The sequence below is a fragment of the Callithrix jacchus genome, chromosome 6 (assembly GCF_049354715.1).
Source record: "Callithrix jacchus isolate 240 chromosome 6, calJac240_pri, whole genome shotgun sequence".
Classification (NCBI taxonomy): domain Eukaryota; kingdom Metazoa; phylum Chordata; class Mammalia; order Primates; family Cebidae; genus Callithrix; species Callithrix jacchus.
The window spans coordinates 28,986,881-29,263,438 of NC_133507.1; the positions used below are offsets into that span (position 1 = coordinate 28,986,881).

The 276,558-nt window shown below is 48.2% G+C and overlaps 3 protein-coding genes, 2 non-coding genes and 2 pseudogenes across 10 annotated transcripts; 5 read left to right on the forward strand and 2 right to left on the reverse strand.

The window, feature by feature from the left end:
- Positions 1-2,586: 2,586 nt before the first annotated feature.
- On the forward strand, positions 2,587-134,425 carry RASGRF1 (Ras protein specific guanine nucleotide releasing factor 1). Of its 2 annotated transcripts, none has more exons than XM_035304032.3 (27): positions 2,587-3,139; positions 31,258-31,364; positions 36,976-37,123; positions 46,219-46,311; positions 48,793-49,046; positions 61,034-61,113; positions 64,560-64,753; positions 65,632-65,741; positions 69,222-69,340; positions 71,598-71,758; positions 76,418-76,481; positions 78,637-78,779; positions 81,096-81,178; positions 85,653-85,910; positions 88,746-89,119; positions 91,007-91,132; positions 92,755-92,925; positions 93,807-93,913; positions 94,384-94,496; positions 96,614-96,674; positions 100,987-101,090; positions 102,510-102,594; positions 107,680-107,877; positions 112,078-112,157; positions 119,754-119,871; positions 121,195-121,263; positions 133,104-134,425. In XM_035304032.3, exons 1-27 carry the CDS (start codon positions 2,864-2,866, stop codon positions 133,194-133,196), a joined length of 3,789 nt encoding a protein of 1,262 aa, XP_035159923.1. In that variant the 5' UTR covers positions 2,587-2,863; the 3' UTR covers positions 133,197-134,425. The 2 variants fall into 2 exon arrangements, with proteins under 2 accessions (XP_035159923.1, XP_002807227.1); XM_002807181.7 differs by having other exon boundaries at positions 85,653-85,901.
- Positions 129,333-129,921, forward strand: LOC108593388 (protein MIX23 pseudogene; annotated as a pseudogene).
- Positions 134,426-141,547: 7,122 nt separating the features above from the next.
- On the forward strand, positions 141,548-141,688 carry LOC118154829 (U4 spliceosomal RNA). Its single transcript, XR_004745088.2, has one exon. It is a non-coding gene; the product is annotated as a U4 spliceosomal RNA (small nuclear RNA).
- A 13,618-nt stretch (positions 141,689-155,306) lies between these two features.
- Positions 155,307-177,172, forward strand: CTSH (cathepsin H). Of its 2 annotated transcripts, none has more exons than XM_002753365.4 (12): positions 155,307-155,455; positions 160,901-160,932; positions 162,632-162,740; positions 164,020-164,090; positions 164,702-164,806; positions 167,195-167,281; positions 168,143-168,198; positions 170,075-170,156; positions 171,404-171,472; positions 174,068-174,174; positions 175,830-175,955; positions 176,738-177,172. In XM_002753365.4, the coding sequence occupies exons 1-12, from the start codon at positions 155,365-155,367 to the stop codon at positions 176,811-176,813; spliced, it is 1,011 nt and encodes a 336-aa protein (XP_002753411.3). In that variant the 5' UTR covers positions 155,307-155,364; the 3' UTR covers positions 176,814-177,172. The 2 variants fall into 2 exon arrangements, with proteins under 2 accessions (XP_002753411.3, XP_054113284.1); XM_054257309.2 differs by lacking the exon at positions 155,307-155,455 and adding an exon at positions 155,527-155,699.
- Positions 177,173-188,352: 11,180 nt separating this feature from the next.
- MORF4L1 (mortality factor 4 like 1) lies at positions 188,353-218,904 on the reverse strand. Of its 4 annotated transcripts, none has more exons than XM_035304034.3 (13): positions 218,803-218,904; positions 212,797-212,843; positions 209,848-209,915; positions 205,456-205,569; positions 203,405-203,491; positions 201,940-202,020; positions 196,065-196,090; positions 195,572-195,660; positions 193,754-193,855; positions 192,644-192,732; positions 192,067-192,239; positions 191,425-191,509; positions 188,353-189,110 (listed from the first exon to the last, which is right to left on the reverse strand). In XM_035304034.3, exons 1-13 carry the CDS (start codon positions 218,840-218,842, stop codon positions 189,026-189,028), a joined length of 1,086 nt encoding a protein of 361 aa, XP_035159925.1. In that variant the 5' UTR covers positions 218,843-218,904; the 3' UTR covers positions 188,353-189,025. The 4 variants fall into 4 exon arrangements, with proteins under 4 accessions (XP_035159925.1, XP_003733967.1, XP_002753410.1 ...); XM_003733919.5 differs by having other exon boundaries at positions 205,456-205,572; XM_002753364.6 differs by lacking the exon at positions 205,456-205,569.
- Positions 218,905-219,251: 347 nt separating this feature from the next.
- On the forward strand, positions 219,252-239,291 carry LOC100386920 (T-box transcription factor TBX3 pseudogene; annotated as a pseudogene).
- Positions 230,674-230,746, reverse strand: TRNAK-CUU (transfer RNA lysine (anticodon CUU)). The gene has a single exon. It is a non-coding gene; the product is annotated as a tRNA-Lys (tRNA).
- Positions 239,292-276,558: the final 37,267 nt, after the last annotated feature.

Sequence of the window (276,558 nt, forward strand, 5' to 3'; positions counted from 1 at the left end):
GTGTGTGTGGTGTATGTGGTGTTTGTGTGGTGTGTGTGATGGTGGGTGTGGGGGAGTATGGAGTGTGTGTGGGGTGTGTGGTATATGGCGTGTGTGGCGTGTGGTGTGTGTAGTGTGTGTGTGTAGTGTGTGGCGGAGGTATGGGTGGGTGTGGGGAGTGGTGTGTGTGTAGGCTGTGTTGTGTGTATGGTGTGTGGTGTGTGTATGCAGTGTGTGTGGTGTGTGTATGGTGTGGTGTGAGTGTGCTGTGTGTGGTGTGTGAGGTGTGTGTGGGTTATGGTTTGTGTGGTGTGAGTGTGGTGAATGTGTGCAGTGTGTATGTTAGTGTGTGTATGAGTGTTCATGTATTGTGTGGGTGTGTGGTGGTGTATGGTGTGTGTGAGTGTGTGGTGTGTGTGGTGCATAATGTACATGGTGTGTGTGTGGTGTGTGTATGATGTGTGTGGTGTGTGTGCTGTGCGTGTGGTGTGTGAGGTGTGCATGTGGTGTGTGAAGTGTGTGTGGTTTATGGTTTGTGTGGTGAATGTGTGTGGTGTGTGCTAGTGTGTGTATGAGTGTGCATGTGTTGTGTGGTGTATGGTGTGTGACATGTGCGTGTGGTGTGTGAGGTGTGGTGTGTGAGGTGTGTGTGTGGTTTATGGTTTGTGTGGTGTGAGTGTGGTGAATGTGTGCGGAGTGTGTTAGTGTGTGTGAGTGTGCGTGTGTTGTGTGGGTGTGTGGTGTATGGTGTGTGTGAGCGTGTGTGTGGTGTGTGTGGTGCATGGTGTACATGGTGTGTGTGGTGTGTGTATGGTGTGTGGGTGGTGTGTGGGTGTGTGTGTGGTGTGTGAGCTGTGTGTGGTGTGTGGGTGTGTGTGGTGTGTGTGGTGTGTGTGTGGTGTGTGAGGTGTGTGTGTGGTTTATGGTGTGTGTGGTGTGAGTGTGGTGAATGTGTGCAGTGTTAGTGTGTGTGTGGGTGTGTGTGGTGTACGGTGTGTGTGAGCGTGTTTGTGGTGTGTGTGGTGCATGGTGTACATGGTGTGTGTGCGGTGTGTGTGGTGTGTGTATGGTGTGTGCTGTGTGTGGTGTGTGTATGGTGTGTGTGTGGTGTGTGTGCTGTGTGTGTGGTGTCTGAGGTGTGTGTGGTTTATGGTGTGTGTGGTGTGAGTGTGGTGAATGTGTGCAGTGTGTGTTAGTGTGTGTATGAGTGTGTGTGGGTTATGTGGGTGTGTGGTGTATGGTGTGTGTGCATGTGTGGTGTGTGTGGTGCATGGTGTATGTGGTGTGTGTGTGCGGTGTGTGTGGTGTTTGTGTATGGTGTGTGGTGTGAGTGTGCTGTGTGTGTGGTGTGGGAGGGTGTGTATGGTGTGTGTGTTGTGTGAGTGTGTTGTGTGTGTGGTGTGTGAGGTGTGTGGGTGTGTGTGGTTTATGGTGTGTGGTGTGAGTGTGGGGAATGTGTGCGGTGTGCGTGCGGTGCGCGTGTGGTGAGAGTGTGCGTGGGGTATGAGTGTGCGTGTGTGTTGTGTGGGTGTGTGTGGTGTATGGTGAGTGTGAGTGTGTGTGTGTCGGGGGAGGGGCGCCCGCAGTTTCTGCGCGGAAAGATGGTGTCGTTCCTTGGAGGGCTGCGCGGACACCCATCCCCGCTGCGGAGCTCCGGGCCGGGCTCGGCTGGCTCCGGGTTCGGCTGGCTCCGGGTTCGGGGCGAGCCCGCTGCCCTCTGCGGCAGACGCGGATGCGCGCTCCCCGCTGCAGCTCCCGGCTCGCCCGGCGGCCCGCGCGCCCTCCCAGTGCAGCAAGCGGGCGCTGTGACGTTCTCGGATAAATGCCGTGTAGCTGTGTAGGCGAGTGAGAGCTAAAAATAAGAGCGGAAAATCTATCATTAAGGCATCATTGCGCCAGCGCAGCTATTTGAAGGCTCCCATGGTCCCCGCGCCTGCGTTTGAAGCCGCCTTCAGGCTTCGGGGGTATTTGCAGAAAACTCCCAGCAGCGGCTCGCCAGGCAGACCTCAGGGTGCAGGGGGCGGGGGTGGCGCCGGCGATCATGGCAACTCTTAAAATAGAATAAAGTAGCCAGCGTTCAGCGGCCGCCCCCCAGCTACCCCGCCCTGCCCTCGGGTAGCTGGGAAGCGGCGGGAGCGGGCGGAAGGCTGGGGCTCAGCGTGACCCGCGGACTCTGCCAGGGCGAGGACTGGGCGCCCTCGCACTCCGTTTCGCCCGCCCACCCTCCTCCGTCCACCTCGCTCTGGAAACAGAGGCCAGGGTTGGGGAGCCGCTTGGGGAGAACATGACGGCGGGCACTTAACCCCGGGTCTAAAACGCGAACTCCCGGGGTGGCGAGCCTGCGGGGTCCCACTGAGTTAAACGAAAATTGATCCGATTTGCTTTTTAACACCCGCAGGAGAGAAGGGGAGATGGGGGAGGGCGGGCAGGGTCTGTGCGTGCGCGTGTGTCTGGGGCGGGGGAGGAGGCGCCAAGGTGCAGCCTGCGCGCGGCTCTGCGCCTCGGCGGGGCTGCGTGCGTGTGTCCCTGTCCGCGCTGCTGAAACGCGCTCTTCGAGGGATCGGCGTCACATGACTCCGCCTGCCCCTCGCCAGCGCGCAGGTCGCCAGTCCCTCACTTTGCCCGGCGCGGGAGGAGGGTCGGGCGGTGTCTCCCGGGGCTCTGCGGAGCGGAGAAGAGGTTCCAGCCCGGAATGGTACATCTGGATTCAAGAAGCCGCGGCTCGGCGCCAGATCCTGGAGTGTAGATATTTGGGGGGAGGGGAGAGCGAGAGGGAGCGAGCGAGCTAACGAGCGCCAGAGAGGCAGCGCGCGGCGCGCACGGACGGGGGGCTGCTGCGCGGAGAAGATGTAAGCGCGTGGGGTCTCGCTGGCCTCTGAGCACCATGCAGAAGGGGATCCGGCTGAACGATGGCCACGTCGCGTCCCTGGGACTGCTGGCGCGCAAGGACGGCACGCGCAAAGGCTACCTGAGCAAGCGGAGTTCGGACAACACAAAATGGCAAACCAAGTGGTTCGCGCTGCTGCAGAACCTGCTCTTCTACTTCGAGAGCGACTCGAGCTCGCGGCCCTCGGGGCTTTACCTGCTCGAGGGCTGCGTCTGCGACCGCGCGCCCTCCCCCAAGCCGGCGCTGTCGGCCAAGGAGCCGCTGGAGAAACAGGTGAGGCGAGCACCGCGTCCTGACCTCCCCGCGTCCCGGCCACGGCCCTGGGGGCTCAGGGCCTTCAGCTGGCCGATGGAGCTCGAACTTTAGCCCCTCTGGTCTTGGCACCCTAGGTGTCCCGCACCCTCAGCGAGAGGGGAGGCTTGCTCCCAGCCGCGCGAGTGACTGCGGCTGGCAAAGGAGGCAGGGACCTAGGGCAGGAAGTAGATGTGGGCTGCGGCTGCTCTTCGCCGGACGAGCCCTGTGGGAGGCGGGTATAGAGGGGCAGACACCTGGAGATGCAGAGGAAGATGAGGTCCGAAGGACCAGACGGAGACGAAGAATCTGGACACACGTCCAGCCAAAAATGGTGTTCCCAACCCCCATCCCCACCGCCCGGCCCTAATAGCCCGGATAGTCTGTCCCACGCCGGGAACGCGTAATTCCCCGCGCTTAGGCATGGGAAGGGCAAGACGGAGGCGGCCAAGCGCTGCCAGCCCTTGCCTCGCCGCAGCTGAGGGCGAAGAGCAGCCTGCGCTAGCTCCGCGGAGTTGGGCGGGGGTTGCGGGGTTACACAGTTTGGTTCGGTACCATGGAGCAGTGGTGGGCTCTCAGCCCGCGGCCGCCGGAGCAACAAGCCCAAAGATTCCAAGGACCGCTCTGATGCGCTGGGGCTAGGGCCAGGGCTGCCACGGAGGCCGCGGGACAAGTGGGCGCTTCTCTCCTCCCCCGCCCCCTGCGCCGCCGCCGCCGCCGCCGCAGTCGCGGCTATAGCGCTGCGCTCTGGTTCCCTGAGCTGCAAGGCTAAAGAGCCAGGCCTGGATCTGACAGGGAGCTCTGGCCGGGTGGAGGTGAGCTTCTGGCGTGAAGGGAGGAGGGGCACCTGCACAGATAGCCACCTTTAAGCTTAGTGAGCCTTGTAAAAGCATCTGGTCCAGCCGCTTGCCTCTAGGAAGGTAAAGCAGATGACATGACTGTGGATCCTAAAATGCCACTACCGGCAGGGACCTGACATCCATAGGGCCCAACCGGCTGGCGATTGCCTGGATGGGGACACTGGCCCAGAGAGAGAAATTCACTTGCCCAACATCATGCAAGTAGTTGAGGCCGTCCCCAGGTTCCAAATAGACAACCTATATCTCAAAAGCCATTGCTGCATGAAGACGCAGACCATCATTAAAGCCCTACATTAAATAAAAGCGTCACTTGAAGTCTTCCTCCCAATTGTCAGGACAGGGATCTGAGTTCGGTCTCTCTAGCACACCTCTTCCTTCCCTGACCTCAGTCAATTGGGGTCAGGAGATGGTTTCTGAGGACTGGGAAGTGTGGACAGGAATTTTTGAGGGCGGGTCCCTGGGATGACAAGCCACGTGGGAGGCAGGGGCTCCCAGAGAGAAAGAAGAGCAAAGGGCAGGCAGCTCCTTAAGCTTAAAGCTCAAATGGAGCCTGGGGGACTCCTCTGCGAGAGCCAGAGCCAAGCCAGGCTAGTGAATTTGCTCTCAGCCCTTTAGAACCTGCTACTCTCCAGGCAGTGTCCACTGTACCTACCAGGGGCCTGCAGCCCCCAGCCCCAGCCAGAACCCCCTCCATCTCTCAACCCACTAGATCCCAGAGCTGAGCTCCTGGATAGGCAGGAAGGGAAGGGTGGGGAAAGCCAAGTTGGTTTGGGCTCATATGATCTGTTCTCAGCCCCCTGGACATGAAGACAGACAGGCCTGAGACTGAATCTCAGCTCTATGACTTCCTAGCTGTGTGACTTCACTTCGCTTGCTGAACTTCTCTGAGTTTCCATTTGGTAATCTACAAAATGAAGATGGTAACACTCACCTTTCTGGGGTTTTGAGAGCCCTACATTAAATAGTGTATATGAAAATATGCTCCCAATACATTTTAGTTGGATCTAGATGAATCGTAGTTGAATCTGAATTGTGCCCACCTGGACAGAGCTATTCAGGTCACCAGAGGTTAACGTTAAACAGGACCTCGAGGATACAGCCCTCCCATTTTACAGACCAAGAAACTGAGAGGCAAAGAAAGGAAGGGAGGTACCCAGCAACACAGAATAAATCCGTGGCAGAATCAGACCTAGAATTCATCCAACGCCTAAGAATTCCTGAAAAGGAGACCCTATATCGATTTCAAAAATTGTCCAGCTCTTGGCTCAGGTATCGAATCATGCCAGCAGCAGATCATGGGAGGAATAAGAGTGTAAATTACTTGATATGAGATGCACCCATGTTCAGAATCGTTTTTCACTGTCAATCAGAGATCCTCAGGTGTGTTCACAAGAGCAGCCCTCCTGGCCCAAGAGAACAAAACAGGGTTAAAAGTAGCAGATGAATGGTCTGGCGCAAATTTTTGTTACAGACTCATACTTTAATCACATATGTTAATATGTGTTCCATTTGACTCTAGACAAAGCTTGGCTCCTGTGGAAAAAACTAAATCCTGCTCCTTCAGGCTGCACATGATGTACAAAAACCCATCACTGTTTCTCTCATCATCTTTGAGTAAAACTGATGGTGCCAGCAGCCGTTTCATGTTTCTCTTCGACTTGGGTGCCCTGTGGCATAAGCTACAGAGGCCAGTATGATGGGCCCAACTCCAGGCCATTCTGTGACCAGGTCTGAGCCTATGAGAAGCTTTGACTCAATCTGCTGGGCATAGATGGAGCACCTGAGTGGAGAGGCCTCTATGAAGCCATCTGTTTAACTAGACTAGCTGGTATCTAATAAAGAATTACTTTCAGCAGGATGCCATTTTTACCAACGTCCAAGCAGATAGTTTCCTCCCTGAAGGGCCAGGAATGGTTTTTGAAGGGATAGAAACCAAGTCTTGGCTGGGAACCCCTAAGTGCCAGGGCAGAGTCACACCATGGACATAGTAACTGCACAGGAAATGCAAATTGAGTTGGACCTGTTAGCCTATCGTATGCTAATTCCATATTTTATGTCCTCAGCCTAGAAGCTGATTGTCACAGGCCATGAGCCCCTGAGGAAGACAGACATAGATAAGGGTGAGCTCCTCACCCTGTGAAGGCACTCTAATAACGGGACATGCAAGGTGTTCTGGGAGCCCTGGCACTAGCCTGAGGCCCGTCCTGACATTGTGCAGTCTCATCTGGCTGCATCCAGGCTGCTCCGACTGCATCTGATACAGCTTCAATGTCCAGGAACTCTAGCCTGGGATCCCAAGGCCTCGTGAAGTCAGATTGGCACAGCCATGCCCCCCATTCCATCTGGCAGCTGCAAGGTACCTCCCTGGCCTGGGCCTTTTACTCAGTCCTGATCTCCTCTGCTTCCAGCCCTGTAGCCCACACAAGAAAAGCCCAGGTGCCATTGACTTAGAGCTTGAGTTCAGCTTCCCTAGAGGTTGGCCCTTGGTTTTCCATACACGTCTTCTGGCCTTTCCCACTCTCATTCCAAGCTCCCTGAAATAGAACATCCAGCCCCAGCTTCTCAGTAGGGCACCCAGCCAGACCAACTCCAACACTCCTTTCACTCTCCCCAACCAGGAAGGGTCAAAAAGTGGGCATCAGGCTCTTCCTGATTCTCTTAGGACAGAAGAGACTCAGACAAATCCTTAGAGCCAGAACCTCAGAACCTGATGTTGGTGGAAGGCCCGGAACCTGGGGGGCTCTTGGTACCTATTGTCTGCCCACTTTGTGCCCTTCCCTAGAAACGAAGACAAAGACCCACTCCTGGTCCACATGCACTGGACACATTACTGATTGGCCTGGAAGATTCAGATCAACAACAGCCCTGAGGTTAATGAGGACTCCCATTTCACAGATGAGGAAACAGTTTCATCTGTGGCACCCAGCAAGTCAATGGCAGAGATGAGACATGTTCTCTGGCTTTCTCACTCTGTAGCTATTCTGTTGTCACCAAAAAGCCACCCTCCTCGGAGTTATAGCCCATTCAACATCTCAGCCAATCAGAAAAATGAAAAGCTGGATGAAGGAAAATAACGTTGCTCTAAAAGCAGCAGCCCTTAGACACAGAACCCTGGAACACTGGCATACGTATAGTGCCAACAGTGCAGACTATAAGATGCTTGCATCTCTGGGAAATCAGCAAGGCTACCCCACAGTTCCGGACCACGCCCAACTCTAGCAGGTGTGGGGACCACAGGATCAACTCTGCCAGGTACACATCTCCCACCCCATCCCCCACATGTCCCTAGAGTTGGAATGGAGTTGAAGAGGCACAGTAATTAGGCCTGGAGTGGGACAAGGGAGTATTGGTTCCTTGCCCCTATGCTTAGTGACAGTGTGCTGAGGATCAGAAACAAACTGTCCATCTACAAGCCTGAACTAAAATTCCACATTATTTTTTCTTTCCTTCTTCTGTTTGATCTAGTCTGTTGTTGAAGCTCTTAATTGTCTTTTTATTTCATTCATTGAATTTTTCTTTTTCTTTTTCTTTTTTTTTAATGGATTGGAGGTTTCAGTGGGACGGGAGAATCACAAGGAATCAGGTGTTCAGAGGAATGTATTGAGTAGAGGTGAGGAACTAGGATGTTGAAAAGTAAAAAAAGGAGAGAAGGAGAGGAAGAAAGAGGAAGAAAAAGAGGGAGAGAGAACAGGAATATTGCTTCATTCTAAAAATGGGTATTAATAATGGCTGATCAATATTTTGTGTATTTAAAATGGAGAACTCTATAAATATTTACTGAGTTTACTTGTTCCAGATCTGAGTTGAAGTTCTGGATATCCTTATTAATTTTCTGTCTCATTGAGTCTAAATCTCGTTATGGGTCTTATGTATCTGGGTATTAAGATCTCTTATTGTTGCATTGATCCTTTTACCACTGTATCTTTGTTGCTTTGAAATCTATTTTATCAAATGTGAGAATTGCAACTCCTGCTTTTTGTTTATTTATTTATTTTTTCTCTCCATTTGGTTGGTAAATTTTTCTCCAACCCTTTGTTTTGAGTCTTTGTGTATCTTTGGATATACCATTAGGTTTTGGCTGTATCTTTTGATTGGAGGATTTAGTCAATTTAAATTTAGGGTTACTGCCATTTGATGTTAACTGGCTATTTTATCCATTCGTTGATGTAAATTCTTCTTTATGTTGATGCTCTTTACTTTTTGGTATATTTTTAGAAAGGCTCATACTGGTTGTTCCTTTCTATGTATAATGCTTCTTTCAGAAGTTCTTGTAAAGCAGGCCTGGTGGTAATAAAATCTCTGAGTGCTTGCTTGTTCATAAAAGATTTTATTTTTCCTTCAATTGTGAAGCTTAGTTTGGCAGGATATGAGATTCTAGGCTGAAAGTTCTGTTCTTTAAGTATGTTGAATATTGGCCCCCACTCTCTTCTGGCTTGTAGGGTTTCCACTGAGAGATCTGCTGTAAGTCTAATAGGCTTCCCTTTATGGGTAACCTGGCCTTTCTCTCTGGCTGCCCTTAGTACTTTCTCCTTCATTTCGATCCTGGTGAATCTAACAATTATGTGCCTTGGGGTTGCTCTTCTTGAGGAATATCTTTGTGGTGTTCTCTGTATTACCTGGGGTTGAATAGTGTCCTGCTTTGCTAGATTGGGAAAATTTTCCTGGATAATATCCTGAAAAGTATTTTCCAGCTTGGATTCATTCTCTCCATCACATTCAGGTACACCAATCAAACGTAGATTGGGTCTTTTCATGTAGTCCCATATTTCTTGGAGACTTTGCTCATTCCTTTTCATCCTTTTTTCTCTATTCTTGTCTTGTCGTTTTATTTCATTAAGTTGGTCTTCGACCTCTGATATCCTTTCTTCTGCTTGATCCATTCTGCTATTTAAACTTGTGCATATTTCACTAAGTTCTCGTGTTGTATTTTTCAACTCCGTTAGTTCATTTATATTCCTCTCTATATTGTCTATTCTTTTCAGCATTTCATCAAACCTTTTTTCAAAGTTCTTAGTTTCTTTACATTGGGTTAGAACAAGTTCTTTTAATTCCCAGAAGTTTCTTATCATCCCCCTTCTGAAGCCTACTTCAGATAATGGAACACAGTCCTTTTCCATCAGGGCTTGTTCCATTGCTGATGAGGAACTGCAATCCCCTGTAGAGGGAGAGGGGTTCTGATTTTGGGTATGCTTGGCCTTCTTAGGCTGGTTTTTTCCCCTTTATTATAAATTTATCCATCTGTCATCTTTACAATTACTGCCTTTCTAATTAGGTTTCTGAGTCGACGTCCAATTTATTGATTCCCAGTGCTGGGATTCAGGCAACCCACTGCGCCGGCCAAAATAGCAGCAATAAGACTGATGGTGCTCTTCTGCCCAGGAATCTCTGGTCTGGCTTCCTTCTTGAGTCCGCAACAAGCGGCTCTGCCTTCCGGGAGCTCCATACACCAGTCAGTGAGGGAACCAGTCCCGTTTACTCTGCATGAAGAGCTGCCGCACCAAGGCACCCGCAAAACCACCGCGCTGGCCACAAGAGTTGCGCTGGTGACCCGTGGGGCTCCTCCACTAGAAATCTGCTGGTCCGTGAGCACCGAAAATTTGTCTGAAAGTGTGGCGTCCTCTCGTTCTCTGAGCTTTCACTGGGAGCTACAATCCTGAGCTGTTAGTGATCAGCCATCTTGGATCTCCTCTCCACATTGTTTATTTACACAGCAGACATTTTGGCCCTCCGTGCCAGGCCTGTGCTGGGTCCTGCAGACACAGAGAAAAATAAAACTTAATTCTTGTCTTCAAAACACTCACAGTTGAGTAGGGAGCTCGCCTCTCTCCTTGAGACTCTCTCCCACAGTACTCACCACATGCTGGTAATTCTCCCCACCCCCCGACCCCTCTGAGAGCCTGGGACTCTTTCTCCCTGCCTTGCCTTGGTTCGGGAGCTCATGGAACCCTGCTTGAGACTTACTGAATAGCGTCATCCACCTCGCCCCACTCCAGTTCCCCGCTCCACACAGCAAGCAAGTGATCTTTTAAAATGCAAATCAGATCATGGAACCAAGCCAGTGAAAGCATCAGTGGCTTCCATTGCCTTTAGAAAAATGTTCAAACGCCTAACCTGGAGTACCCAGTGAGATCCACCCTTTGCTGGCCCCTCTAACCCAGTGCCACTGGTCCCGTTCTCCCCCTTCCTCATCCTGCTCAAGCCACCATCTTTCAGTCCTGCATTTGCCTCCCCCTTTCTATCTCAAGGCTGTGGCACCTGCAATGATCTCCCACCCACCACGCCCTTAGAATGAACAGCTCCTTCTTCTCCTGCAGGTCTTAGCCTCAAAGTTACCTCTGTATCACATGCATTTACAGCACTGGACTCTTCATTCATACAGCTGATCACAGTCTGTGATTACCTCATGTATTTGGCTGGATGCAAACCATCCTCTCTCCCACTAGAATGTAAGCACCAGGAGAGCAGGAGGCAGGAGACTAATCAGGGGCTGCTGGAACCCAGAGTCCAGGTGAGAGATGTGGAAGCCCTGAAAGGATGAAGAAACAGGATCTTTATGATTAAAAAAAACTTCACCAAGAGAGACTCAGGTAGAAAATTGGCAAGACCTGCCATCCCATTGGTTGTAACAGAAAAGAAGATGGGATAAAACCTGACATCCGCAGTTCTGCCTGAGGCCACCAAGCAGATGCATGTCACCCGTAGAGAGGGAAGAGCTGAAGATGAGCAGGTTTGCAGGCAGTGGAAGAGGATGAGTGGCAGTAATCTTATCACATTTAATCTCAGGGAGGTCACATTTAAGAAGTCTGTGGGCAGAAAAGGGCTTTAATCCTACACACACACACACCACCATCCGGAATGGTGAGGACACTTATTACAGAACCTAACGGAGCCCCACAAGGAGAACAGTGGGTGGTGTGTGCTGAGGGCGTGGTCTGAACAAAAGGGCATGTATGGAGGCTTTGCAGGTGGCGGCCCTGTCGTCCAGAGCCCAGGGAATGAAGTGATGTGGCTGCCAGGTGCACAGCAGGGGGCATGCAGGCTGGCTGAGGATAGTGCCAGCTGGGCAGAGCTTCATGAGGTTGCTTTGGGGTCCGCCTGCACTCAGTGCCTTCACAGCCTGGCCTGGCTGGTCAGCCTTTGCTTGTACTTCTCCAAGAGCAAGCAGCCAGCAGTGGGAAGTTGAATTTGGTGGTTTGTCCACAGTAGGATTTCCGTTTTCAACACTGCCAGGCAGGTGCCATCACACCTCCTTCATAGGACTTGCCCAAGCTGTGCAGGAGAAGCAGGGTTTGACCCTTCTCTCCCACTGGGTCACTGTGGCCAAATCCTCTGCCTCCCTTAATCAATGTTTTTCTGCCTCATTCTGAGGAGCCTTGGGGGCCGCACTCCCACGTCAATCAGAGCAGTCCCATTTTTAACTGTTTTATATATTATGTTTCCACATAAGATTTCATCTTAACAAATGCTTTAAAAAGCTTGACCTTCACCATGAGTTATTGCTAAATGCCCTTCAACTCTTCAACTCTGCCATGCTATGAGTGCAGATTTAAATGTATATAATTTTGTAGCAGGAAGTTTCCAAATGCCAGAGCAAAAATACTGAATGAAAATAAATACCATTGATTGAGCACCTACTATGTGCCAGGCACCAGAGTGTGCATGTTTCACATATAGCTCTTCCCTTAATTATTCCAACAGCCCTGTGAAGTTATCACTATTTACCCATTTTCCAGATGACAAAACTGAGACTCAGAGACATTAAGTCAGTTGTTAAAGTCACAGAGCATGCACGTGGAGAAGCTGCCCATGAACCTGGGAGGTCTTCCTGATTCTAAAACCTGAGATCTTTATCTACAAACACAGCATAGAGACTGGCTGGGGACTGTTATTTCTTGCTGTCTGTTGCCAAAATACATGGAGAATTAACAGCAGGTGAAAATATGTCACAGTCGCGCCAGTGACTTTTGTGAAGGCGGCTTTTGTTTCTGCTTGGGTGGGAACCACGCAACTCTGATTCCCCTGAGCGCTGATGGGAAGTGCACCAAGACAGGCATCCACGCCCCACAGTCCGGTTTCCCTGGAATCCATGGGAACGTGGAGCCAGTGCCCGCGTGCATGCAGCCAAGAACAGAACTCAGCCCCCTGATGTTTATGCAGGAGCACTAGTGACGCGTGGACTTGAGAGAGGTCCGGAACTCTGCCAACGCCCAAACACTTCCGTGAGGGCGACTGTCGTGCAGGGAGCAGCTGGGAGGTGTGGACACCCCCACTCTCTGTCCCCAACTCAGAGGAGAGTACAGCCCCTCACACACACAGCCTTCATTTCCAGCCTCCAGCCTCCTTTGCTGAGCAGTTATTTTGCCCCTGATGGTGAGGCAGCATTGAGGATTTCCAACCATGGAGACCGGGCATTAGATCCTGGCTCTGAGTCTCGGCTCTGCCACCTCCTAGCTTGGGAAGGCTTTTAAGTTCTCTGAGCCTCAGTTTCCCCATCTGTGTGTTAAACTCGATGCTGCTTAGAAAGCTGTAGCACAGCACAGTAGGTGTCACCAGTAAATTACAGCTGTTGGGGCTTCAATTTCCACCTTTATGATGAGACTGTTCCTCACTATAGCAGTGACCCAGGTCCCTGTGATCTCTCACAGGTTGGAAGCAAGTCAACACTGAGCCCTGACCCTGCATATGAAAATAGATGGAAATCTTAGCTCAGAGAACCTGTGAGTTCCTGGAAAGGTCTGAGCGAGCAAGCCCCTACAAAAGGACAGATGATTGCTGCAGGAGCTTCCTCCATGCCTGTGGCCAAACGATCGCCAAGCCCTGTTAGATTTTCCTCCTGGGTCTATCTCTCAGAGCTGTGCCCTCCATCCCTCTCTTCCTCCCCACTCCGGTCCAGGTCGGCATCACCTCTCACCTGGTCTCATCTTCCGCAGTCACCTCCTAACCAGTGTGTTGGTCAGGGTAGGCTGAGTTGTGCTGCAGTAACAAAGAACCCCCAGACCTCCATCAGCACAACTAAGATTCATCTTCTGCTCGTGGTTTATGCCCCATGTGGCTGGCAGGAGGCCATTGCTCATGATGGTCACTCAGGGAGGTCTTCCTGATTCTAAAACCTGAGATCTTCTGGTAGAGGCTTGGTCCTGACACCAGCCTCCATGGTCCCCTCCATGGAGGGGAGGGAGTATGACAGATCTCTCCTCAGCTTTTCCCAGAAGGGGTCCACTCTGAGCAGAGTTCACTAGACAGGGTGAGTCACCTGGCTTCATTTCAAAAGATGTGCAGAAGTGCAGACCTACTGTGTGACTGGACACAGAGCGCCAGAACGGTTGAGAGAAGAATATGGTGCTAACGGTTTCCAGTGTTCCCCACATGCGGTGTGCCCCCACCCCCAGTCCTCGGCCTCTCTGCAGCCAGGATGATCTTTCTCAAATGCAAATCTGATCATCAGCGACACATACCGTAGCTGAAGACAGGTTTTAAGATGGTTTCATGAGGACACGAAGAGTGTGTGGTGTGAGAGGAAGCTCTGAGTTTACAGGGGCAAGATCCTTGCCTGGCCTCCCTCGTTTCATTAAGCTTAGTGACTCTGTCATTCTTGACCAAGTGTCACAGAAGAATTTTGGCCACTAGGCTTCCCTGGAATTAACAAGGGAGAGGATTTTAAAGGCTCAGGTGTCCTCCTGAGATGTTAACACTCCATCGACAGCCTTCACTCAACACAGAATTACAAGTACCTTCAAGGAGCCAGGCCCATGCCTTCCTGGCACTGGGAGGATGGGACAAACAGCAGGGGTCTTCCCTGGAGGGGCTCACTGTCCAGTGAGGGGACAGCCTGTGAACACACAGTGACAATGTAGTGTGATCCCTGCTGGCACACAGGAGAGCCAAGGAGGGGTGGGGGCTATGGGAGTCCAGTGAGGGCACTCCCCTCAGCCCTGGAAGGGGGCAGGGGGGTAATTAGGGACCTGTACTTTGCAGGGGACACCAAAGCTGCCCTGAAGTCCTGTGTGCTATGTCACAAAGCTCAGGCCTTCCCAGGCCCAGTGCAGAGCCAGTGCAGGGCTCCAAGAGAGAAAAGAGGCAGCTTCGATCTGTTGTTAGGAAGATGACCACAGAGTGAGAATGAACAGGGCGAAACCCATCTGGAGGCAGGAAGCCAGTTAAGAGGAGGCTGCAGAACCGAGCAGTCTCAAAGGCCTGAATTTGGGAAGTACCATGAGCACTGGAGGTCTCCCCTCAACTCCCATCCCAGCCTGTGACTCAGCCACTGAAGCCTATAGTGCTAGGCCACTAAAACCATCCAGAGCTCAAGAACCTGAGCTTAAGCAGCCCGTGCCCTCTGGGACTTCCCACACCCTGGGTTTGGGGCAGCAGTGGGAATGTCAAATTCTCATCCCATGAAAGCTTCAAGTGTTGTCTCCACACCTTCCAAGCAAGCCATGCACTCAGATAAAGCACCTTTTCAGATTATGAAGTCTTTTTCACAATTAGCATTTCATTTCTCCTCCATTGGACCCTGCAGTGACTGAGGTTCTACATAAGAGAGGCACAATCCTCATTTGACAGATGAAGTTTGAATAGACAGAGTTCATTCTCTCCGCAAATACCTAGTGAGTGTCTATTTTGTGCCAGGCACTGAGGTCTCACTGTTAAATGTCAGAGTCAGAATCGGCACCACGCCCCCTGGTTCTAGGTGGGTAAGTAAGGTCAGTGGACATTCAGGCCAGTTGTTAAATGAGGTAATTTATACTCTAAAGACTAGATTTTACTAATCCATCTGGGCTAGTGCAATTTCTTTCCCCTGAAACATGAGATAATTATTTTCCAAAAGATACTTCCTAGTTGAACTTTTTTTTCAAGCTGGAAAAATCCAACTCAAATCTTAAAATAAAGTCCTTTCCAAATCAGGTTTAGAAGAATGAATAAATTTTTGGTAACCTTACATGGTATTCAAAACATCCATGTAGAAATTTAGAGACTTTCTGATCAAGATGAACATTTCCCATTAGGAAGATCCAACTCACAGGATCTTACATGAGTGAAATAGAATTGAATATAACTAACTATATGAGTGAAATATAATCAACTTTGTTTAGATGCCTCATGGGCTCTTAGCCAAACTCAAGAAATTAGTGGAATAATTTGGAAGAGTCTGGTCACCTGTAGGGTCCTCAGCCTTCCCAGCTTCTCTGTGCCCTAAGCCTGCTGCTGCTCTCCCACCCCTTTCCTCCCTCAATGGGTCTTCCTGCCCCCTCACTGCACTAGTGGCTACCCAGCTTCCTTCACCTCTGGTCACATCTGCAGGCAGCAAGGAATTGGGGGTGGGGGGAAGGGCTGGTGTTTCAGGAGAAGAGCCAATATTGAGGCTGGGGCACCAGTGAGGAGACACAGGTAATCATATGTTAGAGCTTCCTGGTAGCCTGAGCAAGAGGGAAACAGGCTGGTTATGAGATAGGCATTGCCTCACAGAAAGACGAAGTCCAGTTGCTCAGTCAAGAGCACTTCTGTCCCAGGAGCTCACACAGGGTGAGATGATGATGACCTTGAGGGCACAGGCGCTTCTAAGCCCTGAGGTGGCTGCCTCTGTGAGCAGCATCTCCTGGCTCTGCGGGGAGGCTGAGCATGCTCAGTGGAGACCACACTCCAGGAGAATGAAATGGTGGGGTCCCAGGAAGAAGTTTCCTGGCATCCAGATAACACGAGGTGAAGTTTAGAGAAGCCTGGGGGATGGATGGGCAATTGGACCCTCTCAGACTTTTTTTAAATAAAATAATTTTTTTTAAATAAAAGACCCTTCTTTTATTTTAAATTTTAGGATTGGTAATGCATTTCCATAGTTCAACATTCAAAAGAGACAAAAAAGTATACAGTGACAATGCTCCTGCAATGACCCTGTTCCATTCCCCAATGGCCCTTATATCAGTTTCTTATGCATCTTCCCAGAGGGATTTTATATATATATATATATATATATATATATATATATATATATATATACACACACACACACACACACACACACACAAACATCTGTCCGGCCACATGTATGTGTGTTTCATTGTAACATAAATTGTAACACACTGTCTGCACCACGTTTTTCTGCTATTGTGGAGAGAATTCTATGAGTATGCTGATCACCTTATTATGGCTCTATAGTATTCCATGGTGTGGACATGCTATCATTGTTATTTATTTATTTTAGCCAGGAATGAGGAATACTTGAGTAAAGTCTTTTGCTATTAGAACTGGAGCTGCAGTTAATAAGTAAATATTCCTGCGCATGGGCCATTTCCAACCAAGTTTTTTGACAGAAGGGGAAGGGCAGACACATCTACACTGAAGCTGGTGCCTCCATTCAGCAAGCACGAGAAAGGGGGCTGTTGAAAAGGGGAGGGCAGGCTGGCTGAGTCACCATCAGAGACTGAAAGATGTCTGTGCAGGACCAGCCAAGTGTAACAGCCACCAGGACCAGGACCTGTTTCATCTTTAACCGTGGTGCCCAGGCTTTGGGGCAGTTCACATTAAAACAGAGACCCTTCCACAGGCAGAAGTGTGGAGTGCCACACTGGCATGGGCCCCCAGGCCTCAGGTCAGGCACAGCCTCATTCAAGGCTGATTCTGAAAGAGGGTGGCTTTCGAGGGCTTCTAAGCCCTGAGGTTGCAGTCACCTCCCAGATGTCCTCTTAACTTCTTTCTCCACACTCCCAGGAACGCCAGGCAGGGAGGATATGTGAGCAGCTAGCGTGGCACCCGAGAGGTCAGTCTCTGGCCGCAGGCCTCGTCCTGGGCTGGGTTGTGGCCCAGAGTGATGCACGGCTCAGGCCCTAAAGGAGATTGGTGATCTCGACAAAGACCTGAGACAGGCACTCAGATCCGGGGCAAAGCAGAGGTTCTGGGTCAGTCACCAGGACTCAGGAAGACTCAGACTCGAGAACTCAGAGGCTGGGCAGAAAGAAACCAATTGGAGCTAGGAAGGAGGTCACAAAGTGGGTTCCTGACTCTGTGTGAAGCCATGTCAGGAGAGGTAGGGGGTATGAGCAGTCAGGGTGTATGAGCTCTTTCTGGATTGCTGGGGGGGAACCAGGGAGACATGGGAGAAGCTGATACTTCCTGCTCCATGAACTGCCTTCCTGCTCAGTGGAAGTATTGGCCTCTGCTGGCGCCCAAGTGCAGGAAGTATTCCCTGACTTGGAAATACCATGTTTAGTGAATCCCCGACTGTGCACAGGGGCAGCAGAGCATGCAGCCAGGCTGGGAGGGACCAGTGTTGATGAGCATGTCCTGCATTGCAGCAGCTGTGAGAGAGGCCGGAAGATGCTCTTGGGGTGGCCTACAAGGGTCATAGGACAGAGTGACTTCCCCTGGGAAGGAGGTGGGAAAGGGTCACAGAATGGAGTGACTTCCCTGGGAAGGAGGTGGGAAAGGGTCACAGGACAGAGTGACTTCCCTGGGAAGGAGGTGGGAAAGGGAGCTGGAGGATCTGGGAGGAGCCTAGATGCATGTCCCCAAATAGAAGGAAGGAAGGAGAGGAGATGGACACCGGGCCAGGCTGAGTGCATACATACACGTGTGCACACACACCAGGTGCTCTCTAGCACAGCCCCTCTTTGCGCTGGGATGCAGCATGTGGCGTGAGCACAGCGTCAGCTGAGCCCTCGACCCCAAAGGTCAGTGAGCCAGGACCCAGTGGGTACAGCTGACCCTGCCTGACCAGGGCAGCAGAGTGGGACCTAGTAAGGGGTGGGGTCAGCCAAGAGCGAGGCCATCCATCCCCGAACTCACCCCACCCCCACCCCTTCTCTCAGAGGGTGGCAGAGGCCCAGGCAGCAGGTCTGAACTCCTGAAAGGTGGGATGAACTGGAGGGGACAAGGAGACCAGAGGGGACTTTCTGATGGTCCAGGTGGGTAACGATGAAGCCCTGAAGCAGGCAGGGCAGTGAGGCCAGGGGAAGGCACAGATTCCAGAAATGCTAGAGAGGAAAAATGGGTCCAGCTGGCAGCCAGTTACACAGTGGAAACAAGAGAGAAGCAGGAACTGAAGACAGTGTGAAGGATGCCACAAACACTAACTCTCTATAACCCACTGATCTTGCATGGCTATGACCATTCTGGTTCTGGCCCCTCCCCACCACGCCCTCAGGATGGCTTCTGCATCCCGCGTTGTGTGTACATGTGCAGGCATACAAATGCTTACGCAGGCGTGTCTTCCATCAACGTGCCATTTCTAGGTTGATTAGACCCATCATTTGACCTTGCAAAGGAACCCAGTGGTTTGCAAAACACTACTGGAGCCTTTTCATAAACCAGGAGCTCCCACAATGTTGTCTTCAACAACCCTGTAAGCTGGGTAATACTGTCCCCATTTTGTGACAGAGAAAACTGTCCACAGAAGGGCAGAGGCATATTGAAGACCCCAAGGCTAAAGAATAAATAATAAATTTGAACCTGGGTCTGATGACTCCAAACCCGGCAGATGCCACAACCCCAGGGCCCCAAGTGGACACCCGGGAACACTGGTTTTATGGAATATTGATAGATCTTCCCCAAAATATTGAAAACAAAAAGATTCCCTGGGGGTTCCTTATGGCTCCTTATGGAAGGACTGCACCATGCCCTGTGGGCTCTCCCTGAAGAGGCACAGATGGCTTTCATGAAAAGCCATCCCCCCCAACCCCTTCCAGCCAGCTCCGCTGCCCATGCCTGCATGGCACAGTCAGCGCCACCTGCTTTGTGCTTTTGCTATTAACCACTTAATAAGCTGAACTCCCGGGAGGTGGTGACAAATACATCCAGTCACCCATTCAGCCAACCAGGGCTACCCTGTGCCCTGACCAAGGCATGGTGCCAGGCTCCAGGGAGAGTTCTTGGTCAGGAGTCATTTCTTTGAAAGGAACAGGAGCCTTTTGCTCAAAGCAGCTTGAACAAGAGAGGATTATCCTGGAAGAAACACAGCAGTAATTAATGGGACCCAGAGAGAAAATACATGCCTGGATCTCCATGGCCTGAACCAGGGACCGCCTCTGCCTGGCCTTGCCCCCACCCCTTGAGTTCCATTACCACCTCTTGCTACTTTCTCTGAGAGCCTTCTGTTTCCTTCTTAGCTCTTCCTTTCACTTAGAGCTCAGCACACGCAGCTCACCAGCCTAGTCTCTCTGTGCCACTATGCCATATTCCCAGGAGCCCCAGACAGGTGACCCCTGGTGCATGTCCACTGCTGCTCCAGGTGGCTGCATCCAGGACCATGGGTCTGTGAGAGGGCATGAGGGGCAGGGAAGAAGTCCTGTATTTCCAGAATGACAACAGCCACATTGCTCCTCCCTCAGGGGTTCAGGCTCTGGGTGCTTGTAATCAGCTGCGGGGGGGGGGTTCAAAAAGACCATGCTGTTTAGATGGACCCGAGGAGGGACTGAGCGACAGTGCCTCTTTAAGTTCCCTGACATCACTCATGTGTAGCCTGGATTGCGATTATGGGCTGCAGCTGGAAACATAATCAGAATCATGATGACACAAGTTGAGAATGTTGTTGATGGCGCAGGACAGGGCACTATTGGAAGCCACTGGCAGCTCACCTGTTAGGAGGAACAATCCTGCCCTTCCCAAAGCACATATATGGCTGGCATGTGTGTTGCCACTGATGGCCATAGAGTGAACCGTGTCTGGCTTCAAGTGGGGGCCAAATAAAATACTGGTTGAATTAATGAACGAGACTTACAGAGTAAAAGGTGTGGGAAATTTTCACTCTAATACCACGTGTATAGAGTTGACCATGGCAAGTGTTGGGCCTGTTTGCCGGGAAGGAACCAGCACTCAGAGAAATGAAAAGGCTGTGCAGGCTGCCCAGCTCTGAGCAGCACTGCCAGACTCAGGCTCAGCCATGGAGGTTTCCACTGATCCTCTGTCTGTAGGGGGACCAACCATCCCAGTATGCTCAGGACGGTCTTGGTTTTAGTACAGAAAGTGCCACACCCCCAGGAAACTCCTTAGTCTCAGGCAAACCCGGCAAACCCTACTGTCGTTGGTTGTCCAGTGTTCTGTACTCAGTGGAGGCGCTGCAGGCTGCTGGTCACTTGTGGGAGGCAGGAGGCAAGAGAGAAGCCTCTCTAAGCTAAGCAGGTGGGGCTTCAAGCCCCCTAGCCCCAGCTTCTAGAGGGGAGGTAGAGCCAGCTCCAGAATGATCTGGGGTAGCAGGGACCATTTTGCAGCCAGCTCAGACAGGAGGGAGGAAGCGCACACAGGGGCCAGATATGAGCTGGAGCTCATGTACCTCCAGGCCAGCTGAGGCCACAGGTGTGGTTCCAGAACATTCTTCCAGCAAAGACATGGACCCATGTGTGAGTCTGGTCCTGGCACAACCCCAGGTGTGATTTCTGAATCCCCACCTATGAGCCTGGTAGCGTGCAGGTACAGTTTGTGGATCAATCCCTCTTTTCCTACTGAGGCGCCAGGCAAAAGTGTAGACTAGTGAGTAGTTCTCGACCTTAGCTGCCCATTGGAATCACCTGGGGATGCTAGACTCCAGTTCCCAGCCATGGCGGAGACTTGCAGGTCTAGGGATACTCAGGAACCCAGGTGAAGCCTCTGGAGGCCCAGGCTCCCTCCCTGCACCTGGGAAGGCCCTTGGGGTCACTGTGGATCTGTTAGTGATTTCGATGCTGCGAGTATTTCTCAATTAATCTTAGGACTCAGGGTGGAATCCCACGTCAGGTTATCCATCTCTTATGTTGGGTCTAGGAAAACTCCAGGTCCATCTTGATCTCTGCAGAGGCCCCAGGTGGAGCTCTGCGTCCATCTCTGCAGCCCTGCCTGGGCTTTAGAAGTGGTTCACCAAGTCTTGCCTCTTCTCCAGCAGAACTGGGTGTGGCCCATTGCTGGTTTCTTCCTCTGTTGCATTTCTGTGGAGTCCCTGAATGAGGCTCCGATCTGTTCATACAACTGCAGCTGGACCCCAGCGATGGTTCTGTGAATCCCAGATGCTTTATGAGGCCTGAGTGTGGCTCTGCATTGGCCCATACAGGCTAGTGAGGCTCATGGTAAGGGTCTTTCTACACAGCCCCTGGTACCTTCCAGGTGTGGTAGTGGACCTGGGCCTCCCACCCAGGCGAAGTTCTATGTAGGGTAATGGCTCTGTCCTCACACTGGTGAGTGCCCTGGTAGCGGTGAGGCTGTCCTTGCAGCCTGGGCTAAGCCAGGTCCAGAGATGTCTCCATATTATAAGACTCCCCATCATTGACCCTCACGTCACCTGCCTATCCCCACCCTAGCCTGCCTCCAGTCCAGTTCAGGGAAGAGCCTCAGCCCAATTTCCCCCACAGGGACCAGTCCCCCTTAGAAGGAGCCGTGGGCTTATCAGTTCTCCTTGAACCATATGCATGTAGGGAATCACCTAGGGTGCTCTTTAAAATAAATCTCAGCTGTACCCCTAGGGATCCTGATTCAGAAGGCCTGCTGGGACCTGGAGATCTACATTTTTAGCAAGCACCCCAAGGGATGTGGAGTGGAGAACTGGGACATTGAAGTAGGAGAAATGCATTATTACACCTACTCACCTCCAGGGCAGCTCCTGACCAGCAGAGCTGGAGATCTGAGCCCCATCCTGGAAAACTGATGGCACCCAGTGGGACTGAAGACAGTCCTGGCCCCACATGCAGTTTCATCTCAAGTAATGGTGGCTTGTCTTAAGCAATGCTTCTCACACTGCAGGGTGCAGCAAGATTACCTGGAGGCTTGTGTGAAAACAGAGGTCTGGGGTAGAGCCCAAGAACTTACATTTCTAACAAATTCCGAGGTTATCTGCTACTGCTCCAGTGACTTTAAGGATTCTCATGGCAGTCAGGGTGGTAGAACATTCCAGGAAGAGCAAGAACCACAGTACAGGCGGCATTCCCACCACACATAGCTGAGAAGAGCTGGAATCCAGGTGTCCCGGGCAGCCAGTCTTGTTCCCAGCCATCTCCAACCACCTGCAGCAAGAGCCTGAAATGCCCCCTCCAGCTCTCACCATCAGTGCAACTCACTGGCTCCCAGGTCTGCCAGTGCCACCCTTGGTGTTCTGCTACCTCTTCTTGGCCTCACACCTCCTGCTTACCTGCCCTTCATAGTTTCTGCTTGTTCATAGCCCATCTTGTCTCACAACCCTGACTCCCAGTGGTCTCCTTACAGCTTATGATCCTGCCAACCAACTGCCTCTCTTCATATGTCCTAAGACAAACTCCCAGCCTCACTTCCCTGTTGGGGCAGTTTGGGGAGCCCTGGCCAGTCTAGATATTGACCCCTCACCTCAGGTGCCCACCCTTGCTCCAGGTTCCAGTCCAGTTAAGGGGAGAACCCCAGCCCAGCTTCCCCAGAGGAGCCAGCTGCTCTTAGAAAGAGCCATGGGCTTCTCAGCCATCATGATTCTGCTGTCCGGAATCCCAGCAGTCTGGTGAGGGGCTGCAGGGAGTGTTAGATCTGTTCCAGCAACTTTAGCTAGGCCTGTGAAGATTCGTTGTTGAAACCTGGACTTGGGTCCTACATCTAAATTTATCCTGTATCGCTGATGACATATCCTGAGTCCTGATCCCACCCAAGGCCCAGGGGAGGCAGGCATGAGGCCATCTGTTGCATTGAAGAGCTCTAGCATGTCCCCAGAACTGACTGCAGAACAATGCTGCTGCTCTGCAGAGGAATCCAACCGGGATCGAGGCAAGCTTATGTGGTCACATTGTTGTGGCAGGTGTGACTTGGGTCCTATCCTGTGGTCACACTGAGGCTATGTTGTCTGGGGTGAGTCCTCTGAACTCTAAGAAGCTCCAGGTAGCTCTGGTCAGTCTCAGCATCATTCTGAGGATGCCCAAGTTGTGGTCCTGGCCTCATCACAGCAACTCAGCGGGACCTCCAGGGTGAGTCTGCTTTTCACTCTGCAGCTTTACAGGGATCTGGCCTCTGCCCAACCTTGTAACTCTAAGGAAGCCCAGGTGAGAGTTCAGCTTCCAAAGGTAAATCAGATCAGTCTGAGCTCTGAACTGACACCAGCCGAAGTTGTGAGACTGCCTCAAGAGCTCTGGTGCTATGCAGGGTTATTGTTTTTCCCTGGAAGAAATTGATATTAAGATTATTTATCAAGAACCCCCAGAAACCCCTTCCAGACCACCACCTTCATGCGGTCCTCAGGCAGTCACTGGTCATATAATGCTCTTCAGTTCTCTCCAGCTGTCTCAAAGCTCTGGGGAGCTGAGCTGGCCCCAGTGAAGCTTTGGAGCTGGGCCCTCAAGCCAAAGCAGGTCAGTGGCTCCTCCTTCCTCCCTAAGCTTATTTCCCAATAGCAGATGGTGCTGCTTCAGGCTCTCTCAAAGCACACCCAAGCCAGCCAGAAAAGATCATAGGGACAGGAGAGCAAGCCTTCGGGCCAGAAAATATGTGTTCAGACTTCTAGGAGAGAAGAAGACTTCTAGCCTGGAGAAGAGGAGGGAGCTAAGAAAAGGGAAGCCAGGGGTCCCCAATATAGGGGGCTGCTCTGCAGCTGATACCACCCTGACCAGCTGACTTCACCTGCCATGTGAAAAGAAGCTGGGCAGAGTGGGGAGGGAAGACCTGGGAAGGGGACAGAGGAGAAAGGCAGGAAGAGAAACATAAAGAAAGGAGACAGCTGCCAGGTGTGGTGACTCACTCCTATGGGTAGGTGGATCACTTGAGGACAGGAGTTCGAGACCAGCCTGGCCAACATGGCAAAACCCCATCTCTACTAAAAATAGAAAAAAAAAATGCCAGGCATGGTGGCATATACCTGTAGTCCAAGTAACTCGGGAGGCTGAGGCAGGATAATCAAACCCAGAAGGTGAAGGTTGCAGTGAGCAGAGATTGAGCCACTGCACTCCAGCCTGGGCAACAGAGTGAGACTCTGACTCAAAAAAAAGAAAGAAAGAAAAGACAAAAAAGAAAGCTGCAGAGGATGCAAAGAAGAGAAATAGAGAGAAAATTGGAATTGGAAAGAACAGAGAGGAGAGGAAATAGTCTATTTCCAGGCTCAAAAAGCCAAGAGGTGGGTCTTCTTCTAGAACTTTGGTCCATCTATGCCAGAGGCCGCCCTGCTCCCTGTTGAGGGTGCAGTAATGGGAGATAGCCTTGAGGTGGGTCCTGGGACCCACCATGAAGACAGAGCTTCAGACTCAAGCATGTGCAGCCAACATCCCTCTCCCTTACATATTTGCTCCTTGGGAACACAGCATGAGCATCGGCAGCCCAGCCTGAGGGTGCAGCTGCTCTCCCAGGGCTGGAGACCAGCAGAGGATAAGAGGTCTGAGTGTCCCTTGGGGAGGGCTGCCCTGAGCCTTGACACGCTCCTATGCAGCCACCAGTCACCCACGAGATACACAATTCAGACCTCAACAACTTCATGACTATTTCCCTGATGTTGCCCTGAACTTCTAAAATGTATTAAGGCCTAGAAGATAATCGTATTTGTACCCCAAGCCCACATCGGAGCCTACCAGTTAGGAAATCACCTGTGCTTTAAAGTAGGCACCCAAGCTTCCCAAAGAGAATGTTAGAAAGATGTTAATGAAATAAGAAGCAGAGTGAACGTGTGTTGGATGCTTGCTTGCAGGCACCAGGAGTAACTCACTTGACTTTCAACCATGCAAGGAAGGGACTCTCCTTATGCCCGTTTTGGAGGTGAAGAAACTGACATGAGAGCCATCCAGCGACTGTCCCCCAGTTCCACAGCTAGCAAGTAATACCAACCACAGCCTTTCCCACGTAACACAATGCCAGTTGCCCCTGTCACTGGTTGTCATCTGAAACATCTAGGAATATGGACCTCTGCCTGCTTTGTCCTCCTCCAATTATAAAGGCCATTTCTTTATCTCAAAAGGAAATCAAGTGTGCCAAAGAGAGTCTCTCCCCCTTTTTCCCCAGTTATGTTCTGTCTCAGTCAGAGGAGCTGCTGGGATTCACTCGCGGTGGCTGGCAAAATACTAGGGAAAGTTAGAAGATTATAGTCTCAAACCTTTTGGAAGGCTGGTCAGCTGCTTTCAGAGGGTGACTGCAGCTAACCGGTCATCCCTAGCCCGCTGAGATTTACTGCATTCCAGTGTGTGAGTGCATTCATTTATCCGGTCATTGAGTCAGAGTCTGCAGGGCAGACCTCTGCAGGTGGTGATCAGTGCCTCAGGGAGCTGCCCAGGTAGGCGCTGGGTGGAGAGTGGGCTCCTTGACCCAAACTGGACCACAAAGCTGGACTATTGCACCCCTGAGACTTCCATGTGTTCTCCCTTTCCAAAGCCCCAGAAGACCAATGGGACACACAAGCATATCCCAGACCCAACCTCACACCTGTGGAATCAAATGTGACTTAAGCAGAACGTTCGCACCTGAGCATTTCCCAGGCAGAAGAAAGGTGCCCCAAACATTACTCCCAGCCCCTGCCGTCACCATCCATGGATCTCATGGGGACATCCTGGGTTGGGGGAGCTTCCACTCTCTCCAGGGGTCTGTGCCAGCTTATGGCAGGGAATCTTCCACCTGGGTGAATTGTACATAAGAGCCTCAAAAAGGCCAAGGTTTTCTGCAAGTGCCATGGAGTGTAATGGTGGAAGCTAGGTAGTGGAATATGGGTTTTTACTGTAAAATAATTAGAATGTTTATGAATGTTTAACATTTTTATATTAAAACGTTGGCAGGCTGGGAGCAGTGGCTCACGCCTGTAATCCCAGCACTTTGGAAGGCCAAGGCAGGTGGATCACAAGGTCAAGAGATGAAATAAGAAGACTGCCAGAACCAAAGGCAGCCCGAGGTTCTGGCTTCAGTGATGCTGTTTCTGGACTGATGACCTTGGACAAATGAATGTGTCTTGCCTCCACATCCCCCACTAAATGGGAATAATAGACTTAATTTCTAGGGTGCTTGTGTCTCTAGTCAGGTGATGTGTACAAAGGCATAGTACCATGCCTGGGACCTGGCGAGTCTCTACTAAAAACCCCATCTCTACTAAAACTACAAAAAAAAAAAATAGTTGGGCATGGTGGCATGCACCTGTAGTCCCAGCTACTCAGGAGGCTGAGGCAGGAGAATTGCTTGAACCCAGGAGGCGGAGGTTGCAGTGAGCTCAGATCGCACCACTGCACACCACCCTGGCACCTGGTGACAGAACAAGACTGTCTCAGAAGAAAAAAAGATGTTGGCAGTGGGTGAGGAAGGCAGACACACCTCAAGACCTTCTCAGCCCAGGAACCTCAAGGACCCAACAAGCAGGCATGGCAGGAAGTTCCTTCTGCCTCTGTTTCCTTCAAATCTTTGCCTTCCCTTACTCAAGAAACACCAGCATTTTTAGTCATTGCTATTCTGATACCATCATCAAAAATTCTCTTTCTGTCCAACTGCTGCAGCAGGACCTGCTTCCCCTGGAGAAGTCCACCCAGTCCCTCCATCCTGGCTGGAAAGCAGGATAAAGATGGGAAATTGATTGGCACAGAGAACATTCTATCACTTATATTCCTCGTTCCCAGGGCTCCACTTATTTGGGGTGAGCCCACCTTGAGACAAAAACAGCGGTTACAGATCCTCACTAGCCAAAGACAGCAAACAGGGCCTTGACCCCACCCCCCAACATGTGCCCATGTCCCTGAGAGACACAGTAGTGTGGCTGGCACATCACACGTGCCTGGAAAGGTTGCCTGCAAAATCATGATTATTAACAAGTGCAACAGGGGTGAGGACCACCATGAGGTCCTGAGTGCCTCATCAGGACATCATCAGAACCCCAAGGCGAAGCATTCATGTGTCTGTCCATTCACTCATTCTTCAGCTATTCATCAGCATTCACTCCACACTAGGCTCTGTGCAGGGTTCTAGAGTTTCCAAATGAAGCAGGTGCAGGCCCTGGCCCTGAGCAGTCTAAGACATGAGGGTCAGCCAGGCCATGAGGCTCCAAGGAAGGAGAGGCCTGAGGGAGGAGTCCTGTAGGTGAGGGGAAGGATGGAAGACATAGAGACACCCCCCATCCCCAGCCTAACCAGGCCAGGCCTGAGGTCCAGGCAAATGCTTTTACCCCTGGACCTGAATCTCTGGCCTGTGTGATACCTGGGATTCAGCCTACCAGGCTGACCCCAGGACACAGTGCCATGCCCTGCCCCTCAGACCACACCCAGGCCACACACTTGACCCTGACCCCTGACAGAGAAGAAGGAGGGACCAGAAACATGCACAGCCTCTGAGAGCTACAGGAGACACTGGGAACAACCCAGGGCATATCCAGAAGTGCAGGGAAAAGGACGTACACACACATCCACTCATGCGCACGCTCACTCACATTCTCCAGATAGATATATCAGTAGATGGACAGATAGAAAACCGTGTTTGTGTGTGTGTGTGTGTGTGTGTGTGTTTAGTTCGAAAAGACCTTGACCCCAGCTCATCCCAACTCCCCATTTCATAGATGAGGAAGCTAAGGATGACAAAGAGAAAGAGACTTACTTGCCCCCAAGCCACAGTCTCAACTGCAGAGCTGACACCAGATAAGACCCCCTTTTCAGTCCTGTTTCTCTACCCAGGAAGCCACGTGCCCCCTATAAACTCTTGTCTATTACAGTGAAGAGAAGAAACTCGATGAACAGAAGGGCCCTGGGCTGAGAGCGAAGCCACCTGACAGCAATCGCAGAGGCACCTCACACCCACCTGCAAGCCGCAGCCCCCTCTGTGAAGTGGGGTCGTGCCACCTACCTCCTCCGTGGCTGGGCGCCTCAGGAACACAGGGGCAATGCCTGCAGGGTGACAGGCACACAGCAGGGCCTCACAACCAGTCACTTTCCCTTTTTTCCCCACAGCACTGCTTGTGTTTTAGGTTTTCCTGCACATAGGTTTGGAAATCTGACATTCTCATGGAGTCCCTTTCAACTCTGCAAGCTCCATTTTACGCAGTATCCTCCAGGAGCCTAGCCCTCATCCTTTCTCTCTACACGTGGGCTTTGGTCTTTCCCAATGGATTTCACTTGTCTCTGTGTGTCTGTAGGCTCCTCCCTCTCCCACCTGCCCCCACCCATCTAGCTCTCTCTTATCACTGTCCCTGCCTCCATCTCTATCTCTGTCCGTACTGATTCCCACAGTGAGAAAAGTCTCATTCACTTACTACCTAGAGTCTGGATTTGTGCTGATTCAGAACCATCGGGTGGAAGCTGACTTTCCCTTAGCAAACACTTTCTACAAGTCAGTCGGGCCGTGTGGTTGTATAAAACAGTTAGGGGGCAGGTTTACAAGCACGGAGGGAAAAAGCGGCTCTCAAGTCAATCGAGGCACTTTGCCCAAAGCAGCACTGGGCAAAGGCAGCCCTAGATTCTGGCTTCAGTGATGCTGTTTCTGGACTGAAGACCTTGTACAAATGAATGTGTCTTGCCTCCACATCCCCCACTAAATGAGAATAATAGACTTAACTTCTAGGGTGCTTGTGTCTCTAGTCAGGTGATATGTACAAAGAACTAGTACCATGCCTGGGGCTTGGTGGGTCCTCCAGTTTCCCCTTCCTCTTAAGGTGGTGTAGGCCCTCATAACTGCCTGGACTCAGTACCTCTGGCCAGGAGGCTGAGTAGCTCTGGACACTCCTGGAGCTCTCCCTGACCCCTGGAGCCTGGCTGTTACGCCTCGCAGGGAAGCTTTTGGGTCACGCCTGCCCCAAAGGCCCCTCTCCCTAAACTGGCCACTTCACTGGAACACCAGGCCCTCCGGTTACCCAGGGTCTAGGCAGTGTCTCCTATCCCAGAAGGACAGCAGACGCAGGACGCTTGTTAGGAGGCTGTGGTAGCAGCCCAGGAGGAGGGTCGTGGGTCTAACCTGGGGCAGCAGCAATGGAGTCAGACCGAGTCCACAAAGGTGGAGTAGAAGGTCGAATGGATGAGCAACTATAGGAGTGACGGGAAGGGAGGGGCAGAGCCTCTGGGGAGCCTCCAGGAGCCCCGTGCCTGCTCTGCGGGACAGAGTTGGGCCTCAACAGCGGTCAGAAGCTCAAGGTCTCTGATGGCTGGGTTCAGGCCTGCAGGGTCTTCCTGGCATCCTCCCTCACAGTTAGGTTTCCATCTAGCAAGGGTGAGGCTGCGGGGGCATTGCAGCACACACGGGCAGCAGGGAGTCACCTGCTCACAGACTCAGGCGGTCGATTAGGAAGAAGCCTCCTTGGGGTTGGGGGGGTGGTGAGAGGCTTCAGCCAAGCCCATCACCCCTGCAGCTCTGAGTGTCCTGGTGACCCAGTGAGGAAGGAGAACACTCCTGCTCTGGTCCCAGCAATGGGCCCCTGTAGCTCTGGGGCATTCCACTTGGGGCTTTAAGGAGACCTAGCAACCCCACTGTGCCTGTACATAGCTGAGTGCCTTGTTTCTGATTTGGGACTCTGAGTCCCACCTGCCTACAGGCTCCTTGAGGTGGGGACCTTGCCTTTTTGTCTTTGCATCCCAAGGCCAAGTCCAGGGCCTGAGCAGGTGACAGGTGCCCACTGAAGGTGTGTCATCCCAGCTCCTCTGCTTTCCTGCTGTTTGACCTTAGGCAAGCAGCTCAGCCTCTGTGAGCTTCAGGTTCATCAGCTGTAACACAGAGAATACCTGTTCCGCTTGTTGAATGTGGAAATACTGAGATCATGGGCGAAAAGCATCTGTGTGTTCATTATCTCTTGAGAAATGGGGAAAGCACTAGGTAGCCGCCCACCACTGTGTCACCTGCTTCCTCCTCTAGGGGTCGGGGTGCCCACCAGAGCCTTTCAGATTCAGTTATTTGAGGCTGTAGCTGACATTTCATTCTATAGCCCCAGTTATCTGTTTCCTAGGAAACAAGAGACAGACATTGACTGCGACAACATCTCTCTCTCTCTCTCTCTCTCTCTCTCTCTCTCTCTGTCTTCACTTATCCCCCTGCTCCCTGCTTCACATACTCCTGGTTGCCACCTAGACTGAAAATTAACAAAAATACATAAATGTCAGCAGAAGCTAAAATCAGTTTATACACTGCACCTCGTGCTGCTGTTCCTGCCACCTGAACACTGAGGGACGGGCACCTTCTCTGGCTCAGTGCCACACAGTGGCTGGCCCGTCATGCAGCCTCTGAATGGCAGACATGAGGGCTCCTTTGCACCTCACCCCCTGCCTCTCTCCTTCCAGTTTCACCAGGCCCAGGCCCAGGCTGGGCCCTTAGCACTTAGTTTTTGTGCTCTCGCTCTCCAATGAATCCCTCTGCATGCAGAGCAGGCCCCTCAGAGCCCCGGCCCCTCTCTCCTGCCAAGGCTCCCACCCAGTCTGACTCCCCCAACATGTCCATTTGCTCAAACCAGAAACCTGGGCTTTGTCCCTGCTGCCTTCTCCCCCCACCAACCCCTCCCCTCAGCTGCACCCCAAGCCCCTGTCCACCTGCCCACTGGCATCCCTGTACAGCCCCCTCCCCATCCCAAATATGCTGTGAGCTCTGGACACCGAGCTGCCCCCTACGCTTTTCCGTTCAGCTGAAATAAAACCAAAATCCATGTCCCATCCTCAGGGAAGTCCTCCTGATCTCCCTAGGTTAAGTCCGTGGGTGACTTGCTCTGTGCCCCCACAGCCCTTTGCTCTTACCTCCATGACAGTAGTGATTGCACCACATTAATTATAGCAATTACAGTGCTTACTAGGTGCCAGGCGTTCTTCTAAGAGCTTTACGTGTATTTAACTCATATAACGACACTGCAGATGGGTGTCTATTGTCTGGCTCTTCCGCTTCCCTGAGTCCTTAAGGGGCAGGGCCCATGGGTGGCATGGTTCTAAGTTAGCCACCTGCACCCAACACAAAGGGGGCTTTCAGTGGGCTCTTACAGGTACCGTGTCTGTTTACTCATTGCTCTAACCCCAGGACCCAGACAGCACTTAATCCATTTCTGTGGTGTGAATTAAATACATGCTGCATTGAATTGGTACCCAATTCCCAAAGGATTGTCTAATGGCCTGCGTTCCCTGCCTTCCCTCCAGCGTGCCTGATGGTTTAAAACTGGCTTTTTTGCAGTTTGTTGTCGAACAGGGCTTTGTGTGTTTTGTTTCCTTCTTTGACTATCCTAAGCATAGGTTCTATTACACGGTACAAAAGCCCTTTTAATCGAGAATTGGAACCTGCTAAATAGAATGGCATTCTGATGATCACAAATAAGGAATCTGTGCCTAGCTGATGTGGCAGCAGACACTTTGCAAAACAGCTAGATTGATCGCAGGAGCCGCTGTTGATTCTGTGGACACCCTGGTAATTGACGATGTTTTCTTTCTGGTACAGCATTACTTCACAGTGAACTTCAGCCATGAGAACCAGAAAGCCTTGGAGCTGAGGACAGAGGATGCGAAAGACTGTGATGAATGGGTGGCAGCTATTGCACATGCCAGGTATGTCTCCTTGGCCAGGGCAGGAAGCCCCCACCCCACAGTCCAGGTAGAAGAGACCAGACCCAAGGGACCTGTTCTTGAAGAAAGCCAAGCCCCACGAAGAGGAGGGCATGGGAAAGGAGGGGAGAGCCAAAGCTGTAAGAAGCATCTCTTGGTAGCGTCCACCCTTACAGCCTGGACCTCTGGGATGTGCCCCTCTGGGTGCCACAGGAAATGAGAGGCTATGAGTTTTGCAGCTCCTGCCCTGCTCCCACACTAGCTGCCTTTTTTATATTAGGAGAGCCCAGGGTGATTTGGCTTGGTTAAAGGATTTTGTGCCTCCTGAAGTCTAAGGCCTCCCACATTCCGACCCAGATACAGCCACTCTTGCTGCATGACTGTGAGCCAGATCTCTCTGCTCTCTGGACCTCGGTTCTCTCATCCAGAGACTGACATTCTAAACCTCTCTGAACTTTGACATTCAGGGATTCTAGGCCTGCTCCTCCCCTCTGCCCCAGCGGTAAATGCTCCCTGGAGGGAGACTCTCTGGACCGGGTCAGCAGAAAGCCAAAGACAGTATGTGCCACAGAGAAAATGGGGGCTCCAAGCTGACCTGAGTCCTTTTTTGGGTCCTGGGGAAATGATGGGTTTGTGAGCCAGGATGTGGTCCTAGAACTGACAATCGCCTGGCAGAGCTGAGTATGGTCGGGGGCAGCAGCACCCAGACTCACCCTTCTGGGTAGTGGATCTTTCCACCTTAGTGGAAAATGGTGTTTCTGTGTCTACCGCCTAAAAAATGAAAGCTCCCGAGGTCAGGGACCAGATGTGATTTATTTTTGTATTACCACGGCCTAATAAAGGCATAGACAGAGTGCCTGGTAAATATGGGTTAGAGGAATGCAAGGATGGATGGATGGATGGATGGACGGATGGTCAGATGGAGGATGGATGAATGCAAAGCTAGTTGTTGAGTTTATATATGAAACATGAGTGGCGAATTGATGGTAAACACATGGATGATGCATGGAGAAGTTGAAGGTATGTGTGGAAGATGTATGGCTGGATAGATGGATCCTAGGGCCCCTCCTTGAGCCTTGAGTCAGGCTGGCTAATGAGAAGCCCTTATTATGACTATAGCAATGACTGTGGCCCTGAGAAAAGGCCATCTATATTTCTTTCCTCAAGGGGTATCCATTCTAGCTATAGAGACCAGGTTGTCACATATGAACCAATAGTCAGGCCCACTATACAGTGCTGGGAGACAGATGGATGCAACATAAATATTACCCCAGGGATATCACAGTCTGGTCAGGTGCATAGAGGCTGTGTTAAATATAAAACAACATGAGAGGGAGACATTACTTCCATCTGAAGGGAAATGGGAGAATCTGGGGAAGCTGGAAATGCTAAGATTTGGCCTGAGTAAGGGGATTGGGGGGCAGACTTAATGGGTTTAGATTGGTAGCATTGAAATGTTTATTTCTCCCCACCCCCATCCCACAAAAAAGCCTTAAATAAAGGCGTTGATACAGGAAAAAGAATTCCAAGAATAATGAAGAGGCAAAATTGGGTGTCATAAAGTAGATGAGGTTGACCAGGTGCAGTGGCTCATGCCTGACATCCCAGCACTTTGGGAGGCCAAACTGGGCAAATCACTTGGAGTCTAGAGTTCAAGACCAGCCTGGCCAACATGGTGAAACCCCATCTCTACTAAAAATACAAAAATTAGCTGGGCATGGCAAGTGGGGGACCCGCTACTCAGGAGGCTGAGGCAGGAGAATCACTTGAACCATTGAAGCGGGAGTTGCCGTGAGCCGCAATTGCCACTGCACTCCAGCCTGGGCAACAGAGCAAGACTCTCTGTCTCAAAAAAAAAGAAAGTAGGTGAGGTTGGACAGTGGGCTGGAACCGGATCATAACTGGATCTTGAATCCCACTGAGATGTTGACCTTTCCCTGTGAATGGTGGAAAGCCATCAAGGGTTTTATACAAAGTGGATAGCGTGATCAGAACTATGATTTGAATTAAAAATTGCTCATGATGTGGAGGATAAAACTGAGTGAGAAAGAACCCAGATTCGGGGGGAATAATTGGACCTCAGTCTCCTAAGCACTAAAGTAGAACCAAGAGCACAATTATTTTGAGGACTAAGTGAAATTATTTATGTGAAGGGGCTTTGTAACCAGTACTACATTGATTTAGAAACTCAATCAATACAAAAAGTTTCTAACGACAATGAAATACCAATACTTATACAGTCGAATGGCTAAGATGCTAAAGACAGACAATACTGAAGGTTGAAGAGGAGTGGAACCAACGTAACTCTTACCTAGTGCTAGCAGGAGGAGAAAATGGCACAGCCACTTTGGAAAATAACGAGGCAGTTGCTTAAAAAGTGAAACACACATCTGCTCTGTGACCCAGCAATTCCACTTCTTGGTATTTATCCAAAAGAAATGAAAAAATGTCCATAAGAAGTCTTGTATGCAAATATCCCTTAGCAGCTTTATGCATGATCGTCCAAACTTAAGAATAGCCAACGTGTCCCTCAACAGGCAGACGTCTAAAGTCACCTTGGTACATGCATGCAATGGGCTACGACTCAGCAGTGAAAGGAACCAGTTACAAATGCGTGCAACGGGGTGGATGAAACTCAAAATCAATTTGCTGAGTAAAGAGCCAGACACAAAAGAGTACATCCTATTTGGTTCCAGTTACATGAAATGCTAAAATAGGCAAAATGAGCCTGTGGTGATAGAAATCAGAACAGTAGTTGCTTCTGGGATACAGATTGACAGGGAAAGGGCATGACGGAACGTCCTGGGGTGATGGAAATTTTATCTTGACTCTAGTGTATGCGTTTATCAAAACTGATCAAACTGCCCTTAACACCTGTGCTTTCTAAAATATGCATGTTAAACCTCAAATTTAAAAATGAATTTTTATATATGTTATATATAAAACATATATATTTTATATGTAAAACATATATATGTTATATATAAAACATATATATATATTATATATAAAACATATATATATATATATATATGTTTTAAAGGGAGTGTTTTAATTTTCTATTGCTGCACAAGAAATTACCACCAACTCAGCAGCATGAAACAACACCCATTATTTGAACTCCCTGTTCTTTGGGTCAGAAGTCTAGGCTTGGCTGAGGTCTCTCTCTCTCTGCCCGGGGTCTCACAGGCTGAAATCAAAGAGTCAGTGGGCCGGGCTCTTCTCTGGAGGCTCTAAGAAATTGTCACTTTCAGGCTTGTTCTTGTTGTCTGCAGGATTCAGTTCCTTGTAGCCATGGGACTGAAGTCCCCATTTCCTTGCTGGCTGCTGAAAGGGGAGGGGGTGCAGGTCCTAGAGGGTGCACACTCCTTGCCACGTGGCCTCCTCCATCCTCAGGCCAGCAATTCTCCAGCCTCAAATTTCTCACTGCTCCTTCTACAACCAGCAGAGAAAACTCCCTGCTTTTCAAGGCTCATGCAATTGGATCAGAGCCACCTAGACAATCTCCCTCCCTTAAGGTCAGCTGAGCCACAGTGACACAAGCTGGTGACAAGAAAAGCAGCTCTGCAGGGCAGCTGTACGGCAGCATGTGCCAGGCAGGCCATGCTCACCTCTCCTGCCTACCATGGACAGGATCATAGCTTACAAACAATTCACTAAATTAAGGACTGGCTCTAAGAAGCCAATAAAATAATAATAATCCAATTGACATCAATGCCAAGCCTCTCTGCACCTCCAGAGTCTGGCAGAATGTTCTGCATCTAAGGGTGTCTGTCTGCTCTGCGGTCTGTCCAGCCATCACAGTTTATCGTGTGCTTATGACAACCCAGGGAGGGGTTTCTTCAGCCCATTTGACAGGTGTTCGACCTATCAGCTGTGCCTGAGTGAGGGTTATGGAGCCCCAGATCCTGGCTTCCAGCTTAGGGCTTTGCAACTGCCAGGTGACACAATTCAACACAAACTAGAAGCCTCCCTCCCCAAAAAACGAGCAGCTGGCGATCGACGCCTCCTACCTGTGAACAGAAACCACTCCGTATGCATCATCCTTCTGGAGGCCAGAGGCACACGTCAGCGGGACATGCTGATTGTTTGTCTTCTTCCTTTGTCAAGCCCTGGGGTCTGGGTCAGCCCACTGGCCTCCCAGGAATGTCTCCCATTCAACCTGAGAGATGGGGGGGGTGGTGACAAAGTCATGGTTGCAGAAAGAGAAATCGAGGCATCCTCCTTAGAAATCGTCAACATCAACATCAGCCATCCTGGCTGAGCTTGGGCTTCTTGGGCAGTGCCTGGGACAACAGAAGCCATCGTGCTCTTGTCTAGGGAGTTGTCCATATGACCAGAGGGGGACACTAACTGTAAGCATCACTGAACCTCAGACACTGTGTGTGCGTGTGTGTGTGCATGTGTGTGTGTGTGTGTGTGTGTGTGTGTCAAGGGAGACACTGGCTGTCTTCCACAGCCATACTGAGTATTAAGTATTTTTACATATTCCCAATTTAGTTTTTATTTACATATACATAATAGATACTTCCTATGTACGAAAAAAGGCACTAGAGTATATTAATATCATGTAGAGACACAATGTTCTCTCGCGCTGTATGTATAATATTCTGGTATTATGGGACGCCTCTGTAGGGGGGTGTTTGTTTCTATACAGCAGGGTATAAAATGTAACATCAAGTGCATTTTACAGCGTGCATTTCAGGGGAAAGAACTGTATGCCTAACCAGAAGACCAAACCGCTAAAGGGCATACAAATGCACTGTCAGGGGCTGGAGCCCGACTCTAACTCCAACTCTGACACTAGTGGACTGTGATCTGGGCCTCCGTTTCTTCATGTGTGAAATTAGATAACTGCTCTTTTGTCATCCCAAGTTCCCTTCTCACTCTGAGCATCTGTGAGTCTGTAAAGACCGCACCTGCACAGGGAGGATAGAAGGGTGGGATGAAGGAAGGAAGGATAGGAAGGGAAGGGAGGGGGAGAGGAAAGGAGAGAAGGATGGAGAGAGGGTGGAAGGAGGGACAGAAGGAGGGAGGGAGTCTGGCAGAGCAGGCTGCAGATGAGGGTGGCATCTGTTTTGCAGCACTCTGACGGGTTCCATTAGTAAGAAGAGACTAATGGAAGCAGCCAAATTTTCACACCCGTGGGGTGGCGGGAGGTGTGGTGGTAGAAAACCAGACTCCTTCATGCTCTCAGCTAAATTTCCTTTGCAAAGAAAAACAATTAGGTCCCTCAGGAAGCTGGAAAAACTTAAAAACCTGAGATTCATTTTCATAAGAGAAGTGCAGGATCTTATTTACTTTACAAACTCAGGCATTCTCTCTTCTAGCCCTGTTATTTATCTTTAAAAGTGGGTGGGAACAAGAACGCAGACATGCTTTCTGGATCTGGCTTGCGCTCTGGGCCACTGTCCCGCCTTGCTCTAGCTGTCTCCCTGCCTGGACTGCCCCCAGCTCAACCCTGCTAAGCCCTCCCACCCTGCAGGGTGCTGGGAGTCAGGTCCTTCTGCTAAGTGCAGGCGGGTGGGTGAGCCCCTCTCCCGGTCAGTGCCCTGCTTGGTTCACCAGGGGACAAGGAGTCAGCATCTTACCAGCCGTGTCCATCCATCCACAGCTACAGGACCCTGGCCACCGAGCATGAGGCGCTCATGCAGAAGTATCTGCACCTGCTGCAGATCGTGGAGACTGAGAAGACCGTAGCGAAGCAGCTTCGGCAGCAAATCGAGGACGGGGAGATAGAGATCGAGCGGCTCAAGGCAGAGGTGACTGCGGGCTGGCGGGGCGGAGAAGGCTGGCCAGGGGCCTAGGCCCCAGGTGCAACAGCTGAAACCCCAGGGCTCCCAAAGGTTGGGGGGGCAGGGGGGAGGGTATATGACAGGCAGGGGAACCAGCTCCCAGACGCAGTTCTGCTAGGCTCCAAATTTAAAACAAGGTGGTGCTGGCAGAATGAGAAGGTCCTGTGGTCAGACTGGGCTTAAATGTCACCTCTCCCACTTATTGACAACAAGCTGGAACAGGTTCCTCAACGTGCCTGTGCCTCAGTTTCTGCAGCTGTAAAACAGGGCTTTCTATACACACCTAACAAGGTGGTGAGAACTGAGTGAGATTTCCTATGGGTAAGCTCCTAGTTACTGTGTCAGCAACTATACTGACTGAGCATGCTGCATCATTAGTCCAAGACTCTGGAGGGTCCAGGGCCACTGGGAGGTCCTTAGAGTGTGGCTTCTGCTCAGTTCCAAGGCAGCCCCTTCCCTCCACCCGTCTTGATAAGAGCTCCTGCAGGGGCCCACCAGCCAGCATTCCGGAGGTGGCATTGTTGCCAGACTAAGCCTCTTGACACCTGGCTTCCCAAAACAAGGTCCATGAAACAGCAGCATTAACTTCTCCTGGAGCAGAGTCTCAGGCCCCGTCCCAGACCTTTGGAATTGGAATCTGCATTTTAACAACAGCCCAGGTGGTTCCATTGACATTAAACCTTGGGAAGCACTAGCTCTCAGTCTCTTAGACAGCCCTCACCGGCTATCAGCCCCCACACAGAATCTGATCGTCTCTCCTTCGATCAACTCACCAGCATGCTCAGAACCATCTGGCCATATCACATAAGGACCATGGACTCTACACTGAGGGAAGGGAAAATGAAAACACAGACTCCTGAAGTCAGCTGGATATCTAATTTGCAGGATCCGATGCAAGGTGAAAATCCAAGGCCCAGGCCAGGGAAGGCAATCTCCCCTCTCGCAGCTTCCTGACCTAACTCATGGTGGACACAGAGCACCCAGCCTCAACCCCTAGCCTCCCCCATCCTGACTGCCAGGACATGCTCAGTAGCAGGACCGGAGAAAGGAGCTCCTGCCACATCACCCACCTAATGCACCCTGGCACTGCCAGCCTGCAGCAGGGATGGCTGTCTCCTCGCCCTTCCCTGGGACACCTATGTCCAGGCACCTGCTGGGGGTCAGGGGTGATGGTGGACTGTGAGTCTCCCCAGCTGACTTAACCAGTTGCTCCCTGAGCAGATGGTAGCAGAGGTCTTGGGGCCTGGGATGCCAGACTGTGGGGAATAAGCATCCAAGAAGCCATCCACAGAGCTGAGACAGTGGCGGCAGGTAGAACACACAGGAGCCAAGGCTCCAAGACCCCGCAGTGTGCTCATGGTCCCATCAGATTCCACTCACTCAATGCAACCCAAAGAGAAAACTACTTTAAGAATCTCAGCCTGGTGCAATAGCTCACGCCTGTAATTCCAGCACTTTGGGAGGCTGAGGTGGGCGGATCACCTGAGGTCAGGGGTTCGAGACCAGCCTGACTAACATGGAGAAAAGAAACCCCATCTCTATTTTTTTTATTTAAATGTTTTTTTTAAAAAGAATCTCAACAAAAGAGCTTGAAGTCCCAAGGGCAGGGCCTTTGGAGCATAGGACCCAATCACACCTGTGAATCTAGCTCTGCCTGGAATGTTCAAAGATCTAAAGCCAATAATTCCACCTTGTTCTGCAGCAGCCAAGCCCCGAACTAAAAGTAACAACCTCAAGGTCAAAAAGATTCCAGATTTGATACGCCTCTGCTAGGCTGATAACAGGCACCTTCAAGGCATGCTTCCTTCCAGTCCCCACAGCCATCCTGATAGGATCAGTTGCCTGTGTTTCACAGGAGGAGCCAGGCTGGGAGAGCCCCAGTCACTTGCCCAAGCCGGCACAGCTGGGAAGCAGCAGAGCTGGGACGAACCCACATCTACTCTCTGCTTGCCAGTCTTCCCACTCTCCTGGTCGCCTCTTCCCACGGGGCTCCCAGAGTGCAGTTCGGGGATGTCCCCTCTCCAGCGCACCCAGTTCATTCTGGTATCAGTCCTCGCCCAACACAGATCCCTAAATCCAAACTGAACCCCTGTAAGGGATTAGGGAAGGAGTCTAGCCCCAGTACCAGATTATTAGCTTCATGATGGAGGGTGTCCACATGTCATTCATTCATTCATTCATTTACTCACTGAAGACTCAAGATCACCTGCCACTGACCTCTCCAATCACTGCACCACCTCTCCGATCACTGCACGCACCAGTGTACTTCCTGCCTCTGGCCTTTGCACATGGTCCTTCTGTTTGGAATACCCTTGTCATCCCCACATGTCCTACCTGGTGACATCCTATCCAGCTCAAACGCCTCCCCCGGGGGACCCCTGGCCCGGAGGGTACTCCTTGCTGTCTGCTCCCATGGCTTTTCCACACTCAGCTCGCCATGTGAGGGCAGGTTCCATGCGTGCCTGTGGCCCCAACAGGCCTGGTGGGAACTCCATAAGGATAGGGATGTGTCGCTTATCACTCCTTCTTTTGGCCTGGCACATAGTAGGTACTCAATAAGGGCTTAATGGATGAATGGTTGTCAAGCTCTGCAGAAAGCATTAGAGAGATGGAAGTTTCTGCCTTTGGGTCTGATTGTGGTAGAATGTGATCGGTGTCATAGTAGGGCTTGCGGTGTGAACCCAGCCTGGGAGGTGTGGCTTCATGTCACACATGGCCTTGGAAGATGTCGGGAGGTCACAGGTCAGAGGAGAGGTGGAGGTGCAAAGGGCAGAGCCCCTGTGATGTTGGGGAGTGGAAAGCAGGTCAGTCATGACAGACAGAGTGAGAGAGAGAGAGAGAGAGAGAGTGTGTGTGTATCTCAAAGTGGCAGCAGAGACCCATTTGGTGGGAATTTTTGGAACAATGCTTCCAATTGAGTGTATTACCCTCCAGGGAAAAAGCTTTTTTAAAGAAGACTCTGAAAGAAGGACCAGCTTGGTAAAGCTTTCAGGCCATAGTCTCTCTTGGTCTCTCTCAGTTTCTCCCCCGACCCCGCACCCGATATACACACATCTACAAACATGTCCTGCAGGTCAGAGGCACCTGCTAGCTCTGAATGCGTTCTAGCAGAATGGAAACAGAGCTCATTCCTGAGGAGTGGCCATCAGGTGGGCAGGACACACTGAAAAGCCAGGTGAGTGATGAGTGACACCAGTGAGGAGGGCCTGGGGTCTTAGAATGCTGGAGCCAGGGGGACTCTGAAGACACTGAGGTCCATGGGAGGAAGGGACTTACTCAGAGTCCCTCACCTGCACCACTGGATCTCCTGGCTGAAATCCTTGGCTTAAGCCTGCCCCACTACAGCCGTCCCTTACTGCTAAGGAGAGGACCTTGATGACAGGGTATATATTCAGGAAGGACGGTGTTGCCTGGATGGCCCCATGCTCTCATGGTCCACCTCTCTTTTGATGGCCAAATAAGCTTCCTCAGGCCCCATCCCACATATTCCTGAGGATTTCTGGGGACTTACATTCCTCTAGCCATATGCACTCCACTCCCCTGATCTGTCACTGCCCTTCTCATGACAGCTGCCTCCACTCAGTCTTCACTGCTTCTTACTCCTTGGGTGGTCACTACCTGTCTCTGTGAGGATGGGCTAGTTTATGCTGTAGTAACAAACGACCCCCAAATCTGAATGTCTTAAAACAACAAAGGTTGATTACTCACCCTGTGTGTCCACTGAGAGTTCTGAAGACTGCTCCCCAAAATCCTCAAGTGATTGAGACACCAGCCAAGGAGGCTTCCGCCATCAAGAAATTCACCAGTCATGTGGCTGGGAAAAGGCACATGGCACACTGCTTACATCACATTAAAAGAAGCAAGTCACGTGACCATGCCCAACTTCAGAGGATCTGAGAAATATAATCCCACCATGTCCAAGAAGAGAGAGAACAGAGCATCTGCAAAAGTCCCAACAACGATTCAGTAGAGGCTCCTCCTTCAGTCCCTACAACCCATGACACAGGCTCTTGTATGTAACAGAATGGAGGGGCACTCCACTATTAAAACAGCAAACAGCTCAAAAATGAATAGAAAACACCCCTGCCCTCACGTCATGCAGCCCTTCCTGCCACAGCATCCTTCACCAACCTCCTCTTCACACGCTGACTTCTCTCCTCACACTCCTACCTCTTTCACTACCAAGATCTTCCCCCTGCATCCAGTGATGTACCAGAACCTGCTTCTACCATTGGCCATTGGTCATCTACACAACACTCTATCCACCAGCTTGCAAGAGCCAGCTGATAGATTTTCAAGAATTTCACTAGCTGGGTATTTGACCTTTGGTAGCTTGAGACGGGCTGAGCTACAAGTGTTGGCATCATGGGAACTGACAAATGCTACAAGTCAGTCTTCCTTTCAGAGAGTTTCACCATTTATAATTTACCATTAAATCATTGTCTGCAACTTTTTTCACGACCAGCTATGCAATTTGCAGGGCTCAGTGCAAAAGGAAATGTGGGCCCCTGAAAAACTTCAAGACAGCGATGACAGAAGCTTAAACCAACCATTGGGCCCTTGTAAGCCTGGGGCTCTGTGAGAGTGCACAGGCCACTCATCCCTGGAGCCGGACTGTCTCTTCTCCCTCTGTACCCTCCATCCTGTGGTACCTGCCTCCAGCCATCGCTGTAACAGAAGATCATGCCAACACACCTGTAACTTTACTAAGTAAAACCATCAATCCACTACTAACTTAATCTCCTCTCTCCCTTCTAAACAATTCTATCAGGCCTTCTCTTTCATTACCAGAAAGTCCCATCAAGGAACCATCTAAAAGAAGGGAACATCTGCCTCCGAGAAGACTCTTCCCCTTCTCTGGAATGCTCAGTTTGGCGTGATTTTGTTTGTTTAATAGCTGTTTCTCTCACATTTGCAATTGGAAGTAAATTTGGAGAGCTAAGACAGGCCCTAAAGGGCAGCATAGGAGTTTGCAAGTGGCTGTAATATTTTATTGGCATGGGAACACACAGATCCTAGAAGGCTGACAGTGGAGGAAACTGCACAGATCTTTACCCTAAGGTTCAAAATGAAGACTTAGCCTCAAAATCAGTTCTGGGTTTTTTTTCTTTCTTTCTTTCTTTTTTTTTTTTTTTTTTTGAATTGGAGTTTCACTCTTGTTGCCCAGGCTGGAGTGTAGTGGCACGATCTCAGCTTACTGCAACCTCCACCTCCCGGGTTCAAGTGATTCTCCTGCCTCAGCCTCCCAAGTAGCTAGTATTACAGGCTGTGCCACCACACCTGGCTAATTTTTGTATTATTAGTAGAGATGGGGTTTCACCATTGTTGGCCAGGCTGGTCTCAGCCTCCCACAAGTGCTGGGATTACAGGCATGAACCACTGCACCCGGAATCAGTTTTGCAAACACCCTCTGACATGGAACCACATATATAAAATAGGTAGAAGACTGCTCTGGGGAATGGAGGGGAGGGTGGCCTTGGTTCTTCCCCACCAGCACCCCCTCCCTGCTGTGGCCCTGCTCCCTATCTCTCCTGCCATCCCTCAATCTGAAGACCTGCTGCCCTGGCACACAACACTCCGTCACACCCATGCCTTTGTTCATATCATTCCCTCTAACTGAATTCCTCCCCAACATATACCAACTGTTGGACTCCTGTTTTCCCTTCAAAACCTTTCCTGGGGAGCCCTTGCCACTTCCTGGCCGAGGCCCTCTCATGGCAGTGAGTACATACCTCTGTTCTGGCCTGGACTTGCTGCATTGCAAGTCACCTCTATGGATGTATGACCTCCTTCTTAGGCTGGAGCTCCTCCAGGGAAGGGGCACCTGGCACAGTGCCCAACACGGACACCCTGAGAACATGCTGATAAGGTTGGCACAAAGGGAAAAAGAAATGGGGGCGCCTGGAGGCAGGAAAGAGAGCTGAGCTGTGTGGCACCTGCTTGAAAAGCAAGCAATGCAGCAATCTTTAGTAAACCTTTGGCTGCTAACAGAGAGGAAAAGACCTGGATTAATTTCATCACCCAGGACTGCATTAACTCAACACATTCCAGGTTAAAGAAAGTGTCTCCAGAGAGGGGAGCAGGGTGTAGCAGGAGCCAATGCAGCATGCCCAAAGCACGCTGTGGCATGTGAGAGTTTGCCTCTATGGGGCAAAGAAAGCCAATCTGAGGGTGGTGGGTGGGCGGGAGCCAGTCAAGACAGCAGGCATCGAGCCAGATGTGGAGTCGGGCAGCCAGAGTCATGGTGTGAGCCAGAGGTCCAATTCCCCACAGCTGTCACTCACAAGGGTCAACTGAGCAGGCACAGGACGTCAACCAAACAAGGCAGAGTGCAAAGCAAAATCCACATGTAGAAGGGACTTGCTAATGTCAGGGAAAGGCTGCCTCCATGACCCCTCCATGAGCCCTTTAGGCCTGGGGCTCCCACCCTATCCCAATATTGGCACCTAGTTGCAATGCACCAAGACTAGACATAGTTCAAGACCTTTGCAGAGTCCCCAGGCTCGCAGCCCTCCAGAGCTTTACCCACTCAGCCTGATCCTTAAATAAAGACTCCAAAGCTGTCACTGTTGTCGGCGCATATAGCATTATGCCTGACCTAATTGCATGTATTTTCTGCCCCGGTCCCTGTTGAGTAGATGTCCTGGAATGCCTCGATCTGAGAAGCACACCATCAGTTTTAAACACAGCCCATTTCCCCCACCCCAGAACACGTACACACACCTATCACCATCCTAAAGTGAAAAGGGGCACTATGCGCAAATCCCAAAACTGGTGAAGAAAGCATCCTGGTACAGAGGCGAGAAGAGGCCAGAGGTAAAGGTGTCAACTGAGCAGGGCCCAAGTGTGTGTGTGTGTGTGTGTGTGTGTGCACACGCGCGCGCGTGTGTGCGTGTGCACACATACGTGTGCTTCCACGTTCCTTAGCCCTTGAGAGTCCAGATCAAAGAATCAGCCATCATTTCAATGTGCAAATATTCTCAAAGGATCAAAAAGGGGAGGGTGGGCAGAAAAGCCCATCTCCACACTATTTCTCAGTTAGATATTTTCAGCTACTCTTCAATCATAGGCTGGGATAATTTTAGCAACCAGGGAGTGGAGAGTGGGTAATTGTTCCATTTCGCTTTCAAAGTGCTTGATTCGCTCAATTACGAGCACCCATTCATCCGGTGGTTCAGCAAGTGGCCTTGAGGGGACAAAGCCATGTGTTCCCAACAGAGAACAGCGCTGGGCTTTGTGGCTGTGTTCGTAGAATCCCCCAAGCTACTATCTTTAGATGTGCCGGACTTAGTTACTGCGGTATTTTCCCTTGGTTAATGTTTTTGTTGCTGCTGTTGCTCTGATTTTTTTTAATTCACTTATTTGTGCAGACAACAACATGTTGAGTGCCCAGCCTTGCGATAGGAACCAGGAGCACATTAATCAATGAAACAGCTGCAGTCTCTTCTCCCTTAGAGCTCATGGCAAAGGCGGAAGAGTGGACAGGCAATGCCAGCATTTTCACAGGGAAGTCTGTGTGCTGGGGGCAGCTGCTACAAGGCACAGAACAAAAACTCACAGAATTGGAGTGGCTGGACCGAGCCCTGTGCAGGAGGAGGCACCACTGGCATGTTAATGGGATGAGTCCCAGAGGTCCCTGGCCACCGTGCAGCCTAGGGTGCACCTTCTCCTAGGCATCAAGCCTTGGTTTTGTTCTTGCAGCTCTGTCGACATCTGTGATCCCCACATTATGCAAATGGAGATGTTTAGAGCAGCTAGAAATTCAAAGAGCTGTTCCACGTTTCTAGGCCAGCAGTTTTCAGGTTGTGATTGAAATAGGCCTCCGATTCTGAGAGGTGCTTTGGGGCTGCCCAGGATGGAAAGAACCAGGCCAGCGGGGCTTCACCCGGAGCCACCTGCTCTGATTTTTCCAGGCACAATTTTGTTTGAAAAATAAAGGGATTACCTAGATGCCTATCAATGGGGAGAATGAAAAAAGAAAATGTGGTCGACACACACAAGGGGATATTGCTCGGCCTTGAAAGGGAATGAAACTCTGACCCATGCTGCAACGTGGAAGAAACTTGAGGCCATCACGTACTATGAAATAAGCCAGTCACAGAAAGACAAATACCACATGATTCTCCTTAGACGAGGTACCTAGCGGGGTCCAGTTCAGAGCACAGAAGGTGGGATGGTGTTTCCCAGGGGAATGGAGAGTCATTGTTTGATGGGTACTCAGTTTCAGTTTTACAAAACAAAGAGTTCTGGAGGTAGATGATGGTGGCGGTGGCATAGAAATGTGAATGTCCTTCATGCCACCGAATCGTACCCTTAAAAATGGTTAAAATGGGTTGACACAGTGGCTCACACATATAATCCCAGCACTTTGGGAGGCCAGGGCTGGTGGATCACAGGTCAAGAGATCAAGACCATCCTGGTCAATATGGTGAAACCCCGTCTCTACTAAAAATACAAAAATTAGCTGGGCATGATGGCGCGTGCCTGTAATCCCAGCTACTCGGGAGGCTGAGGCAGGAGAATTGCCTGAACCCAGGAGGCGGAGGTTGCAGTGAGCCCAGATCGCACCATTGCACTCCAGCCTGGGTAACAAGATCAAAACTCTGTCTCAAAAAAAAAAAATGGTTAAAATGGTAAATTGTATGTTACATGTGTTTTTTTCACAGCAAAAAATTGTAAAATAAAGGGACTGATGGTTTGGGGAGTAGGGAGGAGAATCAAATATTTAGGCCGAATTCTGAAATTACACATGGGGTGGCTTCAGCCCCGAGAGCAGAAGGGGTTCATCCAAGGTCGCTCCTGGTGGGCAGCCCAGCTGGACTGGAACCCAGGAGTCCACCTGCACCCCGTGCAGCGCTTGCCTCTCACAGATGTCTGGGGCCTGTCTGGTTCTATGACCTGGATGCACAGAGTCAGAATCGCAAGCTGTGGCATCATGGCTCTCGGGAAAGAAGAGGCAGGGCGCTCGGTTGCCACCTGTGCCTGCCTGCTGGCCACCGGCCAAAGACCTGGGGCCTCTGTGAGCCAGTGCTCCTCACAGGCTGCCCTGTATTCTGTTGCAGATTGCATCCTTGCTCAAAGACAATGAGCGCATCCAGTCCACCCAGACCGTCGCCCCCAATGATGAAGACAGTGACATCAAGAAAATTAAGAAGGTCTGTAGCATCCCTCTGGGTGGGCCTCTTTGGAGCTCTCTCTTTAAAGAGCCAGCCCAGGGTCAGCTGTATCCACCCACAGTCCCGCTGTCCTCAGGGAGTGCCCCCCATCCCCCAACCTCAGCTCCAAGGCAGAGCCCACACCCCCTTATCCCTGAAGGGCACCTTGTCATTTCTTCTGGTTATCCATAAGGGGTAGAGTCGTTCAGCCCCATTTTATAGGTAAGAAAACTGAGGTTCCACAAGAGGAAGGAGTGGGGAAAGCCAGGACAGAAACTCAGGCCTGGGAATCTCAGCTGACTGCTTTCCTCACAGTGGCATGCACGTCGCCAAGACCCCCAGGGCCACCTCTCCACCGCCACTCCCTGCCATGCACACACCACCTTTCACAAGCACCTCCTGAGTCCCCAGCAGACCCGGCACAGTAGCCCAGCCATTTTCAGACCTCACTGCTTTTCCCCTATTAGAGTTCAGAAGGGACCGACATCTCAGAAGCTACCAGGAATCTGCCCAGTGGCCCGGTAGTGACATCCCATGGGCCATCCTGTGGTGGTGTGGCAGAAGGAAGGAGCAGGGCCTGTGTTTGTAGCTTGCCAGACTCAAGGCAGGGGAGCCTGACTCACCCTAAGAAAAACAGGTGAAACCATGGAATCCTATTTGTTGAGTGTGTAAAAGGACCCCAATGTCATCCCTAGAAACTGCACACTGGCATCCCACAGGCCAAGTTCAGCTTACCAGTGTGTTTAAGATTTTCAGCCTACAAGGTGGGCTTTTTTTGGTTTACATTTTTAAAAATTTGTTGCCAGTGCTTTAAAAGCAAACACATAACACAAAAATCTGGATTTTGGGTTTCTCAAGAATAGAAACAGCTAACATTAATTAACTACTTTCTATGTGCTAGACACTATTTTAAGAGCTTTATGCAGATTAATTCTATCCTCACTAAAATCCTTTGAGGTTTTATTATTATTTTCATTTTACATATGGGGAAGCTGAGACACAGACAGGCAAAGGAACTTGCCCAAGGTCACACAGCTAAGTATTTACAGGGTAACATTCCAACCTTGGCTGCCAAACTCCAGACGCCAAGCTGCTGGGACACGCTGTCTCCTTAAAAAGCAGAAGGTCCAGCAGCCCCAAGCCACCTTCCGCCCATGACAGCAGCCGGCCCAGGCAAGAAGTGCCGCCCTATTACATCCCTCCCCCCCAGCCAGCTTCATGCACCCCTAGGACCTGCCAGGGCCCCACAGGCATTGGGATTGCCAACCAGATCTGAGCCAAGTCCCACCTGGGCAGAGAGGCCCTGATCCGAGTTCTCTGCTTCGGCCCCAGTGAGTTTCCCAGCTCACCCCTGTATTTGGAGCATTCTGGTTGGAACATTTTATTAAAGACCAGCTGACATTCACCTCCCATTGCTCTATTTTCACCCCCCTGGAGCCTCAGAGTAAGCACCTCCCTCTTTGAAGAAAGCCCTTTCTATCTTCAGAGATAGCTTTTGGGGCTTGGGCAGGAGTCTTCTCTCCACGGCACCCATCCCTAGCCAGCAGATCTGCACCTGGACACCTGTGCCTGCTGTTTGGAGACCGTGGCCCTTTCAGTGGAGAATATTGTATAAGCACCTCTGCCTGGTCCCCAGTGGCTCATCCCCGTACACTGTCTCCCAGTGTGGGCTGGGGTCTTAACACATAGCTTGGGGGCCCCTTGATTGGAAGCCTGGACAACTTAAAACAATTCTCTGTGCATATGTGAATTTAGGCCCTTTCCCAAGTTCTTACCAACACGAGGCCACTCCAAGCAGCCCAGCTCCCAGGCAACTGAGTCAAGTGTCTCTGTTCATTTCCCTACTGAGTCAGGAGGAGAGGCTCCAGGCAGGCACCAGGACTCAGAAGCCGCTGATGAGCGCTAAGGATGAGATTAACTAATTTTCCATGTTCTGTTCAATTTGATAATCACCCTCCATCCAGAAGAGCTTTAATGGAAACTTCTGGGCTTTCAGGCAAGTCATTAGACAAGACTAGGCATGAGCCGCACCCCGTACAGCCCTGCAACACTTCGTCCTTGGGCGACCTCCCGTTATGGAGACATGGAGCCACAATGCTCCTCCTCCTCCAGTGAATGCTTCCAAAGCAACCCAGGGTCTTGTTAAACTGCAGAGGTCTGGGGCGGGGCTTGAGAATCTGCATTTCCCACAAGCTCTTCAGAGATGCTGGTCCAGTTTGTGGACCCCACTTTCCGTCTAGCCATCATCTCCTTAGCACCATTTCACAGAAGGGAAAACTGACTCAGAGCAACAAAACAACTTGCCCTGTATCACGTGGGCTGCAGAGCCAGGCCTGGTCCACAGCTGTGCTCGCTTCGCCACATGCCCGGCGTAGGAAGAACAAAGCCTTGGTCCGTGCCCCGGGAGAGCTCACAGCCTGCAAGGACAGGCGTGGTCCGGACTCCCTGACAGGCCCCTTCCACGCCGGTCTTGCTGCGCAGGTGCAGAGCTTCCTGCGCGGCTGGCTGTGCCGGCGAAAGTGGAAGACCATCATCCAGGACTACATCCGGTCCCCCCACGCCGACAGCATGCGCAAGCGGAACCAAGTGGTGTTCAGCATGCTGGAGGCCGAGGCCGAGTACGTGCAGCAGCTGCACATCCTTGTCAACAACTTCCTGCGCCCGCTACGGATGGCTGCCAGCTCCAAGAAGCCTCCCATCACTCATGATGACGTCAGCAGCATCTTCCTGAACAGGTGAGCACCCCTAGAAGTTGGCCAAGGTGGGAAGGAACCTAGTTGGCAGTGGCCGCAGCTCATATTTGAAACGCTGTCTCATGTAGTTCCCGCCAAGTGCAGATGAGGCCCAGAGAGAACAGATCACGTGGCTACAAACCACCAACCCCAAAAATTGTGGGGTCCGGGGCAGAGGGACAAATGTAGGCTCCTAAAGTATAGGTCTAAACCAGTGGGTCTCAACTGGGGCAGTTTTGCTCCCCAGGGAACACTTGGGAATGTTTGGAAACACTTGACTGTCACCACTTGAGGGAGGTTGCTCTTGGCATCTCATGGGTAGAGGCTAGAGGTGCTGGTCAATATCCTACAATACACATGACAGCCCCCCCCAACAAAGAATTATTCCACCCAAAATGTCAGTTGTGCCACAGTTAAGGAACCCTGGTTTCAATGTCTAAGAGTTATAAACCGAACTACAAAACATAAAATAAAATACCTTATTCTTCGATCTTGATACCATCACAATGACCCGTAGTCCAGGTTGAAATTTAGAAGTCTCAGGTGTCTTAGAGTTCTGCTGTGGACCATGTTATCTGTATGCCTTACAAAGAAGTCACTTCTCCCAGTTGGTGACCCTCACAGTAATTGGGGCTTGTAGTTCTTCAGAAGGCTGTGCTGACAGCTGCTCTTCTGCTGTTGTCTTCTTTTTAAAAGGATTTTCCTAAGAAATTGTTTAAATGAGCTTTCTGGTGGGTGATAAAGTTATATAAACTAGGCTGGGCAGGGTGGCGCACACCTGTAATCCCAGCACTTTGGGAGGCCAAGTTGGGCAGATCACCTGAGGTCGGGAGTTCGAGACCAGCCTGACAAACATGGAGAAACCCCATCTCTACTAAAAATTATATAAAATTAGCCAGGCATGGTGGCACATGCCTGTAATCCCAGCTACTCGGGAGTCTGAGGCAGGAGAATCACTTGAACCCGAAAGGTAGAGGTTGTGGTGAGCCGAGATTATGCCACTGCACTCCAGTCTGGGCAACAAGAGCGAAACTCTATCTCAAAAAAAAAAATGTATAAACTAGATAAGAGCAACAAAAATGAAGACATAAAAACAGCATGCTATTTACAATGGAATGTCATCTAAGAATTAAAGTAAATCATTGTGTTCCCTAGATGTTCATTCAACTACATTTATTTTCAAATATCCAGCATTCAGTCATTTCACTAATCTCAACCAGCCTTTTCTCCAGACCCTCTGCATGGATATTTGGGACCCAGGGCCAACTTCCCTGTGCCCTCCCCCTTTCCCTGACAGTGTGATGTGCTGAGTGTGAGGGGACTGTGGGACACCCCGGGGTGGGGAATGGATGAGGTCATGAGTCAGACATGGGTCTGAGGCTCAGGTGAGAGATTGGGCTGAATAAACTGAAAGTCATTGAGGTGGGACAGGTTGACACCATAGATGTGGACAAGGCATCAGAATATGGGGGACAGAGAAAGAGAGAGAGAAGGAAAGGGAGAGAAGCAGGCAGAAGGAGAAAAATCGGTTTTGGCCTCATGAGACCTTTTCAAGACTGAATCATGGGACTCCACAAGGTTGCTTTTTAATAGGAATGTTGATCAGGTTTTTAAACATTCAGTAAATGCTTTTGTGCATTGACTAAAACAAAAAAAAAATGAATTTTGTGTGTGTGAGTGAAATCAGGTAACAATTAACTCAGAAACTCCAAAGTGGGTTGTTTAGATTCAGTGACCTGGAATGTGGCTGAAAAATAGGAAGAACGTGTTACTTGCTGAGCAAACCCTGGATAGCTCAGCTGACTTCACAGATTCTCAAACACAAGCCCATCTGTAGGTCTGGGTGGAGCCCAGGGGACTGCATTTCTAACAAGCTTGCAGGTGCTGCTGTTGCTACTGGTCCCAGAGGGCACTGAAATGAGAAGCTGGAGATAAACAGAGATGGCTGCCTTCTTATTTGAGGTTCACTTCAGGAGCAGTGGTATAGTTCTATGTTGTTTGTACTTTTTTTTTGTTTTAGGCCACCATTGCAAACTTCTGGTGACCATTTATCATCATTGCTAAGTGGTGCCCTTTTGCGTTTGCTACATTTTTGTAATTTTATTGTACTTCATTGATCTGAAATAGAATTCTTTTGACCTGGAATCTTTGATAGAGAATATTCATGCCAAATCACAGCATTTATTCAAAAGTTGTTCAGAAAAAGAAATCACAACATGGTTTTATATTTTTATCTTTAAAGAACTGAATAGATCAGGTCAGATACCTTTAATGCAGAACAAATGAGAAGGAGGAAAGGGGGATTTTGCCTTTTCATGAAGCTGATATTTCCAACAATGACCTTAAAAATAAACAGGATAGACCTCACGATCAACCCATGAATCCTTCAGCAGGGCAAGTGGAAAGATTTACCCAAATCTGTTTTCCCCTTTCAATTGTCAATACAAGGCAGTCCATAAGGTGGGGCCCCAGCAATGATTCAGGATGGAAGGAATGATTAGCCAGCAGCCCCACCAAAGGCAAGGACACTCATCCACTTGCTCATTCAACAAACAGGCAACACAGAGTGCCTGGCTGCATGCTGAGTTCACATATACAGAGTGAACCACGCAAACCCCACCATCGAGTCGAATGATCCACCAGATGTTTACCATGAAATGTGGCGAGAACCACCAAAGAGGCTTCCTGGAGGAGGTGGTCTTTAAGGACACAAGAGAGTGTACAGGGGAAGGAGGAGGAAAGGACTTTCCAGGTAGAGAGAACAGCATGTGTGAAGGCCCTAAGGTGAGACTTGATCTTGGAGGCAGGAAAGAGGCATTAGACATTTCAGGCAGACACTGTCATGGTCAGGTCTGTCTCAGGAAGCTCAGCCCCTCTCCCATGTGGAAGGGGACTCGGAGGCTGATGGAGAGGCTAAGTGTGCACGGAGGGACTCCAGAGCCTGAGCAGGCATGACCACCCAGCACATGGTCGCATCCTGCCAGCAGAGGCAAATGTGTATCTGAGCACACTTCCCTGGTGCCTTGTAGGGGGCTGGGTAACTGAAGGCTGGTGGACGCAGAGGCAGAAGTTCAGAAAAGTAATGAGCTCCCCATCACAGTAAGAATTCAGAACAGTAATCCTTTGTCAGAAACATCAAAGAGGTTTAGAAGTTTAATTAGATGCCCTTTAAGATCCTCCAGCTCTGAATAGTGACACTATCAATGTGATGCTCTTAGGGCCTCCTGGGCAGTGTCCATGCCTGCCTAGAACAAAGATGAGTCGCATCCTCCACAGACTTCAGCCTGGGAAACTCCCTTACCCATCCCCATCTTCCCAAGTGGCCGCTTCTTTGTCCCAAGGATGCTGCCCATTTCCCCTTCTTTACAAGGGGCCCAAGGCCAACTCTTGCCTACCTTAGCAATCTTATTGATCCCAGGAAAAAGAGCAGCAGCCTGATCAATTCTCTAGACCTCTAGAATATGCACCCTAAAGGTCATCAGAAAAGGCTGCCCCAGGAATGGTACCTGCCTCTTACAGTCATTGGAAGATCAAAGGAGGGACTTCAGGTAAAGTGTAAAGTGTTTAGCACAGAGCCCAGCATGGCCCAAGCGCTCCATAATAATGCACTCTGCAAGAAATCAAAACCAAATATAACATGGAAAGAACACTTCTGACTCATTTTACAAAGTCAGCACTACCCTCATATCAAAACCAAATACATCACAAGACAGCTACAGCCCAATATCCCTCATGTGCATAGATACAAAATAGCAAAGTTAATCTAGCAATATATAAAAAGAGTAATACATCCTAACCAAGTGGAATCCATCCCAGGAATGCAAGGCTGGTCCAATATTGAAAATTAGTCAATGTAATTTACTCTATTGTTCTAAATTAAGTGAGAAGACCTGGTGGTTATATCAATGGCTGCAAGTCTGATGAGGCTGGCCCTTGCTCTCAAACAGGTGCAAGCCAGAAATCTTTCCTTCCCCAGGGGTCAGGGTGGGTAGGAAAAGCTGGAACATGACCGCCCCCAGATCATCCTCACCTTGTACATGGTCACTTGGGGGCAGCACAGGCTTCACTGTCTTAAGCTCTATGCTTTTTTGCAAGCATAAGGAACAGCTGGAATTATTTTTTCGTGAACCTTAGAACAGTCCCCACTCAGCGCTTTGCAAGATCGAAACTTCTGGACTGCACTTCCCACATTACAGCAGTGCTTTGTGGGACCTGCATTGTGGTGGGCACTCTGCCAGCACTTGCCTTCCTTGCTTCCTGATCCTCAGAGACACCCATGAGGCTGGAGCCAGGATCAGAGAGGTGGCAGGAAATGCTCAATAGCACACAGCGAGTGAGGGCAGGCTGGAATGGTAACCTAGATCTATTTCACGATAAGCCCTCAGCTTTCCCCTCCTGCCTTGTTAAATAATGAGCTGGAGTCCTCCCCAGCAACCTGTTTTCCTTGTCCCTACTTCTAATGAGGGTGGGTCATCACAGCACAGGTCTGGGCATGCACCCTGTATTGGAGAACTCCCTTTAGTGTGTGAGCCCTGCCTTTCCACTTGTTGTCCACACTGTGGGGGCTCATCCAGGACGTGATTCATCCACTTTTCCTGATTCAGACCACAGCACAGAGGTCTTTGTGTCATAAGCCACGGTGGAGCTGCCAGCCCACTTGCTGGAAAGCTTTTCCACACATAGCTCTCCCTGGATTTGCTTTTAGGCTGAAATATACAGCCACATTAGAAACCTGATGCTAATTTGGTGATTTAATTTACTGAAGCGCATTTTTAAAAGGTCCTTGGGAAGAGAGAAGCCTCTCTCCAGGTTGGCAGATTCATCAAGGATGTTACAGAGCTGGGGAGGGTGTTAATTGTGTACTTGTCAAATAGGGGGAGAAAGATCTTTGAACTAAACGTTTGCAGCAGGCTTTGTTCAGCCAAGACAGTAAGCTTAGAGACGGGCTATTTCCCTTTAATAAAAACCATGCCCACCGCCGTGTGCTGTGAACCACAGGTGTTGCCTGCGACAAGAGGCATCCTGTCCCAGTGGCAGATGGTTTGTATCTTGCTGCCTGTGCTGACTGAGTGGCACTGGCTGCCTGGGGCCCTGAGTTGAAAGAATGATGAGGCTCAGCAGGGGGGCATGCCACAATCAATTCATCCTGTCCACATGGGCTGGAGAGTGAAGAGGGGCGGTCCTGGAACCCATGATGAGTGACTGGTACCGTGCAGCCGGCAGGGTGTTGGGGCAAGAGTGAAGGGGCCTGGTTCTATCCTGCTCCTGCCCACCCCTATCTACCTTGGACTGGCCTTGGGCATGTCGTGCCTTTCTGGGCACAGGGAAGGAACCAGGCAGAATGAACATGTCCTGCAATCAGATCACTTCTTTTGCTGGAACCTTCTTCCCACCCTACTCTCCTTCCAACAGCAACTTCCTACTCTATCTTCATCTCTTTCCTTGAATGCCATGTCCCTGACCACCCCCTTATCCCTTGCCACCATTGGCTTATGTCCCCTGGTCGTGCTGTCCCAGAGCCCCTATGCTTCCCTTTGTAGCATGCGTCACACTTAAATAAAGATTTCTTTTTGTGTCTAGGTCTCCCAATATATTAACTGTTCAACGTGAGTGGGGACAGGGACAGGGCCACAGATTACAGCTGCACCAGCTGTGCACTGCACGATTCTGGGGGCACCATTCATATTGCACAGTGGCGGGTGGACTTTCTTCTGTAATGAGCCAGAAAGTAAATGTTTTAGACTTTGTGGGACATACAATTTCTGTTACAACCAAGCAGTCACAGATAATCCAAAAACAAATCAGTGTGGCTATATTACAATAAAACTTTCTCTTTTTTGCAACCATTTTAAAATTACTCTAAGCTCTCAGGCCATACAAAAACAGTGGCTTTGCTAGATTTGGCCCGTGGGCTGCCAGGGTTTGCCAACCCCTGACATACACTAGGTTGTGAATGGTGCCCACTAGAATTGTGCCTCCAGCAGCCTTGATGGGGACTTATTTCTGTTTTTATCATTGTTGGAGTTAGACGCAGGGAAACCATTGTCTGACCGAGTGCCTGACACCTAGTAGTTACTCAATAACTAAGTGCTGAATGAATGAATGAAACTCTAGTTCTGCAAGATATTGGGTATTCCACCTTCAAAGGGTCATGTAGATTTGGGAGAGGTGCATGGTATATTCCCCTTAGAGAGTCACAACAAACTTGGCATTTTATCACCAGGTGCCAGGCTGGAGTGCAGTGGCGCGATCTTGGCTCACTGCAACCTCCGCCTCCCAGGTTCAAGCGATTCTCCTGCCTCAGCCTCCCGAGCAGCTGGGACTACAGGCGCACACCACCACACCCAGCTAATTTTTGTATTTTTAGTAGAGACGGGGTTTCACCATGTTGGCCAGGATGATCTCGACCTCCTGACCTCGTGAGGTCAAGGCCTGCCTCGGCCTCCCAAAGTGCTGGGATTACAGGCATGAGCCACTGCGCCCAGCCTTGGCATTTTAAAAGAATCAATCATTTTTATTTAAACTGTTACAGAACATAGGAAAAAAAGTGGAAAACTTTCCAATTTTTTTTACCAAAACTTGCTTTCAAAAATGGCATATTTGTGTGTGCACAGACTCTCTCACGCCCTAGCTCTCACTCTTGCTCTGATAAATAGAAGAGCTATGCCAGTAAAAGAAGCAGTGAGAGCAAAGGAAATGGCCTGTGCAAAGGCCCTGAAGCAGAAGAAAGAAAATTCAGGGAACAGAAGGCCAGAGGGATAAGAGGGAAATAGGTAAGAGGGAGTAACCCATGAGACAGATAGATGCAGTTCCTGCAGGGCATTGAAGGCCAAGTTAAGGCCACTCCACCTGATCAGATTCCATTTTTAAGAGATGAATCCACTCTATGGAGAATGGGTGGACCAGGGGCAAGAGTGGAAGCAATAGACCAGTTAGGGGCCCACTGACAATGGTGAAGGCAGAGGTGACAGGGGTGGCAGAATCAGCAACTTTGATGGAGTGGATATAGGGGTGAAGGAGGAAGAGGTGACAGGTGACCCCCAGGTTCTGTCTGAGAGGCTGGTGGAAAGGCTGCTATTTAATGAGAAGAGAAGAAAGAGAACCAGCTCTAGACCTGAGGTCAGAGTCAACAGAAAAACTTTTAAAAACTATTAGGAGTTCGTGTTGTTAAAATATAGGCAAAATCAGTCTGGGGACAGTGGCTCGTGCCTGTGATCCCAGAAGAGGCAGAAGGATTGCTTTAGCACAGGAGTTCAAGACCAGTCCGGGCAACATAGGGAGAACCCATCTCTACAGAAAACTTAAAAATTAGGAGGCCATGGTGGTGCACACCTGTGGTCCCAACTTCTCAGGAGAATAAGGTGGGAAGATCGCTTGAGCCCAGGAGGTGGAGGCTGCAGTGAGCCGAGATCATACCACTGCAGTCCAGTCTCGGGGACAGAGCAAGACCTTGTCTCAAAAAAAAAAAAAAGGCAAAATCAGTATCTTTTCCTTATGTCTACAGCAGCCACTTAGGAAATATGCTATGAGAAATAGCAGCAAGAACACAAACTATCTAGAAATAAACACAGGACCCACATGATGAGGCATCAGCAAAGACCTAGTAAAGTAGAGAGACGCACCAGCATCCTGGGTGAAAAGGTGTGTGTTGTAAAGATGTCATTCCACCCAAAACTGTAAATTTCATTTACTCTAATGCCAATCGAAGTGCAGCCTAGCAAAATGATTTTAACATTCAATTGGAGGAATAAATGCATACAAACAGATGACGTTCTAAAAAAAGCAACAATAAAAGAATTCCCTACCTGTAATTAAAATATAAAGGCTTATAAGTATATTATATAGTCATGGAAAATAGCCTAAGATGAATCCAAGATCAACAAAATAAAATAGAAAGTCCAGAAAGAGACTTAAGCATATATTAGATTTTTTTTTTTTTTTTTGAGACAGGGCTTCCCTCTGTTGCACAGGCTGGAGTGTAGTGATGCAATCTCAGCTCACTGCCAACTTCTGCCTCCTGGGCTCAAGCTACCCTCTCAGCCTCCTGAGTAGTTGGGACCACTGGTGCGTACCACCATGCCTAGCTAATTTTTTAAATATTTTGTAGAGATGGGGTCTCCCTATAGTGACCAGACTTAAGTGATCCACCTGCCTCGGCCTCCCAGAATGCTGAGATTACAGGCATGAGCCACCTTGCCTGGGAAGAATTCAGTAACTGTGAAAAACCAGCCTTGCAAACAGCTGCTATAGTTGATTAACAGACTTGACAATTGGCTAACAAAACTGAGACAAAGGCTACGTCTCTCTCCTTCATTCATACTGTACACCAAAGCAAACAATAGTCAAGTGTTTACATGTAAAAATGAAACAAGATAATATATACGTGAGTGTGTAAGCAGCCTAGGTTGAGGAAAGACATGATTTTCCAAGCCAAGCAGAAAGAAAATGGTCCCCCTTACAAGGAAAACAGGAAAAACGTCAGAATAACACCAGACGCAAAATCAACAGGCAGATAGCTGAGCAAAGATGTCGGCAACACAGACGTCAGACTATAGACTTAATCTAGAGAGTTATTTAAAATTAATAAGAGAGACAATAGCAATGAACTAGACAATTTTTAAAAAAGAAATACAAATGGCCAATATATAAGAAAAATGTTCAACCAACCCATTGATAATTTGATTTTTTAAGCAAATCAAGTCAAAATGAGATTTTTTTTTTTAGTTGGATGGGCAATGATAGTAATTTCTGTGTAGTGGAATTACAAGTGAAATTCTTTAAATTTCACTTTAGAAATGGAGGCTTCATCAACTATATTTATATAATTCTAGCTTATGATGTTCCTGATATGCTGCTACACATTTATATAATTCTATCTTTTGATGTTCGTGATATGCTGCTACACAGGCATGTGCAGTACTGGGATATAAGAAGGTTCATTTCCTCCCTGGTCCATCCTGAACAGTTGTCTGCTGTGCTGAAGCTGTCTGGGAATGGGTTTCCTAAGTCTTACCATGGTAGTACTCAGAGTTATCTAGAAGGATCTAGATATATGTCAAGATCCTATATCTCAGGGGTCCCTAACCCCCAGGCCACAGAGTAACACTGGACTGTGGCCCGTTGGAATATGAACCACACAGCAGGAGGTGAGCAGCAGGTGAGTGGGCTGAGCTTCATCTGTATTTGTAGCCACTCCCATTGCTCATATCACCACCTGAGCTCCGCCTCCTGTCAATCAGCCCCGGCATTAGATTCTCATAGGAGCACAAACCCTGTTGTCAGCTGTGCATGTGAGGGATCTAGATTGCACTAGATTGCATGCTCATTTTGAAAATCTAATTCCTGATGATCTGTCACTGTCCCCCATCATCCCCAGATGGGACCCTCTAGTCGCAGGAAACAAGCTCAAGGCTCCCATTGATTCTACATTACAGTGACTTGCATAATTATTTCATTATATATTGTAATAATAATAAAAGTAGGCTGGGCATGGTGGTTCATGCCTGTAATCCAGCACTTTGGAAGGCTGAGGCAGGTGGATCACTTGAGGCCAGGAGTTTGAAACTAGCTTGGCCAACATGGTGAAACCCTATCTCTACTAAAAAATACACAAATTAGCCTGACCTACTGGTGTGCACCTGTAATCCCAGCCACTCAGGAGGCGGAGGCTGCAGGATTGCTTAAACCCGGAAGGAGAAGATTGTAGTGAGCCAAGATTGTGCCATTGTACTGCAGTCTGGGTGACAGAGCAAGACTCTGCCTCAAAAATAATAATAATGATAATAGAATAAAGTGCACAATAAATGTAATGCACTTGAATCATCCCGAAACCATCCCCCAGCGCACCCCCTCCCCACCATCTATCTGTGGAAAGATTGTCTTCCACAAAACCAGCCCCTGGTGCCAAATGGATTGGGGACAGCTGCTAATATGGCTCTCTCAAGAACCCTGCAAGTTCCCTGACCTGACCCCCATGCCTCCCACCTCAAGGCAGACGTTCTGCCCTCTGTACACTCTCATGCACCCCTGGGTTGATCTCTTGCTATTGGACATTCTTCACATGTGGACTCCCAAAGTTCTTAACATTGGAACATATTTATCCATTCAACAAACTCATTTGGGTGTTAGAGCCAGAGAAACCAGACTTGCCAAGGGTCGTAAGGTATTGCCACGCCCAAAGGCGGTGCCTGAGAGAGAGAACAATTTCTCTTTCTTTCTCTTGGGACTTTAGGGAGATGATGGACAGTTCACAATGGTGGGATCCACACTCAGAATTGAGAGCTCAAAGGCTTCTCTGCCTGGATTGCTAAGTTTGCACTGGTTTCAGTCTTTAAGATCAGTTTTCCTTTCGTTCTGTATATTCTGTGGCATGGGGTCGCTAGTTTTTCGCCCTTTAGCTGGACACGTTTTGTTCTGTTCCATTATCTCTCCCTCACCTCCTTCACCCCTTTCTCTCTCTCACTATCCCTCTCACAGCTCCTTTCTCCCCATCCTACCTGTTTCTCTGCAGACCAGGCACGCGCAGGACATTTCTCATCCCTCTGGGGTCCTGAGCCTCTGACTTCTGAGCCCCTCCATCCACTGGGCCCTGTGCCCTACCCCTGAACCTCGATGTTGGAGCATCTCTGTGTGCTTACCAGATGTCTTCCACCCACTGCTCTCGTGCTCAGACAGTGAGATGGGGGAGGGCTGCCTCAGAGCACAAACTACTGGGAGAAGGGCAGCACCCCAAGGTGGGAAACATTAGGTGCCTCAAACAGCCAAACAAAACACTAAAGGAACAGAAGAGGCAGGAGGGAGCCCAGAGCACACCCAGGAGAAGACCGCCAAAGAAAGACAAGAGAACATTCCAGAGAGAGAGGCCAGCCCAAAGGCTCAGGGCTGTCCCTGATTCTGCGGGTCCTCACTCTCCCTCTCCGGGCCTCAGTTTCCCTATCTACAAATGGAGGGTATCACAAAGAACCTAGGTGGCACCTGGGGGAAGCCCCCAGGTCTGCAAGAGGGTAGGATGGGAAGGAGGGGGACCACATGGCTGGGTAGGAAGGAATGGGGGTGCCTGCAGAAAGCAGCACAAGCCGGCTCTCTCTGGAGTTCTCTGTGTCCTCACAGCTTGTCCTGGGAGAGGAGGCACCCAGGCTGTGTTCTGGGACCAGCTGCTTGGGGAGCAGTGGGTGGGAAAGTGGGTGTGGAGGAGGACCCAGCAACTGTGGCTGCCTGCACCCAGCCCGCGCTAATCTGCCGAGAACACGTGTTCATCTCATTGTGTGGTGACAAAGCAGGGGCTTTACAAGTAGGGGGCCTCTGGGTCTTTCGGCTTCTCTGACTTTGATTCCAAAAGATGGGGGTGGTTGCCAGGTGTTGGGGAACTAGCGTTTGCTGAGCGCCTGGCGTGCGCTGGGCACTCGAATTGTCCCATTGCTTGCAGGGGCTTCTTCATTTCACCTTCATATTTTACAAAGAAGGACTAGAAGTTGGGAGACCTTAGGTATCTTATTGAGGGTCTCACAGCCGGGAAAGGGCATCAGGCAGATTTGAGTCCCTCTCTGTGCTAATCCCAACTCCAGCTCTTCTCATGTTGATCTGTAGCTTTTACTTGTGTTCAACATTCGTTCCTCCAAGATACCTTGGTGGAGGGGGTGTGGGGCCCAGCAGGTGAGACTTGAGGACACACAGAGGCCACCGGCCAGAGCAGCTCCCTGCCCTCCACAGGCCCCGTGGGTACACCACCTCATTCATAGACGAGCTTGGGCTTGATTTCTTGCTCTGCTGTCACCATCTGGAAATGCTTAGTAATTCTTTAACAAGGGGCCTGCATTCTCATTTAGCACCAGGACCCCAGATTCTATCATCCATCCTCCCCATGTGGTTTTCACATAAGGTCTCACGTGAGAAAAGGGTTTGTTGCTGAAGTCCCAGGAGGTTTGGGGACAGTGGCCTCTGGAGGAGCAGGAAGTCCCTGGACAGAGGTGACCCTGTGTTTTCTCTTTCAGTGAAACCATCATGTTTTTGCATCAGATCTTTTACCAAGGACTGAAGGCTCGCATCTCCAGCTGGCCCACGCTGGTCCTGGGTGAGTAGCCACCCCTCACCGAGGCCCCCGGAGAAATCCCCCTCCAGGGGCCACCCCAAAAGGCTGGGGCAGTTCTGTGCCTCTAGCGCATAATTGTGTCACTCTTTAAAACCTGCAGAATCCCTTGGGGGGTGGGGGGCAGAAAAGAAAAGACAAGTTGGCAAACGCTGTATTTCTAAGAGGAAATGATATATTTTTAGTTTCCTATCCACGTTCCCCTTTTATAAGGAATGTATACACATCCATTTCAGAAAAATCGAGAACCCATAAAAGTAAAAATGTTTAAAAATATCAAGCATAGTTCTGCTTCCCAAAGATAACCACTATAAACACGTTGGTGTGTTTTCTTCCAATTTTTTTCTATGCATAGATTCTGGGTTTTTTTCTACTTTACATAATTGCAAACATACTGAATATAGAATTTGTATCTTAGTGTGTTGTTTTTTTTTCTTATTTAGCATTATCACATAAGCATTTTCTCCTGCCAAAAGCATGCTTTTTGATCACTGTGTAATACTCCAGTGCCCATGAAGGCACTGTCATTTATCCAATCATCTGCCACAGTTGGCTCTTAAGAGCCTTCCAATTTTTTTTATTAGAAATAATCATCTCTTCATAAGAAATTTTTTCCATGTTAGAGATTATTTCCTTGGGATAGGTTTCCAATGAGCAGAACTGCTAAAACACGGAATGCAAACATGTAAAAGTCTCTTGCTTCACACAAACCATCCAGTTGTTTTCTAAGATGGCTGCACTGCTACGTTTCACAAGCAATAGACAGAAGAACCTCCTGCATTTCACCCTCAACCTGAAGCAAATGTCTTTTTTTTTTTTCACTTTCTTAATTTGGTAGATCAAGGTGAGTATTGGTGTCACCTCCACTACGAAGGCAAAGAAAACGGCTTAGGGGGCCAGGCGCAGTGGCTCACGCCTATAATCCCAGCACTTTGGGAGGCCGAGGCAGGTGGATCATGAGGTCAAGAGATCGAGACCATCCTGGTCAACATGGTGAAACCCCGTCTCTACTAAAAATACAAAAATTAGCTGGCTGTGGTGGTACGTGCCTCTAGTCCCAGCTACTCGGAAGGCTGAGGTAGGAAAATTGCCTGAACCCAGGAGGGTTGCGGTGAGCCGAGATCGCGCCATTGCACTCCAGCCTGGGTAACAAGAGCGAAACGCCGTCTCAAAAAAAAAAAAGAAAGAAAAGAAAAGAAAATGGCTTAGGGAAGTAAAGGAACAGCAAAGGCTGCATAGGTGGAGGGCACAAAGCAGGCCCAGGCTCCGCTCTCCAGAGCTTCCCTCTCAGGCTCTACAGAGCTCGCCTCCCCTCATGCATGGAGGCTTCTCAAGGGGAGGTAGGCACTATTGTTTTTCTCAAGTCAAAGACCCTTTCTCTAGCGTCAGAATCAGAAGTGTCCTTAGAAAGATGGGGTCTGCATCTGCAGTTGTATTGTTGAAGACACTGTCCATCAGGTGGGCGGTCACCCATCACATGAGCTCCCATTTAGAGTTGATTACAAGGAAAGCATGTTTTCTTTCTTAAATGAGGCTTGTAAGAAGACTTTTAGGCCAGGTGCGGTGACTCACACCTGTAATCCCAGCACTGTGGGAGGCTGAGGCAGGCAGATCACCTGAGGTCAGGAGTTCGAGACCAGCCTGGCCAACATGGTGAAACCCTGTCTCTACTAAAATTACAAAAATTAGCCAAGTATGGTGGTACATACCTGTAGTCCTAGCTACTTGGGAGGTTGAGGCAGGAGAATCGCTTAAACCCAGGAGGCGGAGGCTGCAGTGAGCTGAGATTGCACCATTGCACTCCACTCCAGCCTGGGCAACAGAATGAGACTCTATCTCAAAAAAAAAGAAGATGTTTCAAGGTCAGGCACAGTGGCCTGTAATCCCAGCACTTTGGGAGGCCAGGGCAGGCAGATCACTTGAGGTCAGGAGTTCAAGGCCAGCCTGGCCAACACAGTGAAACTCCATCTCTGTAAAAAACACAACTCAGCCGGGCGCCATGGCTCACGCCTGTAATCCCAGCACTTTGGGAGGCCGAGGCGGGTGGATCACGAGGTCAACAGATTGAGACCATCCTGGTCAACGTGGTGAAACCCCATCTCTACTAAAAATACAAAAAATTAGCTGGACACGGTGGCGCGTGCCTGTAATCCCAGCTACTCAGGAGGCTGAGGCAGGAGAATTGCCTGAACCCAGGAGGCAGAGGTTGCAGGTTCAAGATCGCGCCATTGCACTCCAGCCTGGGTAACAAGAGCGAAACTCCGTGGCAAAAAAAGAAAAAAACACAACAACTCAAAAATTAACTGGGAGTGGTGGTCCATACCTGTAGTCCCAGGTGCTTGGGAGGCTGAGGTGGGAGAATCGCTTGAACATAGGCAGAGGTTGCAGTGAGCCAGGACCACTATTGCACTCCAGCCTGGGCAACAGAGCAAGACTCCATCAAAAAAAAAAAAAAAGATAAAGGCGTTTCACATGACTCCAACCCAGCCTATTCAAGGTGAAGGGCAGAGATTTGAGGAGATTCGTCAGAACTTGGGGGCACTGGAAAGGCAGGTTATCTACCCAGGAAGCTCAAAACGGAACTAGAGCCACAAGCCCTACCCAGGGCCCTGCCAAATGCCCAGTGAACTAGATGGCACAGAGCCAGGAAGCCCTGCTGGGACAATGACACATGGACAAAGGAGCAGAGACCCGTGTGTCACATGGTAGAAAAGCCCTGGAATGGCAGAGTGGGGGCTGGGGTGGTGGTGATCAGGAGACCCAGCTCCAGGCCAGCTGCTGACTTGCCCTGTGACCTCAGATATTCTTTCTCAGGATGGAGACTCCAGGAGGGAGGGAGGCCTCTTGAGGAGTGTCCTAGGCCATCACATCACAGGGCACAGGGACAGGCAGAGGGAGGAACTAGGTGGCTATGCAACTGAAACGGAGCCTTGGCTGACCCGCAGGAAGCGCTGGAGGAGGAGTGGCCTCATGCTGATGTCTTGAATTGAAGTGGGGGCAGGGGACAGGGGGGTGGGCAGCCCAGGCAAGGCAGCCTCCTCCAGCTGAGAGCAATGCGTAGAGAGGGACCCAGCTTAGAGCCATCGGCCACCAGCACTCCTGGCGGATGGGGGCATCCAGGTGGCACCAGCATTCCACAGTGCCCACTCCGCCTCCTGTCTCTGACACTCCCATCGCAAATGTCAGACTAGACAGGGCCCTGTCTCTAAGGGTCTGTGATTCTAATATGGTCGCAGTGACGGGGGCCCACCTACCGGCAGTGTATAGGGCAGTGTGCTGGAGTCATCCCCAAGAGCAGGGATGTCTCGGGTGGGGAAGCTGAACCTGGCCCCTGGTCTCTCTGGGTGTAGCTGAGGGAGCTCGGGGCCTCGGGCGTGCTGTCCCCAGCAAGCTGCCTCGGCCACCACGGACCGCCCCGCCCGTCCTTTCAGCCGACCTGTTTGATATCCTGCTGCCCATGCTGAACATCTACCAAGAGTTCGTCCGAAACCACCAGTACAGCCTGCAGATCCTGGCCCACTGCAAGCAGAACCGCGACTTTGACAAGCTGCTGAAGCACTACGAGGCCAAGCCAGACTGCGAGGAGAGGACGCTCGAGACCTTCCTCACCTACCCCATGTTCCAGGTGGCAGCCGGCCCTGCGCGGGCGGGCTGGGGAAAGACGGGGAGGCAGGCGTGGGGGCGGGGCCAGGAAAGTGGGGGCGGGACCTGGGCAGTCGGGGGGCGGGGAGGCAGACGTGGGGGCGGGGCCGTGGCAGTGTTGGCACAGGGCTTAGTACGCCCCAGCTCTGGGCTGCCAGAGAGGGCAGGAAAGGTGGTTAGAACCAGCTGGGTGATGCCGGGTGCAGAGCAAGCTGACTGAGGGCCTGTGCACCCCACCTTTCCCTCCTGGCTCCTAAGCACTCCAACCCACCCTCAGCCAGAGAAGAGCCCTAGACAAGACCCTGAAAGACCCTCCACGTTAGAGTCTGTGACCAAAGAGCAGCCTGTCTCCTTCCCCGTTCTGCTCAGGGAAGTCCTCTGGGCTGAAAGAAACATTCTCTTTCTCTCCCACTACCTCCGTCTCTGTCTCACTCTCTTCCCCCACCCCCACCCCTACTCTTGCTCTCTCTCTCTCTCTTCCTCTCTCCTTTTCACTCTCTCTCTCCCTCTCCCCCCTCTCATTCTCTCCCTCTCCCTCTCCCTCTCTCCTCTCTCTCTCCCTCTCCTCTCTCTCCCCCCTCCCTCTCTCTCTCTTTCTCTCTCTCTCCCTTTCTCTCTCCCCCTCTATCTCTCCCACTTTCTCTCCCTCTCTCTCTCCCCCTCCTCTTTCTTTCTCTCTCCCTCTTTCTCTCTCTCCATCTCTCTCTCCGACTTTCTCTCTCTCTCTCCCTCTCCCTCTCTCTCTCCCTCTCCCTCTCTCTCCCTCTCCCTCTCCCTCTCTCTCCTCATCTGCCCCGGCCTTGCTCCCCGGCCTGTCTCCCTGGCTCTTTCTCCACCCTCACCTCTCCCACCTGCCTGCAGATCCCCAGGTACATCCTGACCCTCCACGAGCTCCTGGCCCACACGCCTCACGAGCACGTCGAGCGCAACAGCCTGGACTACGCCAAGTCCAAACTGGAGGAGCTGTCCAGGTGAGGTCTGGCTTCAGTACACCAGATTGATTGGCAGCACAAGGAGGCTGAGGACGCCCCTCCCCAGGAGTTCGATGAACCCCTGACAGTTCGAGTCCAGATGAGGATTGCAAGGGAGGGGCACAGCTTGCTGCAGCTCCAAGCAGAGTCCCCTGGAGTGTTCCTGAGGGGGTCATTATTCAAGCCCTGGTGGGCAGGAATGGTGGGTCCTGTGCTGTCCCTGGCACAGATGGGGCCTGAGGAAGGGCCCTGGGCACTCAGCATCTCCCAGGAAAGGGAGCTGTCCAGGACTCCCAGGCACTCTCCACCTTTTTTTTTTTTTTTCTGTTCTCCAGTGTCAATGTGTCAAAACCTGTGACCACAGGAGGACTAGAGGAGGTCCTGGGTGTCAGGCCCTCGTGTGCCCACAGCTCCAGTCAACCAGGAGCAGGTAGTAGCAGTGGTGGACGAGCACGTGGCTTGTCCAATCTAGTGCCCAGTCCTCTGGTCAAGGCCTCACACGTGGCCCTCTTTCAGGCCCTGAAGCCCAGAGGGAAGCTTCCTCTGCAAGGGCAGATGCAAGGGAGCACCAAGGGGGCTCTCGCAGCACCCCAGGCAGCAGATGACCCCGGTGCAGTGGAAGCCAGGAGCAGGTTCAGATCCTGGATGCATTTGGAAGGTGAAACCAATGGGATTTTCTGATGGCTTTGATGTAGAGTGAGAAAGACTATTATAGAGTCAAGACGATTCTAAGACGTGGGGCAGAGCTGCCAGAGGGCAGAGGTGCCATTATCGGAGCCGGAGGAAACTGCATTGGGACAGGTCTGGAGGGGAGTTCAGGAGCTTGCTTGGGAGCGCGCTGAGCCCGAGACGCAGATTCAGTGTCCAAGTGGAAATGAGAAGAAGGGACTGTGGAATGTGAGTCTGGAGTGGAGGGGAGAGAAATCCGGCAACCATCAGCTTGCAGGTGGTGTTCAGAGTCGTAGTACTGGCGAGATCGCCAAGGGAATTCGTTTGGACAGGAAAAAGGTGAGCACCAACAGCTGAGACCGGGGGTGTCCACCCTGCGAAGAGCTGAGGAGGGGCCTTGTGGTCAGACTGGGCTACCAAGGGTTACAAAGAAGGGTTCAGTCTGCAGGGCATGGGATCCAGCCCCATCCCTACCCAGAGCCCTGCCAAACACTCGGTGCCCTCAAAGCCTTCCTGAGGCTGGCAGTAACCAGTCAGGCCGAAGCTCCCAGCTGGACGGAGGGAGGACCAGGCTGGACCAGCACAGGGTATAGGCTGCCCCCTGATCCTTCCATGACCCAGCCAGTTTCCACACCTGCATGGAGAATCACAGCAAGGATCTCATCAGGGTGTGATTGCAGAGGAACAAAACCACCGAGCAGGAAGTGGGAGGGCTCCAGTCTTCCCACACCCAGGAATCCACATCCCACACACTCTTCCTCAAGGGAGAAAGTTCGGGACTCCTGTAAGGCAGCGGGGCTCCTCCTTGCTGAGGGGTACCCTCTCCTGTTGCAAACAGTGCTGCAGGTGGTACGTGGTGTTGAGGTATTTGACATAAGACCCTGACCCCTTATCCCCAGGATCCTGGGTGTGCAGCCTACTCTTCCTCCTACCCAACCGCCTGTACCTGACCCTGAACCCAGCCGTAGCTGCACAGAAGCTTTTCCTAACTCATGACAGCGTCCCTTTCATTCTCCTCTCAGGCTCCCACAGGCAGGAAGCCATTAGATAGCCAACCCCGTCCTGGGCTGCGCTCAGAAACACTCCCTACCTCTGGGGACTGGGTAGATATCCCCACCTGTTTATCCTGACCCCTGTATTCTCACTTTCCCACTGATAACTCAAGTCCTCATTTCCAGGGCTCCTCGGAGCCTTGCCACCTGGAAACTCCCACCGCCTTCCCAGAGCTCCCCAGCTGTATGTGTGCAAAGGAGTCCCGAACACAAACCCCCACCTGGGGCTGGAACTTACAATGTGTAAACTGCAGCTGCTCAGGAAAACTAGCTTCGCTACCTTGCAGTTACCCCCTTGTGTTTTACCAAATACAGGTTTCCCCCACAAAACCCCACGTTCATCAAGAGAAGTGGTTTGAATTGCCATTGGCTACTTCCAGAATGAATGAATCCATCTCTAGGAAACTAGCATCGGCCTGGAGGTGCCTCCCTCTCAAACATCACATGGGGACCTGGGCTTCCAAGAAGAGCATTGCTGGGGAAGAAAGGGGGAACTGAGGCTCCCAAGGAAGAGACTCCAGCTAAAGTCCCTGGCCCATTTATTAAAGAGCTAGTCGAATGAATTTAAGCCTGAAATGCATGGCCTAAAGCAGGAAAGATAGTAACTCTTTTGCAACCAATGAGAATACAACAGCAATCTACTAGCCTTTATTCCAGCAGCTGTCATGTGCCAGCCACAGCATGGCAGGGCATGGGCCGATACCTGAAATCCCTTCATTCCACCTTCACCTCAGCATTCTGTAAATGAGGAAACTCAGGATCAGAGGGTTTGAGGAATTTGCTCCATGTCGTGCTGATTCAGTTAAGCACAGCTCCAGCTCCGGAAGAGGCAGTGTCATCTTTCATTGTCGTGGGGTTTAAATTGGATAATGTCCATGAGAGAAGTTTGTAAACCACATGTATTAACCAGCCCTCTTGTTTGCCTTAACTAGAAATTCAGGCATCTGCAGCAGATAAAAGGCTTCATTTTATCGTACTTTGCAGAGTAGGTGGGGTATTTTTGCCAGAAGCCCCCATTCCCCACTCCCTAGCCCCTGCTCCTGCCAAATTCCTCACTCCCTTCCCAAGACGCCCAGAAACCCAACAAGGCAAAATTGGCAGCTCACACCCACCTTTTCCCACCAATGCCATTTTTTTAAAGCTATTGAATGGCGCCACCTCTTGGAAAGGAAGGGTATTACAGCAGTCGCGAGAGCAGTAAATAGGGGAGTTGTCCATATTCCCTCCCAGAAGTGCCCGAGCCTTCAGAAATAGGCTAAGGTCAGTCATCCCCTGAGCCAATGGGATTGCCAGGTGCTCCAAAAGATCAGCCATTTCAGGCCCAAGCAATATTAAGGACACAATCGTGCAAACATTTGGAGAAAGAGAATTCAAGAAGAGACAGCAAGTGCAAAGGCCCTGGGGCAGGATGAGGGTCAGGTCATGAACACAGGATGTCTCCTATACTCCCACATGATTCCCAGTGCTGGGCTGCCCCTGCTGTCTGTTCCGCATAGTTCAGACTCTAAAATCTCACAGATATGCTTCATAGCTACTGACTTCTATTTTCTTTTTTCTGAAATAAGACTTGCCTTTGAAGTGCCCAGCACACAGCAGGCACTCAATAAAGGCACACTCCCTTCCCTCCATGACTACAGGCCCCACCTGAGAATCCGAGTGCCAGGCATCCTTCCTCGGTCTGGCCAGAAGCCAGGTATTCTCGCTTCCCTGGGAAGTGGGGGCGGCCTGTGTCTGACTGTGCAATTTCACGTCCCCACAGGATAATGCACGATGAAGTCAGTGAGACAGAGAACATCCGGAAAAACCTGGCCATCGAGCGCATGATCATCGAAGGCTGTGAGATCCTTCTGGACACCAGCCAGACCTTTGTGAGACAAGGTATGGCCTCTGAACGCTGCCTCCCCCACCCCGCCAGGTGGGCCCCGGCAGTGAAAGGGAGGCGGCTCTCAGGGACACCAGCAGTCGGTTTGGCTGCCACATGCCAAGACCTGCCAATGTGATTGCAGAATATTTCCAGGCTGTTGGCGGAATGCAACAGCTATATGGAGATGTCATATCTATACATATAGATGCAGATATTATTGGTTTTCACAGTTTCCTTCTCTCCAGATGTAAACAGAATTCTATCCAGATGGCCTTGGTTTGTCTATTGTATGTCATAGTAAACATCGACATGTCCTTTTTGGGGAGAAAGTGTGGGGCGGGGGATGAGGACAGCCAACAGTTGTCTCTGTGAGTCAGAAGCATGTTCAGTGTCTGGGAGGGGTCACTGCTGGGACCATCCCCCTGTCCTTTCCTCGACATTCTCTGCTGCTTTGGAGGGTCCACATCCACTGGGGTTCTCATGTGTAGAAATCTTCCCATGCTTCAGCCTCACTTGCCTTGGGAGCAGTGTTTGAGGGACACGACACGACCCTGTTGAGAGTGTCAAGTGAAGCCTCTCTGTGGTTCAGGGGACTGACCTCAGAACTGCAGTGCATTTGAAATTCATCACATTCAACTTTCATGCTCTGTGGGAGACTCAGCTCCTGCTGGCATGCATCACAGGTGACCTCCACCTCAAACAGACCTCCAGAGCCCCTTCTCTGTAGCCCTGGGATTCTCTGACTAATGAAATACTTACCAGCACCTCCCGCTGGCCTGTGCAGCTGCCTTGGACAAGGGTATCACCTTTTCAGAGTTTTGTCCCAGCCTCTGTGTGTGGTGGCCCCTATGTCCTTCCCCAGGCTCACCCTGTGACCTGCTGAGCCCAGAGCCAGCCCTGCCTGTCTCTCGGCTCCCCCCAGGCTGTGCCAGGTATTCTGTATGCCTGAAGTATTCTCACATAGTATTTTAGGCCCCCTCTGAAGGAACCCCAAGTGGACCTGGCTTGGAAGTAGCCCAAGGAATGAGTCTTCTTGGGGTGGGCAGTGTCCCCACAGACCAGAAATCTGCTCTATCGCCCCAAGCCAAAGCATTTTCTCCCTCCCCAGCTGGGCTGGACCTGGAGACAAAATGAGTGGATTCTGCAAGGCGTTTTTCACTTGTCAGCCATGCAACCAACACTGATACCTGTCCTGCTTATGCCAGCCCTATGCAGGATTCTGGGGACACTCAGAGAATAGCCCCAGCTCTGCCCTCCGGAAGCCTATTGTACAGAGGGAGAGAGTCACGAGGGGACAAACGCAGGAACAGGAGCCAGGTGGATCTCCGCGATGCAGGATGCAGAGCGATGGCCTGGGGCAGGACCGAGAGCGTCACGAGGGCTTTCCCGAGGATAAGCAGGAATTCACAGGGAAGACAGAGTGAAGGAAGGGCTTTTCAGGACTAAGAGTGACACTCGGGCTAACTTGACCTACACTACATGTGAGGCAGAAGAAGGGGACAATGGCAAGAGGGCAGGCTGGGAGGTGTGCCAAACCCAGACCACTGGGGGGCCTCGAGTGCCTGAATCTTGGGGACAGTGAGGACCTGTGGAGGTCAGTGGGGAGGGGGCCTGTAGAGTATGTATTAGGGTGGGGAGACCAGAGTAGGGCAACAATGGGTTTTGTGACAGGCACCTACTCTGCTCAGTAATGGTGTCCTAGAGCACTGTGCTAAGGACTGGGAGGCTCTGTCTGGGCTCTGCAGTAGGGTTTGGTGATTGATTGGTGATGTCTGCCATGGCTGTTGACAACAGGAATGCAACGTGTCTTTTTTTAAAAAAAATCTTAGTAGCTATCTTTTTTACAAATAGGATGGGAGGCAGGATTTGCCCTAAGCAGTTCCCAGCAGGAGTGCAATGTATTTTGTTAACCTCTCGGGGCCTGCAGCCAGCTCCCCACTTGTTCAGCCCCCACCATCCCTAGACCTCAGCCCAGCCCTTCATTCTCACCACATGGGCCATGCCCTCTGGGGTTCCTTTGCTTGCTGAGGCCCTAGTCCCTGGCTGGGAGGTCAGTGGACCATGCACGCAGCTTCTCTGATCACTCCTCATCCCCCAGCCATCTGGCCCTGCAGAGAGGCCTAAAGGAGCATCCCCAAGGGCACATTTGCCACCGGAAACCAGAAAGGACTTGTCCCACTGCTGCAGCCCCAGCATCTCAACCTTCAAAGCTGGTCAGAGGCAAAGGTCACCCCGGGAAATGGGCTCAGGGTTTCTCTCCTCCACCCACAGGTTCCCTCATCCAGGTGCCCATGTCCGAAAAGGGCAAGATCACCAGGGGGCGCCTAGGGTCTCTGTCCCTAAAGAAAGAGGGTGAGCGACAGTGCTTCCTGTTTTCTAAGCATCTGATTATCTGTACCAGAGGTTCTGGAGGGAAGCTTCACCTGACCAAGGTAAGGGCTGCGGAAGGGGGGCTGTGAGGCCACCCAGCCAGGGTCACACAGGCACTGTCCTGGCCATCAGGTCTGTGGCCCAGATGATGGGTGGGGCGTTGGAGACATGTACGTGCACACACACAAATACACACATACCTCATAGTTTGGCCAATTGGTGCAAGCAGAACTTGACCAGTTTTCCACTAGCAACATCCCGGGAGATGGGAAGGTGAGGATCAAGGGCCTCAGATTCCACACGATGGGCACCTGGGCAGAGGAGCCAGAGGGCCTGGAAAAACCCCTAAAAGGTGTGTATGTGTGTGTGTGTCTGTGTGTGTTTGTGTGTATGTATGTGTGGTGTTTGTATGTCTGTGTGTGTTTGTATGTGTGGTGTGTATATGTGTATATGCATGTGTGTATATGTGTGTGTGGTATATATGTATATGTGTGTGTGTCAATATGTGTTTATATCTGTGTGTATTAGTCCATTTTCATACTGCTATTAAGAAATACCTGTGACTGGGTAATTTAAAAAGAAAAAGAGGTTTAATGCATTCACAGTTCCACGTGGCTGGGGAGGCCTCACACTCATGGTGGAAGGTGAAGGAGGAGCAAAGTCTTACATGGTGGCAGGCAAAAGAGCATGTGCAGGGGAACTGCCCTTTATAAAACTATCAGATCTTGTGATACTTATTCACTGTCACAAGGACAGCACAGGAAAAACCCACCCCTGTGATACAGTCACCTCCCTCTGAGTCCCTCCCATGACACTTGGGGATTATGGGAGCTACAATTCAAGATGAGATTTGGGTGGGGACACAGCCAAGCCATATTAGTATGTATGTTTGTGTATATGTGTTTGTGCCTGTGTATGTGGTGTGTGTATGCATGTGTGTCTGTATTTGTGTGCATAGTGTGTGTATTTGTGTATGGTGTGTGTGTTTGTCTCTGTGTGTTGTGTCTCTGTGCATTTGTGTGTATTTGTGTGTGTGTGTATGGTATATGTATGTTTGTGTGTTTTGTGTACATGTGTGGTGGGTATGAGTATGTGTTGGTGTGTCTATATTTATATCTGTGTATGTCTATATGGATGTATGTTGTGTGTGTGGTGTGTGTGTGTGGTGTGTGTATGTTTCTGTGTACATGTGTGTCTCTCTGTATGTATGTGTGATGTGTGTGTCTCTGGTGTGTGTATGTATCTCTGTGTATGTATCATGTGTATGTATGTGTGTCTATGTGTGAGGTATGTGTTTGTGTGTGTGTGTGTGTGTGTGTGTGTCTGTGTGTGGTGTGTGGGGGAAGGGTGGAGGGACTCTACTGGCTGAGGGTCAGGGCATCACTCAGCCTTTATTTCATTTCCACCCCAAAGGAGCTCTGACAGAGCCCCTCCCAGCGACCTTCTCAGGCATCCCCTCTTCCAGCACAGGAGCCCTGGAGGCTGCCAAACTGCGCCATACAGAGCTGCCCTCAGGACCTCACAGCCCTGCATGAGGCCCCAGCACTCAACTAACAGCTCATCCCTAAAGGTGGAGGGAATGAGCAACTCAGACCCACTCCTGCCTCCTTGCAGGCCCCAGGGCCTTTGCTCGTGCTGTCTTCAGCTGCACAGCCTCTCCACCCCGGCAGACCTCCTTCACATACCTCAAGGCCTGTTCGGGTGCCACCTCTGCTGTAAAGCCTGTGGCTTGGGCAGGATCTCCTATCCCCCAGCACAGCCCACTGCTTGTCTTACTGCTCTGAGCTCAGCATCAGTCCCAGCTCCATCCCTTACACACATGTGACCCTGGAGAAGACCCTGCCCCTGCCCACACTTCCTCTGTCAAACAGGGACATTGACCTCACAGAGGTAAGTTAGCAGTGAGAGCTCACAGGGGATGTGTATCTGTTGTCAATTAGGAAACACCTGCCTCTGTAAGCGGCAGGCCCAGCCCTGCACCATCACCTTGGAAGCCTGAACACACTGCAGCCTGGAAAGGGCCAGAAGGTTCTCTTAACTAAGCCCCAGCATCAAGGAAACTATTCTTCCAGACCCTGGAGGCCTGGCCCGGAACCCCCTACAGAGCTAACAGACCCAGCAGTGGCTTCAGGGAATATACTGCTTATGTTCACATGGCTGCAGATTAGCTGGTTGGCTGCACAAGGGGAAATTAATGCCCAAATACTGAATGCTTCTGTTTTAACCAAATTATGTATCAAGGAAAGCTTTCATTATTTGTTAGCTCTGGAGTTTCTACTGAGAAGATCTCTGTCTTGTCTGGGGGACGGAGGGGGGTCAGTGGGGGTGGGTTAAACTGAAGACACGAAGGCTGTGGAAGTCCAGAAGCATGTTTTTATGTTAGTTTTATTTTAGGTGGAGTTTTTTGTTTGTTTTTAGTTTTTTTGTGGGGCATTGTTGTTGTTGTTTTGAGACAGAGTTTCGCTCTTGTCGCCCAAGCTGGAGTGCAGTGGCATGATCTCTGCTCACTGCAACCTCTGCCTTCTGGGTTCAAGTGATTCTTCTGCCTCAGCCTCCCGAGTAGCTGGGATTACAGGCTCCCGCTACCACACCAGGCTAATTTTTGTATTTTTAGCAGAGACCGGGTTTCACCATCTTGGCCAGGCTGGTCTCGAACACCTGACCTTGGGTGATACTCCAGCCTCGGCCTCCCACAGTGCTGGGATTATAGGCATGAGCTAGTGTGCCCAGCTGTTTTTAGTTTTAAAAGTCTCTTAGGACACTGATGAACATGGAATCAGAAATCACCTCAAATCCCAGCAGTGCCACCCACCAGTAGGTAACCTCAGACAAGTCACAGGGTCTCACAATGTTTCAGTTTCCTTATCTGCATAAAGGGTATAGAAATACCTCCTTTAGACGAGTAAGTGAGGGAGTTCTAGTATCAGGTACACACTAAGTGCTCAATAGGTAACAGACATTGTCACTCTTAATTATGTAATAATGAACTTGTAATATCAAGCCCTTGCTTACAAGAACTCACTCAAATATGTTATGTATATTTAATTCCCAGAACAACCCACTGAGACGGATACTATCATTTTCCCCAATTTATACAGATAAGGGAAGTGAGACAGAAGAAGCCAGCATGTGACAGGGCTGGGATCTGAACCCAGCCAGCTGGCTCCAGAGTCTGTTCTTAATCACTAGGCTCTAGTGTCCAGTAGCCATGAGCTAAAATTCAAATCACTTCTCTCTGAATATCACAAGTGGCAATTAAACGTCTTCATTCCTTTCTGAAGGGGGCAGACTACAGATCTGAATTCCTAAGACCCTGAAGTAAGAGAATGTCAGAGCTAGATGAGGCTTTCAGAATCATCAAGCCCAGTGACATCGCTGGGCAGGCTTAAGGCCCACTGGGCTAGTCCTGGGGGCTAAAGCGAGGCTAACAAAGAGTGAAGCAAGAAGTGAAACCCAGGGTTTGGTGGTCTGCTTTGCCTTCCAAGGCGCAGCCTGCTCTGTAAGCATTTTGATGTATAGATTAGTCACATGGCCAGGCCTCCATTATCATCCATTACTATGCTACTTATCTGTTGCTATGTAACAAATTACCCTCAAATGTTGTAGCTTAAAACAAATATTTATTACCTCACAGCTTCTGTGGGTCAGGAAATCAGGAGCGACTTGCCTGGGTGGTCTTGGCTCAGGGCATCTCATGGGTTTGTAGTCAAGATGTCAGCTGGGGCCGTGGTGTTCTGAAGGCTCTACTGGGGCTGGAGTATCCTTTTTCTAAGATGTTCCATGGCTGTTGGTGGGAGGCCTCAGTTCCTCGTTCATAGCGCTCTTCCTACAACATGCCAGTGGGTGTCCCCCAGAACAGGTGATGCAAGAGATAGCAAGAGGGCAAGCAGGAGGCTGTAGTCTCCAAAGTGGCTCACCATCGCTTCTGATTTATTCTTTTAATTACATGCCAGTCACTAAGTCCAGCCCACACTCAAGAAGGGAATTAGGCTTCACCTTCTGCAAAGAGAAATGTGGAAGAATCTGTGAGCGTGTCTTACAACCACCACAGTTGTGGCCACTCTTATTTCTTACTGCAGTATCAAGGGACCTCATTCATGCCCAAGAGTTACCCACACACTCATGGATGGGAGGCATTTTTCCAGGTATTCCTAATAAGTAAAAATAAGTAACTGACCAGGACTGGGATTGGGCCCTTGAGGCTCTCTCCAGACTCCCTGCTAACTTGCCAGGGGACCTTGGACAAGACATGCAACTTCCCTGTCTTTATTTCTTCACCTGTAAAATGAGAACAACCATACCCATAAGACCAGCCTCTGTCTTCCTGTGGGTAACCTGGCAGCTTTGGCCTAAAACAGGAGATTTCAAATCTCTGCAGATTTAGGACTGGGAAGCAATGTCCTAGAACTTCCGCAAAAGCAAGAAGGGGCCAAGCAGGTCAGGTTCTGGCCGCTCTGCCCGTGGCCTTAACACAATCTTTGTTCAGGGAAGGCCTCTCTGAGACAATCCCCTTTGACCCACTTGGTTGAGCTTCTTATATGAAGATAAAGTCCTTCAACTGAGAAAGCGAAATACCCACTTGGTATATAACATATCCATACATCTGTGTGTGTGCTCCCTGTGAAAGTCCCTTCCGACCCAAGGAGTTCCAGTCATCCAGACTCTCCTAAAGCAGCACATCTACCCCTCAATCCAAAGCGGCCCCTGCTGCTCTTTTTCAGAATGGAGTCATATCCCTCATTGACTGCACTTTATTGGAGGAGCCAGAAAGCACAGAGGAGGAAGGTGAGTGTGAAAGCTGCATGTGCGCATGCGTGTGCTTGCACGCTAACACGCATGCTCACTCCTAAAGCTTGGCCAAGCACTGGTTTCTTTGAGAGGAAGGGAGGATGCTGAAGTGCAGTGGGGAAGTCTACACGTGCCTGCATGCACACTCTGTTCAGCCCCTGCTACAGCTCGTATTTCCAATAAAGTGCAGAGAGGCCGGAGGCTGGGGCTTTAAAGAAAGAGCTCCCAGCCCCTTGGGTGATAGCCCCAATCTACCTTCCTGATTCCTTCCAAGTTCCTTGGGCTGCTGGACCAGTTGGCACTGTTAGGTTTCAGGGTCACAGCATCTCAGTGAGCACCCCTTATTCCCGCACCTGTGTGTCATATGCATGAGGGCTGTCAGGGACACATGCTGGGAGCCAAAGAGACACCCAGCCCCATCTCTGTCCTGCAGTGGAAAAGGACAGAATGTGCAAGGGCCAGTGACAGAGGGATCGCAGGGCTAAGGGTCCTAAGATGGGCAACCATACCCTAGCAGGGGCCAGAAGGGGAGGCAAGGCCTCAGTGAGAAGAGGCTGAACAACTCAAGTGGGGCTAGATGGGGAAGTGCACAGAGGGCAGAGTCCTTGGTGCTGTGAGATTTGATGGGATTTATCTCCCCAGGCACCAGAATTGGAGGTGGGGTCATTATTCAGATTAGGGGATGGGAATACTGCTGTCTCTTGATTGGGCCAAAGTTGACACTCATCTCCCGTCTTCCCTGACCTCAAGCCAAGACCCTCAGAGATGCATCTGGATGCCCTGCCCTGTGGGGATACCAGCAGGACCCATGCTCTTTGCCCTCCTCAGACTGGGCCTCCTGGGGTGGGCTGTGTCTGAAGCCCCTCAGCACTGTAGGCTTAGCATGGCATAGGGGTGGGCATGGGCCTGGGGTTGCCACACATACACTTGGCAAACACACACACACACACATGCCCATACGCACACACCCGGTTCAGCCCCTGCTACCTCTGGACTCTGCTTCCCTCGTTCCTTTCCAATAAGGGCCAAGCCAAGTGGTTCCCCACAGGAGGAATAAACGAGGAGGCAGCTTACTTGGAGGCCTTTTACCAGTGCAGCCTTCTTTCATCTCGGCCACGGTCTTGGCCACAGCAGGTTCACAGGAAAGCCGACTCAGTCGGCACTGTCCAGCCGCAGAGCTCATTACCCTCCTAAGCTCAGGGGAATGGGAACATGGCCACGAGCATCCGCCACCTGAAACACACACATACACAGACACCCACTTCTCAGAGCCGCCAGCATAGTCCCAGGAGAATGGGCTCCCCCGTTGCCTGCAAAGACTCCTAAAATTCTCAGGTGTCAGAACAACAAGGAACAGGAACCTCGGAGAAATCAAGTCCCACTCCTGTTGCACAGGAGGACATCTGAAGTCCAGAGTGGGAAGGAAACCACACCAGCATCACACAGCTAGAGAGCTTCAAAGCAAAGCAGAGCCAAAGACCCTTCACACCATTAACCCATTCAGTGCACCCCCAACTAATGTGAGTGTGTTGAAAAGAATCTTGAAGCTGTGATCTTAGTTTTTCCAAAGAAACGGCTTTAAAGAGTCCAAGGAAGTTTTTAAGAGCAGTAATAAAAATACCCGGAATTTACTTTTGCTTCAGGGAGCTCTAAACTGAACTAAATGTCCAGCCCAATCCATAAAAGTTTAAGATCTTGAAATTCCTCTTTCGGCCCCAGAACCACCTTGGGGTAGCAGGAAGGCCTGGCTGGTCCTCCTAAAGCTCTAGGTCCTCTGGCCCCTTCCCTTGACTATCCTGCCTCCCTGGCTTGGCCGCTCTGATGAGAGCTTTGGACAAGTCCTCGTGTGGGACCTCACCTCCATGGGTAGGATGAGGGCAGAGGGCAGACTGTGATTCCTCCAAGTTCTGCTCTGAATCCGAACTCCCCCGTGTGGTTATAAGCTACTTCTGCACCCCATCTCTTAGTTTCTTCATCTTTGAAATGGGTATTCCCCACTTAGGAAAATAGCATTCTGAAAGTAGCAGCAAGTGGCCTGGTGCCTTACCGATGCACAGCCTCCACCGGTACATACGACAGGGACCACTAAAGCATTTTCAGCTGAAAAAGGGTCCACATTCCTGCTACTAACTTTGTGTTTTACAACTGGAAGCCAAAGGATCCGGTTCTGGCCAAGACATAGATCACCTGGATTTTAAAATCGGAGTGGAGCCAAAAGATTCCCCACCCTTTACAGTCATCCTAGTGGCCTCGTCCAGACAGGAGAAGGCGGCGTGGACCAGTGACATCAGCCAGGTGAGTAGATCACCTGTTCCTGAAAGCAAGTGGTCCCTTCATGCCTAACCAGGTCAGCGGCTTGGCTGGTGGGTAGGGGAGAATAGCTGCGCTGTTCTACAGAGAAAGATGCAAAAATCTTCCAAGTCCACAGCCCTACCCAAAGCTGAGCTCAGCTAGTCCATCCCGTCTGCAGTCCCATGGTTCACCCTGAAAGTATGGTCTGGAGGCCCTTTGCATCTGTCTCACCTGGCAAGGTGATTTTAAAAATTTCAGACCTCGGCCTCTCTCCCCTCTGCCCCCTACCCGCTACCCACAGACCTACAGATCTACATTGCTGGCGTGTGAGCTGTAAATCTGCATTTTACTACATGCCCAGGTCATTGATATGCACAGGAAAGTCTGAGGATATGAGATGTAATAATGTTCACAGTGAGAGAACGGCATTGCTGAAAGCCTAAGGTACCTTCTTCAGTGAGGGGAGGCAGTTACCTAAGATCGAACCCAGCCTCAGCTACGCACGTGGGAGATTTAGTTTTGCTTTTGCCTGCTGTAAGCATCAGGGTCATTCACCAGGCTTTCCCAGGTACCAGTGAGCAGACCCGGAGAGCCCATGGGTACCTAAAGTACAAGGGGTAAGACTTGAGTCTGGGAGGAGGCTGTCAGCAGCACCGGGGTTCAGGCCCCAGGACAGGCCCCTCTCTGAGCCCAGCAACAGCCTCTGATGGATCAGGGATGTGCCATCCCAGCAGCTGGGAGCCTTGGCCATCCCCTCTTCAGGGTGGGGTGGTAAAGGAGGAACTGACAGCAGAAGAGGAGGGAGGTTGGTGGCCCCCCATGGTCCAGAGGGTTGCAGGAGGACTGCGCCTGTGGGAACTGAAAGGGCAGCATCTTCATGGGACCCGGGACGGCTGCCCTTGCTCGCCCCCCACATTCTTGGTTTTGTGCCCCTTCCAGGTTCCCCTGACTGCCCCTCCAGCCTTCCTTCTGGCCCACCTGCCAATCTCTCAGTCCCAGAGGAGTAAGGCGGGTGGGATGATGCATAGCACGTGCCTGTTCTGAGTCTTCTCACTTGTCTTCAAAACACCCAGAAAGACCTAGAGAAAACTGTAGACCTTGAGCTTAGCCCTTTCACATCCCCAGTGAGCTGCAGCTGTCAAAGGCCAGGGCTACTTGCCCAGAGCGTGCCCTCCAGGCAGCTGCTGCGGATGCCAGTGGATGGGTCGGGGCGCCGGGGCGGGGGTGGTCCTCAGGCCCCTTCCCCCGGTTCTCCTGCCTCCGTAACACTCTGAGCCCATGGCCAAGTCTTCTTCGTTTTGGAGTTGCTGGTAGAACCAAAGCTAGAGAGATTGTCAGGTGGGTGGGAGAAGTGGGGCTTGGAAATGCAGATGACGGGAACCACCCTCTTTGGGGTCCTGGACTTGCGCAGAAGCCTAGGCCTGGGAGCTCCACCACCCACTGTGCCATCTCTCAGCTGCTACTTCCCAATGACTTTGACACCCTCCTCCCTGCCACACACACATTCTCAAAACCAGAAGATTCTGTGTACCACTAAGCCTTCCCCATCCCTATGCCAAGAGAAAACCCTCTCATGGCAGAAATCTGAATACCCGGGACAAGGGCCAGTGCAGGGGAAAAGAAGCAGCCCCCAAGAGATGCATCTTTTATTTTTGTTTGGGTGGGTACTATGTATTCAAAGCAAAATTTGGATTTTGCATTTTTTTGGAGGTTGAGTGAAATGGACAACCATCTGTATCCCTCCCGCCAGCAGCCTTGTCTTCCCAAGACCCCATACCCATGGATTCTTAATATGGAAAACCATCCACAGCATCCAAGTATGGGCACTGTGGTGGTCAGAGGACAGAAAGAACACAGTACAGCGCCCTGGTGCACAGGGACAGAGGCCCTGCTGGGTTGGCCTCCCAGGAGAGACATCCCACATCACCTTAGATCTGATCTTGGGCTTGACAATGACCCCAGAGGTCAGCAACAGAATGGTCAGCGTCAGATGTATTCACTGTGCATCCCAATGATTGTTTGCAATCGACCCAGTGAGGTAGAAGTCATTCTCTCCACTTTGCATATAGGGAAACTAAGACTTGAGGTCCGGTAAGTTCCCCAAGGAACTTACTTCACTTAACTGGGACTTGACTTCCAGCCAGAGTCTAAAGGATGCTCCATGCCAACCCTGCCCTTGCCAGGACAATGCCCTTGAAGCTTGAGGACCCTGTGTTGGGCCAAGGCCTGTGAATTTTACAGCTGGCAGCGCTCCTGGTATGCTTGGGTCCAAGAATGGAGAGCAAGGCTCTGACCCTGGGGTCCTCTCTCTGATTCCAGTGTGTGGATAACATCCGGTGCAATGGGCTCATGATGAACGCGTTTGAAGAAAATTCCAAGGTCACCGTACCACAGATGATCAAGTAAGTACCCTTAACCCCATCTTGACCAGTCTGCCTTCCAGAGACTGAGTGCCACAGGGTGGCAGCCGGGACACTGGGATGGGCCAGCTACTGGGGTTCAAAGTAAGCTTTGTCTTTGGGGTGTTTTGGATGTTTGCTTCTTTGTTTTGAGTCGGGTGATTAATATTTGGATGATTGCTTTGGCTTAGTGTTTTTTATTTCTTATTTCTATAGGTTTTTGGGGAACAGGTGGCATTTGGTTGCATGAGTAAGTTCTTTAGTGGTGGCCTGTGAGATTCTGGTGCACCGTCTCCCGAGTAGTATACCCGGAACCCAATTTCTAGTCTTCTGTCCTTCACCCCCTCCCACCCTTTCCCCCGAGTCCCCAGAGTCCATTACATCATTCTTATGCCTTTGCATCCTCATAGCTTAGCTCCCACTTATGAGTGAGAACATACTATGTTTGGTTTTCCATTTCTGAGTTACTTCACCTAGAAGAATAGTCTCCAATCCCATCCAGGTTTCTGTGAATGCCATTCACCCATTCCTTTTTATGGCTGAGAAGTGTTTCATCATATATCTATACGGCAGTTTCTTTATCCACCATTGATCGATGGACCTTTGGGTTGCTTCCACATCCTTGCGAATTGTAACTACTGTAAACATGCGTGAGCAAGGATCTTTTGTGTATGATGGCTTTTCCTCTGGGTAGATACCCAGTAGTGGGATTGCTGGATCAATGGTGGTTCTCCTTTTTGTTCTTTAAGGAATCTCCACACTGTTTCGATCGTGGTTATACTAGTTTACATTCCTTTTCACCACATCCACACCAACATCTATTATTTTCTGATTGTTTTATTATGGTGTTTTGGCTTAGTTTGGTTATTTTTCACCTGTTTTGCACATGTGGATTATTTTTGTATTAGTCTGTTTAAAATATAACATTCAGAATGAAACTTTATGTGTTCTTTTTGGATAACTATTTTTCTTTTCCTGATTAAAAAAATGAATACGTAGAACATTTCAAAGCCAGAAAAACCAAAACACAGGCTCCAGTGCCAATGTGTTTGTTTGAACAATCCCCAGAGACAAGAGGGATGTAGCAGATGTCCTATAAACACAGCTCTCCATTCCCTGGGTGATGCAGCCTCTCTCACCTGCCCCAGGCACAATTCTCTTGCAGTCACCTGCATGCCTGACCCCCTCATCACACCCTCCTTCCTGCCCCAACCCTGGAGCCCACTGGCTCTCTGGTCTCCATTCCCACCTCTGAATTCTGAGCCTGCCTTGCTCACCAAGGGTCATACACTTGGACCCTTCTCATACCCAGGTCATGTTGCTGTTGCCAGAGCAATCATCTGCGTGACCCAGGCCTCTTTGCTACTTCACACACGTGCTCTGGGGAACTGCAGACTTAATGCATTTAATGCAGAACATGATTCAATGTATGAAATCCTTTGTTTCCACCCGCCACCAATCTGAAGTCAAGTCTTTTGAAGCGAGCCCTTTAGGAGCCTACTGTGTGTCAGGGGCTAGTCAAGGAAGCTTCAGGCACACCAGGTCTTCAGGCCTCTGCACTAGTTGATAAGGAATTACTCCCCTCATGATGACATCACTGAACAGGTGGTGGGGTCCAGCAGGAAGGTGCAGGCTTGAAGGTAATGGCCCTGATCCCCAGCCCCACTCTGTGCGTGACTGTGGACAAGTCACTTAATCTTTCTGAGCATGGGTTTCTCACATTGTGAATAGGGTACACAGTAATACCTACCTACCTTCTTCCTACATCTGTTTCAATAATCCAATAAAACTCACAGCTGGAGTTACCATTAAATGTCTAGTGACTACTCACTCATGCTCTGGAAACGGTACACATTGAGACAGCAAAAGGAGCAGGTGAACTCTGGGAGGACTCACTTGAGGCCAGGAGTCCAAGACCAGCCTGGGTACCACAGCAAGACCCATCTCTACAAACATTTTAAAAATTAGCCAGGGGTACCAAGCGCGGTGGCTCACACCTTTAATCCCAGCACTTTGGAAGGCAGAGGCAGGCAGATCACCTGAGGTCGGGAGTTCGAGACCAGCCTGACCAACATGGAGAAACCCCATCTCTACTCAAACTATGAAATTAGTCGGACGTGGTGGCATATGCCTGTAATCCCAGCTACTGGGGAGGCTAGGGCAGGAGAATCACTTGAACCCTGGAGGCAGAGGTTGCAGTGAGCCATGATTGTGCCATTGCACTCCAGCCTGGGCAACAAGAGCAAAACTCCATCTAAAAAAAATTAAAATGAAATCAATAAATAAAATAAACATGAGCAGGTGACTTCAGAGCTGACTTGTTCGCTCCCTCCTGTGTGCCAAGCATTGTTTAGGCCCCTTGAACTGGTTACTGTATTAAGCCCAGAAAAGTATTGTGAGGTAGATCTTATTATTTCCATTTTACAGAGGAGAAAACTGAAGAGTAAGTGCCCTGTCTAAGGACAGACAGGAAACAAAAGTAAAGGTGATATCGAGCCCCATATTTTCTGATTCCAAGCCTTATGCTATTCCCACTACGCGAGACTAAGCTTGTTCTTGCCATGACACCTTTATGGCTGATTTCATTTGTTTGTTTGTAGACGTTTTTACCTGTAAGCTCATTTTGATGAGATTTCCAAGCTTATCTTTTCAGTAATATATTTATTTGTTCATTTATGTATTCTTCTAGTCGCATCCCACTAGAATACAAAAGATTTAAGGCAATGACTAAATGCATCTCAAAACCCCTAGATACAGGCTGAGTGCGGTGGCTTATGCCTGTAATCCCAGTACTTTGGGAGGCTGAGGTGGGTGGATCACATGAGGCCAGGAGTTCAAGACCAGTCTCGGTAACATGGTGAAACCCCATCTCTACTAAAAATACAAAAATTAGTTAGGTGTGATGGTGCATGCCTGTAATCCCAGCTACTCGGGAGGCAGAGGCAGGAGAATCACTTGAACTGGGGAGGTGGAGGTTGCAGTGAGCCAAGATCGTGCCACTGTACTTCAGCCTGGGTGACAAAGTGAGACTCTGTCTCAAAGAAAAGAAAAAAGTAACTAGATAGTCCAGGCCCAGTGGCTCACACGTGTTGTCCCAACACTTTGGGAGGCCAAGGCAGGAGGATCACATGGGCCCAGGAATTCGAGACCAGCCTGGGCAACATGGTGGAACCATGTCTGTAGCAAAAAATACAAAAATTGGCCAGGCATAGTGGCATGCACCTGTAATCCCAGCTACTGGGGAGGATAAGGCAGGAAGATCACCTGAGTGCAGGAGGTCAAGGCTGCAGTGAGCCATGATCGCATCAGCCACTGCACAGTCCAGCCTGGGCAAATGAGACTTTGTCTCCTTTAAAAAAAAAAAAAAAAAGAGATACAGCCATCTGCATGTAAGTAATAAGGATGAACAAAAAAATAAAGAAGTAAATAAAAAGAAATGAGCACTAGATTTGATTCTAAGATTCTTGGTAGCCAAAACAAGAAGTAAAACATGATTACAAAGATTCACAAGGTCCAGAAAATGAAAACCTACAGTTTCTCAGGAGTCCTGATAGCTCCCCATTGGATGATCAATGAAACATATTCCAGTAGCTTAACCACCAGAGGGCGCTGTGTGGTACCGCAGCCTTCAGGGCCACTGGCTCCCCCACGTAGAGGCTGCTGACCTCTCAAGTTCACGAACAGCTGAAACAAGACCCCTGCAAGTTCACACCCAGCTCAGCCCCTTTTTTTCTGGCTGACTGCACTAGATCCCTCTCCTCACATCTTGGCAGCTGCTAGCAAATCGAATAGACCACGTTTTGTTTGTCCACATACCAGCTGATGGACACCTGGGTGGTTTCCACTTTGGGGCTATTACGAATAATGCTGCTAAGAACATTCATGTACAAATTTTTTTAAGGCAGAGTCTCACCGTGTCACCCAGGCTGGAGGGACGTGTCACAATCTCGGCTCACTGCAACCTCCATCTCCTGGGTTCAAGCGATTCTTCGGCATTAGCCTCCCGAGTAACTGGTATTACAGGCATGCGCCACCATGCCCAGCTATCTTTTGTATTTTTAGCAGAGATGAGGTTTTGCCATGCTGCCCAGGCTGGTCTCGAACTCCTGACCTCAACTGATCCTCCTACCTTGGCCTCCCAAAGTGCTGGTATTACAGGCGTGAGCCACTGCACCCCATCCACGTACATACTTGTGTGAACGGAGTTCCTTATATCTTATGAACTCAGCGACACATATGTTTAAGTTTGTAATATTTCTCCAGTATTTCTCGGGGTTTTATAATGGAGAGTTTTTAGGATATTGGGAAGGAGAAGTTGTAGCCCTCCTTCAATGTCATCCTTCCCAAGCTTCCTTGTTCTCTTAGTAAGACGGTCCTGGGCTGTCAGTGTATGGGGGATGGTGATGAGCAGGCCTGGCGGGTGCCGATCAGATGCCTTTGGAGCCGCGTCACCTCTGCGTCCTTCCGCCCCTCTCAGGTCCGACGCCTCCTTATATTGTGATGATGTTGACATTCGCTTCAGCAAAACCATGAACTCCTGCAAAGTGCTGCAGATCCGCTATGCCAGCGTGGAGCGGCTGCTGGAGAGGCTGACGGACCTGCGCTTCCTGAGCATCGACTTCCTCAACACCTTCCTGCACTCCTACCGTGTCTTCACCACTGCCATCGTGGTCCTGGACAAGCTCATCACCATCTACAAGAAGCCTATCAGTGCCATCCCTGCCAGGTGGCTGAGGTGCCCTCCTCTTCCCACGCCCGCAGAGCTTCCAACCCTGGGAGGAAAACTGAGTTTGCACGGGGTGCAGGGGTGGCCTGGGAGGTCCCTGGAGTAGCAGCAGTAACACGTGTTGGGGTGCTGTGGGACACACACTGCCATCGGCCCCTCTCCCCAGGAACCAAGCCTCCCTCTGCAAGAGGCAGGGATAGCTCACCTGCCTGCTGCTACTGCTCAGTATCAGCTTCTTTCATCTCCACCTGCCAGGATCCTGGAGTAGGGAGGGGGCTCTCACATCTTAACCCTGTTCCTAGAAGCATAGGGTCCCACCCTCACCAAAGGACAGGGCTTCCTTTGGTGAAAAAAAGAGGAAGAAAGTCTGGGCACGGTGGCTCACACCTGTAATCCCAGCACCTTGGGAGGCCAATGGGCAGATCACAAGGTCAAGAGATCGAGACCATCCTGGCCAACATGGTGAAACCCCATTTCTACTAAAAATACAAAAATTAAGTTGGCATGGTAGCATGTGCCTGTAGTCCCAGCTACTGGGGAGGCTGAGGCAGGAGAATTGCTTGAACCCAGAGGCAGAGGTTGCAGTAAGCCGAGATCACACCACTGCAAAGCAACCTGGCAACAGCAAGACTCCATCTCAAAAAAAAAAGAGAAAAAAAGGGGAGGGGAGGGGAGAGAGGACAGAAGGAGAGAGGGAGAGGGAGAAATAAAATAAAAGGTAGAGAGGAAAGAAGGAAGAGAGAAGGAAATCTCATCCCTGCTCTGCTTAGGCCACTCAGAAACGATGGCATTCTTGGGTGAGTCAACATAAGGAATGCAGACCACCTTAGCCTGGCTTCAGGGCCATCTTTCCTAATGACATCATGGCAGCTCAGCCCTGCCGTTGAGACAACTGGGACCCAGAAAGGCGCAGAGACTTCCCCGGGCCTCCAAGGAGTCAGTGGCTGAGTGGGGTTTGAACCCAGGGCCCCGGTCTCAGTACTGCTCCTGTCTGAGTCTGGGTGACAAGACAGACTTTCCCTCCTATCCTCGCTCCCTGCACTAACCTGTGTTCCAGTGCCTGCCCCAGCCCTGGTCAGGCCTCAAGGGGCCTGGTGGAATCACCATGAACCCAGGGTCGCTGCCAGGTGGGAATTCTAAGGGCAAATGGATCATAAACTTTGTGCCACATGGAGGGAGGCCTGAGGCCACCGCACAGGGCCTGGCTCAGAACTTCAAAGTTGGTAGGATTTTGCTGACTGGTAAATTACCATTCTAACTCCTGAACACCCATCTTACCCGGCCAAGGTCAGTACCAAGCAAGTCACTAGGGGAGGGAGTGTCAGATCAAGCAAAGCCCTGGCTGCAGCGCCAGGTGAGATGCATCAGGAATACCGTTATCAATCCTCATTTAACAGAGGGGGAGTGAGGGATGATGTGATGAAGGACTTGGCCAAGGCTTCCCCTCAGTAGGCCAAGTTCAGGGGTCTGGCTCAGGCCCCTGATGGGCCTCACTGCTCTGGGAGGGGCCCATCCAGGAATGGCAGGTGATTATCTTATTCTGAGATGCCACCTACCCAGACCCCAGTTGTAAACAGCCCATCCCAGCCCTCAGAGGCTCAAAGGCTCTCAGCACCGCCCCCTTCCCCCCTGCCCCCGTTTTCCTCCCTGCCCGCCCACCAACACCCTAGGCAACACCTGAGACCAGACTGTCAGCTCCAGGGCTGCCAGGAGCAGAGTTCCTGAATCACACTGGCTCCCCAGGGCTCCCCAGGAGCCTCATCACCCCTCCCCCAAACCACACCTCTGCTGCTAGAGCAAAGCAGCAACCAGAATACACCCGTTCCCGCTTCTGTTCCCTCCTCCTGCCCCCACCTCAGGCCTCACTGGGTCAGGGCACATCTCGCCTCTCTGCCCCAAACTTCGGGACCTCAGTGATCAGCTTCCCAGGGCTCTGAGAAAGCAGAAAACATCCCATCCAGGAAGGATCTACTCCCTAAAAGCCACCAAGACCATTCCCAGGGGCCCAGCAGACAGTGCCCTTCCTGTCCCAGCGGCAGTGCCCCGCAGAACAGAGGCAGCTTCAGAGCCAGCTCCCCAACCCTGCGGCCCTGGCCAAGTCCTTTAACCTCTCTGAGCCTCAGTTTCCTGTCTGTGACATGGGAATAAGAATGCCACATCCTGAGGCAACAGTGAGGGTTCAGAGATAAACCTGTCCTGTGTCAGCGTGGAGCAGACAGCCTGGAGGAGCAAGCTGTGTTTTGCAATGTTCTGGATGTATTAGCTGTTTCCAGCCTGGCCAGAGGTGGAGCCCTGTCATGAGGATGGTAGGGGCCACTTTCAGCATCCCCTTCCCCAAAGTTTACATGTAGGGCCGCTCAAGCCCGGTGGCAGGTGGAAAGGACCCTGGGTTTAGAGCAGGAGGCATCAGATGAGTCATTTCCTGTCTCTCAGCCTCAGCTTCCTCATTCTGCAAAACATGCCTGAGGACCTCTCCAAGGATGAGGTCAGAGTGTGTAGGCGGGCGCAGACCCTGTGTGGGATGGAGGGAGGTTTTGCACAGTCTGCAGGTCAGGGGACCCTCAGTACTTCAGGACAGATGCTGCTGCTGCTGCCCTGAAGGGGTGGTGCGGGGAGCATAAAATCCCCACATCCTTTCCCAAACCATCCAGAGCAGAACCCTTGGCCCCAGGCCATTGAATCACATGGTCCCTGCTCAGAGGATCAGCTCAGGTTTGGGTTTCAGGGATCATGAGAATGAGGGAGTTGTTGCTGCCACCCCGCGCCCCACAGGAGACAGCCCCCAGGCCCAAGCAAGCAGGCAGGCCCACGCTGACTGTCATTTTCACCCCACCCTCCCCACAGGTCGCTGGAGCTCCTGTTTGCCAGCGGCCAGAACAACAAGCTTCTGTACGGTGACCCCCCCAAGTCCCCGCGCGCCACCCGCAAGTTCTCCTCGCCACCACCCCTGTCCATCACCAAGACGTCGTCACCCAGCCGCCGGCGGAAGCTCTCCCTGAACATCCCCATCATCACCGGCGGCAAGGCCCTGGACCTGGCCGCCCTCAGCTGCAACGCCAACGGTTACACCAGCATGTACTCGGCCATGTCACCCTTCAGCAAGGCCACGCTGGACACCAGCAAGCTCTACGTGTCCAGCAGCTTCACCAACAAGATTCCAGATGAAGGCGATACAACCCCTGAGAAGCCCGAAGACCCCTCAGTGCTCAGCAAGCAGAGTGAGTGGCCGTGTGGTCGAATCTGCCTCCCAGCCTTGCTGAGGCTCAGCCTGGTCCAGCAGGGCCTCGGGGCTGCTCTTCCTGCTCCCCTGGGGAAGGAAGGGGGTCCCACCAGGCAGATCACGGAGGCAGCATGGAGTCGGGGAGGTGCAGTGAAAGGGGAGGCAGGCAGAAATTCCCAGGGCATCACCCCATTGTAGATGAGCGTCAGTTCCCATCATGAGCATTTCAGGCATCCCCCTGCCCCGACCACAGCACCCTCCCACATCCCTGTGTTTGTCCCTGTCTGCTGAGGATGTGGCCTGGGCCAGGCCCATTCAGGTTTCAGGAAGGAAGAGGTCATCAGTAGCTCCCGCCCCCTGGGATTCAGTCTGGCTGAGGACCCAAAGCAGACACCGAAGTGTGGACACCTGACATGGATGGGGTGTGTTAGGGGGTGCTCGAGAGGCAGAGGTTGGGGCAGGAACCCCATTAGAGGCGTCAGAGAAGGCTTCCTGAAAGAACCGTTTGATCTCGATTTTTATCAAGAGGTAGGGAGAACATTCTAGACCATGGGAGTAGGACGTGAATGACTAAGGAGCAAGAAAAGGCCTTGTATGTTCCGGGACAGCCAGACTCCAGGCAGATCTGGAATGCTGGGTGTGAGACGGGGGCCGGAGATGATGCCAGGACGGGCTGGAGCCTCCCTATTCTCGGGTTCCTCCTGACCGTTCTAAAAGCGTCAGGTCTGGTTCTGCCTTAGATCAGATCAGATCACATGCTGGATGCCACCAGCATTGTTCCGGTGAGCATACGAGAACACGGGCACACAGCACACACCCACATGCAACCCAGGGCTGGTCAGATGCCCCAGGCTTTCAAGAGAAGGATTTCTCTCCTCTGAGCTGGCAAGAGAGAAGGCAGAGGGCACCCCCAAGCAGAGGGCACACCTGGGGCAAGATAAATCCTCCATCAGGCTCAATACCAAGTAACACTCACCGTGGTGCAGTCATCAGCCAAGGAAATGGCCTACCAAAAATTTCATTATTTCACATTCTGAAATGTAACTCAAGGCAGTCCTGAGAAGTCGTCTTGAATCAGGCTTCTTGACGAGTGATTCAGAAGCCCATGAACTTAATTGTGTGCCGGACTCTATGTGTGTGTGTGCATGCATGCATGCGTGTGAGCATGTGGACATTCTTTTCTAAAAAGAAGACCTGTGGCTTTCTTTGGGTTCTCAAGAAGGTCAGATGCAGCTATACCCACTTTCTATGTGGGTAAACTGAGGCACAGAGCAGTTAAGAGTTTCTGACCAAGACCTCACTGTGCCAGACCTAGACTTTTAATATTCATCAGCTTCCCCAGGGTGTGTGAACCATGAACCTCCCAAGATTCGGAGGCCTCTATTGTCCAAGCCAGGACATTTTAAGAGTGACCAGGGTATGGGACAGTAGGTAAAAAGCAGAGGAAACTGGAACAGATGGCGGTCACCTTAAGTAAGAAGCTTCACCAAAGAAAAAAAAAAAGAGAACATGCTACTCAAAGTATGGTCCGTGGACCAGCCACATGGCCATCACCTGGAACTCATTAGAAATGCAGACTCTCAGGCCCCACCTGAGACCCCTGAATCAGAATTTGCATTCTAGCAAGATCCCCAGGTGTGTCTGGTAAGGTTTGAGAAGGCTGGTGGAGCAAAAGCCACCTTGGAGACTGTGACAGTGCTCATTAGCAGGAGAAAGGTTCTGATAAGTCCTGTGGGAAACAAAGCTGTTAAACTTTCTTCAGTGGCTGTATCCCAAGCTTGCTCTGTTTTGCCCCAGTAAACTATAAACATAAATTTTTAAATCAAATATTTAAATTTTAAAATGAAATTCAGAAAAGTAAAATTCTTTCTTTCTTTTCTCCCAGGCTCAGAAGTCTCCGTGAGAGAGGAGTCAGATATTGACCAAAACCAGAGTGATGACGGTGACACTGAAGCATCACCAACTAAATCTCCAACAACACCCAAATCAGTCAAAAGCAGAAATTCTTCAGGTACAATCACCAGTTCAGAACCACAAATAGATTTCCAGTTGGGGAGAGGGCAGCAGGTCAAATCAAGTGAAGGCAAGTGGGTGTCATTCCTCATGCTTTATGAGTGACGCCTAAAAGCAGTAACTTTTCTCATATTTCATAACCCTTCCCCACCCCAGGGGAAGGGGCTGTGGGCACTGGGACATTGTCTGGGTAGATCCTGCTCTTCAACTCAACCAAGTCACCCTCCCAGCTTCAAACAAGACTGCCTTCAGCCCACCCAACACAGGTGGGGAAGGGAGGCTCAGCGTCTAGGGCTCGTTGATGGAGGATCCTGATTCAGAAGGTGCTTCTCAGGAAGCAGGCTCTGCGCAGGTCCCTTTCATCACCTTGATGACTTTGGAGAAAGGCCGGGTTTTTCAAGTAAGGGGAAAGACTCCAAGAGGAGGTGACGTTGCTCACCCGCAGTCTCAGACTCCCGACCCTGAACGGTCCTTGAGAAGCCATCTTGGTCTCTGGTTTTCATAAAGCCCTTTACCCTATACAAGGGGGCTCTCAGATACCCGATGGTGAGAGGGAGCTCCCAGGGGACTCACCTCCCAGGCGGCCCCTCCTCACATAGCCTTCTCCAATGCACCTGCTCTTACATGCAAACGGTAGCCAGCAGCCTGAACTCCCCACTATCCAGGCCTTCAAAAGAAACCCCGTGGGTAACAGGGTCACGTAGCTTTAGAGAGAAACTGCCTGGAGACCCTGCAGCCTTGTCACAGCTGCTCAGACACAAAACAGAGCTCACGGGGAGCCAAATTTCAGAAATAAGCTTGGAGTCCTTAAAATACATCATCTGTGCCTCACAGCATAAATACTGCCACTTTGTCTAAAGTAGTCTGGATTGCTTTCCAGAGACTTACAAGATGAACCCAAAGGTTTCGGGAGTAGGTTTCTACTATCATTACGACTAAAAATTATTATTATTATTACTAATAGCAATCATATACCATGGCATTTATATAGCTTTTTATCTAACACAAAGTACCTACATCTATGTTATCACCTTTAATCTTCATTTCCACCTTTTGAAGTTTTCTCCCTATTATTCAAAGGAGATTACTGAAACTCAGAGAGGTGAAGTGACTTATCCAAGGTCACACAGCTAGTAGGCAGTGGGGGAGAATTTCAGCTCAGGTGGTTGGACTCCAAAAGCCATCCCGTCTCCATCCCACTGAGCCCACGAGCCCGTCAGTGTGAATTGTTATGATGTTGGAGAGGTTATGCGTTAATCTCAAGTAGATGAGAGGGTAAGAAAACTCAAGACCCTGCCCTCGGGCAGGCGGGTGCCCAGCTGGACCTGAGGCGAAGGGGTTGAGAGCAGCAGAAGGATGGAAGGGTGACGGAGACCTTCTTCAGAAGGGTGCTCTGAAGCAAGAGCATGCTTCCCCTCCTGGGACAGCCCTGAGGACGTGGAGGTGTGACTCTCCCCAGAGAGACCCACACACACACACCAGCACCACCCCCCATGCCTGGTGCCCTAAAGACAGCCTGCTGGCTCTTGAGGCTGGTCTAGCCTCGGGACCCCTGGTTTTCGAACAGCCTGAGGAGCTGGGACTAGGGACAGCTGAGGCTTGGTTCCCTTCTCTCTGCAGAGTTCCCGCTCTTTTCCTATAACAATGGAGTCGTCATGACCTCCTGTCGCGAACTGGACAATAACCGCAGTGCCTTGTCGGCCGCGTCCGCCTTTGCCATAGCAACCGCGGGGGCCAACGAGGGCACCCCAAACAAGGAGAAATACCGGAGGATGTCCTTAGCCAGTGCCGGTATGTGGGGCGGTCTCCGCTCACAGGGTCCCCCCCAGGGTCAGCCCCAGTGGCAGGTGATAGCAGGCATGGCCCCAGGGACTTGCTCTGCTTTGGGTGTTTAAGGTGTGCTGCCGATGGCACCGGTGGGTCCTGTTAAAGCACCCACCCCTGGGGAGCTCCCTGCTTCAATCAGTTACACTCACTCACTGGACACGAAGTTTCCCGAATCATTATTTTGACTTCAGCACCGCCTTACACTGATGGAGGTGCTGGGTCACAACCCCCACCTCCCTGCACTGTTGGGGCTCTGCGCACACCCCGGGCATGAACTCCACTCCTGGAGCCAGGGTCACTGCGCATCGAGACACAGCCCTCCTATCCCCTCCTCGACCAGCTCCCAAATGAATGCCATCCACCCCATCCCCAAACTCCCACCCTGCAGGCCTTGGCCAGTGCTGCCCCTCCTGCCTGGAGGCCCCTTCCTTCCCACCCATTGCTCTTTGTTACTTGGCCAACTTCTACTCGACATAAAGCCCATTGCCCATGGGAACCTCTGGCCCCCCCATGCTCCCACCTCCCACTTCCTAAGCAGAGACTTGAGTAGGAGCCCCCGTGAGCTCTGGTCCCTTGGGAGGGCCTGCGTGGCTCTGTCTTGGGAGCTTACCTGAACCTTCCAGCAGCTCCTGAAAGATGCAGGGGTCTGGGACAGGCTGAACATGCATGGACTGCATCCCCTGAGAAGACATGGCATCAGTGCTACTGGGCGGACACTTATTGTTAAATGTTACTATCCCCTGCCCATCGTCCTCTCACCCCAGCTCAGCCAGATCGGAGAGCAAATCCAGACTAGTGTCAAGCCCTGTTTCTTGTCCTCCTCTGTTCTGTCTCCCATCTGCCAGGGTTCCCCCCAGACCAGAGGAATGGAGACAAGGAGTTTGTGATCCGCCGAGCAGCCACCAATCGTGTCCTGAACGTGCTCCGCCACTGGGTGTCCAAGCACTCTCAGGTGGGTGGGAGCCCTCCCTGGGCAGGCTGCTGGGGCCCACCAGGCAATGGCCCCAGGAACCACTGGGGGCAGAGTGAGCTGATGGCTGACAGTGGGGCAGTGGGAGGCAGGGAGCTCAAGTGTGCCAACCTGATGTTCTGAGAGGGCCTGCTCAGATTCCCTAGGGGGGAACCAAGGATGTGGAAGGGATAAGGGGCCTCTGTCTGTCCACCCTGCCTGTAGCAGGGGTAGAGGAAGGTTTGTGCCTCCCTAGCCCGGGGGTACAGCCAGCTGAAGGATGGGCTTTGGCCTGGCCCTAGTGTCTTTATCTAAGATTCTCTAGGCCTGGAGAGCCTCGTGTGCCCTGCCAGGAAGCCAGCAAAAAGGAAATGAGGCAGGTTAGAGACTGCAGCTCCCTCCTCTGCCTGGGTGCAAACTGCAGGGCAGCTCAAAAACGGTAACCAGAGCCACCCATCACACCTTCCTGGCAGGACTTTGAGACCAATGATGAGCTCAAATGCAGGGTGATCAGCTTCCTGGAAGAAGTTATGCATGACCCGGAGCTCCTGACGCAGGAGCGGAAGGCCGCGGCCAACATCATCAGGTAAAGGCAGTGCGTGCTTCCTGGCTCAGGCCTGCCTGCTGGGACAGGAGCCCTGCCTTCTGCCTCCACGTGAGCACTTCAGAGGTCAGGGAGGTGAAGAGGGCCCTTGGCTGGAGGGACAGCCCCAAGTAGCAGAGCTGGGTAGAGGTGAGCTCTTGGGGGCAAGCTCAGGGCTGGGTGGTCCATCTGTCCTTTTCCCTCTCCCCACCCTGCACCAGTCCTTGATCTCTTTGAAGGAAGAACCCAGCACACTTCTCCACGTGTGTCTACAGCTGCTAACTCCTGTCTAGCCCATGCCATCCAATATGATAGGCACTAGCTACACAAGGCTATTTACATCTTAATGAAAATGAAATCAAATGTGAAATTCAGTTCCTCAGGGGCATGAGCCCAGCAGCGTCAGCTTCACCCCTGGCATGTGGCTAGCAGCTCCTATGCTGGACGGTACAGGGTGTAGGATGCTGCCCTCACTACAGAGATCTATTAAACATGCTGGCGAGGCCTGGTTTCTAGGCGCTCAGGGAGTATCTGCTGAATTGAATTCAGTTCAGTTGTTTCTCCCTGTCCTGGCAGAGATCAGGGTCAGGCAGCCCCATGTCTGAGCTGGCTCAGCCAGTGACTCATGTGACTGGGGTCAGTCCCCTCTCTGAGTCTCATTCATAAAATGGGTAAACAACACCCACTTCAAGGCTGAAGTCATGGGTGTCACTTCTACAGGCTGTTAGGTGGATGGTGGGTCTCAGCCTGTCTGCTCCCAGCCCAGCCCAGGTGTGAGGGCTTGGGCCATGCCTTTCCTCCTCACCCCTTGCCTGCCAAGCACCCCCAGACTTTCCACCAAGACTTGCCTATGACCAGGGTCCCCAGCTCTCCTCCCCAGCCAGGCCATCAAGGTCCCATGCTGGGGCCTATTCTTCCCTCAGGCTCACAGTCTAGAATCTCCAGGGCCTCCCCATCTTCAGTACCCACCCGCAGTGCCTATGCACCAGCACACGTGCACACAGAGGCAGGAGTGTGTGCACACACATACACATGCACACACATGTGCACACATATGCACGTACATGCACTCGTGAACACGCACGAGCACACGTACGCGCATGCACGCCGACACGCATATGCATGCATGCACACATGCACACACTCGTGCACACACATTCACACGTGCACCTACATGCAAACATGCGCACACATGTGCACACAGCCACCGTTAGTCCTGCCAGGAGGCCTCAGGAGTGCGCAGAGCCCCCCACCCAGCATATTGGTCAAAGCCACCCTCGGAGGAGGCCTGTTCCTTGGGTGCAATGAAAAGAGCTGCCTCTAGAGTTCACAGCCCCGGTGTGGAGTGTGGGTCCACCGTGTCCCAACTGTGGGACCCCAGGTGAGGCAGTCCCTGAGGGATCGTTTCCTCAGCTGCAAGATATACGTGACCCTGCCTTCTGCCAGGCTGATCTGGAGAGCCACTCCCCGCAGCCCCAGCAGGCCTGCAGAGCCCCAACTGTCCCCAGACAGCCCAGGGCCAGCTCTTCGGTGTCCTCAGCCTCTGTTGGCACTCACCAGCTGTGGTTCTGAGCCCATTGCCAGGAGCATGAGGCACTTTGGCCTGGCTTTGAGGGTCCACCCTCAGTCTCCACCGTGGGTACCACTCCTCTGCTCTCCCACCTCCAACCTGGCAGTCCCTCCTCTGGGCCTGTGGCCACCATGCCGCTGCCTCCCCGCTCCCTGTGCTCCCTTCCTCTCATGCATCCCGCCATCCATGTGCTCACGGGAGCGCCTGCCGAATGTCCAGTCCTATGCTGGCACCAGAGCTATGGGGCTGAATCAGACACAGTCCCACTCTCAAGGGCTCCCTGCCTGAGGTGGCAGAAAGGCCATTCCCACACAGGCAGATGCAGGAAGCCCAGGGGCTGAACAGGCCCCAGAAGGGCATCGCCTACAGCCAAGAGGATCAGGACCATCAGGAAAAAGAGCATGAAGGAGGAAGGGAAAAGGGTGCTCCTGGCAATGGGGATGGGCGAGGACAGAGGGGCATGAGAGCGCAGGACGTGTGGGGCGACCCTAGCTGGGGAGGGCTGCCCAGAGGTGAAGTGGGCTCACCATGCCTTCTCGCTCCTGCCTAGGACTCTGACCCAGGAGGACCCAGGTGACAACCAGATCACGCTGGAGGAGATCACGCAGATGGTAAGCCAGGCCTGCCTTCTCGCATTCCTCCCTGTTCTCCTGCCCAGGACCCCGACCCAGCACAAGCATCACCTGTATTCATTTTCTGTGGCTGTTGTGAAAAAATGCCACCAACTGGGTAGCTTAAAACAAGAATGGGTCGGGAGCGGTGGCTCACGCCTGTAATCCCAGCACTTTGGGAGGCCAGGGTGGGTGGCTCACCTGAGGTCAGGAGTTCAAGACCAGCCTGGCCAAAACAGCAAAATCCCGTCTCTACTAAAAATACAAAAGTTAGCCAGGCATGATGGCGGGCGCTTGTAATCCCAGCTACTCAGGAGACTCAAGCAGGAGAATCACTTGAACCCGGGAGGTGGAGGTTGCAGTGAGCCAAGGTCGCCCACTGCACTCCAGCCTGGGCAACAGAGCGAGACTCCATCTCAAAAGAAGTATTCTCTCATAGTTCTGGAGTTGGAAATGTCTGAAATTAAGATATGAGAGAGAGGCCAGGCGTGATGGCTCACACCTATAATCCCAGCACTTTGGGAGGCTTAGGTGAGCAGATCACTTAAGGTCAGGAGTTCAAGACCAGCCTGGGCAACATGATAAAACCCCATCTCTACCAAAAATATAATAAATTACCCAGTGGGTAATTTATTGCATGCCTGCAATTCCAGCTACTTGGAAGGCTGAAGTGGGAGGATTGCTTGAGCGTAGGAGGCAGAGGTTGCAGTGAGCTGAGATCAAGCCACTGCACTCCAGCCTGGGTGATGGAGTAAGACCCCCCCGTCCCAATCCCATCTCAAAAAAAACCAAAAACACATATATGTATGTTTGAGGGGTCATGCTCCCTCCGAAGGCTGGAGGGAAGGCCCTAGTGGTGGTGTGAGACCTGGCGCTCACCCCAGGTCAGCCTGACTCCAGAGCAAGAACTCCTCCACATTCCGTTCATCACATTGCCTCATCCCCAGGAGTCGGGGCACAGCTCACCACCTGCCCAGAAATTCTGGGATCCCAGAGAAAGAGCTGTGAGCACCACGAACAAATCCAAGCTAACAGTGGCATTCCACACAGAGTAAGGGGACGATGGTCTTGTGCACTTCCAGGGTCCCGCTACAGCCCACTGTTTTCCAAGTCAGTGATACGCACCCCAGAATGAATGGCAAGCCACCCAGAGCCCTGGGCCCCTGCATCTCGGCCTCCAGGAATGCTCAAGACAGACTCACTCTGACCACACCAGCCCCACCAGAGGCAGAGATTGTGCCACACTGGCTCAGCCCCTTGCTGGCTGAGTGACCTTCAGTCTGCTGGAAGTAGCCAGCATGGGGACTTGGGACTCTGGGTTCTGGGCCCCTGCTGCCCCCACCCCTCCCACGTTCCCCTCCTGGTTCCTGGAAGGGGTGAGGGCACCTGTGAAGCTATAAGCACTCTATCACACTCTGCCCCCAGAGCAACACAGCAGAGCTGGGGCCCCCAGGAACCCACACGTACCCCTCAGGCAGGGAACCCACACATACCCCTCAGGTGCCCAGACCCTACTTCCTCCAGACTGAGCCATTGGGGCCAGAATGCTGGGTAAACCTCGAGGGAGAAATGCTCCTCTCGGCAGCTGTCCTTAAGGGAGCCAGCCACACCCTGCTCCTGTTTCCCAGCAGGCCCAACCTGGAATGTTTACCCGTCAAGAGCTTGAGGGCCCCTTGTTCCTTTGTGAACAGCGTGAGGTTCTTCCAGAACAAACAGCCACCGAGCTGCCCCCTCTTGTCCCCAGATCCCGGGGGGGTGCAGATCTGGGCTGCGAGGGCCCTGTGGCCTCAGTAGAGACAGTGAGGATTTTCAAAAACCTGGAAAAGCTAGAGGAAGTTGTCAGTTTTGGCCTCTGCTCCAGGGCCACCCTCTCCCAGGCCACCCCAGAACAGAGCAGAAGGAGCCATCCACCCCACCCTGACCACACGCCTTCTTCTGGCCTCTGGTACTGGTGTAGGCCTCTGGGTCTCAGCGCCGGGGCCACTGGGCCATAAGTCACCCAGCCCCTTGAGCTCACCCTTGGCCCTGACAGTTCAGCCATCCTTGGCCCAGCCCCAGGGCACCAGGCAGGAACCTCAGATGGGAAGGTGGCTGGGCTGCCCACCTGTGTTTATTCATTCAGCTGCTTCAGAGGCTGAGGGTCTCCTCTCTGGGAGCACACAGGGGATCCCCTACCTGGATTGTCTCCCTACAACCCAGCATCTCCTCTCTGCACCCCCAAAGCCTTCATGTCCCCAACACCCATGCCTCTTTCTCCTCTCTATGTCCCCAAAGCATTCATGTCCCCAACACCCACGCTCCTGCACCTGGGTTTCTGTATACACCGCTCCCTGCCCAGGACAGCTCTGCCAAGAAACACTCACCGACAGCCACCACACACACATCCCCCACACACACACCACACACATACCACACAAGCACACATACCACACAAGCACACACACCACACACACACGACACAAATACACACACACTACATAAACACCCCAGAACCCCACACACCCCACACACACAACCAGACACCACACACACACCACACACACATACACACCACATACCACACATAGACATCACACACCACACATATACACCACACATACACACACACCACACACACCCCACACACTACACAAATACACACTACACAAACCAAATACACACACTACACAAACACCCCAGAACCCCACACACCCCACACACACACACCAGACACCACACACACACACACACACACCACCACACATACCACACACCACACATACACACACCATACCACACACATACCACAGATACCACACAGGCACACACACACACACCACACCATACACACACAGATACCACACATGCACACACACACCACACCACACACATACACGACACCACAACACCACACACATACCACACACACCACAGATACCACACCACACACATATAGCACACATATCACATACGCACTCATACATTACCCACACAAGTACACACCACACACGCCACACACATATACACCCAGATACCACACATACACACCATGTACACACACCACACCACATACACCCATCACCCACAGGAATACACCACACATACACCACACACACACACTCCACACATACACATGCACACACTGCACACCACAAACACCCCATACACACTACCCACACACTACACGGCATACGCACAGACACACACACAAGCTGTTTTTCCCCCACGGTCCCTGCTTTTCACATGACTCTGAACCGCTTAGGCTGGACTCCCTGAGGTCAGGGCTGTGTTTCCTGCTTTCCTATCTCAGTGTGTAGCGAGGGCCTTGGTACAGACCTCAGAGCACGTCTGCAGAGGAAATGGGAAGGGAGACACTTAGTCTAGGAAGGATGCCCCCGCCACCCGGGAACCAGGCAGATGGGCTGCCTGCGGGGGCTCAGCCCGGCCCCCGGGACTTCTGGGTGGGGTGAAATAAGCATGAGAAAGGAAGTCATGAGGGGCGCCAGGCGGTCATCCCAGAGCACCTGCTGCCCGAGGGTTTGACCCCTCTCCTGTGTGGTGCAGACGGGCCTGAGGTGGTGGCCGGGGGATTCTTGTCCTAACTCATCCCCTGGAGGACACAGGCTACCCGCAAGACCAACACAGTGGTCCCTTTCCCCAGCGCCCTCCAGCACCCGGCACTCAGATCCAGCAGACCTTCCATGATTGTGCCCAACTCCCTGGCCTCCCCATGCCCACCTCTCATCTCTCTCCTCCCCAGCTAATGTTTCTCTGGGGATTTTCTCTGATCAAAGGGCCCAAGCAGTGGACACCCTTAATGATGGTGTCCAAGGGTGGCTTCTGGGGGCCAGAAACATGTACTAAAGCCCAGGACTGTGGCGAAACAGCTGTCTTCTGGGCACAAGAGCGACCCAAGAGCTCATCACACCTGGGAGGCCACACCTGTTAGTTTCAAAAGGAAATTGTATAGAGCCCGACGTGGGTTCAGGCGGACCCTGAAGGGAGTGGCCAGGCACAGCCTGGCGTCAGATGACCTGGGCTCCGGCCCTAGTCACCCACTTCCAGCTTCACAGCTTGGGCCCATGGTTCACCTCTGGAGGCCTCTGCTGTCTCATGCCTGTGCTAGGGTAATGGTCGCTTCCTGGCAGGGTGGGTGAGGGCGGTCTGAGCACTGGCCTACATACTGGAACAACAGGACGGGGCCATTTCCCTCCATCCCCTTCCCTCCATCTCCCCTCATCACCCTGCGTCCACCTGCCCACCAGATTCGAGGTAGCTGAGAATCCAGGAGGTGGGCCTAACTCAAAACCTTGCTCCCCCAACCCAAAACCAGGCTGAAGGCGTGAAGGCTGAGCCCTTTGAAAACCACTCGGCCCTGGAGATCGCGGAGCAGCTGACCCTGCTAGACCACCTCGTCTTCAAGAAGATTCCTTATGAGTAAGTGTTGCAGGCGTCACCCCGCCGCCCTCCGCTTCCCCGGGCCCTGCCTTGGACGGCACCCCAGAAGCATGTGCAGTGAATTTCCAGAGCTGCACGGACCCTCCACAGCTTGAAACAACAGTGCCTGGGTCGGCAGAATGAGGGAGAAGCTCTATTCCTGTTCTTGCCCCCCAGGTTCTCTCCTTACCTATTAGCTGCACACATACACACTTTTCTAGAAGCATCTCTAACTCAGAGCTCTTAGAGAGTATCTAGAAAAGAGTTTGTGTTCACGTGTGTATTCACATGTACCTGTGGGAAAATGCACACATAGGCATAAGCGTGGGCATGTGTGTGGGTCCAGTGACCTCCAGGAGCTAACTTAGGGGATAGGTGTGGACTGTGAAGAAGTCTCAAGGCCAGCTGTCGCCTGCTCTGGCCTCAGTCCTCCCTGGTGTCCATCACAATTATTCTACTTATATAATTTTGTATCCCTCTTCCTTCACCTGACGCTATGCCAACATGTAATTTTAATTACACTATTAAAAATAGTATGCAGCATTCTCTCACAGCGTGTTACTGAGCCCTGAGGCTGTTTTCAGTCTTCACTTTTATGTTTATTGCTGCAGTAAACATCCTTGTAAAAATATGTCTCTGCATTCCTAACAATGGTCCCAGGATGCTTTCCCAAAATTGGGCTGTCCTGATTTGCATCACTGCAGGGCTTTTGACCTCAGCCCCACCTGGCACTCTCTTGGCCCTCCCCAGCGTGGGTGCTGCCTCACATAAATAGAGAGGGCCGGCACTTTGGAGACCTGTCACATCTCCCGGACATAGAAGCAGCCGATATTCCGGATCTGTCCCTCTAGGAGGAGAAGCAGGATATATTTTCAGATGCGATCACCTCCCCTGGCCTCTTCTGCCCACAGGACTCTGCCGAGGTCTCCTCTTCCTGTCACTTTGTGATGTCAGGATCCTGTGGCTTGGCTTGCAGAGTTTTTAAGCCTTTTATCTGCCCCTTTTTTGTGGTATTTTCTTCCCTCATTCTATACACCAGTCGCTGCAGTGACTAAAATGTGATTTCTTCCCGGCAGAAAATAAGATTCATAACAGAACCTTATGTCCGCTGCACCTCACAAGTTATCACACGCCTTCCCACACCTTATTTCAGCCTCCCAGTAACTCTGTGAGGAAACAATTGCCATTATTCCCATTTTACAGATGAGGAAACTAAAGCCCCGTGCCATAAAGGCTTTGCCTGAGGCCACATGGCTGCTACAAGTCAGCTGGATTTGAGCACAGGGTTCCTTCCCTCTGGAGCTCAGAAATGACAGCCTCAAAAAGCCAAAATACAGGAAAATAAAAAGCACAGAGCAATGAAATCATCGAGGAAAATCTCACCTCTGCCCCGCCTGGGTTTCCCCTTACTTCCCTCAGGGAGTTCTTCGGACAAGGCTGGATGAAAGTGGAAAAGAATGAAAGGACCCCTTACATCATGAAGACCACCAAGCACTTCAATGACGTGAGTTTGGATGGAGCGCCGCTCTCACTGCGGATTTTCTTTGGCAGGAGCCTCAAGAGGCTGGGTAGAGAGGAGGCTGCACACCCGGCTAGAAGCAGACTCCTGGTCCTCTCCAGCCCTGCCAGCCTTCGCCATGTGGCCCATGTGGCCTGAGGCTGCCTGTCTCACCTCAGTCTCAGTCTCTTCTCCTACTAAGTGGAGCTGACCATGGAAAGGTCATCCTATGATGACCTTTGGGGAGGTCACATGAAGACACTCAGTCCAGCAGTGGCTCGCCGTAAGCCCTCAGCCAGGACTTGTGATTCCTAACAGGGGTCTCTTCTCAGAGCAGGGTTTTTGGAGAATCTGTAGCCAAGGAAACAAATGAATGAAGGATTAGAAGGAACGGAGGGAAAACCTTGCTTTGCTTCCTGTTTTTTAACCTCGTCTCAGTATTGGCAATAGGCAGTATTTTGCTAGTCAATGGCAGACAGCTTCCCTCGAATTCATGTGTATCCAGAACTCTCAGAATCTCCTAATGTTTTGGCTGTTTCAGATACCCAGGAAGGGATTCCTACTCACTGCCCCTCTTCTTGCCTTTTTTTGTGGTAAGATGGTCTTTTGGGATGACTTTAAAGAGAATTCTCTTTAATGTTAGGAGGCCACAGTGCTAAGCAAGACTAAGGCTCCTGAAGGTCCCTGGCTGGGATCAGGATGGCCCAATATCCAGCTCCTCCAGCCCCCTCCTCTAGACCCCCCACCCCCAGCTTTCCTGGGGAACAGCTGTTGAGATGGACCAAGCACTGGACCCACAAACTGGCCTGGCATAAGCAGCTCAAAGGGCCTGGACTGGCTCTGACCAGCACACCCAGTTCAGATGGGTCCATCTCACACCCCCAGCTCCCAGAATCCCTTCTCACAGAAGCGTGGGAGCAGCAGAGAACTGGGGGCCTTTTGAGGCACAGTTCACATCCACAGGGAGCATTCGCAACGTTCTTTAATAAGAATATCCACTGCCCCCTAACCGGGTGCCTACCTTGTGCCTAGCACTAAGCTTTTTGTGCATAGTAATTTCATTGAAAGCTCACATCAACTAAAGGATGGGGGCTATGATGGTCACGGTGGCTCACGCCTGTAATCCCAGCACTTTGGGAGGCTGAGGCAGGTGGATCACTTGAGGTCAGGAGTTCAAAACCAGCCTGTCCAACATGGCGAAACCCCGTCTCTACTAAAAATACAAAATTAGCCGGGCATGGTAGTACATGTCTGTGATCCCAGCTACTCGGGAGGCTGAGGCAGAAGAATCGCTTGAACCTGGGAGGCGGAGGTTCTGGTGAGCCAAGATTGTGCCACTGCACTCCAGCCTGGGCAACAAGAGCAAAACTCCATCTCAAAAAAAAAAAAAAAAAATGGGGGCTGTCCTCACATAGGCAAAAACCAAGGCTCTGGAAGGGCAAATGCTGAGGTCCCCCAACTGGTGTGCAGTAACTCATGGCTTCCTTGCTGCACAGTGCAATTGTGCACAGTGCAAAAAAGAAAAATCCCTCCCAGCAATTTCCCCACATTTGCGCAAGTTCCAACTTCTGAACCACAGAGACGCGTCCACTCCCAGCCTCGTGACAGCCCTGAGAACATTTGCACTCAGCATCCTCATTCTTCCGAGTTTAATCATCAACACAAAGAAAGAGCCTTTGAGGGCCGGTGGTGACAGCACTTGACTCCACTTGTCCTGACACCTTGGCCGGGCCACGTCCTGCCAACCCCAGCCAGGGATGCCCCCTGGCCAGCACACCATATCCGGGGAGGGTCCTCAGCAGCCTGGAAGGCCCGGGGATTGCAGCTCATGGGGGAACCCTTGGGGCCTCCTAGGCCTGGGCACCCAGTGGTTCCTGCAGTGAGCACAGCAGCAGAAAGGAGACCCGTGTGCCTCTCAGGAGACAAAGAGGGACAAAGCCCAGGCCTCAGGAAACGTGCATGACAGAGGCCTGATCTGACCGAACCTTAGAGCACCAGGCAGCAAATCCCTGTCCCATCCCTTCCCCTGTCCCACTATGCGCCCGGGAGTCAAGCAAGTGAAAGACAAGCGTTTGAAGTGAGCATTCATTGAGTGATCACCACACACTAGAGCTGTGCTAAGGACCTGCTTCAAATGCACCATCTCATTTAACCCTGTCATTCCCACTTTGTGGAGGAAGACACTGAGGCTCGGGGAGGGGACACTTCATCCTCAACATAACACAGCAAGAGAGTACAGTTCTGAACACACGCGGTCCACCTCAGAGGCTGCCCTCATAACTACCTGGCGTTTGACCACTCCATCCAAATCCACCATTCGTTTCTGATACACAGGATGTTGCTGGCATGACAGCGATTTTCCTCGTCACTCCCTAGCCCAGTGCTATTCGCTGTTTTCTGGTCCTTTTGCCTTTAATTTCTTTGTCCTCTTCACTGGTACTGGCCAGAATCATCAGGACCATGGCTGGGCTGGGGTTCTGGGGCAAGGTAAGCAAGGATCCCAGGGAGCAAAACATAAGGAGTTACTTGCCCTCCTGCGCTTGCGCCACACGCCGCGCCTGCCTCACCTTAGTCCCGTCTCTCCAGGACAGTGTGGGATAAACATGGTGATCATGTGTCTCCTTCTTGGGTTTTTTGTTTTTTCTGGGTTTTTTTGCTTTTTTGTTGTTTTTTGTTTTTGTTTTTTGATATTTTGAGACAGAGCCTCCCTCTCTATTGCCCAGGCCGGATTGCAATGATGCAATCTCAGCTCACTGCAACCTCCACCTCCCAGGTTCAAGCAATTATCGTGCCACAGGTGCACACCGCTGCACCCAGGTAATTTTTGTATTTTTAGTAGAGACGGGGTTTCCCCATGTTGCCCAGACTGGTCTCAAACTTCTGACCTCAGGTGATCCACCCACCTCAGCTCCCAAACTGCTGGGATCACAAGTGTGAGCCACTGCACTCGGCCACCTTCTTGGTTTTAAAGGAGGTGCTTCTAATATTTCCCCATGTGGAATGTTTGTTTCTTTACCAGGTTTGTTTTTTTTTTTTATTTGTCTTTTATTCCTTAAGTGCTAATGGATTTAACCATGGATAAATGTAGAATTTTATCAAATATTTCTTTCTGCATCCATGGAAATGGTCATATGGTTTTTCCCCCTTAATCTGTTGATATGGTAAATAACAATTACACTTTTTTCCCAATATTCAAACATCTTGCATTCCAAGGACAAACCCAGTGCAGTCATGGTATATCAAATGGGTGTGTAACTTTCTTATATTACCCATCTCTGGTGTCAGTGTCAAGGTAATACTGGCTTCACAGAATAAACTGGCAGATATTCCTTTTACGGCTCTTCTCTGGAAGATTCAACTAATCTATTCATTTCAAAGTTAGTGTGACTTTTATATAAAACTGTTTTTAACTTCCATGTTCTCTTGATGGAAAAATTTTTAACCACTTAAGAGGTATAATACTTGTCCTATTTTATGCTATTATTCCATCCTGATTCTTTTAACTGGTAATTCCATTCTTACGTAGTTTTGCAATTCATTCTTTTTGATAAGCATCCTTTAGAAATTGCTTTTGAGAAGGTTTCTTGGCAGTAAAGCCCTCTAATTTTTAATTCATTTGTAAATGTCCTTTTATCGCCTTTTTTTAAAAGTACTAGTCTTTTTTAACTTTTTATTTTAAAATAATTAGAGTCACAAAGGCCAGGCACGGTGGCTCACACCTGTAATCCCAACACTTTGGAAGGCCAGGGCTGGCAGATCACTTGAGGTCAGGAGTTTGAAACCAGCCTGGCCAACATGGTGAAACCCCATCTCTACTAAAAATACAAAAATGAGTCAGGCATGGTGGCACATGCTTATAATCCCAGCTACTCCAGAGGTTGTGGCAGGAGAATCACCTGAACCCAGGAAGCGGAGGTTGCAGTGAGCTGAGATGGCACCACTGCACTCCAGCCTGGGCGACAGAACGAGACTGTCTCAAATGAAAAAAAAAAAAAAAAAGAGTTAGAAAGTTGCAAAGGAATGTACTGGAAAGCCCGGTGCTTTCTGCTATTCCAGCTCCTTGCGATTCTAATTCCCTGATGTTCTAGCCCAGCTTCCCACCTCTGCCGCACTGTTCCAGGTCCAACCTGCACTTGATTCGTTTGTGCACATGTCATGTCATGGTTGGCCAAGTGATGGAGTCCCTGAAGATGTCTTCTACTGTGTATGAGACCAGCAATGCTTCAGAGTGTGTCCTAAGCTCTAGTTGTATGATTGGGGATTCCCTGGGAACTCAGCTCCCTTTAACTGTTCATTCTTCCAGGTGAACTTTAGAATTACTTCATCTAGAATTACTTTCTAGAGAAAATTCCTATAAGAGCTTTTTTTTGTTTTTTGTGGGTTTTTTTTGGTTTTTTGAGATGGAGTCTCGCTTTGTCACCTAGGCTGGAGTGTGGTAGCATGAGCTTGTCTCACTGCAATGTCTGCCTCCCTGGTTCAAGGATTCTCCTGCCTCAGCTTCTCGAGTAGCTGAGAGTACAGGCGTGTGCCACCATACCCGGCTAATGTTTTTTGCATTTTTTGTAGAGACAGGGTTTCACCATGTTAGTCAGGCTGGTTTCAAACTCCTGACCTCAAATTATCCCCACACCTCGGCCTCGGAAAGTGCTGGGATTACAGGCATGAGCCACCATGCCTGGCCTGAGTGTTTTATTGGATTACATTAAACACATGTATTAGTTTTCAGGAAAATTACATTCCCATTTGGGAATTTGATCTCTTTCTCTGTTATTCAAGCCTTTTATATCCTTTGATGACCTGTTTGTTCCATCCTACTTAGTTCTCATTAAGTTCCTAGGTATTTACAAATTCCCACTGCTATTTGGAAGGTTGTATTTTTGTTATATTTTCTAACTGATTATTGCTCATGTATATAAGAACTTTTCCTTTTTGTATGTTGAGCCTCTAGCAAGCAGCAAGCTCTGCTATTGTTCCTGCAGTTTTCCAGTGTCTTCTTGTATTTTCACACAGGCAATTGTATCTGCAAATAGTGATCACTTATCTTTGGATACTTACCCCCCTTTTTTTCTGTCTTATTGCATTGGCTTAAAGATCAGTAACCTGATTGCTTCTGAAATCATCCGCAATGAAGACATCAACGCGAGGGTGAGCGCCATTGAGAAGTGGGTGGCCGTGGCTGACATATGCCGCTGCCTCCACAACTACAATGCCGTGCTGGAGATCACCTCATCCATGAACCGCAGTGCAATCTTCCGGCTCAAAAAGACGTGGCTCAAAGTCTCTAAGCAGGTGCGGGCAGGAGGCTGGCACCACTGCCTGCCTGGGGCTGGATTGGGGCTGGTCAGGAAGACCAGTGGGCTGGCTACTGGACATCCACAAGTGGGCAAAGGACTGGGTTGAGGTCTAACGCTCCCAGGTAAAACAAGAGAATCACTTTCCCTATATCACCTGGGACCAGATAGGAGGCCCACAGATGTGGTAGTGGGACCATGGGACTATAATTCCCACTTGAGTAATTCATGCCCCAAAGTGGAAAGAATATGGTGATTATTGGTCCTAACACTTTTTTTCTGGAGTTGGGGCAAGAGTGTTGGCTTTAAGGGGATCTGCAGGGTGACTGAGATGGTGGTCAGATGACCCTTCTGTGGGATGACCTGTCCGTCAGATGATCGTGCAGGCTCCTTCCCAGGATTCTAATTTCACCTGCCGTTCTGGCCACCAGAGAGTTAGCTGCTCCCAGGTACCTGTTGGCTGGCTGATCACCTTAAATGTGGGCTTGATACCTATTCACTCAGAACATGAAGCTGAAAAGCCAGAAACATAAAACCATAAGATAGATTCTTCCTCAGGAATAAAGTGTCTGCATTGGGGTCAGGAGGGACCAGCGCTCCTTACAGGAGAGCACAGTGAAGCAATTGGACCACTTCCTTGGTGCGGGACCGAGTGGCTCCAAGGGTCCTGTCTCATCTGGACAACTCTGGACTTGCATACTGTGTCCCCCTCATTGTTCTCTTTATCACCTGCTCCTCACTACCCTCTTCATGCCAATGGCAGGTCATGAACCCACCCACCAAGCAGGTGGCATGTCCATAATCCTTCCTACTTAGCAGCCAAATTCAGGAAAGCATTGACATCTCTGCTGCCCTTCCCCCACCTTCTGGTCCCTCCAGCAGGACTACAGAACATGCAGGGACACCCCATTACAATCCAGTGAGACTGGGCCTCTTGCTTCTTTGCACACAGAGGTGCCAGGCTTAGGGCAAGGACTGTGAAAGATGCTACTTTTGTTTGTGGGGTCCAGGAAAGAGCAGAGCTCAGGAGCACAGGAACTCAGAGCCGAAGGCACATCCAGCCAGGCATGGTACAGGCTGTCATGAACACCTGGAGGCAGATGTTGAGCAAGGCTCTGCAGAACCTCCATGTCACCCAACGTCGTTTGGGCCGTCAGGGTTCAAGCAGGACCCTGGACACGGTCTGGGGACCCACTCCAGGTAAATCTCTCTCTTCTTCTCCCCTGTGCTATGGGAATGACGTCATCCTTTCCAGAGGCCCTGCAGACCGGGTCAGTTTCCCACCCCACTTAGTCTTCCTGGAACCCACACTCTGTCCATTTCTTGGTCTCATTCTCCAGCATCGCCCTCCTCGTGGCATTGGGAGGGAACGAACTTGGCCATCCTGAAATCTTCTGTTCTCTGCGGAGAGTGCAAATCAAGGAGAGTCGGTGATCAGGGCATGTGACCCAACCTGTGTTCTGGGATGTCATTCTGGACCTAGGGTCAGATGGCCGGGTCCAAAAAATCAAAAATGCCTTTAGCACCACATGAGGTCTCCACCGTCTACAGCAGTCTGGACTGTGGACCCAGCTGGCTTCTGTAGCCCCCAGCCACGTAAGAGTTGTGTGTCTGTACAGCACCGGGCCCCAGGAGCTTCTGGGAGTGCCTGGCCATGGCCGGCTCAGCACCAGCCAAGGGCAGTTCGTCATCTCTTTACAGGCATCCTGTGGACACTGCAGCCCTTCTGAAATGGCCACATTTCGTAGGTGGCCTGAACTGTAACTTCGGCAGCCAGTTTTTATTGCCAGCTTTAATGTGCTCACCATGGCAGAAAAGCATTATGTCCAAGTCTGGTTCAGCCTCGGCAAGAGTCAGGTGGTTGGGTTTCATTTGGGATTTTTCATTTCCCCTTTCTTCCTTTAACCCCTCTCCCCATTCTCTTTGCAAAAAAAAAAGAAAGAAAGAAAAAGAGGAGGGAAGGAAGGAAGGAAGGAAGGAAGGAAGGAAGGAAGGATCTCAGAAGAGGATCTGATCATGATGTTCTTCCGTAGGACAGTACAATGACTGACATGGATTTGTGTCGCCTCCTGGGGATGGCTGTGCTTTAGTAGAAACAAGACCCTGGTGTTGGCTAACAATACATTTTGGCCTCTCTGGGAGGGAACCTTGGCCAGCCAGAAGTCCTCCACTGGGTGAGCAAGAAGTGATGGAGGTCAGGAGACCACAGAATCATCTTTCTTCCTGATACTGACTCCAAGGCAGGCTCCTTGCTTGGTCCCTGCTTTCAATCACAAATTCCAAGGGCCCCCCATTTCTTCCGGCTGATGTCCACACCTAACACAGAAGCCCAAGATCCTGGAGGCTTGGTGTCCCATGGAGCATCAGAGGATCAAAACTCCTGGCCCCACCAGAAGGTACTTGAGCAACTTCACCTCCGAACATACTTTTTAAGCAGCAGCTGAGAAAATTCTGTGGCTTCCCAGGCCACAGAGCGCCTTCCATGACCACCCAGAGAGGAGCAGGTACATGCAGCAAGGATAGGGATGTGGAGGAAGGTAAAAATGTGCCCAGCTCAGAGCCACAAATTCGTGCCGGTGGATATAGAAACACCATGCATCGTAATATCTTCTGCACATTTTCGCAGCCTCAGAGCACAGTGACACTTCACCTAGAACCGCATGGCCACTGGGACCTCCTGATCAAGCTTCTGTGTCTCCCACAATTCTTGAATATCTGACCTAGTATTGCCTTAGGGAATACCTGGACTTACCCTCCCATTTTCCAGATGGGAATACTGAGACCCAAAAAGGCAAGAGGAGTGGCGATTTGCCAGGCGGCATGCCAAGGGGAGATGACAGAGCCTGGGGAGGCCCTAGGTTTCCTGATTCAGCCCTTACCTCTGACTTCAAGCCATATCAGGTCATTCCTCTGCAGGTGGATGGGGACAAAGAGGAAGGAGGGTGCAGCTCTGAAAAAGGGAAATTGCAGGAGGGAAGCTGAGACTCTGGGACAGAGGTCAGCCAGGGCATCCAGGCTTCACCAGGCTTCAGAGAGCAGACGTCTCAAGCAAAAGCAGAATCATCTGCCTTGGCTCCGTGTGGTGTGTGCTATTCTGTTGCGTGTCTCTTCCATCAGATTGAGAACACCATTGTCCTCTGAACAGGATTAGCCTATGTCAGGTGGCGAGGCTTTTCCTTCCGCTCATTGATAAGGCATGGAACTAAATTGAACACTCAGCCTTTCTTTCCCCTTGAAGAGCATACACAGATCTCCTCCCGTCAGAATGGAGACTGAGATTGTCCTTTTCAGTAGACAAATTTCTCAGCAGAAATCTGCCCCCCAAGATTGGGCATGTGCTTGTCCTCCAGGTCCATGTCCCCTCCAAGCTGACAGTTCCGTGTCCAGGGCTCTGGTGGCGTGACACACACTTGGCTGTGCTCCCGCAGTTCCTCAGCTGCATTCTGAATCTTGAGGAACAGAGCTGCAAAGGAAGTCTCTAACCTGTGTTGCATCAATGAGGGAGCTGAGGACCTCTGAGGGAGAGGGCCTTCCCTCAGGCTGCACAGAGCAAGGTGCACAAAGCCAGGTTTGACCCAGGATGGTCCATGCTTCAGACAGACTCCAGCCACTGAAACTCTGCTCCAGCCTGATGTGTGTGCTGGATCCGGCGGGGGCTGCTTGCCAGAACCCTTTGCTGTGGGGCTTTCTCTTCTCCAGCCAGGCCTTTCTTTTCTGATGATCAGTTTGTCTCCCACCTTTCTTCTTGATCTTTAGATGTGGGTGGTGTTTCTGGTGTGTAAAAGGGAACATGTGAGATGAGGGTCACATCCATTGGGTGTAGTTCATGAGAAAGATCAGGAAAATGAAAAATCAGCCCTTTATTGCTGTGAGCGCGGACTCCAAGGAGTCACCCAGCAAGTCCTTCTAAACTGCCCAGGTCTCAGGATCCTGCAGCATTTCCAAGGGCCAAATCCACAGTCAGGTCTCTCACACCCGCTTCCTCACTTCTGAGAGAGGTGTGAGCACAGGCACAGTCAACAAGGACCTGTACCCAGCTCCTGAGGAGTTCAGGGGCAAGGTGCCCAAACCCAGGCGATCCCCAGATCCCAAGGGAACACAGTTCCAGAGCCCTGGCAGGCAGCATGCTGGAGTGGAGGCCTGCACCCCGGGCCTTGGTGCGTGCTGTGTGTTAGTAAATCCTTCTGATTCCTTCTAGACTAAAGCTTTGATTGATAAGCTCCAAAAGCTTGTGTCATCTGAGGGCAGATTTAAGAATCTCAGAGAAGCTCTGAAAAAGTAAGTGTGTGTCATTTTGTCACTGTTATTTTTAAAATCATAGACCTGCATTGCAGAAGCATTCATACGCCACCTTCAGCCAGAGTGGGAGGTGTGTCTGTCTGTCTGTCTGTCTACCCACAAGACTCCTAGATTTCCTGGACCCCAGTAGTGGAGTCCTCCATGGTCTGCCAGAGAAACTAGTTTGCTTGCATTTCCTAGAACAAGCACAGAAATAATGCTGGATCCCTGAAAGCATCATAGCAGTGATGGTGAGAATAGTGATGCCAGACTTCTCAATTCTAAAATGCACATTTTCTTTTTACATTTTAATAATCCTGACATCACGAGATGTCTTAAAGCCAGTGTTATTTATTTAACATGATTGTGTTTCCTTTTTCACTTGAGAATTTGTCATCAAAATATGTTTGCATTTTATAGACAATGGCATCTTGGAATCAAACAAAAATACAGTTTTACAAGTTTATCGAGTGCTTGCCTAGCCATTGTGCGTTTAACACCATAACACTGCCCATAAGGTGGGGTCTTCAGCCTTGGCACCCTGGCTGTTCTGACCAGGATCATCCTTAGTTGAGGGGCACTGTCTTGTGCACTGCAGAATCTTTAGCAGCCTCTCTGGCCTCTACCTGTGAGATGCTAATGGCATCCCTCCAGTATGATGACCAGTCTGCCTCCAGGCATTGCCAGATGTCCACTAGGGGGCGAAATCCTCCCCCTTGAGACCCAATAGGATAAGGCTGTTGCCACATCCTGTTCTTCCAGACAAGGAAACTGAAGAGCTAGTGGCTGGTCCAAGGCCACGTGGCCATGACCTGGCGCCAGGACTAGCCCAGGCTGGCTCCAAAGCGTGGCGAGGTTTGCCTTGGGCTACCCATGAGCTCTCCCAGGGTAGCCATGGCTCAGCCCATGTGCACACACTGGTCACGCACTCACGCGAAATGGAGGGTTCACTTCTGCCACTGCCTTTAGGGGCTTATTCAGGCTTCTGCGCTAGTATCAACCCTCCTTTCGAGGAGTGAGTGTCTCTTCCTCTCCTTGCCTGACTGGCTACTTGCCAGACCTTGGAGAGACTCTGGGAGACCCCTGGGGTCCCAGTACCTTATATACATACGTGTGTGTGTGTGTGTGTGTGTGTGTGTGTGTGTGTGTGTGTGTGTGTGTAATTCAGGAAACCTCTCCTCCCTTCCTGGTATTCCCATGATCATGGCCCATGCAGGGACCACCAGAGTATACTACCCCCAGAACCTGAGGATGGGGCCAGCCAGAACCTCCAGCCCTTGGCAGCAGCTTTGTCGGACTGCTCAGCCCTCTGCCGGCCTTGTCTACCTCCTCTTCTTGTTTTCTTCCTGCTATACTTGGTCCGTCCTTCACCAGCTCTGTGTGCCATCGCCTTGACCATCTCCACTTTGTGTCCTCGGACAGATGTTGCACCCATCCGTGCTGTCTGGTCATCTCCTGCGTGGGCTCCCCAGAGCCCCTGTGGACGGTGCTTGCGGGGAGCTGCCCCTCCATGCATTCACCAACTTGTCCATCTGCCCCCCAGACACCACTCCATCCACCTCCTTACATGACTGGCTTCCTCAGCTGCCACCGCCACTACCACCACCTCCACTGGCTCTGTGCCCCCCCATTCTGTCTGAGTCCCCATCTTGACTGTCTCCCCTCTTTCAGGTGGCCTGCAGGCCCATGTAAGTGTTTCACATTCCCCTGCTTCCTGCAGCACAGGGCAGAGGTGGCCTACGGGCCTCTGCGAGCTAAGCGCTTTATGCACCGGGTTCTGGACTTACAGAGACATAGGCAGGCCAGGCAGAGAGGCAGGGACTGGGGAAACCTGGGGCAAATGCTTCCCACACCTCCTCTCCTGAGGCTCTAAGGTTTTCACAAACAGCCATGTTGCATGAACGCTGAGCGTCTGTTTCACCAGGCAGGGGACGGAGGTTAAGAGTAGCAAGGTGGCAGGCCGTGGGCATAGCCAGTGACCTCCCCAGACAAGGAGTCCTGCAGTGGGCCTCACCATGCAGACCATGTTGGTCTGCAGCCCATTTATATGCCCCACACATCTTTTTCAGCTTTTCATTAAAATATCCAATCTCATGGCTGTAACCCCACCATTTTGGGATGCCGAGGTGGGCAAATCACTTGAGGTCAGGAGCTAGAAACCAGCCTGACCAACGTGGCAAAACCTTGTCTCTGCTAAAAATGCAAAAATTAGCCAGGTGTGGTGGCACACGCCTGTAATCCCAGCTACTCGGAAGGCTGAGGCACTTGAGCCCAGGAGGCAGCGGTTGCAGTGAGCCAAGATTGCACCACTGCACTCCAGCCTGGTGACAGAGCAAGACTCTGTCTCAAAAAAAAAAAAAAAAATCCAGCCAGGAATGGTGGCTCACGCCTGTAATACCAGCACTTTGGGAGGCTGAGGCAGGCAAATCACAAAGTCAGGAGATTGAGACCATCCTGGCTAACACAGTGAAACCCCATCTCTACTAAAAATACAAAAAATTAGCTGGGTGTGGTAATGCACACCTGTAGTCCCAGCTACTCAGGAGGCTGAGGCAGGAGAATCACTTGAACCCAGGAGATGGAGGTTGCAGTGAGCTGAGATTGTGCCACTGCACTCCAGCCTGGATGACAGAGGGAAATCCATCAAAAAAAAAATCCAATTTCTGCCAGCATCCAGACTGGAGAATGGCTTTACCGCCTTTTCCAGTCAAGACTTCACTGTGAAACCCTAAATCCACACCCCACCAGCCACTCGCTTAAATGTCCCTCGGCCAACCTACAGCAACCCTAGGTGTTTTCCATCCCTTCCGGTGCCCTGAGAGTGGCCTCATCTTCCCTTCTCATTCCCCAAAGCTACATCCTTGCGAAGTCCTATGACTGTTCCCTCCTCCCCACCTCCCAGCAATCAGAACCTTCCCACAGCTCCATGCCATAAGAATTTGGCTGATAACTGAATTTAGCAGTAAAATGTTGTCACCAGCTCTTTTGGGGTGAACTCCAGTTTTGACTACCCTGTCTAATCCCAACCCAGCACACGCTTGCATATCTATACCTTTTTTGTTTGATTTGAATAGGAAGTCCTTGATTTAGAGGACCCCGGGGACAGGCTGTTACTGTAGGCTGCTGCAGTGAAAGCCTTTCCTTTGTTCCCCTGAATTAAGGATGGGAACAGCCGTGAAGGAGTGTGTCTGCGAGCTGACTGCCAGGCTGTCCCCTACACCCTTTAATCGGGGTGACAGGTTATCTACGCGGACATCATGAACCCAAAGGCTGAGCTCTAGGGTTTCAGAGGTTCCAATAAAGCCAGATGCCTATCTCTACCTTTATTCTCTGCCTGTGGCCACAGAGCAGATGCGCAACCCAGTGGTAAAAAGCAAGGTTGGACTTTCCGCCCCCAGCGCATTGCAGTTTTGTTTTTCAGAGACTACCTACCCAGTCACCCTGTACCTCATGGCAGAACCTTGGACCCTGGCCCCAGGCGATTGAGCCCACACAGCCCAGCCTCAAGGGCCCTCACACCCTCCCTGAATGACCTTCCCCAGGCCTGAAGATGGGACAGAGGAGATTCCCAACCACAGCCAGCAGAAACTTGTCAGGGAGAGTGGAGCATCCCACAGCCGGGGCAGTGCAGGGAAGAGAGAAGCTGGTGAGAAGGAGGAAGGAGAGACGGTCTCAGTGCTCGCCACGGTGGCTTTCCTGGAGTTTGGTGTTGTGCGTGGGCGGCTGCTTCTTGCCAGTAGCAGCTGGTCCCCATAATCTTCCTTATTCCATTTAATGTCATCAGGAGCATCTTGGCGGAAAGAAACGTCCAGTTTGGGGGTTCCAAACCACCACAGGCGAGGCCAGGGTGCCAGGTGTCACCAGGCGTGGGAATGCCACGAGGCCTTACCAGAAACCAGAAGCAACTGTCAGGCTGGGGGTGGGGCACTTCTCTCTGCTCCCTAAAATGCTAGCTGCAGGCCTGTGAGGGCTCTACTAGAAGAGGAAGCCACCCCCGCATCAGCTCTGCTGGATAGGCCCTTCAAGGGCAAGGCTGGACCTCATCTGAGAGAGGCCAAAAGGCCCACACGGAAGGTTCAGGACTGGCCCGTTGTTGGGTATCTTGCCCACAGGAAGCCCCAGCGTGCTTCCCTTTCCACCGAGAGGCTCGGCGTGGTTCAGTCCCCCTGCCACATGTCCCTGCGGGCCCTCCACCAGTCCTCTGTCCCACTCTGGCAACTCCATACATTGCCTACATGGCTTTGGATTTCAGATGGGTGTGTGTGTGTGCGTGTGTGTGTTTGATTGACTGTGCTCTTGTCCCCGCCTTCACGGCCCCTCACTATAGAGCAGGGGCCACATGTGACCCAGGATGGTTTTAAATGCAGCCCAACACAGATAGGTAAGCTTTCTTAAAATATGAGATTTTTTTTTTTTTTTTAGCTCATCAGCTATTGTTAGTGTGTTAGTGCATTTTATGTGTGGCCCAAGATAATTCTTCTTCCAATGTGGTCAGGGAAGCCAAAAGATTGGACACCCTTGCCGCAGAGGTCATAAATAGAGACAGAGGTTAGTACTGGGGCTGGGTATGCTACTTGCTAGTGTTGCAATTGCAAATCCACCACCTTCCCACAACTGGACTGTGATTCCCCGTAAATACCAGGGGAAGTCTCCCTCAGTGATCAGAGGACCGCTGATCTTTTTCACTGGTCTAGGTGGTCAGAGACCCTCAAAAGCCTTGAGAAACACTCTGAGTCCTTTGATCATTTGCAGTCAACTTGCAGTCACCAGGCCTCCCCTGCTCCCTTCCAAGCTTGGAGCACTCCAGGGTGACCTGGGTACCGTCACACATGCAGGTGACAGTGTGACACCGCCACAGCCTCACAACTCCAGAGTTACTTCTCAGGTCTTTGGATTCTTTCTCCATCCGACTCACAAGCCCAGGCTTCAGACTTGGAGTATGATAGAAAGGAAATGAAGAGCTGGCCAGGCGCAGGGCACACGCCTATAGTCTGAGCACTTTGGGAGGCTGAGGCAGGTAGATCACTTGAGCTCAAGAGTTCTAGGCCAGCCTAAGTAACATGGCAAAACTTCGTCCCTACCAAAAATACGAAAATGAGCTGGGTATGGCACATGTAGTCCAGCTATTTGGGAGGCTGAGGCAGGAGTATTGGAGTCCAGAGGTCAAGGCCGCAATGAGCTGTGATTGTGCCACTGCACTTCCAATCTAGGTGACAGGGTGAGATCCTGCCTCAAAAAAAAAAAAAAGAAAAAAAAAAAGGAAATAAAGACTTGAGCATGTAATAACCATGGTCTAGAACGGATGGAAGGGATAGAGCAGCTCTGCAGTTACTGGATGATCCTTGCTCTTTTTATCACAACCCACAGTAAATATGTATATTTGAAATTACAGCCCTGTATGCAAATGCGTGTATGCATTACCGGAACAAAATTCCACAAAATAATATATACCTGGCCGGGCGCAGTGGCTCACGCCTGTAATCCCAGCACTTTGGGCAGCGAGGCGGGCAGATCACGAGGTCGAGATCGAGACCATCCTGGCCAACATGGTGAAACCCCGTCTCTACTAAAAATACAAAAAAATTAGCTGGGCATGGTGGCGCGTGCCTGTAGTCCCAGCTACTCAGGAGGCTGAGGCAGGAGAATTGCTTGAACCCGGGAGGCGGAGGTTGCAGTGAGCAGAGATCGTGCCACTGCACTCCAGCCTGGCACCTGGTGATGGGGTGAGACTCTGTCTCAAAATAATGATAATAATAATATACCTTTATGCCATTTGATAAACTTAGATATTTTCTTTTTCACTTGTTATTTTTATTTGTTTTCAATTCAATAGAAATGGGGTCTCACTGTATTGCTCAGGCTGGTCTTGAACGCTTGGACTCCAGCGATTTTCCCACCTCAGCTTCCCAAATCCCACCCCCTGGGATAACAGGGGTGAGCCACCACACCAGGCCCTGTTCCACTTTTTAAAAATTCTTGGTCTGCACCCTCTAAATTAACGTCAACACCCATGAAAGGGTCAGCCCTACATTTGGAGAAACACTTGTGCCTGCCGTGTCCCTAACACCAGGCCTCCACCTCCTTCACAACTTTGTCAGACTGAGCCAGCTGTTGTTGTGTTTACCTAACAGCCTCTTTAAATTAATTCACTTTTTCCCAAAGATAAATAAGAAGGAAATTTTTATATCCCAGCAAATGGAAAAACCAGCATACTTGCTGAAAATACAAGATGCCATTAAAAAATATATGGTAAAAACAAAACAATGTTATTGAATTCTGGCCAAAGACGGATGCTTGCCGACGTTCTGATTCTGACACCTGGTACCGTTTGTTTTAAAAGAGAAAATGTGAAAGGAGAATGGGAAGTGTCACCAAGTGTCAAAGTCACACCGTCACCAAATGAGGCACTCTCCCTGAGCAGAAGGGAAAAAAGTAAAAATCCAGTGTTTCTTAGCATGTGAATTCGTGTTATTTAATATGGTGCCTGCAAATCACCTAAAATCAGATGTCAGACCACCTAAAACTGTCTTAGCTGGCATCACTGCTTTACACATGAGGAGCCCGAGGACCAGAGAGGGAAAGGACTGGCCTGAGGTCACGCAGCAGGCAGGTGCCAGGTTTCTGCTCTTGGTCTGTCATCCTCCCGGCCTCACCCTCCTCCCGAGTAGCAGGGTTGCCGGCAGTCACAAGAAGAAAAAGATGAGAAGGGCTGGGAATTAGGGTCACTGCACTGTGCTCAGGGATGCCACTGCATCTGTGTGCTGAGCTGAGAGGAGGCCCCAGGATAAGCTAAAGGAAGCCTGGCAGGCACATAGCAGCCGCTGGGCTCATCACAGGCTCAATCAGCCCTTACGCAGCACCCACCCAAGGGCACCAGAACATGCTGGGAAGGGGAAGTGACAGGAGCCCCTGCTTTGGACCAAAAATCAAAGAGGCAGAGCCTATCACTCCATGGGCCCAGCTCCCAAATATGCAGTCCCCCAAGAGTCACCAACCATGGAAACTATCACCCAGCTCCCTACCCCATAACCACTTTCAGGAAAGTGATCTCAGAGACCAAGGACTCCCTACCCTGACACCCAACCCCAGTGCTTGGGTGGGTGGGAGGTGCCAGTGCAGACAGGAAAGGTCTCAGGGAGCAGAGCGGGACAAGTGTGTCAGGGTGACTGGCAGAAGTTCACATGTCCTCCAGGAGATGGATTCAGGGGGAGAATCTGGATGGAGTTTCAGGGAGAGACAGGAAAGGTGAGTCCAGAGGGGCTGGTGACAGAGCCCAAGGACTGACTGGGACAGAAGGCAGAGAGGTAGAGGAGGACTTTCTGGCTCAGGGAGGAAAGAGACAATTTGAGACGCCCCAGCGGCTACCGGAGGCCCCATTCAGCACCATGTCGCCCCCACCTCCCCAGAGGACTGGGCCCTCAGGCCCAGCTGACAATCCTAGGTGTGTACAATCGTCAGTCCTAGAGTGTACTAAGAGTCTTGGTGACTGCAAGCCTCTTGGCCTCTAGCAAGCAAAAGGTGCATGCGCGATGTTCTGTTCTTGGTAGACGTTACTTTTTTTAAATGAAAAACTTGTTAATGCCTTTTGCTTCCAAGTTGTGACCCACCCTGTGTCCCTTACCTGGGGATGTACCTCACCGACCTGGCCTTCATCGAGGAGGGGACGCCCAATTACACGGAGGATGGTCTGGTCAACTTCTCCAAGATGAGGATGGTGCGTTCTCCCCAGCCAGGCAGGGGAAGGGGGGTGTCGATGCCCAGATGACTCAACCTTGTGCCCACCCATGCTCTGCCCCCGCCAGACCCAGCCTGCTGCATAGGGTACCCCTGTTTGGGAGCCTGGTTCCAGCTTCCTCAACGAGAGCCATCCCTATCATTGATGAGCAGTTAGAATCTGGCAGGCCCTGAGCCATGCTTCTGTCGGCATTCCTCCTCTAGTCCTGGAGGTCTGAGACGTAGGTGCTCTTCTCATTCTGCACCCTTCAGACGAGCAGACCGAGGCTGGGTAAGATCAAATGAGCAGCCCAAGGTCACCCGACAAAGGGCAGGGCCAGGTCTGGTATCCAGGTGACTCCAAAGCCCACCTGTTACACCTCTCCGTATTGCTCATATGGACACTTGCTTGATGTGGACAAGGTAAAACCACTTACACAGCACCTCCTAAAAGAATACATTTCCAGTATTCCCAGAAAAATCTAGAACCTGGGATGAAGGATGAGGCGACTGCTTCCATCAGAAGCAGGATTCCGACCATCCGCTTCTCCCCTCTTACTTCAACCAGAAAGCCTCGATTTGCACCAGTTTTACATAACGGGCCTCCACATTAGATTCCATTTGATGGAAAGCATTTCTCCAGACACTATCCTGAAGAGTGGAAGCCTTTATCCATGTCCTGTGTACAGCAGGCACTAAGGAAGTGGCAGATGCCTTTACCTTTCGCTGGAATCGCGGGGTTTTGTTTTAAGCGATGTCAGCTTTTTAATTAAGCTTATGCCACTAATTAAAGGAGATTTTTTTCTTCTCTCAGTCACATAGTATAATTTACCTTTAGAGTCTTGGCAAGTCTTAGAAGCAGATTTCTTATTTAAAAAAAAAAGAGGCCCGGTGCGGTGGCTCACACCTGTAATCCCAGCACTTCGGGAGGCCGAGGCAGGTTGATCACTTGAGGTCAGGAGTTCAGGACCAGCCTGGCCAACATGGTGAAACCCGTCTCTACTAAAAATACAAAAATTAGCCAGGCATGGCAGTGGGTGCCTATAATCCCAACTACTCGGGAGGCTGAGGCGGGAGGATCGCTTGAACCCAGGAGACAGAGGTTGCAGTGAACTGAGATCGTGCCATTGCACTGCAGTCCAGGCAACAGAGCGAGACTTCATCTCAAAAAATAAAAACAAACACAGATGATGCCTCTGCGGAAGCTTCCAGGAATTAAGAGGCTGACTTCAGATTTAGCTGTTGATGCCCTTTCAGTTCTACAAGGTCAGGGGTGGCACTAAGAGAACAAACTGCATTCTGAAACTGTCCCTCCTTCCCACAGATATCCCATATTATCCGAGAGATTCGCCAGTTTCAACAAACTGCCTACAAAATAGAGCACCAAGCAAAGGTAAGCAGCGCCTTTTCCTGGTCACTTACGCACTTTCACGGTGGCTCTGTCTAGGCCATCTTCTACCCTGTCCCCTCCACACCCGTCCACTGTCCCTTCCAGAATTCTCTTGGACCCAGCTCAAACATGGTCCCCGTAAGGAAGTCTTCCCCAGTCCCCATCACCTGGTCAGAAATGAGTCGTCCCTTCTTCAAATTGGGCCCGTGTTCATCTTGTGACTCTTGTCTCATTTTTACCTGCCTTAGGGTGGTTTCTATTCACGTCTAATCTCCCCCAGGACAAGAGAGGCAGAGTTGATAACATCTGTTTCTGAAAGGTACTATGCTCGCAGGTTACAAATTGTGCCAATAGGAGTGCACAGTGAAATGTCCCCCAGCTGCCTAGTTCCCCTTCCAAAGGCAGCACTGCCACCCGTTTCTTGTGTCTAGGTCCACAGCAGTCAGTAAACACAAGCAGATTTTGTGTACTATCTGTAGCATACTATCCACTACTCAGTATCATTCCTTTTTCTCCTTCATGATATATCTGAGGGATCATCCCCTACTGACACAGAAGCATCCTCATTCTTTCTTATAGCTTTGGAGAAATCTATCGAGCCGATCCTCTGCATTGATAGACGTTTAGGTTGTTTTGATCTTTTGCTGCTACAGACAAGGCACAAGAAAATACTTTGTACATCCAGAAGCAGGCAGGCAGGGCCGTGGGGGTCTGGGTCCCAGGGTCTGTGCTGCTCTGGGGGCCTAGAGAGCCTTACTGGAGGAGGAGAATCCTGGAAGAGTGTTCCTGCTTGGGGCGGACATGTCTTTATTGCAAGAGAGACAGGCTTGTGTAAGGCTAAGTACAGTGAACCCACCACCACCAGCACCCACACATATCCCATATTACCCGAGACAGGATGATGGCTAGCTGCAGAGAGTGGCAGCAGACCTGCCAGAAACAGATGACACTGGTGGGATCCTAAAAGGGTCTGGGACTTTGTCCTTAGCACCATGGGAAGCCCTGAAAGGAGGCTATATAATTGGATTCTTTTGCATTTTTAAAAGATTGCAAGGCCGTGTAAGAGAATGGTTGGTCTGAAAAAAAAAAGTCTCAGCTCGCCAAAAGCAAAAAAGTTGAAATCTGCTAACCCAGACTGTCTTGGGCTCCCAATCTTATGAACTTTGTTTTTTTTTTTTTTTTTGAGACAGAGTCTTACTCTGTCATCCAGGCTGGAGTGCAGTAGTGCAATCTTGGCTCACTACAACCTCCACCTCCCGGGTTCAAGCAATTCTTCTGTCTCAGCCTCCCAAGTAGCTGGGATCACAGGTGCACACCACTACGCCCCAATAATTTTTGTATTTTTAATAGAGACGGAGTTTCATCGTATTGGTCAGGCTTGTCTCAAACTCCTGACCTCGGATGATCCACTCACCTCGGCCTCTCAAAGTGCCGGGGTTACGGGCGTGAGCCACTGTGCCCACCTCCAATCCTATGACCTTTCTTCTCTGCCCAGAGATCTATTCACTTTCCACACAGCATCTTGACCTCCTAGTGTGCAGTTCACAAAAACATCTAGCTTCAGACACACCCTCAAGAGCACCAGAAAATCAACCTTTTATCGTTTTTCCCTTTGTGATCCATATGTTTTTTTGAGAATGTATCTATTTTTTGTCATGTTCTGAGAACCCATGATCTGCTTGATAGCCAATAGCCATATTGAAGGAGAAAAATCAGTGGACAAAATACAATTAATTAAATTGGCCACTTTTGCATTACTCCCGTTCATTCTCTACCTCCACAAATGTTCACTGAGTGAGTCCTACGTGCCAAGCACTATAGTCGGCTTTTGGCTCAGTAGTGAACTAAACAGATAAACTCTTGGCCCTCATGAACTTTCATTCTAGAGAGAGAGAGACTAAGAGGTAAAAAATATAATATGACAGATGATTATTACAACCATGGAAAAAATAAAGCAGGGGAGAGGAATGGGGGGTTGGGAAAGCAGGAGAGGGCCATGGAGTCCTAGGATTTTCAATGTCGGACAAGGCAGAGATAAAGGGCACCGTGAGACACAGCATCACCTAACGTTATGCATCAAAGTGTTTAGCTGAAAGTCATCAGGAGGAACCGGCAATTTCAGAATATGGGACCTTCATAAGAAAACTGGTCTGTAACTCAGTGGTGTGCTAGTGAATGGTAAAGGGGTCTTGGGGGTGGGGAATTGAGTCTTGATATGTAGCATTTGCTGTTGAAGAGGAAAACAATTGGAACACTTGTTACAATGGCAAGGAGGTCTTTATTCAAACCTAACGCAACAGAGGCCAAGACTGTTTATTGGGGGAGAGAGATTGAACTCAACTCCAAATACAACAGGGACAAGTAGGGATTTGTAGTCAGTGGGCCAAGTGAAGGGGGTCAGTGGATGGATAATTACTAAGAGGAGATGCCAAGAGGAGGGGGGATTCTGGACTAACAAGGTTTTTATTAGGTTCAGGTCAAGGACTTCAGCTATCAGGGGGTGGAGAATGCAGAATCTGATCAGATATCAAAAGTGGGGGTATTCTTGCTAAAAGAATGGCACGAAGAGGGCTCGGAGGAGCCTGGTAGACACTGCTGGCAGCGCCACTTTCAAAGCAGCACCAGACATCACTGAAAGCAGAGCTGGGAACAGAGGCTAACAGCTGGCTCTTGCAGGCTGCGATGAGCCGGCTCCACGCAACTGCATATACTCTTCAAAAATATCAATGTCTTTTAGCAATAAATATTTTCAATTAGAAATGTATATATCAGCTGGGAGGAATGGCTCACACCTATAATCCCAGCACTTCAGGAGACTGAAGGGGGAGGATCACTTGAGCCCATAAGTTTGAAGTCAACCTGGGCAACATAGGGAGATCAGAGATCCTGTCTCTAGCAAAAATCTTGAGAATAATTAGCTGGGCATGGTGGTGCACGCCTGTAGTCCCAGAAGTCTCAGAAGTCTGAGGCAGGAGGCTCACTTGAGCCCAGGAATTCAAGGCTATAGTAAGCTATTACTGCACCACTGCATGCTAGCCTGGGCAACAGAGTGAGGCTTTGTCTCTAAAAACAAAAACACACACACACGCATGCACACACGCACACACATACACATACACACATACATATATCAATGTCATGAAAAATAAAATACAAACCCAGGGATACTGCTCTACATTAAAAAAGACTAAAACTCACAGGTCGGGCTTGGTGGTGAGCCTTTAATCCTAGCGCTTTCAGAGGCAGAGGAAGGAGGGTTACTTGCACTCAGGAGTTCAAGATCAGCCTGGGCAACATAGTGAGACCCTGTCTCCATAATGGAAAAAAATTTTTTTTTTAATAAAAAATAAAATAAGACTAACTCATATGACATCTAAATGCAATATGTGACTATTGATTAGATCTGGGATCTAAAAAGCATAGCTGTAAAGATTATTTGTCAAAACTTGAAGAAATTTGAATATCATCTGTACATCAGCTACTTTTATTTTATTGATGTTAAATGGCCCAAGTGTATTGATGTTATCGTTATGTAAGAGAATGTCCGTGGTCTTAGGAGCTGAGTGGCTGAAGTACTTAGTGGGGGAAGCATTATACTATTTACTTTCAAATGGTTCCGTGCTCAGAAAAAGGATTATACATATATGCTGTATGCATAGTTTTTATATTTTTTAATTAAAATTTGGCAGGAAAACAGACAACAGGAAAAGCACTTACCATGGAAAAACACATATAAATACTGGAACACACATATAAATACTGGAAGAAACACAGGACTATCCACTGGAAATACAATGTCAGCTGCATATGTAACTTTAAGTGTCACATTTAAGGGGCCACATTTTTAACTTATTTTTATATATTTATTTATTGAGACAGGATCTCACCCTGTCACTGAGGCTGTAGTGCTGTAGCGCTGTAGCATGATCTTGGCTCACTGTAGCCTCGACCTCTTGGGGTTCAAGCCATCCTCCTACCTCAGCCTCCTGAGTAGTTGGGACTACAGGCATTCACCATCACACCCAACTAATTTTTTTGTATTTTTTTGTAGAAACGAGGTTTCGCCATGTTGTCCAGGCTGGTCTCAAACTCCTGGCCTCATGAAATCTGCCTGCCTTGGCCCCCCAGAGTGCTGGAATTACAGGAATGAGCCACCCCACCTGACCTGATTTTTGTTTGTTTGTTTGTTTGTTACAGAGTTTCACTTTGTCACCCAGGCTAGAATGCAGTGGCACAATCATAGTTCACTGCAGCCTTGACTTCCCCAGCTAAATGTATGACCACACCCAGCTAATTTTTAATTTTTCTATAGAGACAGAGCCTTCCCATATTGCTCAGGCTAGTCTTGAACTCCTGGACCCAAGTGATCCTCTTGTCTTGGCCTCCCAGAGTGCTGGGATTACAAGCGTGAGCCACCATTCCCAGCCTTTTTTTTTTTTTTTTTTTTTGAGACGGAGTCTTGCTCTGTCACCCAGGCTGCAATGCAATGGCACAGTCTCAGCTCACTGCAACCTCTGCCTCCCAGGTTCAAGTGATTCTTCTGCCTCAGCCTCCCAAGTAGCTGGGATTACAGGAGCCTGCCACCCTGCCCAGCTAATTTTTGTATTTATAGTAGAGACAGGGTTTCACCATATTGGCCAGGCTGATCTCAAACTCCTGACCTCATGATCCACCCTCCTCAACCTCCCAAAGTGCTGGAATTACAGGCATGAGCCACCGCGCCTGGCTCCCCCAGCCTCATTTTTTAAAGAAAGCAAAAGAAATAGGTAAAATTAACTATAAGAACGTATTTTATTTAACACAATACATCTAAAAAATTGTCAGTTCAGCATGTAATTGATTACATATAAAAGTGACTGAGATATTTTACTTTATTTTATTCATACTAAATTTTCAAAAATCCAGTGTGTATTTTACACATCACAGCTTAATTCAGACAAGCCCTGTTTCAAGTGCTCCATAGCTATGTGTGGCTAATGGCCCCTGCCCTGGATTTGGGGGCTCTATAAGAACCAAAAATGGCTGTCTGTAGAGAGCCAGGCCTGGCAGCTGAGAAGGGGCAACAGAGGATTGCTGGTTTTCATTATGAACTGTTTAATACTACCTGGCTTTTGAAATTACATAAAATAAGGTATAAATGAGTTTTATATCTAAGATATGATATGGCCGGGCGCAGCAGCTCACACCTGTAATTCAAGCACTTTGGAGGCCAAGGCGGGAAGATCACCTGAGGTCAGGAATTCAAGACCAGCCTGACCAACATGGTGAAACCCCATCTTAAAAAAAAGAAATCTAAGATAAGATATAAGTCAACTTAAAGATAAAAAGAAATAAAAATGTGGTTTAAAAATAAATAGTCCCAGGCCTGGCACAGTGACTTCCAACTTTAATCCCAGCACTTTGGGAGGCCAAGGCAGGAGAATTGCTTGAGGCCAGGAGTTTGAGACCAGCCTGGGCCACACAGTAAAGGCTCCCAACTCTACAAAAAAAAAAAAAAAAAAAAAACTTAGCTAGGTGTGGTGGCTACTCAGGAGGTTAAGGCAGAAAGATCACTTGAGCCCTGAAGGTCGAGGCTACAGTGAGCCATGCTTGTACCACTGCACTGCAGGCTGGGCAACAGAGTGAGATCGTGACTCTATTAAAAAAAATTTTTAAGTCCTCCTGGTCTGGTAAGGAAGATTTCAGTGTTTGATTCGAACACTGAATCCATCAGCTTAAAGCACTAAGGGAATCAGGCCCAAGCCGCCGGGGTTCAGAACTGCTCCTCAGCCAATTAACGGCAGCAAGCCAGAGCCTGCTCAGCATCGCCGGGATTCCTCCCTTGGCCTTACTTAGCACCAGCTAACCCCCACCCAGCCCACTCCCACATCCCATGAGCTTCTCTCAGTCAACCAGGGAACACCTGGGTTCAAATCCGGGCAAAGCCACTCACCAGCTGTGTTACTTTGTCTCAACTTTAACATGAGATTCTTATTTTATTTTTGAGACAGAGTCTCCCAGGATGGAGGGCAGTGGTGTGATCTTGGCTCATTGCAACTTCTGCCTCCCAGGTTCAAGTGATCACTCCTACCTCAGCCTCCTGAGTAGCTGAGATTACAGGCATGCACCCCCATGTCTGGCTAATTTTTGTATTTTTAGTAGAGATGGAATTTCACCACACTGACCAGTAACAGGCTGGTCTCGAACTCCCGACCTCAAGTGATCCACCTGCCTTGGCTTCCCAAAGTGCTGGGATTACAGACATGAGCTGCTGTACCCAGCTGGTAACATGAGATTCTTATACCAGCCTGGGACAGGTTGTTTTTGATGATTAAATATGACAACCTTTGTAAAAGGACTTTATAGGCCGGGCGCAGTGGTTCAAGCCTGTAATTCCAGCACTTTGGGGGCCGAGGCAGGTGGATCACGAGGTCAAGAGATCCAGACCATCCTGGTCAACATGGTGAAACCCCGTCTCTACTAAAAATACAAAAAAATTAGCTGGGCATGGTGGCACACGCCTGTAATCCCAGCTACTCGGGAGGCTGAGGCAGGAGAATTGCCTGAACCCAGGAGGTGGAGGTTGCCGTGAGCTGAGATCGCGCCATTGTACTCCAGCCTGGGTAACAGCAGCGAAACTCCTCAAAAAAAAAAAAAAAAAAAAAAAGATTTATAAAAAGCATTGCTGTCTGACGCAAGAACTGGTGCACACGTGAGTACCAGTAGGTTTCTGCTCTCCCTGAATGAGTGAGGGAATTTTGAGGGCCTCGTGAGGAGGTGTGGCTAAAGTTGTTGGCAACTTCAGGGCTAGAGCCCCTGCTTTGGGGGCAAAAACTTCAGGAAAAACACAGAGGTGTTTAAAGGCAGTGGGTCTCCAGAGGCAGTGTGCATCCGAATCACACTCGCCAAAAAGGATGACTTGTCCTGTTATGTACCTTTTTTTTTTTTGAGACAGAGTTTCACTCTTGTTACCCAGGCTGGAGTGCAATGGCGCAATCTCGGCTCGGCGCAATCTCGGCTCACCGCAACCTCCGCCTCCTGGGTTCAGGCAATTCTCCTGCCTCAGCCTCCTGAGTAGCTGGGATTACAGGCACACGCCACCATGCCCAGCTAATTTTTTGTATCTTTAGTAGAGATGGGGTTTCACCATTTTGACCAGGATGGTCTCAATTTCTTGACCTCGTGATCCACCCGCCTTGGCCTCCCAAAGTGCTAGGATTACAGGCTTGAGCCACTGCGCCAAGTGCAGTGGTGTTTACAACTATGTACCTTTTTCTAAGTGAAATGATAGTCAACGCCTGACAAGCCTACTCTGCTGACAGCATTGGCAATTGACTAACACTCTCTTGAAAGAAATATGGGCCCGGCGCAGTGGCTCACGCCTGTAATCCCAGCACTTTGGGAGGCCGAGGCGGGTGGATCATGAGAGATCGAGACCATCCTGGTCAACATGGTGAAACCCCGTCTCTACTAAAGATACAAAAAATTAGCTGGGCATGGTGGCACGTGCCTGTAATTCCAGCTACTCAGGAGGCTGCGGCAGGAGAATTGCCTGAACCCAGGAGGCGGAGGTTGTGGTGAGCCAAGATCGTACCATTGCACTCCAGCCTGGGTAACAAGAGCGAAACTCCGTCTCAAAAAAAAAAAAAAAAGAAATATGAAAAAATGTAGTAAAAAAGATCCTTCTCCTAGGGATTAATGCTTTAAATTAGTTGAGGCAAAAGGCTATATTCTAGAAGATCTTTGTTGCAACATTTATTTTATATATAAAATAGCAAAAACTTTGAAGATGGCCAGGTGTGGTGGCTCACACTTGTAATCCCAACACTTTGGGAGGCCAAGGCGGGTGGATCACCTGAGGTCAGGAGTTTTCGACCAGCCTGGCCAACATAGTGAACCCCCATCTCTACTAAAATGCAAAACTTAGCCAGTCATGGTGGTGCATGCCTGTAATCCCAGTTACTCTGGAGGCTGAGGTGGGAGGATTGCTTGAACCCAGGAGGCGGAGGTTGCAGTGAGCCAAGATCTTGCCGCTGCAGTCCAGCCTGGGCGACAGAGCAAGACTCCATCTCAAAAAAAAAAAAAAAAAAGGCCCAATATGGCGGCGCCCAGTGGTGGTATGAACTGTGAGGAGTTCGCCGAGTTCCAGGAATTACTCAAGGTGATGAGGACAATTGATGACAAAATAGTATATGAATTAAACACTACGTTTCCAACAGCTTCCTTTGCAGGGAAAATTGACGCCAGCCAAACCTGTAAACATCTTTATGAGTCTTTGATGGCAGCTCATGCCAATAGAGACAGAGTCATAAAAAATTGTATAGCCCAGACGTCAGAAGTAGTAAAAAAAATCTCTGAGAAGAGAGAGAAAAGAATTTGGAAGATTTAACGTTATTAAAGCAATTTAGAAAAGAGCAGACAAAGTTGAAATGGATGCAGTCGGAACGGAATGTTGAAGAAGTGGTAAATGACAGGAGCTGGAAGGTGTTTAATGAATGCTGCCAAATTCACTTCAAGCCTCCAAAGAATGAATAAAGCGAGATACTTTTTTTTTTTAAAGACCAGGTCATCTCATAAGAGCTAAGCATGACAAGTATCAACAGGGTGGGCTTCCTAGGATGATTTCTGAGCCAACAGTCCAAGACCTTTTGTTGATTTCAGCCCCACTTAGCCAAGACCTCAAATATAAATCTGATAATTATGGAGAAATCAACTGCTATTTTATACTGATTCTGTAAAAAAAAAAAAAAAAAAAAGTTTTGCAACTATTAAAATAATTTTCTGACTCAGTTTAAAAAAAAAAAAACCTGAAACCACATCCAATATACCTTACATACCCAACAATAGAGGATGAGGTCAGTAAATAAGTGCAGGCTTACGGCCACTAGAAAGTGTGACTTTGGAGATTTTGTTATGGACATTTTCCCTAATAGCATAAGTGAAAGCATATCAAGTGCTATCCATTCCATAGGTACAATGATGGAAAAGTCGTTTTGTATTTTAAGAACTAGATGATCATACAAAAAATGAAAGTTATTTTAGAGTGGTGAGATTACAAGCTTCTTTCTCCAAAAATGTATTTTATATTGTCACATCCTTTCTTCTACAATAAAAAATATTAAGACAAAAGTATCTACATAACTCAGCAGTATTTGAGGGGCTGTGTTTCTGTGTTCATCAGCCTGGGAGCCACAGAGTTACCATGTGGATTACACAGGGCTCAACCAGAAGGCACCATGACCACACTGAGCACTGGAAAGTCTCAGAAGTTACCAACAAAATTTCAGGGTTTTTTTCATCTCCTGCTTTTATCTCCTTAAACCTTCCCTCAAGCTCTGATGCACACTACAAACAAAACAAATATTACTGGTTGGGCACGGTGGCTCATGCCTGTAATCCCAGAACTTTGGGAGACGAGGCGGGCGAATCATCTAAAGTCAGTTCAAGATCAGTCTGGCCAACATGGTGAATCCCCATCTCTACCAATAATACAAAAGGCCAGACATGGTGGCACGCACCTGTAATCCCAGCTACTCTGGAGGCTGAGGCAGAATTTCTTGACCTCAGGAGGCAGTGATTGCAGTGAGCCGAGATTGTGCCACTGCACTCCAACCCTGGGTGACAAGAGTGAAACTCTACCTCTAGATAGATAGATAGATAGATAGATAGATAGATAGATAATAGATAGATAGATAGATAGATAGATGTTAATGAGACTTCTTTCATTAACAGCTTTGCAATGGTGGTATATGCTGCCAGTCTCCCTCGAAAGTACTATGTCTTAGGAAAATTAGCCTGACTTAGCCAACTCAGGTCAGGAGATCGACACCAGCCTGTCACATGATGAAACCCGTCTCTACTAAAGTTGATCCTGCACATGCTCACTATGGAGGAAACTAATCAGTTTGTTGATCCCCAGAAGGCTTAGGAGGTAGAGATTCATGTGTTCTAGAAAGGACTGTTCACGTGACGCTATTATCTAGGTATAAAAGACTATTTCACACAGTCATAAAATTGCCATTTCTTTATCAACAGGTGTAGGTCAAACCAGACTGTGATACCTAAAGTCATCTTCCCAGAAGTCATGGGTATAATGCTAATCAGACATAGTAATCACTTTATCTGTGACTATTAATCAGCATAGCAGACAGCTGGTTTCATCCTTTACAGTAGCAGAGTCAATCAGCCAAGACAAAAGCAGCAGACTGGATTTTTCTCAAGCAGCTATCAGAAGATTCCCAAACACATCATAAGAAAATTTGGCCAGGCGCAGTGGCTCACACCTATAATCCCAGCACTTTGAGAGGCCAAGGCAGGCAGATCACTTGAAGGGCAGGACTTCAAGACCAGCCTGGCCAACATGACAAAACCCCATGTCTACTAAAAATACAAAAATTAGCCAGACGTGGTGGTGCATGCCTGTGATCCCAGCTATCCAGGAGGCTCAGGCAGGAGAATTGCCTGAACCCGGGAGGCAGAGGTTGCATTGAGTCCCGATTGCACCACTGCACTCCAGACAGGGCGACAGAGCAAGATGCTGTCTCGAACAGAAAAGAAAATTTTGTTCTTTCTGTTCTGGATGTATGTAGGGGGGAAATGTGCATTCAGTTGCAAACAACTGACAAATAAATAAGTCTTGGAAAGATAGTTTTTGGAGCAGGGGTTCCTGGGAGGTTAGAGCTCGGATCTCTCATGGCACATTTAATGGGCAGGCATTCAGCAAATGCTTCAGAGCAGGAGTGGGGTGGGCAGAGAGGAGAAGAGAGGATGGCCTAAATCATGTGATTGCATCTTTCTCCCCAAGGTGAGCCATGTACAGCCAGAAAAAAGGAGGCTCTTCTCACATGCAGCCTCCATGTCCACTCACCTCTCTTGGAGTAAATCTCTCACAGTACTGTGTAATCCTAGTGTTTAAATATATTTTGTCCCAATATTTTATTATAAAACTTTTTATTTTTTATTTTATTTTATTTTATTTTGAGAGGAGTCTCACTCTGTCACCCAGGCTGGACTGCAATGGCACAGTCTCAGCTCTCTGCAACCTCCGCCTCCTGGGTTCCAGTGATTCTCCTGCCTCAGCCTCCCAAGGAGCTGGGATTACAGCTGCCCACCACCATGCCTGGCTAATTTTTGTATTTTTAGTAGAGACAGGTTTCACCATGTTGGCCAGGCTGGTCTCAAACTCCTGACCTCGTGATCTGCCCACCTCGGCTTCCCAAAGTGCTGCAATTACAGGAGTGAGCCACACGCCTGGACTATTTTATTTTTAAGACAAGGTCTGTACCCAAGCTGGGGTACAGTGGTGTGAACACAGCTCACTGCAGCCTTGACCTCAAGTGATCCTCCTTTCTCAGCCTCCCACGTAACTGGAACCAGGTATGAAACACAATACCAAGCTACTTTTTTTATTTTTTGTAGAAACAAGGTCTCACTTTGTTGCCCAAGCTGGTTTCAAACTCCTGGGCTCAAGCCCAGGATCCTCCTGTCTCAGCCTCCCGAAGTGCTGGGATTCGAGGCATGAGTCACCATGCCCAGCCTTATGAAACTTTTCAAACATACAGAAACACCGACAGAATTGTGAACACATACATCCGCCACCTAGTTTCTAAAATTGACTTTTTTTACTTTTGCACCAACCTTGATATTATGATGATATTAAATAATAATCCTAAGACAATACTTATATCAACTACTTAAAACTATGTCAAGATGGAACACTATCAAATGCATTTTTGCCTCATGTGCCCACCTGACGCTCCCCAGTAAGAGTCTGGGGTTCTAAGAGATAAAGGACGTCCACAGTCAGTATTAGGGAGATCCTACAACCCTCCCATCCCCTTTTCTCATTTTTTTTCTTTTCTCAGGTAACGCAGTATTTACTGGACCAGTCTTTTGTAATGGATGAAGAAAGCCTCTACGAGTCTTCCCTCCGAATAGAACCAAAACTCCCCACCTGAAGCTGTGCTCAGCCCAACCCAGCTGCTCCCGGGGACACATGCTAGATGATATTGTACATATTCGTTTGGTTTCACTGGATTTTCTTCTTCAATATGTGCTTCTCTAAGAATACAAATCGTCCTTGTTCTTAGATTCCTGTAGAGCCGGAATATGAATTTCTGCACCGTTTCGGACTTTGCCCACCCGTCCCTCCTGTCTCCCGCAGTGCCTGTTTCTTTTAAACAGCTGTACTCTCGGTCCTTCTTCCCTAGACTCATCACTCTTCTAAGAGGGGAGACGGCACTCTCGCATACAAGAATCTTAGACTCCAGTCCTGCTTCCGTCCCTCCCCAGCCCAGGCTCCTGGGTTGAGGTGGCCACCCAGGCATCCTCCCAGCATGTTCCACGTAGTTGTTATAACTGGGTGGGGGGTGGGGGCGGCGGGAGGGGGAAACCATACCCCTAAGTCCAGTCATTGACGAATCTTCCCGCTGATGGTGATGTCAATTTCCAAAGCAGCTTCTCCAGCCAAAATCGCAGGTCTCAAAAGTCCCCCTCTGTCTCCCAGTAACCTGGACGGAAGGGAGTCCTCTCTGCTCAGAACCACACCCTTCGTACCAATGCTGCCATCTCCTTCAGGCCCCAGGTTGCTCCTCGCCCTAGGATTAACACCAGATAGCATGAATAGCAGTCTCAATACAACTGGACGAGGCCCTAGAACTTCCCGAGGAAATGGAGTCACAAACAAAAGCCACGTCGACTTTGGCTGACCATTGGCCCAGCATTCACTGGAAGTCGGGAACACAAAAAGTCACTTTTCCTCTTTAAGCTGCCTAACGGTCACTACAAGCTTACATTGAGATGCTCTAAGTCTGTACACCTTGTGATAATTAGTACCACACTGTAGAATTAGGAGATCAATTACCAAGTGTTTTTATTGCATATACTGTAGTCCTGTCTAAATGCCTTCTAGCAGGAATATAGTAATGTAGTGCTTATTCTGTGAATATTACCATGTATTTTTTACATTGTACATTATAGAAAACACAGGTTAACTCCGAAGTGGCAGGCATGCTCCACTACAACAGACAGCTTTTGCTGTAAGCAATACCTAGTGGTATGAGAATTCTATTTCAAGTCCTAAAATATTTCAACTTACAGCTTGTTTGGAAAAAAAATTTCCATTTTTGTAAAAATACATGTTTCCTGATTACCTCTTGCTAATAAATCTATTCTATCTCAGGGTGAACAGCAAGTTTTGATGGGTTTTATTTGTTCTCTCAAGGAGTATTTGATGAGCATTTGTTCCTTACCCAGCAGGAACACCACCCTCAGCACAGACATGAGGCCCACTGCAGGGCACAACCCACCCCAGAGCTCCCGAAGCACCACCCTGGGACCCGCAGCCAGCTGGCTCCGTAACTGCTTTCAGTTTCCTCCGGGTGTTTTCATCCCAGCCCTACCCTGTGCTGGGACCTGACGGTGATTTCAAGTGGAGAAAGAAGGGATCTCCAGGGAGAAGATTCTAGATCCTTCTGACTGCCAGCTTTACCTGCTTCCTGAGCTCAGCCAAGGCTATACATTGGTTTGATGTATATAGGTGGGACATCTTGAAGGGGTGCTGTGCACCAGTCATAGGTGAACTCAAAGATTTTCTGGGCCAGGTGCAGTGGCTCACACCTGTAATGCCAGCACTTTGGCAGGCTGAGGTGGGAGGATCGCCTTAGCTCAGTAGTTCAAGACCAGCCTGGGCAACATGACAAAACCCCTTCTCTACTAAAAATACAAAAAATTAGCTGGGCGTGGTGGGGCACACCTGTAATCGCAGCTACTCAGGAGGCTGAGGCACAAGAATTGCTTGAAACCGGGAGGCGGAGGTTGCAGTGAGCCGAGATCTCACCACTGCCCTCCAATCTGGGTGACAGTGTGAGACTCTATCTCAACATAAATAAATAAATAAGAAGAAATAAATGTTTTAAAGATTTTCTGATTTGTAATTGGTTAAGGAAGAAAAGCTTTGTCTAAAAATTTGAGATCAGCAGAAAAAAATGTTAGCTCTGGCTTGTGGGCATGGCCTCCTCCAGGCCCCTCAGGAAAAAATTTAGAACCAATCTGCAGTCAGAGTTCAGTTCTACATGCCAGCGGGTGCATTTGGTGGGGTCCAGGTTTCTGTAAAACAACTCAGGGACATACGTTAAGATGTTATCTTCAGTTTCCATAGGGAACATTCCAGGTACACTTTATGATCATTGGTATCACACTGTACTTCCTTGGCTAACCTGTGTTTTAAGAGACTGTTATTTTCTTGTTTATCAAGTTGCTCATTTACTTCTCAGGGCAAACTAGGTACCTGGAATTTCTCTTCAAGGAAATCAAGATTTTTCTTTCTCTCCATGTCTGGGAGAGTGCCTGGCAGTCTGCCGCGGCAAGGGCCAGCCATCAAGGCATGTGCTGAACTTGCTGCTCTTACCTCTGTGCCCTTCCTCATCACTGAAGGTGAAAAGCACAGTCGGGGGGCTGGGCACGGTGGCTCAAGCCTGTAATCCCAGCACTTTGGGAGGCCGAGGCGGGTGGATCACGAGGTCAAGAGATCGAGACCATCCTGGTCAACATGGTGAAACCCCGTCTCTACTAAAAATACAAAAAATTAGCTGGGCATGGTGGCACATGCCTGTAATCCCAGCTACTCAGGAGGCTGAGGCAGGAGAATTGCCTGAACCCAGGAGGCAGAGGTTGCGGTGAGCCGAGATCACGCCATTGCACTCCAGCCTGGGTAACAAGAGCAAAACTCCATCTCAAAAAAAAAAAAAGAAAAGAAAAGAAAAGCACAGTCGGGGACTTTGGCCTTCCAGGCTCAGGAGGGAGGTTTCTGCCTCTGTCCCCACAAGCAGACGCTGGGGCAATGAATGCATCACATTGGAACGCAAGCATTTCTTCATCTATTCAACATAGCAAGGCAGCGTGGTGGAGTAATTAAAAATTCTAGAGCAGGCCGGGTGCAGTGGCTCATGCCTGTAATCCCAGCCTAGGCGGGCAGATCACTTGACATCAGGAGTTCAAGACCAGGCTGGCCAATATGGTGAAAACCCATCTCTACTAAAAATACAAAAATTAGCTGGGCATGATGGCAGGCACTTGTAATCCCAGCTACTCAGGAGGCTGAGGCAGGAGAATGGCTTGAAACCCAGAGGTGGAGGCTGCAGTGAGCCAAGATCACACCACTGCACTCCAGCATCGGCAACAGAGCAAGACTCCAGCAATTGCCAACAGGGTGATTTTGCTCCTCGCCTCAGAGTCTGGACACGTTCTTGGTGGTCATGGTTTGGGAGGCCGGGTGATACTCACATCTGCTAGGTAAAGACCAGAGATGCTGCTAAATAGCCCACAATGCACAGGACAGCCCCCACCACAAAGATGTATCCAGCCCAAAATGTCAATCATGCCGAGGGTGAGAATCCCCACTCTAGGGCCAGACTACTCAGGTTCGAATCTCAGCTTCACTGTTTATTAGCCGTATGACCTTAGGCAAGTTACAGACCACTCTATGCCTCAGTTTTCCCACCTGTCAAATGGAGACAAGAATAGTACCTACCTTGGGAGAAGACTGAGGCTGAGCGTCCTCAATAAAGGAGGCAGAGCCAGGAAAAAATATATATATAGTACCTGCCTTGCAAGGTTGTTGTGAGAATTAAATGAGCTGCTACAGGTGAGGTGATCACACATTGCAAGTGTCTGCGAACCATCAGCTGCTGTTCATTCATGAACTATTTCTAGAGCACTGACTGACTTTGTATCAGGCCCCATTCCAGGCATTGCTGACCTAGCCAGCAAAGCAAACAAGATCCCTGCCCACACAAGCCCCATGTTCTAGTAGGTGATGGGGAGTGAGCAATTTTTTTAAATACCCAAGGAGGCCAGGTGCAGTGGCTCACACCTGTAATCCCAGCACTCTGGGAGGCCAAGGCAGGCAGATCACCTGAGGTCAGGAGTTCCAGACCAGCCTGACCAATATGGAGAAACCCCCGTCTCTACTAGAAATACAAAATTAGCCAGGCGTGGTGGCGCATGCCTGTAATCCCAGCTACTCAGGAGACTGAGGCAGAAGAATCGTTTGGACCTGGGAGGTGGAGGTTGCAGTGAGCCAAGATTGTACCATTGCACTCCAGCCTCAGCAACAAGAGTGAAACTCCATCTCAAAAAAAAATGAAATAAATAAATAAAATAACCAAGACAGGGTGACAAAGACCGCAAGGACAATCAACAGAGGAACACACATGGAGGCTGGCACATCTTGCCTGAAAATTGGATAATGCAAAACCAGGCACCCATGGTTAAGGAAGCTATGAGGTCATCACTCACTCACCTTGAGAGCGGGCAAGGACTTCTCTTATCAGCCTGCTAGGCACCCCCCAGGTATGGAAATAAAGGAAAATCTTGAATTCCTTCAAGGGAACTTCCAGGCACCTAGCTCTCCCTGAGAAACAAATAAGAAATTGATAAGCAAGAAGGTAGCAGCGGCCTAAATCAACAGCCAAGGAAGCTCCAGTCATGGGATATTCCCTGTGGAAACCAGAGATAGATAACCTACTAAATTATGTGATTTTTCAGAAACCCAGACGCCCCTGGCACATAGACCGCAGGTAAGGGGGAGCCAGGGACTAACCTCTGTCCACCACTCAGTTCTTCCTGAGGGGCCTGGAGGAGGCCATGCCCACGAGCCGGAGCTAATGTTCTTTTCTGATGATCCCAAATGTTTAGACAGGGCTTCTCTTCCTTAACCAATTACAAATCAGAAAATCTTTGAATCCACCTATGACCCATTCCCCCTGCCCCAAGCTGCCCAGACTATTTAGGTCCAGCCAATCCACAGTCTCCATATTTTGGGGGGTTTGGTGGTGGTGGTGGTGGTGGTGTTTGAGAAAGAGTCTCACTCTGCTGCTCAGGCTGGAGTGCGGTGACATGATCACAGCTCTCTGCAGCCTCAACCTGCTAGGCTCCCGTGATCCTCTCACCTCAGCCTCTCGAATAGCTGGGCCCACAGGTGAGTGCCACGGCCCAGTCTGCCTCCATGTATTGATTTACAACATTGCCTCTAACCTCTGCCACCCCACCTTTAAAAGCCCTTGCTGTAAGCCATGAGGGAGTTCAGGTCTTAAGCATGAGCTGCCTGATTCTCCTTGCTGGGTGCCCTACAATCATTGCCTCCCTTTCTGTCACTGCAATCCCAACGCCAGCATTTGACTTGGCTGTGCCAGGTGGGCAGACCCAAGTCCTGTTTGGTAACAACCTGCTGCAGATGGTCAGTGTTCTGATCTGGCGGGAGGCACTGGGTGATTCTCAGGGGCTTTTTCAGAACCTACACTAGGATGAGGCAAGAGAAACACCCACTCAGGTGTAAAGTTTAAGGGGCTGCCAAAAAAAAAACAAGTGTTACTATCATGTATGGCAATGTTTTAAAAAGTCAAAATTTACATTAAAATCCATAATGACAAAAATACCAAAATAATCCAAGACAGGTTCAATATTTCTGGTGTTCTTTTGCCTCAGTCTTCAAAATGGCAGACACTGGGCTTCTTGGCCCCTTGGTCAATGAATTGTAAAACACTTCTAGTTCACGAAACAAAAGAGTACTCCAGGCTCTAGGCTGGTTCCTGGGGAGAGAGGCAGTGGTTTCGTTAGCTTCTCTGTTTACTTGTGGATGTATGTGGTTGGTTGGCTTTTTAGGGTCTCCCCTCCCAACTCTATGAAGGGGTTTTTTAAGGTCAGCTCAGGTGATAGTTTGCACCTGGTCTATTAGCATTCTTTGGTGTAAGTAGGTTTCACAGTGGCAGACGGTGACACCTGTTGGCATCTGCCCTCCCCCCCCTCGACTGGCTTCGTGCTCTTGACTGGGTTTAATGATTAGTCTCTTTCACAATAGTGGCCTTGCAGAGGCCTCACTCACTGCCAGGCCAGTAACAAGCTGAAGAGGGAGGTGGTTATTGTGATGGGAGTATGAAGGTACCACCCACTCACCCTTCAAGTATTTACAAAGCTCCTGTGTGTGCATACCGAGGTAACAAGCACCTAACTGCCTCCTGACCTTCCACCCAGCTGAAGAGTGGAAAACCACAAGTCAAATCACATGTGTCTAGCTACCAGCTCACACAGCTCTCCAGACTCTAGATCCTTATAGCCAACAACCTAGAAGCCATCTCAACTTGGGGGCCCTATTGCCACCTCCAACTCACTTGGACCAAACTGACCTCATCTTCCCCATCACATCTCAGCCCCATCACCACTCCGCTCAGTTGTGCCAGCCAGAAACCCAGAGGCCACCCCAACCCCTCATCTTTCTCTCCCTTCCCACAAAGGGTCACCACATCCAGTCAATATTAACCTCCTAATTATCTTTCTGATGGAGGCAGGAAGCAGAGAAATTCTAGGCAGACAGGGGCAGGTCCCCATTTTCCAGCTGAAAAGCCTGAAACTTACAGTCTAAAGTGAGAACTTATATCCCTGTTCGCCTGCTCTCTGCCAATTGGTTCTTTCTGAATAATGTCTTTTTTTACCAATCAAATGTTGCCTTTTCCAAAACTACCTACGGCCCACCGTGTACCCCCCATCCTGTGCCTATAAAGACCCCAGGTTCAGTCACTAGAGGGGAAGAAGCAAATTGACTTCAGAGGAATGGCTGGACTTCAAAGGAGAGACAACTTAACGTCAGAGAAGAGCCAGCCAGAGACAGATGGACTTCAGGGAAGATTACCAACCCAACCCACCCCCTCTCCAGCTCCCCTCTCTGCCGTGAGCCATTTTCACCACTAAATAAAATTCTCTGCTTCTACCATTCTTCAAGTGTCTGTGTGACCTCATTCTTCTTGGATGCAGGATAAAAGCTCAGGACCCACCGAGTGCGGGTACCCAGAAAAAGCTCTCACACTGGCCCTTTGCCCTTGCTGATGGAGGGCAACCACCCCACATGATGAAGCAAGGGGCTCACTGAGCTGATAACACACCACTGTCTGTGGACAGTGGAGCTAAGAGAGCACTGTTAACATGCCCTCTGGGGCTTCAGGGGTCACAATCACCCCCACCTGGGTGCTGCTGTGGCACCTGCCCAGAGCCTGCTCCTGGTAGTGCTCAAAGCAGCCAACCAGATCTCACACCTGTTCACCCAGGCCTGGTCTGACCACAGGACCTTCATGGAGCCCGCTCCTGCAGGCACACAAAGTGGCCAGCCAGATTCTGCACTCATTCACTCAAGTGCTGCCTCCCGCAAGAGGTTGAGCGTGGCGGGAGGAGTCAACAGGGAACCCTCATCGCAAGTTTCGCAATGGGGTTGAGAAAACTCCTTCATCATTTCCGGCCAGGTGACAGCTCGTCATGCCTCTACCACCACTCTGAACCAGCCCTTCTCAAACTTCTAGGCCTAGAAGACAGTTCTATACTCTTAAAAAAACTTATTGACTTTTTGGTATATTTTTAGAAAGGTTCATACTGGTTGTTCCTTTCTATGTATAATGCTTCTTTCAGTAGTTCTTATAAAGCAGGCCTGGTGGTAATAAAATCTCTGAGTACTTGCTTGTTCATAAAAGATTTTATTTTTCCTTCAATTGTGAAGCTTAGTTTGGCAGGATATGAGATTCTAGGCTGAAAGTTCTGTTCTTTAAGTATGTTGAATATTGGCCCCCACTGGATAAAATAGCCAGTTAACATCAAATGGCAGTAACCCTAAATTTAAATCCACTAAATCCCCCAATCAAAAGATACAGCCAAAACCTAACGGTATATCCAAAGATACACAAAGACTCAAAACAAAGAGTTGGAGAAAAATTTACCAACCAAATGGAGAGCAAAAATAAATAAATAAACAAAAAGCAGGAGTTTCAATTCTCACATTTGATAAAATAGATTTCAAAGCAACAAACACACAGTGGTAAAAGGATCAATGCAACAATAAGAGATCTTAATACCCAGATACATAAGACCCATAATGAGATTTAGACTCAACGAGACAGAAAATTAATAAGGATATCCAGGACTTCAACTCAGATCCAGAACAAGTAAACTCAATAACTATTTATAGAGTTCTCCATTTTAAATACACAAAATATTGATCAGCCATTATTAATACCCATTTTTAGAATGAAGCAATATTCCTGTTCTCTCTCCCTCTTTTTCTTCCTCTTTCTTCCTCTCCTTCTCTCCTTTTTTTTACTTTTCAACATCCTAGTTCCTCACCTCAAAAAAAAAAAGAAAGGAACATATGTAACTGTCAGTTTTGCAGCTGAGAGAAGAGTACAGGGGTATAAATGTGCATCTACAGGAAAAAAAAAAACTTATTGAAGACTCTAAAAAGCTTTTATGTGGGTTAGATCTATCAATATACAGGTTTACGCAGTGGCAGTATCGTAGCCAATGAGGTTTTTCCGAGGTGTGATTATTGCTAATTGAAAACTTTTCCCAATACCCCGCCGTGACGACTTGAAATATAGTCGGCATTGGCAATTTTTGGCAGCTTCTACGGGGACTGAATTAAAAAAAAAAAAGTCTGTCAATTGCATTACCGATTGTTGTATTCAAAACTAAAACTTACGGAAGTTTAAATAATTATTCATTAATTTACCTAAAAATAATAACACCAGCAATTTAACTTTTGATATACACCCAAAAGAATTAAGAGCAGGGTATTAAGGAGATATTGGTACAGCCATGTTCATAACAACAGCATTATTCACAATAGCAAAATCATGGACGCGACAGAAGCCTCTACTGACAGATGAAACAAAACACGACATGTCCATCCAATGGACGGTCTTATAAAGGAAAGAAATTCTGGCACATGCTACAACATGGATGAACCTTGAAGACATCATGCTAACTGAAATAAGCCAGTCACAAAAGAACAAATTCTGTATGCCACCACTCATATGAAGTACCTAAGTAGTCCAATTCACAGAGACAGAAAGTAAAATGGTGGTTGCCGGGGCTGAGGGAGTTATTGTTGGATGAATATAGAGTTTCAGTTTTGCAAGGTGAAAAGAATTCTGTAAATGGACGGTAGTGGTAGCGGCACAATAATGTAAATTCCTTAATGCCACTAAAATATACATTTCAAAATGGTTAAGACCGGGCACGGTGGCTTACGCCTATAATCCCAGCATTTTGGGAGGCCAAGGTGGGCGGACCACTTGAGGTCAGGAGTTTGAAACCAGCCTGGACATCATGGCAAAACCCTGTCTCTATTAAAAATACAAAAACTGGCCAGGTAGGTGCAGTAGCTTACGCCTGTAATCCCAGCACTTTGGGAGGCCGAGGTGGGTGGATCATGAGGTCAAGAGTTCAAGACCAGCCTGGCCAACATGGGGAAACCTCATCTCTGCTAAAAATACAAAAATTAGCTGGGCATGGTGGCATGAACATATAGTCCCAGCTATTCAGGAGGCTGTGGCAGGAGAATCGCTTGAATCCATGAGGCAGAGGTTGCAGTGAATGGAGATAGTGCCACTGCACTCCAGCTTGGGCAACAGAGCAAGACTGTCTCAAAAAAAAAAAAAGGATAAGATGGTATATTTTATGTTATATGATTTCACCACAATAAAAAATTTTAAATAACAATAACAAAACCATAATAATGTATTCTGCATTAACTTTTCAAAATAAAAAATAACCATTTTCCAAAATATATAATTTAGTGAGAAGAATGGTCGTTTTGCATTTTTACAAATCTCTTTCATATCTGGGCTTAATAGAATCAGCTGCTTCTGCATTCAATCAGCTCTGATATCACAAGTCATATAAATTTTGGAAAACTATGTGTTCATGAGAAAAGAAGAAGGAAAATGACAGATAATGTCTTAATATTGGTAGAGAAATTGTCTCTACCTTACAAACACCTTTTGAAAACCACCACTCTGCCCCAAGCCTTGACCAGACTTGTGTAATCTTTTTTTATTTTTCCTTTGGAGACAGAGTCTCGTTCTCTCCCATAGGCTGGAGGGCAGTGGCACCATCGTGGCTCACTGCAACCTCCGCCTCCTGGGCTCAAGTGATTGTCATGCCTCAGCCTCCTGAGTAGCAGAGATTATAGGCACACACCACTGTGTCCAGCTAATATTTTTATTTTTAGTAGAGACCGGGTTTCAGCACATTGGCCAGTCTGGTCTTGAACTCCTGACCTCAGATGAGCCACCAGCCTCAGCTTCCCAAAGTGCTGGGATTACAAGCGTGAGCCATCGTGCCCAGCTAGACTTGTGTAATCTTGCCCTCTCAACCTCTTAGGCTCTCTACATCCTTTCGTGGGCCTTAATCTTCCTTCCAATCCTTTTCCAGCTACAGCCAAAGTGATCTCGCCAAACACCAATCTGATCATATTACTCATCTCCCTTAAATTCTCTAAGGGCATCCTGTTCCTCTTAGGATAAAGTTCAAAATCCTCAAAGTGGTCTCCAAAGAGGAGACCTGTGGTTTCCTTGTCTACCTCCTCTCTCCCTTGCTTCCTGGGCTCAAGCCAACAAGCCTTCACTCTGTTTCCAACCAAGCTTCTTTCTACCTCTGAGCCTTCACACATGCTATTCCCACGTTTCTTCAATATGTATCCATCTTTCTTTTTTTTTTTTTTTTTTGAGACTGAGTTTCACTCTTGTTACCCAGCCTGGAGTGTAATGGCACGATCTCGGCTCACCGCAACCTCCGCCTCCTGGGTTCAGGCAATTCTCCTGCCTCAGCCTCCTGAGTGGCTGGGATTACAGGCACGCGCCACCATGCCCAGCTAATTTTTTGTATTTTTAGTAGAGATGGGGTTTCGCCATGTTGACCAGGATGGTCTCAATCTCTTGACCTCGTGATCCACCCGCCTCGGCCTCCCAAAGTGCTGGGATTACAGGCTTGAGCCACTGCGCCCGGCCTACATCTTTCAGGACACCATACCTCTGTCGTACATTCTTATGCCTCCTATTTCTTTTCCTTACATAATTTGTTACTTAATTCCCAACTTCCTCAAGAAAGTATAAACTCCACGAGGGCAAAAACATGGCTGCTTTATTCATCACTGCCTGTTATATTGTGAAAGTCTGCAGTGAAGTTTTATTAAATACATCAATCAGGTCCTTTCTATTCAAAATGGGACTCCTAAACCAGCAACATCTAGATGGCCTGGGAATTTATTAGAAATGCAAAATCTCAGGTCACAACTAGACTTCCTGAATCAGAATCTGCACTTTCTTTTTTTGAGACAGAGTCTCACTCTGTCACCCAGTGCAGTGGTGTAATCTCGGCTCAATGCAACCTCCACCGCCCTGATTCAAGCAATTCCCCTGCCTCAGCCTTCCCAGTGTGTGTGGGATTACAGGCGCACACCACCACACCTGGCTAAATTTTTTATATTTTTAGTAGAGACAGGGTTTTACCATGTTGGCCAGACTGGTCAGGAACTCCTGACCTCAGGCAATCCTCCCACCTGGGCCTCCAAAACTGCTGGGATTACAGGCGTGGGCCACCGCATCTGACCCAGAATCTGCATTTTATCAACATCCCCAGGTGATTTGTACACTTAACCATTTGAGAAGCACTAGTATAATATTGTAAAACAGCTAGATTCCATCTCAAAAAAAAAAAGGAAAAGAAAAACCCTCCTACACATGCCCCACTGTCACCCTCCCCTATAGAAAGACCCTATAAAACTAACACACACACACTAGCCTTGAGGAACAGCTGATCCTTTTCCTTTCTTAGTTCTGGCTCCCTTGTGCATGGACTAAAATAAACTTTCTTTGCTGCTGTGTCTGGTGATCTCTCTTGACTTCTATCCTGGGAGATTATAAGAACCCAGGTTGCCACTAACATAAACCCCACCACAACTGACTGTTTATATCACTCTCTACATGGTGGGCACCATCGTCCCCCATGTTGCTGATGAGGAAACCAAGACTGCTGCACAGCAAGTGCCCAGCCCAAAGTTAATAATAAACGTCAGAGCGAGGGTCTCATGTCAGGTTCACCTTCTCTTCCCATTTCCTTGCCTTCATCAAAGCTGTTCCCTCCACGCTGGTCTCCATTTTTGCTCTTTTATGCCTTTCCGAATCCCATTCTTCTTCAAATGTCCTTCATCCAGGAAGCCTTTCCTGATTTTCTCCCAGCCAAGGGCTTCATCTGTACCCATTTCAGGTTGATACCCAATGGCACAGACCCATGTCGCTTCCCTCACATGAGATTCCACATGGGCCAGGGAAGTCTGAGCTGGCTGGTGTCTCACACAGCTCCCTGCTCCATGTCAGACCCATGAGAAATGCTCAGGAATCAGGTCTGATTCAAAGTGGGGCTCCATGAAAAAGGAGATAAAGCAGACTTTATCCAAATCATAACCTCTGTGCATCAAAGGACATCATTAAGAAAATGAAAGGACGGCCGGGCGCGGTGGCTCAAGCCTGTAATCCCAGCACTTTGGGAGGCTGAGGCGGGTGGATCACGAGGTCAAGAGATCGAGACCATCCTGGTCAACATGGTGAAACCCCATATCTACTAAAAATACAAAAAATTAGCTGGGCATGGTGGCGCATGCCTGTAATCTCAGCTACTCAGGAGGCTGAGGCAGGAGAATTGCCTGAACCCAGGAGGCAGAGGTTGCGGTGAGCCGAGATTGCGCCATTGCACTCCAGCCTGGGTAACAAGAGCGAAACTCCATCTCAAAAAAAAAAAAAGAAATGAAATGAAAGGACAACCTACATAATGGCTGAAAATATTTGCAAATCAAGTATCTCACAAGGGTTTAGTATTCAGAATACACAGAGAACCCCTGTAACTCAACAACAAAAACACAAACAACCCAATTAAAAATCAATTAGCCAGGTGTGGTGGTGGACCAACCTGTAATCCCAGCTACTCCGGAGGCTGAGGCAGGAGAATCACTTGAACCCATGAGGCAGAGGTTGCAGTCAGCCACGATCGGGCCATTGCACTCCAGCCTGGGCAACAAGAGCAAAAACTCCATCAAAAAAAAAAAAGGGATGAAAGATTTGAACAGGTATTTTTCCAGAGAAAATGCAAAAATAAATTGACAACAAGCCCTAAGAATATGATCAATACCACAGGTCAGTAGGGAAATATACATCAAAACCACAATGAGATACCACTTCATGCCCATTGGAAGGGTTAGTATCTAAAACAAACAAAAATGGAAAATAATAAGTGTTGGCGAAGATATGGAAAAATAGGAACCCTCATACATTGCTGTGAAAAACTAACCTGGCAGTTTCTCAAAAAATAAAGAGTCATCATACAACCCAGCAATTCCACTCCCAGGCCTATATCCAAGAGAAATGAAAACATGTCTACATAGAAACTTATACACAAAAGTTGATAGCAGTATAATAGCCAAAAGGTGAAAAGAGCCCAACTGTCCATCAACAGATGAGTGGATTTAAAAAACGTGGCATAGGCCAGGTGCTAGGATCACGCCTGTAATCCTGGCACTTTGGGAGACTGAGACTGAAGGTGAATGGTTTGAGCTCAGGAGTTCCAGACCAGCCTGGGCAACATGGCGAAAATTTGTCTCTACAAAAAGTACAAAAATTAGCTGGGCGTGGTGGGGAGTGCCTGTGGTCCTCAGGAGACTGAGGTGGGAGGATCGCTTAAGCCTGGGAGATGGAGGCTTCAGTGAGCTATGATAGTACCACCGCACTCCTGCCTGGGCAACAGGGGGAGACGCTGTCTCAAAAACAAAAGCAGGTCCTGTCTCTACTAAAAATACAAAAATTAGCTGGGTGAGGTGGCATGCACCTGTAACAGGACAATCACTTGAATTTAGGAGGCAGAGGTTGCAGTGAGCTGAGATTGCATCACTTCTCTCCAGCCTGGGTGACAGAGCGAGCCTCCATCTCAAAACACACACACAAACACACACACACACACACACACACACACACACACACCCCGTAGTGTAGTCATACAATAAAATATTAATCAACTTTACAAAGAAATAAGTACTACTGGGCGCAGTGGCTCACGCCTGTAATCCCAGCACTTTGTGAGGCTGAGGCCGGTGGATCACGACGTCAAGAGATCAAGACCATCCTGGTCAACATGGTGAAACCCTGTCTCTATTAAAAATACAAAAATTAGCTGGGCATGGTGGCGCACGCCTGTAGTCCCAGCTACTCAGGAGGCTGAGGGAAGAGAATTGCTTGAACCCAGGAGGCGGAGGTTGCGGCGATCCGAGATCGCGCCATTGCCCTCCAGCCTGGGTAACAACAGCGAAACTCCATCTCAAAAAAAAAAAAAAGAAGGAAAGAAGTACTAATGCATGCTCTAACTTGGGGGAACCTAGGAAACATGCTAAGTGAAAAAAGAGAGACACAAAAGGTCTCTTATCATATGATTCCTCTTCCATGAAAGTGTCCAGAATGGGCAAATCCACAGAGACAGAAAGCCAATTAGTGGGTGCCAGGGAAATGGGGTGGGGAGAGGGGAATGAGGAATAATTAGTTCACGAGTATGAGGCGTTCTTTGCAGGTGATGAAAAAGTTTGGAAGCTAGAGCGAGATGATGGTTGCACAACATTAAAAACGCACTGAACATCACTGAATTACACGCTTTAAAATGGTTAATTTCATGCTCTGTGCATTTTGCCTCAACAAAGCAAGAAGAAAACTGGCTTTCACTGGCTGCTCATTCACAAAGCGCTTGAGATGTGATCAGGAAATCATTTAGAATCGCTAACGGGATAACTCTGAATTACATACGTTAAAATGGTTGAGTATATGTTATGTGAATTTCACTTTAATTTTTTAAAAGTGAAAGGAAGAAACAAAGAAAGAGAAAGAGATTGGTGAGGGAGAGCTTCTCCAAGGAACGGTCTCAAACTGGTTCTTGAAGGAATAGAGGAAACCCAGGGTTTCTGGAGAGAAGAGGGGCCAGGGAGACCCAGATAAGGTAGGCTGTAAGTGACAGGGTTGAGCTGCAATGGGATGAGGGGTCCAGGGATAGAGGGGCCGCTGGGGACAGCCGGGAGGTAGAGGCAAGTGGTGGGGGGGTTGGGCCTGGGTGTGGGGCTGGGGCTGTGAGTGGCTGGTCCTGGAAGCGTGCAAAGGCACCACAATAGGACTTGGTGGTGAAATCTCGTAGGCTCTCTTCTGACCGGGCCTGATTCCATTTCATTCAGTCAAGCCCTTATCAGCCCTTGCTTGCTTGTTTACTATGCAATTACTACCCAAATCAGACCAAGTGACTCATGACCCAGAAAGAGTCAAGGCCCTTCTCATTGACAGGAAGGGGAGTTGGGAATGTCCTGCTCAGGTCGAGGGGGTCCAGGCAAACTTGCAATCCCCTCCAGGCACTGCCCCTTCCAGGTCTCTCCATGGCCCCAACTGTGCCTTTCTCTTTTTGTTCCCTCCAAACCTTGCACCCACCTGCAAACGCCATCCACCATTTTTTTTTTTTTTTTTTTTTTTGCTTCTCTCGAGAGCCTTCTCAAGGCACCCACAAGCTTAATCAGGAGGTGAACACAGCACCTGCAAACGTCTCTAATCCAGGCCCTTCAAACATCACCTTCAATGCCACAAGCCTTTTACCATCTGACTCAAAATAGTAACAACTACTGCTACTGCTATCGTTCGTGTTGCGCTGCAGGGAGCCAGGCTCTGTGTGTGAGCACTGACATGTGAGTGTGTTTCGTTTCACTGAAGATACAGGAAACCAGGGCAGTGATTTTCAAAATACGCCACCAGTGTGGCGTGGGCACTGAACCACTCAGACTAATGGCTAAACAGGTTCCAACTAGCTAAAGATCAGTCAGCTGCAGGAAACCCTGAAAAGTCATCAGGATTAAACAGGAGTGTGTGGTGCAAATTATTAATTCAGGAATTCAGGAAGAGGAAGTTTCCATAGAGGAGCAATTCAACTGGGGTGAAATTTGGAATGGGTTGAGGAGGGTGTGGCTGCGAAGGAGGAGGGGTGGGGGGAAAGACGCAGGTTGGGCTGTGCCCAGGACAGGAAGTAGATCTCTGAACTGATGCTGAGTGCAGTGGTGGTGGGCATTACAAGCAAGATAAGGATATATCACAAAGGGTCTTAAGTGCAAGGCAAAGGAATATAGGCTGTGAAAATTTGTGAACAAGGAGAGACTTAATGAGGCCCTGGAAAGAAAACAACTGGAGTCTGTAACTATGGGATTCTGAACTCCTGCCTGTGAACCCTACCTCCCCCAGAGACAGGAATTAGGCCAACTAAGCTGGGATAAGCTCACACTGCACAGGAGTTTGCAGCTTGCAGAAAAGTCCAGAAACAGGTACTCTATTACAGAGCCAGGACTAGGGTGAGAGAAGTGAGGCATATTACTGAGATGCAAAATTTAAGGGAATGCCCAAAAACGCAGTAATCAAGAGATAAATAATATTTGAACGCAATATTTTTAAAAATGAAAAGTTAATGCAAAATTGTAAAAACCCCATGGTGAGCACGATATCACATTTTTAAATAAATATGGGATCGGGCCGGGCTCGGTAGCTCACACCTGTAATCACAGCGCTTTGGGAGGCCAAGGTGGGCAGATCACCCGAGGTCAGGAGTTCCAGACCAACATGGTGAAACCCTGTTCCTGCTAAAAATATAAAAATTAGCCAGGCATGGTGGTTCGTGCCTGTAGTCCCAGCTACTCAGGAGGCTGAGGTAGGAGAATTGCTTGAACGTGGGAGGTGAGGTTGCAGTGAGCCGAGATCGCGCCATTGCACTCCAGCCTGGGCAACAAGAGTGAAACTCCATTTCAAAACTAACTAAATAAATAAACAAGGAATCCAACTTTGCACATGCACAATGTAACCTCACTGCTTCACCCTGATCCTGGCTGTGATGAAACACCAGCTTCTGGACTTTTCTGCAAGTCTCTACACTTTCCTTGGCTGTGGGTGCAGCATTTTCAGGGTGTGGCCAAGGAGGCGGGGTTTTTCATGTTCTCTGACTTTCCAGGGGACAAACAGTGCTTTCTCATCCAGTCCGTGGAAGTTTTTCAGGCTGGACTTCTCCAACCCACAGCCAAGGGAAGACCAAGGTGGTGAGGCGGGATACCTCCTGGCCGACAGAACAAAGGGCTCAGATTCACATTACAAGCCAACTGACGCTGCTTTGGTGGCTGAACCTCCTTGATTCAGAGTTATACCCCTACTTTATTCATTACCTTTCCCACTCTACAAACTGGTCACTCATCCCTGCATCCATCTATCCCTGCTTCCACCCATCCATTCACCAATAAAGCTGTTTTTCCATGTTGCCATGGACAGGACCGTCAATTCAGTCATCTCGTCTTCTATCCATTCATCCGTACATGTGTTCACACAGCCAGGCACCCAACCCCTGAGCCAATGCTCTACTCACCTACTGTATAAAATCAGCCCATGGATGTGGAAGGAGTCTCACCTCCTACCGGCAGGTCTACTTAGCTTCTCTGAGTCTCAATTTCTTCATCTGAAAATTGAGTATGTGTACGATCATAAGAGCCTTCACAGGGCTGTTACGAACATTAACAAAATCTACATGAATGGGGACTATTACATTACTATGGTACTAATGTGGCAAAAGGCCTAGCTCGTCTGCTACAATGTCAGCTCTGGCCGGTGATCTGGGAAACCAGTCAAAGGTGTAGTTAACAGTTGGGGACAAGGGGGTCATAAACTTGTGTTATCCTTTTTGTTATCCCTAGATTTGATTTAAGAAAAAGAATAAATGGCCCGGCACGGTGGCTCACACCTATAATCCCAACATTTGGCGGGGGGGCCGAGGCGGGCAGATCACCTGAGGTCATGAATTTGAGACCAGCCTGACCAACACGGAGAAATCCCCTCTACTAAAAATACAAAATTAGCCGGGCGTGGTGGCGCAGGCCTGTAATCCCAGCTACTCGGGAGGCCGAGGCAGGACTGCTTAAACCTGAGAGTTGGAGGTTGCAGTAAGCCAATATCACACCATTGCACTCCAACCTGGGTAACAAGAGCAAAACTCCGCCTTGGAAAAAAAAGAAAGAAAATGAATGAATGAATGTGGGGCAGGTAATGACTACGGCAGCTGGCAGGAGGCATTCTGCTCGCAGGCATTGACTGAAGACTCCAGGAGCTGTGGTTGGTAAACTCCTGCTGATGTTTCTGGGAATTCTAGACCTGGAATCTCTGGAAAGTACTTGCTCCCATGGGTAGACGCTGTGAAGTAGAACTCTGCCCTCAGGTAGCCAGGGGTTCAAATCCCACTCTCTTACTTATTTGTGTGGCCTTAGACAATATACTTAAGTGCCTAAATTACCTCATCCATACAATGGGGATTTAAAAACCAAAGCTTCGGCAGGGGGTGGGGGGCTCACGCCTGTAATCCTAGCACTTTGGGAGACCGAGGCAGACAGATTGCCCAGGCTCAAGAAGTCAAGACCCGCCCGAGCAACACGGTGAAACCCCATCTCTACTAAAATACCAAAAATGAACTTGGCAAGGTGGTGGGCGCCTGTAATCCCAGAAAGGCTGAGGCAGGAGAATCGCTTGAACCCGGGAGGTGGAGATTGAAGTGAGCCAAGATCGCGCCATTGCATTCCAGCCTGGGCAACAGAGTGACGCTCCATCTCCAGAAAAATAAATATAAATAAATAAATAAATAAAAAGTGAAGATTCACCAAGTTTGTGTGAAGCACTTGAAGCAGAATCCAACACATCTCCCAATAAGAGGGCATGACTCTGACCATGGGTAGGCCTGCTCACTGCTCCTGGCCTCCTCCATACGCACCAGACCTTCAGACCAGGGAGGCACCTGCACAAATGTATTCTATGGAAGTTCTGTAAGTCAGAAGCCCATGTGGACTTGGATGGTTCCCTGGAGGCTCTGCGAGAGAATCTGCTTCCAGACTCACTCAGAGTGCTGGTAGATCGCAGTTCCTTGCTGGTGCAGGACTGAGGTCCTGCTTCCCTTGCTGGCTGTCACTGGGGTCATTTCCAGCTTCTAGAGGTTGCCCTTGTATCTTGGCTTTGGGTCCCCTTCAAAGTCAGCAGAGGCAGATAGAGTCTTTCTCATGATTCAGAGCTCTCTGACCCCCACCCCCCACCCCACCTCATCCCTCCTCTGAGGTCTCTGACCTCTCCTTCAGCCTCATCTCTCCGACTCTTCAAGCTCTTCTGGTTTTAAAAGCCCACGATTCCATAGGGCCCCTCGGATAATCCAGGATAATCCTGTTTAAAGTCAGCTGATTCAAATATCTGCAAATCCACCTGCAAAGTCCTCCAAGGTGGTCAGTAGAATGTGCTTGAGTGAATCACCAGGGAACAGCAAGCTTTCGAGTTCTGTGCACCAGCCCTGGTCCGGCCAAAACTGTGCCAGCAGCTTCAGTCCTCAGCCTCTTTTCTGCAGACATGCAGAGGACTGGAACGATGGAGAAGCCCTCACAGACGTGACAGCCGGCTGAAGCCAGAGAGGCAGACAATCTCACCAGGACAGTGCGTGCAGGTAGCAAAGGACAAAAAGCATACAACAAAGAATCAGAAGGGGCCGGGTGCCGTGGCGCACACCTGTAATCCCAGCACTCTGGGAGGCCGAGGGGTGCAGATCACGAGGTCAAGAGATTGAGACCATCCTGGCTAACATGGTGAAACCCCATCTCTACTAAAAATACAAAAAAATGGTGTGGTGGCATGCGAGTAGTCCCAGCTACTCGAGAGGCTGAGGCGAAGAATCGCTTGAACCCAGGAAGTGGAGGTTGCAGTGAGCCAAGATTGCACAACTGCACTTCAGCCTGGTGACAGAGCAAAACTCCGTCTCAAAAAAAAAAAAGCATCAGAAAAGCCCACGCATGGGGGGGGGGGGTGCATCACTATTCTGGTGCCATGCTCTGGGCTAGGCATTTTACCTATAACTATATTTAAACTGCATGACTGTATCTAACTACCCTGGAAAGCAGGGACACTTGCTCCATTTTACAGCTGAGAAAACTGAGGCCTGATGGGATGGGGGAACCACTTGTTAGGTCACACAGTGAATCTGTAGTAGGGCAAACATCGGCCTCCAACTAACCAGGTCAGCGCCCTCCACATCCCAGCACTGCAGGGGCTCTGGCCTGCTGGAACGATCCACAAAGGAGGGTCGCCAGGAACCCAGTGCAGGGGCAGCCCTGGGCCTCAGGTCTAATAGGCAGAGATTTCAATTCTGGCATCCTCCAAGTGGCCAGGATGGGCAGAGGGGTGAAGCATTCCGGACACACCAGAAGGGCAGGACATCTGCCTGGAGAGGACACCTTTATCCCAAGGCCAGCGACTCACCTTCAAAATAGTAACCGTGCAGGATCTTTTCTGAGACATTTGCCTCAAAGCAAAGAGGGTCTGGTCACACCCAAGGGGCATCTAGACGGGGTTGCAGTCATAACCTAACGAAGATCTGCTTTCTCTGAAAAAATAAAGTGCCTCCTGGAGCCGACCCCTGATTCCCTGGAGGTTCCGTGTCCACGTGCTGCACCGGCCACAGGAGAAGAGAGCCTGTCAGAGAGGCACTTTAATTGCAGATTTCTGAGCTCTACCCAGACCCACTAGGTCAAGTCCCAGGAAGGAAGTCCAGGAATCTGCTTCCCCAGGTGCCTGAGAGGTAGTCTCGGTTAGAACTTCAGGGGATGAAACCAGTAGGAGGGAAGCCATGAGAGAGCTCGAGTCTGCTTCCAGTCACAAGTTGGAAAGAAACACATTTTTCTTAAAGAGAGGGCAGGGCACAGAGGCTCACACTTCTAATCCCAGCACTTTAGGAGGCTGAGGTGGGAGGACTGCTTGAGCCCAGGAGTTCGAGAACCCATCTCTACTAAAAATACAAAACAAACTAGCTGGGGGTGATGGTATGAGCCTGTGGTCCCAGCTACTCAAGAGGCTGAAGTGGGAGGATCTCCTGAGCCTGGGAGGTTGAGGCTGCGGTGAGCTGGAATGGTACCACTGTTCTCCAGCCTGGGCAACAACAGAGCCAGGCTCAGTCTCTAAATAAATAAATAAACAAAATGTTAAAATAGAGCAAGACCAGAGCAGAAAGCACTGCAGTAGGTCAAGGCTGGGTTCAGGCACTCTCTGCACACGGACTGGGAAAGTCACAGTCTACTCTTGGAGCCTCAGTTTTCTCATCTGTAAAATGGGGGCGTCAACAACATGCCACTTTGCAAGATGATGATGCAAGTGAAGAACGGGGCGCTACTGGGCCTGTTCTTCTTGAGGCTGCGCACAGGTGGGTCTGAATCTCTCCTCACCCAAAGCAGTGATGGTGCAGGCTCCTCAGCGTGGATTGCCTGTTCTTCTGTCTCACACCCAGACCCTTACATACCATCTTCTTCAGCTTTGCAAACTACAGAGAACCACCCTTCAGCTCTTAATGTAACTTCCTCAGCAGAAAGACTAAACTGTCTATTGAGGGACAAACAACTCACAAGGAGGTCGTCTAGCTTCTCCAGTTGTAAGTCCATTCCAAGCAGAAGGGACAGCCAGGGGAAGGTGGTTAACCAGGGCAGGGAAGCGTAGGGAGTGCATGGGGAAATCCAAGGTGGGGACAGGCAGGGACATAGGGGTCCCATGGGGCTGTGAGGTGGGGACAGAAAGGGACATGGGGGTGTGAGATGGGGACACGCAAGGACATGGGGTGCAAGATGGGGACAGGCAGGGAGATGGGGATGCGAGGTGGGGACACGCAGGGACATGGGGGTGTGAGGTGGGGACAGGCAGGGACATGAGGGTGTGAGGTGGAAACACGCAGAGACATGGGGGGTGCAAGGTGGAGACAGGCAGGGACATGGGGGTGCGAGGTGGGGACAGGAAGGGACATGGGGGTGCGAGGTGGGGACAGGCAAGGACATAGGGGCTGTGAAGTGGAGACACACAGGGACATGGGGGACGTGGGGATGGCCACAGGATGGGAGAGGGAGAGGCCAGGCTGAGACCCGCCCCTCCGCGCGGTGCCAGGCAAAGCGAGGGCTCAGCCAGTCCTGACAGGCAGACAGGTCCCTCCTCCCAGAGGAGATGTGGCAGCGACGCGGCCCGGCAGTAGGTGGAAGAGCGGGCGGGTTAATCGGAGCACTCCCCCTCCCGCGAGCCCGGCCGAGGGGAGCCCGCACACCCCGCCCCGCCCCGCCCCGCCCCGCCCCGCCCCGCCCCGCGATCCCGGGCTCCGCTCTGGGCCGCAACCTCCGCGAGCCCGGGGCGCCAGAGTCCCGCCGCTGCCGCCGCTATGTGGGCCGCGCTGCCGCTGCTCTGCGCCGGGGTCTGTCTCCTGGGAGCCCCGGCCCGCGGCGCCGCCGAACTGTCGGTGAACTCCCTAGGTACGCGGAGGGGGCGCACTGGGCTCCGGGGAACCGGGCGGAGCTTTCCCCGGCGGAGGCCGGGGCTCTGCGTGCTGGCGCGGGAGGGGGTCTGGGAGCGGGGCGGCTGGCGGGCCCGGAGGATCGGGGGACGAGTGTCCAGGCGGCTCCCCAGCCTGGAATACCAAAGAAGCTCTCAGGTCCTTCCGCCCTCCCCTGCTGGGGACACGGAGAGTCGGAAAGGGAACTTTGATCCGTCCCAGAGGTGAGCAGGGACTTCCCAGCCTTCTTCTAGCAGCTTCCCCCGGGACTTGGCACCCAGGGCATCCCCGTAGTGTCGTGGGAGTCCCATCTGCAGAGCGGGCTGTTTGGAGGAGCGGATCCCTGGGCAACGGCACCAAGGAAAGCACTGAGACCAGCAGCGCTTTTCCCGCACCCCAGGGCCCATGCGATCAGGCGGACCCCGGACTCCCCTTGTTGGCCAAGTTGTCTGTGACTGCAGCTTCCTGCTGCCCTTGCACCCTGCCAGCTGCCCGGGCTCAGGCACCTCCCCCGGCTGAAGGCAAGGAGCCTGCTCTTCCCTACTGCCCCCTCCTTTCCTGCAGCCCCTGGTCCCAGCCTCAGCCACAGGCTCTGAACTTAAAGACCACCTGTCCCCTCCACAGAGAAAAGTAGCCAAGAAAAAACTCGAGGAGCCCAGAACCTAGGGAGGGGTGCCCTGAGCTTTGGAGGAACGGGACAGGGATTTCCCCCAGCGAGAGGCTCAGGGAATGGGACAAAGATCACTGAGGCTGAATCTCAGCCAGAGGGTTGCCTCATTCCTTCCCAACTGCTTATAAAAGAAAGCCCCCCAGCCTTGTAAACCTCAGTGGGCCCCCAGCTCCAGGTCAGTTCCCGCCTAAGGAAAACCCCGCCCCCCCAAACAGGCTGTGTGGAGGAAGCTGGCACAGAGAGGCTGTCTGAATTCCAGAGCAGGGCTTGACAAGCTTTTTCTGTAAGGCACAGTGGCTCATGCCTGTAATCCCAGCACTTTGGGAGACCGAGGAGGGTGGATCACGAGGTCAGGAGATCGAGACCATCCTGGCCAACATGGTGAAACGCCGTTTCTACTTAAAATACAAAAATTAGCCGGGCATGGTGGCGCACACTTCCAGTCTCAGCTACTTGGGAGGCTGAGGCAGGAGAATCTCTTGAAACCAGGAGGTGGAATCACTCTAGCCTGGGTGTGTGGGTGACAGAGTAAGACTCCATCAAAAAAAAAAAAAAAAAAAACGGAGAATACTGTAGTTTCCTGTCACCTGCTCTAAATCCAGGCAGGGCACACATCATGGCACTTTTAAAAGTCCTAACGAAACTGAAATGGATCTATTTGAGGGTCAGGCACCATTCACCAGAAGATTATTCTGGCCCCAGAATAATCTTCCTAGAGGCAAACTGGTAGTCAGTTGTCCTAAACTCAAACCCTACCTCCAACCCTTGTCCTGAGTTGAAGTCTGTCTTCTCTAAAGCCTTCAGCTGCAGTAGGGCCCTTAATCAAGGTTTGGAATCTCCTGAAACCCTAAAGGGACCCATGTTGGGGAAATGTACATTTTTTCCCCTGGGAAATTGGCCATAGATTGGTCTCTGGAACAGGTTCCAGACCCAAAAAAGGAGATATAAATGCTGTGTGGTAGTGATCTTCACACTGGAGGTGTGGGTCCTTGGGGGAACACAAAGATATTCCAAGTGATGCCGGCACAGAGAGTGTTCTGGGAATCCATTTACAGATCTTTTATTTCCAAATGCCCTTTTTGCTAAAACTGGGAGATAGCCCCTGAAGGCAAGGGGGATCTCTTTCCTCTCATTCAATCTGAACCTGAATAAAACAATAGGAACAGCTGGGCAAGGTGGCTCACGCCTATAATCCCAGCACTTTAGGAGGCTGAGGCAAGGGATCATCACCTGAGGTCAGGAGTTCGAGACCTGCCTGACTAACATGGTGAAACCCTGTCTCTACTAAAAATACAAAAAGTAGCCGAATGTAGTGGCGAGCACCTGTAATCCCAGCTATTCGGGAATCTGAAGCAGGAGAATTGCTTGAACCTGGGAGGTGGAGGTTGTAGTGAACCAATACCGCGCCACTGCCCTGGCCTAGGCGACAAAGCCAGACTCCATCTCAAAAAAAAAATAATAAAAAGAAAGAAAGGACTGGGCATGGTGGCTCATGCTTGTAATCCCAACACTTTGGGAGGCTGAGGCAGGCGGATCACGAGGTCAGGAGATCGAGACCATCCTGGCCAACATGATGAAACCCTGTCTCTACTAAAAAATACAAAAAAAAATCAGCTGGGCGTGATGGCACACGCCTGTAATCCCAGCTACTTGGGAGGCTGAAGCCAGAGAATTGCTTGAACCCGGAGGAGGAGGTTTCAGTGAGCCGAGATCGCGCCACTGCACTCCAGTGTGGTGCCTGGCAACAGAGCAAGACTCTGTCTCAAAAAAAAAAAAAAAAGAAAAAGAAAAAAGGAAGAAAGCAAGCAAGCATGTTGAGTGATAGAGCAAGCACCATGGGATTGGATACACAGAAAGGGGTGAAAAGAATTAAATGGCATTGCTCTTGAAAACTGCCTCTATTTCCAGCTGCTGATTCAAGTAGGGTTTCTCAGCCCTCTGACCTATAAGAAACAAAAATAAGACCAGAATTAATGCTGACCCTTTTCTCAAACAGTATTCACCCATGAAAATATAAATCATTGGGGGGGATGGGTAGAGTCCTGTTTATCTCAATAAGAGATACATTTCCGATACAATTTTACTTTTGATGTTTAACAGTTGTTTTTCATAATGTATAATACATTTAAAATGTTTTAATCAGTTGGGACACTGATAATAATTATGATAACTCAATCCAGAATAAATTTTTATAATAGTCACAGATGTATGGGTCACAGGTAGTAAAAATCATTTAAATTTATACTTTTTGTTGTTACAGAAAAGAATGGGAAAGTGATCAGGGTTTCACCATGTTAGTCAGGCAGGTCTCGAACTCCTGACCTCAGGTGATGATCCCTTGCCTCAGCCTCCTAAAGTGCTGGGATTATAGGCGTGAGCCACCTTGCCCAGCTGTTCCTATTGTTTTATTCAGGTTCAGATTGAATGAGAGGAAAGCATAAAAATTAGGATAAAATTGGCTGGGCATGGTGGCTCACACCTGTAATCCCAGCACTTTGGAAGGCTGAGGATCACGGGGTCAAGAGATCGAGACCATCCTGGCCAACATAGTGAAACCTTGTCTCTACTAAAAATACAAAAATTAGCTGGGCGTGGTGGCACACGCCTGTGGTCCCAGCTACTCGGGAGGCTGAGGCGGAAGAGCAAGACTCCGGTCTCAAAAAAAAAAAAAAAAAAATTAGGATAATATTCTGCCAGGTGGGGATGGAGATAGGTATTCTAGGAGAAAAAGAAACTGTAAAGCATTTGATTTTGTTTTGTTTTGTATTTTTGAGTTGGAGTTTTGCTCTTGTTGCTCAGGCTGGAGTGCAATGGTGCAATCTTGGTCCACTGCAACCTCCACCTCCCAGGTTCAAGTGATCCTTCTGCCTCAGTTTCTTAAGTAGCTGCTATTACAAGTGCCTGCCTCCACACTCAGCTAATTTTTGTATTTTTAGTAGAGACAGGGTTTTGCCATGTTGCCCAGGCTGGTTTTGAACTCCTGTCCTCAGGTGATTCACCCAGCTTGGCCTTCCAAAGTGCTGTGATTATAAGCGTGAACCACCGAACCTGGCCTAAGTATCTGACTCTTTACAGAAAAGTTTGTTCATGTTATTGACGGTGGATATCAAATCATCTTGGTATTTAGACTCCACTGTTCCACTGGCTGGCTTTAAAAGGATGTTATAACAATCTTATTGTTAGAGATTTTTTTTCTTTGAGACAAAGTCTCCTGTCACACAGGTGGGCATGCAGTGGCCCCATCACAGCTCATTGAAACCTCAACCTCCTGGGCTCAAGCGATCCTACCGCCTAATTTTTTAATTCTTTTTTGTAGAGACAAGATCTCACTCTGTTTCCCCAGCTGGTCTCAAACTCTTAGACTCAAGGGATTCGTCTACCTCAGCCTCTCAAAGTACTGAGATTATAGGCTTGGGCCACAGTGCCAGGCCTTACATCTAAATCTCAATATTTATAAGTTGGAATATGTCTTTGGAGATGTTCAAATTTCAGATGAAATGTTTAGGCCGGGTGTGGTGGCTCACGCCTATAATCCAAGCACTTTGGAGGCCAAGGCAGGCGGATCACCTGAGGTCGGGAGTTCAAGACCAGCCTGACCAACATGGTGAAACCCCGTCTTAAAATATTTTAAAAATGTTTAAAATTTTAAAATTTTTTTAAAAAAGGATATGATGAAAAGATTTCTCCATATATAGAGAAATATGGCATGAATCCAAAAATAGCTGGGTGGCCCACTTTCTAAAGTTTTCCATTGTCTTGTTTGTTCTATGTTCTATTATGTTTTTGATACATAATATCTGTACATATTTGGTGGGGTACATGTGAGGTTTTGTTTTTGTGAAGTCTTATGGGAACACAGTCCTACCCATTAATGTTCACACTCTGTGGCTGCTTTTGAGCCACAGGGGCAGAGTTGAGTAGTTGTGGCAGAGACAATATAGACTGCAAAGCCTGAAATATTTACTGCCTGCCCCTTTAAGGAAAAAAAAAAAATGCTAGCCCTTGAAGTAGATAGGTTTGGTTTTTTGTTTGTTTGTTTTGATTTTTGAAATGGCGTTTTGCTCTTGTTGCCCAGGCTGGAGTGCAATGGCATGATCTTGGCTCACTGTAAGCTCTGCCTCCCAGGTTCAAGTGATTCTCCTGCCTTAGCTTCCCAAGTAGCTGGCATTACAGGTGCCTACCACCACGCTCAGCTAATTTTTTGTATTTTTAATAGACACGAGGTTTCTGTATGTTGGCCAGGTTGGTCTCGAACTCCTGACCTCAGGCGATCCACCCGTGTGGGCCTCCCAAGGTGCTGGGATTATAGGCATGAGCCTCTGTGCCCAGCAGTAGGTTTTTAAATTAACTTCTTACTGAAATACAGCATCATACAGAAAGGGGCACAAATTATTGAGTATGTATTTCCAGCAATTTTCACAATCTAAACACACTCGGGTAACCAGTACCCAGATGAAGAAACAGAACGTGAGCAGCACCCCAGAATCTCTTTCTATGCCCCACCGAGTAGGCATAACCACCATCCTGACTTTTAACACCATTGATTAATAGTATAGAGTTTTTCACATTAATTGAGGTACAAAACCAGGAAGAGTTGGGGTTTCTTTTTGCGTTCCACATTATGTAACACCATTTTTAGTGTTTAAAATTTAGCCCAGTTTTTGAAGTGCAAATCAGCTCTAAAGTGGCCTACTTTGCTGTAGACTCAACATGACTGTGATACACCCAGATCTAATTTTTGTTTTCTTTTTATAGAGAAGTTTCACTTCAAGTCATGGATGGCTAAGGTCAGTGCTCAACTTCTTCTTTCTGAACTTTTTCATTTCACAAAGTTTCCTGTCATTAAACCACACTGTACCAGATTTGAGACAATGAAAGAGGGAATTTCCAGCTTTGCCTAGTGGGGTCTTTCCAGATGTTGAATTGGCCAAACACTGGGAAAGATACAATTAAGTAAATTTCCAAATAGCGGTCCCGGGTGATGAAGCTGGCTGGCAGCCTTTCAAGTCCTGGGATGCATTTCTATATTTTGTATTCAAAGCATATTGTGGAGAATGTAAATTAGTACAGCCACTGTAAAAAACAGTATGGAGGTACCACCAAAAACTAAAAACAGACTACCATATGACCCAGCAAGCCTGCTACTGAGTATATATCCAAAAGAAAGGAAATTAGTATAATGGAGAGATATCTGCACCCTCATGTTTATTGAAGACGTAGTCACAATAGCCAAGATATCGAATCAACCTACGTGCCTATCAACAGGTAAAGCAGACATGGTGTATATACACAATGGAATATTAGTCAGCCATAAAAAGAATGAAATTCTGTCATTTGCGGCAACATGAATGGAACTGGAGGTCATTATGTTAAGTGAAATATGCATGTTCTCATTCATATGTGGAAGCTAAAACAGAGGATCTCGTGAAGAAAGAGTAGAATAGCGACTATAGAGGCTAGAGCAGGGAGGGAAGGGATGAAGATAAATTGATTCATGAGAACAAAAATTTTTTTTAACTTTTTTTTTTTAAGACAGAGTTTCACTCTTGTTGCCCAGGCTGGAGTAAAATGATACAATCTCAGCTCACTAACCTCTGCCTCCCAGGCTCAAGTGATTCTGTGCCTCAGCCTCCCAAGTAGTGGGGATTACAGGCACCCACCACATGCCCAGCTAATTTTTGTATTTTTAGTAGAGACGGGGTTTTGCCATGTTAGCCAGGCTGGTCTTGAACTCCTGACCTCAGGTGATACACCTGCCTCAGTCTCCCAAAGCCGGGATTATAGATGTGAGCCATTGCCCCTGGCCCAAAAATAACTAGATAGAAGAAATGAGACCTAATGTCTGACAAATCAGTAGATTTGACTGTAGTGAGCAATAATTTATTGTATATTTCTAAATAGCTAGTAGAGAATCATTCGAATGCTCCCAGCATAAAGAAATGTTTTAAGTGGTGGATATCCCAATTACCTTGATTTGCTTATTACACATTATATAAATGTATCGAAATATTGCATGTAGCAAAAAAGTATATCTGTTATATGTGAATAAAAATATTATACACATTAAAAAAGAAAACCGAAGCTCATTGTGTCGGGGTCACAAAGTCAGTTGGAGAACACCAATGCATGTGCTTTTGGAAAATGGGGATTTTTGCTCTAAACTTGGCCCAGCACCAGCAGTGGCATCCAGGAGTGCCCTACATGTGCCAGGTCTGTTCACCAGCTCCTCTCAGACCCTGAGCTGACTTTCAGGCAGCTGTATGATCTTCATTCTGGCCACAGGTCCGTGAAGACAGGGTTACTTTGTAACTTCCCAAATTTCTCAGCAGAGACAAAGTGCAGTGCCCCACCCATTAACACAGATTTGGCCTGAGAATCATAGCAGAAAGAAAACTTTCATCCTTCCTCTTATGAAAACATAAAAAGTCTCCCTCTAGGGAGCCACAGCCTGTTTCCCTGACTTGCTGCCGGCCTGTTTTGTTTTAGCATCATAAGACATACAGCCGGGAGGAGGAGTACCACCAGAGGCTGCAGACGTTTGCCAGCAACTGGAGGAAGATAAACGCTCACAACAACGGGAATCACACATTTAAAAGTACGTGCATGCCTTCCGTCCTGGAAGCAAGTCAGTTACTGAACCAGCCCATGAAAGGGCCACTGGGGGCTTGTGCGTGGAGGGAGCGGAAGCCTGGGCTCTGAAGCTGTGTTTGGCTGACCTCTGATTGTGGCTCCGCTGTCCCTCCCTGTGTAATGTGGGATTGTAAATTTGGGACAATGCCGATATTCCTGTGGGTGGTTGTGAAGTTTACAAGAGGTTCTGCAGAAGCCCCTGCCCGATTCCTGCCATCTGGGGGTGCAGCCTAGAAGCCAAGCTCTGTCTTTGCATTGTTGCAGGGGCCTCTTTAGACACATGCTCTGAGCCCATGAGTGAGCAGCCCCTGGGAACATCTGCTTTCACTCTTAATTAATTTCATTAGAAACCCACACACACGTCCAGCGTTATTTGCTGAGGACTCTGAGAAATGTTGGTAATTGACTAAATCGGGAATATAGGCATCAAGCATGAGCTGGAAGGAAACTTGCGCTTGAACCTCATTTCTGCCCTGTCCTAGCATGTGACCTTCAGGGATGCTAACATGGGCAGTAAAGCAGAAATAAGGCCAGGTGCGGTGGCTCACACCTGTAGTCCCAGCACTTTGGGAGGCCGAGGTGGGTGAATCCCATGAGGTCGGGAGTTCAAGACAAGCCTGACCAGCCTGGTGAAACCCCATCTCTACTAAAAATACAAAACTTAGCCAGGTGTGGTTGCGGTCACCTGTAATCCCAGCTTCTCAGGAGGATGAGACAGGAGAATCGCTTGAACCTGAGAGGCAGAGGTTACAGTGAGCTGAGATCGCACCACTGCAACTCCAGCCTTGGAGACAGAGCAAGACTCGGTCTTTAAAAAAAGAAAAGAAAAAAAGGCAAACATGATTACACACCCCGTCCCAGGACTGTGTGGAGACCGAATTAGGCAGCAGGCAGGAAGGCCCCGGCACTGGTGAAATGGTTCTTTACCTAGCCATCTACCAGACTCACCAGGGGGGTATCTAAAAAAGTGAGTGCCCAGGCCCCACCCGAGACCAACTGTATTAGCATCTCTGGAGTGCGGCCCAGACATCTATACCATTGAGAAGCTCCCCAGGTGTTTTAGAAGCACCGTGAGGGCTGACCTCAGTGAACTGAATTATATTAAATACAGAAATTTAAAGGAGATGAGTCGCAGTGGGAGGACACAGGTAAACAGGAGCTTTCATCATTGTTTCTTATTTCTTCATTAGTGAGTCACTCACTGTCTCTGTTTTTGTTTTTATTTTCTCCTTCTCTTTTTTCAGTGGCAGTGAACCAATTTTCAGACATGAGCTTTGCTGAAATAAAACGCAAGTACCTTTGGTCAGAACCTCAGGTAGGTATAATTTCATTGCAACCAAATCTGAATCTTTTTTTTTTTTTTTTTTTTGAGACGGAGTTTTGCTCTTGTTACCCAGGCTGGAGTGCAATGGCGCAATCTCGGCTCACTGCAACCTCCACCTCCTGGGTTCAAGCAATTCTCCTGCCTCAGCCTCCCGAGTAGCTGGGACTACAGGAGCGTGCCACCATGCCCAGCTAATTTTTGTATTTTTAGTAGAGACGGGGTTTCACCATGTTGACCAGGATGGTCTCGATCTCTTGACCTCGTGATCCACCCGCCTCAGCCTCCCAAAGTGCTGGGGTTATAGGCGTGAGCCACCACACCCGGCCGTTATTCATTGTTTACCTGAAATTCACATTTAACTAGGTGAGCTGTATTTTTATTTGCTACGTCCATCTATGCTATGCTAATGCTCTGGACCCTCAAGGGGAGATGCCATTTAGCATTTGGGACCCGTAGACAAGAGAGGGAAGGCTCTGACAGCTGCAGCCTTCCTCATTCTCTCTTGGCGTTTCCATCTTTATAGTTATTCTTGTTGCTGTCAGAAAGGTTTTCAGTTTGGGTTTTGGTTTTTTTCCTGGAAATAATGTGTTTGGTTGTTCCAGAATTGCTCAGCCACCAAAAGTAACTACCTCCGAGGTACTGGTCCCTACCCACCTTCCGTGGACTGGCGGAAAAAGGGACATTTTGTCTCACCCGTGAAAAATCAGGTATGCCTGGCAATCTCCATCCTCTCCCCGAAAACAGCCACACTCCCAGACAATACACCAGGAAGAGCCACTCAAAAGGTCCACAGAACCACTACAAGCACCTCCCTGCCTGTTTTCCCTCTGCTTCCCTCCAGCCCTCTTCCTTTGAAAGGCTGGGGAGGTCGCCACTTCTCTGAGCCGCTCTGGAGGATGCAAAAGCTCCTCTTTATTGGGCTAAAGTGAACTCCCATCCTTCCAGCACCCACCTTGAGTTTCCTTCCCCGTACCCCAGATTTCCCGGGGAAATCCCAGGCCTCTCCCACAGAGCCATCCAAAACATTATGTTCCCTTGCCCATCCGAGAACCCCATGCATCTCCTCTTCCCGCCTCCATCCTCTCCGAGCCACCGGGGTCCAGCCCCTGCACTGAGTGGCCGCCACCCTCTGGTTAGTCCAAGTCTCCTGCATCAATGAGCTTCTCAGAGTAGAGGCTGGCATCCGTGGCCCACGCTGTGTGGCACAGCGCCCCTGCAGGGCACAGTGGCCTTGGCAAGGTGAGACGCTCCACCTTCCTCCATGGGGGAGCTGGAGGGTCTCAGCGCAGGCTTGTCCTGGAGAGTTTGGACCCTGTCCCCGCTGTTCTCCTTGCCTGCTGTGGCCCCTCCCTCCCCTAGCAGTGAATGTGTCTCGGCCTTCTTTAGAAAAACACGGATCTCGGGAGTCCAGGAAATATGAGGGAAAGGTTTCCTTCCTGGAAACTCCTGGCTTTCCATCGAAATTCTCTGTGAGCAATGTTTTTTCACTTTCCAAAAAGCCACACAGCATAGCTTTGAATCCTCCCAGGCTCATAGCATTCCTGGAGCCTGCCAAGTGTTGGATGTTTAACTAGCACCCAAGAGCCAAAGCAAAACTCCCCTTGCAGCAGGAGGCAGGGTAGAAGGCTGCCTTTGCCCCTGTGGCCCTAAGGCTGCTTTTAGACCCTCTGAGAACCGAAGGACAGTTGAGAGCATCACATAGTAGGGTGGGAACCTCAACCTGCTCACACTTGGACAGGTGGGAAGGGGAGGTCCAGCAGGAATTCTCCAGGGCCTCCTATTAACTGCTCCCGGGCCATCAGGCAGGACCAAGCCAGCTGGGTGGGGGTGGAACGAGGTGCTTCCTGTCGCAGATGTGTGCCATCTCTTACTGTGGCCGCTGTGTGGGGACAGGGACGGAACGCAGCCCCCACAGCATCCATCAGCTCAGCAGCCCCCTTGAGAGTTTCTGTCTTGATGGAGGGGTAGCCTGAGAGGAAGGGAGGTTTGCCTGAGATCCAAGGTCAGTAACTGACGATGGAGACTCAAAACCAGGCCCCTACCCCAAGTCCAGCACCCGAGGCTCAGCCCACCCGCCTCTTTCAGCAGTGAGCACGGTCTCACCCCTCCTTTCACCAGCTGGAGAGGGATGTGAAGGAAGAGACTGGGGGAGATCAGCGTGAACCTGGGGTGATGATATGGGAGGCAGGAAGGGGGCCTGGAGACATTTCACAAGTACAAGATGGAGATAGATCCAAACAGGTGAGGAAACAGATGAGCCTGAGAGAAATTCTAACAGCAGCCGCCAGCACTGTGTCCCCGGGGGACTGCCTGACCAGCAGGACCTGACCTAACGCTGCGAATGTCCCACCATCACCAGCCCTGGCCATTCCCACTTTACAAGCACTGAAGTCAAGGCTTCAAGAGGGGAAGTGACTGGCCCAGGTCACCCACCTGGTGTATAGCAGAGCTGGAATGTGACCCAGGCAGGCCGGCTACAGCCCCCAACCCCATCCCTCATCTTATTCTGGAGGTGTGAATAAGGGGGCTGGGCAGCAGCAATGGACTATCAGAAGGTGGACAGGGCGGGTCCCCCAGAGTCTGGGGTATCAGGGCTGCCTGAGTGGCGTCGTCTGGCAGTGAGTTGAATGTCTGAGACTGAGTGGAGGTCAGCACTGAGGCTAGGGTTGAGGGAGCTGTTAGTTTAACAGGACTGTGGACGGAGTGAGACTCGAGGTGGAAAAGTGAGAGAAGGTTCTACAAACGGAACTTTGGGGCATCCTTCTGCAGGGAACAGTGGGGAGAAGAGGAGCCAGCTGAAGATCGAGCAGGAGGAGGGCCAGAAGACTGCAGAATGGGGTGGTGTTCAGGTCCTCGTAGGACAGTGGAGATTGGCCACCAAGGGGCAGGGATTGGGAGTCCACAGGCGCTGGTCAGAGGCCGCCTGCTGCTTCTGCTCCTTTGCAAGCCTCTCAGGACTTGTGAGCCTCAGAACGCACCAATTTGGAATAGGGCTTTGTAAACTGTCAAGGCACGTGGAGACTCTGGGACTCTGGCAGGGCTGTCCCACGGTGTTCCTGTCACTCACATCTTCAGCCCTCCCCTGGTCTTTCCAGGGTGCCTGCGGCAGTTGCTGGACTTTCTCCACCACGGGGGCCCTGGAGTCTGCGATCGCCATTGCAACTGGGAAGATGCTGTCCTTGGTAAGAAATCAGATCGCGGGCCCCCTCCTGCAGAGGAGACACCCCAGCCTGCTGCAGAGCAGGCCTGACTGTTGGTCTCCCTGGGGCATTGGCTATGGGCGCTGATTCAGGCAGACCCAGATGCGCCAGCCTTGTGGACATCTGGCATAAGAATTTCAACTGATGCTTCCCCGGGAAGGATCTGAGTTTGTTAAGGAACAGGCTCAAGGGCTCATTCCCAGGTGGATCTGGGTGGTCCTTAGCTTGACAGCCTGGAGCCTTCCCTGAGGAAGGATTCAGAAAGAATCCCTGCCTGGTGGGTATCTGCCTAGGAGCTACACCCTTCCCAGCAGCCCCAGTTGTCTTCTTGAGGGAAGAGCCGGGACCTATGTATCCATCCCCTTGCCCCCAAAAGAGGGCTGAGGTATCCAAATGAACTGGCCCAGTCCCCACCTCTGTGTAGGAAGGAGGGAGAGTGCACAGCAAGTCTGGTGAGGCCCTGAGGGCCCTGGGTTGAGGACAGGTGGGGACAGGGTCTCTGGCTGGGCCTGTCTCCCCCATCCCATACACCACCATGTAACCCCACGCTCTGCTTGTGTGTGCACACCTATAGGCCAGGGGCTCGGACCCAGCAGCCTTTGCCCCCTCTCACCTTCCCTGGCTGCCCCTGCTTCCTGAACCCCTCCCGACACGTGCCAGCTGCTGGGCTGGCACTGCAGGACATATAGCAACTGTCCCTGCCCTTGGGGAGTTCATAATCTGGTCACCTTGACACAGCACTGATGGGGCTGCAGATGTGGCTCAGCCGGGGAGGCTCAGCACCTCATGCCAAAGCCTTGATGCCTTCTCAGCCCGCAGCTCACCAGTGTGTCCTTCTTCCAGGCCGAGCAGCAGCTGGTGGACTGCGCCCAGGACTTCAACAATCACGGCTGCCAGGGGTACGTCCCTGACCAAGAGGGTCCCAAAACCTCTCCACATTTCCCACTGATCGCTTCGACAGGATCCAGTGTGTGCCGGCTCTGCCACAGATACACCCCCACAACTGCCCCAGGCGGTGGCAGCATGGCCTCTGATGTACAGGCGAGGTCGCCTCACACGGCCTGGTCTCAGCTGGGACAGGGCAGGGCTGGAACCCGAGCCCAGGCCTCTGTCCGCTCTCTACTGTCTCACCTGGCTCTCACTCCACAGCGAGGTCAGCCTCACCTGCCACCAAGGCCTCTGAAAGCGTGGCCAACGGAATTAACAGAGGGAGCAGCACCATTAAACGTCATCATCCAAACCAGAGGCAGGGTTGACCTTTCGATGAACTCGCTGAAGTTCAAGCCTCCCCAGCTTGTCTCGCCCTGTGAGGGGGAGGCAACCGTGGATCAGGGCTGGTCCTCGCCTGGGCCTGCTTTCCCGGCCCACTCTAAGCAGGCTGCCAGGAGTTTGCTGACGTTTTGCAGTGACCCCAGTGCTCCCTTCATGCAGAGCTCGGGGACAGTTCTGCGGTGTTTGTTCCTGGCACATGGTGTGCATAAAGTCAGGCCCTGGGGTGCCCTGCCTGGCTCCCCTCCACCTCCCTGGGGACCATCCGTCTCCCAGGCCAGCCCCTCTGAGCTGGCTCTTCCTCCTCCTGCAGGTAGCTGTGCTGCAGTGAAGTGAGTCCTGGGGGCCCCGGGTGAAGTCACAACCTGCTCTCAGTGTCCCTTTCCTCTCCACAGCTTAGAAACCCCACCCATAACAAGAATCTGACATTTTGGCACTCTGAGGTCCCGTTGTTTTTTCTTCTTCTTTTTTTTTTTTTTTTTTTTTTGTGAGATGGAGTCTTGCTCTGTCACCCAGGCTGGAGTGCAGTGACGCTATCTCGGCTCACTGCAACCTCTGCCTCCTGTGCTCAAGCGATTCTCCTGCCTCAGCCTCCTGGGTAGCTGGGACCACAGGCCTGCACCAACACCCAGCTAATTGTATTTTCAGTAGAGACGGGGTTTCACCATGTTGGCCAGGCTGGTCTCAAGCTCCCGACAGGTGATCTACCCGCCTCGGCCTTCCAGTGTGCTAGGATTACAGGCGTGAGCCACCGCACCCAGCCTGTTCTTCAAAGGAGTCTGGTTGCTTTGGTTTCGGGACAGTGCTTCCTTTTCTCATTCATGCAGCAAATGTCATGGAGCACCCGCTGTGTGTAGGCGCCGGTGATATAGCACTCAGCAGAACTCAAGGAGCACACATTCTGCCAGGCTCAGACAGGCCACGGTCAAGGCTAGGCTAGGTCAGATGGTGTTGAATGCTATGGAGAGAAACAGAGCGGGGACGGGGATTGCTGGGCAGCTGTGGAGTTTTTATTTATTCAGGGAGGCCATGTGATGCAGACAAAGACCCACCTTTGTAACCACTTCCCAGCTTTGGCTCTGTGGCCCTGGGCAGGTTATTCAGCCTCTTTGCCTTGGCAAATGACACAGGATCCACCACTACAGGATCGACATATGGGGTCAGGGAGTCATGTCTGGGAAGCACCTGCCCAGGGAGCATGGCCATGGCGATGACAGTGCCCTGGCTGATGCTACTGACCGTGGTGTGGGGCTGTGCGCTCCTGACAGGGCGGCTGGCATTGAGGGGTCTCTGTCCCACTGAGGCACATTTGGGCTGCTCCTTGGACTCCGGTGGCCTCCCCTGGGTTTGCTGAGTCTTAGCCCAAGGCCTCTTAGAGACCCCCTCTGCCACTGGGACCTGCCCAACCAAGACCCCAGCCTGCCAGGGCAGACATCTCGCCTGTGCTGGGCCCCGCCTCTTATCAGAACGACCGCAGGTGGGCTCAGCTGTGTGTCCTTCTTGCAGGGGTCTCCCCAGCCAGGCTTTCGAGTACATCCTGTACAACAATGGCATCATGGGCGAAGACACCTACCCCTACCAGGGCAAGGTAACTCTGGGCAGCCTCCGCTCTGTCTTCCCGACTCACGGCGCACCTAGCTCACTCCCTCCCAGCCTCTGAAGACTTCCCTTCTCCCCTCACCTCCCTCCTGCCAGAACTCTCACAGTTGTCTGTGTCCTCCACATTCTTCCTTCCCTCGTCCACCTACCCGAGCCCACTGCTCTCACCAGCCCAGGATCATCTCATCACCTCACCCCATACCCGCTCTGCGGCACCATCTCTCTCCTTCCTGAGCCAGCCTTCTCAGGACCCCTCCCTCCCCCAACACCTCACCTTCCCAGCTCCTCTCCCTCCTGCCATGAACACCATCCTCTGGCCTCTCCCCTCTATCTGTGCAATTGGGCGCTTGCACTAAGGACCCTCTTGGGGCCCACCCCCGCCTTCACCCTACCAAGGCTTCTGGGCCTCCCCACCATCACCTCCACCCAGCCTAACCACAGCCAAGCACCATGGCTCCTTCCCATTTCCCCTCGCACTGGCCTCCCTCAGAATCTCCTGGGTGCCCACAATCCTGTGGGGCCCGTCCCCTCCCAGCCCTCCCTGCTGCCAGCCTCCGGAGCCCACAGACCTCACACAGCACCCTTAGCTCAACCGTGTTGCTGACCACTCAGACCCAGGCTTTTCTACTCCATGGAGGGTGCCCTCCCAAGGCCTCTCAGACCCAGCTTGGACTCCGCTCCTGCCATGATCAGAATGCTGCTGAGGCTCCATGCAGCCTTCAGGAGAAAGCCCAGACTCTGCACCAATGTCCGTGTCCCATCTCCTTCACTCTCCTGCCTCACCCACAGGCCTCATGCTCGTCCCTGAACACCAGTACTGTCTCTCATCCAACCACCTCTCCTGCCTTAGAAGGGCTGCACTTGGCTCCTTGTGACCTTACCCTGCACCTGCCTCTCACCAGCGTTGTTTCCTGGGCTGGGACTGTCCCCACTCCCCTGCCACACAGGCTCTGATTCAGCCTCCACTTCTCAGAGAGTTTCCTCAGGCCAGGTCAGGCTCCTCCCCAGGCTCCCTCCGCACACCCTGTGTGCCCACCTCTGCCAAAGCCAGCACAGGACCACCTGCCACCTCCCTGAGCTCCTTGAGGACAAGGATGCTCTCATTCTCTCTGAAGTGATCCCACCCCCCAGGCCCTTGCACATCTTGTTTTGCTTAGTAAATGTTATCGAACTGCATGGGGACACTGAGACTTTGGGTCCTTCACCTCTATTTCATGCCCTTTGCATCTTCAACAGGACAGTGACTGTAAGTTCCAGCCCGGAAAGGCCATCGGCTTTGTCAAGGATGTTGCCAACATCACCATCGTGAGTGCTGATCCCCCTCTGGGATGGGGAATGCGTTGTGACAAGGAGGCCGCTGTCATGCTGTCAGATGGCCAGCCGTCCCAGCAGGGCAGCCCTCTGACAGCATATCCCGTGGTTGACGAATTCAGATCATCACTGGATCTCAGTTCCCGTGACAGTGGCAAGGCGGGCAATGGGAGGGAGAGCACAGACTGTCCCTAGGTGAGGAGTATCATTATTGTCTCATCTGATAGATGAGGAATCCATGACTCCAAGTGGCAGGCACTCTGGTTCCAAACTCCAGGTCTACATACACCTTCCTTCTATTTTCTTTCTTTTTTTTTTTTTTGAGATGGAGTTTCGCTTTTGTTACCCAGGCTGGAGTGCAATGGCGAGATCTAGGCTCACCACAACCTCCGCCTCCTGGGTTCAAGCAATTCTCCTGCCTCGGCCTCCCTAGTAGCTGGGACTACAGGCATGTGCCACCGTGCCCAGCTAATTTTTGTATTTTTAGTAGAGACGGGGTTTCACCACGTTGACCAGGATGGTCTCGATCTCTTGACCTCGTGATCCACCCGTCTCGGCCTCCCAAAGTGCTGGGATTACAGGTGTGAGCCACAGCACCCGGCCTTCTTCTACTTTCTTGCCTGTAAAATGCAAGCAATTGTTGACATCCTACAGAAGATGGCATGAGCACATGCTTGACACAGCGCAGGTGAGACTGAGGAGGGTGTGTGTGTGTCACTCAGGATGAGCCAGGTCCTGCTGCAGTAACAGCCACACCCAATCTGCATGGCTGACAACAGCCAAAGGGGGTGTGGCACTCCTGCACCCCTGCACAGCTTAGGGAGGGTGCCATTGGCCTCACACCAGGACTAGAGGGAAACAGAATGGTAACTGACGCCTCAGCTCTACAGCCAAAACAAGTGCAGTCAGGTGGAACTCACATGAATAGGGAAGTGGTAATCCGGCTTACTTCTCCCAGAGAGAACTGGAACTTGAGTGAGTGCCCTCAGAACTCCAGTGCGCATATCTGCAAGTGTGGGAGGGTGTGTGTGCAGAGCAGAGGCCTAGCCCTCAGGTTGCGTGTGTGCCCACGAATATATGTGCAGTTCACAAACACGCTGTGTAATGACAGCAGCTGCCATTTCGTTGAAGCATGTGCCAAGCTCTCCGCAGTACCAGCTTAACTTGGTGGAGTACTTCCAGGCACTGTACCAACCATCAACCTCCAGTATCCCCTAGACCCGTGCTGGCCCTAGATAAGTATGTTTATTACCTCATTTGACAGATGAGGAGACAGAGGCTCCGAGTGGTTTGGTAACATGCCCAAGGCCACAGAGCTGAGAAATGGATGCCGATTTGAACTAAGAGTATATCATTCCAGAATCAGGGCTCAGCGCCTTGACAACATACAGCCCACACCCTGCGCTCAGGATGTCCCCATCTTCAGAATGTGGCTGATGTCACTTAGGCTGGCTGCTCTGAGCCATGATATCTCACTGAGAGGTGAACTGGGGCCTCAGAGGTATCCCTTTGCATGGTCCCCAGGAGAGAGGGCCTCATTGGTGACAGCTGCAGGGCCCTGAAGGCCAGAACTGGCGTTCAGCCGTCTTGGACAAGGCTATGTGGTGGAAATGTGCCGCCTGCAGCAGCCATCATCTCTGTGCTGGGCCAGCCTCTGTGCCCTCTGTGTCTCAGATATGCCCCGACCTGTCAGGCCCATGAGGCCTTGTCCACGGACCGGGAAGGAAGTCACTCCCCTGCCAGGCAGCTGCTTGCTTTTCACAGCTGAGTCTCTGTCCACCCCTCCAGGGAGGCAGGACTGAGGGAAGCTGGGCGTCCCTTCAGCAGGGCCCTGGCCTCAGTGCAGGTAACTTCCACCCTCATTTCGACTCCTACAGGTCTCTGCGTTAGAGCACCCTAACCCAGCCGCCCCATCTCAGAAGCTCTAAAAAGTGCTGATGCCTGGGATCCGCCCTGCAGACACTGTTGTAGTTGGTCTGGGGCGCAGCCTGGACTTGGGGGTTTTTTAAGGTTCCGCACGGGGTTCTACCTGCTGCCATCACCTGGTCTCTGAGCTCATTTCAAAGCTGCAGCCTTCAGGAAGCTACTGACTTCCCGCCACCTTCCTTCCCCCTTGGAGGGGACAGGACCTACTCAGAAGGCACACAGCCCTCGGGGTCTTCCCTTGTTCCCACAGCCATCTGGGACCTACCCGTCCATGGTTTATTACCCCCACGTTCTACCAGCAGGGCTTTGTAGACTGGGTTTATGGGTTCAGGGAGTCCTGGGGTGGCAGTAGGGACATCACACCCATCTCTGCACCCCTGAGAGCTGCTGGCCGAGGAGAGAGCCTCAGGGAATGACTGAATGAGAGAGTCCATGCTGAACGCCATGGTCCCTGTCCCAGAGGATACAGGGTTTCCTAGCAGCAGAGTTGGGCAGAGGAACGAGAGATGGCCAGACAGACTGAGCCGGAGACAGGAAGGGAGGGAAGCCGCAGGGGAGCTCGTTCTGGCCATCCACGCCACTCTGGGCCTCTAGCCCCTCGCTGGAGGCAAAAGGCTGTGCTGTGAAAGGAGCAGGGGTGACAGGCGGGTCTTGTCTCCACAGTATGACGAGGACGCGATGGTGGAGGCCGTGGCCCTCTACAACCCTGTGAGCTTTGCCTTCGAGGTGACCCAGGACTTCATGATGTATAAAAGGGGCATCTACTCCAGGTGAGCTGGGGTCCCAGGAGCCAGGAGGGACAGGGGAGGGGCTGGGTGGGCCTCCTCACACCCCTCTCATGAGACTTGTCACAGCCTAGACTCCTGGGTGTCAGACCCTTCGTGATACCTGCCAGGTGCTGGGAGTTTTACACATCCCTCAGTTAATCCTCACACAGCCCCAAGGGCCAGGAGCCACGGCCTCTTCTCACGGCAAAGGAGAGGGAAGTTCAGAAGGGTTACAACAGACCCAAGCCACCTGGCTAGTTATAGCTAGGGCCAGAATGTGACGCTCTGTACTCCTTAACAGAAGAGTTGCCTCCAGTTTAAAAAACCCATACTCAGGCCGGGCATGGTGGCACACGCCTGTAATCCCAGCACTTTGGGAGGCTGAGGCAGGTGGGTCACCTGAGGTCAGGAGTTCGAGACCACCCAGCCCAACATATAGAAACCCCATCTCTACTAAAAATACAAAATTAGCCGGGCATGCTGACACATGCCTGTAATCCCAGCTGCTCAGGAGGCTGAGGCAGGAGATTTGCTTGAACCTGGAGGACGAAGGTTGCAATGAGCAGAGACTGTACCATTGCACTCCAGCCTGGGCAACGAGCAAAAGTCTGTCTCAAAAAAATAAACATAAAAATAAAATAAAAACCATGTTCAGGCCAGGCGTGGTGGCTCATGCCTATAATCCCAGCACTTTGGGAGGCCGAGGTGGGCGGATCACTTGAGGCCAGGAGTTTGAGACCAGCCTGGCCAACATGACTAAACTCTGTCTCTACTAAAACTACAAAAGCCATATAGCCGGGCATGGTGGTGCATGCCTGTAATCCCCGATACTCAGGAGGCTGAGACACAGGAATCGCTTGAACTCGGGAGGGGGAGGTAGCAGTGAGCCAAGATCGAGCCACTGCACCCCAACCTTGGGGACAGAGTGAAGCTCTGTCTCAAAAAAAAGAAAAGAAAAAGAAAACCCATGTTCATAAATTTGAAGACGTAAAATAGGGAGGAGAGAGTAGCAGGCTCACGTAGCAGGGTCCTGTGCTGGAGGAGTCATCTGGGCTTCTTCAGAAAAACCAAGCTCACCCACACCTCTTAGCCCGCCTGGTTTGCCCCCCTCATTTCCCTCCCTTCATCAGCCTGCCCCTTAACACCACTCAGGCCTGTGCTCTCGGCTCCCTCCCTGAGGCTCCGCCCCAGCCACCATTGTCCTCAGGCCCCCAACACCCCCACACACTGGTCCAGGTGCCACTGGGAGCCATCTGCCTTCTGAAACCCTCCGCTTGCCACACCAACCTTTAAATACAGCAGCGTCCCTGCTTTCCCAGGGTCCGAGCCTGGTGGGGACCCTCATGATCTGGTCCTCCCTCTCTCTCCATGCTCATCTGCCATCAAACCCTGTCCCTGCCATTACACCCTGCGGCCCCACCCCAGCCACACCATTGCACTCCACCCTAGGCAATAGAGTGAGACTCCATCTCAAAAAAAAGAAAGAAAAAGAAAAAAGTTCTCTGTCGGTGATTAAATGTGATTAAATCACCACCTTACATGCCTCCCTGGTCCCCCATGGGGAACACTGCTCTAAAGCATTTGAAGAGGCATTGGATGGGACCGTCATGCTTTTATCCCTCCCCTATGAACGCCTCTCTTTAAATTTTGTTTTCCAGTACTTCCTGCCATAAAACTCCGGATAAAGTCAACCACGCAGTACTGGCTGTTGGGTATGGAGAAGAAAATGGGATCCCTTATTGGATCGTGAAAAACTCTTGGGGTCCCCAGTGGGGAATGAATGGGTAAGCAGCTCCCAGGTCCCACTGCAGGGAGGGGGATGCTGCTGAGGCCTGGAGGCCCATCTCTTCCACCTCAGAGTTACAGCTTCCACAGACAAGCCGCTCAGACGAGCCTAGCCCAGACCATGGGGAAAGGGAGCATGAGAACGCAGCCTCTGCATCTCCAAGCCCCCATTCACAATCATCACAGGGCCCCAGGTCTTCAGGACGGCTGCAGGGAGGGCAGGAGGCCGGCTGCCTCAGAAGGATCTGTCATCACTGCTGGGAAAACAGCTGAGAACTCGGAATTGCTAGCACGAAGTCAGTGTCTGGGAGGGTCCGTCTTTGAGAAATCAAGGCAACAAGTGTACTCCTGACCAGGGACAGCCGCTCCTCCGAGGCGAAAAGGCTGGCATGTGCGCCTGGGTGTCTATGAGGCCATGCCTTTGACCTGTCCTCCCGGACTCCATGTCCTCATCTGAAAAGGAGAGCTTTCGTGTTCCCTTGGGGCCCTGGTGGTTAAATAGCTGTGTGAGGGCCCAGCCAGGCTAAGAAGGGGCCCTCCATAAATTTTCAGGAAAAGTGGGATTATGGGTCATTCATTTAGCAGCCAAGGAGAGGGAAGAATGAATTATTCACAAAGGTCAGCGATTTACTGCTGGTCAAATAAGCTGAATGCTGCTGTTTTATGAATAAATTCAGAGGGTCTCATCCCTGGAGTCAGCTCTTGGTGAGCAGCAGAACATTCTAGAAAGGTCTGTGGTGAGGATACCACCGGCCGGGCCTCAGCTCCTCTCTCTGCCCAGGTACTTCCTCATCGAGCGTGGGAAGAACATGTGTGGCCTGGCCGCCTGCGCATCCTACCCCGTCCCTCTGGTGTGAGCCGTGGCAGCCGAGCGGTGGACTGGCAGAGATGGAGAGGAATGGGCAGCCTGGGCCTGAGTGGAGATCCCGCCCTGGAGGAAGCTTTGGGGAGATGGACCAGGCTGCCCAGCTTTCTGCCCTCACCTCTGTGCACAGCCTGGAAACCTACAGAGAAGGAGTTCTACTATGAGTTCACACACATCTGTGACCCAAAGGTCACCAGCCATGTGCCTTCATGTGCCTTAGTGTCATTCTTAACAGACTCAAACCACATGGACCATGAGTATTCTTTCTTTCCAGAAGGGCTACTTTGCACACAGAGAGATTTTCTGTATTCATTGTTCAATAAACACTGAATGATCACCTCCCTGATGGAACAGGCTGGTCATGGACTGTGACTCAGACGGGGTCCGTCCTTGACTCTCAGTCTCCCAGGAGGGAGGCATCATGGGTGTCCAGGCTCTGGCTGGGAGGCTGGTGGGGGTGCTGGTGGTATTGTCCACCAGATGGGGTCTCCAGGAGGAACAGCAGGTTTAATTTGATATCCTGACTATTTGCCCCCAAGCTGAGTGGGGAAGTGGAAAGGATAAAAACCGGCCACACTGCAGCAGAGGCAGGATTGAAACCCACACCGTCAGCCCAGAAGCCTGCATTTCTCTGTGTGGCCTCCCCAGTCCCAGCTGCCTACCCCTACTCAGACTCTGCCCCCCACCCCCACATGGGATGACCCAGCCCTTCCTCACCAACCCCTTATTTCAAATGTGCCCAGACGCTCCGATCATCTCCATGGCATCATTTCCTTTGCCTTGTCTTTTGAGAATCTCGATTTCTGTTTAGAGAGCAGCCATGAAGTTGCTGCTGCTTCCTGAAGTTTTTGGGCTCTGGGCTGTCTGTAGAACAAGCTGCAGCCCACCAGCTCCTTGTCCTGTTGTTCACAGACTTCCTTTTCTTTCTTTATTTTTTTGGAGACAGAGTCTTGCTCTGTCACCCAGGCTGGAGGGCAGTACTGTGACTGGATCTTGGCTCACTGCAACCTCTGACTCCTGGGTTCAAGTGATTCTCCTGCCTCAGCCTCCTGAGTAACTGGGATTACAGGTGTCTGGCATCATGTCCAGCTAATGTTTTGTATTTTAGTAGAGATGACGTTTCACTGTGTTGCCCAGGCTGGTCTCAAACTCCTGACCTCATGATCTGCCTACATCGGCCTCCCAAAGTGCTGGGATTTACAGGCATGAGCCACCTCGCCCAGCCTAGACTTTCGTAATGATAAAAGCTGTTATGTTATTTGGGCCTCCTGAAGAGCTAAAGACTTATATATTTGAAAAATATATATGTTCATGACAAGCTTATTTAGATAATCCAAGTATGGTTTAATTTATTAGAAAATTCTAGTAACATAAGACCACAACTGTGTAAGACAAAAGCAATCATCTTGCTGGACATGGTGGCTCATGCCTATAATCCCAGCACTTTGGTAGGCCAAGGCAGGTGGATCACCTGAGATCAGGAGTTCAAGACCAGCCTGGCCAACATGGTAAAACCCCATCTCTACTAAAAATATTGTTAAAAAAAAAAAAAATTTAGCCAGAGTGGCAGTGAGTGTCTGTAGTCCCAGCTACTCAGGAGGCTGAGGCAAGAGAATCGCTTGAACCCAGGAGACAGAGGTTGCAGTGAGCTGAGATCGCACCATTGCACTCCAGCCTGGGCAACAGAGTGAGACTCCGTTTGAAAAAAAATCATCTTAATAAACTTCATTGGATGGAACTCTATTTTGGATTTTTTTTAAAATTAACATAAAATGAAAACATAATTTATTTTCCTTTCTTTTTGTTTTCTTTTTGAGATTGAGTCTCACTCAGTCTCACTCAATCTTCCTAATAGGTTTAGATTTACAGAACTTACCCAGGCTGGAGTGCAGTGGTGCCATCTCAAGCTCACCACAACCTCTGCCTTCCTGGTTCAAGCAATTCTCCTGCCTCAGCCTCCCAAGTAGCTGGGATTACAGGCATGCATCGCCACACCTAGCTTATTTATATATTTTTAGTAGAGATGGAGTCTCATCATGTTGGTCAAGTTTGTCTTGAACTCCTGACCTCAAGTAATCCACCCATCTCAGCCTCCCAAAATGCTGGATTACAGGTGTGAGCAACTGCGCCCAGCCAGAAAGCATAATTTCTGAATTTGACAGATTCTCAAATCGATGGTCAGTGGTATAAAAGGATTCCCTTTGAAGGCAGATACATGGCAAATAAGTCCAAGAGTACTATTCTTGCTTAGATCTGTCTGGAAGATCTGGCCACTGTGATAAATAAATCCAATTAATATTTGCAGACAGCACAATAATGTGGCTTTAAACAATCAGGAGAATCAACAAAAACTTAGAACTAATGAAAGAGTTCTGAAAGTGGCTGGTTACCAGATACAGACAGAAAAAATCAAAAACTCAGAAGAAAAATACCGTTTTTCTTTACTATTGAAATAAAACAAGTAGCTAAAAAAACCACCAAAAAAGTCTCATATGAAGAAAATGACTAAACTAATAACACTATAAAGGAAGACTTAGATAAAGGGAGAGGCACACCATATTCCTTTTTTTTTTTTTTTTGAGATGGAATCTTGTACTGTCACCCGGGCTAGAGTACAGCGGTGCGATCTCAGCTCACTGCAACCTCCATGTCCTGGGTTTATACGATTCTCTTGCCTCAGCCTCCCAAGTAGCTGGGATTGCAAGCTCACACCACCACATCCGGCTAATTTTTTGTATTCTTAGTAGAGATGAGGGTCTCTCCATGTTGGTCAGGCTGGTCTCGAACTCCCGACCTCAGATGATCCACCTGCCTCGGCCTCCCAAAGTGCTGGGATTAGAGGTGTGAGCCACCATACCCAGCCTATATTGTTTTTAAAATGAACATTTTCTTTCCTAACAGGTTTAGATTTACAGAACAACTGTGAAGATAGAGTAGAGTTCTTGCACACCCCCACCCAGATCTCTCTACGATGAATGTGATAGTGTGATACGAACGTCACAATTAATGATCCAATATAGAACATTATTAACCGCATTCCAGTGAAATACTTATTTAAAGGGAGGATCCTAGGTGAGGTTCCAAAGAAATGCAAATTACCACAAAAATCAAATAACTGTTTCAAAATTAACCTCCCCTGAGGGATGTAGGTGCCCTGCAGGGATTGTGGACCTGCCTGGAACACAGAGCTGACTCTGAAGCAAAGTTCTCCTCTCCACAAGGGCCCTGGATGTCTCCAACCCAGACAATGATGAGGGCCTTTTATTATAAAAGGGCCTACAGTCCCAGTGCGGTGGCTCACAGCCTATAATCCCAGCACTTGGGGAGGCCAAGACAGGCAGATTACCTGAGGTCAGCAGTTCAAGACCAGCCTGGCCAGCATGGTGAAACCCCGTCTCTACTGAAAATACAAAAATTAGCCGGGAGTGGTGGTGGGTGCCTGTAATCCCAGTTACTCAGGAGGCTGAGGCAGGAGAATTGTTTGAACCCAGGAGTGGGAGGTTGCAGTAAGCTGAGATGGCGCCATTGCACTCCAGCTTGGGTGACAGAGAGATTCTGTGGCAAAAATAAAATAAAAAAAGGAGCTGCAAAGGCCAATTCCCTCCTTTTCACCCACTTACCAAACACCTACAGAGTATCTATAGTCCACTCCTGTGCCAGGCACCGGGGAGCACACAAGGATGCTTACAGCATCCAGTGTTGGCAAGACTGTTGTGAATCAGGCAGAATGGCCCTGTGCCTTGGTGCTGTTTAGATTTAAAGAGATTGGCAGACATGGCTACATCCAACTGGGAGGAATAAATTTCAAATGCACTTGAACCCTAAGGATGTTGCAGAGCCTGGTACAGAGCAGGTGCCACCTAATTGGTCTCGGTCATCAGCCCTGCCCTACTCCATGACAGTCCCCATGCGAACCGCTAGGGATCTCAGGCCTATGGAGCTTGGCACTAAGGTGCTCATGCACTTAGGGGAAAGACAGCAGTTAAAAAAACAAAAAAGAGGCCAGGCACGGTGGCTCACGCCTGTAATCCCAGCACTTTGGGAGGCTGAGGCGGGTGGATCACGAGGTCTAGAGATCAAGACCATCCTGGTCAACATGGTGAAACCCCGTCTCTACTAAAAATACAAAAAATTAGCTGGGCATGGTGGTGCATGCCTGTAATCCCAGCTATTCAGGAGGCTGAGGCAGGAGAATTGCCTGAACCCAGGAGGAGGAGGTTGCGGTGAGCCGAGATCGCGCCATTGCACTCCAGCCTGGGTAACAAGAGCGAAACTCCATCTCAAAAAAAAGAAAAACAGGCCAGGCACGGTGGCTCATGCCTGTAATCCCAGCACTTTGGGAGGCCGAGGCAGGTGGATCACAAGGTCAAGAGATTCAGACCATCCAGGCCAACATTGTGAAACCCCGTTTCTACTAAAAAATACGAAAATTAGTTGGGCATGGTAGCACACGTTACTTGGGAGGCTGAGGCAGGAAAATCACTTGAACCCAGGAGGCGGAGGTTGCAGTGAGCTGAGATCACAACACCACACTCCAGCCTGGCAACAGAGCGAGACTGTCTCAAAAAAGAAAAAAAGAGGAAAAAAAAAAAACAGTTAAAAAGTCCAAAGATTAAAAACAAAGACATCACAAGAAAAGAAAATGACAGACCAATGTTCCTTATCAATACAAATGCAAAAATCCTCAATCAAATACTAGCAAACCAAATCCAGCAACATAATAAAAGGATTATATACCATCTGTACTAAAAATACAAAACTTAGCCAGGCATGATAGTGTGCACCTGTAATCCCAGCTGCTCTGGAGGCTGAGTCAGGAGAATTGCTTGAACCCAGGAGGTGGAGGCTGCAGTGAGCAGAGATTGTGCCACTGCACTCCAGCCTGGTGACAGAGGGAGACTCTATCTCAAAAAAAAAAAAAAAAAAAAAAAAAAAAAAATTACTATATGACCCAGCAATTCCACTTCTAAAAGAATTGAAAACATGTACACACAGAAACTTGTACCTGAATATTCCTAACGTTATATATAATTGCCAAAATGTGGAAACAACTCACATGTCTGTAACTGACAGATAATATATGATACATCCATACCAAGAAATAACCAGCACAGGCAGGAATGGAAGGCTGACACACACTACACCACGGGTGAACGTTGGAAACATCAGGCTAAGTGAAAGAAGACACATTGTGTAAATCTATGTGAGCCAGGCATGGCAGCTCAAGCCTGTAATCACAGCACTTTGTGGGGCCAAGATGGAAGGATTTCCTGAGGCCAGGAGTTGAAGACCTGCCTGGGCAACAGCTCGAAACTCCATCTCTACAAAAAATACCAAACAAACAAAAAATTAGCTGGGCATGGTGGCAGAAGCCTATTGTCCCAGCTGCTGAGGAGATTAAGGTGGGAGGATCGCCTGAGCCTCGGAAGTCAAGGTTCCAGGGAGCCAGGATTGTGCCACTGCACTTCAGCCTGGGTGACAGAGTAAGACCCTGTCTCAAAAAAAAAACCAGGGTGGGGCACGGTGGCTCACGCCTGTAATCCCAGCACTTTGGGAGGCCGAGGCAGGCGGATCACAAGGTCAAGAGATCGAGACCACCCTGGTCAACATGGTGAAACCCCGTCTCTCCAAAAAATACAAAAATTAGCCAGGCGTGGTGGCACTCACCTGTAGTCCCAGCTACTCGGGAGGCTGAGGTGGAAGAATCGCTTGAACCCAGGAGGCGGAGGTTGCAGTGAGCCGAGATTGCGCCACTGTACTCCAGCCTGGCAACAGAGCAAGACTCTGTCTCAAAAAACAAAACAAAACAAAACAAAAAAATCAAGCAGAAGCAGCAGCCTATTGTGTACTCAAGGCTTTAAAATTTCAAGACACATTAACTATGGAAGATCAGGGCATATCCCTGCCATGGCCATTATTAATGTGAGTGAACTAAGTATCTCCTCCCAAAATCAAAGTGTCCATGACAAAAAGCCTAGCGCCTGCCAGACTATCCAGTGGAAGGAACGTTGATGGTGCACAGCTTTTTGGAAGCAAACACACCTGATTCAAATCTCAGCTCTCCCTTGAATTTTCTGTGTGACCTGGGAGGCGGGGATAGGTGTTAGTTACCCTCTCTGAGCCTCCGTTTCATTGTCTATAAATTGATACAATCATATTTTCTTCATGATTTTTAAACATCTTTTAAATTTTTGTAGAGATGGGGTTTCACTCTGTTGCCCAGGCTGACCTCAAGCTCCTGGACTCAAGCGATCCGCCCACCTCAGCCTCCCAAAGTGCTGGGATCACACGCGTGAGCCGCCACACCCGGCCTTCTTCACAATCTTGTGGACAGAATTGAGTGGACTTAGGGAAATAGTGCCACATCTGGCTCTTAGAAAGCAGTCATAAAAGAGAGTTACCTTTCACTCATTTGTCCAACAATCACGTATTAAACCCCAACACATGCCCAGACTTGCTCTACAAGGCAGGGCAGGCACTTGTCAGGCCTAATAGCTGCACCCACGCGCTTCCTCACCCAAGTGAGTCTTCTCACTTTGCCCTGTTGTAAAAGTTCCATCTGTGGCCAGGTACAGTGGCTCACACCTGTAATCCCAGCACTTTGGCAGGCTGAGGCAGGCAGATCACGAGGTCAGGAGTTCAAGACCAGCCTGACCAACATGAAGAAATCCCATCTTTACTAAAAATACAGAAATTAGCCAGGCGTGGTAGTGTGCACCTGTAATCCCAGCTATTCAGGAGGCTGAGGCAGGAGAATTGCGTGAACCCGGGAGGTGGAGGTTGCAAGATCATGCTACCACACTCCAGACTGGGCAACAAAGCCCGGACTCTGTCTGAAAAAAAAAATTTCATCTGGGTATATCAGGCTCTTATTCATTAAGCACCTAATGCAGGCCAGGCTCTGTCCTGGTGCTCCAGTCAGATGACTTTCCTTTATTCTTCCCTCTGGCCTGTGAGGCAAGATAGTCCCATTTATAGAAGAAGAAGCTGAGGCTCAGGGAGATGACGTGGCTTGCCCATGGTCACAAACCATGGGAGAGGAGCCTGGGGTGGCCTGAACCCCAGCCAGCACCTGCTCCAGCCCACCAGATGCCTGTGATTCATTAGTACAGGAACCTTCTCTTTGATACAAATGCTCATGTGCAAAAATGTGCACTCCTGCAGAGCTGGGTGCAAGGTGACTCGCCCCCTCTTGTGAATTCAGCCACCACTGGAGGGCACAGAAGCTACCCTGCTGGGGACCAGGCTGATGATCTTCAGCAGTCCTAAGATATATGAAGATTAAGCCCCTTCTCCTACTCATACGTGTGTGAATAAAATGTAGAATAAATGTATATCGCCTGAAATGTCACAAATGTACATGCATGCAAAAATGAATAGCGTCCTTCTAGTTTGTCTAATTCTAGCTAAGGTCACTGAAGAATTTAGGCTGGGAGTAACCTTGTTTGGGTGTCTGGTGACTGACCAGCCTGGTTTGCCTGGGACTGAGAGTACTTCTGGGACCTGGAAATTTTAGTGCTATTAAAACTGCAAAAAGTCTCAGAAAATGGCCAGGCAGGGCTGGCTGCATGGGCGTGACCAGTGAGGTCATACAGGGCTGGGGTTTTAACGTTCTGTCGTCATATTAACATGCGTGAGTATTTTCACTTTGAATATGTTTTGTAAGTGAAGTCCAAGGGGACAACTGGAGCACATGCCAGGGGGCGGGGTCAGCTGACACGTGTTACCACCTCCCACCACCTTCCTCCCTCTGCTGATCAGTTTCTGAGCCACTCACTTCTCTAACACATGGCAGAGGCCTGAATGAGAGACGGGGGAGGATTTGGAGCCAGACACACACGCTTCAGAGCAGCTGAGGATGGGGCGTGGCGGTGGCTGTCCCTGACCCGGGCCGGCAGTTCTGTGGCACGCCAGGCAGCTGGTGCAGTGGGTGTGAGCCTCTCACCCACCCTGATCCAGATATAAAACATGTGCCAGCATAGAGGCCGCAATTCCTGGGGGCCACCTGTCTGCACAGATAGGAGCAGCAGCTCCCTGGAAGGGGGAGATCGACTTCCTGCCCACGCTGGGTCCAGGCCCTTATTTGTTTGGAGGCTGATGGGCCATGTGCAGCGCCCCAGACACCTATGGCAGCCTACACTTGCCAGGCAGTTCCCCCTCTGCCCAAGGGGGCACAGTATTAAATAACACATGGAAACACTGAGAGATCAAGAGAGAGGTCGCAGGAGAAAAGAAAACGTTTTATATTTACTCATAGTTTAATGGCACTGGTTTCCTGCTTTTTCTAGTTTTCCGTTGTTTTTGTTGCTGTTTGTTGGTTTTTGAGACGGAATCTCACTCTGTCACCCAGGCTGGAGTGCTATGGTATCATCTCAGCTCACTTAAAGCTCTGCCTCCCAGGTCCTGCCTCAGCCTCCTGAGTAGCTGGGACTATAGGCGCACGCCACCACGCCCAGCTAATTTTTGTATTTTTAGTAGAGATGGGGTTTCACCATATTGGCCAGGCCATTCTTGAACTCCTGACCTCGTGATCTGCCTACTTCAGCCTCCCAGAGCCAGAGGAGGCTGAGACTGCAGGTGTATGCTGCCACACCTGGCTAATTTTTGTTTTTAGTAGAGGTGGAGTTTTGCCACATTGGCCAACCTGGTGTTGAACTCCTGGCCTCATGTGATCCGCCTGTCTCAGCCCCCAAAGTGCTGGGATTACAGGCACGAGCCACTGTGCCCAGCCTGGTTTCCTGCTTTTTAACAAGGGGCCCCACATTTTCACTTTGATGCAGCCAGCTGTACCAAGAGGAAGTGGTCATGCTATTTGGGTCCCCCTGCCTTTTAAGTGCTCTGGTGTCTTCATCTGCCCTTGGGGTCATTAGCCCTGCTCTTGGGGGCCAACTGGACCACCTCGTATAGGCCAGACCCCTCCAGAACATTTGCCAGGTGGAGGCCCAGAAACCAATCCAGGAATCCTCACTGGCTTCAAGGTGCACAGGGCACTGGCACTTCCAGCAGGAGCTGCGCCATCACTCACGGTAATTGATCATCACCCGAACATATGTTGACGGCCTCTGGGTTCAAATTCCAGCTCAGTCATTCACTTTATCACCTTGAGCAAAAAATCAATAAATACGTATGCCAGCATCCTTGCTGTATTATGCTAGACTACACTATTTCACATTTATTACTTCTAGTCCTCACAATGACCCTGTCAGGTCGGATTTATTAATAGCCTCATTTTACAGGTAGGAGAATGATTAACTTTCCCAAGGTCAGACAGCTAATGCAGGAGAGCTGGGATCCAAACCCCAGTCTGTCTAATTCCTAAAATCTTTATTGTTCTTCTTTCCTATGTCCCATCTCCTGCTCCGAGCCTCCAAAATGGGGGTGAGACTAACACTTTCCTCACAGGACCACAGTGTCTACTTGACATAACGGACTATGACCTGAAATTTAAGGTTGAAGTATTTGTTAGAGATGTAGCATTGTTCTAAGATTTCCAGATTTCTACGTTTTCCACAGCAGAGTGACATTAGGATAAAAGCCACCCCATAGGCACCACTACAATGAACCAGAAAGACCCCACCTCGGCAATAAACACCGTCCCCATTACATGTAATTGCACAAAACACCAAGAGGCCAGATTCCAGTTATTTCTCATCAAATGCTTGATTCTCTGTAAATATGCAATTGTCTCTTACAAGTACACATATATTCTTCTTTACAGAAACTCATTAAACTATTAAATCAAATCAGCAATCTTACTCTTAACTTCCCTTCACAATAAAACCCCTGAGGTTTTTCCACTAGCAGCATCAAGAAATGCCAAGCTCACCTCAAAAGTTAGGTTGACTCCTGGTTCCCACCAACAGTCACTTAATTCAGTTACGGGTTTTGAACTCAGAATGAAATTTAAACTTTTTTAAACTGACAGAATAATTATATGTTTATGGAGTATAAAATGTGATGTTTTGACGTATGTATGCATTGCAGAAAGATTAATCAAGCTTACATATCCAACACCTCACCTACTTACCCTTTTTTCTGGTGAAAATGTTTAAAATCTAGTCTTCTGGCTATTTTGAAATAGATGGTCACCATACTGTGCAACAGATCTCTAAAATGTCTAACTGAAACCCACATCTTTGACCAACATCTCCCTTTCCCTGTATCTCCCCGCCTTGGCCTCTGCTAACCAGCATTCTACTCTCTGCTTCTGAGTTCAACTTTTAAAGATTCCACATATAAGTGAAGACCATGTGATCCTTGTTTTTCTGTGTCTTGCTTATTTCACTTAGCATAAAATCCTTCAGGTTCATCCATGTTATTGCAATAGCAGGATTTCTTTTTTGAAGGCTGTATAGTATTCCACTGTGTACATGACATTTCCTTTAGTAATTGTTCTTAGCATCCAAACAGCAGAATTTAAGCAAACGTAAGAGTTTCAGCATGAGGCTGTGTTAGCCTCGACTGACTTGGAGAGCAGGGCCAGAGGCAACTTGCATGAAAGACCACAGGGCCTCCTGGGAAAGCCACCATAGGGGACAGAGGGGGAAGCATCCCACCAGCTGGTTAAGAATACTGAGTCAGGAGGCCTGGCTCAGTGGCTCATGCATGTAATCCTAGCACTTTGGGAGGCCAAGATGGGTGAATCACCTGAGGTCGGGTGTTTGAGACCAGCCTGACCAACATGGAGAAACCCCACCTCTACTAAAAAAAAAAAAAAAAAATTAGCTGGGTATGATGGCACATGCCCGTAGTCCCAGCTACTCGGGAGGCTGAGGCAGGAGAACTGCTTGAACCCAGGAGGTGGCGGTTGCAGTGAGCCGAGATGGCGCCACTTGCACTCCTGCCTGGCGATGAAGCAAGACTGTCTCAAAAAAAAAAAAAAGAAATAGAGAACAAGTAAGCCGAATGAAGGAGGTGGGAGGAAGCCAACTATGGTTAGAAGCAGATGCCTTTAAACAAGCCAAGCAAATTCTGCTTCTTTGGAACTTACTCCTATTTCCCTCCTGCACTCACTTTCCCTCTTGTACTGCTGCTGTAACTCTTGATATAAATGAACTTATCTGCTGCTTTGCATTTTAATTCTTAACGTCTGTCATCCTCTACCCAAGTACTGACCACTTCAGTATCTCTATCCAAGGGGACAGACATTGCCCTTTACAACTTGTGTGTTATTTTAATACCGTGATATCTACTGACATTTTTGGCTCATGTTTCTAGGGTAAACCTACAAAAATAAACAATTATAGACAGAAAAAAAGCTGACAATTTTACACAGGTAAAAATGCCATTAAGGCTTAGAGTAAGTAACAATTTAGGGAAAGTAAAAAAAAAAAAAAGTCATGTAAACTTCTTAGCTATGACAACTGCCAAAGCTGCCATAGATTAGCGCTACATACCAAAGCTAATCATATCATTCCATAAAGGCCGTATCAGGAAACACAGCACCCACCTGAAAAACCACTGTCTAAATACAAGAAGGAATATACAAAATGCAACGGTTTTTGTAAGGCATCAACATAAGCACATTGTTCTTTGAAATTTAAAGAAAAAATTTATTGAAGATCTGAAAAACAATTCCTAAAAGATTGAATCTTCCAGAAAACTAGCTACACAATGCATTGCATCTATCATGTTAAAACGTGCATTAGACACAAATACAAAAACCATGAAACAAGCCACCATTCTTCAACAATTTGAGCAAAGATAAAATGCCTAAGTAACAACATGGATGACTTGCAAAGGATGGGCTTTTTACTTTAAGCACCATTAAAAAAAAAGAAAGGAGCACAAATGGATGAGTGTGTTCAGTTATATACACTGAATTGAACCTTTGGCACTAGGAATCAGAGCATTTTGTCATATAGCATTAACACGTATTATAAAAGTGCGTAGTGTCAAAGGAATAGAACCACCAGCATTCAAAAGCAGCTTTGTCAACTAGGCAATAAAACACTCTACAGCATATCCCTCTGTTGTCCATCATTGAATACACTGGCAGCAACTTCAAAATGAAAAAAAAAAAAAAAAGAAAGAAAAGAAAAAAGGAGCTATTACCCCTTTTATTTTCTCTGTTTAAAATCAAACAGAAAACAAACATCAATTGTTATACACTAACATCTTCAAAGCACATCATTTGTACAAGAGATAGTCAGACTAAGAACAAAAATGTGTTTACGGAGATCCAAACATAAGTGAGAGCGCCTCTCACACAGCTTTCCGATGGTACTCAGGAGGAGCCACTTCATAATCACTGGCACTAAATAAAGTTGCAGAATTCTTTGCCAGGTACCTAAAAATAAAATATTCATTACAAAAAATCTTAAAAGGTCATTATCTTTATCCAAACCTTTTCCTATTTATTATATACATAAGCCACAGAAAACACTTTCCTAAATACATTAAACCAGACATTATCTCACAGTAAAACCACGTAATTACAATTCAGGTAAATAAGGTTATGTAACAAACAACACTATGCATATACAAAGGAATGAACTCTGGAGGTACTCCCCTATTTCTAAATAGAAAAAAAACAGTTATGTTTTCAGAGTACCAACTTGGGAGCTTGAACTGTCTTTAAGAAACAGTTATCACCCTATTACATGACAGTATTACCCTAAAAGACCATATAGACATTTTCTTTTAAAAAAAAAAATCATCATCGTCATAATATCAGCCAGGAACAGTAGCTCACAGCTGTAATCCCAGCACTTTGGGAAGCTGAGGCGGGCAAATCACCTGAGGCTCGGAGTTCGACACCAGCCTGACCAACATGGAGAAATCCCAATTCTACTACAAATACAAAATTAGCAGGGGGTGGTGGCAGATGCCTGTAATCCCAGCTACTTGGGAAGCTGAGGCAAGAGAATCATCTGAACCCAAGGCGGAGGTTACAATAAGCCAAGATCACGCCATTGCACTCCAGCCTCTGCAACAAGAACAAAACTCCGTCTCAAAAACAAAAAAAGAAAAAGAAAGAAAAATCCTATTAGGCCAGGTGTGGTGGCTCACACCAGTAATCACACTATTTTGGGATTGGGAGACCAAGGCAGAAAAATCGTTTGAGGCAAGAACTTCAAGACCAGCCTGGCCAACATGGCAAAACCCCGTCTCTACTAAAAATACAAACTTTAGTCAGGCATGGTGATGCACACCTGTAATCCCACCTAGTTGGGAGGCTGAAGCACAAGAATCACTTGAACCCAGGAGGTGGAGGTTACAGTGAGGTGTTACCACATCATTACACTCCAGCCTCGGAAACAGAGCAAGACTCTGTCTCTAAACAAACGTTTTTAAAAAAAATAACTGAGGCTGGGCACGGTGGCTCAAGCCTGTAATCCCAGCACTTCGGGAGGTCGAGGCGTGTGGATCACGAGGTCAAGAGATCGAGACCATCCTGGTCAACATGCTGAAACCCCGTCTCTAATAAAAATACAAAAAATTAGCTGGGCCTGGTGGCGTGTGCCTGTAATCCCAGCTACTCAGGAGGCTGAGGCAGGAGAATTGCCTGAACCCAGGAGGCGGAGGTTGCGGTGAGCCAAGTTCGCGCCATTGTACTCCAGCCTGGGTTACAAGAGCGAAACTCTACCTCAAAAAAAAAAAAAAAAAAAAATCAAGTGAATGTGAAATGTCAAGTAAAGCACATTCCATAAAGACACAGGTCCAAAGAAGGTATTTATAATTAGTAAAGCAAAGATGACACATTTTGCCTGGATTCTCAAGTTCATGTTGCAGTTTTAAATTTATTGTAAAATAAACTATTGCAATGAGAAAATTCATTTACAGAAACATAAAAAGTAGGAATTAAAAACTCTCCCCTTTCCTCCCAACCCCATGCCCAAGGAACTAAGATCCACTTTGGAGAAAGCCAGATGTTAAGCAAAGGTTAAAATAATGTTTCTCTACAAACAGGAAACACACCATACTTCTCTACTAAAACTGGGCTGTTTTTCCGTTGAAAACATCGACATCTTTATCAGTATGTTTAGGGTGACCTCATCCTTTTAATTACTGCTTGTTTCAAATTCTTCACTATGATAAAAATGCCCTCCAAAACTTGTAGAAATCAGGATTAACCTAAGCCAATCTGATAAATGCTGCTTTACTGAGTTTATACTTTCATCATTATTTTTTACATATTTTTAATAGTCCTTTGTGCTGCCACTGCTGTAAATTTCCTTTCCTACTTTTCATTGGTTTGTTCATTTCTTACTGAATAAGAATTGGGTATTAAAGTTAACAGCCATTTGTCATACATGGAACACTACAACACCATGAAAATATTACATTTGTCCTTTCATTGTCTTAACAGTTTTAATTTTAAACTTAAGATACATCTAGGCTTTGGTACATGACAGTAAGTGTGAGTTTAACTTTGTTTTCTTCCAAACTGTCAGCTGTCTTATCAGCAATCTACAAGATTGCACTGCTATCCCCTATTGCACTGAGACTCCCACCGTATATTTGTACTTACGTATATTTCTCCATTAACCGTCTAAGCCTGTACCAATACAATATTTAATATTTTAGCATCTATACTGCGAATCCCCCCCATTACACACTAATTTGCAAATTCATTTTTATACTACCAAGCATAGACTTACTTTAGGAAATCGTGAAGATAATTCAGTAATAAAGCAAGGCTCTTCTCATCCAGAGGTGTATAGGCCAACATTGCTCCAATTCGTACTGTTTAAACAAGAGGAATTATCGAAAGTTACATCCAAGGCAGCAGCACTTTAACCATGTATTTTAATTATGTGAGCAAATGCAAATTCCTTTAAAATACATTATTTTAGGCCGAACACAGTGGCTCATGCCTGTAATCCCAGCATTTTGGGAGGCCAAGGTAGGCGATCACTTGAGCTCAGGAGTGCCAGACCACTCTGGCCAACATGGCGAAACCCCATTTCTACTAAAAATACAAAAATCAGCTGAGTGTGGTAGTGGGCACTGTAATCCCAGCTATCTGGGAGGCTGAAGCAGGAGAATCACTTGAAACGGCAGGCGGAAGTTACTGCACTCCAGCCTGGGCGACAGAGTGAGACTCCGTCTCAAAAATAATAATAAAATAGAAATACATGATTTTTAAAACTCTTGCTCTTAAAGATTCTTTTGCTATTTAACATTCTAGATCAAAGTTCAAATTAAAATGGAGTCATGTTTTGGAAAGTTAATTATCTCATATTCATTTAGGGAAGACCCTCCCCCCAAAAGCAAAATTATTTTCAACATGGCATTATTACCAAATAGTCTCAGTAGATGTGGCGCTCCATACACCTGGGACATGGGTGCATCAGGGTGATCTGCAAGAATTTCAGCATACTGTGGTCTCTCAAATTTGTAGAGTAGCTGGGTACCCAACATTACATTGAAGTATTCTTTTATCCCTGCCACAACTTCATTAACCGCATACTCCCTGATAAATGAACAGAAATATTCCAAAACTGGTCAATGAAAAGAACTGAGATAGAGAATAATTTAATCAACCAATTTAAAGAATTAAGAGTTGAGCTAGTAAAAATGAACCCACAGCTGAGATTTTTTTTTAAAAAGGCACATGAAAGCAGCGTTTGACAAACTTACATTTTCATATGGTTATGCAAATATTTACATGATAGTTTAAACTGTGCCTAAAATATTTACTATCTGGCCCTTTAAGAAAAAGTCGATCAGCCAACTCCTATGTCAAAGCAGTGAAATTCTATTTTGCTACTTTTTGGTGATATGTTTCAGAGTCAGTACAAGTTTCAGATGATTTATTTAGAAACACATTTTTTTTAGAATGTCTTTTGAGTGTATTTGAAAGGTGTATATTCTTACTTATTATCTGTGTTTCCACGAGATTTCTTGTAATTTGCATAATCCTCAAGAATGGAATCCACATTCTTCTTGGCAGGAAGATAAAAGAGCTATCAAAACAAAAACATGCTTGAATATAAGCACTCTTTTTTTTTAAAAAAAATTACACCGGGAAAATTTTTATACAATAAAAATTTAATTACAAACAGTTTCCAACTTACAATGGTTTGACTTAATTTTCCAACTCTCTGCTGGGCCTATTGGGATGTAATCCCATTCTAAGTTATGGAGCATCTATTTATTTAAACAGCCAAATGTGGCCAGTGAGGCTGTACTGGACAGAACAGCACAGCTTTTAAAAATATCAAACTGTTAGACACACAAAACAGACACAAATGTGCCTCTGTGGTATTACCAACTCATTTACTGTTATACATATTATTTGCTAGACCTAGTCTAAAGCATTAAAATAGTTATCGTTTTATCCTCTCATCGACATTGTCAAATAGGAATTATTATTCCATTAAATGCAGAAACAAAAGCACAAAAAAAGCTAAGAAACTTGTCCAAGCTCACAAACAGTAAGTGATACAGCCACGGCTTGAATCTTCGCAGTTTAGCTGTAACTGCATAATCCTCCAACGGATTCAAATCAGAATTCAAACTATGTCCGTATGTTGTATATGACTGATATGTTTTAAGTCTCATAATCCTCAAGCAGTCCCTAATCATCTGCCCCCCACCATCCCTAACACTACCTATGCCATTTGTTTAAAGAGCTTCATTTGTCCCACAAAATTCTCAATTATAGAGTTCAATGATGGATAAACATGTCGCTCCATTAAACATCCTATTTCCTGCAAACTAGTAACAGACCCAGGAGCTTAGATTCAGGTTCTTTTCAGGGTCATGAATATCTTGCAGGTGGTGACAGGTGCTTTCTATGGCCTACCATTAGCAGGGATGAAGACAGTAAACACATGCTGCTTTGCCTTTACCTATTTTCAGAATTACTTCCTGCCCTAGCAATCGCCAAAGTGTTATTGACACCTTTATCATCACAAAGTCATAAAAGCTTTTTTTTTTTTTTTTTTTGCTAGCAACAATGTATCACATTAGCTAGCAATTTACCTGCTTTTGCCTGGTAATTAAGTCCCAGTCATCAACAAGCCATGGTTTTAGTTCTTCAGGAATCTTTACTTTAACTTCAACTCTGTTCATGAATGTTTCCTCCTATACAGAAATAGAAGAGTATTTAAAAACCTACCTTTATCACGCCACTGCACACCAGTCTGGGCAATAGAGTAAGACACCATCTCAAAAAATAAAACAAAAGAAAACAAAACCCCTATCCTTTCTTGCTAAATACCAAACATGGAAGGGAGTTGACTTTTAAAGGCACTAGGTATAAATTCTCAAAGTAGCTAAGCATACAGCTGAACTGTCATTTTTAAAAACTGTAAATGAAAAAGACCATACACAGCTTTGCTGCTGGGAGAAAAGAATCTGACCTTGAACCATAGTCTATTTAGTACACTATCACTTAAGGTAAAAATTCTTAAGTTCCTGTTGTTCAGGAAATGAAATAAGTGATAGTACACTATCACTTAAGGTAAAAATTCTTAAGTTCCTGTTGTTCAGGAAATGAAATACCCTGAGACTTGATACGTTTTAACTTAGTATTTTCATATTTACCACTGACATCAAAACAACTGTTCCTAACACAACCATCTTAAAGACCCATCTTGAACTCATAAAAGTAAACATACTGATTTCTAATAGTTTTCAAAAACTGCCCCAAAATGCCTATTTTCAGATTCTACTACTTTTAGCTTCAGATATAAACTATGCCAGTTAGAAATTAAAATTCTAGGCCAGGCCGGGCGCAGTGGTTCACGCCTGTAATCCCAGCACTTTGGGAGGCCAAGGCAGGTGGATCACGAGGTCAAGAGATCGAGACCATCTTGGTCAACATGGTGAAATCCCGTCTCTACTAAAAATACAAAAAAATTAGCTGGGCATGGTGCCGCGTGCCTGTAAACCCAGCTACTCAGGAGGCCGAGGCAGAATTGCCTGAACCCAGGAGGTGGAGGCTGCAGTGAGCCAAGATCACGCCATTGCACTCCAGCCTGGGTAACAAGAGCGAAACTGTCTAAAAAAAAAAAAATTCTAGGCTGGCTGCAGTGGCTTATGCCTGTAATTCCAGCACTTTGGGAGGCTGGGATGGGCAGATCACGTGGTCAAGAGATAAACACTACCCTGGCCAACGTGGTGAAACCCTGCCTCTACTAAAAATACAAAAAGTAGCCGGGTGTGGTGGCACACACCTGTACTCCTAGCTACTTGGGAGGCTGAGGCAGGAGAATCACTTCAACCAGGGAGGCAGAGGTTGCAGTGAGCCAAGACTGTGCCACTGCACTCCAGCCTAGCAAACAGAGGGAGACTCTGTCTCAAAAAAAGAAAAAAAAAAAAGGAAAAGAAAAACAAAACTCTATTTTCAAATTCATACCTTTGGCAATTATAAATTAGGAATGAGACACTTTGCCAATTATATATAAAAATTCTAAACTATTAAGCACTCATCCACATATGAGAAACTAATAGGCTTTCTTGGTATTTTTATGGGTTTGTTAAACCATCATGTAATTTAATAAACCATCTAATGTGACCTAATAAGTATATCCAGTCTAACACCAAAGACATAGTCTTGTAGGTGAACATGAAGCTTACACAACAAATGATGATCAATTGGGTAGGTAAATCTAGAGCTACAGGTGAAATAAAGATGTACAGAAACATGTCCTTCACCCCCAAAAGAGAAAACCTTTAATTTTGGGAATTACCCATGTAACTAAAGCTTATGTACAATCAAAGTTCTAGGATTATGTGATATAACTGAGACTAAAAATCCTAACTATTTTTAGGATTCATAAACTCAGACAAACTCACATTTTCAACAGTAGGATCTACCCGGGCCCTTTTCTTCCGAGGAGGCTGAGGAGTCTCACTGGTACTGCCACCATCTCCATTTCCAGGTGCTGTAAATGTTGGGGGGGTAGGGGGTCTCATTTTAGTGAATTTAACACTCTTTAAGAATCACATTCCTACCAAAAATACAACTTTCATTACGAGTTCTACCAAATATTTAATATAGGCAACATTTAGCCATCACCATCTTCCATTTATTTGTAAAATGTTATCTTCTCAGTGGGAGTCATTAAGACTAAAGCAGATGAAAACAAATGCTCACAAGTTTTTCCTTGGTAAAAAGAGGTCTCTACTACCATGTGCCTATTTTATAACACTCCTGTGAGACTCCATTTGAAAAAAATCAATAAACATAAGCGTACTCCAAAATTTCACACCTTTCAAAATAGTGCAACTCAAAATGTGAATGTTATAAAGGTAACGAAAATTACATTAAGAAAATTAATATTCTTACTTTTCTGTTTGTTCTTTTTTGTTTTCCTAAAAGGAGAGAAAAAGAAAAAAATAATTATTTCCAGTAAAACTGCCTTTGTTTCAATTTCCTTTATCAGGGTTAAGTTCACAGAGAAATACTAACTTGGATAAAAGATAAGGTAGTAAGGGCTGGGCACGATGGCTCACGCCTGTAATCCCAGCACTTTGGGAGGCCAAGGCGGGTAGATCACGAGGTCAAGAGATCGAGACCACCCTGGTCAACATGACGAAACCCCGTCTCTACTAAAAGTACAAAAATTAGCTGGGCATGGTGGCGCATGCCTGTAATCCCAGCTACTCGGGAGGCTGAGGCAGGAGAATTCCTTGAACCCAGGAGGCAGAGGTTGCAGTGAGCCCAGATCGCGCTATTGCACTCCAGCCTGGGTAACAAGAGCGAAACTCCGTCTCAAAAAAAAAAAAAGATAAGGTAGTAAATGTGTGTCCTACTCACACACAAGGATTTTCATATTAATAGCTGGTTAAATTCCTCTCTCTTTCCACATAACAGAATAAAATAAAACAAACCACGCCAGGAGCAGTGGCACATGTCTGTAATCCCAGCATTTTGGGAGGTGAACGGGGGTGGATTTCTTGAGCTCAGAATTCAAGACCAGCCAGGGCAACACAACCAATCCTGTTCTCTATAAAAAAATGCAAAAAAGAAACTAGGCATAGTGGCACACGCCTATAGTACTGGTGTGACCTGTGCAGTGAGCTGTGATCACACCACTGAACTCTAGTCTTAAAGCAAACCAAGAACAATTTAGTAAACAACTTCCTTCTTCCAGGGTTATATTTATATATGTTAAACTACATATTACATTATTAGGCCCACCCAAAAAAAAAAAAGTGTCAAAGGTTAAAATTTTTTCCAATTATTTAATTTTGTTCCCCAGATACTAATTTTTAGATATGTGTATTTGCTTTGTTGATTTTTTGTTGTTGTTTTTGAGACAGTCTCACTCCTGCCCAAGCTAGAGAACAGTAGTACAATCATGACTCAATGCAGCCTCGACCTTGTGGGCAAAAGCAATCCTCCCATCTCAGCCTCCCAAGTAGCTGGAACCAGAAGCACACACCAGCACGCTCAGTGAATTCCTTGTTTTTATTTTTTATTTTGCAGAGATAGGGTCCGTAGTACTATGTTGCCTAGACTTGTATATTTCTTAAATACCAATCTGTTACTCTATTCTCACTGGTCTGAACCTTGTTTCACTTTATTTCCTCTCTAAGTCATGCTCCTTCTTGTTCAGCACTACACACTCCATATCCCATATTCAGGACAATGCTCAAGTCTCCACAGCTTGATTACCCTAACAGCAACCTAACTCCTATCTACTTACACATTGCCAAAAGGGCAATTACAAATTGTGCTTTTTAATTTTAATTTTTTGAGATGGAGTCTTGTTCTGTCAGCAATCTCAGCTCACTGCAACCTCTGCCTCCTGGATTCAAGCGATTTTCCTGCCTTTTCATGCTTCAGCCTCCCAAGTACCTGGGATTACAGGCACCTGCCAACACACCTGGCTAATTTTTATATTTTAGAAGAGATGGGGTTTTGCCATGTTGGCCAGGCAGGCCTCGAACTCCTGACCTCAAGTGATTCACCAGCCTGGACCTCCCAAAGCACTGGGATTACACGTGTGAGCCACCACACCCAGCCTAATTTTGCTTTAGTTAACGTTATTTCTATTTTTTTTTTTAATTAACATTTCTAGACCACAAGAAAAACAGTACGTAGCCCATGATTATGGATTACTTTTGATGTAACAATACTATAATGTCTGATTTTTACTTTTCTGTAGGTTTAAATACTTACATGTTATTAACTAAATATATTCGTTTAATTTAGGTCTTATAACTTGACAGTTCAAATTAACTTATGTTTGGATAAAAACACAAAAATCTGGCTGGGCGAAGTGGCTCACGCCTATAATCCCAGCACTTTGGGAGGCTGAGGCAGGTGGATCATGAGGTCAGGAGATGGAGACCATCCTGGCTAACACGGTGAAACCCCACCCCCATCTCTACCAAAAATACAAAATATTAGCTGGACATGGTGGCACACTCCTGTAGTCCCACTATTTGTGGAGCTAAGTCAGGAGAATCTCTTGAACCCAGAAGGGAGAGGTTGAAGTGAGCCGAGATCGTGCCCACTGCACTCCACCCTAAGCAACAGAGCAAGACTTGGTCTCCCCGCCAGCCCCCCTCAAAAAAAAAAAAAAAAAAAAAAGCCACACACACAAAAACCTGAGCAATCTGAAAAATGAGATTTTTTTTTCTCTTGTCTCGGTAAGGTTAGTTTTGTAAATATCTGTTGGACTGCATTTCTGGGTCAAAGTCAATCCTGAACTTTACTTGCACATGTCAATATGTGGAGACCAAGAGAAACCAAGGGCTCTTACACTCAATCCTTTAACCACTAACTCTGAAATATAAAATTAAAACACTGACAAGTGATTTCAACTCAAAAGTAAAAGGTCTATAAAATATACAGTTTCAGCATTCCAAAGCCAAAATGCTCCAAAAATCCCAACTTTTTGAGACAACATGAAATTCTAAGGAGATGCTCACTGGAACATTTTGGACTGTGTATTTCAGATGTTCAACAGTTAAGTACAATGCAAATATTCCAAAATCAAGAGTCTGAAATCTGAAATGCTTCTGGGCTTAACCATTTCAGATAACAGATATTCAACATGTACACTTCCATGAATCCCATAAAACTGGACATTTATGCTCCAAACTTCTAGATTCCAGATCCTTCAAAAGACTCAGGAGCCAATTTGAAGAGGCTACTATTGTCCAAGGATGAGAAATTTGAATGTGAAGACTTTACTTCGCAGGGTGATGGCTCTCACCTGTACATCCCAGCACTTTAGGAGGCCAAGGCAGGTGGATCATGAGGTCAGGAGTTCGAGACCAGCCTGGCCAACATGGTGAAATCCCGTCTTTCCAAAAAAAAGAGGGGGAGGGATTTTTTTGGCCGGGCACTGAGGCTCATGCCTTTAATCCCAGCACTTTGGGAGGCCGAAGCAGGTGGATAACGAGGTATCCTGGCCAACATGGTGAAACCCCGTCTCTTTTTTAAATAAATAAAATTTTTAAACTTAAAAAAATACAAAAATTAGCCAGGCATGGTGGCATGCACTTGTAATCCCAGCTGCTCAAAAGACCAAGGAAGGAGAATCCCTTGAATCTGGTAGGTGGGGGCTGCAGTGAGCCAAGATTGCACCATTGCACTACAGCCTGGGTGACAGAGCGAAAATGTCTCCAAAAAGAAAAAAAAAAAAAAAAAAAGAAACCGAACAATACTATATTAAATGCAAATAACTTACGGCATACCATTTGAATTTCCATATAACAATTTTTAGGACAATGATAAAGAATTAGTTATAAACTATCATTTGGATAAAAATCTTGTTTTTCCATTTAAGTTGACATTACTATAAAATGCTACAGTAAAGTTTTCCAAAGAACCAGATCATGAAAACATGACACCACTTATAAAACTGAGCAATCCCCAAATAGTAACACATTTAATTCTTGCCAAATCATCTCACCAAAAAGTAAAAACAACCATCTCCAAATGTATTAAATACCTTCATTAGCAAGACCTTACTTTTTTTTAAGAGGCTAGAGGGCAAGTGGTATAATCAAAGATCACTGCAGTCTAGAAATCTTGGCCTCAAGCAATCACCCCCACCTCACCTCCTAAAGCACTGGGCATAATACCTTACTTTTAAGTAGGAAAGTCAGATCATTAAGTCTGACAAGAAATAAAATGACCTCTTATTTAAGTCATGATCTTTGGTTTTTCTGTTTGAGACGGAGTTTCATTCTTGTTGCCCAGGCTGCAGTGCAATGGAGCTTTATCGGCTCACTGCAACCTCTGCCTCCAGAGTTCAAGCAATTTTCCTGCCTCTGCCTCCCTAGTAGTTGGGATTGCAGACGTCCACCACCATGCCCAACTAATTTTTTCACTATGTAGGTCAGGCTGGTCTCAAAGCCTTGACCTCAGGCAATCCACCCACCTCAGCCTCCCAAAGTCTTGGGATTATAGGCCTTAGCCACGGTGCCTGTCTTGTTTTTATTTTTATATTACAAATACTTAAGAATACTTATTAAGTTACCACTCCTGTAATTCACTTTCAGGTACATAACATTTTTTGTTTTTTTTTTTGAGACAGGTTCTCACTCTATCGCCAAGACTAAAGTGCAGCCTTGACCTCCAGGGCTCAGGTGATCCCCCCACCTCGGCCACCTGAATAGGTGGGACTACCAGCATGTGCCACCACTTCTCCCCATCCCAGCTTATATTTTTGTACAACCTGGGTATCCCGATGTTGCCCAAGTTAGTCTCAAACTCCTGGGCTCAAACCATCCTCCTACCTCAGCCTCCCAAAGGAGTGGAATTACATGTGTAAGCAACCACACCGGCCTACATAAACTTTAAATATTCTCACTCTAGGCTTGTTACCAAGATGTTCTAAAATCCAGACTTAACAAGAAGCAATGTTTTGGGCTGGGAGCACTGGTTCACACCTGTAATCCCAGCACTTTGGGAGGCCAAGGTGGGTGGATAATCTGAGGTCAGTAGTTCAAGACCAGCCTGACCAACATAATGAAACACCATCTCTACTAAATATACGAAAATTAGCCAGGCATGGTGGTGCATGCCTGTAATCCCAGCTACTCGGGAAGCTGAGGCAGGAGAATCACGAACCCAAAAGGCAGAGGTTGCAGTGAGCCAAGATCATGCCATTGCACTGCAGTCCAGGTAACAAAAGCAAACTCCCATCTCAAAAAAAAAAAGTTCAAGACCAGCATGGTGAAACGCTGTCTCTACTAAAAATACAAAAAAATGGCTGGGCGCGGTGGCTCACGCCTGTAATCCCAACACTTTGGGAGACCAAGGCAGGCACAGATCACGAGGTCAAGAGATCAAGACCATCCTGGCCAACATGGTGAAACCCCACCTCTACTAAGAATACAAAAATTAGCAGGGCATGGTGGCATGCACTTGTAGTCCGAGCTCCTGTTCAGGAGGCTGAGGCAGGAGAATCACTTGAACCCAAGAGGTGGTGGCTGCAGTGAGCCGAGACTGCACCACTGCACTCCAGCCTGGAGGCAGACCAAGACTCGATCTCAAAAAAAAAAGAAAAGAAAAAGAAAAAATTACCCAGGCATTGTGGCAGACACCTGTAATCAGCTCCTCTAAAGGCTGAGGCAGAGAACGGCTTGAACCTGGGAGGCAAAGGGTTGCCGTGAGCCAAGATTTCACCACTGCACTCCAGCCTTGGTGACAGACTCAGACTCCATCTCATTAAAAAAAAAAAAAAAAAAAAAAAAAAGTAATGGCTTTCTTGAAGGTGGGGACCAGAAGGGTAGTTGTTTAAAATCTTAACTTCTCATATATTCTTACCATGGGTTTCACCCAAAGTGGGGATTAATTCATAGGTGTTTTTAGCGTTTACCAGCAGTTACTTTTTAGGTTTGAAAAGGCTTGCCATATTCCTATTGTATTTAAATTTTATAGTAACAAAAAAAAAGGGGGGGGGGGGCTTGCCAAAAAATTATCTTAAAACTTATAGCCACTAATACTACCTTTGTAAGAGAAAACATTACATACACATATGTTTATACACACAACTTAAAGGGAGGGGGAACTTGCTGAAGAAAATTAAGGAATAGGTATATTAAATGACTTTAATGACCTGCTAACTGAGGAATGAGATTCTCACTGGTTCCGATAATGTTCCAATGTTACCATTTTCAACACAGTCTAACACATAATGAGTATCAAATATTATCTTCACATATAGCATGGAACATCAAAACAAAGAGCTTCTTACACTTCAACATTTTTCTGTTGCAGACCAGATGTCTTCTTTCCTGGGGCAGCCCCTCTCATCTTCCCCTCTGCATACTGCTCCCTTCAAAAATAAATGCAGTAGTGTCATCATAAAATGAGCATTTTTGTGACAAAATAAATTATGACAGACTGATTCCATTAGGAATTTATATTCAAATTCTGGCACCAAGTTTTTAACAAGTTGGACAGAAATAACATATTACAAAAAAAAAAAAAAAATCAAACAAAACACTCCAGAAAGAGCAAAGGGCTCAATTAAAACCATTATTTTAAAAAGTGACTATAGGCCAGGTGTGGTGGCTCATGCCTATAATCCCAACACTTTGGAAGGCTGAGGTGGGCAGATCACCTGAGGTTGGGAGTTCAAGACCAGCCTCACCAACATGGTGAAACCCCGTCTTTACTAAAACTACAAAAATTAGCCAAGCATAGTGGCATGCACCTGTAATCCCAGCTACTTTGGAGGCTAAGGAAAGAGAACCACTTGAGCCCAGGGGGGTGAAAGTTATGCCACTGCACTCCAGCCTGGGTGACAAGAGCAAAACTCTGTCTAAATAAATAAATATATATATATATATATTTTTTAAGGTGACTGTAATAGACTGTTGTCGAATCACTGAAAATTCCATTTCTGTTTTAAAATTTACTAATCCCATTGTTTTATTTGTTCCCATTTCCAACTATCTTTTTAATTTTTGTAAATATACATTTTAACATTGAAATTAGTCTTTCAGGGTCTCTTTTCCTGTGCTTTCAAAGATGAAAGACAAGGCCAGGCACAGCGGCTCACGCCTATTAATCCCAGCACTTTGGGAGGCCGAGGCGGGTGGATCACGAGGTCAAGAGATCGAGACCATCCTGGTCAACAAGGTGAAACCCCATCTCTACTAAAAATACAAAAAAATTAGCTGGGCATGGTGGTGGGCGCCTGTAGTCCCAGCTACTTGGGAGGCTGAGGCAGGAGAATTGCTTGAACCCAGGAGGCGGAGGTTGCAGTGAACCGAAATCGTGCCATTGCACTCCAGTCTTGGTAACAACAGCGAAACTCCGTCTCAAAAACAAAATAAATAAATAAAAATATGAAAGACAAAATAGGAAATGCCTAGTTTGCTTTGTTTCCCCATCAAATGTGTCTCCCACAGAGCTCCCAAAATAAGAAAAAAGATGTTTATCAATGAGTTCACACCTACAGCAATTTCCAACAAACATTCTGCTGTTTTCTACCTAGGTCTAAGGATAAGCTCAAGTAATGGCAGGTATGCTACATCCTTTGCCTAGAAATGACTTGTTTCATCACCTGAAGTCAAAGCTGTAACACAGCAGCTGAGAGACACCAGGAATCATGTTATAGGCAGGGTGGGCAGTGATCTCCATTGTTTATTCCATGTCCAAAAATTAATCTACAGGCATTTGTCCTTAATATTCAGTTCACAAAACAAACTTACTGATTGGCTTTTTGAAGTTCTCGCTGTTTCTGCAAATTGGTGTCCACATATTTGAGTACTCGGCTCTCCGGAACCCACTCATCCCAACTGAAAAAGAGGAAAGTGAAAATTTCACTCAAAAATACTCTGTTCTCCAATTAATTTTCTGAGATCCAAGTGGCAAGACTGGATTTCTCTGAAGTAATTTGATGAACTGACACTACAAATATATTCTCAACTAAAACGAAAATCTAATGGAAGTCTGTTCTGTAAAACGAAAAACTTTGAATTTTCAGAAGCAGCATTCCAAATCTAAGCTGCCAGAGTCTGAAGGTAGATTATTCAAATCATTTTTAGAAATGGCTTAAGAGTATAGCACTTAACCTAAGATTACCTATGTGATTAGCCTTATCTTAAAGACTTTAATTGCCAAAAATAAAGCACAGGAATTAAAAACACCTTTTTTTTTTTTTTTTTTTTTTTTAAAAAGATGGGGCCGGCGCAGTGGCTCAAGCCTGTAATCCCAGCACTTCGGGAGGCCAAGGCAGGTGGATCACAAGGTCAAGAGATCAAGACCATCCTGGTCAACCAGGTGAAACCCCGTCTCTACTAAAAGTACAAAAAATTAGCTGGGCATGGTGGCACGTGCCTGTAATCCCAGCTACTCAGGAGGCTGAGGCAAGAGAATTGCCTGAACCTAGGAGGCGGAGGTTGCGGTGAGCTGAGATCGCGCCATTGCACTCCAGCCTGGGTAACAAGAGTGAAACTCCGTCTCAAAAAAATAAATAAATAAAAGATGGGGTTTCACCATGATGGCCAGACTGGTCTTGAACTCCTGACCTCAGGTGATCCACCCACCTCAGCCTCCCAAACTGCTAGGATTACAGGCGTGAGCCACCGCACCCAGCTAAAAACGCGTTTTTATTTTGGAGATGGAGTCTCGCTCTGTCTCCCAGGCTGGAGTACAGTGGCTCCGGGATCAAGCAATTCTCCTGCCTCAGCCTCCCGAGCAGCTGGGACTACAGGCACATGTCACCTTGCTTAATTTTTGTATTTTTAGGAGATGGGGTTTCACCATGTTGGCCAGGCTCACGCCCATAATCCCAGCACTTTGGGAGGGCAATGCAGGCAGATCACAAGGTCAGAAGTGAGACCAGCCTGACCAACATGGTGAAACCCAGTCTCTACTAAAAATACAAAAAATTAGCCAGGTGTCTGTAGTCGCAGCTGCTCAGGGGTGGGGGGTGGGCCTGAGGCAGGAAAATCACTTGAACCCAGTAGGTACAAGTTGCAGTGAACTGAGTTTGCGCCACTACACTCCAGGCTGGGCAACAAGAGTAAGACTCGATCTCAAAAATAAAAAAATAATAAAACCAACTGGATAGTTAGCTGTGTATAATGACAAAGTTCCATACAGCTCTCTGGGTTTTCATTTCATCATCTATGAAATAAGGATAACAACAGTACCTATCTCAAAAAATTAAGAATACATGTAAAACGAGAATTCCTGGAACAAAATAACAAACCCTAAAGGTATGTCAGAAATATACAAAGAAGTCTACAATACTCAAAACACCATCTAGATTGATCTACCTAAATCTGTAAAGTATTACAATAATTTGACACTATTCTTCACCTTCATTCGTTCACAAATGAACACATACTAACTTCTGAGGCAGATCAGAAAGCTGGCTTTCTAAATTAGAAGGCAGAACCAGCTCTCTTAAAAATATTAAGGCATTCTGGCACTTCAAAAAGCTTGTTCAAAACAATTTCTGACTTGTTTTTCCCCCAAAAAAGCCAACAAAGACAAGGTTATTTCTTAGGGAATGCTAAATTTTTTGAGCAGTAAATCTTTTCTCCTGCTGATGGAGCTCCTTTAGTGACACAATTAGGTATATTCTCAAGGTAACCAATTTAAAAAAGTAACCAATTTAAAAAAATTGTTTAACATTTCCTTTTGTTTAATAATTTCCCACCTCTGACCTCTTATATAATACAGCCAAAAGGAAAATAATAAAAAGCAATCCTCAACATGATTTCCTAGAGAAAACTTCAAAACATGCATTTACCTAGAGGTCAGGAGGGGGTGGTGTACTGAGGGAGCTCCTTCAGGAACAGGAAAAAGGGCTACAATATCCTCATGTGTCTTCAAAGATTTTTCAGAGCGCCTGGGCCTCACAGCACTTCTGATACAGACAGCATAGTACAAAGTAATCTCAGTAACCAGGTGCAGAATTTAGCTTCAGCTTTATTAAGATTCATTTACAAATGGAATATTTGTCTGTGTCAACAAATTCCAATGAGGTTCAAAAAGTTAGAAATCTCAATCCTCTATTATGTTTTTGAAAAAACATTAACTGAAGTTTAAGGAAATTCCAATTTTGGGATTAAGGTTTTGTTGAATTTCAAAAAGCACCCCACAAACCATTTTCTAAATGAGATTATTTTTGAGATATTTATGTGTATTTATGTCTATTCCAATTCTAAATCAAAGGGAATTAGCCAATTTTTAATTTCCACAAGGTTCCATTTTAGAACCTTACAAACCCCTTCCCACTGATAGATAAAACGTATTTTAAAAAAGCACCTTGATCTAAACAGCAAGTTACAGCTAGAGTTTCCTTTATATGTAAAGAGCTGAAAATCCTTGCTGAACCAAAGAAAAATGAAGTGGACAACATCTTTTGCTCTAAGGAACATCATTACTAGGGTAATAACTGAAGGTCGAACATTCAGAAATTTTTATATTTAAGTCACACACAAGATAATTTCAGAATTTTCTAAAGGTCATTTGTGAGAGTGCAATTCACAAATTTACAATGATCCATGGTAATAACTGAAGGCCAACCACGCAAAAAATTTTATCTACAGGTCAAGCATAAAATAATTTCCTAATTTTCTAAAGGTAACATGACTAATTCCCAGAGTCACAATAATCCATGGGCAGTATTTACATAGACTAAATACACAACACACTTATTAGGTATGTGAATAACTCCTCCCCCTTTCAAAATCAGTTTAAAGGCTTCTTTAAAGACTTTCTAAAGCTAAACTTCTTTCAGTATTACATATATCTACATACTAAGTAAACCAAACACATTTCTGATATATTAATATTCCTCAATACATCTACAAAGATAGTAACAAATCTCTAATATTTGGTGCCATTTAAAAATTTTCCCCATCAGTAATATGTGTCAAATTATGAGAACAAAAAATCTATACAAACCTATCATTTCTTTGAGTTGCTGGACTACAATACACCAAAGAGAAATGTCCATTACTTTTTGAAGCAATAAAATCAGAAAATACAAGCATTTGGTATTTTCACAATTTGTGACAAACTACAAATGCCACTTAAAGTCCAGTCTTTGCACTGCACTTATCTATGTGTGCAATTTTATACAGGGTATCTATTATATGTGGAAAAAGAACTAAGCAAAAAAGCTGTATTCACAAAGTGAAATTCTAAAACAATTTAAAGTTTTCAAAAATATCTCTATTCCCTTTTCATAGTTTCCCTTAACGTGTTCAATCACTTTTTTTTTTTTCCTGAATCTCACTCTGTCGCCCAAGCTGGAATACAGTAGTGCGATCTCGGCTCACTGCAACCTCCACCTCCCAGGTTCAAGAGATTCTCCTGCCTCAGTCTCCGGAGCAGCTGGGACTACAGGCATGCACCACTGTGCCCGGCTAATTTTTTTATTTTTAGTAGAGACGAGGTTTCACCACGTGGGCCAGGCTGGACTCAAACTCCTGACCTCAAGTGATCCACCTGTCTTGGCCTCCCAAAGTGCTGAGATTACAGGCATGATACACCCTGCCCAGCCGCAATCACTTTTTTAAAATTTGTATTTGCTTATTTATTTAATTCTAAGGGGTGTCTAGCTATGTTGTCCAGGCTGGCCTCAAACTCCTGAGCTCAACCTCAGCCTCCTAACAAGCTAAAACCATAGGCACCACCACACCTTACTCTAAACTCCTTAAAAATGCAAGAGGAGGGGGGAGGAGGCCTAACCCATAAATTTGCTTTGTTTTTTTTTTTTAATATCCTGTATGGTCTTTAACTTTTCCACTGGTAGTATGTGTAAAATCAAGATATTATCTTTCCTGTAAAGAAATGAGATTCTTACAACTGTCAACTGTATCTGGATATTGTATTGTCAGAATATCAGTATGTAAAATATACATAAGTATACTGAAATGCATTTTTAGCAAGGCATTGTTTAGGAAGAAAAAGCTATGAAATACACTAGGAGTCACCAGATACTTTCGTTTCCTAGATATTAGAATCCATTTAGTATTAAAATCACAGTTTACTTCTACCAAAAGTTTTCTCCATTATTTTCTCAATTTCCTATTTTTCATTTATTTATTTTTATTTTCTCAATTTCTAAAATTGGGAAAATACAAGTCCATGAGGCTAAAGTTACATACCATTATTAGATACTACCTATTATTATTAGAAATACATGTTGTTTCTTTTTAAAGGAGTCCAGTTCTTGCACTGTCACTCAGGCTAGAGTGCAAATGGCACATCATAGCTCACTGTACTCTCAAACTCCTAGGCTCAAACAATCCTCCTGCCTAAGCCTTCCAAGTAGCTGGAACTACAGGAGCATGCGGCCACCTCTCACTCGTTATTAGAAATACTTTAATTATCAGGCCAGGTGTAGTGGCTCACGCCTATAATCCCAGCACTTTGGGAGGCCATGGCAGGCAGATCACCTGAGGCCAGGAGTTTGAGACCAGCCTGACCAATATGATGAAACCCCATCTCTACTAAAAATACAAAAATCAGCCGAGCATGGTGGCATGCGCCTGTAATTCCATCTACTTGGGAGGCTGAGACAGGAAAATCGCTTGAACCAAGATCACAGCATTGCACTCCAGCTCGGGCAACAAGAGGGAAAACAGTCTCAAAAAAAACACTTTAATTATTAACTGGGGAAAAAACCCACAAGTTTCAGGATACTTTTATGCACTTCAGATTTCTACCTTTCCAAATTTATATTAACAGAAGAGAAGTGAAAGGTCTGATAAATTCTTCTCAGCTGAAAGCATCTGATATGTAAAAACAACTTTCTAACCAAGAAATAAAATTAACTGGATTAGTCACCTGGATAGAGTACTAAATGAAACAAGACCAAAGTCACAGGGCCAGCGAACTTCACAGGGGAAAAAACTTCCTTCGATAATAACAGAGTACTCATGAAATCAGATGGCACTGCTCCCATGGTAAACCAGGCACCAGAGCTTGAGTCAGGTGACACAAAGCCTTCAGTTACTGAAGAGCAATTCCTGAAGAACCATATTAAATAGCAAGGGCAGTGCTATCTTTGAAAAACAAAGCATCATTAATAAAATGTAAAACCTCCCATAGTAAAAATTACAAATCTTTTAATTACAATCACCAAATAAGAGACTTGGGTAAATTTTTAGACAGGGTTATCTCGTGAAGCCCAAGGAGAAAAGTCCCATCACTGAGAGTTCCACTGAATGGACATTCTAGAATGTGTTCAATCTATACCCACTGTCCATTCCTAGAAATAGGTCAATAACATCGGTGCTTTACCATAAAAAAAAAAAAAAAAAAAAAACAGACCAAGTGGCTCATGCCTGTAATCCCAAAACTTTGGGAGCACAAGGCAAGCGGATCACCTGAGGTCAAAAGTTCAAGACCAACCTGGCCAACAAGTTGAAACCCGGTCTCTTCTAAAAATACAAAAAATTAGCAGGGCATGGTGGCAGGAGCTTGTAATCCCAGCTACCCAGGAGGTGGAGGTTGCAGTGAGCCAAGAACATGCCACTGCACTCCAGCCTGGGTAACAAGAACGAAATTCTGTCTTAAAAATAAAAAAGGCTTAGGGGTGAGACTCTATAATTGAATTTATGTGTCTTATCATACAATAAAAAGTGAGTCACGTGAGGTCATTTTCTGTCAACACTAAATCATGTTTCCAAAAAACAAAAAAATGGGTTGGCAAACTCTGTCATTATTTCCCAATCAAGAAACCTTTATCCTTTTCTCTTTTCTAGACAGAAAATCCAACAGGTTTTGAGCATAGCTGCTTGAAATAACATATGTAATCAACATGTTTGTGATAAGGCCAAAAAATTTAGGCTATCCTAAAACTGTACCAAAACCAGGAGGAAAAAAAAAAAAAAACAGAAAAACTTGCGATTGCCACATTCAACCAGAATAACTGGTTGGCTACATGACTATTAAGTATTACGCTAGAACATAAAATACTCCCAAGAACCAAGTACATTTAAATTAAAATGGCTGAGTACCCTAATTTCTAATGATCATTATTTTCTCAATTTCTTACTTCAATATGTACCATATTACATTAAAACCACAGAAGAATTGAAAATTGAAAAGCATATGCTTGTTATGCTAGTCAGTGATACAAGCTATCTTGTTAATTATAAATAAAATTTTAAGATCTAATACTCACTTTTTATTCCAACCACTGTAATGTATGAAGTATTTCACTTGTTTGTCCTTTATGGCAACCTTTACACACTGAAATTTAAAAAAATGATAATTCACTTAGACCTTTTTTTAAAACAGACACACTACCTTTTTCAAATGTTCCTTCAGAGACACTCTACACAAGCTTTATGGTGGCCTAAACAAAATGCCGAAGAGAACACTAGTTAAGCTTATACAATACTTGTTACAACAAAAACTGCAGATTAGTCACAAAAGGTCCAACAAAGCTGAGAACCACAAGCATAAAAGGTTACCCTAAATCTTAAATCAACAGACTACAAAAGGACAGCTAATGAAAGCTGCTTGTTTTCCATCAGTCTAATCAGCCAGTAGCTGTATTTATTTCAAAAGCTAATTCCTCTAAAGCAATGCCTTTAAACTATATTATACAAGAACTCGTTAGCTTATGAAAGGCAGTAAAGGGACCTGTTTCAGAAAAATCACCTTAAATAACCTGTAAAGCAGTGAATATAAAACATTTTGCATTTTTCTTAAAAGCAGCAAAACATCAGGTTGAACGAAGGAAAAAAAGCAGCCAAACAAAAGGAATTATTAGAAGAAAAAGTCATTAACTATGACAAGTGATGAGTATCTAGTTTTGGATTTAAGTCTTTATAAGACACAAACCAAAATACCCACAACAGTTTAATTTGTTTTAATAGCTTCAATTCAAAAATTGTTCATCAGTGTCAGCTGCCAGGAGAAAAATCAGCCAGTTTAGTAAAGTTCGCCAGAAGTTGACACAAGAAAAATAGCATTCAGGGACATAATTTTTCAGGAACACATAATTTTTTTTTTTTTTTCTGGCAGAGACAGTCTTCCTATGTTGCCCACACTGGTCTCCAACTCCCGGCCTCAAGCAATCCTCCTGCCTCAGCTCCCAAAGCCCTGGGAGTACAGGTTTGTACATCATGGCACCTGGCCATGAGCCTTAATTTGATACTTCTAAAATGTTTAAAGGTATCATTAAGATACACGTACATACATATATACTGGCTGGGCGCGGTAGCTTACACCTGTAATCCCAACACTTTGGGAGGTCAAGGCAGATGGATCAGGAGGTTGGGAGTTCGAGACCAGTTTGACCAACATGGTGAAACCCCCGTCTCTACTAAAAATCCACAAATTAGCTGGGCATGGTGGCACATGCCTGTAATCCCAGCTACTCGGGAGACTGAGGCAGGAGAATCGCTTGAACCCAGGAGGCAGAGGTTGCAGCTGCAGTGAGCTGATATCCTGCTACTGCACTCCAGCCTCAACGCAGCAAGATTCTGTCTCAAAAAAAAAAAAAAAAAAGATGAGAATATATGCATATACTTAGAAATTCCTGACCATCTCCCCATATCCGGATCCAGCCATTTTAGGGATTTTTTTTTTTTTTTTTTTTTAAGAGACAGTAAGCTGGGCGCGGTGGCTCACGCCTGTAATCCCAGCACTTAGGGAGGCCGAGGCGGGTGGATCACAAGGTAGAGAGATTGAGACCATCCTGGTCAACATGGTGAAACCCTGTCTCTACTAAAAATACAAAAAATTAGCTGGGCATGGTGGCACATGCCTGTAATCCCAGCTAGTCAGGAGGCTGAGGCAGGAGAATTGCCTGAACCAAGGAGGCAGAGGTTGTGGTGAGACGAGATCGCGCCATCGCACTCCAGCCTGGGCAACCAAAGCAAAACTCCGTCTCAAACAAACAAACAAAAAAAGAGACAGTCTCCCTTTGTTGCCCCCTGAACTCCTGGGAGTAATCCTCTAGCCTCACCCTTTTGGGCAGGAGAAACTACAGGCATGAGCCAACCGCGCCTGGCTGTTTAGAACTTTAAAAATATACTTAAGTGTATTTACAACACGGAAAAAAAAAGTAGTGAAAATGGTTAATATTTAGTTAGAACTGATACTTTACAATTAAGACTATTTTCAGACACACATAGAACTATTCAATAACAATTTATGCAGAAATTGCCTTTAAACATTGCACTGTTTATTTTATAGGTTCATTTTTTAGAGCTACAACTGTTCAAAGTATAATCAAGTCTTAACTATTTATACTAAAAAAAGCAGAAAAACAGTGCTGAAACGTTTGACTTTGGAATGCCTTCTCCTGCTTACCTTCAGCTAAATGTAAAATCAGTTTTTATAACTTGAGCACACGCTGATACAAAGGGAGCCTCCCAGAATTCAAACTTTCCCAAACAATCGAAACTTAAGTGTAGAGCCAGGAACACATTTGATTCAAAATTAAACATATGGCACGGTGGCTCAGCCTGTAATCCCAGCACTTTGGGAGGCCAGGCGGGAGGATCACGATGTCAAGAGATTGAGACCATCCTGGCCAACATGGTGAAACCCCCCCCCTCTACTAAATATATAAAAATTAGCTGGGCGTCACAGCTGAGGCAGAATCGCTTGAACCCAGGAGGCGGAAGTTTCAGTGAGCTGAAACTACACTACTGCACTCCAGCCTGCTGACAGAGCGAGACTGTCTCAAAAAAAAAAAAAAAAAAAAAAGTTAAATGTATTCACTTTTAATATTAGCTTTTACCTTTAACCAAATATAATTAGCTCAATGATTAATCAATATATATTTACATTTAAAAGTAATTTTGGCCATGTTTCTCACCAAGTCATTAACCACAAAATGCTTTTTTTGCTCCCACAACCCACCTTCCCCTTATCAAACGCTACTTCCAGATCAGCAAGAAAAATGGGAGAAAGAAAATGGAAGAGAGTAGCAATCTTTTAATTTGAACCACTAAGCAAAACAATAAAAATCCCAGAAAGATGAAGAAATACATGAACTATGAACCTATAAAAGGCAACGCTCTTACTGAGGCAACAACAAAACACAGAACCTATATATTAAATAGATCTATCCAGTAGTTTTGGCCAACTTCTCGAAAGAAAACAGGTTTCATACCTTTGCTTCATACAGAAGTGGCCCATGAAAGCACAGCACTCGCTCACCTGTAAAGGAGGAAAAAGCACCACATTAATTATAATTCCTTCTCATATACAAAAAGATTCACATCTTAGAGACTCATCACACTTTTATTAGGATATTCCCAGCCAAATTAGGAAAAATGAGTACCACTTTGGCTCAAACTTCAATCATACGCTGCAACAGAAACATGTTGCTATCTGATGGTGAAAACAAATACAATTTATTAGCAGGTCATCTACTTAATCACATTACCTTTCACCTGTTAAGCACATAAGCAGAATCTCCTGCAAAGCTGTCAAGGTTAGTTGGTTGGTTTTAACTGTATATCTGAAAACACAGTTTTTTAAATGCTTTCCTCATCTGTTTTTATGTATAGGACTTTACCTTTCACTTGTACCTCTGCTTCTAACTCTTTTACTAAGTATCCTACATGTTAAAGTATCAATATGCATCAGAGACGACTGCATTAAGGGGTCTGTCTTACTATGCTCATTTCTCAAATGTGGAATGATGTTCTAGGTGCCAAGGTGCTTCAAAGAACAAAAAAAATAAGACAATAATTCCTAATCTTTGGAACTTAACAGTCTATGTTGAGTCTACTTGCGAGACTAAACAAAATGTGAAGACCTGGAAGTCTTAGAAGCATCATTTGTCTGTTCATCAGACCCATGAACAACTGAAGTATCCATGAGTATCAGCTCTTTTTTAGCTCTAAAATTAAAAGAGCAGGCCGGGCGCAGTGGCTTACGCCTGTAATCCCCAGCACTGAGAGGCCGAGGTGAGTGCATCACCTGAGGCCAGGAGTTCAAGACTAGTCTGGCCAACAAGGCAGAACCCCATCTCTATTAAAAATACAAAAATTAGCCTGTAATCCCAGTTACCTGAGAGGCTGAGATAGGAGAATAGCTTGAACCCAGGAGCTGGAGGTTGCAGTGAGCCAAGATCACACCACTGAACTCCAGCCTGGGTAACAGAGTAAGACTCTGCCTCAAAAGAAGTAAAATTTAACGTTTAAAATAAAATTTAAAGTATTTTTTAAAACTATTTATTCTCAAGCCTCACCAGAGACCTAATCACGAGAATCTCCCAAAGCACAAACTATTTATATATATACATATTTAAGACAGAGTCTTGCACTGTCACCCAGGCTGCAGTATAGTAGTGTGCCACCATTCTCGGCTCATGTTTGTTTTTTGGTTTTTTTTTGAGACGGAGTTTCACTCTTGTTACCCAGGCTGGAGTGCAATGGCGCGATCTCAGCTCACGGCAACCTCCGCCTCCTGGGTTCAGGCAATTCTCCTGACTCGGCCTCCTGAGTAGCTGGGACTACAGGCACGTGCCACCATGCCCAGCTAATTTTTTTGTATTTTTAGTAGAGACAGGGTTTCACCATGTTGATCAGGATGATCTCGATCTCCTGACCTCGTGATCCACCCACCTCGACCTCCCAAAGTGCTGGGATTACAGGCTTGAGCCACCGCGCCAGGCCTTACTGTTTGTATTTTTAAGAGAGACAGGGTCTCACCATATTGGCCAGGCCGGTCTCAAACTCCTGACTTTCTGATTCACCCGCCTCCACCTCCCAAAGTGGGGGGATTACAGGTGTGAGCCACTGCGCCCAGCGTCTATTTTTAAATCAGTTCTTTAATTCTTCTAAATAGTTCACTCTATGGGCCAGGCGCGGTGGCTCATGAGGTCAAGACATCGAAACCATCCTGGTCAACATGGTGAAACCCCGTCTCTACTAAAAACACAAAAAATTAGCTGGGCATGATGGCACATGCCTGTAATCCCAGCTACTCAGGAGGCTGAGGCAGGAGAATCGCCGGAATCCAGGAGGCGGAGGTTGCGGTGAGCTGAGATCACGCCATTGCACTCCAGAACCTGGGTAATGAAAGCGAAACTCCGTCTCAAAAAAAAAAAGTTCACTCTATAAAGAATCACTGGTAGAGGCTGCTGGGCCTATGCACAGCATTTCTGAATTAAAGTGGAGACTGGAAAACAGGGAGATCAAAGACTTCTCCAACAGTCCATGAACAAGAACCCAAATGGGTAAACTATATACTGCTAATAAACAACAGCACCAGAGATCGGATCAGATCTGTGTTTCATAATTTCACTGTCCAGGTACATTTTAAAGGCACTCTGAAAATGGCCTACCATTTTTGTCGCCTTCGCTGCCGCTGCCAGAAAAAAACTGTACCGAAGCCAAAGCCCTTTGACCTCCACTCTAGCTAATGACCCTAGTATTCTGTTGAAAGAATTTACAGCTAGCTGAGCAGACAGACCCAGGACAGCAAATGCTTCTTGCAAAACAAACGCGAAACAAAAGAGAATTTCCAATGGAAGAAAGACCAAGTCCAGTGCAAAGCAATCCCTATGCCTTAAGAATTGCTTATAGAACATATACTGCATGCCATTATTATTTAATGAAAAAACAGGCCAAGCACGGTGGGTCATGCCTGTAATCCCAGCACTTTGGAAGGCCTAGGTGGGTGGATCCTGAGGTCGAGAGATCAAGACCATCCTGGCCAATATGATGAAACCCCATCTCTACTAAAAATACAAAAATTAGCTGGGTGTGGTGGCACGCGCCTGTAATCCCAGCTACTTGGGAGGCTGAGGCAGGAGAATCACTTTAACCTGGGAGGCAGAGGTTGCAGTGAGCCAAGATCTTGCCACTGCACTCCAACCTCGTAAAAGAGCGAGACTCCATCTCAAAAAAAAAATGTTTGCAAGTTTACAAGTATTTTTTTTTACAAGTTTACAAGAATTAAAAACACTATTCCTCGTCGCTTTTTTCTACCATTACGGAAAATGCAGTGTTTCGAGACAGTTCTGTTAGCATTCATCAAATATTCCTTTTCCCTTGCAAGATATTCTCCGATTATCTTATAAAATAATTAAAATCATTTTAAAAGGTGGTTATACAATTGTTCTAAACACAAGTAGAAAGCACACCTGGAAAGTAATGTTAAGTACAGAGAGACTCTTACATAGCTTTCAAAACCTTACCGGGGGGATACCCTGGTTCCTACTCTTTTCCGATTATACCACTTAACAGCACAAGTAATTCTCTTCTAGCAACCCTCTAGAATTAAAGCGCTTCCTCCAGAACAGCCATTTTTAATCTGTTCCTACTGCAGCGATCAACTTTTTGTGCCTTGACAGTTTGATATAGCCTACGAGCCAAATAGTTTCATAAATACATAAAACACACAGTAGTACAAAGGGAACCAACTGTGCTGAAACATCAAAACGTTTTAAATGTCATGTTCTACGACATTTTAGCTCCTTATTTGATACTAATTTTTAAACAAGACTTAGTGGCTAATCCAGTAACTACCTTAACGTAGAAAAAACAGGAAAGAGTAAGTGATAATTGAATGCAACTTCCACAATTGTAATGCGGAGATATGAAAATATACTGCAAATACTAATGCGGGTTTCATTTTTTCCGTGGTTGGGGAGGATTTACACTGTAAATTGAAATGCTAAACTTCAGCTAAATGGGGGGGGGAAAAAAACCTTCCTCATTCAAATTCACGTGCCCTCTGGATTATATCCACTGACTCCGGGCGCGGTGGCTCAAGCCTGTAATCCCAGCACTTTGGGAGGCCGAGGCGGGTGGATCACGAGCTCAAGAGATCGAGACCATCCTGGTCAACATGGTGAAACCCTGTCTCTACTAAAAATACAAAAAAATTAGCTGGGCATGGTGGCGCGTGCCTGTAATCCCAGCTACTCAGGAGGCTGAGGCAGGAGAATTGCCGGAACCCAGGAGGGGGAGGTTGAGGTGAGCCGAGATCGCGCCACTGCACTCCAGCCTGGGTAACAAGAGCGAAACTCCGTCTCAAAAAAAAAAAAAAAAAGAAAAAAAAGAATATCTGCTCGGAGGCCGGGCGCGGTGGCTCACGCCTATAATTCCAGCAGTTTGGGAGGCGGGTGGATCACCTGAGGTCCGGAGTTTGAGTACCAGCCTGACCAACATGAAGAAATCTCGTCTCTACGAAAAGAAACAAAATTAGTGGGGCATGCTGGCGCACATCTGTAATCCCAGCTACTCGGGAAGCTGAGGCAAAGGAATCGCTTGAACCTAGGAGGTGAAAACTGCGGTGAGGTGAGATCGTGCCATTGCACTGCAGCCTGGGCAAGAAGAGCCAAACTCTGTCTCGGGAAAAAATAAAAAGACCATCGGCCCGCTTCGGGGCCTCGGTCCCCTTTAAGGGAGGAAAAAAAAAAAAAAAGAGTATCTGCTCTAAATTGCCTAGTAAAATAATGAATCCACAGAAGGTAGAGCCCCCCTTCTCAAGGTGGAAGATGGGTATTAAAAGTCAGTCACCGTCTAGCACGGTGGCTCACGCCTGTAATCCCACCACTTTAGGAAACCGAGGAGGGTGGATCGCTTGAGGACAGGAGTTCGAGACCACACTGGGCAACATGAAAACCCGTCTCTATCAAAAATACAAAATAAAAACAACAACAATAAAACCGAAAAACAAAACAAAAAAACTTTAGCCTGGCGTCGCAGCCCGAGTTGGTAATCCCATCTACTTGGGAGGCTGACGTCGGAGGCTTGCGGTGGGGGAGGGGGGGTGCCAGAGGTTGCAGTGAGCCGAGATAGCGCCACTGGCACTCCTGCCTGGGTGACGGAGTGAGACTCCGTCTCAAAAATTTAAACAAAGGAAGTCACTCATTAACAAAAATACTCCCAAAGCCCCCTTAAATAGCCCATAAACTTAAAATATGCAGTACTTTGGTTTTGCGTTTACGGCTCTAAAAGGAATTCTAATGCAAGTCTAAAACTCCCTTGAACAAAAATCAAAAACTTGTAGACATCGTATTTAAGGTAACTAGCACAAATTTTCATAGCAATGAAAAGGAATTTTCAAGTGTTCCTCCTTTCCAAAATTATTTTACTTCCTTTTTAGCTGTTAGACCTCCACCTTATTATACGTTAATTGATGCGCTACGAAAATGTAGAGCTGCCTCCCACTGGAAGCCAATCTAACCTGAGCCAAAACGTCATCGAAAGCCAATTAAAAATAAACTCAACTTCCAGATGATTGTTAAACACTGCAACTAATCAAACTAATCAATTGCTGCATTTAAAAAATGTCGAGGCCGTGGGACTTACAAATGTAAACGCCGTAACACAACATTCCGCTCATTTTTATTCACTTTTTACAAGCAACTGCACAGCGAGGGCGCACTCACATCACGGTAGGATCCTGGCAGTGCGCCGAAGCACAGCAAAGTGATGCCTCTAGGCAACACAAAGCAGAGAAAAACGCTCATCCCACTGAACCTTTTTTTTTTGTCCCCACCCACCACTCTGAACCGGAGGGCCCTGGCAACGTTGCGGTCGTCACAGAAGGGGGCGCTGCGCCTGCACACAGAGCCGAGACGCCGGTGGCCATGATGGCGCCACCATTTTGCAACGGCCATTTTACAACGCAGTTCTCCCGCCCGGGCCGCCAAACCCACCCCCCTTTCCGCAGCTCCGAGTCTCCCCCGAACGCGGCCACCGCGGGGCTCCAGGCAACACCGAACCGCCAGTCGTGGCCGCACAAGCGGCCGGGCGCCCCGCAGGACCGCCCGAAACGGCCGCTGCCCCCCCCGCCCCCGCTGCCACATCACTTCCCCTCAGCGCCGCCATGGCGCTCCCGTCGCCTCCCTACAATAGGCTGCTCTCTCCGCGCCCTCTTCCTCAGAAAAATAACACTCGACGAAGGTGTGCCACGCGCCAAACGCTCGCTCTCCCGCTCTAACGCCTGCGTAGCGCTCTCGCTTCACAAAGCGCTTTCTCACAGTGACGCATTGGAATTACCATCCGCAATGCCCTTTCCCTGCACAAAGCACAGTCCACCGCCTTCTCAGGGCGCAGCCCGCGCCGCCCCCAGCCCCCAAACCTCAACCACCCCCAGCCCGCCTTTATCTCCTGCGTCCTTAGGTGCCATTTTCCGAAAGACTCCCACTTACCCTCCTGGAATTTAGGCTTCGGGTCCTGCTTCGGCGCCATTTATAAGTGATTCGCCGCCTCCTCCTTCTCCCACCACCCCCGACTACCGCCCCCTACTCTCTACCCCACCCAACTTCACGTCAGACGTGCCGTCAGGCACCGCCAGCTCTACATCCTGGACCGGATTTGCCAGCGCCGGCTGACCTCACAGCACCGCGACCCGCGCAGCCGCTGCCCCAGCCAATTGCAGCCCGCTGCGCACGCGCCCCTGCGCCCGCGCCGCCCCGGGGCACGCCGGGACTGGTAGTTCCGAGTCGCTGGAGGAGCAGCCGGGTGGGGGAGGGGCCGGCCACCCTCACCCCGACCCCGGCCCGTTTCCATCCCCCACCCTCCACTCCCCATCCCCCCGCCTGCTGCGGGTCGGTAAAGCGGAGATTTGATTTCGTTGGAGGTTAAGGTGGAGCTGGCGATGGGGGAGACTGGGGGCGGTGAGCCATTAGTGATGAAAGAATGGCAAAGGTCCCTCGCGCAGATAAGCCCCCATTGATGTGGAAGTATCCGGACAGAATAGGACTGCCTCTGAAACCTCCATTCAAAAGCATTCCGCTAGTTTTTGCATAGAAAAGCTTTAGGGTCAGCAATCTGGCCTCAAGGAGGTGGGAAGCGGAGTCCGCTTCTGGAACCAGCTTCATTGTTTAGCAAGCCCACTGCCGAGTCTGTTTGGTGGGATTGATAGCCATTGTTGGCTCCCGGGTCTACCTCCTCTTTGCCAGCCCCGGCCCTGCGGAAATGAGGAAGATGACGTAGGAAACACTAGGCAGGCTTTGACTGAGATGATGGAGCTCTGCTTTCTGAAAACGCTAGTGTGAATACACCAACGTCTGCATTCCATGCCTGCCCCGTTCGTGCTTTTTTGTCATCTAATTTTTTGAGCCGTAATTGAATGTACACACTCTAAACACACGGATTTCTTCAACATTATACATTTTTCTTTTCTTTTCTTTCTTTTTTTTTTTTTCAATAGAGATGGGGTTTCATCATGTGGGTCAGGATGGTCTCTATCTCCTGACGTTGTTATCCGCCCGCCTCAGCCTCCCAAAGTGCTGGGATTACAGGCGTGAGCCACCGCGCCCGTCCCTTCTTTCTTCTTTTTTTTTTTTAGCTCAAGATGGAGTGCAGTAGTGCTTCAGCCTGGGTGACACTGCAACCTCCTCTTCCCAGGTTCAACAGATTCTCCTGCCTCATCCTCCTGAGTAGCTGGGCTTACAGACAGTCACGTACCACTATGCCCAGCTAATTTTTGTATTTTTAGTAGAGACCGGGTTTCACCATGTTGACCAGGCTGGTGTAGAACTCGTGACCTCGTGATCCACCCACCTGGGCCTCTCAAAGTGCTGGGACTACAGGCATGAGCCACCCTGGCCTAAACAGACAGATTTCTTTATGTCGTTCCCTGTACAAAAACAACTTCATTGGCTCAACTGCCAAATAGCACCTGAGTTTAATGTGAGAATTATATTTTCCATCAGTTTAATGTGAGAATTACATATACAGGCTTAGCATAGTGCCCAAAAATGAATGAGCACTCAATGAACATTAAAGGATAAACCCCAAAGTCTTTGGCCTGGTATCTAAGTCCTTCCACAAATAGCCCTTAGCCTACCTGCATCCTCTATACAAACCTGTGTCCTCCTGCACAAACCTTTGTCTCCGTGGCTTTCTAAGCTCTCCCCTGTCGGAGATCTACACCCCACCAATTCTGGGGCCCTCTTCATTTATCTGACTTCCATTTCTCCTTCAGTCCTTTTAACACAACCACTTCCTTGACAATAGAAACCCACAAAAACCTTCCTTAATCCAGTTGAATACACACCATCTTGTCACAGCTACTCCTTGCAAGCTTGTCCAACCTGCCTTATTTTGTTTTTATTTGGTTTTAGGCTTTCGCCATGGTTTTTCAGTCTCTAAGGAGGAAGCGGCTTTATTAGCCCACCCAGAAACAGAAACTAAGAATGCATGACTGTATTCCCTCCTTTCGACGCCACTGCTAAGTATTGAAAAAATAGATAAGGGCTTCTTTGGGACTCCACCCCACCAAAACTGTCCTGTAGACTTACAAAAATTTTTTTAATATAAAATACCCACATACTTTTTTTTTTTAGACCAAGTCTCAATCTGTTGCCCAGGCTGGAGTACAGTCGTGCAGTCTCGGCTCATTGCAGCCTCCGCTTCACAGGAGCCATTCTCCTGCCTCAGCCTCCCAAGTAGCTGGGATTACAGGCACATGCCACCATGCCCAGCTAATTTTTGTGTTTTTAGTAGAGATGGGGTTTCATCATGATGGCCAGGCTGGTCTCGAACTCTGATCCACCTCCCAAAGTGCTGGGATTACAGGTGTGAGCCACCACACCCTGTCAAAACTCCATTTTTTTAAAAAAAAGAGAAAATGTGAGTGGTGAAAAATGCACATGCCAAATGTGGGAGGATAATTGGGGGGAAGTAAAAGTGTTCCTTTAGTTTTGCCCTGTTTCTTTGTATTTTGTATTTCTTTCTTTCTTTTTTAAAGATGGGGTTTCGGAGAACGATCCAAGATGGCCGATCGCTAACATCCAGGGATTGTAGCTCTCAGGGAAGGCGCGGAGAACTAGAGGACGCCACACTTTCAGACAAATTCTGGTCGCTCACAGAGCAGAAGTTCCCCCAGTGGTGGAAACACACGAGTCGCCAGCGCGACTCTCGTGGTCGGCGCAGCGGTTCCGCCGGCACCTCGACGCTGCAGCACTTGGCGCAGAGTAAACAGGACCAGCTCCCCTTCTGACCGAGGTTTGAGCCCCGGGAAGGCAGAGTCGCGTACTACGGAAACAAGAAGGAAGCCCGACAGGAGAATCCTGGGCAGAAAAGCACCATCAGTCTTAACGCCGCTGCTCTGGCCCTGGGAACTAACAACCTGGACGTCCACTCAAGAGACCTAATCTGAAAGTTGGTAATTTCAAAGACGACAGGAAGATAAATTTACAATGACAGGAAGAAACCAGCGTAAAAAAGCTGAGAATACTCAAAGTCAGAACGCCTCTCCCTCTATGATCACAGTTCCACATCAACAATGGAACAAGGCTTGATGGAGAACGAGCGCCTCCTGATGACAGAATCACTCTTCAAGGAATGGATAATAACAAACTTCGGTGAGTTAAAAGACCATGTTGTAGCCCAATGTAAAGAAACTAGGAACTTTGAAAAAAGGTTTGATGAAATCCTATTGAGAATAGACAACTTAGAGAGGAGTATGAGTGAATTAATGGAACTGAAGAATACAATACAGGAACTCCAAGAAGTATGCACAGGTTTAAACACTCGAATTGTTCAAGCAGAAGGGATATCAGAGGTCAAAGTCCAACTTAATGAAATAAAACGTGAAGAAAAGATTAGAGAAAAAAAGGATAAAAAGGAATGAGCAAAGTCTCCACGAAATGTGGGACTATGTGAAAAGACCAAATTTACGTTTGATAGGTGTACCTGAATGCGACGGAGAGAATGAATCCAAGCTGGAAAATACCCTTCAGGATATTATTCAGGAAAATTTTCCTAAACTAGCAAAGCAGGTCAACATTCAACCCCAGGTAATACAGAGAACACCACAAAGATATTCCTCAAGAAGAGCAACCCCAAGGCACATAATCGTTAGATTCACCAGGGTTGAAACGAAGGAGAGGATACTAAGGGCAGCCAGAGAGAAAGGTCAGATTACCCACAAAGGCAAGCCTATCAGACTTACAGCAGATCTCTCGGCAGAAACTCTACAGGCCAGAAGAGAGTGGGGGCCAATATTCAACATCCTCAAAGAACAGAACCTTCAGCCCAGAATTTCATATCCAGCCAAACTAAGCTTCACAACTGAAGGAAAAATAAAATCTTTTATGAACAAGCAAGAACTCAGAGATTTTATTACCACCAGGCCTGCTTTACAAGAGCTTCTGAAAGAAGCATTACACACAGAAAGAAACAACCAGTATTAGCCTTTCTAAAAATACACCAAAAAGTAAAGAGCACCAACATAAAGAAGAATTTACACCAACAAATGGATAAAACAGCCAGTCAACATCAAATGGCAGTAACCCTAAATTTAAATTGACTGAATTCCCAATCAAAAGACACAGCCAAAACCCAACGGCATGTTACATCCAGACCTGTTTCACATGCAAGGATACACAAAGACTCAAAACAAAGGGATGGAGAAAGATTTACCAACCAAATGGAGAGCAAAAATAAATAATAAATAAATAAAAAGCAGGAGTTGCAATTCTTGTATCGGATAAAATAGATTTTAAAGCAACAAAGATATAGTGGTAAAAGGATCAATGCAACAACAAGAGCTAACGATCCTAGCACCCAGATAGGAGACTTAGATTCAATGAGACAGAAAATTAATAAGGATATCAAGGACTCGAACTCAGATCCAGAACAAGTAAACTTAATAAATATTTATAGAGCTCTCCACTTCAAATACACAAAATATACATTCTTGTCAATACCACATCACACCTACCCATTAGTTTAAATGAAACATTGATTGGCCATTATTAATACCCAATTTTTTTCAAAATAAAGCAATATTTCCATTTACTCTCCCTCTTTCTCTTCCTCTTTCTTCCTCTCCTTTACTTATTTTTTTTTTTTCTTTCCTTCTCTCAAAAAAAAAAAGAAATCAACTTGTAAACCTCTAGATCCAGGTCGGCAATGTCTCTTTCATTGCTTGATTTCCTTTCTTCCCTTCCCTCCCTCCCTCCCTCCCTCCCCGCTTCCTCCCTTCCTTCCTTCCTTCATCCCTTCCTTCCTCCCTACCGTCCTTATTCCCTTCCTTCCTGCCTTCCTCCCCGCCCCCCCCAAAAAAAAAAAAAAGATGGGGTTTCACCATGTTGGTCAGGCTGGTCTTGAACTCCCGACCTCAGGTGATCCGCCTGCCTTGGCCTCCAAAGTGTTTGGATTACAGGCGTGAACCAACATGCCCTGCCTGTATTTTGTATTTGTCAGGGTAGCTGGTCAGACAAATGGAGGTGGGAAAGAGACTGATTCTCCTGCCTCAGCCTCCTGAGAGGCTGGGATTACAGGTGTCCACCACGATGCCCAGCGAATTTTTTTTTTTTTTTTGTGCTTTTAGTAGAGACAGGGTTTCACCTTGTTAGCCAGGCTGGTCTCAAACTACTGACCTCAGGTGATCCATCTGCCTCGGCCTCCCAAAGTGCAGGGATTACAGGCGAGAACCACCGTGACTGCTCTTGTTTTTTCTTTTACCACAAATGGCCTATACGTATTGTTCAGTTGTATTCTTTTTTTTTTTTTTAAAGATGGTGTTTCACCATAATGGCCAGGCTGGTCTTGAACTCCTGACCTCAGGTGATCCACTTACCTTGGTCTCCCAAAGTGCTGGGATTACAGGCGTGAGCCACCGCGCCCAGCCCTCTTTTTTTTTTTAAGAGACAGAGTCTCAGCTGGGCATGCTGGCTCACACCTATAATCCAAGCACTTTGGAGGCCAAGGCGGGCGTATCACCTGAGGTTGGGAGTTCAAGATCAGCCTGACCAACATGGTGAAACTCCCGTCTTAAAAAAAAAAAAAAAAAAAAAAAAAATGTCCGGGCGCCTTGGCTCACGCCTGTAATCCCAGCACTTTGGGAGGCCAAGGCAGGTGGATCATGAAGTCGAGATCAAGATCCGGCCAACATGCTGAAACCCTGTCTCTACTAAAAAATTCAAAATTAGCTGGGCATGGTGGCATGCGCCTGTAGTCCCAGCGACTAGGGAGGCTGAGGCAGGAGAATTGCTTGAACCCAGGAGACAGAGATTGCAGTGAGTCAAGACTGTACCACTGCACTCCAGCCTGGTGCCTGCGACAGAGCAAGACTGTCAAAAAAAAAAAGTTAAAAATTAGGGGCAATGTTCTGTGTCTTACTCTGGTGTGGTTACATGGTGTTACATGGTTTTTGTTGTTGTTGTTTAGTTTTGTTTTTGAGACAGAGTTTTGCTCTTGTTACCCAGGCTGGAGCGCAATGGCGCGATGTCGGCTCACCGCAACCTCCACCTCCTGGATTCAAGCAATTCTCCTGCCTTAGCCTTCCTAGTAGCTGGGACTACAGGCATGCGCCACCATGCCCGGCTAATTTTTTTGTATTTTTAGTAGAGACGGGGTTTCACCATGTTGACCAGGACGGTCTCGATCTCTTGACCTCGTGATCCACCCGCCTCGGCCGCCCAAAGTGCTGGGATTATAGGTGTGAGCCACCGGGCCCGGCATGCCCAGCTAACTTTTGTATTTTTAGTAGAGACAGGGTTTCACCATGTTGGCCAAGATGGTCTCGATCTCATGACTTCGTGATCCACCTGCCTTGGCCTCCCAAAGTGCTGGGATCTCTTGTCTTTTTAAACCCAGAGGAGACGTTCTTAACCTCAGAGCCCATGGATACAATTCATGGGGGGGTCCATGAAGTTGGATAAGAAATAAAATTACATTTTTATTTTCACCAAATTCTAATTAAAACTTAGCATTTTGGCCGGGCGCGGTGGCTCAAGCCTGTAATCCCAGCACTTTGGGAGGCCAAGGAGGGTGGATCACCAGGTCAAGAGTTCCAGATCAGCCTGGCCAACATGATGAAACCCCGTCTCTACTAGAAATACAAAAAAAAAATTAGCTGGGCATAGTGGCACGTGCCTGTAATCCCAGCTACTCAGGAGGCTGAGGCAGGAGAATTGCCTGAACCCAGGAGGCGGAGGTTGCGGTGAGCCAAGTTTGCGCCATTGCACTCCTGCCTGGGTAACAAGAGTGGAACTCCGTCTCAAAAAAAAAAAAGACAAAAAACTTAGCATTTCATTCCATTATAAATGAACACTATATTATAATATTACATTATAATACTACATTATACTACTATATACTACTGTAATACTACCTTATAATACATTCCATTATAAATGAATAATACGATAGTATTAGCTGTGGCTTTGTTATCAATATAAATTACAGGTGTTTTCATATCACATTGTGGCTACTGCAAATATCACAAAACTATCATTTATATTTATCACTAATTTAAAACTTTTGTAGTTGCCCGGGTGCTGTGGCTCACACCTGTAATCCCAGCACTTTGGGAGGCAGAGGCAGGTGGATCTGGAGGTCAGGAGCCCAAAATGGTAAACTCCTGTCTCTACTAAAAATACGAAACTTAGCTGGGCATGGTGGCTCCTGCCTATAATCCCACCTACATGGGAGGCTGAGTTAGGAGAATCACTTGAACCCGGGAGGCAGAGGTTGCAGTGAGCCGAGATCATGCCACTGTACTCCAGCCTGGGCAACAGAACAAGAAGCAAGAGTCCAACTCAATAAATAAGTAAATAAAACAAAACGATTGTAGTTATTGGACCTGCAGCTTGATCTTGTTATTTAATGCATTCATAAGGAACATATGTATTACTATATTTTACTTTAAAATATTTTGATAGCCAGACACAGTGGCTCACGCCTGTAATCCCAGCACTTTAGTAGGCTGAGGCGGGTGGATCACGAGGTCAGGAGTTCAAGACCAGCTTGGCCAACATGGTGAAACCCCGTCTCTACCAAAAGCACAAAAATTAGCTGGGCCTGGTGGTGCTTGCCTGTAGTCCCAACTACTCAGGAGGCTGAGGTAGGAGAATCACTTGAAACCAGGAGGCGGAGGTTGCAGTGAGCCAAGACTGCACTCCAGCCTGGGCGACAGAGCGAGACTCTGTCTCAAAAAAAAAAAAAAATGATAACTATGTTTTAATGCAGTTTTTTTTTAACAATCCTTTTATTTTATGCATTTAAGACATTCTGAGAAAAGAATTAATTGCCTTCAGCAGACTGTCCCTGGGGCTGCAGGGGTAGTCCGTGGCTCAAATACAGTTGCCTCCACCTCTATTAGTGGTGGTTTTAGTCTTTGCTTAGTATTAGTATTTACTTTCTGAAAAGTCCAGGTCTTTGTTGAATATCTGGCATTCTGGATTCACCTGATTATTTACTCACGGTGTTACTTGTTACTTACATTTTCTATAAATGTAAAGTTAGGTCTAAAGTCTTGATTAGATCTAAGTTAAGTGTTTTTTTTGTGTGTGTGTGGTTTTTTTTTTAAGACGGGGTTTCACCAGGTTGGTCAGGCTGGTCTTGAACTCCCCACCTCAGCTGATCCACCTGCCTTGGCCTCCAAAGTGCTTGGATTACAGGCATGAGCCCCCACACCCGGCCAAGTTAAGTGTTTTAACAAGCATATTTTAAAGGTGATGCTGTGCCCTTCTTCTTGTATTACATCATCAGCATGTGATAGCTGGTCGTCCCACTGTTAGTGATGCTAAGTGTGATCACAGGGCCACAGAGGTTAAGACACTTTTGTTGTTGCATAATCTAATGTATTTAAATTTATGGAAAAATGTAAACACATACAATACTAGAGGCATTAGTGTCATAAACTCTGTTGTATGAGTCACTCAACTTCTACAGTTATTAACATGCAGCTGATCTTGTTTCATTGAAATTTCTTCATTCCTCTCCCCCCAAAAATGCATATTCACAGATTCCAGAGATCATGTCTATTTTATTCATAAACAATTTAGTATGTATCTCTAAATGACATTATTGCAATTAAATGCAAATAACTCCTTATCGTCAAGTATCCAGTCTGTGTTCAAATTCCCTGATTGTCTCATACATGTTTCATCAGGACTGTGAACAAAGCCCACACATTTCATTCCATTAAGATGTCTCTGTCTGTCTTTTTCATGCCATTTACTTGTTGAAGAAACCGGACTGCACTGAATTAGCACACTGTCTTAAAATGTTCATTTATAGGCCAGTCGCAGTGGCTCACACTTGTAATCCCAGCACTTTGGGAGGCCGAGGTGGGTGGATCATGAGGTCAGGAGTTTGAGACCAGCCTGGTCAACATGGTGAAATCCCCATTTGTACTAAAAATACAAAAATTAGCTGGGCACAGTGGTGGGCACCTGTAATCCCAGCTATTCTAGAGGCTGAGGCAGGAGAATTGCTTGAACCTGGAGACAGAGGTTGTAGAGAGCTGAGATCGCACCACTGCACTCTAGCCTGGGTGACAGAGCCAAGACTCTGTCTCAAAAAAAAAAAAAAAAAGAAAAGAAAAGAAAAAGAAAAAAAGTTTATTTATAGATTAATTGAACATAAAATCTTCAAATATGATTTCCATGAGAGAATAAAATGTATTTCATGTGGTTTATCTTTGCATTTTCTTAGTACAAATAGTAATGTCAACATAATAAATCATCAGCCAACATTAAGAAAAAATATCCTTTAAGATTAAGTTTGTTTGGCCAGGCGCGGTGGCTCAAGCCTGTAATCCCAGCACTTTGGGAGGCCGAGGCGGGTGGATCACAAGGTCAAGAGATCGAGACCATCCTGGTTAACATGGTGAAACCCCATCTCTACTAAAAAAATACAAAAAATTAGCTGGGCATGGTGACGCATGACTGTAATCCCAGCTACTCAGGAGGCTGAGGCAGAAGAATTGCCTGATCCCAGGGGGCGGAGATTGTGGTGAGCCAAGATTGCGCCATTGCACTCCAGTCTGGGTAACAAGAGCGAAACTCTGTCTCAAAAAAAAATAAAAATGCTACTTCTGAAGGCTCTGTGATCCTAATTTTCTCCCTTGACTTTAATATAGGACTGCATCAAAACAAACTATTGCTTTTATAAAAGCTTTTTGAGAATGAAGATGATGACAATTACTTACTATAAGGTATAATAAAATAATAAATAATAAAATTTAAAATCAAAATTATCTCCCAACTGGAATACTGATGGTATTAGTTTCCTGGGACTGCCAAACAGAAATTTTTTATTTCACAGTTCTGGAGGCTAGACATCCCATGTAAAGGTGTTGGGAAGAAGCTGTGCCATGCCTCTCCCCTAGCTTCTGGTAGTTTGCTGGCAATCTTTGGCGTTCCTTATCTTGCAGAAGCATTTGGTGTTCCTTAGCTTGAAGAAGCATTACCCCAGTTTCTGCCTTTATCTGCACATGGCTTTCTCGCAGGTATCTAAATATTGGTGTCTGGGTTTTTGTGCCTTTTTCCAAATTTCTCTCTTTTTTAAAAAATATATATAAAGACACCAGTTATAAAGGATCAGGAAGCCACTCTACTCTGGTCCAACCTCATCTTAACTAATTACATCTGTGACAAAGCTTTTTCCAAATAATATCTCCTTCTGAGGCCCTGAGGGTTTTTTGTTTTTTTTTTTGAGATGGAGTTTTGCTCTTGTTGCTCAGGCTGGAGTGCAATCTTGGCTCACTGCAACCTCTGCCTCCTGGGTTCAAACAATTCTCCTGCCTCAGCCTCCCGAGCAGCTGGGACTACAGGCATGTGCCACCATGCCCAGCTGATTTTTTTTTTGTATTTTTAGTAGAGATGGGGTTTCACAATGTTGACCAGGATGGTCTCGATCTCTTGACCTCATGATCCACCTGCCTCGGCCTCCCAAAGTGCTGGGATTATAGGAGTGAGCCACCGCATCCGGCCGGGTTAGGATTTTAACATGAATTTTTGGGGGGGACACAATTCAGCCCATAACCCCACTCTCCTATTTTAAATGGATGTATGGCATTTTCATTGACCTTTCATCAATTTACCAATTTGCTTTTTCTTCCACTTGGTTTACTTCTCCAAAAAAAATCCACCCCACTTCCCATCACCTATCAATTAATTATGCCTCTATAATGATGGGGGTGTTTGGGTATATTCATTTCTGATGCTGAGATTTTTTAATGCCTTTCTTCCAAGGTGTGAAATTGTATTTTGAATTGATAACATAGAGTAATTGTGGAGAATATTTGAGAATTGCTGGGAATAACTAAAAATATGTAAGATGAGGAAAAAACTTGCAACCGTCAACATATAATGGTTTTTCCCAAAGAAAGATTTTTAGGAAAACATAAGGGAAAGAGAATTACTTGGTTTAAAATGTGTTTTGAGACTCTAAAATGGCTGCAGGAAAAACTATGAGTTTGAATCACTGACTTAAAAAAAAAAAAAAGGATATCTACATAGAAGCACTCAGCGATGGAAAAAAAAAAAAAGGAAAGAAAAAAGATTTAAAAGTTCTAAGGCTCTGTTCCCAATAGCTACTGTATTGGTTCATCACTAAAACAATCTTACAGTGGTTTAAAATATAGCACAGCTGTTCTGCAAACTAATCTTCAATATCGCATAACATTAAGTAAAAAATAAACATTCCAACCGTTTTGACAGAGAATACTTCAGCAATATTATGAACTCTATGATTTCGTTAATTTTCACGTCGTCTTATCCTCTAACCTTTCGCATTCAGCTGTCCTTCAAACAGACCACTCAGCAACAAATACTTTTCTACAGCAGATAACCTTTAACTGTGTAATTTACAAGATGAAATTTTCTGGTTTCAATGATGCTGTGTTTTTTTTTTTTTTAACCGAGTCTTGCTGTATCTTCCAGGCTGGAGTGAAGTGGCATCTCGGCTCACTGCACCCTCCACCTCCTGGGTTCAAGCGATTCTCCTGCCTTAGGCTCCAGAGCAGTTGGAACTACAGGCGCCTGCCACCACACCCAGCTAATTTTTGTATTTTTAGTAGAGATGAGGGGTCACCATATTGGCCAGGCTGGTCTCGAACTCCTGAACCTCATGATCCACCCACATCGGCCTCCCAAAGTGCTGAGATTACAGGCCCGAGGCACCACGCCCGGCCCCATTGTTCCTTTTTTAAATTAGTTCGGTCTTAGTATTTTTTTTAATGTATTGAATTATTTAAAAATAAAAACATCCGGGCTGAAGTCGGTTATTACCATTAACGAGACCTGAAGTTGGTCAGATGAAAGCAAAATATAAGTCGCCCAACGTGGGGCTCGAACCCACGACCCTGGGATTAAGAGTCCCATGCTCTACCGACTGAGCTAGCCGGGCTGTTGGGGAAAGCAGCTTTTCCTAGAACTTTTCAAAGAAATAAGATTGTTTTTATTTTTTTCTCCAAGAGATATATTTCTACTTAAACGATCTCTCTATAATTATTTTTTCTTTTGGTAAAGTTTTTCAATACTTCTAAAACTTGCGTTTCATGTCTGATTCTGTGCGCACAAACTTCAGTTGTTTGATAAAAATGTGTAAACAGCCCTCTAGTGGTCGGCACCTTTCCGTTTCCTTAAAGGTAAAGTAGGCCCAGAAAGGAGAAGCGCCTCCAGCCTGGAGGAGTGTGGGGGTGCCTCCAGTTCATCCAAAAGATTCCCGCCCGCAGAGCGCCCACCTGCAGCTGCGGGGGCGGAAGATGTTCTCGGCACCCGCGTGGCCCGCTGCAAAAGCAGGCTGGGACAAAGGTCCTGCACGCTGTCTGGAAACAATCGGAACGGAAAGCCGAGCTGCAGAGATGGCTGGCCTCTCCGATCATGTCATGTACAGATCTTAGGGATTTTTTTTTATTTGGCACGGCAGTGGTTCAACTAAGACATGTCATGGTGTTCACACGAGATTAAAAAGCTAATGCAGTCTCAGCAAGAAATAAAAAATACTGTAGAGAGTTTGCTCACACTCAAAACTAAAAAGTGAAAACATCCCATAGACTGATGGAACCTCAGTGTGGGAAGGGACCATTATTCCAAGCCTCTCCCTACTAAAACAACAACAACAACAACAAAAAAAACATGTATTCCTTTTTTCCAGTAGAAATTCTTTCACAGTAGGCAAACAGTCCCAGTTGACGAGGGAAACTACTTTGTGAAAAACAAAAACAGGCCGGGTGCGGTGGCTCAAGCCTGTAATCCCAGCACTTGGGACGCCCAGGCAGGTGGATCACGAGGTCAAGAGATTGAGACTATCCTGGTCAACATGGTGAAACCCTGTCTCTACTAAAAATACAAAAAATTAGCTGGGCATGGTAGTGCGTGCTTGTAATCCCAGCTACTCAGGATGCTGAGGCAGAAGAATTGCCTGAACCCAGGAGGCAGAGGCTGCGGTGAGCCGAGATCGTGCCATTGCACTCCAGCCTGGGTAACAAGAGCAAAACTCCGTCTCAAAAAAAAAAAAAAAAAGCAGGGTTAGAAAAATATACTTTGGCAAATCCTTTTATTATTTATTTATTTATTTATTATTATTGTTATTTATTTTATTTTATTTTTTTTTTTTGAGATGGAGTTTCACTGTTGTTACCTGCTCAGGCCTGCAAAGGCATGAGCCACAGCGCCCAGCCTGTTATTGTTATTTTTGAGACAAAGTCTTGCTCTGTTGCCCAGGCTGGAGTGCAATGGGGTGATCTCAGCTCACTGGAACCTCCACCTCCCAGGTTCAAGTGATCACTCCTCCCTCAGCCTCCTGAGTAGCTGAGATTACAGGCATGCACCACCATGCCTGGCTAATTTTTATATTTTTAGTAGAGATGGAGTTTCACCATGTTGGCCAGACTGGTCCTGAACTCCTGACCTCAGGTAATCCACCCACCTTGGCCTCCCAAAGTGCTGGGATTCTGGGTGTGAGCCACCACACCTAGCAGTGGCAAATCATTTTAAACAAGGATTACCAATTGTGGTTAAATCATTATGTTAATATTATACGTTAGTAGTTGATGGAGAACTGGGTATTTACAGGGTTGAAGTAACCCCACACAGGTTCCTAGATGCAAGTAGGACAATCTCATTGTATGATGGCAGATTCAGGTTGTTATTACCTTAATCCAGACATTTATCTGAGTTTTGCTAGTGTGTTACTAATCCTCAACAAGATAGTGTATCTTCAGCAGTGATATAACACAAAATTAATGATAATTATTTGTTATAGTCAAAAAATGTTTTACTTGGGTCCATTGGCCTTTAGGTATTCATTCCAGTTTACAGGAAATATACAGGATGGAGGAACAAGATGAATGACACCATAAGGAACCAATAACACAAAGTCAGAGAGTGGGAAATGACCCAGGACAACTAGCCTTCAACATGTTTTTTTTTTTTTTGGAGACAGAGTCTCACTCAGTCACCAGGCGCCAGGCTGGAGTGCAGTGGCACGATCTCGGTTCACTGCAACCTCCGCCTCCTGGGTTCAAGGGATTCTCCTGCCTCAGCCTCAGCCTTCCGAGTAGCTGGAATTACAGGTGTGTGCCACCATGCCCGGCTAATTTTTGTATTTTTAGTGGAGACAGGGTTTCACCATGTTGGCGAGGCTGATCTCAAACTCCTGACCTCAGGTGATCCACCCGCCTTGGCCTCCCAAAGTACTGGGTTTACAGGCATGAGCCACACTGCCTAGACGGCTTTTGCTGGATTAAAAGAGACAAAAGGGCCATAATAATCAGAGGCAATAGGTGATCCTAGATTGGATACTGTTCTGGAAAAACTAGTTATAAAGAGATTTTAGAGTCAACTAGAGAAATTTAAATATAATTTGAATATTTGATGAGATAAAAATCTACTGTAGGCCGGGCACGGTGGCTCACACCTGTAATCCCAGCACTTTGGGAGGCTGAAGCGGGTGGATCCCAAAGTCAAGAGATCGAGACCATCCTGGCCGACATGGTGAAACACCCCCCTTTCTACTAAAAATTAAAAAAAAAAAAAAATTAAGCCGGGCGCGGTGGCTCACGCCTGTAATCCCAGCACTTTGGGAGGCCGAGGCGGTTGGATCACGAGGTCAAGAGATCGAGACCATCCTCGTCAACATGGTGAAACACCGTCTCTACTAAAAATACAAAAAATTAGCTGGGCATGGTGGCGCATGCCTGTAATCCCAGCTACTCGGGAGGCTGAGGCAGGAGAATTGCCTGAACCAGGAGGCGGAGGTTGCTGTGAGCCGAGATCGCATCATTGCACTCCAGCCTGGGTAACAAGAGCGAAACTCCGTCTCAAAAAAAAAAAAAAAATTAGCCTAGTCTGGTGGCACTCGACTGTGGTCCCAGCTACTTAGGAGGCTGAGGCGGAAGCATCGCTTGAACCCAGGAGGTGGAGGTTGCAGTGAGCCTAGATTGCGCCACTGCACTCCAGCCTGGTGACAGAGCAAGACTCTGTCTCAAAAAAAAAAAAAAAAAATTTTTACTGTAATGGAAAGTGGAGATGTTTAGCTGAAAAAACAAGTTTTAGAATAAATGTAATCATTCATTTTAGTAAAAAGAAGACCATAACCTAAGGTATTAATGATTGATATTTGGATAGTGGGTATCTGAACATTTTACTTTTTAATTTTTTGCTTGTCTTTATTTTCAAATTTTCTAAAACACATATGTATACTTCTATAATATTAAAAGGGTTATTTTTTAAAAGTACATAGATAGAAGAAAAGAAAAGCAAATATAAAACTGTAAAATGTGGCCAGCAATTAGGCTTATGCAAATGAGATCCAGGCCAGGCGATGTGGCTCCCCTGTGATCCCAGCACTTGGGGAGGCTGAGGTAAGAAGATCACTTGAGCCCAGTAGTTTTATTTCCTTTTCTTTTTCTTTTTCTTTTAAGATGGGGTTTCACCATGTTGGTCAGGCTGGTCTTGAACTCCCGACCTCAGGTGATCCTCCTGCCTTGGCCTCCAAAGTGCTTGGATTACAGGCATGAGCCACCATGCCCGGCCGAGCCCAGTAGTTCTAAACCAGCTCTAACAACATAGCAAGATCCCCTACGCTCAGCATGGTGACACACACCTGTAGTCTTAGCTACCTGAGAGGCTGAGGTGAGAGGATTGCTTCAGTGGCCAACAGAAAGAAACCTTGAAAGAAAGAAAGAAAAAAGAAAGAGAGAGATAGAGAAAGAAAGAAAGGAAGGAAGGAAAGAAGGAAGGAGGGAGGGAGGGAAGGAAGAAGGGAAGGAAGGAAGGAAAGAAGGAAGGAAGGAGATTCAGAAGTTCTGGATACTTCTTTTGTATAAGTGTACTACAAATCTCATCCGAACCTTTCTAGCAGTCATGGTGGAAAAGGTAAGCTGATCAGTTACGAAATTCATAGGGTCCTCACAATGAAGCCATTTAAACCAGATCAACTCCCAGGTTGCCCAGATCAAAAACGGAGAAGGGTATATAAATCCTGTTACTCAGAAATAAGTGCTGCTAAACCTAAGATATCTGGATCCTTGTTCCTTTGGAATGTGTGTGTGTGTCTGCGTTGTTTTTTTTTTTATTGTGGCAAAATATACATAAACATAAAATTTACCATCTTAACCTTTTTTTTTTTTTTTTGAGACGGAGTTTCACTCTTGTTATCCAGGCTGGAGTGCAATGGCACATTATCAGCTCACCGCAGCCTCTGCCTCCTGAGTTCAGGCGATTCTCCTGCCTCAGCCTCCCAAGTAGCTGGGACTACAGGCGCGTGCCACCATGCCCAGCTAATTTCTGTATTTTTAGTAGAGACGGTGTTTCACCTTGTTGACCAGGGTGGTCTTGATCGCTTGACCTTGTGATCCACCTGCCTCGGCCTCCCAAAGTGCAGGGATTACAGGCTTGAGCCACCGGCCCAGCCCTCATTCATGTTGTTATGCGACCATCGCCACCATTCATCTCCAGAACTGTTTCATTACCCCAAATTGAAACGCCATGCTCTGCAAACTGTAACTTCACACTGCCCTCTCCCTTCAGCTCCCAGAACCACCATTCTGCTGTCTCTATGAATTTGACTATTCTAGGTACTCATATAAATGGACTCATACAATTTTTGTCTTTTTGTGTCGGGCTTATTTTATTTCACACAATGGCTTCAAGGTCCATCCATAAGGTAGCATGTATCCGAATTTCATCTCCTTTTACTGCTGGATAACATTCCCTTATATGTATATAAAGGGAACCTTTGTTTACCCATTCATCGGTTGATGAACATTTGGGTTCCTTCCATCTTTTGGCTTTTTTTTTTTCCTTTTGGCTATTGTGACTAATGCTGTTATGAACATTGGCATGGAAATATCCATTTGAGTTTGTGCTTCCAATTCTTTTGGGTACATACCCAGAAGTGGAATTGTTGAATCATATGGTAATTCTATTTTAATTTTTTGAGAGTTCCTTTGGAAATTTTTTTTTTTTTTTTTTTGAGATGGAGTCTTGCTCTGCCACCCAGGCTGGAGTGCGGTGGCATAATCTTGGCTCACTGCAACCTCCACCTCCCAGGTTCAAGCAATTCTCCTGCCTCAGCCTCCTGAGTAGCTGGGACTACATGAATGCAACACTATGCCCGACTATTATTTTTATTTGAGATGGAGTCTCACTCTGTTGCCCAGGCTGGAGTGCATTGGTGTGATCTCGGCTCACAGCAACCTCTGCCAACCTCTGCCTCACAAGTCCAAGCGATTCTCCTGCCTCAGTCTCCCAAGTAGCTAGGATTACAGGTGTACACCACCATGCCCAGCTAAGTTTTGCATTTTAAGTAGAGACGGGGTTTCACCATATTGGCCAGGCTGGTCTTGAACTCCTGACCTCATGATCCACCCGCCTCAGCCTCCCGAAGTGCTGGGATTACAATCATGAGCCACTGTGCCCAGCTTTTTACATAGAGACAGAGCTTCATCATGTTGGCCAGGCTGGTCTCAAACTCCTGACCTCAAGTGATCTGTCCGCCTCAGCCTTCTAAAGTGCTGGGATTACAGGTGTGAGCCACCACGCCTGGCCCCTTTGGAATTTTAACCTTTATGAAAGTCACTACCATAATGCAGGCCTCTGTTTCTTCATCTACAAATAAAAGGCGGGGGTGAGAGGCAGAGGGAGGGCTAAATCAAGGGAGGGCTTTAGGAGATTTCTGAAGAGTCTCCCAGCCTTACATCTCATGATTGGATGATCACTTAGAACTCTGGACAAAAGTGCTGGTCCCCTCTTTAGAGTCCCTGTGAATACAAGATGAAAGGCTCTTCTTCCCAAGAGGCGTATCTTGATTTTCACTTGGTGTTGGTTTTAGAGGGACCTGGGGGTGGAGAATGGAGGGTGAGTGTCTAAGGTTGCACAGGCTGGAGCCACCACGGGGGCTCCTCTGCTTCTTCCCATTTCCTCCCAGTATTTCCTTCTCCTCTCCCTCACCTGCTCAGTTTGCCTCTGCGTGTCGGAAACAAGTGGTTCGAAGCCAAGGTCTAGGCCAGCCTGAAACAAAACACTTGAAATTTCAGCAAGGAAATTTCATTAGAAGGAACTGTACCATCTTCCAGTGTCACCATGGAGATGGCTGAGATGAGACTCAGGAAAACCCTTGGACTCCAGCCTCCTTCCCTCCTCCCCCGCAATATCAGCTGCAGCTAAACCAGACTCCTCAGTGATGTGTGGAGACCTCTGCAGCCAGCACTATCATTCTGATACTTCCCTAAAACTCTGCAAAACTACCCACTGCGTTAGGATGAAGTCCAAAGTCCAAACTCCTTAACAAGACCGAGCAGGTCTTTCGCGGTCTACCTTCAGCTTACCTCTCGGGCCTCATTGATCGGCATCCCATACCTATGTTCCAGCCACATTAAGCTGCTGGAAAGGGCAAAGGCAGGCACTTTATTTTCTTTATTTTTGTTTTTAATGAAAAGAATTTGTGGAGCGCATTTTCCAGCAAAGTTGTTGGGCACCATTATCCCCATTTTGCAGATGAGAACACTGAGGTGCAGAGAGGCTAAGGGGCTTTCCCCGGGTTGACACGGCCAATTTATGTCCCAGCGAGGGTGAGAGCGACGCCAAGGCTGAGGGCAGAGGAGCACGGCCCCGAGGCCTGCGACGCAGCCAAGATCTCCACCACCTCGTCGGAGGAGGCCTGCCGTGACAAGAGCAGCCCCGCGGTCAAGGCGTAACTTTTCGCCGCCGAGTGGCCCCGGGACAGCAAGCGGCTGGACAAGGCGTCGCCAGACTCACGCCGCAGCCCCGCCACCATCTCATCCAGCACCCAAGGCCTGGGCGCGGAGGAGCGCAGGAGCCCAGGCCGCGAGGGCGCAGCGCCGGCCAAGGTGGAGGAGGCGCGCGCGCTCCCGGGCAAGGAGGCCTTCGCGCCCCTCACGGTGCAGACGGACGCGGCGGCTGCGCTTTTGGCCCAGGGCCCACTGCCCAGCCTCGGCTTCGCCCCGGACCTGGCGGGCCAGCAGTTCTTCAACGGGCATCTGCTCTTCCTGCACCCTGGCCAGTTTGCCATGGGAGGCGCCTTCTCCAGCATGGCGGCCGCCGGCATGGGGCCCCTCCTGGCCACCGTGTCTGGGGCCTCCACCGGCGTCTCGACCTAATTCGACAGCCATGGCCTCTGCCGCCGCAGCACAGGGACAGTCCGGGGCTTCCGCGGCCACCCTGCCCTTCCACCTCCAGCAGCACGTCCTGGCTTCTCAGGGCCTGGCCATGTCCCCTTTCGGAAGCCTGTTTCCTTACCCTTACATGTACATGGCTGCGGCGCCTTCCAGCTCTGTGCACCGCCACCCCTTCCTCAATCTGAACACTATGCGCCCGCGGCTGCTCTACAGCCCCTACTCTATCCCGGTGCCGTCCCGGGCGGCAGCAGCCTGCTCACCACCGCCCTCCCCTCCATGGCGGCGGCCGCGGGGACCCTGGACGGCAAAGTCGCCGCACTGGCCGCCAGCCCGGCCTCGGTGGCCGTGGACTCAGGCTCTGAACTCAACAGCCGCTCCTCCAAGCTCTCCTCCAGCTCCGTGTCCTTGTCGCCCAAACCCTGCGCGGAGAAAGAGGCGGCCACCAGCGAACTGCAGAGCAACCAGCGGTTGGTCAGTGGCTTGGAAGCCAAGCCGGACAGGTCCCGCAGTGCGTCCCCGTAGATCCCTCCCAGACACGTCTCTTCATTCCAGTCCAGTCCAGACTGCCGTCCACTTTGTCGGATATAAACCACGGGCCCGCCATGGCGTTAGCCCTTCCTTTTTCAGTTGCTTCTGGGAAGGAGCCCCGGACTCCCTCGAGAGAATGTGCTAGAGACAGCCCCTGTCGTCTTGGCCTGGTTTATGCATCCGGGATCTGGAACAGATTCTGGGGGCTCAGAAACATCGGTTGCATTGAGCTATTGGGGGTGGGAGTTCCAACCTTTATGTCCAGAGCAATTTCCAGCAAGGCTGGTCTGGGTCTCTGCCCACCAGGCGGGGAGATGTTCAAAGACATCCCCCTCAGTGCGGATTTATATATTTTTTTCCTTCACTGTGTCAAGTGGAAACAGAAACAAATAAAATCTTTCAAAAAAAATGGGGACAAGTCAATACATTAACATGATTCTGTTTGTGCAGATTAAGAACTTTATAGGGACTTGTATTATCAATAAATTACTGAGCAGCTTTGTTTGGAGAGGGAAGTCCCTACCATTTGTTTAGTCTGTATTAAGGAAATCTGTGCCCTTTTAATATTCTTGTGATGTTTTCAGAGCCGCTATAGGTCTCTTCTTGCATGTTTCACAGTAATGTATTTGTGGTTTTTATTTTGAATGCTTGCTTTTGTAGTTAACCCTATACCCTTTGCCCAATCCTTTGCCCTCAAATCAGTGACCCAAGGGTGGAGGGCGATTTAAAGGAAAGGAGTGGGCAAAGCACATAAAATGAATTTATTTTATCTAAGCTCTGTAGCAGGATTCATATATATACAGGAAAGAGAAAGAACTATCAAAGATTGTTCTTTGATAGTTCTTTCTCTTTCCTGTATATGCAATGACAAAGTTTTAAAAAAAATAAGTGAGACTATTAGACAAAGTATTTATGTAATTATTTGATAACTCTTGTAAATAAGTGGAATATGAATGCTTGGAAGATTAAACTTTATTGACATTGTATATAGCGCTGTGTAAATAAAATGGCAACAGGTTTTGTGTTCTCGTTTTCCTTTAGTTGGTTTTATTTCCAGGTCACAGAATTGCTGTTAACACTAGAAAACACACTTCCTGCACCAACACCAATACCCTTTCAAAAGAGTTATCTGCCACATTTTTATTTTCCTTTTTAATGTCCAAAAGTGGGGGAAAGTACTATTTCCTGTTTCAGCCAAAAATTGGGAAAGGAGTACCACTTTCCAGCTTCACTTCAAACTCCTTAAAATATGACTGAGGTTGCTGTGGGAAGGGAGGCGGGCAGAGGCCGTGGTTTGACTTTCTTATTCTCTCATTATTTGTATTTGCTAGTCTCTGATTTCCTGAAAACGAAGTGGGATTTACTACTGTTGTCAATATCGATGGTGTTTTGAATTGCTGCCTATAGAGAGATATTCATAGTTCCAAAGTCAGGTGCTGAAAGATGGTTTAAAAAAATTCATGAATGCTGGGTGCGGTGGCTCAAGCCTGTAATCCCAGCACTTCAGGAGGCTGAGGCGGGTGGATCATGAGGTCAAGAGATCAAGACTATCCTGGTCAACAAGGTGAAACCCCGTCTCTACTAAAAACATAAAAAATTAGCTGGTCATGGTGGCACACGCCTGTAGTCCCAGCTACTTGGGAGGCTGAGGCAGGAGAATTGCCTGAACCCAGGAGGTAGAGGTTGCCGTGAGCCGAGATCGTGCCATTGCACTCCAGTCGGGGTAACAAGAGTGAAACTCCGTCTCAAAAAAAAGAAAAAAAAGAAATTTATGAAGGTATATTTTGTGTTATAGTTGTTGATGAGTTCTTTGGTTTTCTGTATTTTATTTCCCCTCTCTTTAAAACATCACTGAGGGGCCAGGCCCGGTGGCTCATGCCTGTAATCCCAGCACTTTGGGAGGCCGAGACGGGTGGATCACGAGGTCAAGAGATCGAGACCATCCTGGTCAACATGGTGAAACCCCATCTCTACTAAAAATACAAAAACGTAGCTGGGCATGGTGGTGCGTGCCTGTAATCCCAGCTGCTCAGGAGGCTGAGGCAGGAGAATTGCCTGAACCCAGGAGGCGGAGGTTGCAGTGAGCCGAGATCGCGCCATTGCACTCCAGCCTGGGTAACAAGAGCGAAACTCCGTCTCAAAAAAAAAAATAAAACATCACTGAAATTTCAATAAATTTTTATTGAGATTAAATAAAAAAAAGAATTTGTGCCTGGTCTGGTGGCTCACGCCTGTAATCTCAGCACTTTGGGAGTCCAAGGTGAGTGGATCACGAGGTCAAGAGATCGAGACCATCCTGGCCAAGGGGGTGAAACCCTGTCTCTACTAAAAATACAAAAATTAGCTGGGTGTGGTGGCACGTGCCTGTAGTCCAAGCTACTTGGGAGGCTGAGGCAGGAGAATCTCTTGAACCAAGGAGGCAGAGGTTGCAGTGAGCTGAGATGATGTCATTGTACTCCAGCCTGTGTGACAGAGTGAAACTCCGTCAAAAAAACATAATAATTTTTTTGTCTGGGCAGAGTTACTCATACCTGTAATCCCAGCACATTGGGAGGCCAAGGCAAGTGGATCACAAGGTCAGAAGTTTGAGACCAGCCTGGTCAAAATGGAGAGGCTCTGTCTCTTCTAAAAATAGAAAAGTTAGCTGGGCATGGGAGTGGCATGTGCCGCCTGTGGTCCCACCTACTTGAGAGGCTGAGGTGGAAGAATTGCTTGAACCCAGGAGGTAGAGGTTGCAGTGAGCCAAGACTGTACCACTGCACTGCAGTCTGGGTGACGGAGTGAGACTCTGTCTCCCTGCCCTCCCCCTACACACAAATAATAGAGATGCGGTCTTGCTATGTTGCCCAGGCTGGTCTCAAACTTCTGGCCTCAAGTGATCCTCCCACCTCAGCTTCCCAAAGTGCTAGAATTACAGACATGAGCCACTGTGCCTAGGCAAGTCATGCACTTGTTTTTTTTTTTTGAGACAGAGTTTCACTGTTGTTACCCAGACTGGAGTGCAATTGGCACGATCTTGGCTCACCGAAACCTCCACCTCCTGGGTTCAAGCAGTTCTCCTGCCTCAGCCTCCTGAGTAGCTGGGACTACAGGCATGCACCACCATGCCCCGCTATTTTTTGTATTTTTAGTAAAGATGGGGTTTCACCTTGTTGACCAGGATGGTCTCGATCTCTTGACTTCATGATCCACCCGCCTCAGCCTCCCAAAGTGCTAGGATTATAGGCGTGAGCCACCACACCCGGCCTTTCTTTTTTTCTTTTCTTTTCTTTCTTTCTTTTTTTTTTAAAGATGGGTTTCACCGTGATGGCCAGGCTGGTCTTGAACTCCTGACCTCAGGTTATCCACCCACCTTGGCCTCCCAAAGTGCTAGGATTACAGGTGTGAACCTCTGCGCCCGGCCAAGTCATGCACTTTCAAGCTTCCAGGATGCCAAGTGCACTTCTCCCTTACCTTCGAATACTTGCTTCCCACTCTCCTGTCTCATCTCTGTCCTGTAAAATGTCTATCAGGGAGATCGATCCAAGATGGCCGACCACTAACAGCTCAGGATTGTAGCTCCCAGTGAAAGCCCAGAGAACGAGACGACGCCACACTTTTGGACGAATTTTCGTCACTCACCGATCAGCCGATTCCCAGTGGAGGAGCCCCACAGGTCGCCAGCGCAACTCTTGTGGCCGCCGCAGCGGTCTTGCCGGCTTCTCGGCGCAGCAGCTCTTCATGCAGAGCCAACGGCACTGCTTCCCCTACTGACCGGAGTTTGGAGCTCCGGGAAGTCAGAGCCGCTTGTTGCGGACTCAAGAGGGAAGCCAGACCAGAGATTCCCGGGCAGAAGAGCACCATCAGTCTTACCGCTGCTATTTAGGCTGCCACAGTGGGTTGCTCGGATCCCAACACTGGGAATCAATAAGTCGGACGTCGACTCAGAAAACTAATTAGAAAGGCGGTTCATCTACAATGAAGGGAAAAAAACAGCCTAAGAAGGCCGAGTATACTCAAAATCAGAACCCATCAGCAACGGAACAAGCCCTGATGGAAAAGGACTCATCAGCAACCGAACAAGCCCTGATGGAAAAGGACTCATCAGTAACGGAACAAGCCCTGATGGAAAAGGACTGTGTTCCATTATCTGAAGTAGGCTTTAAAAGGTGGATGATAAGAAACTTCTGGGAGTTAAAGGAACTTGTTCTAACCCAATGTAAAGAAACTAAGAACTTGGAAAAAAGGTTAGATGAAATGTTGAAAAGAATAGACAATATAGAGAGGAATACAAATTAACTTATGGAGTTGAAAAATACAACACGAGAACTTAGTGAAATATGTACAAGCTTAAACAGCCGAATGGATCAAGCAGAAGAAAGGGTATCAGAGGTCGAAGATCAACTTAATGAAACAAAACAACAAGACAAGAATAGAGAAAAAAGGATAAAAAGGAATGAGCAAAGTCTCCAAGCAATATGGGACTATGTGAAAAGACCTAATATACGCTTGATTGGTGTACTTGAATGTGACGGAGAGAATGAATTCAAGCTGGAAAATACTCTACAGGACATTATCCAGGAAAATTTTCCTAATTTAGCAAAGCAGGACACTATTCAACCCCAGGCAATACAGAGAACACCACAAAGATATTCCTCAAGAAGACCAACCCCAAGGCACATAATCGTTAGATTCACCAAGATCGAAACGAAGGAGAAAATATTAAGGGCAGCCAGAGAGAAAGATCAAGTTACCCATAAAGGTAAACCTATTAGGCTTACAGCAGATCTCTCAACGGAAACCCTACAAGCTAGAAGAGAGTGGGGGCCAATACTCAATATACTTAATCAACAGAGCTTTCAGCCCAGAATTTCATATCCTGCCAATTTAAGCTTTACATTTGAAGGAAAAATAAAATTTTTTAGGAACAAGCAAGTACTCAGAGATTTTATTACCACCAGGCCTGCTTTACAAGAACTTCTAAAAGAAGCACTATACACAGAAAGGAACAACCAGTATGACCCTTTCTAAAAATACACCAAAAAGTAAAGAGCATTAACATAAAGAAGAATTTTTATCAACAAAAGGACAAAATAGCCAGTTAATATCAAACGGCTGCAACCCTAAATTTAAATCGACCAAATCTCCCAATCAAAAGATACAGACAAAATCTAACGGTATATCCAAAGATATACATAGACTCAAAATAAAGGGCTGGGAAAAAAAACGTACCAACCAAATGGAGAGCAAAAATAAATAAATAAAAAGCAGGAGTTGCAATTTTCACATTTGACAAAATAGATTTCAAAGCTACAAGGATACAAGGATAAAAGGATTAACGTAATAATAAGAGATCTTAACACCCAGATACATAAGACCCATAATGAGATTTAGATTCAACGAGACAGAAAATTGATAACGATATCCAGGACTGGAACTAAGATCCAGAACAAATAAACTCAATAGAGCTCTCCATTTCAAACACATAAAATATGCATTAACCACTTTAAACACTCAAAATATTGATCGGCCATTATTGAAACCCATTTTAGGAATGAAGTAATATTCCTTTTTCCCTCTTTTTCTTTTTTTCCCCTTCTTCTTCTCTTTTTCCCTAAAAAAAAATAAATAAATAAATAAATAAATAAAAGCAGAAGTGAGCACTAGTGAGCCTGAAGAAAGGCTACTTGAAAATACAGTCAGAAGATACAAAAGAAAAGAGAATTTAAAATAATAAAGCATTCCTATAAGATATAGAAAATAGCCTCAGAAGAGCAAATCTAAGATTTATTGGCCTTAAAGGTGCTTAAAACCTCTAGGGTGGGGAGAAAGTTTATCCAAAGAGATAATAACATAAAACTTCCCAAACCTAGAGAAAGATACCAATATTCACATACAAGAAAGATATAGAAAAAAAAAAAAAAAAAAGAAAATGTCTATCAGGGAGCACCTCCTCCAAGAAGACCTTACAGCTTACCCGGATGGCAAATGTGCTTTTTATGCACCCACACTTGACTGTACTCCCTTTTGATTCAATGCTGTCCCTCTGCCGTGGCTGGTGCAGAGAGGAAGCACTCAGTGAAACTGACTAGGCCACTCATAAAACCGCAGGACATTGAAAATTGCCTACCTACCTTACAGGAGTGTTGTGAGGACAGAATAAACGGATACGTGCGGTACACGCTGCCTGACAATGTACAGCACTCAGCTTTCTCCCACCGATCTGCGAACTCAGCCAGACTTTGTTTTCTACCCTTTTTCTTTTTTTTTTTAAATTCTTTTTTATTTTTTTAAAGACGGGGTTTCATCATGTTGGTCAGGCTGGTCTTGAACTCCCGACCTCAGGTGATCCACCCGCCTTGGACTCCAAAGTGCTTGGATTACAGGTGTGAGCACGCCCGGCCTGTTTTCTACCCTTAATGGGTGCCCTTTTTTTTCTTTTCTTTCTTTTATTTATTTTTATTTTAGAGTCAGGGTCTCTCTGTCACCCAGGCTGGAGTGCAGTAACCTCATCATAGCTCACTGAAGCCTTGAACTCCTGGGCTCAAGAGATCCTTCCTTCTCAGCTTCCCTAGTAGATGGAATTACCGAGTAACTAGGATTGCAGGTTCCCACCATCATGCCTGGCTAATTTTTATTTATTTATTTATTTAATTTTATTTTTTTGAGATGGAGTTTCGCTGTTGTTACCCAGACTGGAGTGCAATGGCATGATCTTGGCTCACCGCAACCTCCGCCTTCTGGGTTCAAGCAATTCTCCTGCCTCAGCATCCTGAGTAGCTGGGACTACAGGTGCGCACCACCATGCCCAGCCAATTTTTGTATTTTTAGTAGAGGCAGGGTTTCACCATGTTGACCAGGATGGTCTCGATCTCTTGACCTCGCGATCCACCTGCCTCGGCCTCCCAAAGTGCTGGGATTATAGGCGTGAGCCACCACGCCCGGCTGTATTTTTTTGTTTATTTCAGTAGAGACGGGGTCTCCTTATGTTGTCCAGGCTGGTCTGGAACTCCTGGTCTCAAGCGGTTCTTCTGCCTCCCAAAGTGCTGGGACTACAGGCATGAGCCACGGTGCCTGGGATGCCCATTAAATTAGTGACTTCATGCCATGTGCTCTCCAGCTATCTCATTCACATGGAGGAGATGGTATTGCAGATCACATAAGGTTTGGTTGTAAGGGAGGGGGCAACCCAGGTAGATTCAGGGTCATTGTCGGGATGGAGACAAGGGAGCAGCCTGAAGGGCAAGGAGAGGCCACACTGCTGCCAAATTGCTAGCATGAAAAAGACAGCATGGCCGGGTGCAGTGGCTCACTCCTGTCGTCCCAGAGCTTTGGTAGGCTGAGGCAGGCAGGTCACCTGAGATCGGGAGTTCAAGACCAGCCTGACCAACATGGAGAAACCTCGTCTCTACTAAAAGTACAAAAATAGCCAGGCATAGTGGCGCACGCATGTAATCCCAGCTACTCGGGAGGTTGAGGCAGGAGAATCCCTTGAACTCTGGAGGGAGAGGTTTCAGTGAGCTGATCATGGCATTGTACTCTAGCCTGGGCAACAAGAGCATAATTTTGTCTCAAAAAGAAAAAAAAAAGACAGATCATAATAAGTGTAGAAGAGATAGGGAGAAACGGGACCCTTTCTCTGTTGATACACTGTTGATAGGAATGTCAAATAGTGCAGCTGGAAAATTGGATGACAGTTCCTGAAAAGTTATGCATAGAATTACCACATGACCCAGCAATTCCACTCCTAGGTAGAGACCCAGGAGAAATGAAAACGTGTCCACACTAAAACTCGTGCACACATGTTCATAGCAGCATTATTCAAAATTGCCAAAAAGTGATAACAAACCATATGTCCATTAATTGATGAATAGAGACATAAAATCTTCTGTAATATTGTATTCTTTTTTTTTTTTGAAATGGAGTTTCGCTCTTGTTACCCAGGCTGGAGTGCAATGGCGCGATCTCGGCTCACGGCAACCTCCGCCTCCTGGGTTCAGGCAATTCTCCTCCCTCAGCCTCCTGAGTAGCTGGGATTACAGGCACGCACCATCATGCCCATCTAATTTTTTGTATTTTTAGTAGAGACAGGGTTTTACCATGTTGACCAGGATGGTCTCAATCTCTTGACCTCGTGATCCACCCGTCTCAGCCTCCCAAAGTGCTGGGATTACAGGCTGGAGCCACCGTGCCCGGCCTAATAAGCTGTTATTTTAAAAGAAAGGAGAAAATGTCAAAACAAGATTATTGGGCCGGGCGCGGTGGCTCACGCCTATAATCCCATCACTTTGGGAGGCTGAGGCGGGTGGATCACGAGGTCAAGAGATTGAAACCATCCTGGTCAACGAGGTGAAACCCTGTCTCTACTAAAAATACAAAAAATTAGCTGGGCATGGTGGTGCGTGCCTGTAGTCCCAGCTACTCGGAGGCTGAGGCAGGAGAATTGCTTGAACCCAGAAGGCAGAGGTTGCGATGAGCCAAGATCATGCCATTGCACTCCAGTCTGGGTAACAACGGTGAAACCCTGTCTCAAAAACAAAAACCAAGATTATTAGGGTTTAGATATTTTTAAAATATTTAAGTTGCAAGATAAATGTCTGCTTTTCTGCATCTTGTCAGTGTATGTAAGGATAAAATAGACAACTCTGTAAGGAGAAAAGGTCAAATGTCTAGAATTAAAATGTCACTAATGTCCTTTGGGAGTGTATGAGCTGGAGCAGTGGGGCCCCCCTGCTGCCCGCGATGTGAGGCTCTGGTTCCAGCCCCCAGTCGGCTGCTGATTTGCCATGTGATGTCAGGCAAGTCTCCTTCCCACTGGAGTTCCAGGTTCTCCATTTACATAACAAGGAGACTGCTGCGCAGGATCCTGCAGAACTCTCTCTCTTCTGGCATCCCGCCCCGAAGCCAGCTGGTGGAACTCTGCATGGACCCCCACGCACTCCCACCCTGGCCCCAAATGGCATCAGTTCAGGTTGAAAAGACAGAAAGGAAATTGTGAGCCCTGTGAGCTCACAATGGTGTCATTGTGCCCGGCAGAGCCTCTTTGTTAATTTCAACTCTCTTTCAGATCAATATCCACTCCCGGCTCTGGAAGGGGTGGGCAGCAGGGCTAGTGAATGCTGTGGAAGCAAGCCAAAAGCATTTAGCAGGCACTTAATGAACATAGTAGCCTTTTGTGGAGTCTCCAGTTGCGGAGGCCCTTTAAGTACTAAAAGGACCTCAGCAAGGCTAAATGAGTCGTCCAACACTGCACAGCTAGCTAGTGGCAGTGCTGGGTTACACACGCAGTCCCGGACACCTTCAAAGCCTGCAGTTACCAATGTCGTGGTCACTTCCCTCTGTACCTCTTCTCATTTTGCATGTCCCAGACATTTTTCAAAGACTGAATGTAAAGCCTCATAACAATCCTAGACACAAGAGAATGTTGACATCACCACAAGGATAAGGAAACTGAGGCACAGAGTGGTTAAGTAACTTGCTCAAGGTCACACAGCTAATACTTGGTCGAGCTGGAACTTGGGATAAAGCAGTCAGGCTCCAACATCCACGCTTTTCCTGTTGTGTACCAGACAGCTGAAGAGTTCTTGAATGTGACCTTTCACTTTGAGGGACTTATGAAGAATTTTTTGATTGGCTGAAAAGGGATTTAAGTATACTTGTAAGAACTCTGGTGCCCAGGTCTGCCATTGACTGGATGAGTAAGGGATCAGAGAGAGGTGCCTGTGAGACTGGTTTTTTTAAATGTCTAATCTAAAGGGCAGCCACTTCTAGGCATGCATGCCCGGGACAACTGGTTCTCCTGACTTGATTTAGAAAGGAACCGGAAATCTGGATTTTTAAGTGAAAACTCCTGAGTTTTAAATGTTGGCAACTAAATTTTGTTTTTGGTGGGGGGACAGTGTCTCACTCTCACCCAGGCTGGAGTGCAGTGGTGTGATTTCAGCTGACTGCAACCTCTGCCTCCCAGGTTGAAGCCATCCTCCCAATGCCAGCGGCCTGAGTAGCTGGGACTACAGGTGCGCGCCACCACACCTGGCTAATTTTTTTGTAATTTTTGTAGAGAGAGTCCCCATATTGCCAAGACTGATCTCAAACTCCTGAACTCAAGCGATCTACCTGCTGAGACCACACCACTGCACTCCAGCTTGGGTGACAAAGTGAGACCCTGTCAAAAAAAAAAAAAAAAGCCTTGAACCTGGGAGGTGGTGTCTTATGCCTGTAATTCCAGCACCAGCACTTTGGGAGGCTGAGGTGGGATTATTCAATGTCTAATTGAATAATCCTAGACAAGACAGTGTCGAGGATTAGGTTCGATAAATTGTTAAATAGTTCAATTCAATGGTTTTTAGTATATATGTGTGTAATCATCACCACTATCTAATTTTTTTATTTTTTCTTTTTATTTATTTATTTTTCTTGTTTTTTTTTTTTTTTTCTGATTGCATCCTGAATTGTAACACTATCTAATTTTCTTTTAATTTTTTTATTTTTTATATATTTTTTAAAGACAGGGTTTCACCATGCTGGTGAGGCTGGTCTTGAACTCGCAACCTCAGGTGATCCACCCGCCTTGGCCTCCAAAGTGCTTGGATTACAGGCCAGCCAACACTATCTAATTTTATACCATTTTATTCATCCTTCCTCCCAGCAGCCCCTGGCAACCAGAGCAAAAAAGTCTCCTGTTGAGAATTCTATATTGTGACTTTGGTTTATGCTTTTGGGGCCTAAAGCATACACTTCACATGCTAAGACGTGGTCCAAAATAATCCAAGCTGTATTTTATTTTATTTTTTTTGAGACAGACTCTGCCTATGTCACCCAGGCTGGAGTCCAGTGGCATGATCTTGGCTCACCACAAACTCTGCCTCCCAGGTTCAAGCAATTCTCCTGCTTCAGCCTCCTGAGTAGCTGGGATTACAAGTGCGCACCACCACGCCCGGCTAATTTTTGTATTTTTAGTAGAGATAGGGTTTTATTCACCATGTTGGCCAGGGTGGTCTTGAACTCCTGACCTCAACTGATCTGCCCACCTCTGCCTCCCAGAGTGCTAGAATTATAGGCATGAGCCACTGTGCCCTGTCCAAGCTGCATCTTAATTAAAAGCAGCAGAAGTAAATGAAGATCTCTCTGGAGAAGACTACCTTCAATCCAGATGCAAATAATTCCTAAATATGGGCTGGGCGCCGTGGCTCACACCTGTAACCCCAGCACTTTGGGAGGCTGAGGCAGGTAGACCATGAGGTCAAGAGATCGAGACCATCCTGGTCAACATGGTGAAACCCCGTCTCTTCTAAAAATACAAAAAATTAGCTGGGCATGGTGGCATGTGCCTGTAATCCCAGCTACTCAGGAGGCTGAGGCAGGAGAATTGCCTGAACCCAGGAGGCGGAGGTTGCAGTGAGCCGAGATCGTGCCATTGCACTCCAGGCTGGGGGACTGAGCAAGGCTCTGTCTCAAAAAACAAAACAAAAACACCTTAAGCTACTATAATGATTAGACTATAATAACATTTAGTTTAAGGAAATAAAAGATCTACTTGAAAAAATGAGTAAGAACCAAAACACTAAGAAAAATGGGTAGGAGCCGGGTGCTGTGGCTCACACCTGTAATCCTAGCACTTTGGGAGGCCAAGGTGGGTGGATCATGAGGTCAGGAGTTCGAGACCAGCCTGGCCAACATGGTGAAACCCCATCTCTACTAAAAATACAAAAAATTAGCCAGGCAAGGTGGCATGCACCTGTAATCCCACCTCCTTGGGAGACTGAGGCACGAGAATCACTTGAACCCAGGAGGTGAAGGTTGCAGTGAGTTGAGATCGTGCCTGGACTTCCCTCCAGCCTGGACGACAGAGCAAGGCTTCATCTCAAAAGAAGAGAAAAGAAAAGAAAATTAGCTGGACATGGTGATATGCACCTGTAGTCCCAGCTACTGGGGCAGCTGGGAGGCTAAGGTGGGAGGATTATATTGAGCCCAGTAGTTCGAGGCTGCTATGATCACACCACTGCACTCCAGCCTGAGCAACAGAGCGAAACCTCGTCTCAAAAAATAAATAAAATAAAATAATTTAATAAAGAAAAGAAAGCTGGTGAGAGTATATTAATACAAAAAAGGGAAAAAATATTGTAAGAAATGAAAAGATGAGGCCGGGAGCAGTGGCTCACACCTGTAATCCCAGCACTTTGGGAGGCCGACACAGGCAGATCATGAGGTCAAGAGATTGAGACCATCCTGGCCATGGTGAAACCCTATCTCTACTAAAAATACAAAAATTAGCTGAGTGTGGTGGCACGTGCCTGTGGTCCCAGCTACTCAGGAGGCTGAGACGGAAGAATCGCTTGAACCCAGGAGGCGGAGGTTGCAGTGAGCCGAGATTGCGCCACTGCACTCCAGCCTGGTGACAGAGCAAGACTCTGTCTCAAAAAAAGAAAAAAGAAAAAAAAAAAGAAACGAAAAGATGACAAGATATTAGGGACATAGTGATGAAAAAGACATCACCCGTGATCATTGAATGTAGCAAGGGAAACTTAAAATAGACACACATAAACAAAAAAAGGAGTATCGATGCCAGTGAGGCAGAGACACGTATTTTAGATTAGAGGTCAGGGAAGACCTTTTTGAAGAAGTGCCATTTCAGCTGAGACCTGAAGGCTGTCATCTGAGGCAGGAGATAAGGGGCAGAAAGTTCCGGACAGACAGAACCAACTTCAAGAGTGAAAGCCCCAAACAGGGAAAGAACTAATCATAGGAGGAGAAACAGACAAAAGAAAAAAAAAGGAGGAGAAACAAAGAGGATTGGCTGTGGCCTGCCAGTGAGGATGGAAAATCCTTTCTCTTTTCAATGGAAACACTGATTGTCATCATCTAACTTTTGCTGTGTGAGTTGACAGCCTGGCCTTTTCTTTCTTATTTTTTCTTTCTCTCTCCCTCTCCTCTCCCCTCCCTCCCCACTCTCCTCTCCCCTCCCCTCCCCTTCCCTTCCTCTCCTCTCCTCCCCTCCCCTCCCTCTCCCCTCTCTCTCCTCCCTCCACTCCCTCCCCTCTCTCCCCTCCCTCCCCTCCCTGCCCTTTCCTCCCTCTCCTCCCTCTCCTCCCCTCCCCTCCCCTCCCTTCCCCTTCCTCCCTTGCTCTTTTGTTTTCTGAGAGGGAGTCTGGCACTGTTGCCCAGGCTGTAGTGCAGTGGGGCAATCTCGGCTCACTGCAATCTCTGCCTCCAGGGTTCAAGCAATTCTCCTGCCTCAGCCTCCTGGGTAGCTGGTGCTATAGTCATGAGCCACCACGCCCAGCTCATTGCTTTGTATTTTTCGTAGAGACGGGGTTTCACCATGTTGGTCAGGATGGTCTCCATCTCCTGACCTCATGATCCCCTCATCTTAGCCTCCCAAAGTGCTGGGATTACAGGTGTGAGCCACTGCACCCTCCAAGCCTTGCCTTTTCATTTGGAACAGTTGCAAAGAGTTTAAGTGCAGTGAGTTTATGTGAGAGCTCCCACAGGGAAGCCTGAGCTGGGGAGCGAGCCCACCCCATCTGTTCTAACAATAGCAGAGCTCCTGAGCTGCTCTGTCCAGCTCATCCTGGCCACCAGGGCCCTGAGCATCCTGGGCTAACCGGAGTCACTCTTGCAAGTACCTTAGAGATCAAGTAGGACAGCCTTGGTCTACAGGCCAGATTGTTTGAATAAAAGGAGTTAAGGTTTCTTGGCTGCTTTCCAGAGGGGCTAAGCTGGAGAATCGCTTGAACCCAGAAGGCGGAGGTTGCGGTGAATAAACATTACACCACTGCACTCCAGCCTGGACATCAGAGAAAGATTCAGAAAAACAAAAAAAGTCTCAAAAAAAAAAAAAAGCTACCTTTTATTGAGTGCTTATTATGTGCCAGGCAATTTGCAGATGTTTCGCCTTTTCTTCTCAGAGCAACTCAACAAGGTAGAGATACAAGCATTTCTCTCACTGTCACCCAGGCTGGAGTGCAGTGGTGTGATCTCGGCTCACTGCAATCTCTGCCTCCAGGGTTCAAGCAATTCTCCTGCCTCAACCTCCTGGGTAGCTTGGGGGAAACCAAGACTCAGAGAGATGCAGGAATTTACTGCATTTTACATTTACCGCTCACACAGACATCAAGGAACAGAGCTAGCTTGGTCTCCCTAAACTGCAAAACATCAGACAGATTTGCCAGCACGCTGCTAAACAGAGCCTCTCAAAATACATACTGTGTTGATGTACACGTATTGAAAGAAATGTTTACAGAGATCAAAGTTAAAAGGCCAAGAGAGATTTTAAAAATCATGTCTTTTGTACAGATAGAGCCATAACAGTCAAAGATGGGCAGAGCTGGGCTGGGCGCGGTGGCTCACGCCTGTAATCCCAGCACTTTGGGAGGCCGAGGCGGGTGGATCACAAGGTCAAGAAATCGAGACCATCCTGGTCAACATGGTGAAACCCTGTCTCTACTAAAAATACAAAAAATTAGCGGGGCATGGTGGCGCGTGCCTGTAATCCCAGCTACTCAGGAGGCTGAGGCAGGAGAATTGCCTGAACCTAGGAGGCGGAGGTTGTGGCGAGCCAAGATTGTGCCATTGCACTCCAGCCTGGGTAACAAGAGCGAAACTCCATCTCAAAAAAAAAAGATGGGCAGAGCTGCAAGCCCAGGGGGAGGTGCCCAGCAAGGCAGACGCTGGGCAGCTTTAGAGCCTCTGGCACCTTAGGCCTGCTGGCCCACCTCACTGTCAGCTGGGCCATGGGGCCTGCTGGGTGCAAGTGGCAGACTGGGCCTCAGATACCTCTGCCCTTTCCCTCTTTTCTAGAGCTGATCTGGAAGGGTTTATAATTAGACAGGAGAGAGAATCATGACCCCTAGGAGTAGGATGACCACCACTGGGGTTTGCCTGGGGCTGTCTCGGTGTTAGCAATGAAAGTTCCAGGTGCTAGGAATCCCCTCAGTCCTAAGCTTGGTCACCTTATGTCAGAGGTGGCCTGGTGTCCTCCTGGGACTCCATCAGACTGAGAGAGGCAGGCTGTGACACCTGCTCCTGGCATAGCTTTGGAGAGCAGCCTCCCTCCCTGGATCTCAATTTCCCCATCTCTAAAATAGGGGCATTTAGGCTGGGCATGGTGGTTCATGCCTGTAATCCCAGCACTATGGGAGGCTGAGGTGGGCGGATCGCCTGAGGTTGGGAGTTGGAGACCAGTCTGACCAACATGGTGAAACCCTGTCTCTACTAAAAATACAAAAATTAGCCGGGCATGGTGGCGCACATTCCAGCTACTTGGGAGGATGAGGCAGGAGAATCACTTGAACTGGGAGGCTGCAGTGAACTGAGATGGCACCACTGCACTCCAACCTGGGCGACAGAGCAAGACTCCATCTCAAAAAAAAAAGGTCGGGCGGGGGGGAGCATTTGATAGTACCTCTCAGGATGCTTCCAGCTTACACGTTCCAGTTTATGAACGTATGTTTTGTTGATTAATGGCATTTTTGGGGACCCTTGCCTATATTACCAATATCCCTGGGGGAGTGCTGAAAAACTACAATGACAGCTAGATCCCTACAGGGGTGGCCTCATTCTCCTCCCCACCCACAGAGTCTTTACTTTTTCCATTCTCAAAGGGTGTCATTTAGGAGATGATTATTCATGCCAGCCACAGCAGAAAGGCATTTAAAATGGAGCTCTGTTCCACTCCCCGTGGAATTAAAACTTGGTTTACAGATCCCTGCTTACTTGACATTTTAATCAAGGAGTTATGAGCAGAGAAACTTGAAGGGGAAGGGTCAAGAGCCAGTGCCACACGTTTCCATTTCAGCAAGGAATATTCCACTGCCCACTCTAGGCCAGGGGCTGTGTGGGCACCATGGTACCAGATACACAAGGGACTGTGGGATCACAAGAACACCTTCCACCCAGCAGGGCAGGGCAGGGCTGGCACCCCAGGCAGAAGGAACAACTAGAAGTGGATTTGCTCAGGGCACAGGCAGGAGGCTCGTGGCCAGAGAAGAGTGGAGAGGGAGACTGGGCCTCGCCAAGACCATGGGGAGACGAACGATTCTGGGCTTTCCCTTGTTTCTCTCTCTCTCTCTCTCTTTTTTTTTAAAGATGGGGTTTCACCGTGTTGGTCAGGCTCGATCTCTTGATCTCGTGATCCCCTCATCTCAGCCTCCCAAAGTGCTGGGATTACAGGCCTGAGCCATCATGCCCAGCCAGGATAGAAGTTCTTATTTGGCCTTTTAGAGCACTTTGCTCCGCTTCTTAGCACCTGGCAGATGAGCCATGAGTGATTATGAGTTTGGAGCTAGTCACGGTGGCTCATGCCTGTAATCTTGGCAAGTTTTGAAGCCAAGGTGAGAGGACTGCTTGAGCCCAGAAGTTCAAGACTAGTCTGGGCAACATAGTGAGACTCTATTTCAATATGAAATAAAATAAAATAAGGCCGGGCATGGTGGCTCATGCCTGTAATCCCAGCACTTTGGGAGGCTGAGGTAAATGGATCACCTGAGGTCAGGAGTTCAAGACCAGCCTGACCAACATGGTGAAACCTCATCTCCACTAAAAATACAAAAATTAGCTGGGCACGGTGGTGCGTGCCTGTAATCCCAGCTACTCAGGAGGATGAGGCAGGAGAATCGCTTGAACCGAAGAGACAGAGGTTGCATTGAGCTGAGATCACACCATTGCACTCCAGCCTGGGCAACAAGAGTGAAACTCTGTCTCATAAAATAAAATAAAATAAAATAAAACAAAACATAAAAATAAAATAAAATCAAAGCTGGGCATGGTGTCATGTGCCTGTGGTCCCAGCTACTGGGGAAGCTGAGGTGGAAGGATCACTTTAGTCTAGAAGGTCTAAGCTGCAGTGAGCCGTGATCATACCATCACACTCCAACCTGGGCAACAGAGTGAGACCCTGCCTCAAAGACAAAAACAAAAATGACACAAAACAAACCAAACGAAATATCCCAAGAGTCTGGACTTCAGAATCAGGGCACTGTGAAGTGAAACACTTGCTATGCCACCTTACAAGCTGTGTGACTGTGGACAATTTCATAACCTCTCTGAGCCTCAGTTTCTTCTATACAGCATGGATAACATCATGCACTCAAAACATCTGAGAAGATCAAACATTCACGAAGTGCTGCACCCGCCTCATTGTCAAGTGCTCAATGAATGTCAGCTCACGGCTCTTTTACAAACTTTGGGGTTCTTTCCTTCAGAAATCTCACGTATTCTGCATTTCCCGGCATGCGTTGCCTTTGTGTCTCTCCTCTCTATTTCTTCTTTTTTTTTTTTTTAAAGACGGGGGTGGTCTCATCATGTTGTTCAGGCTGGTCTCCAACTCCCGACCTCAGGTGATCCACCCGCCTTGGTCTCCAAAGTGCTTGGATTACAGGCGTGAGCCACCGCGCCCGGCCTGTGTCTCTCTTCTCTACATTCATTGACCACTCACTCTTCCAGCCACTTGCTATGCCACCCTATCCAGACTGTCTTCTCCATATAACCCCGTGCCTTCCTCTGGAGGCATGCCAGAGACCCATGTCCACACTACAGCACAGCTCCCAGAGGACTCAAGAGCACCAGCTCAGAGCTGGGTACACAGTCCAGTACTAGCAATATGTGTATTTATTTGTTCTTCCCCTCTTAAGAGCCAGTCCTTGGCTGGGGCAGTGTCTCATGCCTGTAATCCTAGCATTTTGGGAGGCTGAGGCGGGTGGATTATGAGGTCGGGAGTTTGAGACCAGCCTGACCAACATAGTGAAACCCCATCTCTACTAAAAATATAAAAAGTATTTACAAGAGTAAAAAAAAAAAAAAAATACAGGCAGGATAATTGCTTGAACACAGGAAGCAGAGATTGTAGTGAGCCGACATTGCGTCACTGTACTCCAGCCTAGGCGACAAGAGCGAGACTCCGTCTCAGGGAAGAAAAAAAAAAAGAACCAGTTCCCTTCTCGGTGAGCAACCTGATGCTTTTATAACAAAACCTAGTAAAATTTCACCCTGACCTTGATAAAGGAAAACATTCAGATACTAAAAGTTCAATATTTTCTATCAACTTTGTGTCAAGAAATGACCCCAAAACAATTTGTGCATGAAGTGTAATTAGAAAGCAATACAGAGCGGCTAAACATTAACCACTGATCTAAAAAATGCACAAGGAATTCTCAACTTTCCTCATTTTATAGCTGAGGAAACTGGGGCTCAGAGAGGCAAAGTTACTTGCTCAAGGTCACACAGCAAGGCAGAGCAGGGGCTTCTGACCAGGCTGACTCCAAGTGGAATGCCTTTGCTGCCACACCCTGCTGTTCACTATTTGGTGTTTATGGCGTAACTGGTGTAGTTTTCTGCAATATTCTTTAAAGTGAGTGGTTTTAGAAGTGACTGTTGGCCAGGCTCAGTGGCTCACGCCTGTAATCCCAGCACTTTGGGAGGCTGAGGTGGGCAGATCGCTTGAGGTCAGGAATTTGAGACCAGCCTGACCAACATGGTGAAACCCTGTCTCTACTAAAAATACAAAAATTAGCTGAGCGTAGTGGCGGAACCCTGTAATCCCAGCTACTGGAGAAGCTGAGGCAGGTGAATCACTTGAACCTGGGAAGTGAGATTGCAGATTGCGCCATTGCACTCCAGCTTAGGCAACAAGAGCAAAACTCCGTCTCAAAAAAAAAAAAAAAGTGACTGTTGCCCTAGGTTCTATTTAATAAGGTATGCTTTCCTCTTTTGGGGGGGGACAGGGGACAGGGTCTCACTCTGTCACCCAGGCTAGAATGCAGTGGTGTGATCTCAGTTCACTGCAACCTTGACTCCCAGGTTCAAACAATTCTCCTGCCTCAGTCTCCTGAGTAGCTGGCATTACAGGCAGGGACCACATGCCTGGATAAGTTTTGTGTGTGTGTGTGTGTGTGTGTGTGTGTGTGTCTGTGTATATATATATTTTTATTTTTAAATAAGATGGGGTTTCACCATGATGGCCAGGCTGGTCTTGAACTCCTGACCTCAGGTGATCCACCCACCTCGGCCTCCCAAAGTGTTAGGATTACAGGTGTGAGCCACTGCACCTGGCCAAGTTTTGTATATTTTTTTAAGTAGAGATGGAGTTTCACCATGTTGGCCATGCTGGTCTGAAATTCCTGGCCTCAAGTGATCTGCCCACCTCAGCCTCCCAAAGTGCTGGGCTTGCTGGTGTGAGTCACTGAGTCAGGCCTCCACCCTTTTAATTCTTAGGGCTGGTTCTGACTCAGGGCACAGGTTGCAGGAAGACAAGGAAAAGCATCAGCAGGGGATTCTTCCTTCTACTGGTCCCATGAAACATCCCCCTGCACTTGAGGGAGAAACGAGCTACAAATGACTCACTTTATTTATTTTTATTTTTTATTTTTTTTGAGACAGAGTTTCTCTCTTGTTGCCCAGGCTGGAGTATAATGGCGTGATCTTGGCTCACTGCAACCTCTGCCTCCTAGGTTCAAGTGATTCACCTGAGGAGCTGGATTACAGGTGCCCACTACCACGCCCAGCTAATTTTCATATTTTTAGAAGGGACAGCGTTTCACCATATTGGTCAGGCTGGTCTTGAACTCCTGACCTCAAGTGACCCACCTGCCTTGGCCTCCGAAAGTGCTGAGATTACAGGAGTGAGCCATTGCACCTGGCCATGACTCACTTTAAATATAACGCCAAGAAAAATACTCAAGGTTTCAAGCTACCTGTGAACCATTTCTTTCTCTTCTTTCTTTCTTTCTTTCTTTTTAAAACATTTCCTGACTCCTGGAACTGACACTGTAGTCTCTTGTTTCCAAAAAAATAGCTTCCCTTTTAAGTAGACGACCACTGCAATAGGAGCTACGATTCTTCCATCTGGAGTACTTTAAAGGAATAATAGTATTGCCTACACCAAGAGGTTCAGGCACTCTTATTCCATCAGGCGCTAGCTGTGGGCATCGGCCCCTTCAGGCTGCTCTGGGATGACACATCTGTAGACATTTAGGTTGACATAAGGTCCTGTGTAGGCTCCTTGCTTGGACAGCAGGGATCGGGGAATGTGTTTTTCCCTCTATGTTCAAGCATCAGGTCTTTTCCATTCGACACATTAGGCATGAAATTCATAAGCAGGTCTTTGTTCGTAGGCAAATATAAATTCTGACCTCTGGCCATCTAATCTCCAGTGACATGTATCGAGAATGCTGCTTTATGGTGACTCTGCATCTATATGAGACTCAAGTGTTGCCTACCAGAGAAAGGATTTAACTTGGATGTCTTTAGATTCTCCTTCAGGTGCTTTTGGGGAGCAGTGGCAGAGAGGGTGCTGATTGCTAAGGCTTACACCACACACTGAAGCTATACTCCCACGTGGTCCCATATCAGGCACAGCGTCTCCAGGCTAAAAGGAATTGCAAAATCATCTAGTCACTCCACAGCCCCATTAGATGCATCAGTTCTGTCTCCAACATTCTTTGTAAGTGATCAGCTAGTCTCTGCTGGAATACCTCCAAAGACAGGGAGCTTATGAGGCTCAGTTGCTCAAAAATGGAAAAAGTCTGTCATAAGTAGGGATTGAAATCTGTTTCCACTGCTCCCAGTTCCGCCCTCTGTGGCCACCTAGGCCACTGCTGCTTTGCCCAGCCTGGGGGTAGGAGAGGGTGACTACCCTGTCCTCTTCTCCAAAGTGCACGGCTCCAGCCCTCTGGCTCCTTCTTGCTGCCCCTTTTCATGCACCATCTAGCACTCTCAGAGTCAGCATACTGCTGAATCAGTGCTGCTTGGGGTCAGCCAAGTCCTCAGGATCTTTAGAGGACATGTAACAGGCAGGTCTTAAAGATGAAAGCCCAGAAATCTTCAGCCATTGAGCGCTGTCTTTGAGCCTGATGTTCCTCCACTGTAGGTTTCCAAAAATGGCCCAGAATTCTCCCTGGAAGCTCCCTCCTAAAAATAAAAAGGAAACAAAACAGAACCCAGGACAGTTAAGTCCCTTAAGGTACAATGAATGGAGCTTATACTGTTTGCCAAGGCTGGGCTAGGAGGATCAACGCGCTATTATTCCTGGCAGGGCCCCCAGGCTTCATCTCATCCCAAACTTCCTGGTACCAATAGCGAAGCTGAAGTCAGGGAAGGTGGGACTCACCCTAGGACACACAGGTTAATGGTGAACTCACAATCTTAAGTAATCTCCACCCACCAATGGACCAGCCCTGTCCTTCTGAGAGACCCCAGAATACCGGCTTTGACGTCAGACCCCGCTTTTTAAGGTCATCGCTGGCTCGGAGGGGCACGGTGCTGAGCCCGGTCTCAGGCTCTCGAAGGCCCTGGCGGAAGTCACGGCGCAGCAGGCAGTAAAGAATCGGGTTGAGGCAGCTGTGGCAATGTGCTAGGCAGCTGGAGACCAGGAAGAGGGAGGCCTGAGCCAGGAAGTAAGCGTGGTGCCAGGGCATGGCGTTCAGTTTGATTAGCACCCCTCAGAGTGTGAACGCTTGGTTGGGCAGCCTGCAGAGCACGAAGGCCAGCACGCGGGTGACTCAGAAACGCAGTCGGCGACTGACCCTCGACAGCTAGCGCGCGCGCCACAGTTGCAGGAAGCGCAGCAGCAGCAACGAGCAGGTGCCTAGCGTGGCCAGCGGCAGCGCGAAGGCCACCGCGATCTTCTGCAGGTGGCAGAGCACCAGCCAGTTAGGGCCGCCGTCCGGGAAGTGCAGCAGGCACAAGTGCTCGCCCCCCACCCTAGCTGCCTTGGGGAACCGGGAGGTGGGCGCCGTAGCCAGGACGGCCATAGCGTAGAGCAGGCAGCACACACAGCTGGCCCGCGACGCGCCCCGACGGCTCGGAGGCAGCGCGCGCGTCACGGTGCAATAGCTGCCGCGCTTGCGGCGCTGAGGAAGGAGATGCTGGCATTTATGTTGAGCACGGTGAGCGTCAGCACCACCTTGCATATGGCACCCCCGAAGGGCCAGCCGAAGTCGTGCACCGTGTCCGCGGCCCAAAAGGGCAGCGTTAGCACTAACTGCAGGCCAGTGGCTGTCAGGTTGAGGAGGAAGCAATTGAGCAGCGAGCCGCGGTCCAGCTGCCGGGACGCACCAGCAAGAGCCCAGCGCGTTGCTCACCAGACCCGCAGCGCACAGGGCCAGGTAGGTGCCCGCATTCAGCGCCCGCAGCGCCAGCGCTGAGACGGCTCCTCCACCCCCTCCAGCCCGTCCAAGCTGCGGGGACTCCCGGCCCGGGGAGTGCTCCCGGATCTGTTGCCCACTAGCTGTTAGGGAGCCGCCCCGACGACGCCTCTTCGAGCCAGCTGAAGGGAAGCACGGCCCCGCCCGACAGCTCGGGAGATTCGACTCTGCCTCTTGCGGACGCCGTCCACTCCGCTCAGATCCACTCCGGCACCGGCAGATCCACCACTCAGATCCACTCCGGCACCTGCTGATCCACCGCTCAGATCCACTCCAGCACCGGCAGCCACTGGGAGAGATCAGGGAGTCTGCAGTGTCGCAAGGGAGCACCTTTTAAGAACTGGGGACCGCCCACGGGCCTGCGATTAATCAGCTGCACCCTTGGACCCATCCCAAAGGCCTCCGAGCTGCATCGCCATTAACTGCTTCTGCACACTTGAATTCGCGTTGAACTGGGGACCCTTTGCCGGTGAACCGAGACGCTGGGGCCGGAAGCCCGAACCGGAGGGAACAGCGCCTGCGATTCACCCAAGGCGCGCGGGGGGGGGGGGGGGGGGGCACGGCTGCCGGTTCCCGCCCAAAGACGCAGCCCCAGCTTCCCAGAGCCTCCCAGAGGGACTCTGACAGTCGGGGGGATGGAGACCGGATGTCACACCGTGGGCCCCGAGATAGCCAACTGAAGACCAAGGAGGGTTGCCCAAGTCCGGCCAGTGGGGCCTGGCAGCCCTCTACCAGCCAACCCTGCTTCCTGGAATTGAGAAGCTGGGGCCGGTCAGGAGATGCTCCCGATAAAGGCATTTCTCCCCGCCTGCTTTAGCCGTGGGTATCCACCTTCACTCATCTGCTAAGTATCCGTGACCTTCTTCCCAAGGTCAGCGGCGCTGCTTACAACTGGGCTGAGGACCGAGAAGCAACTTATCTAGGAGCAGTCAGAGGAAGAGACATTCAGACAGGGTTAAAAGACCAGGGTTGGGAGACCGAGACTGGATCAGCACCCTTGCTCAGCATGCAGAGGAGGGGCCTGAAGCCTAGGGAATCCCGAAAGGCTTCTTGAAGAAGGTGATTTTTTTTTTTTTGAGACGGAGTTTCGATTTTGTTCCCCAGGCTGGAGTGCAATGGCGCGATCTCGGCTCACTGCAACCTCCGCCTCCTGGGTTCAGGCAATTCTCCTGCGTCAGCCTCCTGAGTAGCTGGGATTACAGGCACGCGCCACCATGCCCAGCTAATTTTTTTTGTATCTTTAGTAAAGACGGGGTTTCACCATGTTGACCAGGATGGTCTCGATCTCTTGATCTCTTGATCCACCTGTCTCGGGCTCCCAAAGTGCTGGGATTACAGGCGTGAGCCACCGCGCCCGGCAGAGGAGGTGATTTTTGAGCTGATCCCAATACTCCTTTGGCTTCCCATTCCAGTGACTTCCTCTTACAGTTAGAATAAAATCCAGATTTCCTGCTTTGGACTACAAGGCACTGAACTAAGGCTTTTTTTTTTTTTTTTTTTATGGAATTTTGCTCTGTCACCCAGGCTGGAGTGCAGTGGCATGATCTAGGCTCACTGCAACCTCTGCCTCCCAGGTTTGAAGTGATTCTTCTACCTCAGCCTCTGGAGTAGCTGGAACTACAGGCATGCATCACCACACCTGGCTAATTTTTGTATTTTTATTAAAGACAGGGTTTCACTATGTTGGCCAGGCTGGTCTTGAACTCCTGACCTCAGGTGACCCACCCATCTCAGCCTCTCAAAGTGCTGGGATTACAGGCGTGAGCCACCATGCCCGGCCGGGGGTTAACCAATTAATCTTGCCTATCTATAAAGAAACACACTGATAACCCCTTGCCAGGGTCATAGGAGGATTAACCAACCTAATGATAGAAAGCTTTCAGCTCTGTGCCCAGCACAGAACTCTTCTTGTGATGATTACTGAGAGGCTCCAGTGACCTCCGATTTGCTGAAGGCCCTCTCTGGACCTTCTCTGCAGGGACAGACTTTAGTCTGGCACTCTCGCTGTATGTCAACCCTGGCATACCACGGGCTTGCCTTTTCCTTCTTTCCTACCTTCATCAAGAAACAGGCACAGCATGTCACTAGGAGCTGGGAGGTGGTCCCCAGAGGACAGACAATCACCACCACCAGAGTCTCCCCATCTCTCCTAGGCCTCTGCCTTGCTTGCCCAGGAGACAGGGAGTTTGCAGTAAGTGACATTCTCTGCCAAGCTGTTAGAAAGGGGAAATTAACCTATTTACCGAGACATAGACTAAGGCAGTGCCTGGATGAGCTGGGAATCTGATCGAAAGTTTGAAAACTTAGATCATGCTTTTCCAGGGTTTCCTTCCAGCAGGGCCTGGTGCCTGGAACTTTTCCTCCCATCAGTGGAAGTTGTCATTGAATGTCAAATAGCCTGGGTTCTAGTCTCTGTGCCCTGGCCCCTACCGCTCTGTGTACAATCAAGTGACTTTCCCTTTCTGGTCTGTTTTCTCATTTGTAAAATGAGACACCTTTTAATTCTAAGAGAAAGACGCCTTCTAATTCTAAGAGTTTTTTTAGAGACAAGGTCTCACTGTGTCACCCAGGCTGGAGTGCAATGGACTGATCATAGCTCACTGCAGCCTTGGACTCCTGGCTCAAGTGATCCTCCTGCCTCAGCCTCTTGAGTAGCTGGGATTACAGGTGCAAGCTACTGTGCCTAGCTATAAAAGTTCTTTTTTTTTTTTTTGAGACGGAGTTTCGCTCTTGTTACCCAAGACTGGAGTGCAATGGCGCGATCTCGGCTCACCGCAACCTCTGCCTCCCGGGTTCAGGCAATTCTCCTGCCTCAGCCTCCTGAGTAGCTGGGAATATAGGCACGCGCCACCATGCCCAGCTAATTTTTTGTATTTTTAGTAGAGACGGGGTTTCACCATCTTGACCAGGATGGTCTCGGCCTGTTGACCTCATGATCCACCTGCCTCGGCCTCCCAAAGTGCTGGGATTACAGGCTTGAGCCACCGCGCCCGGCTTTTTTTTTTTTTTTTTTTTTTTTTTGTGAGACTGTCTCCAGGAGCCAGGCTGGAGTGCAGTGGCATGATCTCGTCTCACTGCAACCTCCGCTTTCCGGGTTCAAGCAATTCTTCTGCCACAGTCTTCTGAGTAGCGGGACTACAGGCGAATGCCACCACGCCCAGCTAATTTTTGTATTTTTAGTAGAGACTGGGTTTCACCATGTTGGCCAGGATGATCTCTATCTCTTGACCTCGTGATCCACCTGCCTAGGCCTCCCAAAGTGCTGGGATTACAGGTGTGAGCCACCGTGCCGGGCAAAGTTATTCATTCATTCATTTGTCTATGAATTCTGGTGTGCTTTCAGCCTAGCGTCTTTTCTCCTCTCAGCAGCCAGAGGTGAGTCAGATTACAGCATGCCCCTGGCTAAAGCCCTCCAGTGGCATCCTATCACACCTAGAACAAAATCCTCACTCCTTCCCTGGCCACGAGGCTTTGCCTGATGTGGCCCCTGCCTACATCTTTGACCTCAGCTAGTAGCCTTCTAACCACCACCCTCCTACCCCTGTGCTGGGCTCTACCCGCACCGCTTTTTCCCACTTGGGGAACTTTGCCTTTGCCAAGCTCTTTACTTGGAGTGCTTTCTCCAAGTACATTTGTTTCTTTGAGGGGAGTTACGCTTATTTTTTTTTTTTTTTTGTCTTTTTGTTTTTTTCCTTTTTGTGGAGAATGGGGTCTCGCTATATTGCCCAGGGAGGTCTCGAACTCCTGGGCTCAAGCTATCCTCCTGCTTCTGCCTCCCTAAGAGCTGGGATTACAGGCATGAGCCACAGCACCCAGCCTGTTTTTCTTTTAAAAAAGAATATTGGCCGGGTGCGGTGGCTCATGCCTATAATCCTAGCACTTTGAGAGGCCAAGGTGGGTGGATCACCAGGTCAAAAGATTGAGACCATCCTGGTTAACGTGGTGAAAACCCATCTCTAGAGAAAAAAAAAAAAAGAAAAGAATCTTTACAGCCAGGCACGGTGGTTCACACCTGTAATCACGACACCTTGGGAGGCTGAGACAAGAGGAACACTTGAGCCCAGGAGTTCAAGACCAGCCTGGGCAACACAGTGAGACCCTTTCTCTACCCACCCCCCCAAAAAAAATTAGCTGGGTGTGGTGGTATGTGCCTGTGTTCCCAGCAACTCAGGAGGCTGAGGTGGGAGAATCACTTGAGTCCAAGAGTTGGAGGCTGCAGTGAGCCATGCTTGTGCCACTGAACTCCAGCCGGGGCAGTAGAGGGAGCCCCTGTTTCCAAAAAATCCCGGCTGGATGCAGTGGCTCATGCCTGTAATCCCAGCACTTTGGGAGGCCAAGGTGGCCAGATCACAAGGTCAAGAGATCAAGACCATCCTGGCCAACATGGTGAAACCCTGTCTCTACTAAAAATACAAAGATTAGCTGGGCATGGTGGTGCGCACCTGTAATCCCAACTACTCAGTAGGCTGAGGCAGGAGAATCACTTGAACCTGTGGGGGAGGGATGGGGAGAAGGTTGCATACCTTTGCAACAATCCTGCATGTTCTGCACATGTACTCCAGAACCTAAAGTGCAAAAAAAGAAAAAAAAAGATATATATATATGAATAGTCTGAGTAAGAAGAAACAAAACTCTTCCTAGAAGCAAGTGGTTGTTTTTAAAGTCTCATAAAATCAGTATCTTAAAAATTTAATTTGCTATGTGTGAGAAAATTTGCATAGTAGTCATAAATGAAAGAATAGCTACATACTCTGATAATTTAGTTATTCATAGAATTGTATTTAAAAGAAATAATTTAGCTATTCATGGGATTATATCTAAAAGAAATTCACTAAAGTTGGATAGAAAGAGAAGAATTGCATGAACTTTATTCACACTTCCCATTCTGACTTGAAATGTTCAGAGAAGTAGGAGAGGATAAAGAATTCCAAGCCACATTAAAAAATTTATTTTTAATAAGATATCAAAGAAGATTTTGCTATATGTTTTTCATTTCAGTAAATGAAAAAATTGGGGGTAAGCATTGGTTAAATAATAACCTTATTCAATACAACCTCCTGTTCTATAGAGTGTTAATATCTTTTCTTTCAAAGACAAGTATCCAAAATTGTAAATAAAGCAGAGGCTGACCAAAAAAAAAAAAAATGCCTTCATGGTCAGGTGCAGTGGCTCACCCCTGTAATCCCAACACTTTGGGAGGCCAAGGTGGGAGGATCACTTGAGCAGAGGAAGTTGAGGCTGCAGTGAGCCATGTTTATGCCATTGCACTCCAGCCTGGGTGACAGAACAAGACCTTGTCTCACAAAAAAAAACCCCAAAATACAAAACTCTTTATATTATTACTGCAATGAAAATATAGTATTTCCACCGGGTGCAGTGGCTCACACCTGTAATCCCAGCACTTTCGGAGGCTAAGGTGGGTGGATCAGAAGGCCAGGAGTTCAAAACCAGTCTGGTCAACATACTGAAACCCGGTCTCTACTGAAAATACAAAAAAATTAGCCAGGCGTGGTGGTGGGTGCCTGTAATCCCAGCTACTTGGGAGGCTGAGGCAGGAGAATCACTTGAACTCAGGAGGTGGAGGTTGCAGTGAGCTGAGATCTCACCATTGCACTCCAGCCTGGCTGACAGAGTAAGACTCTTAACTCAAAAAAAGAAAAAAAAGAAAATATAGCATTTCCACATGTAGTTTTATACAAATTATGAGGCCAGTGTTGATTTTTCCCTTGGGAAGATTTCTCCACCATGAGATTATAGCTGACTGTGACAAGTTCTGGTGTCTTGCTGAATATTCCCTCTGATTCCCCATTCCCATCTCCACAATAGGCCCCTCGGCCCCTTGTTTTGCTGCACTGGGAAGATCACAGAAACATCAGGGCAATATTCTCAGAGTCCCTGGAGAGCCCAGAGGAAGTGGGGAGGTCCGGAAGCAATGGACAGGAGGTCAAGGCCATGGCAGGAAGACAGGCCTGGCTCAGGGGCCTTCCCCTCTTCCCACTGCGTGCATGCGCGTGCGTGCATGCATGCGTGCGTTTGATGGACTAGGGCAGAGTTGGCTGGTTTTCAGCTTATGTTTCTGTAATACAACCTGACTCTTTATAACATGAACCATGAACATATATTACTCAGATGTAAAGCAAATTAAATAGCAAAAGCACAAAAACCTTTGCAAATTTGATAGGTCGTAAATGCTCCCTAGTTGCGTGGATTTGCTTTCCTTTGATTTCTGGCAAGGCTGTACATTTCTCAAATGTTTCTGCACCCGCTGTATTTTCTCTACACTTTTGGCATTTCCCGCCAGGGAATAGGGTAACGGCTGAGGGTCTGGCACCTGGAGGCAGACAGATCTATGTACAAGTGCTGGCTCTGCCAGTTACTGGCAAGGGACTTCGTCTCCATTTTTTTTCTTGTCTGTAAACTGGAGATAAAGGTTGGGTGGGTTTCCCTTATTCAAAATGCTTGGGATCAGAAGTGTTTTAGATTTTGGAATTTTTTGGATTTTAGAATATTTGCATATGTATAATGCAAATCTTGGGGATGGGGTCTAGGTCTAAACATGGAATGCATTTATGTTTCCTATACACCTGATACACATAGCATGAAGGTAATTTTATACATTATTTTATTTATTTTATTTTTTCTTTTGAGATGGAGTCTCCCTCTGTCACCAAGGCTGGACTGCAGTGATATGATCTTGGCTCACTGCAACCTCTGCCTCCCTCCTGGGTTTAAGCAGTTCTTCTGCCTCAGTCTCCAGAGTAGCTGGGACTACAGATGTGCACCACCATGCCTGGTAATTTTTGTATTTTTAGTGGAGACAGGGTTTCACTATGTTGGCCAGGCTGGTCTCGAACTCCTGACTTCAGGTGATCCTCCTGCTTTGGCCTCCCATAGTGCTGTGATTACAGGCATAAGCCACCGCGCCCGACCTATACATTATTTTAAATAATTTTGTGCATGTACACATCCATTCCCGTAGTCAGTCCCAGACCTCTTGGAATCTGCCCCAGGCTCCCTCCTCCCACCTCCATCCAGAGTTGCCTAAGTTGCATGTCTGGCAGAGGCAGGATTGCTCCGTGGTGTGAAGGTTAAGTCTGGCTCAGACAGAATAAGAAAAGATAAAATTTGCCTTAAAACTTGCCTGGCAGTGGCTTTGCTGCACGGTCTGAGACCATCCATTCCCGCTCTCCTGATTGAAATTTCCTTGTGACAGATACAGAGAAGGGCAAAGGTCTAAGCCCAGAGGATGGAGAGAGTATTTCAGGGTTCACTTCGGGGACTCCTAAAATGATGAGGGTGTTATAGAGAGAGGCCCAGGATGGGGACTGGGAATTTAAGGGGAGCTGGGAACAGATCCCTTAGGTTCAGGAAGCTTCTATGCAAGGAGTGAGGAAGGCTGAGGACAAGGGGCTGCTCTGCCCGGGGTGCTAGCTGTGAGCTGAGCAAAGCCCCGGGCTCACAGCATCCCAAAAGCTTGCAGCTTCAGTCCTAGGCCTGCATGACACATTCAAAAGGATTGTTTTGTTTTATTTTTAAAGAAAAATGAGATTGGCTTGGTTCTTTATGAGCCCATTTTACATAGCTCTTTTTCTTTATTTCCTTGCTCATTTTGTTTTTAGGGAGGACATTGCGATTGTGAAGAACATCTCTGCACTCAGTTTATAGAAATAAATTTTTTTTTGCTACTAGTAGCAATGGGCTAGCATAGCTGTTGGCATTTGTTTTTATGTTTTGCTGGGAGATTGGGGGTGTTGTGGTGAGCTAGGTTGGCAGAGGTTGTTAGGGCACTTCCACTGTGACTAATACTAGTTTACAAAGTACTTTCACATACACCTTCTCATTTGGGGAATTATTTTAATGCCATAGGGTATACTGTAATCATTATCATACCATGGGTCATTTGTTTGTTTGTTTATTTATTTATTTAGAGACAGAGTCTTGCTCTGTTTCCCAGTCTGGAGTGCAATGGCAGGATCTTGACTCACTGCAACTTCCACCTCCCGGTTCAAGCAATTCTGCTGCCTTAGTCTCCCAAGTAGCTGTGAATACAGGTGTGCATGACCATGCCCAGCTGATTTTTGTAATTTTAGTAGAGACAGGGTTTCACCATGCTGGCCAGGCTGGTCTTGAACTCCTAACCTCAGGTGATTGGCCCGGCTCAGACTCCCAAAGTGCTAGGATTACAGGCGTGAGCTACCACGCCTGGGCTGTTATTTTAATCCCCTGCCCTTGTTTTTTTTTTTCTTTTTTTTGAGTTGGGATCTTGCTCTGCTGCTCAGGATGTAGTGCAGTGGTATGATCATAGCTCACTGCAGTCTTGAACTCCTGAACTCAAGTGGTTCTCCTGCCTTGGTCTCTCAAAGTGCTGGGATTACAGCCATGAACCACTGCAACCAGCCACCAACTCTTTTTTTGTACTAAGGATTTAAAACTCAGAAGGATTGGTTGGGCAGTGGCTCACTCCTATAATCCCAGCACTTTGGGAGGCCAAGGCAGGTGGATCATTTGAGGCGGGTGTGGTGGTACAAGCTTGTAATCCCAGCTACTTCAGAGTCTGAGGCAGGAGAATCACTTAAAACCTGGTAAGTGGAGGTTGCAGTGAGCCGAGATCATGCCACTGCACTCCAGCCTGTGCAACAGAGTGAGACTCCATCTCAAAAAAAAGCAGAGCCAGGACTTGAACCCAATTACATTTAATTGCATTTAACTCCAGAGCCTGCCACCCATTACGTCATTATGTGGCGCTTACCTGAGAAGATCCATATCCTGAATCCAGCCTTGGGGAGAGGCAGCTGTGCTGAGCCAGGCTGCTTGTAGTTCCAGCTTCTCAGGAGGCTGAGGCAGGAGAATTGCTTGAACCTGGGAGGTGGAGATTGCAGTGAGCTGAGATCATGCCACTGCACACAGCCTGGGTAACAGAGCAAGACTCCGACTCAAAAAAGAAAAAAAAAAGATTTGACCTTGTATGTCTGTCTTAAAATGTTCTTAATGCCATTTTCTTCACTTGATTGAGAGTCTGGGAGTTGCATCCAATGTTGGAAACCATTCCCCCTAGAATTTTGAAGGGATTGCTCTGTTGGCCTCTAATCTGTGAGAGAATTCTGTTGCCACTCCAATTGCAGAGTCTTTGGGATCTTTTTTTTTCCTTCTCTAGAAAATCTGGAAACAATTTTCTTTTAATATTCAAGAGTTATGTTATGCCAAGATGTCACGCCTTGGTGTGGGTCTTTTTGTGTGTGTGCTGGAAGCCAGGAAACCCATTAAGAAATTCATGTGTTTCCGTTCTGAGAAAATTCTTGTATTATTTATTTGATGGTCCCCTTGCTGTTTCCTCTGATCTTGCTAGGTCTCCTACTTTTTGGATGTTGGATTTATGGAGTTTTAAGATATAGACAAGTTTTTACTTTTCATACAGGCATATCTATAAACTGTGTTTCCTACAGATTTTGTTGTTGATTTCATCTTTAAAATATCCTTCCCAACCCCAAAATTATATAACCAACTTCAATTTTCCTTTTTTTCTTTCTTTTTTTTTTTAAAAGACAGAGTTTCACCATGTTGGCCAGGCTGGTCTTGAACTCCTGACCTCAGGTGATCCGCCCGCCTCAGCCTCCCAAGGTGCTGAGATTACAGGCGTGAGCCACTATGCCCGGCCCCAACTTCACTTTTCTTTTCTTTTTTTTTTTTTTGGGGGGGGAGGAAGGCAGGCAGGAAGGGAATAAGGACGGTAGGGAGGAAGGAAGGGATGAAGGAAGGAAGGAAGGGAGGAAGCGGGGAGGGAGGGAGGGAGGGAGGGAAGGGAAGAAAGGAAATCAAGCAATGAAAGAGACATTGCCGACCTGGATCTAGAGGTTTACAAGTTGATTTCTTTTTTTTTTTTGAGAGAAGGAAAGAAAAAAAAAATAAGTAAAGGAGAGGAAGAAAGAGGAAGAGAAAGAGGGAGAGTAAATGGAAATATTGCTTTATTTTGAAAAAAATTGGGTATTAATAATGGCCAATCAATGTTTCATTTAAACTAATGGGTAGGTGTGATGTGGTATTGACAAGAATGTATATTTTGTGTATTTGAAGTGGAGAGCTCTATAAATATTTATTAAGTTTACTTGTTCTGGATCTGAGTTCGAGTCCTTGATATCCTTATTAATTTTCTGTCTCATTGAATCTAAGTCTCCTATCTGGGTGTTAGGATCGTTAGCTCTTGTTGTTGCATTGATCCTTTTACCACTATATCTTTGTTGCTTTAAAATCTATTTTATCCGATACGAGAATTGCAACTCCTGCTTTTTATTTATTTATTATTTATTTTTGCTCTCCATTTGGTTGGTAAATCTTTCTCCATTCCTTTGTTTTGAGTCTTTGTGTATCCTTGCATGTGAAACAGGTCTGGATGTAACATGCCGTTGGGTTTTGGCTGTGTCTTTTGATTGGGAATTCAGTCAATTTAAATTTAGGGTTACTGCCATTTGATGTTGACTGGCTGTTTTATCCATTTGTTGGTGTAAATTCTTCTTTATGTTGGTGCTCTTTACTTTTTGGTGTATTTTTAGAAAGGCTAATACTGGTTGTTTCTTTCTGTGTGTAATGCTTCTTTCAGAAGCTCTTGTAAAGCAGGCCTGGTGGTAATAAAATCTCTGAGTTCTTGCTTGTTCATAAAAGATTTTATTTTTCCTTCAGTTGTGAAGCTTAGTTTGGCTGGATATGAAATTCTGGGCTGAAGGTTCTGTTCTTTGAGGATGTTGAATATTGGCCCCCACTCTCTTCTGGCCTGTAGAGTTTCTGCCGAGAGATCTGCTGTAAGTCTGATAGGCTTGCCTTTGTGGGTAATCTGACCTTTCTCTCTGGCTGCCCTTAGTATCCTCTCCTTCGTTTCAACCCTGGTGAATCTAACGATTATGTGCCTTGGGGTTGCTCTTCTTGAGGAATATCTTTGTGGTGTTCTCTGTATTACCTGGGGTTGAATGTTGACCTGCTTTGCTAGTTTAGGAAAATTTTCCTGAATAATATCCTGAAGGGTATTTTCCAGCTTGGATTCATTCTCTCCGTCGCATTCAGGTACACCTATCAAACGTAAATTTGGCTTTTTCACATAGTCCCACATTTCTTGGAGACTTTGCTGATTCCTTTTTATCCTTTTTTCTCTAATCTTTTCTTCACATTTTATTTCATTAAGTTGGACTTTGACCTCTGATATCCCTTCTGCTTGAACAATTCGAGTGTTTAAAACTGTGCATACTTCTTGGAGTTCCTGTATTGTATTCTTCAGTTCCATTAATTCACTCATACTCCTCTCTAAGTTGTCTATTCTCAATAGGATTTCATCAAACCTTTTTTCAAAGTTCCTAGTTTCTTTACGTTGGGTTACAACATGGTCTTTTAACTCACCGAAGTTTGTTATTATCCATTCCTTGAAGAGTGATTCTGTCATCAGGAGGCGCTCATTCTCCATCAAGCCTTGTTCCATTGTTGATGTGGAACTGTGATCATCTTTAGAGGGAGAGGCGTTCTGACTTTGAGTATTCTCAGCTTTTTTACGCTGGTTTCTTCCCGTCATTGTAAATGTATCCTCCTGTCGTCTTTGAAATTACCAACTTTCAGATTAGGTCTCTTGAGTGGACGTCCAGGTTGTTAGTTCCCAGGGTCAGAGCAGCGGCGTTAAGACTGATGGTGCTTTTCTGCCCAGGATTCTCCTGTCGGGCTTCCTTCTTGTTTCCTTAGTAGGCGACTCTGCCTTCCTGGGGCTCCAAACCTCAGTCAGAAGGGGAACCGGTCCCGTTTACTCTGCGCTGAGCGCTGCGGCGTCGAGGTGCCGGCGGAACCGCTGCGCCGACCACGAGAGTCGCGCTGGTGACTCGTGTGTTTCCACCACTGGGGGAATCTTCTGCTCCGTGAGCGACCAGACTTTGTCTGAAAGTGTGGCGTCCTCTAGTTCTCCGCGCCTTCCCTGAGAGCTGCAATCCCGGGATGTTAGCGATCGGCCATCTTGGATCGTTCCCCAACTTCACTTTTCATGTTGGCAATAGCAGTTTCAAAAGAAGGTTCATGCCGTTTTTCTTGTCTAAGCACTACTGCAGGCAGCAGAAGTATTTGTCGGATAAATAAAGGAGTGAAATGATTTATTGATTAAAAAAATAAAAATAAAAATGATCATATTTCATTTTATCCAACATTTTATTGCCAACAGGGATTCCAATTTTTATTTTTAAAATTTATTATTTATTTATTTATATTTATTTCTGAGACAGAGTCTCACTTTGTCGACCAGGCTGGAGTGCAGTGGTGCAATCCAAGGCTGGGTCAGGCGGGGTGCACTAGCTCACACTTCCAGCGCTGGTTACAGTCTCAGACAACAATCTTCTAGTATCTTACTAGGCACCAGTCCATCAGACATGGCCCATACCTCTGGGAGTTCATGAGCTAGAAGTGAAGATAAGATCTGACTGCAGGAGGCCAGGCTCAGTGGCTCGTGCTTGTAATCCCAGCACTTTGGGAAGACGGGGGAGCAGATCGCCTGAGGTCAGGAGTTTGAGACCAGCCTGACCCACAAGGAGAAACCCATCTCTAGTAAAAATACAAAATTAGCCAGGCATGGTGGCACATGCTTGTAATTCCAGCTACTCTGGAGCCTCAGGCAGGCGCTTGAACTCGGGAGGTGGAGGTTGTGGTGGGCCAAGATTGCACCATTGCACTCCAGCCCGGGCAACAAGAGCGAAACTCCGTCTCAAAAAAGAAAAAGAGGGGGGTCCGTTTGGAAATCATCATGGCTCTTGGCAACTAGCACTTAGTAGGTATTCATCAATGAGTCTCTGGTGAAGGGGATGTGGCAGCCTCCCACATACTAGCTGTCTGACAGACTTAGAAACAACTCTAAAAGGAGGAGCCCTGACAAAACAGATGCTTTAATGACAGAAACTGAAACTGGTAATTTGGAGAGGCAGTGGTGTGGAGTGAGTAGGAATTCAGGCACTGGAATTAAGCCAGTTCTGGCCCTGATACCTTTAAATGTGGGACCCTGGGCAAGTTACTTAACCTCTCCCTGCCCCAGTTTCTCCATCCCTAAAATGAGGAAAATAATATCTGTTTCCTGTCGAAAGGTTACATGAGACAGTGTGTAAGGCACAGTGCCGGGAGATAGGACAAAGCACTCCTTCACTGTCTCAATTTGCCTCCATCACATCAGCATTTCACTGCCCAGGTGGCAACTCAAACGCAGTAGAAGCCAATGATGAGCCTTTTTCCCAACAGCTAATTGATGACTCCGAAATCTCAATGGGGATAATTCTCATGACCTTGTGGCTTTTCTTGGGGGCAGGACACATTCCCAAACTGCAGAGGCAGCCGTGGGATTTGAAGACACAAACTCCAGAGGCCGGGCGCGGTGGCTCAAGTCTGTAATCCCAGCACTTTGGGAGGCTGAGGCGGGTGGATCATGAGGTCAAGAGATCGAGACCATCCTGGTCAACATGGTGAAACCCCGTCTCTACTAAAAATACAAAAAATTATCTGGGCATGGTGGCGTGTGCCTGTAATCCCAGCTACTCAGGAGGCTGAGGCAGGATAATTGCCTGAACCCAGGAGGCAGAGGTTGTGGTGAGCCGAGATCCCGCCATTGCACTCCAGCCTCTAGGTAACAAGAGCGAAACTCCATCTCCAAAAAGAAAAAAAAAGAAAACACAAACTCCAAAGCTGCATTTCAGAGAAGCCTCCAATCTACTGCTGGACCTTGGCGGCATGGAGGCAGCTTGGGGTGCTGGCCAGGGAGGGCTGTGTGTCCCCTCCCCAGATCCTCCTGATCTCTAGGGTTTGCTGTGCTGGGGGCAGGGACCACCGAGACTAAGACATGACCTTAGTATCTCACGGTGTGTTTGGTTGATGAATCCATATTCAGACAATAGTCTAGTGTGCTGTCAGTGGGGATGGCAAAGGGTGCTTCGGGGAACCTTTGAGGTCAGGGAGGACGTTCTGGAAGGGGTGACGTATAACCTAGATCTGAAAGGACAAGTCTCAGGGACATCAAGTTTGTGCCCATCTTTTTATATATTTTTTATTTTTTGAGACTGAGTCTTGCTCCGTTGCCAACTGGAGTGCAGTGGTGCTATCTCGGCTCACTGCAACCTCCACCTCCCAGTTCAAGCGATTCTTTCACCTCAGCCTTCAAAGTAGTTGGGATTACAGGTGTCTGTCCGCCACCATGCACAGCTAATTTTTTTGTATTTTTTGTAGAGATGGGATTTCACCATGTTGGCTACGCTGGTCTTGAACTCCTGACCTCAAGTGATCCTCCCGCCTCAGCCTCCCAAAATGCTGCAATTACAGGTGTGAGCCACTGCGCCTGGCCAGTGTCCAGCTTTTTAACATTCATTTTTATTTTTAGAGACAGAGTCTCATTCTCTTGCTGAGGCTAGAGTGCAGTGGTGGGATCAGAGCTCACTGCAGCCTCGATCTCCTGGGCTCAAGGGATCTCTCTCCACATCCTCCTGAGCAGCTGGGACAACAGGCATGCGTCACCACACCCAGGTCACATCTTCACCCTTTCACATGACTGGCTCCTTCTTATCTTTCTGGTCTCACAGCTCAAATGTCACCTTTTTATGAAGTCCTTCCCTGACCACCCCATGGAAAGCAGACTGTCTAGTCACTTCTGGTTTTATTTTCTTCAAAGCTACTCTCTGTAGCTGGTCCTGTTTATATGGTAGTCTGAATTGTTTATCTGTCTACTTGCTTTCTGCCCATGACCTCCTCCAGAGTGGGAGCTCCAGAGAACAGAGACCTTAGCCATCTGTTCACAGCTGTTTCCCCAGTGCCCTGGGTCTGTAGTCATACTTAATCTTTATGGAGTGAGGGAGAGAGATGCTGACTGATGAGGGCAGAGTGGAGGCGTGTGAAGGGGGAGGGCATCTCTAGAATGCACTGGGCAGGTCAAGGTGGAGAAGGATTTTGGCTTTGACACCAAGATGGGGATGGACAAGAGGCTTAGCCTGAGGTACAAATGGGGGAATCTAGACAACTTAAGGGAGAAGTTTGGGTGAGACAGGGAGCAGATAGAGCAGATACGTGGGGTGGGAACTAGAGAGGAAATCCGGTCCATGGAGGGGTATTATCAGTATTTTGTTTGTTTTAGACAGGGGCTTACTTTGTTGCACAGGCTGGAATGCAGTGGCGTGATCTTGGATACTGCCCATGGATGAGGCCAGGCCCAGTCCAGCCTCAACCTCCTGGGTTCAAGTGGTCCTCCCACCTCAGCCCCCCAAGTAGCTGGGACCACAGGCACATGCCACCATGCTGGGCTAATTTTTAAAATTGTTTGTAGGGATGGGGTTTCACTATGCTGCCCAGGCTGGTCAAACTCTCGGCTCAAGTGACCCTCCCACCTTGCTCTCCCAAAGTGTTGCGATTTTAGGTGTGAGGCACCTTGCCTGATCTTCCCCCTCCCCCATCCCCCCAGAGACAGTGTGTCTCAGTTTGTCTTCCAGCCTGGCCTGGAACTTCTGGGTCCAAGTGACCCTCCCGCTTCAGCCTCCTGAGTATTGCTGGACTATATAGGCATGTGCCACTATGCCCAGCTATTATCAGTATCTTAAATAGGAGGAAGATAAGAATGATCTTAGACTGATGGTTACCAGCCCAGGGAGACCGAGCAAAGCTGGGGACTCCTGGAACAATACCCTTGAGGAGACAGGAGGGGAGGGAGCACAGAGCCCTGGTGGAAGCATTGTCTCTGACAGCCGGCCAGATGGCGCCTGTGTCCAGATGGAGGGAGAAGTGAGTGAGTGCCAGTTACAAAGGCTCATTGCACGCAGTGGGGGTGTGCATGGTAGGATGTGGTGGTCTGAACTGTCTCTGAGCAGCAAGATCAGCTTGTGTAAGTGGTAGGGAAGAGATGGAAGGTGGCTGGGTAGGGGCCAGGAGTCAAGCAGTGGATGCAGCCAGGG

What these genes read in the sequence shown, in the direction of transcription:
- RASGRF1 (XM_035304032.3), top strand. Translation starts at nt 2,864, where the DNA reads ATGCAGAAGGGGATCCGGCTGAACGATGGCCACGTCGCGTCCCTGGGA. An exon ending in CTCAGTGCTCAGCAAGCAGA is followed by an intron (nt 89,120 to 91,006) that starts GTGAGTGGCCGT and finishes CTTTTCTCCCAG; the next exon opens with GCTCAGAAGTCTCCGTGAGA. An exon ending in TGGAGGAGATCACGCAGATG is followed by an intron (nt 96,675 to 100,986) that starts GTAAGCCAGGCC and finishes ACCCAAAACCAG; the next exon opens with GCTGAAGGCGTGAAGGCTGA.
- MORF4L1 (XM_003733919.5), bottom strand. Translation starts at nt 218,842, where the DNA reads ATGGCGCCGAAGCAGGACCCGAAGCCTAAATTCCAGGAGG. An exon ending in CACCCCCTCCTGACCTCTAG is followed by an intron (nt 203,492 to 205,455) that starts GTAAATGCATGT and finishes CCTCTTTTTCAG; the next exon opens with TTGGGATGAGTGGGTTCCGG. An exon ending in GAACTTCAAAAAGCCAATCA is followed by an intron (nt 202,021 to 203,404) that starts GTAAGTTTGTTT and finishes TTATTTTTGAAG; the next exon opens with GGAGCAGTATGCAGAGGGGA.
- CTSH (XM_002753365.4), top strand. Translation starts at nt 155,365, where the DNA reads ATGTGGGCCGCGCTGCCGCTGCTCTGCGCCGGGGTCTGTCTCCTGGGA. An exon ending in TCAAGTCATGGATGGCTAAG is followed by an intron (nt 160,933 to 162,631) that starts GTCAGTGCTCAA and finishes GTTTTGTTTTAG; the next exon opens with CATCATAAGACATACAGCCG. An exon ending in CGGGAATCACACATTTAAAA is followed by an intron (nt 162,741 to 164,019) that starts GTACGTGCATGC and finishes CTCTTTTTTCAG; the next exon opens with TGGCAGTGAACCAATTTTCA.